The sequence below is a fragment of the Schistocerca gregaria genome, chromosome 2 (genome assembly GCF_023897955.1).
Source record: "Schistocerca gregaria isolate iqSchGreg1 chromosome 2, iqSchGreg1.2, whole genome shotgun sequence".
NCBI classification, from domain to species: Eukaryota; Metazoa; Arthropoda; class Insecta; order Orthoptera; family Acrididae; genus Schistocerca; species Schistocerca gregaria.
In genome coordinates, this window is record NC_064921.1 from 252,033,222 (window position 1) to 252,277,014 (window position 243,793).

Here is a 243,793-nt window from a genome sequence, read left to right on the forward strand (position 1 = left end):
ATGTGACCAGTAATTGAAGAAAAAGCGTCATGGTGATCTCATCAAAGGAAAAAAGTATCGGAATAATCTCCGCCCCCCCTCCCCCCCTATTCGGATCTCCGGGAGGGGACTGCCAAGGGGGAGGTGACAATGAGAAAAAGACTGAATAATCCACGACACGAAAGGATAACGTTCGACGAGTCGGGACGTGGAATGTCAGAAGCTTGAACGTGGTAGGGAAATTACAAAATCTGAAAAGGGAAATGCACAGGCTCAATCTAAATATAGTGGGCGTCAGTGACGTGAGATGGAAAGAAGACGAAGATTTCTGGTCAGATGAGCATAGGGTAGTATCAACAGCAGCAGAAAATGGTATAACGGGAGCAGGATTCGTTAGAAACAGGAAGGTAGGGCAGAGAGTGTGATAGGGTCGTTCTTCTTAGAATCGACAGCAAATCAAAACCGACAACGATGGTCCAGGTATACACGCCGACGACGCAAGCTGAAGAGGAAGAGATAGAGAAAATATGTGAGGATATTGAAAGGATAATACAGTACGTAGAGAGAGATCAAAATCTAATAGTCATGGGGTGCTGGAATGCAGTTGTAGGAGAAGGAGACTATGGGCTTGGGACAAAGAATGAGAGAGGAGAAAGACTAATTGAGTTCTGTAATAAATTTCAGCTAGTAATATCGAATACTGTATTCAAGAATCACAAGAGGAGTAGGTATACTTTGAAGAGGCCCGGTGATACGGGGAAGATTTCAGCTAGATTATATTACGGTCAGACAGAGATTCCGAAATTAGATACTGGATTGCAAGGCGTACCCAGGAGCAGATATAGACTCAGGTCAAAATGTAGTAGTGATGAAGAGTAAATTGAAGTTTAACATATAAGTCAGGAAGACTCAATACGCAAAGAAGTGGGATACGGAAATTCTAAGGAATGACTAGGTACGCTTGAAGTTCTCTAAGGCTATAGATACAGAAATAATGAATAGCTTAGTAGGCAGTGCAGTTGAAGAGTAATGGATATCTCTAAAATGGGTCATCGCAGAATTTGGAAAGAAAAACATATATACGAAGAAGGTAACTGCGAAGAAACAATGGGTAACAGAAGAAATACTTCAGTTGTTCAAAACAACCTCCTGTCATATGTAAAGCAAGGGTGTTAACATTAAGAGTGCAACCGGAATTCCACTGTTAAATGCAGAGAAGAGAGCGGATAGGTGGAAAGAATATATTGAAAGCCTCTATGAGGCGGAAAATTTGTCTGGTATGATAGAAGAAGAAACAGGAGTCGATTTAGAAGAGATGGGGGATCCAGTATTAAATTTAGAATTTAAACCAACTGCGGAGCACTTAAAATCAAATAAGGCAGAAGAGATAGATAACATTCCATCAGAATTTCTAAAATCATTGGAGAAGTGGCACAAAACGATTATTCACGTTGGTGTGTAGACTGTATGAGTCTGACGACGCATCCTTTGACTTTAGGAAAAATATCATCCACACAATTCCGAAGACTGCAAGAGCTGACAAGTGCGAGAGTTATCGCACATTCAGGTTAACAGCTCATGCAGCCAAGTTGCTGACAAGAATAATATACAGAAGAATGGAGAAGAAAATTGAGGGCGTGCTAGATGACGATCACTTTGGCTTTAGAAAAGGTAAACGCACGAGAGAAGCAATTCTGACGTTGAGGCTGATAATGGAAGCAAGACTAAAGAAAAATCATGATACGTTCATGGGATTTTTCGACCTGGATAAAGCGTTCGACAAATTCAAATGGTGCAAGATGTTCCAAATTGTGAGAAAAGTAGGGGAAAGCTATAGGGAGAGACGGGTAACATACAGTATGTACAAGAGCCAAGAGCAAACAATAAGAGTGGACGCCCAAGGACGAAGGGTGTAAGACAGGGATGTAGTCTTTCGCCCCTACTGTTCAATCTGTACATTGGAGAAGCAATGATGGAAGTAAAAGAAAGATTCAGGATTGGAATTTAAATACAAGGTGAAAGGATATCAATGATACGATTTGCTGGTGACTTTTCTATCCTGAGTGAAAGTGAAGAAGAATTACATGATCTGCTGAATCTAATGAGTACAGAATATGGACTGAGAGTAAATCGAAGAAAGACGAAAGTAATGAGAAGCAGCAAAAATGAGAACAGCTAGAAACTTAACATCAGGACTGATGGTCACGAAGTAGAGGAAGTTAAGGAATTCTGCTACCTAAGTAGTAAAATAACCAATGACGGACGGAGCAAGGAGGACATTAAAATCAGCAATGGCAAAAAAGGGTACTAGTATCAAACATAGGCCTTAATTTGATGAAGAAATTTCTAAGAAAGTACATCGGGAGTACAGCATAGTATGGTAGTGAAACACTATGGGAAAACCGGAACAGAAGATAATCGAAGCATTTGAGATGTGGTGCTATAGACGAATGTTGAAAACTGGGTGGTCTGATAAGGTAAGGAATGAGGAGGTTTTGCGTAGAATCGGAGAGGAAAGCTATATGTGCAAAACACTTATAAGGAGAAGGGACAGAATGATATAACACCCGTTAAGACAAGAGGGAATGACTTTCATGGTACTAAAGGGATCTGTAGAGGGTAAAAACTGCAGTGGAAGACAGAGATTGGAATACATCTAGCAAATAACTGAGGACATGGGTTGCAAGTGCTACTCTGACATGAAGAGGTTGGCACATGAGAGGAATTCGTGGCGATCCACAACCAGTCAGAAGACTGTTTTTTTTTTTTTGAAAAAAAAGAAATTACTGCGAGATACTTGAATTCATTAATTTTTTTTGTCAGGAGTGTATGTTTGTTTTAGTTATCCAACAGCCACCTCACATTTTTGTGACGACTGCAAGGAAAAATTGAAGTGGTCGTGAGGCATTGATGGACTAGAGTGTCCACCTGGGGAAGTCCGGCCGCTGAGTTACAAGTGTTTTCAATTGACGTCACGCTAGGAGTCTTGCGTGTCGATGATGATGAGGACAACTCAACACCCAGCCCGCCTGCGGAAAAAATATCTGACCAGGAATCGAACCTGGGTTGACTGCAGTCAGATGTGCTGACCACTTTGTGTTTTTTTTTTTTATGGTTTCATAAGTTAGTGGACTCACATGGCCCTACAATTTGTACATAATAAAATTAAATACAAATGAAACTAGTGGGACAGCGTTGTATATATCAGTAAAGAATATGAAACCGAATACAGCCAAACTGAGTATATATCCTTGGGGTAGTACAATATAAAAGTACTACAATACAACAACAAAGACCACTCTAAAACATGGGAAAATAAACGGTGTCTAATGCCAATTCTCCACAGCGGGAGTCGGTTACGTATTCTCGGAACACAAGTCTTGTTCAGTTGGCCATATCGAGATTCAAATCACTGTACACCAGAATCAACTTCTCTCATCAGTACTACTCAGCTGCGGAGATGGGAGGAGGGGGGGGGGGGGGGAGGAGGGAGATCCTTGAATACACTGTTTAAGTAATTAGCAAAGCTCTGACGATATCTGGATGTGTGCTGTAATTGATCATGTCGCTCATGTAAGAAAGTTTAAAATTCAAGGACGTCTTTGAGACTATTAAAAAAAGGTATCGCACAGTAAGTTCTTTGATCTAGTTAATCGCATGTGTCTGTGATTTGGGAAAATAGGTCTTAACCAGATGAAGGAGCATTCTGGGCTAATTCATGTGGTGCGGCATTCGAAGGCAGAGGGCAATCGTCTTCTGAATGAGAAGCCACATATCTGGGGAAGGTCCAAATTTCAGGCGACGTTCATCCGTGTCAACCGCGCGACACCGAATCCGCACTGGAGGGTCAGCTAGAGCAACGTTGCACAGTCTGCGTCTTGTCGGAAACTTTTCGTTCGCGACGAGGTACCACGTGGGGCAGGTCTCCATCGTAAGATATTTTTGATGAATTGCCCTGCACGCCACATACCACGCCACTCCTGGGTGACGTCTTACGATCACATTCCGAGGGTGATTCTTCATCAGCTAGCTGTACACATCCCGTGCCGTGGATGCTCAGGTACAGGGGAGATTCGCCTGCACATAGCTATACTCGAGGAAGAATGTATTGATGTGGGCGAGTTCGGTAGGGGGCAGGCAGAACAGAGGTCCCAATTTTTCATTGAAGAGACTGGCGAAACTGTGTCGACAATGGGCCCATACCTTGACCATGGTGTTTATATACAGAGCTGCTGCACGCGCTCGAACGATGATCAGTCCGTCTTCCGCTGCGAGGGGGATGGATGGCGGCATTATGTCGTACCTTGAAGAGAAGTCCATTACTAAAGTAGTATCCAAAGGTCCCCTGGATCCGCTGTGCCATCACTGGAGTCATCGGTAGGATCTGCGCCGAATGAGATATCCGGGACGCCATGTACGGGTTAATGAAGGCGACCGTTTGGACCGTATCTGAAGCTCGGAAAGGTGGACTCGGAAGCCCGTGCGGAGAGCTTGTGAAAGGCGTTTATAGTTTAGCGCCGTCGTACGGTGAACATGTTTCGTAAATATGATGCCCAAACACCGAAGTGTAGCCATCGTCAGCAGTGAGATCATACTCCCCTCCCGGAGCCCTCTGTCGATTTCCATGGCACGTGACTTGACCAAGTTGAAGTTGCTGCCTGCCGCATTCTCATACCGATGGATCCATCCTAGGGCTATCCGGATCTCCTCCTCAAAACAGGCCAACAAGACTAGATCAGCCACAAAGCGCAGCGCTGGAAATTGTGTCCTTTCAGTGTGATCCACGAAAAATGTTATTTCAACCCACATACCAGCAGCTCTGTCACTATTGAATAGAGTGTCATTGGGAGAAGACAGCCTGTCGGACAGAATACAAGATGGGGATGCGTTCTTCGACCGTAACATTAATCATCACGCTCGAGGAGGCAGCACGGAGAATTCGCACGATGACGTGGGTAAAGGTGTCTGGGAAGGTCATACGATCTATCAAACGCGCGATCAAAGACCATGGAGACCAGGGCACCGAGAAATCTACAGGCCGATGCAACTGCGACCATATCTCGGTAGTTGCTAAGGGCTGTCTGGATATTACTCACCCCGCCCAAAGGTGTTTGTTCATATGAAATAACTTGGTGCAACTCTCGCTGAGAGTGCATCACCAAGATTCTGGCGAAGATCTTGAAATCACTATTGAGAAAGGTGATCGGGTGGTAATGTTCAGTCGGTATATCTTCAGCACCTGAATAACAAGACCTTCCACGAAATCCGGCGGACTTCCAATCAGCTAAGGAGGCGGACGACTACAAGAAATAAACAAGGAAGTGTTTCACTGTTAGTAAAATATATATTATCCAAAAAACTATGATAAGAACTGTGCTACAGGAACTATTGCAAAATATTTAATGCCAACAATTGAAGTCCTGGCTGATGGGCGTCGTCTATAATGTAACATCATAAGATGCCTTGATTTTCTTTCCTCGCTAGTCAGTTATGTAACAATTACATCTCTGCAACAGTTTAGCTCTTGGTATGAACTGCAAGTTATTTAAAAAATTAATGATTTGAGACACTTTTCACATGGGTTGAGTACTTTATTTTCACGTGTGTGCACTTTGGACTTTCCGATAAGCAGTGTTACGTCCTCTTGTCACAGTTGCGTCTGCTTAATAACCGATTCGTGAGCTGGCCGGGGAAGCGTTGTACAAACCGCTGTTGTAAGCGGTTCTTCGTGCGGAAAAGATGAATAACGTTAACATTTTTTAAAAATAATTGCAGTGCGCCTTGGCAACAACAATTTTGACAGTGTTTTCGGTGTATTCTTCCCGCGTGAAAAATTTTGGGGGAGTATTTCGACATGACGGATTGTGTGCTCATCGGAATAGCGGCAGAATGCAATTGTGTTGGAGCGAACGTTATAAATAATAGGATCCAGAGAGTTCCTAAGCTTAAAACTCTCGTGTCGATACTTCGTCTACAACACATAATCTTCCAAATAATTGTTAATTTACCTGACAAACGATACATGAGAATGATATTTGACTCGTTGCTGACTTTAGCGCTTATCATGGATAATACATCAATTGCAACATTTTCGTATTCGTTCAGAAATTATCAGTTCCTGTTATTAACGTCAATTGTTCTCGTTTGATGCGTTGCTAGCGTTCGTAGTACCTAGTGGCTGAGGTCCAGCTATACACTCTCTGGCGAGCTTTCAGAGTCGCATCGCCGATATACCACAAAGAGCCTCTCTTTCCGTTGTGGTTGGAAACTGGCACTAAAAGGCGAAACAATCAGCAGCGCCAATATACAGAATGCAATGGAAACCACTGCATTACAGACACGTAACATGCATACATAGAACATATAGTCTGTAATTAAAAAAGAGTAACGATGACCTCTCCATTCGCAAAAAGATTCCGTGTTAGACCCTCATTAGGAAGTCTGGGAGAGGACTGCCAAGAGGTAGATAACTATGAGAGAAAGACTGAGAAGTCAAAGAAAGCTTCACCTGTCTGTTCCGTTGGTTGATGGCAGAATTCATTATGAATGAAAAATACACGACACTTGTTTAACACTCAGCAGGATTATAGAATACTAGGTGACAAACCCGGCAATGCCCAGATATTAATTTGCCAGTAATCGTGAAAACACCTAAAACTGTGAAACTGTCGTGCAAATAAATATGTGTAATGTACGAATGTATAAACACAATATCCAGATTAAGAAACAGGATCCCGAACAGTTTCTGTAGTCTGGGCGCAGCTGTTTCGCCTGTCGGTCACGCGACTTTGTAAATATGTCTATGGCAACGCCTCTTCATAGCTCTGCAGGTGACTATCTTTTTCTCCTAAATTATTGGGCTTCTCAGCTTAAAGCTGTCACAGGTATCAAACATTTCCTTAAGCTGAGGCGAATGTAGAAGTGTCTTAGTGGTGAACAATAAATATATTAAAACTTCATTCATGATGCGGCATTTTTACACGTATCGCATTGTTCATGATGTTATATCTCTTGAACAATGTGTCGTACAATGATATATTTATGTAGGTATATTCAGCGTCATATCTGGATACTTCCAACGATAAATGTTGTGAAGAGAGAGAGTTGCAAAGAAGTAATAAATTTAAACATGATGCATGATGTGGCAGCTTTCCCGCATCTCAGTGTTACGACGATATGTACGTTATGTCTCCTGATCTATGTGTCATACAACGATGTAATTTTGTAGCTACATTCGGCAGCATATGTGAATACTGCCTGCGTAGTGTGTTGTGAATAAAGTTAGTAGAAAAGACGTAAGAAATGTAAACGTCATGTACAATGCGGCAGTTTGCCCGGATCTGTGTTCGTGAGGTCATATCTCCTGAACCATGTGTCATACCACGATATACTGTCCTAGTTGCGCATAGCAGCATATTTGGATGCTGCCTGCGCAATAAATTGCGAATACGTTTAGTAGCACAGAGGTAATAAATTTAAACGTCATATATTTTGCGGCATTTTCCATGCATATCGTTGTTAATGCCTTCATATCTCCTGAACTGTGATAAGTATGTCGTTCTTACCCCCAAAGCGGTTGTTGCCTGCCAACAGAAAAGGGTGTACCAAGTTTGGTTGATATCGGTCCTTTGGTTTCGTAGGAGATGTGGAACATACACGTACGTATGCATACATACATACATCCATTTTTGTGGATGTATGAATTACTCGAGCGTCACGAGGTTTTTCACTGATAAAAATAACGAATACCGTTCTGTACGTCAGAGCATGGAATGTTAAAAGTCTGATGGTGGTAGTGAAGCTAGAAAATGTGGAAAGGAAAATACAAAGGCGATGGTGCATGATGTGCAGTGTACCCGGCTTCTAGCGTTGTTGAGAAGTTTTGTGTCAAGTACGTTTACGTTTCATCTTTGTGCGCGTGCCCGCGTTCACGCATGTGTGTGTGTGCGTGTTTGTGTGTGTGTGTATGTGTGTGTGTGTGTGTGTGTGTGTGTGTGTGTGTGTGTGTGTGTGTGTGTGTGTGACAGTCTTGTTCTGACTTCCGTATTGTTGAGTATTCATTCGCTATTAACTCCTCAGGTTTAGTAGCAAACCTGTCTGTCAACTTTCCAAGAAAACATACCTTCCAGTTTGTATTCGAGAAGTCTACACGCCGGCAGCGGTGGCCGAGTGGTTCTAGGCGCTTCAGTCCGGAACCGAGCGACTGCTACGGTAGGAGGTTCGAATCCTGCCTCGGGCATGGATGTGTGTGATGTCCTTAGGTTAGTTAGGTTTAAGTACTAAGTTCTAGGGGAGTATTGACCTCAGATCTTAAGTCCCATTGTGCTCAGTGCCATTTTTGAAGTCTACACGCAGTGTGCAACTTAGTTCACTGGAAGTACACGATTGGACAGTGAATATAGTGGGAACCCTTTGTTACTGGAATGGGTAACGGCAGAACTGTAACCACTGATTCTATTACCAGCGCATATATTGAAACAAAATTGTTAGTGTCTTTAACCTCCTATCTGAAAGCGAAAATTTTTATCACAAAGAAGTGCCAGCCAGATATGGCTAAGTTGAAACCTACTCAGGGGTCGAGTGGAGACACCTCTGCATGAAGTCAGGATAGCAGTGTGGTACCTGTAAAGCCTCTCTTACGCTGGTAAAACATTGTCAAAGTTCAATTATTTATTAGCCATGTTTACAGTCGGCTTGTTCCACGCCAGCCTTGTAGCCGATGCATCATTCAGCTGCGTGTTGGATTTCCGCTGACGGCTCCTCGTCTCCAGGCCCAGTGACCTCTTGCGCTATGCTCCAGCACGAATGGTCTCTCACTGGCTGCTGGAGTGTGCTCGATCCCACTCTGAATTCTTTTTTGACCCCTGATGGCACATCCGCGACGTGGTGTCGTCGAAAGTCATGTGGTCAGTCGATCTCTTTCCTACTGGTCATGTAGTTTTCATCACACGCAGGCGCCTAAGTGTTGAACAGGAACGTGGACGCCACGAGGTTCTGCTGCCAGTTTCAGCGTTGAAGTTCGGTGCTGTCAGCACTCCGTGGTGTGGTGTTGTCTGAATATAGTCAGCTAATCCATTCGGAAATGGTAGGCGACGAACAGTGAACAGTATGAAGCTCATCAGGCGAAGACTGTATCTGATATACATCTTCGGCTGGTTCGTAGATGGTTCTGGAGTATCTAGAACATAGATTCGCTAATCGCAATATTGGAATCGAGTGCTACTACGGTGAACGCCATCGAACCCAATGATTATCTCCTTGAGATTGGAGAGCTCGAGTATTTACAGGGAGAAACCGTGTGCCTATGATTTGTAAAGATTGCATGCGACCTTATTCTGCTATATTCGTTTAACAGCTCACGAGGTGACGAATATGCATGTCACGTTTCCACTAGTTTTCTGTCTCGTGCTTTTTTCCGCTGAGCTCGTTCTCTCTCGGCGCAGTGTTGTAATGTGCCGACGCCTGACCAACTTGGGACGTACCACTTATTTCCTGCTTCTGTCCCTGCCTCTACCGCGAACGCACATTGCTCGTAGCAAGATGAATGAGTTTTAATAAAATTTTCTAATTTTCAACCTCTTGCTACTAAACATTATAAATTAACGCTGGTCCAGTCAACATAGGTTGCAAGTTTTCATTTGTATGCAATCTGTATAAATGCAGATAAAAATCAATATTCCGTTGCAGGACACACAGAGCAGGACAATTTTTTTACGTGCTCTATATTGAATGTAGTCGATCAGCTTCATCAATACTGTCATAAACGATTTTGGTTTTGCAAACTCTCTGCAGCAACGGGAGAAACTGACTGTAGCAGATCTCGTAACCAAAGATGTACCGCCAAATCCATCTGGAATCGAACAAAAATCTGACATGTTACGTATCAAAGATTATTCGTCACTGGCAAGCAAACATGACGTTGAACAATCCATAGCTAAAACAGTTGCTTCAATGACAGCTACTAAGAGATGACGAACGTACGAAGGTTAATGGTTCCGACGACGGCATTACCGAAACGGGAGAGTCCTCTATAAAGAAAACTAAGAACCAGCGCCTGACACGGCAATAGATAATATAGTTGCCGCTTACTCGGTGACACAGAAATTCAGTTACCGGAATGACAACATGGTGACGCAGCCTTGCTTTCCGCTCGTACTTCCCGCAGCCAGTCGCCCCAGCGCATCTAACCAGGCCACGCGAGTAACGAAAACAAACACGTCACAGAATGTACTGACGGTACACAAACATCCTCGCGCCAGCCCACCATCGACAACACTCCGAGGAGGGCAGCCGGTGCACACAAACACGAGGAAAGCGACAGTCATAACGTGAATACTAAGCAGCTGCAAGGAAAACAGCCCGGTTTGCATGCGCGTGAAGTCACACACCTGGGAAAGTAATAGTCCCTCAGTATGGACCTCCCTACCGGGCACCTTCGCCTGCAGAACGAGGTAGCGTCAGTGCATGTAGTCGTACAAAAGTACAAACTAACGTAAACATCAACTAGATGAAAAACTTCAATGATACACCTAAATCTAAGGTTAATGACGGTCGCGATCCGGACACTACGAAGGACACACAAATGGCGTTGTCCGAGGACTTAAAATAATCCGCCTGAACGTAAAACAAAGTAATTCAGTATTGTCGCAGGCATGCTCAGTTCGGTCTAAGGCGCTGCAGTGTTGGACTGTGCGGCTGGTCCCGGCGGAGGTTCGAGTCCTCCCTGTGTGTGTGTGTGTGTGTGTGTGTGTGTGTGTGTGTGTGTGTGTGTGTGTGTGTGTTTGTACTTAGGGATTGATGACCTTAGCAGTTAAGTCCCATAAGATTTCACACACATTTTGAACATGCTCAGTTCTTACCCTGAATGCAGCTCATGGTCGTGCGGTAGCGTTCTCGCTTCTCGCGCCCGGGTTCCCGGGTTCGATTCCCGGCGGGGTCAGGGATTTTGTCTGCCTCGTGATGACTGGGTGTTGTGTGATGTCCTTAGGTTCGATAGGTTTAAGTAGTTCTAAGTTCTAGGGGACTGGTGGCCATAGATGTTAAGTCCCATAGTGCTGAGAACCATTTGAACCATTTACCCTGAACCTCTATAGAATCACGCCTGATTTAAAAATAGCTGCACTGCCGACGTTATCACCTTACAAGAAGTGACACAAATAAACTTAAATGTACATGGCTTTCACATAATAGTGATTCTCACACTCGAAGAATACACAGGCACGGCCACTTCTGCGTGAAGGTATCCCAATTAGGGATATTGAGAAACAAGAATCCGGGAGAGGAATCGCGTGCAAAATTTACAATGTCATCCTTCCAAAAATGCGGAACGAGCTACCTTGTTTACAGCTGAAGTAATTTTTCTTCTCAGACATAAACAACCCGATATAATTATAGGAGGTCACTTGAACCCTAGATAGGTTAGGTTTAAGCAATTCTAAGTACTAGGGGACTGATGACCTCAGCTGTTAAGTCCCAAAGTGCTCAGAGCCATTTGAACCATATAAAACAGAACATTTTGTACTGAATTTCACATTATACATACTAATGGTAATCAGCTAACGCATAGCCCATAAATTATGACTCCTTTTGAATAAAATATGGAGTAGTCAACTTAGCAACAGTTTTGTAACAATGTAACATCATCCCCCTCCGCTCTTTAAGTGTCTCTTTCACCCGAAAGAGCAGCGGACAAATTATAACCACTATAAAGAATTACGCGACCTTGTCAAGAATTTACGGCTCAAGGATGCATAGAAGCCGCGCGGAGTGGCCACGCGGTTAGAGGCGCCATGTCACGTATTGCGCGGCCCCTCCCGCCAGCGGTTCGAGTCCTCCCTGGGGCATGGGTGTGTGTGTTGCTCTTAGCATAAGTTAGTTTAAGCGGTGTGTAAGTCTAGGGACCGATGACCTCAATAGCTTGGTCCCCTAGGAACTCACACACATGTGAACATTTTTTGATGCATGGGAATTAAAATACCCCATATTTGTGAAATATACCGAGCCGTGGCGGCTTTAATTTTGGCGGACGTGGCACTCCGCTGGCGCCACTAGGTACTTGGGCTGGCGATATCGATCCTGATCATATGTCGGGGTCTAGGGTCTTTGATCGAGGGGTGTGGTGTTGGCTTTTGGCGGACCACGGTACTGACACGGTACTTGGAAGGCAGGTGGCTAGCAAATTGTTTGTTTGGGAGACTCCTGCCGTCCAGTAAGGACTTCGAGAAGCTGCGACTGGTTAAACCGGTCGGAGGCAAGCTTTGCCGGCAGGATTAAGGATTGATAGCAGCGGACGTCACCCGCAACCTGGTCAGCAAGTTCCGGGCTAACTCTGCAAGGTTAAATTTTACAGTACCTGGAAGATCACCAGTACGGACTAGAGTCAGTAACATCCCTGCATTGAGTACCGGAAGTCACGGCTCCTTCATACCTGAGTGGATTTAAGTTTTTTTTTTTTTTTTTTTTTTTTTTTTTTGCGTTGCGGGATTAGCCGAGCGGTCTAGGCGCTGCAGTCATGGACTGTGCGGCTGGTCCCGGCGGAGGTTCGAGTCCTCCCTCGGGCATGGGTGGGTGTGTTTGTCCTTAGGATAATTTAGGTTAAGTAGTGTGTAAGCTGAGGGGCTGATGACCTTAGCAGTTAAGTCCCATAAGATTTCATACACATTTGAACATTTTTAGTTGTTTTTTTGCTGGTACTTGTTATCGTGAGGCCACGACTGTGTCAATGTGGAATTAGACCCGTCATATCAACGCGCCTCCGAGTGATTCTGACCAGCATTCTCTGTTGTAAACTGAATTGATGAAACTGAAATTGCAACATTGTCTACGTCAAAGGCAAGACGCCTTTTGTAGACGAAAAGTGCCCTGCTAATTGGATTTTCAAGCGCTCCTATGTCACCATGTTAATTTTCAAGTAATTTTAAGCATTCGGGAGGACGACGGTTCAATCCCGCGTCCGGCCATCCTGATTTAGGTTTGCCGTGATTTCCCTAAATCACTCCAGGCAAATGCCGGGATGGTTCCTCTGGAAGGGCACGGCCGACTTCCTTCCCCATCCTTCCCTAATCCGATGAGACCGATGACGACGCTGTCTGGTCTTCTTCCCCAAACAACCAACCAACCAAGTAATTTTAAGGAGTGCTAAGCTTGCAACTTGTATGTGTAGTAACTGCATCCTATACATTCTCGTTTGTAGCCTTATTTGGGCAGCTTATGTTCCCTTCTGTTTCTTGGGCGTAGAGAAGAGACGTGTTTTCGCTCTGCTTCAGCGACACTTCCGGCGCTTAAAACGTGCTCTACAAGTCCGAAGTTCCTTGTTACTATACTTGTTCTTCAACTACCTGTTTAAACCTTGCACCCTTATTGCTAGTTCTGAAGCATGTTAAGTTCTAAAGCTCTTTACTTATGAGAACAGACTGTTCAGTTTTTCCTTTTGTATCCATAGTCATTAGCTAACTCCATTCATTGTGAAACTTGCTTGCCTGTTGGCTATGATAGCTGTCTGCTGTAATTTGCCACCTTTTTTATATTTTGGGGGACTGCATATTTATTTAAGGGTCATTGATAATGTTTCTGCTAATGTGTAGCAAAATGGTTCAAATGGCTCTGAGCACTATGGGACTAAACTGCTGTGGTCATCAGTCCCCTAGAACTTAGAACTACTTAAACCTAACTAACCTAAGGACATCACACACACCCATTCCCGAGGCAGGATTCGAACCTGCGACCGTAGCAGTCGCGCGCTTCCGGACTGAGCGCCTAGAACCGCGAGACCACCGCGGCCGGCTAATGTGTAGCAGTTGGGAGTCACATTTAAATTGGATGCCTTCCTAGCTTTTCTTGTATTTTGGGGGACTGTGTATTTGTTTAAGTGTCATTGTTAATGTTTCTGCTGATGTGTACCAGCTGGGAATCACGTTTAAATTGTATGCCTTCCCAGGTTTCCTTGTACTTTGGGGAACTGTATATTTTATTGATTAAGGGATTTTGTTAAGCTTTATACACTGAAGAGCCAAAGAAACTAGCACATCTACCTAATATCGTGTAGGGCTCCGGCGAGAAGGCAGAAGTGTCGCAACACGACGTTGCATGGATTCGATTTATGTCTCAAGTTGCGCTGGAGGGTACTGACACCATGAATCCTGCAGGGCTGTCCATAAATTAGTAAGTGTACGAGAGAGTGGAGATCTCTTCTGAACAGCATGTTGCAAGGCATCCCAGATATGCTCAATAATGTTCATTTCTGGGGAGTCAGGTGGCCAGCGGGCGTGATTAAACTCAGATGAGTGTTCCTGGAAGCACTCTGTAGTAATTCGGGACGTGTGGGGTGTCGCATTGTCGTGCTGGAATTGCCCAATTTCGTCGAAATGCACAATGGACACGAATGGATGCAGGTGATCAGACAGGATGCTTACATACATGTCACCTGTCAGAGTCGTATCTAGACGTATCATGGGTCGGATGACTGCTTCTGCACAAACCCAAAACCATTACAGAGCATGAACAGTCTCCTGTGACATTCAGGGTCCATGATTCATGAAATTGTCTCCATATCTGTACACGTTCATCCACTCGATACAATCTGAACTGAGACTCATCCGACCAGGCAACGTGTTTCCAGTCATCAACAGTCCAATGTCGGTGTTGACGGGCCCAGGCGAGGCGTAAAGCTCAGTGTCGTGCAGTCATCCAGGGAGATGAGTGGGCCTTCAGCTCCGAAAGCCCATGTCGATGGTGTTTCGTTGAATGGTTTGCACGCTGACACTTTTTGATGGCCCAGCACTGAAATCTGTAGCAATTTGCGGAAGGGTTGCACTTCTGTCACGTTGAACGATTCTTTTCAGTCATCGATATTGGAGATTTGATGTTTTACCAGATTCCAGATATTCACGGTACACTCGTGAAATGGTCGTGCGGCAAAATCCCCACTTCATCGCTACCTCGGAGATGCTGTGTCCCATCGCTCGTGCGCCGTCCGGCATAAATTGTCAAAGTTTTTTTTATTAATTAAGTGATTCTGTTCAAGTTCTTTGATTTATTGTAAGCATTGTTATTCATTTTTGACAATGTTTTTAATTTGTAATTATAATAATTGTTGTTGAACAAGAAAATGTATTCAGTGAAATGATAAATAACGAAATATGTGGGTCCACCTTCCATGTGTTTTTCCTTAAAATTATCCCAACTCTTTTTGTGAGGTATCAATACTTTCTGCAGTCGACTTCGGCTAGGCGAAGTGATAGAACGCGCACAACCGGGTACATTCCTCAACGAGTGCTCTCTGCGGACGTCACCCGTGCTCTGTTTTCAGATCATTGTGTGTTATTTGTTACGTTAAATATAGACAAACAGCCCCCAAAGTGCCATGGCAGCCATTGAACGTTAATCTTCCCCCTAGATATCAAAGACTTAAGTGACGCTGTCAGAACAACATAGACTAAAACTGCCTAAATTCACTCGACAAGTTCACGTCGAAAGCCGACTGGTAGACTCGAATTCCAAAGGGACGGGAAATCAATGATGTAAAGAAAATAGTGGAATTTTATTTTTCGTCTTTAGAGAACTCTACGAAAAATCCAACCTTAGAAATGAGCACATGCAATGGAGAAGGAGAATTAAAGTGCAGCCCATTACCGTCAAAAAGGAACAGTTAGATACCCAGAAGATCAAATCCAGAGCAAGCTCTATAGCAGAAACCAAAAATAGCGTCCTTGTATCACCGTATCAAACATCACACAAACCGCAGACGAGCTGCAAACAGAGGATGCGAATATCTCACTCACAAAAACGAGATGCTGAATGAAATACAAGGCGTTACCAAAAGCTTTACTCCGTGAGTCACACCGGTGGAGATATGATAGCAGAAGTCACACAACCGATAAACAGAGAAAAACGCAGACGACGACAATAAATAAATAGTGACTGATTGTATCGTGTATGAAGTATTAAAATTCACTGTTATATCACCGGCCCGCAAAGCTCCAAGATCGGACGGAATTCCCAAAGAGTTTTATCATAAATGCTGGAATATTATTGGGACTACTTCTACTGAGGTTTCAATGACAATTAGTTGCAAGGTTGTGCGTAACAAGATAAAAGCCTACAGAATTTTTGTCATACCAAAGATGTGCGGACTGAAAAACTTTGAAAATCTACGGCCTACTGCACTGACGAACTTTGACTACAAAACTGTTGTCGGAGCTATTAACAGCAGGATGACAACGTTGCTTAAAAAAGTAATAAAAAGCATCAGGTTTGCATCCCTGAAAAGAGTAAAATGTCAACTACATCTGATATAAGATACCTTATTTCAATACCCCAAATACGTCTTTTTTCGCAAAGGGTTGAGTTGTTTGGAGAAGGAGACCAGGCAGCGAGGTCATCGGTCTTATCGGATTAGGAAAGGATGGGGAAGGAAGCCGGCCGTTCCCTTTCAGAGGAATCATCCCGGCATTTGCCTGGAGTGATTTAGGGAAATCACGGAAAACCTAAATCAGGATGTCCGGACGCGGGATTGAACCGTCGTCCTCCCGAATTCGAGTCCAGTGTCTAACCACTGCGCCACCTCGCTCAGTTTTCTTTTTCGTAGATTTCCATAAAGCATCGGTTGTTGTCGGCTATCAGTACGTAAGCAAGATAATACAGAAAGCGAGCTTGAAAGAAAATGTAATAGAAGTCATTCGAAGTGTGATCACTGGCATATCTGATAGAGTACAAGTTAATGGACAGCTAACAAAATAATTTAACAACCAACAGTGTGTGCCACAGGGGAGTCCGTTCTCTATGCTTCTTTTCGTGAAGATTTCCAACATGAGAGGTAAAAATCGGAAACTCCCAACGATGTAGAATCCACGCAACCGGTCGCCGACTGGGGAACTGTGTGGGCAAACATAACCCTAAAAAAAAAACATACATCTGACGTTACATCCACATGGCACAGGATTGTTAACAACACGGCTGAAACAAAAGAAGCTCTACAGAACTGGGCTTAGTGGCACGGATAAGTGTCCCTCACATGGCTTAGTTGATACCCTTCTGCACTGACTGACTTGGTGTGACCTGTCAGTGACTGGAGATGGATGAGGAGTAGACTTGCCCTGGTGACGTGGAACGCCGAAACCAGCTACACGACACACGTCCTACTTCGGCTTGCAACCTAATTTTTTCCTAACCCAAAAATAACATTTGATGTGGTTATTGGGATATTATGTCAATCTACGATCACCATCAGAGGGGATGATAGATTTACGAACTTCTTACCTGCATGGAAATGGTCTACTGGGAAACAAAATGAGCGGTAGCCCAAGAAAATTATTTGGCAACATTCTGGAAGTAATATTTGAGAAAACTAGAATAGGGTAATCCAGTGGAGAACTGAAGAAAGACTGGGAAGAGAATAATATACACACTGTACCAGAAGACAGTTACTACTGCTGAAGAATAATTTTTATTGTACTATTTTTCAAAATTAAATATTTTAGGATACGGATTTCATGGTGGTTTATCAAGTATATAATTCTTCTAATTTATTAATACAGTTATCTGTTAAAAAAGCAGGACATGTAGCTTCTAATAGAAAAAAAGTGTCCTCATGATCTCTCCACTGTCAAAATATTTCTGATTAGTCCCCCAATCGGATCTCCTGGAGGGCACTACCAAGGGGGAAGTAACCATGAGAGAAACACTAAATAGCCAAACAGAACATTAATTGACTGTTTCTTTTGTTCATTGTAGAATATTATATTCATTATGAATGCAAAGAAAAACACAAGACACTGGTGTAGTATTTAGCAATATTGTAGAGTGAAACTTCCTGGCAGATTAAAACTGTGTGTCGGACCGAGACTCGAACTCAGGACCTTTGCCTTTCGCGGGCAAGTGCTCTACCATCTTTTTTTTTTTTTTAATTCTTTGTTGATCTCATTTTGTTCGTTGTATATGATCGGGGCGGACGTCTCATGACACCCGTTCTTGTTGTTCGTTGAACAGTTCACTCAGTTTTTTTATTACAGAGGGTAGCTAAACCCTCTGACCGAACACGCTGAGCTACATACCATCTGAGCTACCCAAGCACAGCTCACGCCCCCTCCCCACAGCTTTACTTCTGCCAGTACCTTGTCTCCTACCTTACAAACTCTACAGAAGCTCTCCTGTGTTACACGAGTGTCATGTGTTTTTTGCGTATATAAAGCCAAAAAGTATCACTCTAGGGGTCAAGACCATGGAAAGTGAGAAGTTTGATTGTGGTAGGGAAGCTGGAAAATCTGGAAAGGGAAACACAAAGGCTCGGTCTAGGAATACTCGGTGTAAGTAAAAAATGAAAGTAATATCAACAGCATCAGACAATCGTGCAGTGGTGTGACGGGAGAAGGATTCTTTATGATTTGGAAGGTAAGGCAGAGAGGGAGATACTCTGAACAGCGCAGTGATAGCATAATTGTAATCAGAATCGACAGTAATCCAATACCAACAACAATAGTTCAAGTGTACATGCCGACATCACAAGCAGAAGATGAAGATAAAGAGAAAATGTATAAGGACACTGAACGGGTAATAGGGTATGTAAACGGAGACGAAAATCTAATAATCAATGGAGACTGGAACGCTGTAGTAGGGAAGGGAACAGAAAAAAGAGTTACAGGAGAATATGAAACGGTAGTACTATTGAGAGGGGAAAAAGACTAATAAACTGAGTTGTGCACTAGATTTCAGCTAGTAATAGCAAATTCACATTTCAGAAAACATGATTCCGGAAACAGCAGGGAGATACGAAGCGATCCCTGCTGGATTAAATCATGGTGAGACAGAAATTCGGAAATCCGACATTAGATTGTAAAGCATACGCAGGAGCAGATATAGATTCACATCACAATGAATGAAGAGTAGCTGAGATTCAAGAGAATCATCCGGAAGACACAATGTACAATGAAGTGAAATACTGAACTGAGGAACGATGAAGTCCGTTTGATTGTCTATGGCAGTGGAGACTGGTGTGATAGCTAACACAGCAGGAGTTCAATGGTATAAGAATGGACATGTCTAAAAATGATGATAGAATGATTATTTTCAAGACCGACAAACATTGCTGCTGGTAAACCTTTCGATGTGTAAGGTAGCGGTCCACGAAATTTTTTGTTCCTAACGTTTCGTCCAGAACTGCGCTGGACGTCTGTAGAGGCGTTGCCTCTCCGTTGAGTCTTGCTGGTGTAGTATTCTCAGCGGAGGAGCAATGCCTCTGAAGATGGCCAACGCAGTTCTGGAAGAAGTCAGGAACAGAAGAGTTTCTTGGACTACGGCCTTATGTCCCAAAACATTAATCAGCAGCAACCTCTAAAATGGCAACTATTGATGTTGAAAAAACAAGCTTAGGTACAAAGAAGTTAACTACAAAGAAACCTAGGGTCACAGAAGAGATACTTCAGTTGATCGACGAAAGAAAAAAGTACAAAAATGCTCGGGAAAATTAGTCACTTAGAAATGGCTTAAAAAGTTAGTGCAGAAGCTAAAGCGGAATGGTTGCCGAAAAAATACGATGAAATCGAATAAGGTATGGTCGTCAGAGGGACAGATTCAGTATACAGAAAAGTTGAAGCAGCCTTCGGTGAAACTGAAAGCTAAGGCGTCGACGTAAAGGGTAAAAGTGGAATTCCAGTATTATGTTCAGGAGAGAGTGCAGATTGGTGGAAGCCCTTAAGATTGGAAGGAAATTTGCGATAGAGGAACAAATGGGAGACGATGTGGAAGATGTAAGGATTCAAGTATTAGAGTCAGAGTTTAACAGAGCTTTGGAAGACTTGAGATCAAATTAGATGGAAGACATCACATTCCTTCCTTTAAAATCATTAGGTGCACCGGCAACCAAACGGCTGTTCGGATTAGTTTGTAGAATCTATAAGGCTGCAGAAATACCATCAGACTCTCGGAAAAATGTCATGCACACAGACCAGAAGATAGCAAGGCCAGATAAGTACGAAAACTGTCGTGCAGTCACCTCAACAGCTCATGGATATCGAAGCTGCTGACAAGCAAAATATACAGAAGAATGGAAAAGAAAAATGAAGATCTGTTAGATGATCGTTACTTTGGCTTTAGAGAAGGTAAAGGCACCAGAGAGGCTAGTCGAGACAGGTTCATAGGATTTGTTAACCCAGACAATGTAAAATTGTGTGCAGTGTTCGAAATTCTTAGAAAAAAACAAGTGCAAGCAGTGGGGAAAGAAGGGTAATTCATAATATGTACAAAAACCGAGAAAGAACAAGAAGAAATGCGAATGGAAGATGAGAATAAAATACTGGGATTGAAATGGGTGTGTGAGAGAGTTGCAGCCTTTTGCCCTTACTGTTCAATCTATGTCAAAGGAGCGATGACGGGTAAAAGAAACTTCAGGTTTAAGTATTATCAATGATAAGATTCGCTGACGACATTACTACCCTCACTAAAAGTGAAGAGAAAATGCAGGTATTGTTGAATGGAACAGACAGACTAATAGGTAAATCGAAGATGATGAGAGTAATGAGATGCAGTAGAAATGACATTAGCAATAAACTTAACATCAAGATTGCGGGGCATGAAGTAGACCAAATGCAGGTATCTGCCACCTTGCAGGCAAAATGACATGTGACTGACGAAAAAAAAAAGCAGACTATCACGGGGAAAGAGGGCATTCCTGGCGAAAAGAAGTCTGCTGATATCAAACACAGTCCTTAACTTGAGGAGGAAAAATGAAATGAGCGTATAGCATCGTTGGCCGGGAGGCCCTGTCGTGGGAAGTTCGGCTACCAAGTGCAAGTCTTATATCAGTCGGCGTCACATTGGGCGACTTGTGCGCTATTGATGAGGATAACACAATACCCAGCCCACGAGCGGAGAAAATCTCCAACCCGGCTGGGAATTGAACCCGGGCCCGCTGCACGGGAGGCAAGCACGTTACCATCTAGATAAACAGGCGGACGCTGGAGGGGGAAATTCGTGAAAACGTACATTTGGGGCACGACGTTGTATAATAGTGAATCATGCTTTGTGGGTGCCCGCCCCCGTTTGCTGAGTGGTCAGCGCGGCGTAATCCCGCGCCAAGGGTTCGATTCCCAACTGGGGCAGGAGATTTTCACAGCTTAGGAACTGGGTGTTGTGTTGTCCTCATCATCATTTCATCCCCATCTCCCACGCGCAAGTCGCCCAATGTGGCGTCGAATGCAATAAGTACCTGCACTCGGCGGCCGAACTTCCCCGAATGGGGGACTCCCGGCGAACAATGGCGTACGTTCATTCCCATTTTTTTTTTCACGCTTTGTGGGCGAGGCGGAAAAGAAGAGAACCGAAGCTTTTAAGTTAAGGTGCTATAGAAAGGAGTTGGAAAATATATGAACTGATAAGATAAGGAATTAAAAGGTTCTGTGCAGAATCAGCGAAGAAGGAAACATAAGGAAATCACTAACAAGATTGAAGATAAGTGGTACCAGATTGGCAGGACATGTGTCAGACATCGGGGATAACTTAGATGGTAACAGATGGAGCTGCAGGAAGTGAAAAGTGTAAATGAAGACGGAGAATAGATCCAAGAACGTAAGGTGCAAGTACTGTTCCGGGCCAAAGAGATTGGCACCAGAGAAGAACCCGCATCGGGCTGCGTCAGACCAGATTGAGAATGATGACCCGAACAATTTCGAGGGAGACTGCGACCACTCTGCTTCCTCTGTGCTATGTATCGCGTAGGATACAGGAAAATATGGTAAGTGGAAGTGTTCAGAGGCATATGAACAATATTTTTTTCTCTCTCTCAATACGCGATTGGAATAGGACAGGGAATCGTTAAGATTGGTACGAGGCAGCATTCGCCATGTCCTGTACAGTGGCGTTGGAAGCATATACGTATATACACATCAAACTAAGTTTCTGTACGTCCGTTCTTACGAGACTTTCATACTTATGATGCAGTTTTTTTTTTAAGGAGATCAGAATCGTTCTTCGTTTATGAGTTGTAACTATCTGTGGTTATGGCTATGCGTTTCTGTAATCCCACTCATTATACTTTGCATTGCAGTCGCCGCGTTAAGAGGACAGTAGCACGGAAAAATGGCGAAACGCTTGTTTTGAGGTTGCCGTACCGTGTCTTCCTAAGTTCATAGTTGGTTCATGGCGCATGCTCGACCTATCACGCCTATAGACCAGAAACTGGAGAGAATTTTATTTTTCAAGTTACTAGCTTTCGGAATGTGCCCACACAGTCATCTCAACACTGGAAATGTTATATTACAGTTTGTTGTAACAGTTCAGAGCAGACATCAGTCGGACCCTGGTACAAAGTTACATAGGTTTAACGAAAGGACTGATTCTGACATACAAGAAGTCTTACAGCCACAATGTAATGAAACGAGTAAACAAAACGAAAATGTAACACAGGATACACAGTTTTAGTATGCTGTAAAATCCTACTGGTAACACGACAAGAAATGATAAATTGCTGTCGGTAAACATCTGGCATATTCCCGTTACAATCCGCATTATTGACTGTGTATCTAAATTAACAATAAAAGTCCTTTTGTATGCCACGTAGGAACTGTTTTAAAAGCTGCGGATAGAGACCTGAATATTTGTCCGGGTCTACAAGTACCATCTGGGCAGAACACGAGACCGGGGAGATATTCCCAACTTGGCAGCGCAGTCACGCCAAGTGCGCCACAGTGCGTCACTTTTGCATTATTCAAATCGCGTGCGTACACCTGCCGCCATTATCTGCGCAGACACGCACTCACCCATTGCTATCGCAACAGTCCCTAGTTACGAGTAACAATAGCCAATGACTATCTTGAGCTTATTCGTGAATCAAACATATGTCCTGAAAATATACTTAGCCCACAAAGCGACACTATTCTGCGATGACACTCGATCAGCTTATAAGCCGAACTGCACGCTCTATGTCCTCTACCTGCTTTACTGAAGGCGAAACGTTGCCCACCGCCAAGCAATCAACTCATAAGGTTTCCACTAGCGTATGTGAAGATCACGGTATATAAAGTGGGTAAAGTCATGCGAGAATATTTTTCAGGAGATCGTTTTTAAAGGCAAAAGAAAATGATTCGTACACCAAATGTCTTTCTGAAACCTTCTTTTATGTTTAGTAGTACTTACGTATGTGTGTAATTGTACACCCCTTAAGTTGCTATTAAAATTTTTCATAATCAGAAAAAATACAATGGAAACTAGAGCGACGTGAACTTGCTGGGGCGATATCAAATTATATGTGAAAAAACGCTTTTTGTTGATTCGGAGACTTTAAACATTTACAATAAGATGGAAGCATTTATTTTCTTTCTTACTGTAAACAGCTTAACCTTATTTAATAGAAGCAATAATACAGGGTGTCCAGAAAAGGACTCCCTGATTTCAAAATTAAATATAGCGAAAACAAAGATCGATAGAGGAATGCAGTAAACGGTATCTTTATTGTGAAAGCTGTCGAAGTTTATACAGCAGTTTGAACTAATAGTTACAAAAGCTGCTAACAGATGGCGCTGTAATCGCCATACGTAATGCCTAGTATAAATAGTGATCCGAAGCCTAGAGCGATCAGTTCCACTATTGAAACGTGAAAGGAGGTTAGCGTACCGAAGGAAGAGATTAAAACCATGTACTCTATTGAACAACGCGTTTTTCTGGTGCTAGAGTACCACAGGTTAGAAGAGAGTCCTACGGCAACAAGGCGAAGTTTTCAAGCACGATTTAATGTTCCAAAAGGACCCGATGCGAAAACCATTCGTACGCTCTTCGCAAAATTTCAACGAACAGGCAGCGTAACTGATGATCTAGTGGGGCATGTTGGCCGCAAGAAAACCGCAGTTACGCCTGAAAATATCGCCACACTTTCTGGAGTTATTCAGCGAAATCCAATGTCATCCGTCAGTAGAATTGCATCTGAGAGTGTTTTGAAGCGTTCCAGCACGCAGAAGATACTGAGAAAGAGCCTACACATGTTTCCATTCAAAATTCAAACGCACCAGGCCATACCCGTACGAGCTGTGCCTTTGCTAATCAGATGCTAACAGTTATTGATAGTGAAGGATTTAATGTTGGCTGCATCTGGTTTACAGATGAAGCACACTTCCACCTGAATGGATACGTGAATAAGCAGAACTGGCGATTTTGGGGTTCCGGAAAGCCATATTGGTGTGAAGCGAAACCCCTGTATTCTCCTAAAGTTACTGTGTAGGCTGCAGTACGCAGCAGAGGCATTATTGGCCCTTTTTTCATTCGAGAAACGGTAACTGGTGCACGTTACATTGCAATTTTGGAACAATTTGTCGCCACACAGGAAGCGTTAGAGGATCGACCAGGTACTGAATGGTTTATGCAAGATGGAGCCCTACCACATCGGACCGAACAAGTGTTTCGCTTTCTTGAGGAATACTTCGGGAATCGAGTGATTGCTTTGGAATATCCCAAATTTACTGGTGCAGGCATGGACTGGCCACCATATTCGCCGGATTTGACTCCCTGTGACTTTTTTTTTGTGGGGCACAGTGAAGGACACGGTCTAACCGAAGCATTCCGCCACGCTGGACGTGCTTGAATTGGCGATCTCTGTGGCATGTGAATCCATTTCGGTTGAGACACTACGAAATGTGATGTCGAATTTCATTCTTCGTTTGCGCCACCTCTGTAGTGCCAATGGTGAACATTTTGAAAAAATTGTGATGTGATTGTTTGCAAAGATTCTTTTCATACGATTATTTCACTTATGTATGCTGATATGTGCTGTACAGCGTACAGCGCCATCTGTTAGCACCTTTTGTAACTATTATTTCAAACTGCTGTAGAAACTTCTTACAGCTTTCACAATAAACATACCGTTTACTGCATTCCTCTATCGATCTTTGTTTTCGAGATATTTAATTTTGAAATCAGGGAGCCCTTTTCTGGACGCCCTATATATCACTTGTGTGGTAGTGAAGAGTATTAATCTTGGTCTTCGGGAGAGCTAAATACTATACGGTCCTGTAAGTCTATGGACAAATTTCGAGATATTGTCACAAAATTTGAAAAAAAATGGGACTCGCTTCAAAGTACAATAGGAGGGCAGTTCAAAATGCAATGCCTCCTGTGTCATTAAAAATTTGAGAACGGACACACAAGAGCAAAATCAGTACAGGTCAGAGCCTGAAAGGTCCTCTGCACAACACTATCATTCAACGCAATCATGCAGTTGTATACATTTGCGCCACAGTTGATACCAGGCATTAAAACCAGTTTGGAAAAATTCAGGGTTTTGCTGCTTGTCTAATGACACTAAAACTGTTTTAATCTCATCTGTGAAGGAAGTGTATGGGTGCGCTGTAATGGACTTCAGCAATGTGCTGCGTTGAGTGAAGAAGTTTGGTAACACAGAAACGGACATCGCAGATGAGACAACAGCTTTAACATCGTTCTGATGTAAATGGATCAAGAATTAATGCCGTGAATGTTTCCACACTGGTTCTGATGACTGGGTTCAACTTCGGCGCTAATGCGTACAGAAGTATGGTTATTGTGTTGAATGGCAGTGTCGTCTAGAGGACATTATGTGAACTATTAGGTTAGTGCATAATTTCGTAGCGGTTTTGTTTTGTATATCGGTATTAGGGTTGCTACGGGTTTATTTATTGATTGCTATTTTTTATTTGTAGTTCACTGTTACTATTTGAGTTTAGATATTGTCACTTTGTCGTTTGCAGATAATGAGTGGAGATGTGGACGCTAGAAAATAGAGTGCCAAGTGGAGAAATCTGAACATTTCGGACAAATTATTCTGTTTGAATTCCGTAGAGGGGTGGCATTAGCGGAGGCAGCCAGAAACATTTGCGTCGTGTAAGGGGACAATGCCACTGGACTAAGCACGGCAGGAAAATGATTTTCTTGTTTTAAGGAGGATTGTTGTGATATTAATGACCCACCACGTTCAGGAAGACCTTCGGACTTCGTTCAAGACCGTTTAAACGCATGAATCCACAATGGTACCTCTTCAGTGTAATAGAGAAGTGACAAATGTGATAAACTGTGACCATTCCACCATAGTGCGACATTTGCATGCAATTCGGAAGTTTCAAAAATCAGGTATATGCGTACCACATGCTCCAAGTTAAAACCGTGAAAATCAGATCGTGGCCATATGTGCATATATGCTTGCTCGTCAATTGGGTCGTGAACAACACCGATCATTCCTATCCTGCACCGTTCTTGGTGACGAGAAATGGTTTCTTTACGCTAACAAAAGGAAAACAAAGGAATGGCTAAGCCCAAACAAAACAGCAACTCCCCCTACAAACGCGCATCCACTAAAGATTATGTTATGCATCTGGTGCAACAGTGACGGTATGGTTTACTACGAATTGCATCCCCCAGGTGTAACCATCACTACTGACATTTATAACCAAAAACTGACCAGGGAGACTGCGTAAAGTAATATAACTGCACGACAACCCCTGGCCCACATTCTGCCCTTTTTTTTGATGAGGCCCGCCACGAATTCCTCTCCTGTGCCAACCTCTTCATCTCAGACTAGTACGTCCAACCTATATCTTCAATTATTTCCTGGGTGTATTCTAATCTCTGTCTTCCTCCACAGTCTTTGCCCTCTACAGCTCCCTCTAGTACCATGGAAGTCATTCCCTCATGTCTTAACAGGTGTCCTATCATCCCAATCCTGCCACTTATCACTGTTTTCCAAATATTCCTTTCCTCTCCAATTCTGCGCAGAACCTTATCAGTTCATCTAATTTTCAACATTCTGTAGCACCACATTTCAATTGCTTCGATTCTCTTCTCTTCCGGTTTTCCCCAAAGTCAATGTTTCACTACCACACAATACTATGCTCCAAACGTACATTTTCAGACATTTCCTCCTCAAATTAAGCTTACGTTTGATACTAGTAGTCTCTTCTTGGCCAGAAATGCCCTTTTTGTCAGTGCTAATCTGCTTTTGATCTCCTCCTTCCTCCGTCCGTCATTGGCTGTTTTACTGCCTAAGTAGCACAATTCCCTAACTTCATCCACATCGTGACCGCCAGTCCTACCTCTACATCTACATCCATACTCTACATCCATACGGTGCGTGGCGGAGAGTATCTCGTACCACAACTAGCATCTTCTCTCCCTGTTCCACTCCCAAACAGAACGAGGGAAAAATGACTGCCTATATGCCTCTGTATGAGCACTAATCTCTCTTATCTTATCTTTGTGGTCTTTCCGCTAAATACAAGTTAGCGGCAGTAAAATTGTACTCAGTCAGCCTCAAATGCTGGTTCTATAAATTTCCTCAGTAGCGATTCACGAAAAGAACGCCTCCTTTCCTCTAGAGACTCCCACCCGAGTTCCTGAAGCATTTCCGTAACGCTTGCGTGATGATCAAACCTATCAGTAACAAATCTAGCAGCCCGCCTCTGAATTGCTTCTATGTGCTCCCTCAATCCGACCTGATAGGGATCCCAAACGCTCGAGCAGTACTCAAGAATAGGTCGTATTACTGTTTTATAAGCGGTCTCCTTAACAGATGAACCACATCTTTCCAAAATTCTACCAGCGAACCGAAGACGACTATCCGCCTTCCCCACAACTGCCATTACATGCTTGTCCCACATCATATCGCTCTGCAAGGTTACGCCCAAATATTTAATCGACGTAACTGTGTCAAGCGCTACACTACTAATGGAGTATTCAAACGTTACAGGATTATTTTTCCTACTCATCTGCATTAATTTACATTTATCTATATTTAGAGTTAGCTGCCATTCTTTACACCAATCACAAATCCTGTCCAAGTCATCTTGTATCCTCCTACAGTCACTCAACGACGACACCTTCCCGTACACCACAGCATCATCAGCAAACAGCAGCACATTGCTATCCACCCTATCTAAAAGATCATTTATGTAGATAGAAAACAGCAGGGGACCTACCACACTTCCCTGGGGCACTCCAGTCCTGATGTTAAGTTGCTCGCCGTTCTCATGTCTGATAGTTCTTATTAATTTCGTCTTTCTTCGTCTTACTCTCAAACCATACTGTGTACTCATTAGACTGTTCATTACATTTAGCAGATCATGCAATTCTTCTTCACTTTCATTGAGGATAGGAATGTCATCGGCGAATCGTATCATTGATATCCTTTCAACTTGAATTTTAATTCCAATCCTGAACCTTTCATTTATTTACATCATTGCTTCTTCGATGAAAAGATTGAACAGTAGGGGCGAAAAATTACATCCCTGTTTTACACCTTTTTTAGTCAGAGCACGTCGTTCTTGGTCGTCCATTCTTATTATTCCGTCTTGTCTCTTGTACATGCAGTATATTACCCGTCTCTCCCTAAAGGTTACCAATATTTGTCTCAGGATTTCGAACATCTCACCCTTTTACATTGTCGATCGTTTTTTGCAGGTCGAAAAATCCTATGAACGTGTCTTGATTTTTCTTCAACTTTGCTTCCATTATCAACCGCAATGTCAGAACTGCGTCTCCGGCGTCTTTACTTCTCCTAAAGCCAAACCGATTATCGTCTAACACAGCCTCAATTGTCTTTTCCATTCTTCTGTATATTAAACTTAAAAGCCACATTGATGCATGAGCTGTTAAGCTAATTGTGTGATAAGTCTCGCACTTATCAACTCTTAAAGTCGTCGGAATTGTGTGGATGATGTTTTTCCGAAAGTCAGACCCCCTCCCCCCCCCCCCCCCCCAAAGATTTTAGAAATTCTGATAGAATGTTATCTATCCTTTCTACCATATTCGATGTTAATTCTTCCAAAGTTTTCTTAAATTATGTTTTTTAATACTGGAACCCCTATCTTTTGTAAATCTAGTCTCGTCTCCTCTTCTATCATATCAGGCACATCTTGCCCCTCACAGAGGCTCCAATGTACTCTTTACACCACTCTGCTCTCTCCTCTGCATTTAACACTGGATTTCGTTGCACTCTTAATGTTACTATCCTTGGTTTTAATTTCACCAAGTCTTCTATATACGATGAGTCAGTCCTTCCACAATCACTTCTTTCTAGATTTTATCACATTTTTCATGTAGCCATTTTGTCTAGCTTCCCTGCACTTCTTGTTTTTCATTCGTCAGTGATTTGTATTTCTGTATTCCTTAATTTTCCTCAAAATTTTTATTCTTCCTTCTTTTATTGATCAAATGAAGTATTTCTTCTGTTACTCATGGTTTCTTCGCAGTTACCTTCTTTGTATCTATGTTTTTCTTCCGAACTTCTGTGATTGCCTTTTTGGAGATGTCCATTCCTCCTCAATTTTACTGCCTACTGTGCTATTCTTTATTTCTGTATTTGTAGCCTTAGAAAACTTCAAGCGTATCTCGTCATTCCTTACTACTTCGTGTCCCAGTACTTTGTATCCCACTTCTTTGCGTTTTGTTCCTTACTGACTAATCTCTTAAATTTCAGCCTACTCCTCACCACTACTACATTGTGACCTGAGTCTACATCTGCTGCTGGTTCCACCTTACAATCCAGTATCTGATTTCGGAATCTCTGTCTGACCATGATGTAATCTAACTGAAATATTCCCGTGTCACCCGATCTTTTCCAAATATACCTCCTCCTCTTGTGATTCTTGAACAGAGTAGTGGCTATTACTAGTTGACATTTGTTGCAGTACTCAATTAGTCTTTCTTCTCTCTCCTTCTTAGTACCAAGCCCATATTCTACCGTAATCATTTCTTCTACTCCTTCCCCTACAACCGCATTCCAGTCCCCCCATAACTATTAGATTCTCATCTCCCTTTTCGGCCTGAATTACTCGTTAAATATCCTCATATACTTTCTCTATTTCTTCATCTTCAGCTTGCGACATCGGCATGTACACCTGACCTATCGTTGTCGGTGTTGGTCTTCCATCGATTCTGATGAGCCGAATTCTATAACTGAACTGTTCGCAGTAACACACTCTCTGTCGTGTCTTCCGATTCATATCGAATCCTATTCCCGTTATACTATTTTCTACTGCTGTTGATATTACCCTATACTCATTTGACTAAAAATCCTTTCCTTCTTTCCATTTAACTTCACTGAGGCCCACTATATCTAAATTGCGCCTTTGCATTTCCCTTTTCAAATTTCCTAGCTTCCCTGTCACGTTAAAGCTTCTGACATTACGCACCCCGACTCGTAGAACGTTATCCTTTCGTTGGTTATTCAATCTTTTTCTCATGGTCACCTTCCCCTTGGCGGTTCCCTCCCAGATATCCGAATGGGGGAACTACAGTACTGGCCATTAAAATTGCTACACCACGAAGATGACGTGCTACAGACGCGAAATTTAACCGACAGGAAGACAATGCTGTGATATGCAAATTATTAGCTTTTCAGAGCATTCACACAAGGCTGGCGCCGGAGGCGACACCTACAACGTGCTGACACGAGGAAAGTTTCCAACCGATTTCTCATACACAAACAGCAGTTGACCGGCGTTGCCTGGTGAAACGTTGTTGTGATGCTTCGTGTAAGGAGGAGAAATGAGTACCATCACGTTTTCGACTTCGATAAAGGTCGGATTGTAGCCTATCGCGATTGCGGATTATCGTATCGCGACATTGCTGCTCACGTTGGTCGAGATACAATGACTGTTAGCAGAATATGGAATCGGTGGGTTCAGGAGGGTAATACGGAACGCCGTGCTACATCCCAACGGCCTCGTATCCCTAGCAGTCGAGATGACAGGCATCTTATCCACATGGCTGTAACGGATCGTGCAGCCACGTCTCGATCCCTGAGTCAGCAGATGGGGACGTTTGGAAGACAACAACCATCTTCTCGAACAGTTCGACGACGTTTGCAGCAGCATGGACTATCAGCTCGGAGAGCAAGGCTGCGGATATCCTTGACGGTGCATCACAGACAGGAGCGCCTGCGATGATGTACTCAACGACGAACCTGTGTGCACGAATGCGCTGCGGCGGTGGGATGAGTGGACTGCTGTAGCCTGACCTGGGATTGTGAACCACTGAGGACTACGGCGGGGACGAAGCCTCTCCGTCATTTCTAGGTCCCCAGTTCAATACAATACAATACAATACAAAGTCTCTGTGAGGTGTATCAGTTGTATTTATTAACCTTATGGAAAAACCCTACGAACTTATGCACCAAACCAATGACTTGTGTTCATTATTAACTTTTTATGACACAGAAGGAATTACCTTTTGATTAACTCTCGTAAAAGGACAGCGGCGGCTGTGAAACACTGAAAGTGTACCTTTTGCCGCATATTATTCTTACTTTTGGTATTCCATTTGCGGATGCTGAGACTCAGCAATCATTATGATCAACTTACGATAACCACTTATCGTGTTCATTGTATTACGATCGACGTGAAAGTGTGAACGAGAGGATGTCTGACAAATGACACAAACTCGACTCTAAAACCATTGCAGTCCCCGAGGCAACTATTAGAACCTTACATACGATCGTCAGCGATCGGTTGAGAGTGCGATCTCCACATGTTTCTATGTACCATGATATACGGATATCACTGAATCGTAGTGATTCTATAATTAATAAAGAGACTTTCCCTGTGATATTGATTTCTTTCTGTAAACTACTTCGGTTACAATATAAATTATGAAACATTTATTTTGGCGTCTATAATGACCGCATCGAAACGCTTAGTGTGTGTCTGTTCCAGTGTCTATTCCCACACTGAATTAGCTCTCTATCTACCGCTGTGGACTACGTGACAGACTCTACTGAATACGCTGTACGTCTTGAACCAAAACACTAGGCCGACCCATGGATTTCCCTTTACGTAACGTGTGTCCGGAAACTGCAGTCGCCATTGTCGAAAGATCTGAACTGCAGTCGCAAATAAACTTCATCTGTTGAACCGGAGAACGCAAGACGCCTTCTGTTGCTGTGTTATCGTCACCTCGATTCGATGCCCATTGGCTAATGAACGAGCTAGAGTTATCATGGAGACCTAGCGGTTGCCACGTGAAATGGCACACTACCGCCGACGCCAAGGCAATAATTTACATCGCCGTAAAAAATGATTGTACTGTCTTCTATATGTTTCCATTTCACTGCAGATTTATTGTCGCAACAGTGTTTATGGAGTACATGACATCATTGCATTTACAGATCAATAGCACAAACGATTCTGAGGTGTCAGATATCGACCCACTTTGCAGCGCCTGTGTTATTACGTGATGTGGCCTCCACGGACGGCAGTGCAGGTACTGACTCCGGCATCTAGTCGAAAGTACAATTCGCGAATACTGTCCTCGGATACGTTATGCTACGCCTTGTAAGTAGGCTGTTTAGGTTTTTATATTGGTAACGCCACGTAGCGCTCTGTATGAAAACCATTGACTGTGCTGTGTGCAGTCTGAGGCTGGTCGGCATTGTTGCAATATTCTCCATTGTAGTATTGGGCAGTTGGCTGTTAACAGCGCGTAGCGTTGCGCAGTTGGAGGTGAGCCGCCAGCAGTGGTGGACGTGGGGAAGAGAGATAGCGGGTTTTTTGAGAGCGGATGATCTGGTGGTGTGTCCATCAGAAACAGTACATCTGTAAGAATGGATGTCATGAACTGCTATATATATTATGACTTTTTAACACTATTAAGGTAAATACATTGTTTGTTCTCTATCAAAATCTTTCATTTGCTAACTATGCCTATCAGTAGCTAGTGCCTTCAGTAGTTTGAATCTTTTATTTAGCTGGCAGTAGTGGCACTCGCAGTATTGCAGTAGTTCGAGTAACGAAGATTTTGTGAGGTAAGTGATTTGTGAAAGGATTAGGTTAATGTTAGTCAGGGCCATTCTTTTGTAGGGATTTTTGAGAGTCAGATTGCGTTGCGCTAAAAATATTGTGTGTCAGTTTAGTTTTGATCAGAACAGGTAAAGAGCGAAATGTCTGAGTACATTCAGTTCTGCTCAGCTGTTTGAAAATCAAATAACGTAAGGGATTTACCAGCACAGTAATTACTAACTTTTCTAAGGGGACGCTTCAGCCTGCTCGACCTGTTCGCCCAAATCTATAAGAGTTGTTGGTTGATCAGTCGCCTGAGTCACTTCTCGTCTCATCATATTCCATATGTGCTCGATTGGAGACAAGTCCGAAGATCGTGGTGGCCAGGGAAGTTGCTGCGTCGGCCGGACTGGCCGAGCGGTTCTAGGCGCTACAGTCTGGAAATTCACGACCGCTACGGTCGCAGGTTCGAATCCTGCCTCGGGCAGGATGTCCTTAGGTTAGTTAGGTTTAAGTAGTTCTAAGTTCTAGGAGACTGATGACCTCAGAAGTTAAGTCCCATTAGTGCTCAGAGCCATTTGAACCATTTGAAGTTGCTGCACGTCTTTCAGAGCAAGTTGAGTTTCATGGGTAAGCGTTGTCCTGTAGGTACCACATATCACCTTGCTGTTGAAAGAACGGCAGAAGACCTGGTCTAACAACATTCTCCACGCACCGAGCACTCGCTAGCATCCCCTAAAACACCAAAGATGAAGGAGAGTTGTAGCTTATCACACCCCAGATCATGGTGTGGAAAGTGTGTCTTGGACAAATGCACTCTACGGGACAGCACTCACCAAGTCTACGTGCAGGCAGAGTCTACTTTCATCGCTGAAGACCACGGTGAGCAATTCCAATTAGTCCTCTGGCTGCACCAGTGGAGCCCCGCACATCGATCTGTAGCGTGAGTGGAAGTCGGGCGAGAGGTGTGCGTGCCCCATAGCCCACTGCTAATAACCGGTTCGCTGCAGTTCGTCTTGACACATGTGGGGCCAGAAGCCCTCTTATTTGAGCTGTGGTACCTGCACGATCTGCCACTGCTGCGCTTGCAGTACGACGATCCAAGCGGCCGTCTGTGCTACGTGGGCGTCCAGAACCTCGTCTACGGGTTTGGGAATGTTCAGGTGACCATTGACACCAGCATCATTGTACAACTGACACAGCACGTGCAACTTGTGCGGCAGATTTCAGAAAGGACCATCCTGCCACTCGGAAGGCGACAATTCCGCTCCTTTCAAACTCGCTCGGCTGGCATTAGGAAGCGTGACTGCGTCTCGGTGGCACGGTTGCCTGCTTGCTTCACACGTTTGCGCCACACTGAGCCTTCCTGCCTTAGCATTCCCTATTCTACAGCTACATATATCTACATATACAGGATGTTACAGAAAGGTACGCCCAAACTTTCAGGAAACATTCCTCACACATAAAGAACGAAAATATGTTATGTGGACATCTGTCCTGAAACGCTTACTTTCCATGTTAGAGCTCATTTTATTACTTCTCTTCAAATCACATTACTCATGGAATGGAAAGGCACAGCAACAGAACGTACCAGCGTGACTTCAAACACATTGTTACAGGAAATGTTCAAAATGTCCTCCGTTAGCGAGGATACATGCATCCACTCTCCGTCGCACGGAATCCCTGATGCGCTGATGCAGCCCAGGAGAATGGCGTATTGTATCACAGCCGTCCACAATGCGTGCACGAAGAGTCTCTACATTTGGTACCGGGGTTGCGTAGACAAGAGCTTTCAAATGCCCCCGTAAATGATAGTCAAGAAGGTTGAGGCCAGGAGAGCGTGGAGGCCACGGAATTGGTCCGCCTCTACCAGTCCATCGATCACCGAATCTGTTGTTGAGAAGCATACGAACACTTCGACTGAAATGTGCAGGACCTCCATCGTGCATGAAGCACATATTGTGTCGTACTTGTAAAGGCACATGTTCTAGCAGCACAGGTACAGTATCCTGCATGATATCATGGTAGTGAATCGAGGAAGTACAGTACATACTGACGAAACTAAAATGAGCTCTAACATGGAAATTAAGCGTTTCCGGACACATGTCCACATAACATCTTTTCTTTATTTGTGTGTGAGGAATGTTTCCTGAAAGTTTGGCTGTACCTTTCTGTAACACCCTGTATACTCCGCTAGCCAGCAAACGGTGTGTGGCGGAGGGCACAATTCGCGCCAAAATCATATTTACCCCCCTCTGTTCCACTCGCGGACCGTGCGATTGAAAAACGACTGTCTGAACGCCTCAGTACGAGCTCTTATTTCCCTTATCTTTGAATGATGATCATTACTCGATTTAAAAGTTGATGGTAACAATATATGCCCTACATCCTTGGTGAAGATTGGATTTCGGAATTTAGTGAGCAGCCCCTTCCGTTTAGCTCGTCCTCTGTCTGCAAGGGTGTCCCACTTCAAGCTTTCTCTGAGATTTGTAACGCTCTCGCGATGGCTAAATGTATCAGTCACGAATCTTGCCCCTCTTCTTTGGACCTTCTCTTGAATCAGACCCAACTGGTAAGCGTCCCATACAGACGAACAATACTCTAAGACTGGACGAACTAGCGTATTGTGAGCTATTTCCTTTGTTGAAGGACTGCATCGCTTCTGGATTCTGCCAATAAACCGCAATCTAGAGTTCGCCTTACCTGTTACTTGTGTAATCTGACCATTCCATTCGAGATCATTTCGAATAGTCAGACCCAGATACTTGACTGATGTTACCGCTTCCAAAGATTGACCATTTATTTTGTGCTCATACAATAATGGGGATTTCACCTTGTTATACGCAGTAGTTTATACTTACTAATATTGAGAGATAACTGCCAGTCATTACACCACGCGTTTATTTTTTTGCAAATCCACATTGTTTTCAAATGGTTCCAATGACTCTGAGCACTATGGGACTCAACTGCTGTGGTCATCAGTCCTCTAAAACTTAGAACTACTTAAACCTAACTAACCTAAGGACATCACACACATCAATGCCCGAGGCAGGATTCGAACGTGCGACCGTAGCAGTCCCGCGATTCCGGACTGAAGCGCCTAGAACCGCACGGCCACCGCGGTCGGACCACATTGATTTCTTCACAACTTTATTGTGATACTACTGTCCTGTAGACTACAGCATCATCGGTAAACAGTCTAAGGCTGCTGCCAATACCATCAACCCGATAGTTTATGTAAATCGTAAAAAGCAGAGGACCTACTACGTTGCCCTGGGGCACTCCTGAAGTCACTCTTGTTTCTGTTGAAGTTACCCCGTTCAGGATGACATACTGCTCCCTGTCTGTAAGGGTAGGCACAAATAGCTGCTACGCTCTCTGTTGGCGGACGACGTTGAAACCATTGTCAGTACATGTACTATTCGCCAGGTGGTATTAGCCGTCATGGGATCAAAACCAACGTCGTCCTTCCAGGTGTACGACTTTTTTTCCGGCAGTGTAGTTTAGACGCGTTATGTTAAAATACATGGCTCAAATGGCTCTGAGCACTATGGGACGTAACATCTGAGGTCATCAGTCCTCCAGAACATAGAACTACTTAAACCTAACTAACCTAAGGACATCACATATATCCATGCCCGAGGTAGGATTCGAACCTGCGATCGTAGCAGTCGCGCGGTTCCAGACTGAAGCGCCTAGAGCGCCTCGGCCATCGCGGCCAGCTATAATACGTGTCAAAGACATAGTCTTGTGCGATCGGGTGATTCCTCTTGAGACACCCTTTTTTATTGTTGTTGTTACCCGTGTTTTCTTATAACCGTTTTGTGACCTATACCTATTAGTTCCATGACAATGTGCCGTTGCTTGAGAATGTAAGCAAGAAATTCACCATCTTCCAACACTCCCACAAACCGCCAGTGGTCGCTACGTGTGTTCTACCTTATCGTGTCCAGTCGTTCCCGAGCAAAACAGCGGGTGACTGGCAGATAAGCTGTGCCTTGGTAGCCGGAGCGGCCATCTCCTCCTGCGGTGCGTCACATCTCCGCCGCACAGTCACAGATAATGTCAAGGCCGCCCCCACCTGACACAAACACTGTGGCCAGCCCAGGTAGCGCCGAGTCAGCTCCTCTACGCTCAGACGCTGCTTAATGTGTTCCTGGCAACGACCACCGCCTGGCTGCCGGGATGTAGGTAACAGGTCCACTCGATCCGTTCAAGTCGTGCGATGCGAGCATTCTGCTGGAGCTTTTGAATCTACTTCTGTATCTACGTACTGTATCTCGTACTTACTTCGCAAGCCACCGTATATTCTCTGTAGAAGGGCGCCTTGTACCAATACTGTTCATTTGCTTTCCTATTCCGCTCGCGAAAAGGGCGAGGGAGAGGGACTGTCCTTAAATCTCAGTACCATCCCTATTTTTTCTCATCCTTACACGAAATGTACGTTGGCGGCAGTGAAATCGTTTTGTAATCAACTTAAAATGCCGATTCTCTAAGTTTCCTCCATTTTGTTACGCGAAAAGATGTCGTCTTCCCTCCAGGAACTCCCATTTGAGTTCACGAAGAATCTCAATAATATTCACGTGTCCGTCGAATTTATCTGGTAATAAATCTAGCAGCCTGCCTCTGAATTGTTCAGTCTGGCTTTCATTCAATCGACGGAGATCCCAAATACTGGAACAACACTAGTGCTGTATATGCGGTCTCCTTTTTAGATGGGCTACACTTTCCTAAAATTCTCTCAGCAAACTGAAGAGCACCATTCACCTTCCCGACTACCGCCCTTACGTGCTCGTTCCTTTCATATCGGTCTACACCGTTACGTCTACATATTTCATCGCCGTGACGCACGCTAATAACGCTGTATAAGGACATTACGGGATTTTTGCTCCACTCATCTGCGTTAACTTACATTTCCCTTAATTTAGAATAAGTTGTCATTCATGACACCAACAGAAAATTTTGTCCAAGCCATTTGTATCTATCTACAGTCACTCAACGACGACACCTCCTCGTACATCACAGTGACACCAGCAAATATTGCTGCTCACGCTGTCCGCCAGTTCAGTTGAGTATATAGAGAATAAGAGAGATCTTGTCACACTTTGTAGAGCATTCCTCACGACACCCTTGTCCTTGACGAACACTTGCTGCTGTGGACAATGTACTTGATTCTATTACTTAAGAAGTCTTCAAGCCACTTACTTATCTGAGAATCTATACCCTGTGCTCCTACCTTCGTTAACAATATGCAGTGGAGCATCGTATCAAACGTTCTTAGGAAATCTAGGAATGCGGAATCTGCCTGTTGTCGTCCATCCATGATCCGCAGCGTATCATGCGAGAAAAGACAAGTTGAGTTTCGCACGTGCGATGCCTTCTGAAATAGTGCTGGTTTGTGGATAGAAGCTCTTTCGCCTCGAGGAAATTTTTTGGACAGTAACGATCACGGGCGTCGAAACGCTTCACAAAACCACACATCTCCACACGTAGATCATTCCATAATCTACCGAGATGGAGTACCTCTCTATTGGTTGTATTTTTCTACTGTCAATATACCAAAATTCATCACCCTCTTCAAGTTTAACATTCAGTCAACCAGAATGTCGACGCACACGATCACCTCGGTTTTCTTGTAATGGAAACTTTACTACACGGTATTGTTTCTAGATAAAATGTGTCCAACATAAAGTTCAGTGCGTGCTATAAAATTCATTAGACGCACTGTACACGTAGTGTTAATAAGCAAACATAATAATTTGCAAGGTGACAGGAACACATATTTCATCGTTACAACATGTGAAAGATCCATACTGAGAACCGCTTAATACGAGAACGATTAATATGGAAAATCAGGATACACAAAATTATACCAAGAATGCGGTAAAATTCTATGTCGTTTTAACATTTATTTTTCTTTTAACATGAAACAAAAGCCCTTTAACATGAAAATATTTCGCTTGTCGACGAACAGATGTACCTGTTTCGTGTAATGTTTTTTTTTTTTCCCTTGATCAAACAGAAAGCGGTTGCTACTATTGCTATGTTGCCGCTTGCCTCTGGGTACTGAGACTGACAAGACATTGCACTGAATGATGCGCCGAGGTAGATGAAGTGTGTGTCGAAATCACTGAATTTTATGTCAAAACCGTTTCGTTTCCTTTCACTGCATATATTTATATATTTATTTTTGCGCAATGGCAGAGAAACTGCCGGAATTTCTACAGTGTGAAACTGTACTATAGAATCTGTTGGTGAAATCGTGAAAATCCAAAAACCATTTAAAGAGGTTCGCATCACCAAACTAACAGTTTATAGACCGAAAACCACAGTAGAATACATATGATAATACTGAAAACTGCCGAATAGTCGCACACTATTTCAAAGAAATACACAGCTGCGATGCACCAAAATTAGAATTTAATTTTGATAACATACTCCAAATCAGTTTAATAAGTCACAGCTGCATATTACTAACGCGAATTCTTTACAGACGAATGGAAAAACTGGCAGATGCGGACCTCGGGGAGGATCAGTTTGGATTCCGTAGAAATGTTGGAACACGTGAGGCAATACCGACCTTACGACTTATCTTAGAAAAGAAAGTTTAAGAAAAGGGAAACCTACGTTTCTAGCATTTGTAGACTTGGAGAAAGCTTTTGACAATGTTGACTGGAATACTGTCTTTCAAATTCTGAAGGTGGCAGGGGTAAAGTACAGGGAGCGAAAGGCTGTTTACAATTTGTACAGAAACCAGATGGCAGTCATAAGAGTCGAGGGGCATGAAAGGGAAGCAGTGGTTGGGAAAGGAGTGAGACAGGGTTGTAGCCTCTCCCCGATGTTATTCAATCTGTATATTGAGCAAGCAGTAAAGGAAACAAAAGAAAAATTCGGAGTAGGTATTAAAATTCATAGAGAAAAAGTAAAAACTTTGAGGTTCGCCGATGACATTGTAATTCTGTCAGAGACAGCAAAAGACCTGGAAGACCAGTTGAACGGAATGGACAGTGTCTTGAAAGGAGGATATAAGATGAACATCAACAAAAGCAAAACGAGGATAATGGAATGTCGTCAAATTAAATCGGGTGATGCTGAGGGAATTAGATTAGGAAATGAGACACTTAAAGTAGTAAAGGAGTTTTGCTATTTAGGAAGTAAAATAACAAATGATGGTCGAGGTAGAGAGGACATAAAATATAGACTGGCAATGGCAAAGAAAGCGTTTCTGAAGATGAGAAATTTGTTAACATCGAGTATAGATTTGAGTGTCAGGAAGTCGTTTGTGAAAGTATTTGTGTTGAGTGTAGCCATGTATGGAAGTGAAATAGAAGATAAATAGTTTCGAAAGGAAGAGAATAGAAACTTTCGAAATGTGGTGTTACAGAAGAATGCTGAAGGTAAGGTGGATAGATCACGTAACTAATGAGGAGGTATTGAATAGGATTGGGGAGAAGTTTGTGGCACAACTTGACTAGAAGAAGGGATCGGTTGGTAGGACATGTTTTGAGGCATCAAGGGATCACAAATTTAGCATTGGAGGGCAGCGTGGAGGGTAAAAATCGTAGAGGGAGACCAAGAGATGAATACACTAAGCAGATTCAGAAGGATGTAGGTTGCAGTAGGTACTGGGAGATGAAGAAGCTTGCAAAGGACAGAGTAGCATGGAGAGCTGCATCAAACCAGTCTCAGGACTGAAGACACAACAACAACAACTCCAAATACAACCAGACTCAAATCCATAAACAACAACAAAATTACGTAAATCACGGAAAAAACTAAAAATTACAAAACATCTGGAGAAGATAATATAGTTGCTGAATTATGGAAACATTCTTATGATAGTGTTATTCTATACTTCACAGAAACCATTAATGGAAAATGAAGACGGCTTACCAACAGAATGGAGCTCGGCGTTAATACATCTACTTGACAAAAAGGGGAGGAAACAGACTCTAACAACAATAGAGCAACCTCGTTCTTATCAGTGAGGACATCAGCTGCGACTGAGGAAGGGAAGACCTTGCAAACAACAAATACTACAATTAAAGGACGTAAAAGACATAAAAAAATCAGAAACTTGAAATACATATTTAGTTTTATGGATTTTAAAAAGTACCGATGATTCAGCATACAGAAATGCACTAATCATCATTACACAAGAATTCGGATTCTATAATAGAATAACAGAAATAATTAAAGGGAGAGAAGGTAGAGAGAGAATGGAGGAAATTCATCAACATCAATGGTGTTCGATTCGGATTAAATTCAGATACAATGACCACAACTGCCTAGCTTTTGAAGACTACATGGCTTTGATTACTGACCCATAGCATAGTGCCAAGAACAAATTACAATACTACAGAAACATGCCTCCCAAATAGGACTAAAAATATCATTTGAAGAAACGCAGTTGGTGACGCAACAGTGAAGCCTCCCAAAATATTAAAATTTATAGTAAAACAATATCTAAATTAAAGTATTTTTCATACATAGGAAAATGGGTAAGAAACAATACAAAAGAAGAGATAGCAACAGAATACAGGTTACCAAAAAATGGAAAGGACATTCCTTATCATAAAAAATAAATATTAAAAAAAATCTTTGTCCTGGTGTACAAGACTAAGACCCATTCAAAGGTTGATAAGATCCGTAGCGCTTTATGGTACAGAAACATATAAAGTAACAAGATTTTAGGTCTGTAGAAAACTTGAAAAATTGAAAGAAGAATTCAAAGGAAATTACTGGGACTTAAAAGTTTACAGTAATCCTGAATTAAAATTTAGATCAAACAGAGAGCTCCATTTGCAAACGTATGAGGTAACTGACGATATGAGGGAAACAGACTGCAGTTCTGTGAACACACACAAGAAATCGGTAGTAAAAGACTAAGGAGGGAGATCCTGAGGTTTAAACAGCTACAAATAAAAACCGACATGTTTCACTAAAATCAACAGAAATTTGAAAAAAACTGGAATTACAATGGACATATACGTAACAGATAAGAGAACACTTTCTGGAGAAGCAATATAAAAGACGGGGCTTCAGGAAATAAAGAGGTCAGTAAAACGAACGAAGTGGACACAAGAAGAAAAGGAACTACACTCAAAAACAAAGGAAGTCTGGGAGCAGAGGAAATTAAACGCAAATAAGCAAAAAAAGCTAAACAGACCTTGGAGGCCCAACGGTGCCGATCGGCCGCCGTGTCATCCTCAGTCAATAGGCGTCATTGGATGCGGATATGGAGGGACATGCGGTTAGCACACCGCTCTCCCGACCGTATGTCAGTTTACGCAAAGAAGCGTAGCCAAAGTCAATATACGGTACACTCCAAAAGGGTTATTCGAATAAATATGAAAACGTGGCACATGGACTATCATTTTACAGTATGCACCTACAATAGTAAATTATTGTATTCTAATAAAATTCGACAAGCTAGAAATTACTGTACCATAATATAATTCGACAGGATCGAAAATATAAGTTTTTTATGTGTACCGCTTAACACGAAATTCATTTGAACGGGAAAAAATATTTTGCTCCTCTCATTTTCGTGTTAAACGTGTCTTCCTCCGATTTTGTGTTTCCCGGGTTGCTGCGTTCCTATAGACGTCCTTCTAAGTCTGATTTTGTAGAGTGCCTGAAGACCGCCATAAATTTTCAGGTTGTACACAGTTTCCACGACGATACCAGCGAGGCTGGATTTTCCTGTTTTTCTGTAACTGAAGGTAAAGCAAAGCACTGTCGGACGACGTTTTGGTGATGCGGCAAATTAAGATATGACCATTATCCATCGCATTACAGCCTTTTCTATACCGTGGAATAGCCACAGGTATTGCTTAGTAAAGTAAAAGAATAAAAAAAAATCGCGTTTAGGCCCCAGACAGGCCAGTCGGGCAATACTGAGAGCCGTGTCACGCCCTGCCAAAGGCATCATCGGGTGTGCGAAGTGGGGCATGAGGAGGGGGGGGGGGGAGAGGGGGGGGGGGGAGGACATATGGACAGCACACCTCCTGACTGTTGTTGGGTTTCTTGACCTCGGAATAACTACTGATCGGTCGAGCAGCTCCTCAGTTGACTTCACGAGGCTGAGAGCACCCCGTACCAGTCCTCCCACCAAGTAAAAACCCTTAGCAGTATCGGGAATCGAAACGAATTCCCCATCATAGCAGTCAGCTGCGCTGACCACTCATCTGGGAGAAGGGCTTTATTATGTAGGCCATGTCAAACAGTGTAACAGTGCAGATCTTATCTCTTGCGCATGAGGTACCGTATGTAAACACTGGCTTACATCCCTGAGAACTCCCACCATCTCATCTAGGGTACTGTTATTCCTACTCGTTTAGCACTACCGAGTAAACTGACATACGGCAGGGAGAACGGTGTGCTAACCACATGCCCCGCTGTATGCGCATCCAGTGACGTCTGTGGGCTGAAAATGACACGGTCGGTACCGTTGAGCCTTCATTGTCTGTTCGGGCGGAGTTTACTTTTTTTTATCACTGCCGACGCTGACATGAAGTTGTAAACCAGTTCGAAGACTATATATTAATGAAATGAGAAAACTTATTATAATATTTAACTTCAGACTGAATAGATTCTTTTCTGCGCTCTTTACCTTTCGTTGTCGTATTGAGAATGTATCAGTGTCAAAAGCTAAAAACATTTGTTGACAGATTAAATATGAAGATTATGGAACACCTACTTTTAAGGACTTCAGAATCTAGTATTCTGGAAATCGTTTTATACGCGGGAGTTACGACTCTTTTGGAGACCGAAAATCTCTGTAGAAATCAGATTTTGGAAACAACATTCGTCTGAAACCCTACTCTCTCTTGTTCCCACTGAACCCAAAGGACAGTAGATCCCGCGTTCCGGGGAGTTGGATGTGCCTCAGTGCCACAGTTCGATGTCTCCTCGTAAGAAAATACGAGCAAACGAAATATCAAACGACGTTGCGATTTGTTAGAAGAGTTCTTAGCAAATAGAAAGTAGCAGGTCCTTCATAATGAAGAGAAGCCTTGAGACGACAAAGCAACATAGGCCACACACCAAGGCAACGTTGTGAGATCATTACAATTCACAATACACACTGACGAACCTGTATGTTATGACTACCGCCCGCCAGCGTTATTGAATTCCACGTGGTGACGCTGAGGACACGTGACGAAGTAAAGAAATTATATAAGTATGGAGAGCCATTCTACAACTGATACGGTCTACCGACATAAGCGAATTACCCTGAAGAGACAAAGAAAATGGCACACCTGCCTAATATCGTGTAGGGCCCCCGCGGGCATACTGAAATGCCGAAACACGACATGGCATGGTCTCGACTAACGTCTGAGGTAATTCTGGAGGGAACTGACACCATGAATCCTGCAGGGCTGTCCATAAATCTGTAAGAGTATGAGGGGGTGGAGATCTCTTCTGAACAGTACCTTGCAAAGCATCCCAGATATGCTCAATAATGTTCATGCCTGGGGAGTTTGGTGGCCAGCAGAAGTGTTTAACCTCGGAAGAAGGTTCCTGGAGCCACTCTGTAGCAATTCTGCACATATGGGGTGTCGCATTGTCCTGCTAGAATTGCCGACGTCCGTCGGAATGCACACTGGATATGAATGGATGCTTACGTACGTGTCACTTATCAGAGTCGTATCTAGACGTATCAGGGGTCCCATATCACTCCAACTGTACACGCCCCACGCTATTACAGAGCCTCCACCAGCTTCAATAGTCCCCTGCTGACATGCAGGGTCCATGGATTCATGAGGACGTCTCCACACCCGTACCCGTCCGTCCGTTCGATACAATTTGAAACGAGATTCGTCCGACGAGGCAACAAAAATGGCTCTGAGCGCTATGGAACTGAGTCCCCTAGAACTTAGAACTCCTTAAACATAACGACATCACACACACTCATACCCGAGGCAGGGTTCGAACCTGCGACCGTACCTGTTGCGCCGTTCCAGACTGAAGCGCCTAGAACCGTTCGGCCACACCGGCCGGCACCAAGCAACATTTTTCCAGTCATCAATACTCCAATGTCGGTGTTGGCGGCTCCAGTCGAACCGTAATGATTTGTGTCGTGCGGTCATCAAGGGTACACGAGTGGGCCTTCAGCTCCGAAAGTCCATGTCGATGATATTTCGTTGAATGGTTGGTATTCTGACACTTGTTGATGGTCCGGCATTGAAATCTGCAGTAATTTGCGGAAGGGCTGTACTCGGGTCACAACGAACGATTCTCTTCAGCCGTCGTTGGTCCCGTTCTTGCAGGATCTTTTTCCGATCGCAGCGATGTTAGAGATTTGACGTGTTACCGGATTCCTAATATTCACGGTACACTTGTGAAATGGTTGTATGGGGAAAATCCCCACTTCATCGCTATGCCGGAGATGCTGTGTCCCATCGCTCGTGCGCCGGCTATAGCAGAAAATTCGAATTCAAATCTTGATTACCTGCCACTGTAGCAGTAGTAACCCATCTAACAACTGCACCAGACAGTTGCTATCTTATATAGGCGTTGCCGACCGCAGCGCCGTATTCTGCCTGTTTACATATCTCTCTATTTGAATACGTATGTCTATGCTAGTTTCTTTGGCGCTTCAGTATATACACTCCTGGAAATGGAAAAAAGAACACATTGACACCGGTGTGTCAGACCCACCATACTTACTCCGGACACTGCGAGAGGGCTGTACAAGCAATGATCACACGCACGGCACAGCGGACACACCAGGAACCGCGGTGTTGGCCGTCGAATGGCGCTAGCTGCGCAGCATTTGTGCACCGCCGCCGTCAGTGTCAGCCAGTTTGCCGTGGCATACGGAGCTCCATCGCAGTCTTTAACACTGGTACCATGCAGCGACAGTGTGGACGTGAACCGTATGTGCAGTTGACGGACTTTGAGCGAGGGCGTATAGTGGGCGTGCGGGAGGCCGGGTGGACTTACCGCCGAATTGCTCAAGACGTGGGGCGTGAGGTCTCCACAGTACATCGATGTGGTCGCCAGTGGTCGGCGGAAGGTGCACGTGCCCGTCGACCTGGGACCGGACCGCAGCGACGCACGAATGCACGCCAAGACCGTAGGATCCTACGCAGTGCCGTAGGGGACCGCACCGCCACTTCCCAGCAAATTAGGGACACTGTTGCTCCTGGGGTATCGGCGAGGACCATTCGCAACCGTCTCCATGAAGCTGGGCTACGGTCCCGCACACCGTTAGGCCGTCTTCCGCTCACGCCCCAACATCGTGCAGCCCGCCTCCAGTGGTGTCGCGACAGGCGTGAATGGAGGGACGAATGGAGACGTGTCGTCTTCAGCGATGAGAGTCGCTTCTGCCTTGGTGCCAATGATGGTCGTATGCGTGTTTGGCGCCGTGCAGGTGAGCGCCACAATCAGGACTGCATACGACCGAGGCACACAGGGCCAACACCCGGCATCATGGTGTGGGGAGCGATCTCCTACACTGGCCGTACACCTCTGGTGATCGTCGAGGGTACACTGAATAGTGCACGGTACATCCAAACCGTCATCGAACCCATCGTTCTACCATTCCTAGACCGGCAAGGGAACTTGCTGTTCCAACAGGACAATGCACGTCCGCATGTATCCCGTGCCATCCAACGTGCTATAGAAGGTGTAAGTCAACTATCTTGGCCAGCAAGATCTCCGGATCTGTCCCCCATTGAGCATGTTTGGGACTGGATGAAGCCATGTCTCACGCGGTCTGCACGTCCAGCACGAACGCTGGTCCAACTGAAGCGCCAGGTGGAAATGGCATGGCAAGCCGTTCCACAGGACTACATCCAGCATCTCTACGATCGTCTCCATGGGAGAATAGCAGCCTGCATTGCTGCGAAAGGTGGATATACACTGTACTAGTGCCGACATTGTGCATGCTCTGTTGCCAGGGTCTATTTGCCTGTGGTTCTGTCAGTGTGATCATGTGATGTATCTGATCCCAGGAATGTGTCAATAAAGTTTCCCCTTCCTGGGACAATGAATTCACGGTGTTCTTATTTCAATTTCCAGGAGTGTATAAAAAGCAGATATCTACGGCTCAGCGCCAGGGAACAAAGAACTCGAAAACGGCGAAGTTGATGCGATTTTCGCGTGCTACTGACGCCAGCACCTGTGAAAACTGATTGAAGGACAGTGAAACCACCATCAGGTGACATGGTGGTGGATGACGACACCTCATCGCACAACGTGGGGGTCGGAAGTCTGCCCGCTGTTTAAAGAATGATAGGCAGCGATCTGTGGCAGATCTGACGGTAGAGTACAATATTGGTGCAGGTACGAGTGTTTCAGAACACACCGATCAGCGCATGTTGTTGAACAGGAGTATCGCAATTAATACCGAAAACTGATACTGGTGAAAGTATATGGTAATAGAATCAAAGACGTTTCAGCAAACACGATTCCGCAAATGAGTCGTTTGTGAGATGACTGCAAATGTGTTTCTGTGAGCCGCCAATGATTTTACTTGGCGTGTTAATCAGCACTACAATTTTTTGTGTACGCAGGAACAATTTATTGAACAAACGAACACAGGTTATATGACAGGTCTTGTGTGCACTTTTTCCATCGTTCTGTCAGCTTCCGTATTTGCGTGGCCAGTCGTTCTTTGGAAGTAGGCGTCCCTGGTGGACAGCTGTATGAAGTTCATAATTGGCGGTGATCTTACCCCACATGACCTCTTTAATTGCGTAGAATACGACATAATCGCTAGGAACCAGATCTGGTGAGTAGGAAGACTGTGGTAGCACAGTAAACCCTAATTCACGCACTGTGTCAGTGGTCTGGCGACTGGCGTGTGGCCGTGCGTTGTCGTGTTGGAGCAGAGCGCCACGACCCCATTTTCCGCGGCGGCATTGTTGAACGCGTCACCAGAGTTGGCGCAGTGAGCTGCAGCACCTGTGCGCCGGCCGCTGTGGCCGAGCTGTTCTAGGCGCTTCAGTCCGGAACCGTGCTGCTGCTGCGGTCGCAGTTTCGATTCCTGCCTCAGGCATGGATGCGTGTGATGTCCTTAGGTTAGTTAGGTTTAAGTAGTTCTAGGTCTAGGGGACTGATGACCTCAGATGTTAAGTCCCATAGTGCTCAGAGCCATTTGAACCATTTTGCAGCACCTGTTTCTGCTTGACTAGTCACGGTTTTGACTTCTTGGGACGAGGGCTGTCAGTGTGCTTCCGCTCCAGAGAATGGTATTTCTTTTCTGGAGTGTCGTGGAACGGCGGTGACTCATCGACGGCGACCAGACACTCAAAGAACTCTGGTGGATCTGCACTGTACTGTTGCATCAACTGTTGGCATACTTCGAGAGATTTTTGTTTTTGTGTGGTGGTGAGAGAATGGGGCACTCATTGCACGCACACCTTTTTCATCTTTAAATCATCATCTATGCTGGTGTCGAGGGCTCCCCGTGATAGACATGTTGCCTTCTCTGGTTCTTCAATCGTGTTTCGCCTTTATCCCATTATTAAGTCATTGGCACGCCGGGCACTGTTTAGACATTGTGAAGTTGCTGGACGCCCAGTGCTTTTGCGTTTTCCAGCACAGCCCCTGTCGTCTCTGAACTCTTGTACACAACGAAACACGGATCTGCGACTTGGTGCTGTTTCTCCATCTATGGCTACTAATAACTTGATGCCTGAAGCAGCCACTTCTCCCCACTAGATAAACCACACTGTCCACCGTTGCCGTGCTTGTCTAATGGTTCCATGTAGTCTTATGGATGTCCAGCAGGTATTCGCAAGTCGGAACAAGTGCTGCTGCAATGCGCCCCCTGTGGGAAGCTGCAACCCATCTGGTGGTGGTAGACAGTACTATAGTCTATCTTGAGGCATATGTCGACACACATTTCAAACCTACTTTGGACGAGTTGTAGTGACGGTGCGAATCAGTACTTATTGAACTAAATAGTGAGAAAAGTCCTCGTTAATATAAGGTTTTTTATGCTTGGGGAATGCGCTAGAGGCATTATAAGGCACCGGCATATTTTTCTACGGTGTAAGACAGATCCAACGCATCAATATTGTCCGACACAAATAGGTCGATCAGGTCCCGCACCTTTCCCTCCAAGATTACCTTACCTCACTTCTTTGGACTTCTCTCACTGGTTTCGTCTCAAATGATAAATGCACGACACTACTGCTGATGACGATTGAATAATCGGAGCAGCGAACTGTACAGTCTTGCCAAGATTTACGAAATGATCCACGGGTGTCTGCAAGAATTCGTAATTCGCATACTCATGCGAGAACGATACGTGGTCATTTCCATTAACAAGTACGCGCATACAATAAATTTTGACATGTAATGTGCCGAAGCAATATTGCATTTCTTGTAAAGGGCACGGCTCCAACTGGAGCCCAACTGGATGGCGCTTTAATCGAAAAGTTTACATTTCAAACACACTCTAAGGAAAAAACAAATAAATAAATAAAATAACGGTGGACGCGAAGAAACTACCGAATTGAACGGGAAACGGTAGATGTGCTGTACATGTGCAGAGAAACAGATGATTACAGCTGCAGAAAAAGTGAATTATTTATCCAAGAGAAAGAGCTTCACAAACTGATCAAGTCAATAACGCGTTGGTCCACTTCTGGCCCTTATAAGAACATTTATTCGCCTTGGCATTGATTGATGGAGGTCAACGGCTTTTCCTCAGTGCATTTCCGTGAAGAACAACAAAACGTCGTCGATATACCGTTGTGCTGTAAGGGTGCCGGTTTCCGTCACACCGCCGAAGTTAAGCGCTGACGGCCTGCGCTGGGAGACCACCTGGCCTGCCGAGAGCTATTGGCAAGCGGGGTGCACTCAGCCCTTGTGTGGCAAACTGAGGAGCTAATTAGTTGAGAAGTAGTGGCCCCTCTCTCGTAAACCGACATACGGCCGGGAGAGCGGTGTGGTGATCACATGCCCGTCCATATCCGCATCCAGTGACGCCTGTGGGCTGAAGATGACACGGCGGCCGGTCGGCACTGTTAGGCCTTCATGTGTTGTTCAAGTAGAGTTTAGTTTTTATTGATTCATAGAGTTGTTGCATGTCCTCTTGAGCGATGTCGTGCCAAATTTCGTCAAAATCCCGATGTGGTTTGAGGACCTTCCAATAATATTCCAAACATTCTCAACTGGGGAGAGATTCCACGACCTTGATGGCAATGGTAAAGTTTGGCAAACACAAAGACAAGTAGTAGAAACTCTCGCCTTGTGCGAGTGGGCATTATCTCGCTGAAATGTAAGAGCAGGATGCCTTTCCATGAGCAGCAACAAAATGGCGCGTAGAATGTCGTCGACGTACTGGTATACTGTAAGGCAGGCGGACGACAGCCATAGAGATCCTGCTATGAAAATAAAATGGCATGCCAGTCCATCACTCCTAGTTATCGGGACGTATGGCGGTCGACAGTCAGTTCGGTTCCCACCACCGTCCAGGGCGTTTCCAGACACTTCTTCGCTGATCATCGGGGCTCAGTTAGAGCCGTCACTCATCACTGAAGACAATTATACTCCAGTCAGTGAGAGTCTAGGACGAAGACATGTCTAGAGGCGCCTTGGACAGCGGTGGGGCATCAACATGCTAGAGGCCCCGACAACCGGGAGTTATGGTCTGGGTCTACATTTCATATCACAGTACGACCTCTTTGGTTGTCATCCGCGGCACCCTTACAGCACAGAGTAAGTCGACGATGTTCTACGCCCTGTTTTGTTGCCCCTCGTGGCAAACCGTCTTGGGTTTACATTTCAGGAAGATAATGCCCACCCTCACACGGCGATAGTTTCCACTGCTTGTCATCATGCTTGCCAAACCCTGCCTTTTGGGCAGCAAGGTCGCCGGATCTCTCCTCAATTGAGAATGTTTCCAGCAGTGTAGTCAGGGCCCTCCAATCATTCCGGGATTTTGAAGATGTAACCCGCCAGTTGGACAGAATTTGGCACGATATCCGTCAGGAGGACGTCAAACAGCTCCGTCAGTCGTTGCCAACCCGAATATCTGTTTGCATAAGCGCCAGAGGTAGACAAACGCGTAATTGACACCTGCTCTATTTGTGAGCCCTCTTTCTCATAAATGTATCATCCATGCGATTTCAGTCTTTCTCGGCGTATTCCACTGATGCATTCTTCTCGGGTTATCAGCCGAGTGGCGGTGTCTTCTTGTCGCAAAGAATCAATGAGTTTCGTACCCGTCATCTTCTGGCGAAGATTATGGGTACGAAACTCACTGAAACGTTGCGACAAGAGGACGCCACCACTCGGCTGATAGCCCGAGAAGAATTCATCAATGTATTATCCAGTTCTTCTGAACTTGTAATCATTTGCTTGTCTGTACATGTACATCGCACCTACCAATTTCTGTGCCTTGCAGATAATTCTTCCATGGTGCATTGCTTTTTGTTTTAGAGTGTTATTTTGTTGAAAGTAGGACATTGAACAGGGATGTAGTCAGTGGCGACTCGAAACTACAATCTCGCAATTAGCTCCACTCGTATTTACCTGCATATTTTCGCTTCCATTGTAAACTTACATATGTGTCTTCTGAATTAATTACGACCAATTCGGTATAAACAATCTACATATACATCTACGTGGATACTCTACAAATCACATTTAAGTGCCTGGCAGAGTGTTCATCAGACAACCTTCAAAATTCTCTATCATTCCAATTTCGTATAGTGCGCGGAAAGAATGAACACCTATATCTTTCCGTACGTGCTCTGGTTTCCATCATTTTATCGTGGTGATCGTTCCGCCCTATGTAGGTCGGTGTAAACAAAATATTTTCACATTCGAAGGAGAAAGTTGGTGATTGGAATTTCGTGAGAAGATCCCGTCGCAACGAAAAACGCCTTTCTTTTAATGATTTCCAGCCCAAATCCTGTATCATTTCTGTGACACTGTCTTCCATGTATCGCGATAAAACAAAACGTGCTGCCTTTCTTTGAACTTTTTCGATGTGTTCCGTCAGTCCTACCTGGTAAGGATCCCACACCGCGTAGCAGTATTCTAAAAGAGGACGGACAAGCGTAGTGTAGGCAGTCTCCTTAGTAGGTCTGTTACATTTTCTAAGTGTCCTTCCAATAAAACGCAGTCTTTGGTTAGCCTTCCCCACAACATTTTCTATGTGTTCCTTCCAATTTAGGTTGTTCGTAATTGTAATACCTAGGTATTTAGTTGAATTTACGGCTTTTAGATTTGACTGATTTATCGTGTAACCGAAGTTTAACGAGTTCCTTTTAGCACTCATGTGGATGACCTCACACTTTTCGTTGTTTGGGGCCAACTGCCACTTTTTGCATCATTCAGATATTTTTTCTAAATCGTTTTGCAGTTTGTTTTGATCTTCGGATGACTTTATTAGTCGATAAACGACAGCGTCATCTGCAAACAACCGAAGACAATTGCTCAGTCGTTAATATAAATAAGGACCAGCACAGGGCCTATAACACTACCTTGAGGAACGCCAGAAATCACTTCTGTTTTGCTCGATGACTTTCCGTCAATTTAATTAATTACCGATTTGTTTTCCTTGAGGATAATTCTTTCGTGGTGCTTCGCTTTTTCTTTTTTGTCTTAGAGTGTTCTTTCGTTGAAAGTAGGACATTAAATTGGGCTATAGTCAGTGGCGACTCGAAACCACAATCTCGCTATTAGCTCGTCTCGTGTCTACCAGCATATTTTCGCGCCCGCATCTCGTGGTCGTGCGGTAGCGTTCTCGCTTTCCGCGCTCGAGTTCCTGGGTTCGATTCCCGGTGGGGGTCAGGGATTTTCTCTGCCTCGTGATGGCTGGGTGTTGTGTGTTGTCCTTAGATTAGTTAGGTTTAAGTAGTTCTAAGTTCTAGGGGACTGATGTCCATAGATGTTAAGTCTCATGGTGCTCAGAGCCATTTGAACCATATTTTCGCTTTCATTGTAAACTTACTCACATATGCATCTTCTGAATTAATTTCGACCAATTCGGTATAATGAATAACTTAATAAACCAAAGTCTTCTTACATCTTGTACCGCGTGATCAAAAAGTGGCTCAAATGGCTCTGAGCGCTATGGGACTTAACTCCTGAGGTCATCAGTCCCCTAGAACTTAGAACTACGATTTAGTGAAGCGGAGGGCATTTGCGGTGTGGGCGTTTCAAGAGATGGCGGAAGATGACGATTGGTTGAGTAACGTGTTGTGGACCGACGGAGCTCGTTTCACGCTCCGAGGGTCTGTCAACGCCCACAACTGCAGAATTTGGGCAACCGAAAATCCTAGAACTGTCGTGGAAATTCAGTTGCACGACGAGAAAGTCACGGTATGGGTTGGATTTACCACATCTACTGTTATCGGGCCTTTTTTCTTCGAGGAAATGCGTGATTCTGGTTTTGTAACTGCTACCGTGACGGGTGAGAGGTACTCCGAAATGTTACAGAAGCGCATCATCCCCAGCCTGGGTGATAAACACCTGCTGGAACGTATGATGCTTATTCAGGATGGCTCTCCACCCCATATGGCTAGACGCGTGAAAGATCTCTTGCGTGCGTCGTTTGGTGATGATCGTGTGCTCAGCCGCCACTTTCGCCATGCTTGGCCTCCCAGGTCCCCAGACCTCAGTCCGTGTGATTATTGGCTTTGGGGTTATCTGAAGTCGCAAGTGTATCGTGATCGACAGACATCTCTAGGGATGCTGAAAGACAACATCCTATGCCAATGACTCACCATAACTACGGACATGCTTTACAGAGCTGTTCACAACATTATTTCTCGACTACAGCTATTGTTGAGGAATGATGGTGGACATATTGAGCATTTCCTGTAAAGAACATCATCTTTGCTTTGTCTTAATTTGTTATGGTGATTACTGCTGTTCTGATCAGATGAAGCGGCATCTGACGGACATTCTTTTTACCTTTTGTATTTTTTTTGGTTCTAATAAAACCCCATGTCATTCCAAGCATGTGTGTCAGTTTGAACCTCTAGCTACATTATTGCGTGATTTATTCAGTTTTCAAATTTGTACTGACTTTTTGGTCACCGGGTATTTCTGTCACGGAATTGACGGAAGAGCTTGTCATTGTCAGGGTTCCGCTTTCAGCGCCGCAAGGAAATTCGAAAATTATGATGTTCGCTGTTGCTAGGAGCTACTCCGCGTTGAACGACTGTTGATCGAAACACTGACACGTGCAAGTGGCTCGGGCGAGACCAGCTGGCTAGCTTTTAGCGCAGCACGAGCCGATAGTGAGAGAGGATTGTCGCTGTCGCAGCAGCTGAGCGTGCGCAACGGGATCGCCGCATGTGCTACTGCTGCTGCTGGCTGCCGCTGTTGTAACGTAACGCTGGCGGGACGTAATCCGGCGCCGGCACGCGCCAGGCTCCGTGCTCCCAGTCGCACTGCTGTTGCCTCGCTCCACACCTGACAGGTTAGCGACAGCTGCTGCCTGCGCCTAACGCTTGCGTACCGAGTTCGTAACGCATTTATTTTACTAAGGAACTAAGTTACAGTTTTGTCATGTTCAAATGTGTGTGAAATCTTATGGGACTTAACAGCTGAGGTCGTCAGTCCGTAAGCTTACACACTACTTAACCTAAATTATCCTAAGGACAAATACTCACACCCATGCCCGAGGGAGGACTCGAACCTCCGCCGGGACCAGCCGCACGGTCCATGTTTGCAGCACCTAAGACAGCTCGGCTAATCCCGCGCGGCCTACAATTTTATTGTCAGTCATTACTCTTCTGACTGGTTTGGTTGCTTCAAATGGCTCTGAGCACTATGGGACTTCTGAGGTCATCAGTCCCCTAGAACTTAGAACTACTTAGACCTAACTAACCTAAGGACATCACAAACATCCATGCGCGAGGCAGGATTGGAACCTGCGACCGTAGCGGTCGTGCGGTTCCGGACTGTAGCACCTAGAACCGCTCGGCCACCCTGGCCGGCGACTGGTTTGGTGTGGGCCGCCACAAATTCCTCTCCTCTGCCAACTTCTTCATACCGGAGTAGCACTTTTGCTCTACGACATCAATTATTTCTTGAGAATACTGCAATCTCTGACTTCCCCTGCAGTTTTTGGCCTCTGCAGCTCTCACAGTTACCGCGTTAGTTATTATTTGATGTCTTAACAAATGTCCTATTATACTGTCTCTCGTTTTTGTCAGTGCTTTCGTCACTGATTATGCGGAGAACCTTCTTGTTTCTGTTTCCAACATCCTTTTGTACCATATCTTGGCTTTGTCAGGTACCGTGGAGTTTTACTCCTTAAGATCTTAGCCCATTTCTTATCATCCTGTATTTTCTTGCCAATGTTTTCCATATGTTCCTTTCCTATCGGGTTCTGTGGAGAACCCCTCATTCCTTATCTTATCACTCCACTTACCTCAAATGCTTTGAGTCTCTTCTTCTCCGTTTTCCCCACAGCCTATGATTCACTTCCACACAATGTTGTACTCCAGATGTACAGTCTCAGATGCTTATTCCTCAAATTAAAGGTGATGTTTGATACTACTAGATTTCTTAAGGTTAGGAATGTTCTCTTTGAGCTAGTCTGCTTCTTATGTCCTCCTTACTTCGGCTCTCATATGTTTACTCCAAAAATAGCAGGGCTTCTTCACTTTTCTACACTGTCGTCTCCACTTTTGGTGTTAAGTTTATTGCTAATCTCATTTCTTCTGCTCCTCATTACCTCCTCGTTTACTCTCAAACTATATTTTCCACTCATTAGACTGTTCACTTTAGTCAGCAGATCCTATATTTCTTCTTCTCTTTCACTGAGAATAGCTTTCTTATCAGCAATTCTTTTCATTGATATCCTTTCAACCTCAATTTGAATCCCACTTCTGAAACTTTAAGTCGGCCGTTGTGGCCGAGCGGTTCTATGCGCTTCAGTTCAGAAACGCGTTGCTACTACGGTCGCAGGTTCGAATCCTGCCTCGGGCATGGACATGTGTGATGTCCTTAGGTTAGTTGGGTTTACGTAGTTCTAAGTCTAGGCGACTAATGACCTCAGATGTTAAGTCCTTTGGTCCTTAGAGCCATTTGAACCATTTTGAAACGTTTCTTTTATCTCCATCATTGCTCATCGACGCACCGATTTAACAGCAGCGGTGAGAGACTGCATTCTTGCCTTACACTCTTTTTAATCCTAGCACTTCGTTGTTAGTCTTCTATTCTTATTGTTCCGTCCTGGTTCGTGTACCAGGTGTACCGGTATGAAATGAGCGTTTTGTGTGAAAATGAAACACTAATTTTGAATTGAAAAGTAAAAACATTTTATTCAAAGTACTGACCATTGCTTTCTATACATTTTGACCACCTTTCTGGCAATTTGTAGACACCACGCCAATAGAAATGTTCGTCTTTTGAAGCAAACCAATCAGACACCCAATTTTCGACTTCTTCGTAGGAATCGAAGTGTTCCTCAGTCAATGCGTGTCCCATTGATAAAAACAAATGGTAGTCGGAAGGCGCCAAGTCTGGTGAATACGGCGGGTGGGCTAGCAGCTCCCATCCAAGTGTTCTGATTGTATCATGAACCAGTTTTGCTTTGTGTGCAGGTGCATCGTCGTGTAAAAAAATACTTTACCATGTCTTTTGGCCCATTCTGATCTTTTTAGATCAATGCATGGTTAAAATTAATCATTTGTTGTCTGTAGCGATTAGTATTCACAGTTTCACCGGTTTTTAGAAGCTCATGATACACCACACCTTTTTGATCCCACCAAACACAGAGCATTGTCTTCTTGCCGAATCGATCTGGTTTTGCAGTCGATGTTGATGGTTGTCCCGGATTAACCTATGATTTTTCCCGTTTAGGATTCTTAAAATAAATCCATTTTTCATCGCCAGTAACAATTCGATGCAAAATTGATTTTCTTCATCTCCTTGAAGCAAAATTTGACAAACGGTTTTTCGGTTTTCATCTGTCTTTCATTCAATTCATGTGGCACCCATTTTCCACACTTTTGGATCTTTCCCATAGCTTTCAAACGGTCAGATATTTTTTGTTGTGCAACATTTAGCATTACTACCATTTGCTTCTGACTCAAAGTATGATCTTCATCCAATATAGCTTGCAATTCGTCGTCTTCGAACTTTTTTGGTGGTCTTTCACGTTCTTCATTTCTTACATCAAAATCATTATTTCTGAACCGTTGAAACCATCTTTTGCATGTTACTTCTGATAGAGCATGATCACCATATGCCTCGACAAGCATTCGATGCGACTCTGCAGAACTTTTTTTCAAATGAAAATAAAAAAATTAATGCTTTCCGCAAGTCATCACTTTCTGGTACAAAACTCGACATTGTTAACACGATGAAAACATATGATGTTGTTTTTTCCATGACTTGATGTATACTAAATATCTTTGCCAATGTCATACCAACCAAACAAAAAAAAATTAAGGCTCGTTCACAACAAATGTTCCCTATCGACACATTTGTATCTTAACGCTCATTTCGTACCGGTACACCTGGTGTATATTGTATATTTACCTATCATTCCCTACAGCTTGTGCCCATTTACCGAGAATTTTGAAAATCGTGCGCAGATTAACACTGTCGAATACCTTTTCTATATCAACAAATCCGATGAATGCGTCTTGATATTTCTTAAGTATTGCTTCTATTATCAAGCGCAGCATCACAACTGCCTCTCTGCTTCCCGTTCATTTCCGAAAACAAAACTCATTGTCACCAGAACTTCCTCAGTTTTCATTTCCGTTATTCGTGTTAGTGGGTTGAATGCATTAACTGTTAAGCTGTTTGTGCGATAGTTCTCACACGTAACTGATCTCGCTACACTCTCGGGATTGCGTGGATGATATTTTCGAAAGTCTGACGGTATGTCACCACTCATAGGGCCCCAAACCAATTTCAGTAGTCTTATGGTTGCCAGTCCTCCTCGACAACGGTTTTAGATACTGCGACGGAATGTCAGCTATCCTGTGTGTCGTATTTGATCGCCAAGTGTTCCAGACCTCTCTTACACTCTGCCTGTAATACTGGATCTCTTGTAACTTCCGTAACGACTCCCATTTCTTCTTCCTTCACGTTATTACTCACTTACGCCTCTTTGTAGCAGATCTCAGCGTATTCTTTCTAGGCATCTGCCCTCTCCTCTGGCATTGACAGTGGAATTTATTTTTCTTAATCCTGACACCTCTGCTTTTAACTTTGAATTGTGGCTTTTCTATATGCTGAATCAGTCCTTCCGGCGGTCAATTCTTTTTCGATTTCTTCACATTTTCCTGCTCCAGTTTCGCCTTTACTTCCCTTTATACAGGAGTAAATTTCAGCCGAACTAATTTTAGCGCAACTCCTTTCAAATTTTAGTTATTGTCGGTAACCAAGATGGTGACCGTTAGACAGGCTCCTTCGTTAGAAGGTTGCAGGAGCACAGGGATAGTTTGCGGAAAGGAGCAGCCAGGTAATAGCAAGCTAACTAATCCGGAGAGCTCCCTCAGAGCTCGTGTGTAAGTGGGACAGAGCTTTCAGTATGAACATCTGTTTAGAGTGATAATAAAAAATAATATCTACCATGACAGTCAGCCGTTTTCTTCCTTGGACCAAGTCCTTAAGCGGACTGAAAAAAATTTTCAGTTTTCTAAACAGTGTAACTGCCTACGACCTTGCCGCAGTGGCAACACCGGTTCTCGTCAAATCACCGAAGTTAACCGCTGTCGCACTTGGATGGGTGACCATTCGGTCTGTCCAGCGCTGTTGGCAAGCAGGGTGCACTCAGCTCTTGTGGGGCAAACTGAGGAGCTACTTTACTGAGAAGTAGCGGCTCCGGTCACGAAAACTGACGACGGCCGGGAGAGCGGTGTGCTGACTACATACCCCTCCATATCCGCATCCAGTGATTCCTGTGGGCTGAGGATGACACGGCGGCCGATTGGTACCGTTGGGCTTGCATGGCCTGTTCCGATGGAGTTTAGTTTTAAACAGTGTAACTCAAAAAATAAGGTTTGTAACATAATTTAATGTTTACCATCTTTTAAGACATCTCTTGAGAACATCTTTATGTATGAACCACAACTTGAGCTCTTACACTTTATTTAATTACTTTTTTTGTTGCAAGTGAAATAAACCATGCTAAATATTTATGTACATCATAGGTACACATTATTCAAAATGCAAACAAAGAAGAAGGTTTATTTTTCCTATAAGTTCTTTACACTATTATCTTTAAGGCACACTACTAAATAGATGGTGCTGTCATAAATTGTGGTACAAAAAGGTTTTAAGTCTAATTATCAGAAGTTTTGGGAATGAATTCAGGTTTTTTTCAAAAAAATTTTATTTTCAAAGTCACAAGAGTAGTCTACTTTTTAGTAAATCATGTTTTAAGTCAGTATATAAAATTTCACCTCACAATCTTCTATAGTTTTTAGCCAAAGTGTACCAAAACATGAAGTAATTTAACTTTCGGGAAATTGAAGTTAAAGTTAAAACTTGCTTTTTCTATTAAACTTACGTGGCACTAATGCATCTCCCGTCCATATTCATCTTGTTCCCTGTGTTGATTTTGCTCCCTTCTCTTTTTCATACTTCTTCTTCTCATTCTTGCTTCCAACACCGATTTTCTGCTTCGAGGTGTCTCCTTTGGTCAATGGCTATTAGAGCTCTGTGCATATTTAGTACACCAGGCACTCCCATCAGTTCCAAAACATTAAGCCTTCACACTGCACCGTCACTGAAACATAGAACAGAATCTAGCACACCTAGTTTCAAGTATTTATTCCTACTAGAACAGTTTTTAGTATCCGTTCCCAATGAAATTATTGAACGTTTCGTTTGGATTTTGAGTCCTGCCATGCAAATATTTCTCTAATAATCTTGAGTCACTAATATCCCTATATATAGTTTTTATAACTTTCATTATAGCAAATGGCAAAGAGTGTTAATGGTTGTAGGTCTTACCTTGAGTAACAGCTGTCTCGTAGCCACACCATGAATCACTGCCAGATGGGCAGCATGCATGACATGGGTTGTCGTCATCTGTGAAGGGTTTATGACAGAAGGTAGCCCATACTGCCTTTTCCTTTCCTCCAAGGTCATATTTATTTTGTCCATAATAATACTGCAGCCTGTCTATTTCTTCGTCTATAAGCTGACCACGTCCACTAATGCGATTATCATCAGCTAATTTCTTTCCCTTCAAATTCCTCTTCAAGCTCCTCGATCTTGTACCTAACATTTTCTGGACATCTCCATCACATTCCATTTTTTCAATTTTTGTGCAGCATAAGGTTTGGATTCACAGACTTTTTGGTACCCTTTTGAGTCTCCATCTCTTAGGTAAGATGCATACATCACACCATATTTCTCCACTGACCTTAAAGTTCCATCCCTCCACTACACCCACTAAAATTAATCAAACATTTATGATTTTCAGTTCCATCGGTACAGCCATGACAGTACTTGGTAATACATGTACATTACACGTCAGTGACTTTACGTTTGTCCAAGGAGGTAGCTGTCACTCCACCATTTAGGGAACTATGGTCTCTTCGTTGCCACGATGCATCCAGGGCTGCAGACGTACACTTATTACTGTCATTCATGTCTACACTTTCTGAACAGCATTGTTTGCTACGTCTTCTAACGTCTGTAGAATCATTTTATTGTCTCTGTCTAACTGTGTAGGGGGAGGTAAGTCCATAACAGCACAGCAAAAATGTGCACTTCTGTACCCTTTGGCTGTACACCTCATAGCATGAGCAAGTTTAATATTTGTGTTATACACTCTGTCTTTAATTACGCCACAAGCATAACCACATTCGCTTAAATCGCAAAAATTAAAAACAATTCTTAATTTTGATGCGCAACGTCTTCTAGCACGTATCTCATCAACTACTTTCACACCACTCTTGTCACATTCCTTACGCTGCAAAGCTTTATTTATTAGTTCAGACAGAGCAGAGAGTTCAACAATAACACAACCTGAATCAATAGTTGGCGTCTCATACTACCAGCATTAATACTGTCAAGCCCATTGCCCAAATATTTCAGTTTTTGCTTCGAAGCATTTGGAGTAGTTGAAACTGATTAAGTTTTGTATCACGATGTATTTCAGTATTAGCAGAGTTAATCCGTTTGGTGAACGTATTTCCATAAAATTTCCTTTGTTTAACACCGAACTTATTAGTTCTTCCCGTTGCTTTCAAGTGAAATAAGAAACTCACGTACACAATTATTTCGCTCTAAACAAAATATTCGCGCCGAAACAACAGCAAACAATGACTGAACACTCTGTATAAACAAAGAATAAGCAACTGTAAGGCTTCCGCAGGTTAGGCAACTTAAGGGACTAAAAGTTATAAAAACCAAACAAATGAGAGCAAAACTTTATTTTTAACAGAGCTGACTGTGTGCCGTTGGGACGTCGTGGTGTGTGCAGTCACTTTTAAATTCCTTTAATTTTGGTACTTTCTGTGGTCCATTTTCCTGGAAGTAGACTTTTTCTCGTTCAGGAAACTACGGAGAATTCTTTAAGACAAAAATTAAAAAATCGATTTTTTGACAGTTGTTCGGGTGCAAGTCCCCTTAAATAGTATCCAACAAGGTAACTGAGCGTCACTTTTGTTGCTGTTCTGGAGCAGTCAGCACGTAGCGCCCACGTAGTAGTGTCCACTCACTCACAACCTTGTGCTGGGCGCCATGTTGACGAAAGTCTCGCTCTAAGGCTCACACACTTGTAGGATTATTTAATTTTCATTTCGTTTATACAGGACTGAATGTAAAACCAGTTCGCTGTTAACCTGAAACAGGTCCTATACCGGGTGGTTATAATTATCTAATCATGGAGGTCTAGTGTCAGCTGTAATTATCGTATGGCAGCGAAACTTGGTAGATGTGCTGCTGCTTTAGTGCGGAACTGATTTACTCTGGAAAACAAATTAGTTCCAGCTTTGGCCACCATGTGCAAATGTAACGCCACACACCTTTTTTTTTATGACGGTATGACATCCACGCCGTCATTTGACAAGCCATAACGTGAGTCAACAGAATGGGTTTCTAGAAGAGAGGCCTTGCTCTATTAGTGAAACTGTTTTATATGAACGGCAGCTACTACAGTGCTGAAAGATCATTACATGGTTCAAAGGAGATGATACTGACATTCTAAAAAATGCTGACCTTGCATCACGTGCCCCGGGTATTGTCAGTGCTCACGCAGTGTCACGGGAATTATGCATGCCGTAGTCAACAGTACGGAAAGTTTTGCTGTCTATTTTATACTGGTATCCGTACAAGATCCAGATGGTGCAACAGCTGAAGGGCACGGTGAATATACAGAACTACCGAATTTGGAGCACTGTTAAACCGCGTGTTGTGCACGAAGAGCCACTACAGTCCTCGTATGAGACTGTGTGGTGTGGATTCAAGAGCATCTTTATTCTTGGTCCGTTCTTCATTGAGGAGGATACGGCCTGTTTTAGATTAGATTAGAGTCATATTTCGTTCCGCAGATCCTCAAAAATTACATTATTCTCGTGGTTGTGGAACATGTCAGAAAGTACAATATAAAAAACATAAAACATCTGAATAGAATACTAACTACCTTGGCCATTTGTCAGGAGATAGTCACAATAGCTGAACACATTACAGTAAACTGGAGCTGATAGTATTTACAGAATTAGTACGCTGACAGAATGAAACATCGTTATGAGCCTTTAATAAATTTATCATACACAAAATACCTGGTCTTGACTGTTGTGAACAAGTGCTGTCAAAACTGAAATCTAACAGACATTTTTACTTAAGCTGGTCTAACAGTCCCTGTTAAGATATTCATCCATACAGTAGAAGGAGCTGCCTATCAAAAAGTCTTACAAACTCTGTATAAACCGTGCTTTATCTGAAACCAAGTTATTAAAGTTATTAATGGTTGCTGGAAATTTATTGATAATGTGTGTTCCTGAATATTGGACTCCTTTTTGGACCATGTTAAGTGTTTTACGTCTTGATGTAGATTGTTCTTATTCCTAGTATTGATTCTATGGAATGCGTTATTGGTTGGAAACAAAACAAATTTCATTAAGAAATAAATACACTGTGAAGGAGTGGTTGGAATACAAAGTTCCTTGAACAGGTTTCTACAACATTTTCTTGACTTTAGGAGACGTCTGCACGTTATCGAGCCCCCTTGTAAAACATGTAATTCTTGTTTCAGGAAGACTGCGACAGTGTGGAAACCACTGTTTTCACGAAAAATGGGGCAACACCCCGAGGTCGCTCGCCCAGTAGAAGATGTGCTTAATGCAACCTTCCGCGAACGTATTATCTCCAGAGGTTTTGCAGACGAATGGCCTGCGAGATATCAAATCTGATTCCACGGTATTTTTGGCTCTGGGGATATCTAAAAGAATGCATTTACCAGGGACACGTTTGCTCTCTACATGATCTGCAGGCCTGCATACAGGAACACGTTGCTCAGATCTCACCGGAAGTGCTGCTCACTTGGTTTTACGGAGGCAGCATCTCGTCAACGTCTCGGGTACTAGTATTGAACAAACTGTGTAAGTGATAATTAAATCAAGACCTTAAGCTGTCTACAGGCGATGATAGACATCAACGGGGACTCGAACCCGAGATCTCGTGCCTACATGGCAGACGCTCTATCCATCGGAGCCACTGAGGGCACAGAGGATAGAGCGACTTATCCCTTGCACACTCACCGTGAGACCCACATTCCCAGCTTAATGTCCACACACTACATTCGTACGGCTCCTGCCCATTACACTCATTAATGGCGGCAGACAATCTTACCGACTCCCGTAAGTGTTCGGGTTTGGTAATTGATTGGTAATCAGGGGCTCATATTGTTAGCCAATAAACAGACTGTATTAATACATAGGACGTGTATTTTTTTGGCGCAAACATACACCTTTTCAAATGGTACAATGCCTATTGACATTAACCCACTAATGTCAGTGGTCTTTGTCGCACTATTCTACTGCACGTCGTTTACGAGATATCGTGTTTTGAAAAGTTTCCACACACACACTCGTCTGTGCAATTTAACCTGCGTAGTTACTAGGTTATGCTGTTATGTTTGCTTACAGCGTGGTTGTGTGTTCCTTGAGAACACTCTGACTTCCTCGTCAGTTAGTGTGGACTGTCCAAGCAAGAGGTCGTAGGTGTACGATGAGATTTAGGCAGTGCAGAAAAAGTCGACACCGCGTGGTGCATGGAGAGTGTAAGAAGAATGCAGTTTGTTCGTGTGCGGTGTATACGGCAAGATATTCCAATGTCAAAGATCTCGGCAATAATTTGTCAACCTCCTCAACCAGTTACGTGAAAGTGGTAGTGCAGAACCCAGACAAAGTAACAGAAGATTCTTGCTGCTGTTGCAGTTGATCCGCACAGTAGCTCCTGCCCAATCGCACGAGGAAGTGTCATGAATCATGCAAGTCTTACGCATTCTCCATCGACATAGGTTACATCCCTATTACTTCTCTTTCTCTCTCTCTCTCTGGAAATGGTTATGAGAACCGTGTTAACTTGTGTATGGGGACTTTAAAACAAATACCTCAGATGTATCATATATCTTCTTTAGCGATGAAGGCACATTTACCAATCATAGCTAGGTAAACAGCCAGAATATGCACTATTGGTCTGTTAACAATCACCGTTGGCTTCGTCAGGTCGAACGTTAGTGTCCTTGGAGTTAAAGTGTGATGTGGGGTAGTGAACCAGCGGCTCGTAGGATTAGTTTTCATAGACGAACACTGTATGTGCACAAGTGCAGCAGCCTCCTGACAGACCATCTTCCACGGGTGCTAGAATATGTTCCTCTGCAGACTAGGAGCAACCTGTCGTACCAGCAAGATGGCTGTCCAGCCTCCAGTGCATAAAGTGCTATACAACATGACTTCATGAACTATTTCCAAATCATTTGACTGGACGCAGAGGACCTGCACCTTAGCTGTCTCATTCCCCACATTTGACTCCTGTAGACTTTTTTATGTGGGGAAAGCTGGAAGACGCTGTACAAGGACAGACCAACTACGTCCGATGAAAATATACGACAATGTATTACTGCAGCCTGCTAGGACATCTCCGCTGAAATGCTAGCACGTGTGCAGCAGTCATTTCACACCAGACCGGAAGCGATGGTAATTTTGCTGCCGATGGTAAATTGTCTCGTTACTGGTCAGAATCCACATAACTAGTGTATGCACTTATGTTGTTCTTTAGTGTGTGCGACCATAGGTATGTACAAAAGTCGGTGCGGGACTTCTCAAAATACAATGTCTCGTAAACGACTCGCACTGGAATTCTGCAACAAACATTACTGATATTCCAGTTTACGCTATTTTTAGCTTGTTAATTTCAACAGGCATTGTTCCATTTTCAGTAAGTGTACTTTTACACAAAAACACACTTTCTAAGTGTTATTACAATCTTTTGATTGGCTAACAATAAGAGTCCCTTACTACCTATCCATTCTGTGAAAATCGCACATTAATAGCACTTTCCATTTCCGCAATATTTTCGGTGCAATTTTACGTGATTTAGCCTTTATGTATTTAGGTATATAGTAAGTGCTGGTGATGGCCTGGAAGCGTCCAGTATTTGTACAATTAACTGACACTGGTAGTGACACTATAGGCAGCGTACGCGAGTAACCAGTATCGTAAATTCAATAGTTAACCCTTTGTTTCCTGACATAAGAAAAAATTTACTTTTTAACATTTTCTTTGCAGAATTTATGCTACTGTGGCCTCAAAAGACGGTAGGATTTTTTGTAAAATTTTATTTTATTTTTCACAGCTTTTTTCTCTCCTGGTACTCAGAAGTACCGTCAGACTCCATGGACAGAATCACAATATGCGCAGAAAATGCTCCAATTTTTATAACTTGTACTTTATTCCACATAAATATTAAATATTTTTACATTAGAAAATTAATTAAAAGAAATATGATATTTCAGATTTTTTTTTAAATTTCGCATAAATTTATACTAGAGCAAATTCACAATACATAGTAACTTAGCTATACATTTTTGACAGTATATACATATCACATATTTAGTGATACCTCAGAAAATTGTAGGAAACAGTTATTTTTCTCATTGCAGCACAAATACGCTTTACATGTACTACATTGTTAATATGGTCTCGACTGAATTTTATTTTTCGCACACATTTCGCATCGTCCTCTTTTACAACTGAACACTACAAAATGGTTTCCTCGGTTGCCAAGACGTACATCCTTCGGAACAGAAAAGTTGTCCTTCCTTCTCTTTGGGGAAGTTATTTCATCTTTATCAGAGTTTCTCTTTTTGAGATTTGGCACTTGCTGTTCAATCATTAGCTCTAGTGCCACAGCACTCCTGAATTCCAGCAGTGGCAGTGCTCCATGTAGATCACTGAAAATGACGTAAGCATTGACAAAAGCAATTTCTATTGCTCCCCAGAAGAGACGGTGCCACCATTTCTTTGATCGACTGTCAAGATCATAAGTAGAACGTAATCTGTCTGCATGATCCACACCACCTGTGTTTTCATTGTAATCACATACAATAACTGGACATGGTATTGTTATACTAGTTCCATCTTTCTGTTTTCTTGTCACTACGCTCTGTTCAGTGCCATGGAAGTTTGACGCAAAACACACTACTTTATTTTCCCTCCATTGAAATACTGTTAGGTCTAAAGATGACTCTCTGTGATTTGATTCCCCACGCTTTAGACATTTTTCTTTAGGTAAATTCCCTGGCAAACCTTTCCTGTTTGTTCTAATTGTTCCACAGGCAAATGTATTTACGGATTTCTGTGTGAGAAAAAGTGGACAGAACAACTAGTGAGAGGTAACGCATTGTTGCTACAATAAAGTGTTCGCACAATCTGTCGGTACCAATAAGTCCGCCTTATATTTTCCACTTTATCTCATTCACTTGTAACGTAATGCTTCAAACTATTATTAAAAAAAAAACAAAGAAGGTAAGTACGTACAATAGAAAACCCAACGGAAGTTTCAATGAATTGCACACAAATTTAGGAAACACCATTGAAACAAGCACATACGATCTTCTGTTTTCACAGCAGCGCGAGAAAAAAAAATCAAGCTCTGACCGCCAGAGAGGTGTATGTATTGCACAATAAAATCTATGAAACAGTAGAGCAGAGTTACTGTTACGTAGCGACAGGCTCTCAGAATACGAAACTGCACCACGAGAAAATAATGAGAGTCAAAACTTTCTGGTACTTTTAAGTACCGTCAGGCAACAAAGGGTTAAAATGTAGTAGGCGTATTGATTAATTAATATTACTTCCAATGATAAAACGACCTTCTGACAATAAAACATGAACTGACATGCAAAATTGTGGAATTAAATTCATACTTAAATTCCACATAAAACGTTTAAAGAGTAACAACAGAAAGTGCCTAGCGTCGAAAAGTAAATAGCACATACCTGCGTAAAAACCAGAATAAAACGTTTAACAGTGACATGACATCTGTAGGTAGAAGCATTTCAGCATCAAAAACAATTAAACATAACAGTAAGTATAAGGAAATAAACGAGACAGTGACTATTAATTAAAATCTCGATAGTCGATGCATTTGGTGTGGAATCTCAGTGGCGCCGCTTCATGGCTTCTCTTTAAGACGGTTTTGTTTTCCTGTGGCGGAGACTGTGGAAGAAGGCCTAGACTCCTCGCTGCTGGTGACCGGAGCACACCACCGCACGTCAGGTTGCTGCGGCACTCGACGCTGCTCGAACCAGTAGATCTCTGAGCACATCAGAATAAGCATTCAGCTTAAACTCATTCTGTTCATTCAGCAGTAATCCCGGTTGCCGTTTTCTGTGTACGTAAATTTCTATTTCGCCAGTAGATTCAATAATTCTCCTCTTCATCTACATCTACATGACTACTCTGCAATTCACATTTAAGTGCTTGGCAGATGGTTCATCGAACCACAATCATACTATCTCCCTACCATTTCACTCTCTAACAGCGAGCGGGAAAAACGAACACCTAAACCTTTCTGTTCAAGCTCTGATTTCTCCTATTTTATTCTGATGATCATTCCTACCTATGTAGGTTGGGCTCAACAAAATCTTTTCGCATTCGGAAGAGAAAGTTGGTGACTGAAATTTCGTAAAAAGATCTCGCCGCGACGAAAAACGTCTTTGCTGTAATGACTTCTGTGGTGTCACCGCCAGACACCACACTTGCTAGGTGGTAGCCTTTAAATCGGTCGCGGTCCGGTAGTATACATCGGACCCGCGTGTCGCCACTATCAATGATTGCAGACCGAGCGCCGCCACACGGCAGGTCTAGAGAGACTTCCTAGCACTCGCGCAGTTGTACAGCCGACTATGCTAGCGATGGTTCACTGACTTCTACGCTCTCATTTGCCGAGACGATAGTTAGCATAGCCTTCAGCTATGTTATTTGCTACGACCTAGCAAGGCGCCAGTATCCGTACTATTGATATTGTGAATCATGTACCATAAAGAGCGACGTTCTCCATGAATGGATTAAAGTTAAGTATTCCACCAGCTACGTCCGTTTTTCTCAATTCTAATTCCCTTATCATGTTCCAGACCTCACGCCAGCCTGCGTGAGCTAAAAACGCGTGTATTTCGGCCTCCTTTAGTTATACGGGTTGGCTCTCCTGCCAACCACAACAACTTCCATCCCAATTCGCGTATCATATCTGCCACACTCTCTCCCCTATTACGTGATAATACAAAACGAGCTGCCATTTTTTGCACCCTTTCGATGTCCTCCGTTAATCCCACCTGGTAAGGATCCCACACCACGCAGCAATATTCTAACAGAGGACGAACGAGTGTAGTGTAAGCTGTATCTTTAGTGGACTTATGCATCTTCTAAGTGTCCTGCCAATGAAACGCAACCTTTGGCTCGCCTTCCCCACAATATTATCTATGCGGTCTTTCCAACTGAAGTTGTTCGTAATTTTAACACCCAGGTACTTAGTTGAATTGAGAATTGTACTATTTATCGAGTAATCGAATTCCAACGGATTTCTTTTGGAACTCATGTGGATCACCTCACACTTTTCGTTATTTAGCGTCAACTGCCACCTGCCACACCATACAGCAATCTTTTATAAATTGCTTTGCAACTGATACTGGTCTTCGGATGACCTTAGTAGACGGTAGATTACAGCATCATTTGGGAACAACCTAAGAGAACTGCTCAGATTGTCACCCAGGTCATTTATATAGATCAGGAACAGCAGAGGTTCCCATGACGCTTCCCTGGGGAACACCTGATATCACTTCAGTTTTACGCGATGATTTGCCGTCTATTACTACGAACTGCGACCTTCCCGACAGGAAATCACGCATCCAGTCGCACAGCTGAGACGATACCCCATAGGTCCGCAGCTTGATTAGAAGTCGCTTGTGAGGAACGGTGTCAAAAGCTTTCCGGAAATCTAGAAATACGGAATCAACTTGAGATCACCTGTCGATAGCGGCCATTACTTCATGCGAATAAAGAGCTAGCTGCGTTGCACAAGAGCGATGTTTTCTGAAACCATGCTGATTACGTATCAATAGATCGCTTCCTTCGAGGTGATTCATAATGTTTGAATATAGTATATGCTCCAAAACCCTACTGGAAACCGACGTCAATGATATAGGTCTGTAGTTAGATGGATTACTCCTACTACCCTTCTTAAACACTGGTGCGACCTGCGCAATTTTCCAATCTGTAGGTACAGAGCTATCGGTGAGCGAGCGGTTGTATATGAGTGCTAAGTAGGGAGCTATTGTATTAGCGTAATCTAAAAGGAACCTAATCGGTATCCAATCTAGACCTGAAGACTTGCCTGTATCAAGCGGTTTGAGTTGCTTCGCAACCCCTAAGGTATCTACTTCTAAGAAACTCATCCTAGCAGCTGTTTGTGTTTCAAATTCTGGAATATTCCATTCGTCTTCCTTGGTGAAGGAATTTCGGAAAACTGCGTTCAATAATTCCGCTTTAGCGGCACAGTCGTCGGTAACAGTACCATCGGCACTGCGCAGCGAAGGTATTGACTGCGTCTTGCCGTTGTGTACTTTACATACGACCAGAATTTCTTCGGATTTTATACCAAATTTCGAGACAATGTTTCGTTGTGGAACCTATTAAAGGCATCTCGCATCGAAGTCCGTCCCAAATTACGCGCGTCTGTAAATTTTAGCCAATCTTCGGGATTTCGCGTTCTTCTGAACTTCGCATGCTTTTTCCGTTGCCTCTGCAACAGCGTTCGGACCTGTTTTGTGTACCACGGGGGATCCGTTCCATCTCTTACCAGTTTATGAGGTATGAATCTCTCAATTGCTGTTGCTCTATATCTTTGAATTTGAGCCACATCTCGTCTACATTTGCATAGTCAGTTCGGAAGGAATGGAGATTGTCTCTTAGGAAGTCTTCTAGTGACACTTTATCCGCCTTTTTAAATAAAATTATTTTGCGTTTGTTTCTGGTGGATTTGGAAGAAACGGTATTGAGCATAGCTACAACGACCTTGTGATCACTAATCCCTGTATCAGTCATGATGGTCTCTATCAGCTCTGGATTGTTTGTGGCTAAGAGGTCAAGTATGTTTTCGCAACCATTTACAATTCGCGTGGGTTCGAGGACTAACTGCTCGAAATAATTTTCGGAGAATGCATTTAGGACAATCTCGGAAGACGTTTTCTGCCTACCACCGGTTATGAACAAGTATTTTTGCCAACAAATCGAGGGAAGGTTGAAGTCCCCACCAACTATAACCGTATGAGTGGGGTATTTATTTGTTACGAGACTCAAATTTTCTCTGAACTGTTCCGCAACTATATCATCGGAGTCTCTTGGTGCCTTATGCAAAAGTTTCATATTGCCTCTATATTTCCTGCCACTTTTTTTCTTTATCCAAATACGTACCGAATGCGCTCTTATCTTGGTTATAAATATGCTCGCTATAATGAATTCCCTCTCGTCTGATTGATGTAAAACTTTTTCACAGTCTTTGCAGATGATCTTGTAAGCACCAGATTCTAAGTATTTGTTGCTGTTGCTTGTGCAGTTCTGTCACAAAATGCACCATTGTGCTTCATAGCAACAAACATGTTGTCATCTGGACTTTACTTTGTATAAAGGCTCATTAAATCACGGTCCTTATACACGTTTGCCCTCGCTACTTGTTTAGTGACATTTAATTCTCCCACTTCGTTGTTACGAATTAGTAATTGTTTTAGCTCTGAAGTACGCCCCTTTATGCTTCGTTGGGGGAGGGGACGGGCAGAATTTGGCCTATATATCATCTCGGGTGAACGAACAAGATGAGTTTAACTTGAACGCTTATTTTGAGGCATTCAGAATCCTACTACATTAATGGCCATTAAAATTGCTACACCACGAAGAAATGCAGATGATAAACGGGTATTCATTGGACAAATATATTATACTAGAACTGACGTGATTACATTTTCACCCAATTTGGGTGCATATATCCTCAGAAATCAGTACCCATAAAAACCACCTCTGGCCGTAATAATGGCCTTGATACGCCTGCGCATGGAGTCAAACAGAGCTTTGGTGGCGTGTACAGGTACAGATCCCCATGCAGCTTCAACACGATACCACAGTTCATCAAGAGTAGTGACTGGCGTATTGTGACGAGCCAGTTGCTCAGCCACCATTGACCAGACGTTTTCAATTGGTGAGAGACCTGGAGAATGTGCTGGCCAGGGCAGCAGTCGAATATTTTCTGTATCGAGAAACGCTCGTGCAGGAGCTGCAACATGCGGTCGTGCATTATCCTGCTGAAATGTAGGGTTTCGCAGGGATCGAATGAAGGGTAGGGCCACGGGTCGTAACACATCTGAAATGTAACGGCCACTGTTCAAAGTACTGTCAATGCGGACAAAAGATGACCGAGACGTGTAGCCAATGGCACCCCATACCATCACGCCCGGTGATACGCAAGTATGGCGATGACGAATACATGCTTCCAATGTGTGTTCACCGCGATGTTACCAAACATGGATTCGACCATCATGATGGTGTAACCAGAACCTGGATTCATCCGAAAAAAAGACGTTTGCCATTCGTGCACCCAGGGCCGTCGTTGAGTACACCATCGCAGGCGCCCCTGTCTCTGATGCAGCGTGACGGTCTCCAAGCTGATAGTCCATGCTGCTGCAAACGTCGTCGTCGAACTGTTCGTGCAGATGGTTGCTGTCTTGCAAACGTCCCCATCTGTTGTCTCAGAGGTCGAGACGTGGCTGCACGATCTGCCACAGCCATGTGGACGAGATGCCTGTCATCTCGACTGCTAGTGATACTAGTAACGCGTTCCGTATTAACCTCCTGAAACCACCAATTCCATATTCTGCTGACAGTCATTGGATCTCGACCAACGCGAACAGTTATGTCGCGATACGATAAACCACAATCGCGATAGGCTACAATCCGACCTTTATCAGTGTCGGAAACGTGATGGTACGCATTTCTCCTCCTTAAACGAGGCATCACGACAACGTTTCACCAGGCAACGCCGGTCAACTGCTGTTTGTGTATGAGAAATTGGTTGGAAACTCTCCTCACGTCAGCATGTTGTAGGTGTCACCACCGGTGCCTTGTGTGAATGCTCTGACAAGCTAATCACTTGCATATCACAGCATCTTCTTCCTGTCGGTTAAATTTTGCGTCTGTATCACGTCATCTTCGTGGTGTAGCAATTCTAATGGCCAGTAGTGTAGTTTGAACAGCGTCGCGCGTCGCAGCTGCTTGGCGCTCGCTGGTGTGCACCGGCCAGTAATGGCGAGGAGACTTCTGGCCTTCTTCCACAAGCTCCGCCACAGGAAAACAAAAACTTCTTAGAGAGACGCCACGAGGCAGCGCCACTGAGGTTCAGATCCGAATGTAACATCGACTATCGAGATTTTAATTAATAGGACTATCTTGTTAATCATCTTACACTTGCGGTTAATTTTAATTGTTTTGCCATGCTGAAAGACTTCGATTTATAGATGTAATGTGAGTTTCAAACTTTATATTTTGGTTTTTACACAGCTGTGTGTTATTTGCTTTGCCAGGTTAGGAGCTTTCGGTTATTACTCTTTAAACGTTTATGAGGATTTTAAGTATGGATTTAATTCCACATGTTACATGCCAGTTCATGTTCTACTGTTACAAGCTCATTTTGCTATAAGAAGTAATTTTAATTATTCATTACGCATACTACATTTTAAATATTAATTTTACGGTACTGGTTACACACGTGCCCTGACTATATAGTGCTCTCTACTGGCCTCAGTTGTTTGTGTAAATACTGAACGCATCGTGGCCATTATCAGCACTTACTACGTACCTAGTTATACAGATTCTGATGTTGATACCTACATCAGAATATTATTATGGGATGTATTGCTGATATACATGGCTGTTAATCTCGTTAATATTTTTTTATTTTTCTTACGTTTCACCAGGTCTGTAGATATTGCTTCAGGTAATTGAACATAGTTACACCACTGTTCTATTTGTAACAAATCTGAAGATGACAGTGGACGAAACTTGAATTGTACAATTTATGTGATTAAGAAGGATCTTTACAATTGAAGTACCATAACATGATCGTGTACTCATTTACAGACTATATCTTCAACTGATAAGTGGCTTGCAACAGCATTCGTATTGCCTATTTTTCTGGCTGTTCCTTTTGAAGTGCACTGCGCAACCTCTGTAGAGTCTTCACATATGTAGTGCTGTAATGGTGATCTCTGGTTCCAGCCAATCAACAAGGAGGATTCCGTTCTGATCCAAAAGACTGCGGCCATGTTTTTCTCACACTAAAAGCGCGGCACGGAACTTCTTCGGCGCTGGGGAAGGACGGATGTGGGACAATGGGGAGGGAGCTTATGCCTGTGTGGTTCCATTGCATTGATTGGGTTAGGTCTCTGGGTCATGGTAGTCGAGCAAAGTCTCGTTACCAGTCCCGAGTTTGGACATAAAACTTTCTTGACCCTGGCAGTGACGTCGAAGGAGATCACTGCACACGTACTTCGGCTGTTATGTTTATGCAACGTTCAGCGATTTGGAGAGCCAAATAGCGGGCACCTTTCCAAGATTGTGTTGGCGCACTAGGTGGTGCAGAGTGCTTCTGCCATCCTGTGGCCGCATACAGTTCCGTAAATGTGACGCACCTGTTCTCCCGAATATGCTTTCCCACTCCTGAAATGTCGATTGGTCGTACCACAGTCACTCTTCCAGAGCTGTCTCCTTTCTCCGCTGACGTGCGGCTACTTTACAGTCATCCACCGAGCTGTCCACGACTTTTCGTGATGGTGCGCGCTGTCCAATACGCTGTCACCAATCGCCTTTGAATATCCGCAGTGTACTCATCCTTCTTCCACAGAAACCACGTCGTCCAGTGCTGTCCTTAACGATCGCACATTACGTTGTTCGCTCACGTAATGACAGCCTGGTGATTGTGCTGCCACCTGCGGTTGAACCAGAGCACTACATTCTTACAACTGTAATGATGCGTCAGATGGACCACCATGAATGATGTGACAAAGTAAAGCCTAAATGCATAAGCGCAGCCCCTGGTTTTATGAATTTCTTTATCACGATGGAGTATTTTTGTGATGAGAGAGACATTCCCCGAGTTTTTGGGTTTCTGAATTGTGAGCGTTTTCAAATGTGATGATATTCATGTCGTTAGTTGTTCGGATGGTGAAGCCACTGCATACTTTATGATCTTGCGTCTCCTAGAGTACTTTCCCACGCACTCCATCTATTCCCCAGTTATGACTACGGTCTACCTACACTGGCAGCGGGAGATCATCCTCTGTGAGACTTTTAAACGACACGCTTGCTCGTATTGAAGGCAACTCGATTCAGTGCAATAACTTTTTACATATTTATACGAAAAGAACTTCCAGTTTCTGATGGAAAGGTCACAAGGTCCGTCTTTCACTTTAATCTGCATCTCAGACCTAGATACTATTCAACTGTAAAAATTGCAGCATCATGAAGGAGTTGTGCGACTTAACGAAAGTTGGTAGGCGCGTTTCTGCTACTGGAAGATGATGTCTGTTCAAATTTCGCAACAGTCGCGTAAGAGTGGCCCTCGTAACACCACTGTGAGGATGCAAATCAGATTTGTTTTACCTTTGAGATAGGATGTGGTGACTTGATGTTAGACAAAAATGCCTTTAGGGCGACAAAAACGCCATTATCAACACCTCACTGAGTTTGAACGAGGCCATGTAAAAGGGCTACTAGAAGCTGGATGTTCCTTCTGCGGCAGGAACGTAGCAACTGTTGATGAGTGCTGTGAGCGGTGGTCAGAAGAATGTATGGTCGCAAGAAGACCGGACTCTGTACGGCCACATGGCACTACCGAGAGGGAAGACCATCTCGCTCGGCGTGTGCTCTGGCGCATCGTACTGCATCTGCAGTAGCATTTTGAGTGCTACACCATAGTGACAGAACGAACTGTTACAAATCTGTTACTGCAAGGACAGCTCTGAGCCAGACGCACCATTTACGACTTCAGTCGTATGAAGCGAGAGCTTTCTGGAGGTCTGCTGTGTTTTCTGATGAAAGTTGGTCCTGCCTGAGTGCCAGGCATGGTCATGTGTTGGTTAAGAGGAGACCAGTTGAAGGCCTGCAATCAACTTATCTGCGTACTAGACACACTGCACCTAAACTTGGAGTTATGGTTTGGGGGGCGATTTCGTGTGAGAGTAGCATCACTCTCTTAGTTGTCCCACGCACCCTGACCGCCAATTTGTATTTCAATCAGGTGATTCGATCTTGTTTGAGCTGCCATTCATGAATAGCATTGCAGGAGGACGCGCGCCCACATATCACTGTTGTAACTCAACACGCTCTACAGAGTGTCGACATGTTGCCTCGGCTCCAGTCGAGTTCATATGGGGCATAGTCGAATGACAACTCTAGCGCCGTCCACAAACAGCATTAACCGCCTCTATATTGACCGACCAAGTGCAACAAGCATGGTACTCCATTCCACAAACTGACATACGGCACCTGTACAGCACAAAGCCTGCATGTCTGCATGCTTGCAATCAACATTCTAGCCGTTACACCGCTTATTAATATACCAGCATTTCACATTTGCAATGGCTTATCTCGCTTACATTAGCACTTTCGCTGCGGCATCGGTGCAGGCGCGCAACTCTCCAGTGCGGACCGGTAACACTCTGAAAGGGCAGGTACCGCTCGGAGTCGACGCTCCTAAGACACCTGAGTTGCAGGCCGACGTCAAGACCTTGTAAGATCTGTAGTATCGTGTTTTATACTGACTTAATGATGACGCCTACACTTACAGGTTTCCATTTACAGATCCTAGATCCCTCTTTTGTATTTTCGCTCAGCAATATGTTGACTGTGTTATCGTTCGTTTCGTCACCTACAAGTTGCAACAATTCGTCTGTTACCAACAATCTGAAGAAATCCATAGGAGAATTGCCAGCAGGATGAATTTGCAGAACTTCTTCCTTCGTAAATGGGTGATACTGCACATTATGTGTTTCTTTATGCCAGGACTCACCTGGATTATATCCGTGTGACAGGTCGGGCTCTTTTTCGTCGTCAATTTCCACACAATCGTCGTGATTCGTATCGTCAGATTCGGAACTGTCACGAAACAGATTCGAAAGCTGGTCTTCCACGCTATAATCACTCTGCAATTCTTTTGTAGCCTCTAAATGACAATATCCGTGGCATGCCTCGTCCTCGCTACACAGAAAATCACTGCCGTCTAGTGCACTAAGTAACTGTGCCTCTGTCAATTTGACACTTTTCCTGCTCCTTTTCACATTGGAAGGTCCAGGTGATGCTTCATTAGCCGCCATTACCAACAATATACGTTCGATAACTGACTACAGAGAACAACAGTTTACACGCTTTGATGCTAACTTAGACGCTGCAACTCAACTGAGTAATCCGACAGTGAGCGCGGACGCTTATAAGCTTCAGCGGCGCTGGCTCATGGCTTGTTTTGACGCTTATAAGCGTCAGCCGCAGCGAAAGTGTTAAGCTGTGATATTGCTAACCTAGACAAATGCAGTCTCGACATTTCATTACTCTACATTAATTATTTTTTTGGTGCTGCACCTTTCTTTTCGTCAGTGTATCTCCTGTTGGCGGTCATTGTTGACGAGCACCTTACTGTTTCCCCGCAAGATCCGCATCCAGAATGCATGGTATTCAGTCGAAGCGGTTGTTGGCGAAATGTTGTCGTTTTTTTTGCGCAATGTGGTGGGTGTTCGTAACGAGATAACTTCGAAACCTGGAGAATTCGGTCGTAAAGGTACAGTTCATGAATTGATACAACACAGCACATAATCGTCTTTACAGGTCTATGCATCACCCGAGGCAATGCCTATTCTGCATCAGTGAGACAGTGAGATTGGTTGCTGCTGGGAACCACGATGAAAATGGATAACGATATTAAAACACGACATCAGTCATCGACTCACAAATTTCAAAACGTGAGCTTTGATTTCTTCCGATAAATAAAAACAAAGAGGAAAAAGTGTTCAGTATATTATTTATGAAAAACGAGAAAGAAAGCATCACAGGCAAGGAACAAGAAAAAACACTACTTCTGCTAATAAGTGGTAAAAATAGACAGAAAGAATATCACTCTTTATTATTTTGCACGTACTCTTTATAAGAGAATAGTTACACGATACAAATTTGTAACAGGCACTTTAGACGCATAATGAACGTCTATATTAAGTACAACACAAATCACAAAAAATTAGAAAAATAAGTAAAATTACAAAAGTAAGTCAAAACAGCTATACTTTAGAATAACAAGACAATTAGTAAAATTATCACAGATAACACTGAATAGTGCATATTCTCTTGTTAACAGATTACATTTCATTCAAGCGTAGGGGATTCTTGGTAACTAATGTCTCTTAACTATCGGGAACCAGCTTTTACAGCGTTTTGTAACATTGTATGACAGCTACATGTAGACATTTCCAAGAATAACACAAAAGTGATGAAACGGGAGTAATTTTTGAAGGCACAATACGTGAATAATTAGTAGGAAAATATATAAAAATACATACAGGGAAACATTTTAACAACATCTTTTTATAGACAACAGACATGCACAGAACGCGTAACGTCCCTTACTACAGTGCACACGCGGTATTACGCACAGCTTTCTGATCCACCAAAGGCTGGCAGTCTTTGTGACACACACTATGTGCGGATGTGGTCAGCAGTAGGACACTGAAGAGTCTTACACAATGTGTATTTTCGATTTGGTGCAGTTTTCAAGCGTTGCGTCAAACAAGTGCTAACCTAGTGTGACGATTTAAATTATAATATACTACACACCCACAGCTTAGGATTTTATATTTGTTCCGACTATTCACAGCCGCAGTACACAAAATTTGTGTAAAATTAAAAGTTACATCTCATTTTAACGGTGCAGGTACCACACGAATCGAAAGGAAAAGAAAGGATACATATAAACTCTCATGCGTGCTACGAAACTAAGGGTGACCTAGTTTTTTTATAAAACATGCACTACTGCTGATTTGTTTATTCACTGCATCATCTCTTTACAATCAATAAAAAAATTGTTTTGCTTGGGATAACAGAACAGAGGTGGCCCGATATTCTGCTGATGGAACTAAAAACTGACTGTTTCAGCACTTCTCGGATAACAGCAGTCTCGAAGCGAGAAGTGTACGTGGAAACTACGTTCTTGAGGTTATTGAAAATGCTCTGTCCAATTTTCAGTCTTTCAAGTATAACAAAATGGAGATTATATATAATGATAAGAGTATAAACAGTACTAAAGGTGTTCTGTCAAACGGTAACAGCCAAGGTTCAGTTTAACTGAAATTTAATATAAACGCTGTCGAGTTAAAATAATTTGAAAATTAAGTACAGGTCATTAATTAGAACTGTAGAAGCGTAATTTGTTCGGCTCTATTGGAGCTATGACAACCTCAATGGAATTTGTGCAATAAATTTGGTGGAAATATGTACGAGACAACATAGCGTTTATTAAACGATTGAAGCTAATTAGTCCTAGTAATTCTCCTGAGAGTAAAAAATGTGTATGTATAAGTACTCATCAGTCGTTTATCTGCAAGACTCTCCCAAAATATTTAAGAGGTGGTAGAAAAGATTGTTACATGTAAAGCGCCACACAAAAGCTGCATTTACATGGTGACAGGTAGCGAGCGCTTGATTGGTCGGTGGATAATGACTATCAGCGGAGGGATACGTAGGGCTCTGATGGCAGCTTCGTCGTCATGCACCGTCACGCGGTTACTGTGCTTGCGGACATCCACGTAACGTGTGGGAAAGCAGAGAGAGATGCTTATTAAAACGTTACGTATCTCCATCCCATCCCCTGGCCGTTACGACAACCTGGTCTAGCATGTTAGTGCATCTTCTAGAGGGTATATAATGTGTACTATACCCCTGATTGGCTCTCTTTTCGTGACGAGGCTCACTGCCGAGAATCTGGGAGTGACGGTCAATGTTTGTAAAGAAACTGTAGCTTGTGGCCTCAGATGGTGCTGGCGAAGACTTGTTCGAGCTTTTATTGCAAAATCAGCACGAAATGGAGGGTAGTGACCGTGATTGGCGTCTCCCGTCTCTATGGTAACTGGTGCCAAGGGCAAACTCTCCTCCCCCCCTCTCAATCTCAATCTCTCCCTCTCCCCCTCCCCCTATCCCTACCCCTTCCTTCTTCTTCTTCTTCTTCTTCGTCTTTCAAAGTGACGCATTTGAGTCATTTTTTTTGTATGATACAATTCGAAACACAGAAAAACACAGAACCCAAAACCGATTTGCTTGAAAAAAATAATACGATGTCATTTTCACTGTGGACCGCAGCAAAGTCTTAACAAACAAAACAACGAACGCAAAATTATACTCCTTACACGTTCATTATGTTGCCTCCGTTTGCTTAATAGGTGTGGGTTCACTGAGTACCAAAGAACAAGAAACGAGCGATGCTGTACCGGACATAATCGAATCCGAATCTCCTCAAAATTTCATTTCGTACGTCTCCGATCCCTTTCTGTTTCAGTCCCCTCGAATGTCAAATATTTACTAACTATATTCTAGGGCAGTTCATTGTCTTTATTGGGTGAAACGAATAAGCGTGTTATTGACTAAAGATTAAGCTAATAGCATGCTGATTTGTGATAGTGTTCTGTCGTGGGGCAATCCTCGAAACATGCAGTTGCTAATTCGCGATAGAGTCCTCTTTTAAGGTAGTAGAGCCGAGAAACTGAGCAGAAGAGACATAACGAATTGATTGTACCTTACTGTTGGCTTACTATGAAAAATGGCTGTAATTGTGATCGTGTTGGAGCTGGCCAAGTCCTCAGTTACGAGTTTCGGGGGGCGGTGCGGGGAGCGCGGAAGAGCTAACAGATGCGGTGGGCGCGCTACGTGTTACTAAATTTAGAACTGTAGTACGCTCTGTGTACACCATGAGCTACATGTAAAATAATTCATTGCTAGTCCACTATTCGGGCACAGATCCCATCGACGGCGGCATCCGATAAGAGTGACAAACAAGCAAATGTATATCTACAACATAATGCAAGTAATATATTGTAATTGTAACAGTAGAAACATGATATTTCTTAAATATTACATAAGTCTACAAACACACGCTATATATATATATATATATATATATATATATATATATATATATATATATATATATATATATAGTGTGTGTTTTTCAGATTTCTAGGACTTGTGGACGCGAGTGAGTACAAAATATTTTAAACAGGAACCCATATCCGGAAACGCCATCGAACGACGCTGCAGAGCATCAAAGTTATAGGAGGTGGCACATGAAAGAGTATTTATATGGAGGGTGATTCCGTGATGATGTTAAAAACTTGCAAGGATGATGGAAAAGGATAAATGTATCATTCTGAGGTAAGGTCAGAGTACCAGAAACGAACGAATTGACAGTTATAAACGAAAACCGTTCTGATACCTTGGACAGTGGAATGCGTGTACTGGTACCGTTGTTGATAAGACTGTAGGGTAGGTAATTTTCAGAGGTGGTAGTATGGATCGGAACAAGGAAAAATGTCCAGTAAATATCAGCTTTAAATTACAATTACGAGCAATTGTTCATGAAACACATGTACTCTGCTGAACAACTGCTCATACCTCTTTAGGTATGCCTGTTAGAGCCCACGTTCATATTACATTTTTTCTTGCTGCTGTTCATACTAGCACCTCTGAAAGTTGCCTACCCTACAATATTAACAATAATAGTATGAGCACACGTATTCCACTGTCAGAGGTATCAGAACAGTTTTCACATATAACTTCCAACTCTTTCATTTCCGCTACAATGCCCCCTATCTCAAATCGACACATTTACCATTTTTTATCATTCTGAAAAAGTTTGTAACATTAAGACGGAATCACCCTGTATATAGATACATTTACGGGCGCCAACGACTATAAATTAAACGCTATGTAGTGTCGCTGGATGACTTCTCCAGACATGGGTTCCTATTAAGAATATTGTGCTCTTACTCCCCATACATGTCTTAGATGTTTTTAACGGGAATTTCCGAACACTCTGTACATACTGGTGTATTTCTGCCCTTATATTCTAATTGTCGAATTGCGGTGTTCATAACTTACAGTGAGTGGAGGTCAGAGATGTACCTTGATATTATTAGAGATAATAAGTGATCTGTTTAGCAGTTCTACTCTTTCATTCCCTAGCAGAAGTGACCACTGTGACCAGGACGTGTGGTTGTTGTTTGACCGCTGCAACGAGTACGCCCGATGAACTGTATACTGCACAGACGGGACAGATGCTTCATCTGATCGTGATCACATGGACATGGTTATGATTAGACTTTAAATATCGATAGGGTTCTACGAGTTGTGGATCCACATCAGTTTTGACATTTCACAGATTTTATAATTTCTTCACACGATGTGCTTACTTCATCGATTTCTTAGCCACTGGTGCCCCCAATACTTATCTTCTCACATTAAACACCTATCATTCCACAATCGCAATACCAGATCGGACATGTCTAGCATCTTGGCTGTACCTTTACATAACACAAAATCTTTCTCCGTGTCATTCTCCATCTCAGCCATAGGACTATGGAACGCGCTCCCCTGTGATCTGCGTCTTATCCAGAACTACTCAACATTCAAGAGGGAACTCAAAACTTACATATTAGGGACGGTATAGCCACCATTGTTCTGCCCCTCCCATCTCTTTCTTTCTCCTCTCCATCACAGCTTCGAATTTTACAATTCAATTTCTCTTCCTCTAACGTATCTACCTCTTATATATCTCTTTCACCCCATTCTATTGTCTTATGTCTCTGCTCGATGAGAACAACTCACAAGCTGCAAGAACATAACGAGAAAATTCCCAACTAACAATGGGACTGACATTCACAAAAGAAAAGTATGTTTACTTTCATATACATAGTCATTATTATTATTATTATTATTATTATTATTATTATTGATTGTTATAATTATTTTTTATTGTTATAATTATCATTGTACTACTGTTATAATCTCTATTTTTTCTTTAACATCAATACTGCATAATACGTTATATGTCCTTAATGTTCTGTAGAAACTGTAACTCGTTCAATCTGGGTATGCCTGGTTAGGTGTAAGAGAGGGCCTGAAGGCCCTAATCTTGCCAGGTAAAATAAATGCGTAAATAAATAAATAAATAAAATAAATAATTGACACTGCACGTTACTTGATATGGACATGCATAATATATCAACAACTTTGTTTTTATTGTCATTTGTACCAAATGTTGATATTTGGGAGAGATCGAGATGTGTACGTTTGTTTGTTTGTTTGTTTGTTCTGTCTATCAGATGTCACTAACGATTGGCTCTGTGCACGAATAGCGGGCTCGAAATTATCATATTGAACTCTACAATTCTGTAATAATCATTTATGAACGTTACAACGAACAACGAGACTTCACAGATCCATGCGTTACAACCTTGTCGGATTATAAATTCAGTCCACTGAGAACCGTGTATTTTATACTTGACTATAGACGGCGTTGAAGCCACTAAGAAAAGAAAAATCTGGTACCGCGTTAGGAATCTGGTGTTACTGTAGCAGGCGGAATTGTTGCGTATTGACAGTCCTGATGAAGCTACCAAGGTATTGTTATTCTGATGCAGGGCCTTCCATTTAGAGACTGACTGTGATATAAGTGATACAAGAGGTGGACGGCAAGAGCCGAATCAGCTATTTAAGTGCGCCGCATACCGACGTGACTCCCCTTAGCGTTAGTGAAACTAGATCGCATGCAGGATTTCACCAAAAGCGTACCGCCGGCTCCGAAAGAAGATGTCCGTTTGTTCCTGCACATGACAAAGAACACAGGAATTTACGGCACTGAGCGCTCTTGTAAGACAAGCGCAATCTCCACAGAGTGAGAAGAACAGTACCTCAGCACAAATGCATCTAAGCTACCTACAGAGGAAACCAATTTGAGGGGTGCCGTAAAACTGCTACAGTAACTGGACCATTTACAAGACAATGGGTCATTAATTCGACCCGCGATAAGAGATGAGATGAGTCTCTCTGTAACTGTCTCTCAATCAGAGTTCCGCGAAAGGTCGCTGCAGCTGCATCGTCTGGGCGACGTGAGGAAAGGCCGTTTCGAGGCGTTCTCCAGGTATGTTCGTTCGAGATAATCATTTTCCTGTCAATTTGCAACGCAGCTACGCGCAACGCAAATCCCGCGTATAAGTGCAACGTTGTCTTAGCTTTGTGTCATGGACCGCATCTTTTACGTCGAATAATCGATTACTGTATTCTTTCCCGTTTACATTTCCAGACGGTTCTTGTTCCGAGACTGGATCAAATCCAGTTGCTCGCGTTTCGCAGTACGAACTATTGTAAAACAGAAACCTTTCTGCGTGCACGAAGAAAATGTAGACCTACATGCACGGTGCTTCATTAGATGATGTGTGCGTATCATACAGCCCGGCACGACTATGTATATCTAATATAGATTACAATATTATCAGTAAAATTCCATCTCCCGTGCGTTGCTCGACAGTGGAAAACACTGCGGTATTCGCGTCACGTGTAGTCAAGTCCCACCATACCTATTACGCCGTTAGCAAACACACGTCACAGACGAATTGGCCTTGACACACCATCTGTCGTCATTTACCACTCTGAGCGCACACCATTTCTGAAATCGAAGCCGAAGTGTGTTCTTATTTGAAAACTCTGCATCCTTTAATTACATAAATCTTAACTTTCACATAATGTTCGTATTATCACTGTTTTGCTACAGTCGTAATAGATAGTCTTAGCTTCGGTTACTACTAGTATCATATCACCCGCCATGCTTCATCATCCACATACATCATCAGTCAAAGAAATATTCTTTGACCGACACTGGTAAAACTGACGTTAACTGAAGATGACCATAATTAATGCAAACCAGTGACAGCTACACCTTTCGAGTACTGCATAGTAAAAAACCATTTTTTTCATAAAGACTGAAATTTTGTTGTGGTTTTTGTCACCTATGGCAAATTTAAATAATTTAGATAGCGATTCTTGAGAAAGAATCTGTAGAGCCCGATTGTTGTAAAGTTGGATGGTTCTTTCGAAAATTAAACTTTTATAGACCTAAGCGTAAGTTAAAATTCACCCCAACGTTCTATTTTCATTCACGCCGAAGATATACTACAGAGAAATTACAGGAACCTTTTGAAACACACTGTTCTATGGCAGAAAATGGTTGGTGCAAGACAGCCCTGTGACATAATGTGAAATCTAACGTCACATGCACTGTTTCAGGCTTGCGTACACGGGATGACGGAATCTACAACTCGTGTCACCACAAGTTTCTCTGTGCTACTGGATCCACGACCCTCCAGTTATTACACACGAACGTCATCAAAACCAACATGGTGCGTGTGTTGCAACCCACCAACTCGGGTTATCCCCTCAATTCCAAAGAATAAGAGGCAGTGACCACTAAATCATCCTGTTATTCACCACCTCTATGACAGTTTTGGGTTGCAGATAGCACTGCAGAGATCAATTGTAAGCAATACGCGCGTGACCCCACTAGCTCACATTTTGTTTCTACTGTATTCAATATAGCAAGCAGGTTGGCGAAATAAGACATGGAAGGCGTTTTCACAGGCATGTGAAATTCGTCATGGAAAATGGTCTTCAAACTGATGCAACACGATGAACTTTAAGAATCAACTGCCGCAGATGGGGCTGTTATCGAATATTGGGCCCAAAGATAGCGTGTTGCTATAGTGGTGGACGAAGGAAGTTTCATCATCATAGTTTACTCTGCGCTTTTGGTCTACAGCTGTCTGATCAGCAACACTCTACCGACACCCTGAGTTCCTTTACAAGTCTATCTCTCTGCCGCCTAACGGAGTGAGGACATGTGGCACTTAATGGCAATCTGGCAGCTAGTTGTTGAGCTTAAGCTCGACAAACTTCGTGTTTGCGTTACACAGAATTAGGTTGTGTAGCATTACTGGATTTCACAGAGTCTATTCCTTTCCTCCGACACTCGTGAGTAACACCACAAATAACATTATAGTACACTAGCAGTCAGGGCAGTAATTCACAAATTGCCAGGTCACACAAGAAATCCGACGAAGATGCAAGCATTGACAGACTCATCATTATGTGCGCCCATCTAAAGGTACCGTTCAGAAAAATTGGATATTTCACGCAGCAGATTAACAGGGCTCTGGCAACTTAAAAAAAAATCAGGTAGTGGGCAACATTTCGTTTAAAACAGAAAGAATCCTCTGTAAATTTCAGGTGAAAGCGATTTTTCATCCACTAAGACTGTAGATCTTTTGGGATCGGTAAGGGCCGACTTGTTATTGAGGAAGGCCGGAATTTACAATATACCTTGTCAGTGTGGTATGGCTTGCATAGGAAAGGCTACAAGCACTGTGAAAGAACGCTGCAATAAGCATTAACGTCGCGCTCGCCTTTTGCAACCAAGCAAGTCCGCTATAGCCGAACATCGTATTCCCACTGGACATTCAATGGAGTATGATAGACCTGTGATTCTCACCACAGTTACGTCTTTTTGGGACTCCATTACTAAAAAATCCGTGGAAACACGCCTGGTGGAAAATCTAATGAACTGTGATAGGGCTACCAGTTGGACAGGGCGTGGAACTCCATCATCTACACGGTTTGTTCTAATCGAAGACAACAGAGTGGGCCAACGGCAGCGCAGAGCAGTAACACAGAGGACAGCCGAGTTCCGCAGTCTCACCAGCGAGGGCGCTGCCACCGGAAGTGTGGTGTGTCTGTCAACTTTAATTTTGACACACGCACGGAATACCCGCGGCACGCTATTTGTGACGGAGCGGATCGAGTCTTTGTCAGTCACTGACGGCTCATCTCAAGACGATTGACAGGTGCCCAGTCGAAATATCGTGCGATCAATTAAACGACGACCGGCTACAAACCCAAAGTTCGTTTAAAAGTTCAATTCGACGAGAAAATTTTACATTGACAGAAACAGAGATAAAAGTGCTAGAGCAGAAGAGTTCAGAAATTTGAATACAGATGTGATCCAAAAGAAAATATCTTTAAGGTAAAACTTTGAACATAGTTGCTAAGGTTCAGTGACCGTGTCAGAATTATATTGTAACAAATAAGTCCTCGGTCACAAATATTAAGTCAAAATTGACCTGGTTTCGACGCTACTATGAGCCTCGTCTTCAGAATTAGACTAACTGTACTAAAACATTAGGTATACAGTACATTAATAAAATTAAAGTTTGTACTGACTCGAAAAGATGCAGTACTTACAAGTCACATATTAAAAAGATCACAGCCGGAAAGGCAACGTCATGAACACTTGTGAGATGGCGAGCCGCTAAGGGCTGCTCGTACTGTGGACAAGTGTTGATGACGTCGCCTTTCCGGCTTAGATCTTTTTAATATGTGACTTGTAAGTACTGCATCTTTTCGAGTCAGTACAAACTTTAATAAAATTAATGTACTATATACCTAATGTTTTAGTACAGTTAGTCTAATTCTGAAGACGACGCTCATAGTAGCGTCGAAACCAGGTCAATTTTGACTTAATATTTGTGACAGAGGGCTTATTTTTTACAATATATTATCTTTAAGCTATTTGGTAGACACTGATAAAAAGGCTACCCATGCCCAATTCGTATCAAGCACTGAATTAAAGACCTAACAACTGTTTTCCTGTCAACGGGAATTACTGGGTGTTCACTTATTTAATTCTCTAATAATGTGCAAGCAGTTGCACGCATGGACAGTCATACAAGAAGATACTTTGTGATTGATGCAGAGAGAGCCTTCACTGCACATGCTAGCACCTCTGTAGTGAGAGATCGCACTACAGTTAAATTGTCCGTATCAGCGGTGGATACGTTACACTCGTAGCTCGAAGCTAGCAGTTACGATGTAACTTGGAGGAACTTTCAAGAAACGAAGATAATAAGCAAGGCAGCATGTCGCTAGGAGACGCAGTAGCAGAAGAGCTTGAGGTGGAAGTCGGAGATGCAGGCGCTCTGGTTGCCGTACATGTTGACGCGGCTGACGGCCTCCAGCGTGGCCGCCCCCAGGGCGCTGTCGTCGTCGTCATCGCCGCCGCCGCCGGCGTCGCCGAGCGCGAGCGTCGCCTCGAAGCGCGCGCCGCCCGGCGCCGTCTCCAGGGTGACGGTGACGTCATGCGGGCTGCGCAGCGCGGAGAGCACACGGCGCAGGCGCAGCTGCGCGCACAGCCGCTGTCCCCCGGCGCCGGCCGCCCGCAGCGGCGCGAGGCGCGCGTTCAGCTGGTGCACGAAGCGGTGCGCGGCGGCGCGTGCCAGCCCCGACTGCGGCGCCAGCGGCCGCGTGCCGCGCTTGCACGCGCACCAGTGCACGTGCACGCCCGCCTCGGCGCACGTGCGCGACTCCGGCAGCGCCGCGAACAGGCTGCGGCCGCGGCCCGGCTCTGCCGAACAAAGCGTCATTAGCTGTAATCCGCCGCTGCTACTAACGAACCGTGACCGACAGTGGCGATCAAACTGTCTGCACTAATCATTGAGCCTGCCTGCGCCAGAGCCGATTTCAGATCGCACTGGGCCTGTGGGAGTGATTACACGCCGTGAGTCAAAAAGGGCTTTACTTGAATGATATAGAAATTTATTGAGATAAGTGACATAATCGGTAGATGCGTCATTTTGTAGCAAACAACCTGCAGTTTCGCGTAAAAGTGTCAAGCGTCATTTTGGTTCGATGCGACTATCAGTGGTGACGCGGCAAGCATCCTATCGGTAACCAGTTTCTCCCCCACACTCGTTGCACTAAATCGGCCGTAAATTGTGCAACGGCAGCGTATATTCTATTATGCACCTCGACTAAATTGTTTGGCAGGGGAGGAACATATACACGGTCTTCAATGAAGCCCCAGAGAAAGAAATCCAGTGGTGTCAAGTCCGGAGACAAGGTGGTCATGCGGTTGGCCCTTCACGGTCAATCCACCGTCATGTGAAGCAATTTTCAAGGAAACTTCGAACTTCCGTAAGGAAATGAGGTCGTGCACCTCCTTGTTGGTAATTTTGTTGTACATCTACATCCATACTCCTCAAGCCACCTGACGATGTGTGGCGGAGGGTACCCTGAGTACCTCTATCGGTTCTCCCTTCTATTCCAGTCTCGTATTGTTCGTGGAAAGGATTGTCGGTATGCTTCTGTATGGGCTCTAATCTCTCTGATTTTATCCTCATGGTCTCTTCGCGAGATATACGTAGGAGGGAGCAATATACTGCTTGAGTTGTGGTCTTCAGTCCCAAGACTGGTTTGATGCAGCTCTCCATGCTACTATACCGTGTGTGAGCTTCTTCAAATCCGAGTAACTACTGCAACCTAAACCCCCTTGAATCTGCTTACTGTATTCATCACTTGGTCTCCCTCTACGATTTTTACCCCTCCCCTTTTCTCTCCAGTACTAAATTGGTGATCCCTTGATGCCTCAGAATGTGTTCAAATGGTTCTGAGCACTGTGGGACTTAATTTCTAAGGTCACCAGTCCCCTAGAACTTAGGAATACCTAAACCTAACTAACCTAAGGACATTGCACACATCCACGCCCAAGGCAGGATTCGAACCTGCGACCGTAGCGGTCGCGCGGTTCCAGACTATAGCGCCTAGAACCGCTCGGCCACCCCGGCCGGCTCAGAGTGTGTCCTCCCGATTTCCCCCCCCCCCCCCCCCCAGTTCTATTCAGTATCTCCTCATTAGTTACGTGATCTACCCATCTAATCTTCAGCATTCTTCTGTAGCACCACATTTCAAAAGCTTCTAATTGTCTAAACTAGTTATCGTAGTTATCGTCCATGTTTCACTCCATACAACACTCCATACAGATACTTTCAGAAAAGACTTCCTGACACTTAAATCTATACTCGATGTTAACAAATTTCTCTTCAGAAACACTTTCCTTGCCATCGCCAGTCTACAAAAACTACATCTACTGCTTTCAGTGTCTAATTTCCCAATCTAATTCCCTCATCACTTAATTTAATTCGACTCATTCCATTATCCCGTTTTGCTTTTGTTGATGTTCATCTTATATCCTCCTTTCAAGATACTGTCCATTCCGCTCTTGTAAGTCCTTTGCTGTCTCTGGAAGAATTACAATGTCATCGGCAAACCTGGAAGTATTTATTTCTTCTCCAAAGATTTTAATTCCTACTCCAAATTTTTCTTTTGTTTCCTTTAGTGCTTCTTCAATATACAGATCGAATAACAACGGGGATGGGCTACAACCCTGTCTCACTCCCTTCCCAACCACCGCTTCGCTTTCATACCCCTCGACTCTTATGACTGTCATCTGGTTTCTGTACAAATTTTAAATAGTCTTTCGCTCTCTGTATTTTACCACAACCACCTTTAGAATTTGAAAGACAGAGCTTCAGTCAACATTGTCAAAAGGTTTCTCGAAGTCTACAAATGTTATAAATGTAGGTTTTCCTTTCCTCAACCTAGTATCACTATTTCCTCGCGTGTTCCTACATTTCTCCTGAATCCAAACTATATTCCCTGAGGTCGGCTTCAGGCAGTTTTTCCATCCTTGCTGGTAGTAAACCTTCCCATCTCGGCCATCTTCATCGATCTGCGGAAGTAAAAAGTTTTGAAGCATATCCGTGTACATTGGTGTCCAATATTAAAGCAACAAATCGCTATTTCCCTATCTTGTGTCTAATTCACGATGTAGTCATACGAACTGTCAACACATATCCGTACTGTCGTGTTCTGCACGGAAGATTTCATTTCGGTGACCGTAAAACTACGCCAACGATTACGTCAGGACACCTATCAAATGGAATCGTGTTTGCCGTGTAGTCCACATCTACAATCGCTGTGTACACTGTCACAATCGGTGCAGTGTGGCACGAAGAAGACTCCTGTCAGACTCTCTGCGGTTGAGGGCCACAGGAAGAATGGAAACAGGACAATGGCAAACTCATGTGGCCCGATGGCTAACCGTGAGTCGTTCTGTTGTTTCTTGGATGTGGCGACAGTTTACAGAGACCGAAACTGTATTCCGAAGACCGTGCATGATATCATAAAGAGGAAAGCATTATTTTTTCTGTAAGGCATAGCAACTGGCATCTGACCTCGCAGCATCTACTGAACATGTGGTATCGAGGCAAATGGTGGAGAGAAGGCTTCGACAAAGTGGTCTTTATTGTCGGAGACCTGCTGCGTGTGTGCTCCTCTGACACATCTTCACAGAAGGGAACGTCTAGAGTGGAGTCGTCAGGATGCCATATGGACGGTCGAGCAGTGGCCAATGATCTTTTCACAAAAGAGTCCCGATTTGGTCTGCAGAGCGATTCTCGACGGATCCGCCTTTGAAGGGAATGTGGAACACGATTTCCAATCCTATATCGAGGAAATTCGCTAATGCTGTGGACAGGAGTGGTGTTGACCACTTGGACATCTCTTCACGAAATTGTACGGGTGAACAGAAAAGATTCAACTGCTGTCAGATATCGTGACGAGGTCGTGGGACCTCGTGTACGGTTGTTGTGAGGTGCTGTGCGCCCAGACTTCGTACTGGTAGATGATAATGTTCGACCATATGGAGCACGAGTGGTTGATGTTTTCTGGGAAACGGAAGATACTGCACACATGGCGTGGCTTGCTCGATCTCCCGATTTGAATCCCACAGAGAATGTTTGGCATGCGCCAGGGAGAAGGGTTGCATCACGCCAGCATCCATCAACGACTCTCCAAGACTTGCGAACAGCTCTGCGGGAAGAATGGGCGTCATTGGCTTAACATGACTTTGATGACGTTATTCACAGCATTCTCCGTCGTTGGTGCCAGAGGTGGTCACACCTCACATTGAGCATATGACCAGCTGTCGGCATGTGTGTGCAAATTTGTTAAGTTGGAAAGAAACGAAGAACATTTTTGTCTACTGTTATGCATGTTGCAGTTGTTTGCGTTCTGTGTTCTTTACATTGTTTCTACTTTGCTATCACATCTTTATACTGTTTTGTGACAAAAGAAATGCGGCGTCGCGAAATTTCGGTTTGTTGCTTTAATTTTGGACACCAGTGTAGATACGAAATACCAGTGACAGCTTTCTCCACGGAGAAGAAAGGGCTGTCCACTTTCAGTATGCTAAGAACACAAAATACATTAACTTCGGGGCTGCCACGAACGTGTTCCAGGGTTGCGTCTGGATTTTCGCTGCCCCATATTCTGCAGTTTTTCGTTGGTGTTTACCATGTTACTAGTATGAAATGTTGACTCAATACACAGCGAGCACAGTCCGCACCAGTAAAGAAGCCATTTTAATTGTGGAGTACGCTGGCACTCCTGATGGCGGAATGGAGTGCTGATGCACTGCATGAATCAAACTTGAGGGTGTTTGGTACAAAATGACACATCTACCGATTCTGTAAGTTATCGCCATAAATTTCTATATTATTCCTAAATTGTAAGGGCGTTTTCGACTCAAGCTTTACATCGGGTCTCTCCTAAGAGTCATCAAGTGCATTTTCTTTAGTGTTTCGGGAGATGTTTGGAATGTTTTTGCAATGTGTAGCTGGGGTCAGTACAAACAAATATTGCTCAACACGTCTTTCAAGCTACGCCCCGCGGCGACGGAAAGCGTCGGTTTGTTTCCCATTATGAACGAAATGAGTTTTAAAGGGAGATTTTACGTGCCCATTCGATAGAATGGTCCCAAATAAGTTTGGCGCGATATTCGTTTTATCGATGGTTATTGCCAGGGACAGTGAAACGGAAGAAAAACCATTATTCCAGCAGTAACTGAGCACAGCTGGTGCATGGCATTAGCAGCCAGTGTGGGCTAGGCTGCTAATGGAGTACTCGTTATTCTTCGCATTTTACTGTCTCTGTTAATTCATATCGATAAAGCGAACATCGCGCAAGACTGATATGGGACCGCTGCATCGAAGGGGGCACGTAAGGCCCTGGTTTAAAAATAATTCGTAACGGGAAACAAACCGACACTTTCCGTTGATACTGGGCGTGACTAGCACTGTTTGTTTGAGCTGACTCCTGCTACACGTTGCAAATGCGGAATTACAAATACCTGCCGAAACACCAGAGAAAGAGATCCTGACGTCTCTTAGGAGGATCACCCTGTGTAGCTTAAATAAGACGTTACATTTTCTTTATAAAAATAATATACGCTACAGGAAAAAATAGAACACCCTCAAGTACACGGTAATTTTATTGACAAGTGAGCTGACAGGTACTTCATCATTTTAGGATTATAAGATAACAAATTCAGAGCAAATGAAACACGTACATCACAGTGAAGGTTCTCCGAACAGGCACGTCAGTACACAGTGTGCCCGCCGGGGGTAACGTAGGCTTGTATTCTCACTTGCAAATAATCCTGAAGATTCCGAATGCCACCCTGCGATAATACTGTCCCAAATTATCCTGTACCTTTTGTTTCTGTTCGGCAATGGCGCTTGTGGGCTCATGTCCCATACGTATTCAGTTGGCGAGAGATCTGATGTTCTTGCTGGCCAGGACTGTTGTCTTACATCACGATGAGCAAATTGTGTCACAGAAGCCGTGTGTAGACATGCACTGTGTTTATAGTTGTTCTGAAAAAGCGTATCACCTTCCTGTCGAAGAAATGCCAGTAGCGGGGAGTGACAGCCAGTGCAATGTAGCGGGCATTGTGTACTTTTTCTGCAGAAACACCAAATTTGAAAGCGAGTTGTGGCTGCTGGCCGCCATTACCTTGAAGCATGAGGTGGGACCTGTGTGGTATGGGCGAATGCACTTGAGCATAGGCAATTCACCAGGTGTATGCCATACACGTCCATCACGCACACACAGGCGGAACTTACTATTATAACTGACGACAATGGAGGGCCATTCCATGCCCCAGTTGACTCACAACACTGGAGTAGTCATGTTTGATGGTGGTGTGGGTCAGTGGTAGCCTGGCCAGGGCACACATAATCTTAGTCCTGCTGCAAGCAGACGGCACCAATGCTTCCTGGTGATGCAGAAGATGCAACATGTGACCAGATTTGGTCCCTGGATGATGTTCGGTCGGCCACAGCTGTCTTGAGGTGCACCTGTAGTACATGGACGTCCAGAATCTGGCCTGCAAGTGTGGGGATATTCCACAGACCACTGCTGAAAGCAGCAACATATCCACCAGTCCATCGAAATGTCCACTCAGCTTCCTGCAGGCCCACTATGTGACCCCATTCAAATGGCTGAAGCTGCTCAACAACAATACATACAGTTTGATGAATGTACCCTAGAACAGATGTTGCAAAAATTATGATCTCTAAACTCAGCACAGTTACTGCTCGCAGAGTCTAAACAGAGAGTGCACTGGCGGGTCATTTGATCGCCGATGAACGTGAAAAACAAGCCACTAACAAAAAAAAAAAAAATGGTTCAAATGGCTCTGAGCACTATGGGACTCAACTGCTGTGGTCATTAGTCCCATAGAACTTGGAACTACTTAAACCTAACTAACCTAAGGACATCACACATATCCATGCCCGAGGCAGGATTCGAACCTGCGACCGTAGCAGTCGCACGGTTCCGGACTGCGCGCCTAGAACCGCGAGACCACCGCGGCCGGCAAGCCACTAACACTACAGCCCCACAGTATAGACGTATTATACGGAGGCACCACTGAATTAAGTCTTTGAGGGTGCTGCATTTTTTTCTGACTGTGTTTGTATTTATAAATACACTTAAAAATACAAATATTCCATTATCCCTATGATAATAAGCTATTTGGGTAGTATAAGAATATAATGTAGCTAAAATAAATATCAAAAAATAAAAGTTAAACGATAAACATTAAACTTTGAATCATGTCTTCATTAAGTGTAGATAATCACATAAATAAAAAAACTACACAAACCTTTATCACCTAATAAATCACCTTAACCAAAATCAAAATCCAGTGATGAATAATAACCTACCATTAAAAATAAATATGTCAGAAAGAATCGACACTTCAAATGCATGTAGAATATCGGTCGGCCTGACTGCCTTGATAATTTCAGTGTGGATGCGCAACAGGGGTCCCAGTCTCTTGGGGGAATACACGACTCGTGCGAGAAAGTGGGTAAATGGGCAGTGTACATTACTAGCGTGTCACAAGTTGAGAATTTGGATCGTGCGGGTAGAAGGTCCTGATGGCTGAGGCGGCTAAGGCCGGGTTCTGATATCAGTCCAGCACAAATTTTCAACTTTAACTGTTGAATCATTTCGATGCTCGATCTCGGCTGGCGTCGGTCTTTGCTTCGAAATTTGATACTAACGGCCGCTGTATCAACCGACAGTATTGTCACTGCTCTGTCGGACATTTCAGAATAGACACCACGGGTTGTATATCATTTCCTACGTCACGACGCGGAAGAATGTGTGTGTTGAGCGATCGTGGCAGGTGTTACTCAAGAGGACTGCGACGGAAAGTAAGAGGATGAGAGCTGCAGATGTCGCTGCAGAACTGAATGCGCACTGGCGAATACTGTCAGCACTGTCAGCACCAAAGCAACACGAAGTGGGCCCTGTAAGCAGGGAATTACCAGGCGAGATGGAATTAGAAAACCACTCGTCAGTGATGTAATTGCCCGTAACAGGGAAACGTGGTGCCGAAGCCGTGAAACCTAGGCTATGAATCAATGGAAGAATGTCATTTGGTCGGATGGGTCTTGTTTCACAGTGTTTCTAACTCGTGGCCAGGTTTACACCCCAAGAAATTTTCACACGGAACACATTATTTGCACTGTTTGCTTTCCGTTAAATCGAAACGTAATACAAAGATGTATCGATTCGCAAAAAATTCCCATCCAGTCTAAGATGTTCTATTTTTGTGGCTTACATTTATATTTACATTTCACTTTAGTACTGTTAATGTAACTGACTGTTTAATCTAACTAAAATGTTATCTGCTACAACAGAACACATTAGTCTGTATACCAGGTCTTTGAGAAGCTATACAGACGTAATGTATTGTCTTATGTTAGTATTCAATGTACAGTAAACAGTGTGAATAATCTTTGGGGTGTGCAGATTTCTGCATAAGGATAGGGACGTAATGCCTTCACTTTTTCTGTGTGAGCTTAAGCTTCCACAGCCATCGTCATTTTCTGTAAAACTTTTCTGGGGACATGACTGCGTCGACATGTTGTTTTATACATCTTTTAAGTTATCCAAAATCACTGTGGTTTATTTACTGGTGGGTCAGTACCTTGTTCAGTTCTTACATAGTAATTCTTATTTTAATTCCTACTGGCTGGTATCGGTGAATGAGGGCAATGCAGTACGGTGAAGCAGTATTTTTCTGCTATAGTGCTGAGGGAACACGTTGCGTACTATGTGTCTCCCGGCCACTACATTTAGTGCAGCCCCAGTTGAGGCAGACTAGGATCTCTCTTCTATTGCCGGCAACCGAGGCGACGAGGGCCCACATCCGTCTTAGTACTGGGTTACCCGTCATTCGCCGGTACCAACCAACACCGTTTTTAAAGTTTTTAATTAATCGGTCTTGTGGCTGGTTTGATGAGGCCAGCCACGAATTCCTCTCTTGCGTCAATTTCTTCATATCAGAGTAGCACTTGCACCCAATAGGAATTATTCTTCCTGTAGTGCCTATGCGTTTCGTATGTTGGTGACCAGCATACTTACATTACTTTTGCTCGTTCGTTAAAGTTCCTAGCTCATGTGTGAAGTCCACCTCTTTCAGTTCTCTTTTACCAGGTATCTTTCCTTCAAGAACGTTCTGCAGCAGTTTGTACCTGTTTCAGTTCCACATTAAATTGCTTAGATGTTGCAATTTTCTGCATTTTACTATGTTTGGGACTTCTTTTTTAATTTTGCTGAGAATGTCGTTGTTAGGAGTTTTATCTGTCAATAGCACACTGCACTCCTGTGCAGCCACATCGTAAATGCCTCCAGTTGTTTGTGCTTCCTCTTGGGCACAGTCCATGTCTCAGCTGCACAGAAAAGGATGGCAACGTGTAAATCTTAATTTTGTTTAGATTGAGAGATGATGGCTCTTTAACACATTAGCCATTTTACAAAACGTAGCTCTGGCTTTCTCAGTAAGAACTTTAATTTCTTACGAGCTATTCCGTTGATTTTTAATTACTTTGCAGATATGTACGTTTATTCACTTGTTCAATAAGAGTACCATTATTTTTTTAGACGAGTGTGTGGTATATCTTCCTTGCTCATAAATTTTGTTTTACTTGTGTTGATTTCTAAGCCATAACGCTCGCAAACTCCGTTGATTCAGGATTATAGATGTTGAACACTAAGCGGGCAACAAATATTGCAGTATCATCAGGGTAGCAGATATTGTTCAGCTTGTCTCTATTCAAGACGATGCATTCTCCGGCATTTTCAAGAGCTTCTTTTAAGATATATTCTGAATAAAGATCAGCTATCAGTGATGACAAAAAAGAACCCTGCCTCACTCCTTGGTATATCCTTAATGTGTCAGATTTGTAATTTTCTACTCTCGGAGCAACATATTTATTCCAAAAGTCTTTGTTCACTATCCATTTTTAGCACCTCGGGTATCTTGTTAAGTTTTACCCTGTGAAAAGCCTTTTGATAATCAACTAAACAGGCATAGACATCACAGTTCATCTCTCTACATTTCTGCAATGAGATCTGAATGCGAAATAGAACTTCTCGAGTACTGACAACATTTATGAAGCGAAACTGTGTAGATGCCGTTTCTTCCTGTCAAAGTTGGTAGAGTCTTTTGACAAATATTTTCAGGAGATGGCTCATGAAACTCTCTGTCCTGAAATCACTATTTTTTAAGCTTTTCGCTTTTGTTTGGAAGATTACGAATTCTAATTTTATTCATTTTGAGGTTTGATACTTGAATTATAAACAATTTTGACAACTTTGTCAATCATTCTACTTGTTCATCATCAAAGGACTTCAGAAATTCAGAATGTATCGCACATGGACTTCCTGTTTTCTATCTTTAATTGCCTTTACTGCTGATCTCACTACTTCTGCTACAACATCTGCTCCTTAAATGGATCGTCATGAAAATGTTCTTCCACTTAGGAATTAAAGGGTATTACTCTCTGCCTCGTCACTCCTGCCATGCAGTCAAAATAGAGTTCAATGATTTTCTTGAAAAACTGAATTCAGGAGTAGAATAAAAATCATGTCGTATTAGAAATGAATGTGGCACTGACCCGGTAGTAAATACTGCACTTCAGCCGGAAGAGACCAATATTTGCAACAGTACCCAAAAACAACTTGCCGACGTGATCACATAACTGAAAACATTTTATTGATGATTAACAGTGCTCTCTGTAATGTGACGGCGATACCAGATATTTATGTTCAGTGATGGTGAGGACATTGTCTTACGGAACCTTCCAATAATTTCCAGTCACCAACTACAGACTATTATTACATGTACATAGGGAGATCTGTTCCTGGCGCTGAGTAGAAACTAACGCTGGAGGAAAACGCTCTGATCGCCGCATGTCCTTCGATCCGCTCCTCAAACACTGAACGGTGGGACATAGGCTTTAGGTGAACTGGACGAGTGTCTTACCGAGAAATCAAAGAAAATCGTTGGGCCATTCGGCAATTTAGATCGATGCGAGAATGGCAGCTGCTCACAAACAAAAGCTAAAACATTACACAGTAATGTCTGTGCATGATGCAGACTTTGATCCTGAAATGCTCTTTTCTTCTGATGAAACATGACTATGTTTATTGAGTTATGTTAACTTGCACAAGAAGTTTCCTACCGACGATGAGGTCGAAAGTGCCGAAATTTTGACGAATTTATCAGAGCTCAGTCTTTGGCTCACAAAGTGCATTGAGAACGAAGACAAGTACGTCGAAAAATCGTATTTGATGTAATAATGCGTACTTGGAAATATTTCTTAATATACTGCCTTTTCGATTTTTAAACGACTGAGTACTCTCAATTTCTGATCATGCCTCTTATCTACCTTAGTTATCGTTTGAGAAAAAAAAAACTGGTCCAATAAGTTGCGTTGTAGTTGCATTCTACACTACTGTAATCAAGACATGAAGAGCTTGCTGAAACTGGTGAGGTTTTTCAGGAGTCCAACGACTATCTAGTATGGCAAGTACCCGATAAAAGTAGCCATGTTTCATCACAAAATAAAGAACATTTCAGGATCAATCAACCCGTCATGCAAACAAAGCAATAGTCAGCTGGGGTACTAACATCGAGACATCGAGGAACATTATCTGCAGTGGTGTCAGTGAACTATTTACGTAAAATTTCAGTCTGAGATTGTGCACCACCCTGTGAGGATATGATACTGATCCACACCTGTGTGAATGTCTAAATGGAGCTAAAATATTGTTGGGTTTCTTTCCATGAGAGCTCCCAACTCATCCGTATTTATTTATTTTGTCATCAATCTTTTGACACCTGTGATGCCTCCCTTCACCAGTTCCTCTCCTGCTCCTAACTCTTCATTTCACATTTCAGAGTATCACTTACACCTAATATCCCCAGTTATTTGTTGGATATATTCCAATATTTGTCTTGTCCTGCAGTTTTTATCTTCCACGACTCCCTCTAGTAGCATGGAAGCTCTTCACTGATGTATTAACGCATTTACTATCTTCCTGACACTTCTTTTAGCCAATGTTTCCCATACTTCCTTTACCTCCCCGACTCTGCAGAGAATCCCTTCATTCCTTAACTTGCAAGTGCACCTAATCTCCATCCTCCTTATATGGCGTGAGATTCTTCTGTTCTTCCATGTGCCTGCAGTCTACGATTCACTACCAAACGATAAAACGACCTTCTCGCTAGGCTGTGAAGGCTGAAGGGGTGTCTTCCAACCGCCTTGTCATCCTCTACAATGTGGCGTCATGCGGACGTGGTGCGCAGTGGTCAGCATACTGCTATCCTGTCCGTTTTGGAAATTTTCCAGACCGTGAAGCCGCTACTACTCTGTCAAGTAGCTCCTCAACTGGCATCACGACTCTGAGTGCACATCATACCAGTCCTCCGATCAAGCAAAAATCCTTGGTAGTACCGGGAAACGATCCCGTTTTGTCCGCATGGGCAGACATTCATGCTCACCATTCAGCTACGGGCACTATTGTACAATGCCATTCCTAAGCATACATTCTCAGAATTTTTTTCCTCACAGTAAGACCGATGTTTGATACTAGCAGACTTGTTTTGGCCAGGAATGTCCTCTCTGGCTGTGTTAGTCTGCTTTTTATATCTTCCTTAGTTTGTCCGTCACGTGTTATTTTGCTTCCAAGACAGAATTCCTTCGTCTATTTCATGGTGTCCTATTTTGTCAAGTTTATTGTATATCTCATTGCTACCACGTCTCGTTGCTTTATTCTTTCTCTAGTTTGATCATAGTTCATATTTTGTACTGCTAGACTACTCATTCAATTCAACACGTCCTTTCTCTGTGGACAGCAATGTCATCAGCGAATCATATTATTGATGTCCTTTCATCCTGCATTATAATCCCATTTCGAATCGTTCTTTTTTTCTGCCGCTGTTTCTTCGATTTATAGACGTAACAGCAGGAGAAGAGTACTGCATCTCCATCTTGCATGATTTTTAATCCGAGGACTGCTATGTTGGTCTTCGAACCGAACGACGTGCCGCAGTGATCAGCACATTGGATTTGCATTCAGAGGAAAATGGTTTCAGCCCCGTGTCCCTCCGTATACCGGGTGGTTATAATTAAACTTTTTCTATTTAACAAGTTATAGCACGGAAACTAACTTCCTTACGATTACCAAACTTGGTAGCATTAATCTCAAGGACATAGGGAAGAGAAATAATGCAGAATCAAGTCAATTGAAATACTTTTAATACTGGTACAATTACTGCTACAAAAGCGTCTCAATATGGCGCCCATCAGTGTCCAATAGTGTCTTAGCGCAGAATTGCATTCTGCACAGGAGAACGAAGCATGTCCGTAGGTATGCTGGACACCTCTCTTCATACGCGGTATTTCAGATTAGCACATAAGTGAATGTTCCCCTGGTAAACACTGCCCTTCTGTTTGCCCCACAACCAGAAATGACAGGGAGTGAGATCAGGTGATCGTGCCGACCAAGTATTTGGAAACGATCGGCTGATAATTCGCTCGTTTCCAAGTTTGTTTCGGAGAAGCAGGTGAACTTCACCAGCGATGAAAACTGTGGAGTTCAATGCGTCTCTTCCTTGTAGGGCTGGTATAGCACGCTGGCGAAGAATATCCCTGGACAATCACACTGCACGGCTTTGGTACTTGGGTGCCTTGGTGCCATATTGTTAAAAAAAAAAAAAAGAGCCAATGATGAACGCAGCTTGAAGACATACAATACGGTGACCTGTTCATGACACAAAGGAAGTCCATGCACAGTGACTGGAGGTGAAGACCCGCAGACTTGGCAGTTATGTGTGTTCACCTCACCCGTCATAGAAAAATGAGCTTCGTCTGTCCAGAGGATGGGCTAGAGCCAGGCTTTGTCAACTTCAGTCCTTGCGAGGAAGTGGAGGTCGAAGTCAACACGTCGTTGTGCATCCTGTGGTGTAAGCTGCTGTACGATATGGTCCTTGTACTGATACCATTTGAGAATGGTTCGGAGCACCTTCTGTACAGTGGACCACGGGGTGTTCAACTGTCGTGACGCAGCACGCTCACTGCCTCACGATCGGGAATTGCGCGCGGCGTTGTCTGCCATAGCAACGGCGATTTCGTCAGCCACCTGTGGTGCAACCGGTCGTCGGCCTCTTCCCGAAGCGACGCCCAGTTCCCCATTTGATTCAAACTTCATCAAGCTCCGCACAGCAGGTGGAGAAAGAGGACCTTTCCGTAATCCTTTCAGTCGGCGATGTTCTCGAAGTGCAGCTGCAGCATTACTGTTGTTTTGATAATAGAGCTTCACCAATAACGCCCTTCTCCTGTGGTCCGAGATCATGCTGACAGCTCAGAAAGTGCACTGTGACTGAATCACGATGACTTATCAAGGCACCTGGTGGCCATAGTTGGAACAGGACGGTGGCGCTGTGATGCATTGAAATCATGTACCACATAATCTGGATGATAATAATGATGATGATGTTTGGTTTTTGGGGTGCACAACGGCGCGGTTATCAGTGATCGTACAAAATCCCAACCTTTGCTCAGTTCAAACTCGCCTCTTCCATGAATGATGGTGAAACGATGAGGACAACACAAACACCCAGTCATCTCGAGGACGGTGAAAATCCCTGACCCCGCCTGGAATCGAACCCAGGGCCCCGTGCTGGGGAACCGAGAATGCTACCGCGAGACCACGACCTGCGGACCCATAATCTGGACATTAATGCTACCAAGTTTGGTACTCTTACGGTAATTAGTTTCTGTCTTATAACATGTTACATATGGAAAGATATAATTATAACCACCCGGTAGGTTTAAAAGGGGTAGGATGTCAAACGGGCCGACTTAGAGCAGGAGAGGCACCACAGGACATTTTATTTTCTACTGTCTATACTTTTACAAATAAATTCATAAAACTTTGTCACCATGACCAGGAAGGATTCAAGATTCAGACTCATAGCAGTGGAAGTGCAAAAACATAACAAAATAATTTTTTTTTCATATGAAATTTCATCATTTTTTCACTTACTGTTGGCTGCTTTTGTTGCTATAGGTACATTTTTCTTCACAAGTAGAGATATACTTTGATGAATTTTGCACAGCATACAAACCATACTTACAGGTGTATGAAACTCTAGAATTTTCCAAATCTATTAAAAACTGTGGTAAAAATTGAGATAATTAACTACAAAATTTGATTTGTTTCGAAACATAAAGTTTAAAACGTAACAGCTCATTCATGCTTTCATAAATTAAGTAGATTCTAGAGTTTCAGACACCTGTACGTATGGTTTGTATGCTGTGCAAAAGTTATCGAACAGACAGTCTTACTTATGAAGAAAAGTGTACCTATAGCAATAAATGCAGCCAACAGTAAGTGAAAAAATGATAAAATGTTTTTGAACTTCTTCTGCTACGAGTGTGAATCCTGAATCCTTCCTGGTCATGCTGACTAACTTTTATGAATTTACTTGTGTGATGTCACCGCCAGACACCACACTTGCTAGGTGGTAGCCTTTGAATCGGCCGCGGTCCGTTAGTATACGTCGGACCCGCGTGTCGCCACTATCAGTGATTGCAGACCGAGCGCCGCCACACGGCAGGTCTAGTCTAGAGAGACTACCTAGTACTCGCCCCAGTTGTACAGCCGACTTTGCTAGCGGTGGTTCACTGTCTACATACGCTCTCATTTGCCGAGACGGCAGTTTAGCAAAGCCTTCAGCTACGTCATATGCTACGACCTAGCAAGGCGCCATATTCAGTTACCAACAGATAATATTGTGAATCATGTACCGTCAAGAGCGACGTTCATCATTAATGGATTTAAGTTAAGTATGAAACTAATTACGTCCGCTTTCTGAATTCTCATTCCTTGTCATGTTCCAGACCTCACGTCAGTATAGTTCTTCCCTCCTCACGCCAGCCTGCGTGAGCTGAAACGCGTGCATTTCGGCCTCCTCTAGTAACACGGTGTTGGCTCTTCTGCCAACACAACAACTTGTAAAAGTATAGAGAGTGAAAATTAAAATGTCCTCTGGTGCTTATCCTGCTCAAAGTCAGACCGTTTGACGTCCTACCCCCTTAAGTCTTCTGCAGTTTCCCTAAATCGCTCGGCGCAGATGCTGGGATAGTTCCTTTGGAAAGGGCACGGCCGACTTCCTTCCCTAATCCGACGAGACCGATGACCTCGCTGTCTGGTCTCCTTCCCAAAACAATACAACTCAACTGTTCCACACTGACTTCCCTTTTTCCTTCTCGGTCACTGGAGGGCGGGAGGGGGGGGGGGGGGCTACGAGACGATCGGGGCTTGCCTACTACCCTGTTTCCGCATCACGCCGGACAGAGCACTTGAGCTTCGTACGTGAAACAGCCTGTATTTAAGGGTGCAGCAGCGCAGTGGCGCCGTGTGGCTGGGTACCTCGCAGCAGCTGGTGGTCGAGGAGCGCGCGGTCGGGCCGCACCAGGTCGAGCAGCGTGCGGTGCAGGTCGAACGGCGTGCTGAGGCGGCGCGCGTTGCGGCGCAGGTTGCGCGCGGCGGCGCGGTAGCGCTGGGAGAACCAGGGGGGCAGCGCCACGGCCAGCAGCGGCAGCCGCTCCTCCAGCTGGCCCTGCCGCGTCTGCAACAGCACAGTGGGGCACGGCGGACCCGCACTCACACCAGCCAAGCAACACGGCCTCACTTGTTTCTGAATACACGACTGGCCATTAAAACTGCTACACCACGAAGATGACGCGCTGCAGGCGCGAAATTTAACCGACACGAAGAAGATGCTGTGATACGCAAGTGATTAGCTTGTCAGAGCATTCACACAAGGCACCGGTGGTGACACCTACAACATGCTGACATGAGGAGAGTTTCCAACCGATTTCTCATACACAAACAGCAGTTGACCGGCGTTGCCTGGTGAAACGTTGTCGTGATGCCTCGTTTAAGGAGGAGAAATGCGTACCATCACGTTTCCGACACTGATAAAGGTCGGATTGTAGCCTATCGTGATTGTGGTTTATCGTATCGCGACATTCCTGTTCGCGTTGGTCGAGATCCAATGACTGTCAGCAGAATATGGAATCGGTGGGTTCAGGAGGGTAATGCGGAAGGTCGTGCTGGATCCCAACGGCCTCGTATCACTCATAGCAAAATGAGCGTGTGACAGTAGAACATGAACTGACATGTAACATGTGGAATTAAATCCATACTTAAAATCCACATAAACGTTTAAAGAGTAATAACCGAAAGCTCCTAACCTGGCAAAGTAAATAACACACAACTGTGTAAAAACCAAAATATAAAGTTTGAAACTCACATTACATCTATAAATCGAAGTCTTTCAGCATGGCAAAACAATTAAAATTAACCGCAAGTGTAAGATGATTTACAAGATAGTCCTATTAATTAAAATCTCGATAGTCGATGTTACATTCGGATCTGAACCTCAGTGGCACTGCCTTGTGGCGTCTCTCTAAGAAGTTTTTGTTTTCCTGTTGCGGAGCTTGTGGAAGAAGGCCAGAAGTCTCCTCGCCATTGGTGGCCGGTGCACACCAGCGAGCGCCAAGCAGCTGCGACGCGCGACGCTGTTCAAACTACACTACTGGCCATTAAAATTGCTACAACACGAAGATGACGTGATACAGACGCGAAATTTAACCGACAGGAAGAAGATGCTGTGATATGCAAGTGATTAGCTTTTCACGCCATTCACACAAGGTTGGCGCCGGTGGCGACACCTACAACGTTCTGACATGAGGAAAGTTTCCAACCTATTTCTCATACGCAAACAGCAGTTGACCGGCGTTGCCTGGTGAAACGTTGTTGTGATGCCTCGTGTAAGGAGGAGAAATGCGTACCATCACGTTTCCGACTTTGATAAAGGTCGGATTTTAGCCTATCGCGATTGCGGTTTATCGTACCGCAGACACAGCTGCTCGCGTTGGTCAAGATCCAATGACTGTTAGCAGAATATGGAATCGGTGGGTTCAGGACGGTAATGCGGAAGGTCGTGCTGGATCCCAACGGCCTCGTATTACTAGCAGTCGAGATGACAGCCATCTTATCCACATGGCTGTAACGGACCGTGCAGCCACGTCTCGATCCCTGAGTCGACAGATGGGGACGTTTTCAAGACAACAACCATCTGCACCAACAGTTCGACGACGTTTGCTGCAGCATGGACTATCAGCTCGGAGACCGTGGCTGCGGTTAACCTTGACGCCGCACCACAGACAGGAGGGCCTGCGATGGTGCACTCAGCGACCTGGATGCACGAATGGCAAAAGGTCATTTTTTCGGATGAATCAAGGCTCTGTTTACAGCATCATGACAGTCGCATCCGTGTTCGGCAACATCGCGGTGAACGCACATTGGAAGCGTGTATTCCTCATCGCCATACTGGCGTATCACCCGGCGTGATAGTATGGGGTGCCTCTTCTTCGCATTGACGGCACTTTGAACAGTGGACGTTACATTGCAGATGTGTTACGACCCGTGCCTCGAACAACTACTTTCTCTGCATTCTGTTCTTATTTTCACGTCGCACACTAAACACGGCTACTATCTCTTGTACGTTCATGTCGATACAGAGAGCAGACTGAAGAAACCTTTCTGATCTCTTTGCTGACATATTGTGCCGGCAGAGTTGCCGTGGTATCACAGTATGGTTGGGCCCCTACCTGCACCACAGTGGAACACTGTAAACGTACAGCAACTTATACCCCACACATCTGTGATGGAAGCAACATCTGATGGGGTCCTTAGTAACACTTTCGCATGATCCTGGTAGTTATGAGCATAACTAACTATCTCAGACGTGAAATAAGTATGCCAAAAGAGAAAAATACAATCCATATACGGTTTTTCTCACTTTGCCAGCGTACAACACATAAAAATACCTTAATGCAACATTTAAAATGGAACAACACATGAGGCAGTCAAAGTCTTAGATACATATGCAAGGACGCCATCCGATGTTGCTTCCTTCACACATATGCGTACTTAATAAGATGGTATACGATTACGGCTTTTTACTGTGCTGCGAGTAACAGAGGTAACTTGAAAATGCCGAAGGGGGCCAAATTAGCTGAAGCTTAACCATGAAATAAACTGATAACTTCAAGAATAAAAAAAAGGAGCCTAGGCAGGAACATGACTTCCCTCAAGAAATTCACGGCAGCTGTAGAACAAAAGACTACGGAGGGGGTAGTTACCTTGGTCAAGAACTTTGCAAATAAAACAGTATATTGGATGCAACTGACACACCTGAGGTCTTTTGGGTGATTTAGGATGATTCGTAAATAAGTTTACGACAAGTGCATTTATTATACACTGTTTGTGTTCTGTGGCTGCCAACAGAAATAAGCCACAGGTTTAAATTCGTTCACCATGTCGTTATTGTAGTATTTGGCAAGTCCTGAGCTGTGACATGTTTGTTTTTGTGTGTGCCAAAGGTGATTATGTATTTAAGTTCTTGAAAAGAGCTTCCAGCATGAATGGAAGAGGTTGCAGCATAATTCCAATCGTCAGGTGACTCATCATTCAATATAACATTTCTTCGAAGATGGATCGGCATGAATAGTCACGTTTCCTATTCACCAATGTCCTCGAACATTATGCGCTAAAATATTTGTTATGAGGAGAGAGAAAACGTAAACACAAGACACGCATTAAACGTTCGGATTATGGATAGTGTTGTCCCATACCAAGACCACCTAAGGAGAGTTACTCGTGTTGTCAATAGAATATGAAAGTGCACTGAAGTCTAAGGTGGAATTTAGGAAAATGGGCTTTGAACTTAATCAGTTTCCACTGATGAACATCTTGTGTGAGTATTTGTCTGCGTTACATTGTAAAAGTTGTACCTCTTAAGCAAATAAAAATTGGAGACATGTTATATGGAACGTTTTATTCTATTTTATTCTATTTATTACTATTTTGTACAAACGGCGACTTGTCGCTGTTTCGAAAACTTAGTTTTTTAACAGTCGCTCCCCTTGCAGACAATGTCTGCTCTCGGACTCGTAAATATTTTAGGGTGGGTTAGAATAGACTAATTAGAATAAAACGTTCCATATAACGTATCTCCAATTTTTATTTGTTTACAGGGGTACATCTGTAGGGATGTAACGCAGACAAATACTCACACAAGATGTTAATCAGTGGAAACTGATTAAGTTCAAAGTCCAGTTTCCTAATTTCCACCTTCGACTTCAGTGCACTTTCATATTATATTAACAACACCATGAGTAACTCTACTGAGGTGGTCTTGGTATAGGACAGCACTATCCATAATCCGAACGTTTAATACGCGTCTCGTGTTTACGTTTTCTTTCTCCCCGCAACAAATATTTTAGCGCATATTGTTCGAGGACCTTGGTGGCTAGGAATCATGACTATTCATGCCGATCCATCTTCGCGGAAATGTTGGAGTGAATGATGAGTCACCTGACGACTGGAATTACGCTGCAACCTCTTCCAATAATGCTGGAAGCTCTTTTCACGAAATTCAACACAAAAACACCTTCGGCACCCAAAAACAAACTTGTCACAGCTCAAGACTAGCCAAATACTACAATGACGACATGGTATACTAATTTAAACCTGTGGCTGATTTCGGTGGGCAGTCACAGAACACACACAGAGTAAAATAAAATAAAATAAATGAAAAAGAACTGTGGTGAAACCAGATTGAGTGCTAAACGAAACAATATTTTGTGTTCTTCCAAAAAGGCACACGTATCCTTAATTTATTATTACTTTCTGCAAGCACGGAAACTAAGCTCAAAACTGCAATAAGATATACTCACTGTTTGTAAATACGTGTGGCATGCTTAAACGACACAGAAACGGTACAGCGGAATTGGCGAATACATCACAGTCGCAGTCACAGTTGTAAAATTCAATTATGTCAACACAAGCATGTCTCAGCAACTTGAGCTTGGAAACGAGAATGACAATAGGTAAATAAACCCACAGCAGCTGCAATGCCAACACATGAAACGGAGACTTATCTCTGTAATCACTTGTATCTTTGTAACCAAAAAACAATTACAAGCATGTTACAAGGAATGTTTCATTCTAACTTGTCTAAACCATTACTAAAGAATTTACTATTCCTCCTTTTCCTGTATACAAACCATAAAAAGAATTATAATAATATCTGTAGATGTTGAGCCGAAGTAACAGATAAAAGTCACTTATTACAGCTTCCCATTCAACATGTAATTCATCGTATTATCCGTTTGCTAAAAATGGTTCAAATGGCTCTGAGCACTATGGGACTTAACATCTGTGGTCATCAGTCCCCTAGAACTTGAAACTACGTAAACCTAACTAACCTAAGGACATCACACACCTCCATGCCCGAGGCAGGATTCGAACCTGTGACCGTAGCAGTCACGCGGTTCCGGACTGAAGCGCCTAAAACCGCTCGGCCACAGCGGCCGGCCGTTTGCTCTAATTGTAGGTTCTGTCACAATTAAATTGTTTTTATTTAGGACTAGTAAGGCGAGGAAACCAATTCCAACGGCTAAAACTAAATAAAAAGTATTTAAAATACAGTGATGCTTCTGTTCTATCACCCATCAAAATCATTCGCATACAACCGCTGATTGAAGGTATATACAGTGAGTACAGAAGTAGAAGACGCTTATGTAAGAATACCGTGCAACAGGCAGACTCACAAAAGTCATACATGAACTGTGCTTGGTGATTAAATGGCTCTGAGCACTATGCGACTTAACTTCTGTCGTCATCAGTCGCCTAGAACTTAGAACCAATTAAACTTAACTAACCTAAGGACATCACACACATCCATGCCCGAGGCAGGATGCGAACCTGCGACCGTAGCGGACGCTCGGCTCCAGACTGTAGCGCCTACAACCGCACGGCCACTCCGGCTGGCGCTTTGTGATTACAACAAAGTCACTATGCTTTGGTCGCCATGATAACTGTAATCTATATCCCACGGGAACACTAAGGGATACCGACAGAAAATATGTGCCACAATCCGCATCCATATTACGACGGTGTGTAGGACATGGACACTGAAAGTTGATTGGCTGGAAATCGATGTGAAGTGTGCTACGCGCACCCTGAAGAATATTCTACACACGGACGTGATAGAATTACGTTAGTGACGCGTACGTAGTGCTCTGCACATAGCCCAATCACCTGCCTTCTTACACGCACTCCAGTATATTATAGGCTCTTCAAGTAACTACACCTTCATCTACATGTCTACACTGCAAATCACACTTAAGTGTCTGGCAGGGGGCTCATCGTAGCACCTTCACTCTAATTCTCTATCATTTCACAGTCGAACAGCGCCTGGAAAAAATGAACACCTATATCTTTCCGTACGAGCTGTGATTTCCCATGTCTTATTATGATGATTGTTTCTCTCTATGTATGTCGGCGTCAACAAAATATTTTCTCAGTTGGAGGAGAAAAGTTGGTGATTGAAATGTCGTAATCAGATCCCGCTGCAACGAAAGACGCCTTTTTTTTAGTGATACCCACCTCAAATCCTGTTTCATGCCCTTGACACTCTCTACCCTATTTCTCGATAATGTGAAACGTCCTGCTCTTCTTTGAACTTTCTCGATGTAATACGTTAATCCTATCTGGTAAGGATCCCACACCGCGGAGCAATACTCCAAAAGCGGACAGGCAAGCGTAGTGTAGGCAGTCTCTTCAGTAGATGTGTTGCATCTTCTAAGTGTTCTGCCAGTTCTGCAGTCTTTGGTTTGCCTCCCACACGACATTTGCTATTCATTCTTTCCAATTTCAGTTGTTCGTATTTGTAATTCCTAGGTATTTAGTTGAATTTATGGTCTTTAGATTTGATTGATTTATCGTGTAACCGAGGTTTAACAGATTTCTTTTAGCACTCAATTTAATGACCTCACATTTTTTATTATTTAGGGTCAATTGTCAATTTTCGCACCAAACAGATATCTTATCTACATCGTTTTGCAGTTAGTTTCGATCATCTAATGACTTTACTAGATGATAAACGACAGCATCATCTGCAAACAACGTAAGAAGACTGTCAACATTGTCCCATAAATCTTTTATGTAGATAAGAACAGTAGAGGGTCTATAAGACAACCCGGGGGAACGTCAGAAATCACTTCTGTTTTACTCGATGACTTTCGGTCAGTTATTACGAAATGTATCCCATCCCCTGTGATGGCACTCAGAATTTCGTGTTGACTATGTGTCAACAGATTGTCCTCTTCAAGGTAATTCATAATGTTTAACAATATATACGATCCAAAATCCTGCTGTATATCGAAGTTAATGATATGGGCCAGTAGTTTAGTGGATTACTCCTATAGCCTTTCTTGAATACTGGTGTGACCTGTGCAACTTTCCAGTCTTTGGGTACGGATCTTTCGTCGATCGAGCGGTTGTATATGATTGCTAACTATAGACATCTTGCATTTGCATACTCCGCCAGAAACCTCGTATTCAATCTGGACAGAAGACTTGCTTTTATTGAGCGATTTAAACTGGTTCACTACTGCGAGGATACTTACTTTTAAGTTACTCGTGGTGGCAGCTGTTCTTGATTCGAATTCTGAAATATTTGCTTCGTTTTCTCTGATGAAGGAATTTCGGAAGACTGTGTTTAGTAACTCTGCTTTAGCAGCACTGTCATCGACAGAGTATTCATGCTGTCGCGCCGAGAACATCAGACTGTGTCTTGCCATTTGCATAGTGTACAGACGACTAGAATCTCTTTGGATTTTCTGCCGGTTTTCGAGACAATGTTTCGTTGTGGAAACTATTGTAAGCACCTCGTACTGAAGTCCGTGCTACATTTCTAGCTTCTATAAAAGATCGCCAATGGTGATTTTGCATTCGTTTAAATTTGGCATGGTCTTTTCGTTTTTTCTGCTACAGTGGCCTGACCTGCTTTGTGTACCATGGGAAATCATCTCCATCTTTTGTTAATTTATTTGGTATAAATCTCCCAATTTCTGTCGATACTATTTCTCTAAATTCAAGCCACACCTGTCTATGCTTACTTGTTAATTTGGAAGGAGTGGAGATTGTCTCTTAGGATGGCATCAAATGAACTATTTTTGAATAGATAATTTTTTTAAATTTTTGGTCGATATGGGAATTGCGGTATTCAGTCTCGCTACGACAACCATTGTTTACTAACACTTGTATCATTTGTCGTTATTTGGATTATTAATCCCATTCGAGTCCATCCATTAAGGAAATTTCATTGAAGTTACTATCTACATACAGGCGAAAGCTTATTTATTGACGTAAACGCAGATAAATGCATCAATCGAGGAAACAGACCAGATCGCGCTCACTGTGTCGCCGTCGCACTCCCCCGGGAACAGCGCACATTTCGCACAGAGCACCAGCTGCAGCTTGTGACGTCACGGCCGCCCGCTGCCGCTGCGCACGCCTTTGAGAGCTTCCCCTCTCAGGCGCCTCAACAGGTTTTCCCCCGCGGCGTCGGTTGTTAGCCGCCCCTCTCCGCCGTCCCCCTTCACCGAAAGATTGAAAATTCTGGGGACGGCGGTCTTTCCAGCCGAACTTCTCCCTCTGCAGCCACTGACCCGACTCCACCTAAGCCATTCCTCGGAGCAACGGCCAAACTCCCGAACGCACCTTTTTATCTCATTTTTGCTAGCATGAAGTCACCCACTCCGGACCAAAGTACTGGAACTGATGGGATTTCCGGCAATACTTGGGACTTAAAGATTTTGTCGTACTCCATTTCCTCAAAATGGAAATGAGATATTTTCTCAACAAGTCGGTAATGGTTTCATGTGGCTCACATATGCTTCGAGATACACTCCCAGAAAAAAAGGTACTCCATTTAAAGATTTCCAAATTTCTCAAGATAAATTCTTGCAACAGTGCACATGGTGTACGTGAAATGATTACATTTGCAGCTCAGTAGCACAAGAGGTTCTAAGGTACCAGGTATTGAGCCATACTAGAATATTTACATTAGTCACGTGGCTAGCCTGCACAGGCGGCAATGAAGGTACTGACTCTGACATCAAGTCGATCGTACAGATGGCGAATACTGTCCTGGATTACGTGATGCCACGTCTGCTCGACCTGTCCAGGCAGTTCCGTACGAGCTGTTGATTGACAAGTGGCACGAGTCACGTTTAGGTCCCATCATATCCCATACCTGCTCGATTGGAACCAAGTACGAAGATCGTTCTGACCAGCGAAGTTACTGCACGTCTTGCACAGCATGTCGAGTTTCACAGCCAGTCTGCGGACGAGCATTACCAAAAATTAATATCCACTTAATGGACAGATTCATTATAACAGTTTTTTTTCGCTTCGTAATATAAAGCTCAACAGATTTCTCGAATAGTAAGTTATGCAGTAACGCGTCCTTCACTTTTTTCCCATGAAACAATGTGTTCTAGATATAACTGTGGAAACTGTCACGAGTATCGTCATGTTTGTAAAATCTTGTTAGGCTTCTTATTGTGCCACCTTCAACGTATCATCTCAGTTTTTCCTCGGTCAGACATTTTGAAAATTAAAATGAAATGAAAGTACCCCGAGAAGAACGCTCCTGCAACAGTCCGTGGACTTTGGTAAGAAGAGCTGAAGTGGACATGGTACAATAACCTTAAAAGTTTTAATTCAGGTGATAGACGTGTATCTGGACTCTCTGAGCCAATAAAAAAATGCAGTCTGTTGCTTCTTAGATTGCTATATATATATATATATATATATATATATATATATATATATATATATATATATATATATATATATATATATATATATATATAATAATGAGTTTAGCCACGTCAGCCTTAGAGCATCAGCGAGGACAATCTGAACAATGAAATTTATACAGGCAAACTCACACATTAATTGCATGGCTAAACCCCACACACATAAATAATGATCAATGAGCTAGTTTGCGCCATTAATTATTAAAACTGTAAACATTACTGAGGTAGAAAGGTTGGGATGACTTTTCAAAACATACTATCGGGAGCAACGATAGTTACATGAGGCAGGAGATCTATTACAGAGGTTCTCACTATCGCATACGTGCTCTTAAACGAAATGTTTCTGTTATGCTATCTCAGAAAATGGAAGACTAAGTAGACGATGCGATAATGAGAGAAACTTTTTATGGAATACTGGAAGACTAAGGCCGAATCAGTGCACCTGAAATAGATGCCATTTCATTAAGCTATTAAGGGCCTTGCTAGTGCCAACAATAACTGAACTGTTCCACTAAGCATATACAATATATGAGTAAGGCGAAACATCCTCAGACTTGAAGATGATTGTAAGATTTACAATGTAAAAGAAGAGTGTCTGAAAGTGAGAGCATTACCAAGTTGTCAGTTTAATAAATTATGCTTACAAAACTGTTACACGAATTCTTTATAGAGGAATGGAGTGGCTGGGGCACCCCACTAACAAGGGATCAGGTTGAGTCCCAGAGAACTACAGCGAGACAATACTGCCCATACAACTTATCTTAGAAGACAGAAGGAGTAAAGACAATCCTGCATTTATTGCAGTTATAGATTTAGGGAAAGCGTTTGACAATATGCTTTAAAATTTTGAAGTTATCAATGATGAAATGCAAGGAGTGTAAGTTTTTCTAAAACTTTTACGCGCACCAGACTGCAGTTACAAGATTCAAAAGCTGTAGAAGGAAGGCAGTAATCCAGAAGCGAATGAGACAGCACTATCCATCATCTTATTTCTCTGTGCATAGGCAAGCAGTAAAGGAAATAAAAGGGCAATTTGAAAAAGGAAATAAGATCACTGAGAAGAAAAACAAAACCATTAAGGTCTGTCAATGACTTTAAAGTTTTGTTAGAGATGGGTAAAAGACTTGGTAGCTAAGACGAATGGAATTGACAGTGTCTTGACAACTTGTTATACAATGAAAAACAACATAAGTAAAATAAGGCAATGCAGTTTTTTCGAATTAAATAAGGAGACAGTGAGGTAATTGGATCAGGACATGAGACACTTTAGGTAGCAGAGGAGTTTTGCTATTTTGGCAGCAAAATCATTGGTGATGCCAAAAGTAAAGTTGATATACAAATGCATATTGCAACAGCAAGACAAGCTTTCTTACAAAAAGAAAACAGACATATCACAGAACAAAATAAATTCGAATGGTAGATAGTATTTGTTAGGGGCATAACCTTATTTGGAACTGGAATGTGGGCAAAAAACAATAAGGCCAAGAAGAGAGTAAAACCTTTTTAAATGTGGTGCTACAGAAGAACACACATAAGAAGATAGAGAGAATAATTAATGAAGAGGTACTGAAGCGATGTGGGTGGAGGGAGCTTGACTGAATGAAGGGGTAGGTTCACAGGACTTGTGAATCACTAAGAAATTGTTAAATACATGGAGGAAAAAAGTGGGAGGGGGAATTTTAGAGGGGTAAAAAAGTCAGCAAGCAAGCTGACAGGCTTATTGGAGGAGAAGCTGTGCAGATGTGGAGAGAACACCACAGGTTCAGCACTGGAGGCAGTGTCAACCAAACAATTATTTAAGTTGGTATATATAACCAATGAGACTGGAAACATACCAACTGTTGCACTTCAGCTACATAGTTCATGATTCTAAGTTACTGAGCAGAATATGTCATACAGATAAATGGGAAATAAATATGAGGATCTGTCAGATGACAGATAGTTCAGCTTTCGGGAAGATACAGGCACCAGGGAAGCAGTTCCAACACTGTGACCGGTAAGTGATCCAAAGCTTAAGAAAATTTAAGACACTTAAAGAATTTGTCAGTTTAGAAAAAGCTTTCAACGATTGAAAATAGTACAAAATATTCGAAACTCTCAAAAAAAAAAGTACAAGCTACAGGGAAAGATATAATACGTGGAAGTACCACAAGTCACTATAAGAATGAAAAGCCAAGAATGAATTGCTCAGATTGAAATTGGTGTAAGGCAGGGATGCAATCTTTCTCCCCAACTGTTAAGTCTTTACACCAAAGATGACATGTTTGAAATTAAATAGAATTTTGGGATTGGATTAAAATTCAGGATGAAAGGATGTCAAATACGATTTGCTGATGTCTGTGCTGTCCTCAGTAAAATTTAGGAAGATTTACAGGATCTGTTGAATGGAATAGCAATCCAATGAGCACAAAATTTGGACTGAGAATAACTCAAGGAACAACAAAAGTGATGAACAGTAGTAGAACTGAGATTAGCGAGAAACTTAACATCAGAATATGTGATCACGAAGTAGATTGGATTTAAATCATTTTCCGTGTGGCTAGCAGTGTCGTACCATTGTGGCCAGCATAGGGTTCAAGCGTCGTCCATGACCATGACAGCGCTTTTCCGAGGCTTCATTAGTTCTGTCCTGAACCAACTAATCACACTAAACGGGGGGTTAGCCCTATTAGTGGTTTGTTCTTTTCGTCGCCTTTTACGACTGGCAGAACATACTGGAGGCCTATTCTTTTTCTTCTTCTTCTTCTTCTTCTTCTTCTTATTATTATTATTATACAAGTGTGAGTTAGCAATTTCTAGCCTCACTCTTTTGTGCATTACAATAACGAATTCTTCTATGGAGTAGGAGGATTTTCAAGGGGACACTATTTCAGGTTTTTTTCAAATTTTACATTGGTGCCTTTTATACATTTTATATCATTGGGTAAATTAGCAAACATTTTAATTACAACAGTGTGCACCCCTTTTGCAATAAAAAGAACCTTAATGTGAAGTAATGAACGCCATTTTTCCTTTTGGTACTGTAATTATGTGCCTCTTTGTTCCTTTTGAACTAAACTAGTTTATTTTAAAAAAAAATTCATGAGGGACTAAATATACTGTGCAGCAGAAGTCAGAATGCCCAACTCCTTAAACAGATGTCAAATATGATAATGAGTGAGCATTACAGACTATTTTTACAGCTTGTTTTTGAGCAATAAAGACTTTCTTTCTTAAGAATGAGTTACTCCACAACATTTTTCCATATGACATTACTGTATGAAAATACTCAAAATATGGAAATTTACTGATTTGTCTGTCCCCAAGGTTTGCAATGATTATAACTGCAAATTTGGCTGAACTTAGTTGTTCTAGGGGTTCGAAAATGTGCTTCTTCCAATTTGAATTTTTATCATCATGGACACCTAACAGTTTGAAAGTTTCCAATCTACTTATTATTTCCTTACCATGTATTACATAATTACATAATTGGTGTAGTATCTCTAGATGTGCAGAAATAGATATGTTTTGTCTTTTCACAATATAGAATGAGACCATTCACAGAAGACGAGTCAATGATATTTTTAAGGACTTTGTCTACAATTTCTTCTGTTGCTGTATGTACACTTGGACGGATTACAACACTTGAGTCATCTGAAAAAAGAAGTAATTCTGTTTGTTGTGTGTTAGACTGAAGATGATTAGCATATATGAGGACAATAGTGGGCCAAGGAGTGAGTCCTGGGTAAACCAACACATAAATTCTCCCCAGTCAGACTAATGTCTCCAGCCTACACTTGTCAATTTACTAAATAAACCTTTATATATTGCTTTGGTTAAATATGACATTATCCATTGGTTGACTAGATCAAAAATACCATAAAACATCAGTTTATCTAGGAAAATATTGTGATTTACACAGTCAAATGCCTTAGTTAGGTCACAGAAGATACCAACCGGCACTATTCTGTTATTTTATGCGTGTAAAATTTGGTGAGTGAATATGTTAGTGACAATCTCAGCAGAGCAGAGCAGAGCAGAGCAACTCTTCGGAAATCCAAACTATGGTTTGTTGAGGACATTACTGTTGTTCATGTGAGATACTATTCTAGAATATATCACCTTCTCAAACATGATGTCAGCAGTGAAACAGGTCAGTAGTTATTGCCATCTCTCCTGTCACCCTTCTTAAAGAGGGGTGTAACGACGGCATGTTTCAGTCTCTCTGGAAAAATGTATTGAGATGGTGATACATTACATACTTCAGATAGGACAGGGCTTATTGCATGGGAACAAGTCTTTCAGTACTGTTCTGGGAACAAAATCAAACCCACTGAATATGAAGGAATAATAATATATGAAATTTAAGGGTTCTCCACAGAATGGGTAAGGAAAGAAATATTTAAAAGACAGCAACAGGAAGAAGGTGCAGGATGATAGGACATATTGTAAGACATCTCAGAATATTTGTATTGGTGCTAGAGCGAATTGGCAAAAACTTTAGAGAAGGGCAGTGATAGGAATATGCCAACCGACTAATTAAGGACATTGTTTGCCAGTGCTACTCTCAAATGGAAAGGTTTGTACAGCAGATTTAGAAGTGGCTGGTTCCATCAAACAAGTCAAATGTAAAATGAAGAAATATTCTCTAGAATTAAGACTACAATAAAAACATCACCATGAGCTGACGGCCTCAGTTATTCATTAGTAATGATTATTGAACATTAACAGAATGTACAGTAGGAAATGTATCCGCACAGTCTGTGGTTTCTTGTCAGCACTAGCACAGTGTATCACAGTGCGCCCATATCGCTGCGGCAGCGCAACAGGCTGCTGGACTAGCGATCTGTCAGCTGCGTGCAGTTAGGTGTACGTAGGGGGGGGTTACCTGCCGGAAAGCGCCGGCGCGAATGCCGTGGTCGCTGAGCAGCATGAGCACGGTGGACTGCAGTGCGCCCGTGTCCCTCAGCCAGCGCAGAAAGCTGCTGAGCTCGCTATCCGCCAGCTGCGGACCGTTGAGGCGATCGTGCGTCACGGACGTGCTCCACCCCAGTGCCCAGTAGCGCCAGCCAGCAGAGCCCATCGCTTCCACGAACTTGCGAACGTACGTCAGCAACACCGACACCTGAAGCCGCTCGCCAGCGCACCTGCAACAGGGCCAGGAAGTCTCGTCCACTCAGCCTTTGTACAGATTACATTAAATAAATTATGAATAATCCGCCTCGATTGCGAAAATTCCTGGTGTTTACCCAGGTTTCAACGTGGATAACCACGCCTTCTTCAGAACAAAATAAAAAGCAGCTTGCCTAAATGGGCATAGTCAGTTTCTAAAATAAACACCCACAACGGCAGTGGAGAGCCTGTGACCCATCGCACGTTGGCTGGGGCGAGGCAGCACACAGAGTTAAGTACTGTTATTGACTTGGTACGGATGTACCGTGTAATGTTAATAAATTTTATGGGGACCTGCCGTTGTGGGTGTTCATTTTAGAAATTGACTATGCCCATTTAGGCAAGCTGTTTTTTATTTTGTTCTGAAGAAGGCGTGGTTATCCACGTTGAAACCTGGGTAAACACCGGGAATCTTCGCAATCGAGGCGGATTATTCATAATTTATTTAGATAATTACGATTGCTGACGCGCTGCAATGCTGAAAGTTCTTAGATTAGATTAATACTAGTTCCATGGATCATGAATACGATATTTCGTAATGATGTGGAATGAGTCAAATTTTCCAATACATGACATAATTGAGTTAATTTAACAACATACTTAAGTTAATATAACATCTTTTTTATTTTTGTGTTTTTTATATTTTTTATTTTTTACTTTTTTAATAATTTGTTTTTTTTCTTTTTTTCTTAATTTATATCTAAAATTTCCTCCATGGAGTAGAAGGAGTTGTCATTCAGAAACGCTTTTAATTTCTTCTTAAATACTTGTTGGTTATCTGTCAGACTTTTGATACTATTTGGCAAGTGACCAAAGACTTTAGTGGCAGTATAATTCGCCCCTTTCTGTGCCAAAGTTAGATTTAATCTTGAATAGTGAAGATCATCCTTTCTCCTAGTACTGTAGTTATGCACACTGCTGTTACTTTTGAATTGGGTTTGGTTGTTAATAACAAATTTCATAAGAGAGTGTATATACTGAGAAGCTACTGTGGAAATCCCTAGATCCTTAAATAAATGTCTGCAGGATGATCTTGGGTGGACCCCAGCTATTATTCTGATTACACGCTTTTGTGCAATAAGTACTTTATTCCTTAGTGATGAATTACCCCAAAGTATGATGCCATTTGAAAGCAATGAGTGAAAATAGGCGTAGTAAGCTAATTTACTAAGATGTTTATCAGCAAAATGACCCTTATTGCATAAGTAGCTGAAATCAAACATTTTAGCAGATCATCAATGTGTTTCTTCCAATTTAATCTCTCACCAATGGACACACCTAAAAATTTGGAAAATTCCACCTTAGCTATATGCTTCTGATTAAGGTCTATATTTATTAATGGCTTTCTGTTTAGTCATCTTTGAACACATCTATTTCTTAACGTTGTCTTTCTGTTTAGTCATCTTTGAACACTTCTATTTCTTAACGTTGACCTCTGCTTACCCTCTATTCCACAGTTAATTAGGGGATGCAAAAAGGTTCACCTCAAAAAAGTACTGTCCAGTCACAATGTGATCACCCGTCGAAAAGCTTGAACAACCACCTTTTGCAGTGCTGACCAGTACGAGAGTTGCAGGAAGAGAGTCAGTTAAGTTCTGGAAGGTACCAAAAGAGAAGTGGAGTCATGCCGACTCCATTGTCATGACCAGCTGCCCTAGGCTTCTCGGTTGAGGATCCGTGGCGCGAACAGCCCAGTCGAGATGGTATGAATGACTTTCAATCCGGGGAGTTTGGTTGTCAAGGGAGTGCAGTAAACTCATTGTGGTCATCTTGTAAGCATGCATGTGTACTGTGAGCTGTGTGACATGTTGGATCGTCCTGCTGGTAGACGCCATCGTGCTGAGGAAGAACAGACTGCATGTAGGGGTGGACGTAGCCCTCAAGGATAGGTACACACTTGTGTTGATCAACACTGGCTTCGAGAATTACGAGCTCACCCAGGGAATGGCCTCCAGCTTGGGTTGTTCCAACAATTGTTGCAGGGTGCTTGCTTTCAGACATCTCACGCAGTACAAGTCAGTGGCATCAGTTCGATGGAGCCTAAAACGTGATTCATCTGAATAAGCCAGCTATATCCACACAGCGGAAGTCCGGTTTTGGTGCCGGCGTGCAAACTCTAGCCTTCAAAGTCGATGAACAGCAGTTAGCATGGGTGCATGAACCAGGCACTTAGTGTGGAGACTCATACACAGCAACATTCACTGAACGGTCGTTGAGGGAACACTGTTAGTAGTCCTTTGGTTCACACAGGAGGTCAGTTGCTCAACAGTTGGACGTCTATTCACCCACACACATCTCTGCAGCCGTTGGCCGGCCGCAGTGGTCTCGCGGTTCTAGGCGCGCAGTCCGGAACCGTGCGACTGCTACGGTCGCAGGTTCGAATCCTGCCTCGGGCATGGATGTGTGTGATGTCCTTAAGTTAGTTAGGTTTAAGTAATTCTAAGTTCTAGGGGACTGATGACCACAGCAGTTGAGTACCATAGTGCTCAGAGCCATTTGAACCATTTTTTGCAGCCGTTGTTTACCCCTACCATCTATGGACCGTACTGCACCACAGTTGATTCGGTGCTGGATTTGGATAGCGCCATTTTGCCATGCATGGTATACCTTAACCATGGCGTTACTGGAACAGTTTACAGGCTTAGTCGTTTCGGAAATGCTTCCTCCTTTCTCCGAAACCGTTTTGGACGTCTGATAAATCGCTCTATTTCTGCATTATGACACCAACTGCACAGTTTACCGGGTCCACCGAAAACACTTTATGTACACTCCACTGCTAGTGCTGCTATCTGCCGTCTGTGGTTATTGCGATTATTGCACAGTGACATCGAACACAGGCGATGGTCATATAATGCGCCTGGGCAATGTATATGTTCTGCTTGTTACAAGATATAAGCTTGAGAAAACATTTTAAGTAAACTTGTATATATGTGCCAGTCGTGAGTTTGTAATGGTACTTGAATTACGCAACCATTACGGCTCCTCACCTGAACCTCTCGATACCAGGAATATTCTACTGTGTTTCTGCAAATTAGTTGACATATTTCTGAGACAAATTTCAGATTTGATTTCATTTGTGATACATCGATATCTTTATATTGCAATGATATTATTCTTACGTGTCTTCTTGCATTTGTCACTATGATCTTTGACGTACTTGTAACTCTGATTTTTAGGCGCGTAAGCGATTATTAGTTAGTTAGTTGTTAAGTTGTTAGAGAGTCGGATCTTGAGACGGTCAAGTCTTGGACGTCATGTTGGAAAGATGCATATTGTAGTTGGCTTATAAAATGTGAGGAAGATGTTTTCAAGTATTTTTTGTATTGTGAAGGGATGTTTTGTGTGTTACGTGATATTGCAATAAAAGCAGTTAAAAGAAAGTGTAACTTGAATTCGGAGTGCTGAATTTTTTTTACATCACTATTGTGCTAACTTTGAAAGGTTTAATCTCCAAGAATGGTTTGCGAAACGCATCTACAAAACATTTGAATATAGCTGGATAAAACCTAGGCCTCTTTGCATCCGAGCTTGAAATCATAATCACCTAGATTTTCAACAATTGAGCCATGATAATACGAGACCAGCGTGGGAAACACAAAAAGATGAGTGCCTAGTTTTTTCATTATTACATGAAATGACTATTACCTGTGCTCTAATGACACCTGTCAAATAATATGACTGATGTTACCCGAAAATGCAGTATTTAGTAGCGTGAGCAACATCACAATTGTTATTAAAATTTTGACCTTTGTTGTGGTAGGGTTGTTAGAAGTTGACACTTCATGCTGTCGCTGGTAGGGGTCTCCCTTGTATAATTAGCTTCCTCACCCCTCTTTCATTAACCAATGTATGTCAAGCCCAGTGGAAGAAGGCGTTTTACGTCCTTTATGTCAGCTCCTGATATTCAGTTCCAGCTGTTTGACGTGATTTTCACAGAGAATAAAGCAATGAATGACAGATGAACTTATCTCGCATTACACCATCGATTTCCAGTGAATGTCATCCTGACAGACTCTCAAAACTTGAGACGAATTTGACAGCCCGGATGTTTGTTGTGTGGCCAGTAAAAGGCACATAGAAGATGTGGAACGTAAATGAAAATTTTGACTCTAAAAGTAATAAATGCTATATTATTCTCTGGAGCTTTTAATATTGCAACCATTTGAAAACTGGGTCGATGTCTGTGAGTCAAATATTATACTACAAATTAGTTATTTACATGACTATTTTTAATCAGGTAAACATAAACTTAAAATTTTGCTATTACATCGTTTCGTCTAATGACATTAAAGTAACTTGCTCGAGTAACACTTAAAATCTGGGAAAATTTTCTACAACTATTCGAGACATAAGCAAGCCTGTGAATCTCCTGCATACAACACTAAGAATGTCTGAGCAATAAATATGATAGACCAGTTCCCTTCATGTGGGCAGGCTACTACAACCTCTTTCAAATGAGAGAAGAGTTTTATAAAGAGACACTTCTCCAGATTTATTTTCCACGTCTGTCTTACACAACATACATTCGATCTTTAGCATCATTTCCAGCTTTGGTATTTGCTTTCAGTAGGACTTCCTTTGTGCACAGATCTCGGTTTTGTGCACATTAGCAAGTGATAGGGCTCCGTTTTTCTCCACAGCTACATTCTCTCCTTCACCTAGTCGTTGCCATTGTTGTAAGTTCACATTGTTCCTCATTTTAAGACAGCAGAGAATTACATAAAGAAAGAGACATGTTGTGCTCGGCTAGTAATCTGCCTTTTAATAGCATGACTGATTGATGATCCAGTGCCCTCCATTTCTTCAGCAATTTTGCTTTTTGGTTTTGTTTCAGTGGTGGTGGTGATGGTGTTGTTTCTAAAAATCTGTGGCGTGAATGAAGCGTCAGTCTATGGCAACAGAGGCTACCCAGGATGACACATTCGTTTTATTGTGTCTCCGCGACAACTACCTCCTTTTGTTAGGTGCTGCAATGCCGGCGAGGATGTAGTTGGTGGATTGTCATTGACTTGAGACATCCATTATTTACACTTGCCGTTTGAATGAAGACTACGTGAACATGTTTTTTGTAGGATGAGGCAATCCGTACAGGAACAAAAAACTCAGCTAATGCCTGATGACCACCTCGTGATGGTTCAAAACGAAATGAGTAGGCAAATGAAGAACCAAAGGCACATTGTCTCCATTTTTTTCGCATTACATCCCACCTACAGCTGTCAGTGTTTGTTTTAATTTCTGAACTACGAAACGATTTAGGCCTTGGACTATTTTTACTTAAATTAAAGCAATAATAGGAAAGTTTGCAGGGTTGCGTTTATTTCGCAACAGAACAGCATAAACAGGTGATAGTAAAGTATAAACAGCAACTGAAACATGCGTAATGGTAGACAAAAATGTTATTACTCTTTTTCCAACTTAACAGATTTGCGCACACATTCCCATAATTGACAATGTGCTCACTATCGCATGTGACAACCTATTGCAACATTACATGCCTAACAACGACGGTGAATGCTGTTTATGATGTCATCAATCTCATGTTGAAGCAACAACGCCAATTCTTCTGCAGAGCTGCTCGCAAGTCTGCAGGAGTGGTTGGTGGATGCTGGAGTGATGCAAGCCGTCTCCGTAGTGCACCCCAGACGTGCACTATTGGATTCAAATCGAAAGAGGGACCAGGCCACGCCATGAATGCAGTATTTTCCGTTTGTAAGAAAACGTCAACCGCGCGTGCTCTATGAAGTCGATCATTTTTGTCCATAAATACGAAGCAACTGACCTCCTGTGTGAACCAAAGGACTACCAACAGTGTTTCCTCAACGACCGTTCAGTGAATGTTGCTGTGTATGAGCTCCACAGTAAGCGCCTGGTTCATGCACCCATGCTAACTGATGCTCATCAACTTTGAAGGCTAGAGTTTGCACGCCGGCACCACAACCGGACTTCCGCTGTGTGGATACAGCTGGCTTATTCAGATGAATCACGTTTTAGGCTCCATCGAACTGATGCCACTGAGTTGTACGGCGTGAAATGTCTGAAAGCAAGCACCCTGCAACAATTGTTGGAACAGCCCAAGCTGGAGGCCATTCCCTGGGTGAGCTCATAATTCTCGAAGCCAGTATTGATCAACACAAGTGTGTACCTATCCTTGAGGGCTACGTCCACCCCTACATGCAGTCTGTTCTTCCTCAGCAAGATGGCGTCTACCAGCAGGACGATCCAACACGTCACCCAAGTCACAGTACACATGCATGCTTACAGCACCTCGCAACAACTGCATGTGAGTCCCAAGATCTCGTCAGGGTATCGGACAACAGTTAAAACTTGTCCATTTACCCGTACAATTGCATGAATAGCGGTTCGAATGGTCAACATTATCCCTGCGCACACCACTAGGGACCCTCCTCTATATTGGTCTCTTTCCATAAAATTGGAGTCCCGAAATCGTGTTCCACATTCCCTCTAGATGCGAATCCGTCGAGGCTCATTCGACAGACCAAATCGGCACTCCTTTCTGAAAATAATATTGGCCGACTGTTCGACCGTCCAGGCGGCACGCTGGAAGCTCCACTCCAGACATTCCCTTCTGTGGTGACGCATCAGAGGTACACATACAGCAAGTCTCCGACACTAAACACAGCCTTTGCCACGATACAGTACGTCAAGTGGATGCTGCGAGGTCAGATGCCAGTTGCCGTGCAGTACTTAGGCGGTACCGTTGTGCCCTTACAGCCAATTAACAGTCTTTTCTTTCAGATGTCAGACGTGGTCGGCCCTGCCCTGGTTTTTGGGATACAGTTTCTGTCTGTATAAACTGTCGCCACATCCGAGAAACAACTGAACGATTGACGGTAAGCCATCGGCCACATGAGTTTACGACTGGCCTGCTTCCGTTCTTCCTACGGTCCTCCAGGGCAATGAGTCTCGTAGGCGTCTTGTCTGTGTCATATTGCACCTTCTGTGACTGTACACACGATTGTGGATATGGGACTGCCCTACAAATACTATGTTTGATAAGTGCCCTGACGTCATCGCTGGCGCGGTTGTCTGTTGACCAGAATGCTATCATTCGTGCAGAACACGATCGTACGGACATCTGTTGACATTTGGCGTGCCTGTATGGTGACTTAGACACGGGACGGTTTTTTTCTTTAATTTTGGACACCAGTGTATATTTGTTGAAAGTTTGGTTGCCAACTACTGCGATGAAAAAGTTTTGCCATATTAGCCTCTTAGCTGCACTGCACAGAAAACATATCTACAGCCTTGTGCACATAGGTGTTTCTTACAAATGCACAGCCAGTACATTAATATGGCAGCATATCATATATATTACTAAATCTCGTAATCGCACTCAGTGTACGGGCTGTGACACAGTAATTTCAATTAAAAATGTAAAATATTCGGTCAGGTGCAGAATGCTGTTGACATAAATTACGTACTTGTGTAAGAGGCCAGTATCACAATATTTACCATTCCTGGCCCCCGGAGTAGACAACATTCCATTAGAACTACTGACGGCCTTGGGAGAGCCAGTCCTGACAAAACACTACCATCTGGTGAGCAAGATGTATCAAACAGGCGAAATACCCTCAGACTTCAAGAAGAATATAATAATTCCAATCCCAAGGAAAGCAGGTGTTGACAGATGTGAAAATTACCGAACTATCAGTTTAATAAGTCACAGCTGCAAAATACTAGCGCGAATTCTTTACAGACGATTGGAAAAACTAGTAGAAGCCGACCTCGGGGAAGATCAGTTTGGATTTCGTAGAAATGTTGGAACACGTGAGGCAATACTGATCCTACGACTTATCTTAGAAGCTAGATTAAGAAAAGGTAAACCTACGTTTCTAGCATTTGTAGACTTAGAGAAAGCTTTTGACAATGTTGACTGAAATACTCTCTTTCAAATTTTGAAGGTGGCAGGGATAAAATACAGGGAGCGAAAGGCTATTTACAATTTGTACAGAAACCAGATAGCAGTTATAAGAGTCGACGGGTATGAAAAGGTAGCAGTGGTTGGGAAGGCAGTGAGACAGGGTTGTAGCCTCTCCCAGATGTTATTCAATCTGTATATTGAGCAAGCAGTAAAGGAAACAAAAGAAAAATTCGGAGTAGGTATTAAAATCCACGAAGAAGAAATAAAATCTTTGAGGTTCGCCGATGACATTGCAATTGTGTCAGAGACAACAAAGGACTTGGAAGAGAAGTTGAACGGAAGTGTCTTGAAAGGAGGATATAAGATGAACATGAACAAAAGCAAAAACGAGGATAAGGAGTGTAGTCGAATTAGGTCGGGTGATGCTGAGAGAATTAGATATGGAAATGAGACACTTAAAGTAGTAAAGGAGTTTAGCTATTTGGGGAGCAAAATATCTGATGATGGTCTAAGTAGAGAGGATATAAAATGTAGACTGGCAATGGCAAGGAAGCGTTTCTGAAGAAGAGAAACTTGTTAACATCGAGAATAGATTTAAGTGTCAGGAAGTCATTTTTGAAAGCATATGTAAGGAGTGTAGCCATGTATGGAAGTGAAACATGGACGATAAATAGTTTGGTCAAGAAGAGAATAGAAGCTTTTGAAATGTGGTGCTGCAGAAGAATGCTGAAGATTAGATGGGTAGATCACATAACTAATAAGGAAGTGTTGAAAAGGATTGGGGAGAAGAGAAGTTTTTGGCACAACTTGACTAGAAGAATGGATCGGTTGGTAGGACATGTTCTGAGGCATCAATGGATCACCAATTTAGTATTGGAGGGCAGCGTGGAGGGTAAAAATGGTAGAGGGTGACCAAGAGATGAATACTCTAAGCTGCTTCAGAAGGATGTAGGTTGCGGTAGGTACTGGGACATGAAGAAGCTTGCGCGGGATAGAGTAGCATGGAGAGCTGCATCAAACGAGTCTCAGGACTGAAGACCACAACAACAACAACTGGTCTCCATGTTGATACAGTCATCGAATGTTCTTATGAACAAAACACACACACACACACACACACACACACACACACACACACACACACACACACACACACACAGAGAGAGAGAGAGAGAGAGAGAGAGAGAGAGAGAGAGAGAGAGAGAGAGAGAGAGAGAGAGAGAGAGAGAGGAGGGGGGAGAGGGGGCGGGACAAAATTACAAGTTTATAGCCGTAGAAGACACCAAAGATTTTTAGTTACACAGCCGTGACACATACACACTGGGAGTCCTACTGGGAATGGAAATGGTCCACAGGTAGAGTGTCTGACCTGCTCGTAGTCTCGGTGCCGGCGTGGCCCAATTCCTTGTCGACGGCGCGCATGTAGGGCCGAGGGTAGTAGTCCGTGGGAGGCTCCGAGAAGCCCGGCTTCTCGAAGTGGAACATGCCCAGGTACGGAGTGTCCTCGATGAACATCGTCCGGTGTCCTGCTGCGCTGCACGAAAAAAAGAGACACAGGCATTCATGAACTGGGAACAAAGCATCAAGAGAGTGACATATGGAACACGTGGTACATGGCCTAGCCTATAATTCATCGGTGTTATCCAAATTGCTATTCACTGTACAATTACACCACACAGAACACAATAAAGTAGCTGTAGAACTGAACTTAAGTCCAAGCACAGTCGGTAACGCAAGCGGTGACCGTAACAGTAACAGCAGATAAGGCAGACACCTTTGTAGCTGTGCACGTCAGCTCCAAGTCCGGTTTGAGAGGAGGGGTTTAAGGGGAGGGCTATGTTTAACATGTCACGTCGTCTGCTAGGCAGCGCTGCCAACATTGTCGTCTCTGTCGTTTCAGGACTGCTTTCTATCGATATAGCAGCAACTAGTCTTGAAACCAGCACGGCTTCTACGGTCGCAGGTTCGAATCCTGCCTCGGGCGTGGATGTGTTAGGTTAGTTAGGTTTAAGTAGTTCTAAGTTCTAGGGGACTGATGACCTCAGATGTTAAGTCCCATAGTTCTTAGGGCCATTTGAACCATTTTGAGTCTTGCAACTTATTGGCAGATTAAAACTGTGTGCCAGACTGAGACTCGAACTCGGTACGTTTGCCATTCATGCGCATGTACTCTATCGGCTGAGCTACTTAAGCACGACTTATGACCCGTCCTCGCAGCTTTACTTCCGCCAGTACCTGTCTGCTATCTTCCAAGCTTCACAGAGTGGTTAGCACACTGGACTCGCATTTGGGAGGACGACGGTTCAATCCCCTCTCCGGCCATCCTGATTTAGGTTTTCCGTGATTTCCCTAAATCGCTTCAGGCAAATGCCGGGATGGTTCCTTTGAAAGGGCACGGCCGATTTCCTTCCCCATCCTTCCCTCACCCGAGCTTGCGCTCCGTCTCTAATGACCTCGTTGTCGACGGGACGTTAAACACTAACATCCTCCTCCTTCAAACTTCACAGAAGCTCTCCTGCGAAAGTTGCGGCACTTGCACTTACGCTAGAAAGTTTCATATCAGCATACGCTTCCCAGCAGAGTGAGAATTTCATTCGGGATACATCATTCAGTCTGTGGCTAAGCCATGTCGCCGCAATACTTTCTTCCAGGAGCGCTGCCTAAGCATAGGCACAGTATACCTTGGTTCTTTATCGTAACTTAAATTTACAAAGTCTTGTAACTGAAGTGGAAGCACCATAACTGACCGTACCATATCTCTGTAGCCAAAATATTAAGGCCGGCATCAAATTTCTGGTGTCTTTCCACTTCCCACGAAGCCCTGCTGTGGGCTTAACGCCTGTATAATGATTGTCAACCAGGTGTGCATATATCTCCTTCGTTGCGGGGTCGGTAGTAGTATAGTAGTAACATGGGCGTATCAAATAAGGCCCACTACTCGTAATTCTGAAAGTATGAGGGAGACCTGGAAGGTGTCAGCACTTGGTGAGCACTCGTCAGCTGTAATTCGTTTCGTTCCATTTTGTATTGTTCCTTTTGAGTGCTAAGTTGGACTAGCTTCGGAGTGTGTGGCTTTCTGATACATCTGGAGTAATTTGTAGGCAATCATTATGTATTATATATGCCCTGGAAAGCTCGTTTATTCATCTTTAAAAATGTGTAATTAAACAATTAGTGGTATGAAGGTACTGACAACTGAACGGGGGAAAGTAGGGGGGGTCTGATAAGTCCCGGGCGGGCCTTGTTTAATACATTTCTTGTAAGAAAAGTCATTAGTTTTCTTTACTGTGAATCAGATATTACTGTCCTCTCCGCTAATTAATTGACTCATGTGAGAGTTGGAACCTGTGAACACTTATTTGAGGGGTGGGGGGGGGGGGGGGTATTACGAAAACTAGAGTTGACGATTTTAATTTAAGTTCATAAAAGAGAAAAGAAGCTTTCTCGAAAAGACCATGCTTTAGGTATGCGGTTATGTATAACGTGCAAGAGGATATGTTTTTAAGATGTTGAACAGTTTAACTGGAATTTTCGTATTTCCTTTTTTCATTTTTTTGGTTACATAATTTTTTCTCTCTGTAAATGTCTACTTGTAATTATATTTCTTTGTTACAATAATGTAACAACATTTAATCTGATAGTGTCTTATTTTCTACTTCTATAATAATTTAAGATGGTTTGCTTTGTTATGGGGAAGGAGACCAGACAGCAAGCTCATCGGTCTCATAGGATTAGGGAAGGACGGGGGAGGAAGTCGGCAGTGCCCTTTGAAAGGAACCATCCCAGTATTTGCCTGGAGCGATTTAGGGAAATCACGGAAAACCTAAATCAGGATGGCCGGACGCGGGATTGAACCGTCGTCCTCCCGAATGCGAGTCCAGTGTCTAACCACTGCGCCACCTCGCTCGGTAATTTAACAGCATGGGCCTTGTTAAGAACACACATTCGGCCTTATTTAGGAGACATAGTGTTAACAAAGCCCACTAAGCGACTAACGCTTCATTACTTACATCTAAATTAGTGAAGTTATTAAACTCTCCTTTTTTACCCTAACGGAGGAGTAAATTGAATTTCTAGTTCTGTAGATAGATTTCCCTAAATGTCCAAACCTTAAGTAGCCTTAGTGAACATCTCTCTTATAAAGAAATTACGCAGTCATTGCTTCGTTTTAAAACAACGTAACCAAAATAGCGAGAAAGAAGAAGATAATATGTAAATATTCGTGCATGGAATAGGTGTTACAAAGGGGAAATGATTTTAGGTTAGATTTTAAACTTGCTCTGTTACCTGTCAGACATTTTACCCTCTAGTGTTGTGGTATGGACATTACTATTTTTCTCAAATTGTGATGGATTATTTATGGCGAATTTCATTAGCTTATATACATATTGTAAAGGTGTTGTTAAAATGGCTAACTTCTTCAAGTTGCGCCTCTATGATGATCGGAGGTGAACACCACAAGTAATTTTTATTGTTCGCTTTTGTAAAATTAATACTTTCTTTCTAAAAATTGCGTTACCGCAGTAAATTATGCCCCAAGACATTATAGAGTGGAAATATGCATAACATGTCAGTAGGGTGAGTTATTTGTGCCGGCCGCGGTGGTCTCGCGGTTCTAGGCGCGCAGTCCGGAACCGTGGGACTGCTACGGTCGCAGGTTCGAATCCTGCCTCGGGCATGGATGTGTGTGATGTCCTTAGGTTAGTTAGGTTGAAGTAGTTCTAAGTTCTAGGGGACTAATGACCACAGCAGTTGAGTCCCATAGTGCTCAGAGCCATTTGAACCATTTTGAGTTATTTGTTTCCAAGAGTAACAGTTATTGGAGGAGCAAAAGTAGCTGAAGTTAACAGTTTGAGCAGCTCAGTGCCGGCCGCTGTGACCGAGCAGTTCTACGCGCTACAGTCCGGAACCGCGCTGTTGCCGGGGTCGCAGGTTCGAATCCTGCCTCGTGCATGGATGTGTGTGATGTCCTTAGGTTAGTTAGGTTTAAGTAGTTCTAAGTGTAGGGGACTGATGGCCTCAGATGTTAAGTTCCATAGCGCTGAGAGCCATTTGAACCATTTGAGCAGCTCAGTAACATACTTCTTCCACTTGGAGTTTCTATCAATATTTACAATCAAAAATTTGTAGCATTTTACCCCACTTACTGATTCCTGTTCATGCGCTACAGCAACTGATGGTGTGGCTACCTGATGCGCAGAATTGAATACAGTGTTTCTCAAAATTAATGGAGAATTCGTTTGCAGGGAAACACTTCAAACTTTATTGAAGATCTTCACTAACGGCCTCTTCCATTGCTTTATTTCTAATATGATTTATTACAACAGTAGTATCGTCAGCAGAGTGTACCAGTTGTGCTTGTTGAACGTTCGTTAAGGCGGGACGTTGATGAAAAACACACATTATTTCAAAAATGCACGAAATCCACAGTTTTCGAGATAGGTAATGAAATTTTGTACCGCGCTTTACATGAAAGTAACACATTTACATATAAAATCCTTCGATTATATGTATTCAACTTTTTTAAAAAAGAAATTTGAAGTTTTATTTTCAAAAAATAATGGATGTTCCTTTTTCTCAGAAAGTATTCAAGAGATTTCAACAAAAATTTGTCTGTTACATCTCTTTATATGTTGTAAGTTTCTCTCATGAGGTTTTTGGAATAGGTCTAATAGGAGAATTTTCATAATGTTTTAATTATAATTCCAGAAGTACAATTTTAAATTGAAGCAAAATTCCAAGCTTGCAATCAGAATTTCAAAATTGATCTTGAGACATCGGTTTTTAGGTTTACAGAAATATGTGTACAACATTTCATAATTCTAGCATTCATAGAAACTGAGGAAAAGGTATATAAGCTATTAAAAACAAAGTTTTCAGGAAATGCAATTTAAAGTTCAACCTAACTTTTTTCCTTATGTCACTTTTTCAGAAGGCGTCACATTTGTACTCTGGGTCATCTTTCCCTTCAAGGCTTCTCTTCTGGTTTCTTGTTGTCTGTCTTCTTTGCTTTACCAGGTCTTCAATTGACTTTTCAGCTGCAGAGACGCGCTGTAAATCTATTTTTCTCATGATGTCTTGAGTAAAATTTCCTATCTTGAATCCCGTTCTTTCTAATACTTTCATCCTCCCGACGTTCCCACCATTAAATACAATAACTGCATCAAAAGTTGCAATTCTGACAACTGTAGCAGATGCAAACGTGTTTTTAGGGCATCGTTTCCATATGAGTGAATTTAGAAGGCTCTGAGCTCTATGGGACTTAACATCTGTGGTCATCAGTCGCCTAGAACTTAGAACTACTTAAACCTAACTAACCTAAGGACATCACGCACATCCATGTCCGAGGCAGGATTCGAACCTACGACCGTAGCAGCCACACGCTTCCGGACTGACGAGCCTAGAACGCCTCGGCCACCGCGGCCGGCTGAGTGAATTTAGAGAATCGTTTATAAGATACGGAACTGAGCCAAAGATGATCTATAAAACCAAAAAGTATGTATCACGGCCTTCTAGATGTATCCCGCACACGTTTGGTTGAAAGTAATACACAGAACCGTTGTTCACTGAGCTGGTATTGAAGTGCTGCTTCAAAACGTGGGCGTGGCAGGGAGGCCACGTTACATTTTAAATTAATTTTCATGCACTTAGGATGCGATTTCAACAATGAAACTTTGGGAACTTATTGCCCATGATATGATTGCGTAGGCTTCCGCGGCCAGAGTCAGTCGACATAAAAGTTTTCTAGTTATAGTGCCGCGTCATAATGTAAAAACTACTGCTGCTGCTGCTGGAGAAAAACCAACGTTTCGGCCACGATTGCAGCAGCCTTCTTCTGGGTCTAATGGTGCGTTATAGCCATGCAGTGTCCTTTATATTTTGTTGTTAGTGTTCACTGCACATACCATTACGTCATAACTTTAAAAAGGTTGTTAGTTTCATTGGTGACTTAAGGAAGAAGGAGAGGGAACTTTATTTTAATAGGTTATAGCGGTGGGGGGGAGAACGTGACCCCTGTTGTCTATTGGCTCTTGTGTTATGTACCACGATTGGTCGTCACCGTCGAATGATAAGTTTGCTATTGTTTACCAGCTGCTGGTCGTCTGCCGCGAGGCGGCAGTTACTCGGCGGTGGTGCTCGTGCCTCGTGTTGGCAGTGCGGTGTGTTGGGCTCTGACTGCTGGCAGCCAAGATGGGGCAGGCCTGAGTCCATCCTCCCTGTTCATGTTGTTCGGGTGTTTAAGTATTTCGATGGCCTCTCTGATTTTGCGTTTCGTCACGATTGGCTGCTTGGCCAACCCACAGGCTTCGCTGAATTTTATTTCTTTTCCGCAAGACTGCCAAGACCACCAATCATGGTACATAACACAAGAGCCAATAGACAACAGGGGTCACGTTCTCCCTCCACCGCATTAACCTATTAAAATAAAGTTCCCTCTCCTTCTTCCTTAAGTAACCAATGAAACTAACTACCTTTTTAAAATCATGACGTAATGGCATGCGCAGTGAACACTAACAACAAAAATACAAAGGACACTGCGTAACTATAACGCACCATTAGACCCAGAAGAAGGATGCAGCATTCGTGGCCGAAACGTTTGTTTCTCTCCAGCAGCAGTAGTTTTCACATTATGACGCGGCACTATACCCAGAAAACTTTTATGTTATTGGCCATGAGTTGTACTAACAAATAAAAAAATAAATTGAAAATTGACATTTTTGGTCAATTTCTCCACGTCCGCTACATACCTGTAGTTGTACCAGACCCAGGGGCAGGGGTTGAAGGCCGCCTTGCCGTCCCAACAGGAGTCCCGCAGCTCACGCTCCGTGTGGCCGCTGAGCGCCGCCAGCATGTTGGGGAACGTGTTGTCACCCACCTGCAAGACAGACGACGCGCTCAAACACTACCAGCCACGGGTAGACGGGCCAGGATGACACGCAGCTGATTATCACGAGTCTCAGTTCTCCAGTACGACCACAGTATTTTGAGCAGGGTCTTGGCAGGAACGTAGCCACTGCACATTTTGGCTGGTAGCGGTCTTCATGGGAAGGTACAGTCGCAAGAACACCGGACGGCCATATGGCCGTGCGAGAGGGGACAACGTCGCGTGCGACGTATGGTACTGCCGTATCGTACTGCGTCTGCGGCAGCAGTTGCCACCACAGTAACACAAAGCATGGTTAAAAAGCGGTTGCTTCAAGAACAGCTCCGAGCCAGAAGCCCAGTAGCGTGCATTGCACTGACCCCAAACCGCCACCATTTGCGACTGGAGCGAGAACTCGTTAGACGGCAAAGTACAGGTTTCCTTATCTACATCTACCTGTACATTTATACTCCGCAAGCCACCCAACGGTGTGTGGCGGAGGGCACTTTACGTGCAACTGTCATTACCTCCCTTTCCTGTTCCACTCGTGTATGGTTCGCGGGAAGAACGACTGCCGGAAAGCCTCCGTGCTCGCTCGAATCTCTCTAATTTTACATTTGTGATCTCCCCGGGAGGTATAAGTAGCGGGGAGCAATATATTCGATACCTCATCCAGAAACGCACTCTCTCGAAACCTGGACAGCAAGCTACACCGCGATGCAGAGTCTACCACTTGAGTTTGCGTAACGCTATCACGCTTACCAAATGACCCTGTGACGAAACGCGTCGCTCTTCTTTGGATCTTCTCTATCTCCTCCGTCAACCCGACCTGGTACGGATCCCACACTGATGAGCAATACTCAAGCATAGGTTGAACGAGTGTTTCGTAAGCGACTTCCTTTGTTGATGGACTGCATTTTCTAAGGACTCTCCCAATGAATCTCAGCCTGGTACCCGCCTTTCCAACAATTAATTTTATATCATCATTCCACTTCAAATAGTTCCGCACGCATACTCCCAGATATTTTACAGAAGTAACTGCTACCAGTGTTTGTTCCGCTATGATGTAATCATACAATAAAGGATCGTTCTTTCTATGTATTCGCAATACATTATATTTGTCTATTTTAAGGCTCAGTTGCCACTCCCTGCATCAAGTGCAAACCGCTGCAGATCTTCCTGAATTTCGCTACAATTTTCTAATGCTGCAACTTCTCCGTATACTACAGCATCATCCGCGAAAAGCCGCATGGAACTTCCGACACTATCTACTAGATAATTTGTATATATATTGTGAAAAGCAATGGTCCCATAACACTCCACTGTGGCACGCCAGAGGTTACTTTAACGTCTGTAGACGTCTCTCCATTGTTAACAACATGCTGTGTTCTGTTTGCTAAAAATTTTGCAATCCAGGCACACAGCTAGTCTGATATTCCGTAGGCTGTTACTTTGTTTATCAGGCGACAGTGCGGAACTGTATCGAACGGCTTCCGGAAGTCAAGGAAAATAGCATCTACCTGGGAGCCTGTATCTAATATTTTCTGAGTCTTATGAACGAATAAGGCGAGTTGGGTGTCACACGATCGCTGTTCCCGGAATCCATGTTGATTCCTACAGAGTAGATTCTGGGTTTCCAGAAACGACATGTTACGCGAGCAAAAACCCTGTTCTAAAATTCTACAACAAATCGACATCAGAGATATATGTCTATAGTTTTGCGCATCTGCTCGACGACCCTTCTTGATATCTGGGACTACATGTGCTCTTTTCCAATCATTTGGAACCTTCCGTTCCTCTAGAGACTTGCGGTACACGGCTCTTAGAAGGGAGCCAAGTTCTTTCGCGTACTCTGTGTAGAATCGAATTGGTATCCCGTCAGGTCCAGTGGACTTTCCTCTGTTGAGTGATTCCAGTTGCTTTTCTATTCCTCGGACACTTATTTCAATGTCAGCCAATTTTTCGTTTGTGCGAGGATTTAGAGATGTTTGTTGTGTTACTCTGACGAACGCCGCTTCTATCTCGATACCAGCGATGGCCGTGTGTTGGTTAGGAAACCAGCTGAAGGGCTGCAACCAGCCTGTCTGCGTGCTGGACACACCGGACCTGCACCTGGCCTTACGCCATGGAGCGTAATTTCGTATGACGGTAGGAGGATTTCGGTGGTTATCCCAAGCATCTTGGCTGTAAATCTGTATTTCAATCTGGTGATTCGACCTGTTGTGCTGTTGTTCTTGTGGTCTTCAGTGCAGAGACTGGTTTGATGCAGCTCTCCATGCTACTCTATCCTGTGCAAGCTTCTTCATCTGTGCCTACTGCAACCTACATCCTTCTGAATCAGTGTATTCATCTCTTGGTCTCCCTCTACGATTTTTACCCTCCACGCTGTCCTCAAATACCAAATTGGTGATCCCTTGATGTCTCAGAATATGCCCTACCAACTGATCCTTTCTTCCAGTCAAGTTGTGCCACAAATTTCTCTTCTCTCCAATTCTATTCAATACATCCCCATTAGTTATGTGATCTACCCATCTAATCCTCAGCATTCTTCTGTAGCAACACGTTTCGAAAGCTTCTATTCTCTTCTTATCTAAACTATTTATCGTCCAAGTTTCACTTCCATACATGGCTACACTCCACACAAATACTCAAAGACGACTTCCTGACACTTATACTCGAGCGAGCGCGGTGGCGCAGTGGTTAGCACACTCTACTCGCATTCGGGAAGACGACAGTTCAATCTCGCGTCCGGCCATCCTGATTTAGGCATTCCGTGATTTCCCTAAATCGCTCCAGGCAAATGCCTGGATGGTTCCTTTGAGAGGGCACGGCCGATTTCCTTCCCCGTCCTTCCCTAATCCGATGAGACCGTTGACCTCGCAGTTTGGTCTCTTCCCCGATTCAACCCAACTTATACTCGACGTTAATAAATTTCTCTTCTTCAGAAACGCTTTCCTTGCTATTGCCAGTCTTACATTTTATATCCTCTCTACTTCGACCATCATCAGTTACTTTGCTCCCCAAATAGCAAAACTCATTTACTACTTTAAGTGTCTCATTTCCTAATCTAATTCCCGCATCACCGCCCGATTTAATTCGACTACATTCCATTATCATCTTTTTGCTTTTGTTGATGTTCATCTTACATCCTCCTTTCAACACACTGTCCATACCATTCAGCTGCTCTTCCAGGTCCTTTGCTGTCTCTCACAGAATTACAATGTCATAGGCGAACTTCAAAGTTTTTATTTCTTCCCTGTTGTGCTATCATCATGAATTGCGTTCCAGGGGGTGTTTTCAAACAGTACAATGCTCGCCTACATACCGCTGTTGTAACCCAACAAGCTCTACAGAGCGTCGAAATGTTGCCTTGGCCCACTCGATCACCAAATCCGTCTCAACTCGAGCATTTATGGGATATTTTGGGACGACAACTCCAGCGTCATCCACAAATAGTACCGTCCTTGTATTGACCGATCATGTGCAATAAGCATAGAACTCTATTCCACAAACTGATATACAGCACCTGTACAACACATTGCATTCAACACTCGTGGTTACATCAGCTATTAATGTACTAGTATTTTACATTTGCAATTGCTTTTCTTGTGCTTACATTAACCTGTGATCTTGCACCGTTAATCACTTATATTACGTAGAGAGTTTTATTCCTGAAATTTCACTTTACTTTACATTAATTATTTTTTGGTGCTGGATTTTCTTTTCCATCGGTGTATTTTCTGTTATTGTATAAAACGTTATTCTGCCAAGAAGTTTATCTGAAATGTCTGTTCGGGGTTGGGTGTCACAAAAACTTCGAGAATGGTTGTCACACGTGGCAACCTATCGCGGCACGTTCTTTTAATAGTTTTTTTTGCTTGTTTCAGGTAAAGATGGTGACAAATCATGAAAAAGACAAATCGAGGAGCAGTTTCTTCATGCACCATGCTTGCTGCATTTAGGAAGGTAAAAACCAGTGGTTATCATTCATAAAGTTGCAGTTGATTATCAAATCAGGTATCAAAAAGACATAGTGAGAAAAGTCCCCAAGACTAAACTGACGATGGAAATGTAGTTTAGATTTTCACCACCGTTAGCTATTTTACAAACGAGGAAGCGTCTCTTTTGAAGACGAAAGGGAACTAAAGAAATATCTTCTTCAAGCTGCCGATGTTTAGTGCGGTTTCACACCAAAAGATAGCAACACCTTCTCATATGAACTTTTCCTGGCAAATTCTGTTAACTGCCGTAAGGCCCAGCGAAGTACACAGTTATGATTTTGTGGTAGAACCTTTACCAAAGGTTGGTGATGGGAAAAATACGAACAGAAACAACCACCGAAAAAGAAATACAGCCGTTTTAGCTGATTCATTATTTTTTTTAAAGAATTGATGAACTCGCAGAAAATGTAAGTAAAAATAAATGATTTTCTAATTAAAACGCAACTAAAACCAATAATGGAAAAAGGGGGAGAGAAAGAAAATGAACAGAAGAAAGAACGAAAAATCTCAGTCAGTGAATAAGAGGATGACGACTGCTTGTATTTAGTATCTTTTGAAACATTTTCTAACAGTAAAGCTAAGGAAAAATGGATCCAGTGTGCAGACTGTGGGAAGTCAGCTCATGATTTATGTCCACCTGCGATAAATAACTGTTAAACATGTAAAAATTGTGATAGTGTGCTCGAAAGTGACTAGGGTAATGTAGGACATTTTCTTAAATATTTACTTATATTTGTACTTTTGTGTCTAAATTGGTCTTAAATAGGTATTAGTGCTTTATCACTATCATTGCTTGTTTTTTCTGCTCCTAGGACACGTTTTTTAATAAACAACTTCCTTTCTCCGACAAAAATAACCTGTGACAACAATTCCAGTGTCTGAGACAACCAACATTGTAACCAAACTGGAATCGTGGGAGAACGTCAAAAAAGTTAGTGCGACAGAACCTATTTTTCCTTAAAAACAAAATGCTGCTAAGCCCCCAAATTTATAGGAAAATATAGACAAGGGCACATACAACGAAACACACTAATTACAGAACTATAAGCAATACTTCTCCAAAATCGAAAAAAGTCGTAAATTGTAACAATCGGGCCAGGTCTCCCCTACCAACTCATACGAAAGCACCTGTTTGTGATCAGACAAGAACAAGCACAATAAACCTATGGCTTCATTTCGTTGTATGGCGCAGCACATGCACTGCTTTTACATGGGCCACAGTTCGTGGGAAACAAAAACCGATTTTCAGAAAATGATTTTTATTGCATCTTTTATTTTCGGATTTTTCTAGCGTCAGTGATCTGTCAAGAAGCTGTTCCGATTTCGACATTACGATTAAGTTGGGCTAATAGTAGGTTCATAATATTTTTAGTTATAACAAAGATAAATGCAGTTTTCTCATTACTGTAAGTCTCTTCTTCAAGAGGAAGAGGAGGAGAGTAGTATTCAAGAAAAAGAAGTTTGAAAACATTATCCACACCAATTAATGCGTGCGAAACTGTTTTATTTGACCTGTTCGATCACGAGCGTTAAGGAAAACGTTCGGAGTGGTCACTAGTGGAATATTGTTGCACTCCAAACGTTTGGAGACTTCGAATGACATTAAAATTTGTCAATGAGGAAAATACACATTCCTAGTTCTGTGTACAGAATTAGCGCATGTTTTATCGCTAGCTATTGATTGTGTACGACGGTCTTTCCACTAAAATCGAGAGCGGCTGCAGCAGTTCATAAATGACCAGCTACCCAAGATACAGGGTAATGAGATATGAGATCGACATTTCGTCCGAGAACATTCTTGTGTAAAACATTCTCTATTAACTTGCCGTTCTCACAGAAACGAAAACGCGTAAACATTGAACAATGGAGACCTATAGTATTGCTTCTTTGGGGGTGTTACTTTTACCGACATTGGTAGGGTACTAGGAAGAAGAGGCATACGACTTATTTTTAGACCTCCGAAGATGATGCGATGCTGCGTTCGATTAAGGACGGTCTTGATCTCAGCGTCCATGCAATTTGAGATAAATTGTTTGTAGGGAAACAACTACATTGGTCAGTTTATCCGTAACTTTTATGGGATGCGAAATAGACCATTCACATAAAGTCACTTGTAGGTTCATTGGTGTAGTACCAGGAAAATGCAATCAGTCTACAAAGGAGAGTGCGTACATGACACTCGTGCGACACAACATAGCACATTGCGTAAGGGTGTGGGACCCGTACCAAAGAGGTCTCACAAGCAATACTGAACACATCCCAAGTAGATTAGTAGAAATACACAGGTTTGTCCGAAGCTTGGGAAAATTTTACGGAGATGCTAATGAAGCTAAACTGCAGACGCCTGATGGAGACACAACGTGACCTGAGAAAGCCTGCTTACAAAATTTCATGAACAAGTTTTAAATAACGAATGTAGGTATATAGTAAGAGCTCCTACGTATAGCCCGGTAGGGGTCGCGAGGGCATATTACGTCTGATTACAGCCCTCATACGAGCAGAGGCGTTTCAGTAATCATTCTTCTAGCGCTACACGTTTGAATGGAACGGAAAGACCCCCTTATAACTAGTGCAACGGAAAGCACCCTCCGCCATGCATTTCACAATGGTTTGCAGAGCGTTGTTGTGGATGTAGAAGCAGATATTTCGGCCCTCTCTGTCATCGTCTTAATCGAGGTCATGTGATCGCTGTTAATCCTTCTCGCCCGATGCCCATGTATATATTTCATTCATGTCGGAATCGACATTCGCTCACCTCTTGTTGGCTTCTGCGAGTTGCCTGACTCTGGCAGAGAGAAAGCGAGCCACGCGGCAGTCTTATCGTTTGCCCCGCATGCACGAGGACCAGCAGTTGCAGATACAACACGCCGACGGTGGTGACCTTGGACTTCAGCAGGAGATCCACGAGAGACAAGGAAAAATATATCCGCCTGGCTACAAATTGTGACTGACGATAGTGATGGACTACAGAAACTGCTACAAACATTTTACGTGTCACGTAATAGCCATATTAAATAGCTGCAACGATAGGGTTTTAATTCCAGAAAACTGGGCGTGGAATACTCCATTCGTGGGACATTGCGATCCGAGTGTGCTTGAGTGAGATGTTCTGCTTCTCGTAGAGGTTGCTATGCTGATATGGCAAGTACTGTAGTTCGAACTGCTACAAGCGAATAACAGTAATTTTAAAATAGGGAAATGTGTCCTTTCTATGACCCTTCTAACAACCCTACCACTACAAAGGTCAAAATTTTAATAACGATTGTGGTAATAATTTTATCTTGGAACTCTTCCATTTGGTCCGTGTTTGCATTGAAAAACAACAATATCAGAAGTTGAGTCCGCCTTGATGCAAAAACACCTTGTTACATGTTTAATTTCTTTATTTTCCCCAAACTAGTTTCGGCGACAAATATCACCATCATCAGTGGGCTTTTTTAATCTAGAACATGCAGAGAATAGCATGGTTACACAAACAGAGTGGCACATTATTACATTTTTACTGATCGTTTTTTGAAATATACTTTTTTATACTACCTTATTTATTGCAAGTTACATGATGTTTTTGAGCATTATTTTTGCTGTTTGCATCATATTTACTCCGTGCTTATGTCACCGCTTTTATTCACGATGACATGATGTTCGTGAATAAAAACGGTGACATAAGCAAGGAGTAAATATGTTGCAAACAGCAAAAATAATGCTCAAAAACATCATGTAACTTGCAATAAATAAGGTAGTATAAAAAAGTATATTTCAAAAAACGATCAGTAAAAATGTAATAATGTGCCACTCTGTTTGTGTAACCATGCTATTCTCTGCATGTTCTAGATTAAAAAAGCCCACTGATGATGGTGATATTTGTCGCCGAAACTAGTTTGGGGAAAATAAAGAAATTAAACATATAACAAGGTGTTTTTGCATCAAGGCGGACTCAACTTCTGATAACGATTGTGGTGTTGCTCACGCTGCTACATACTGCATTTTCGGGCAACATCAGTCATATTATGTGCCAGGTGTCATTAGAGCACAGTTAATGAAGTCATTTGATGTAATAATCAAAAAACTAGGCACTAATCTTTTTGTGTTTCCCACGCTGGTCTCGTCGTAAAATCATGGCTCAATCGTTGAAAATCTAGGAGGTTATGATTCCAAGCTCGGATGCAAAAAGGCCTTGGTTTTATTCCGCTATATTCAAAAGTTTTGTCGATGCGCTTCACAAACCATTCTTGGAGATTAAACCTTTCAAAGTTAGCATAATGGTGATGTAAAAAAGTAATCAGCACTCCGAATTTAAGTTACACTTCCTTTTAATTGCTTTTATTGCAATATCACATGACACAAAAAACATCACTTCTCAATACAAAACATACTTGAAAACATCTTCCTCACAGTCACAGTTAAAGTTCACATTTTACAAGCTGACTACGTTATGCGTCTTTCCAACATGACGTCCAACACTTGACCTTTTTTAACGTCCAACTCTCTAATAAGTTAACAACTAACTAACTATCGCTTACGCTCCCAAAAATCAGAGTTACAAGTACGTCAAAGATCATAGTGACAAAAGAAAGAATACACATAAGAATAATAGCATTGCAATATAAACATATCGATGTATCAAAAGTGAAATCAAATCTGAATGTTGTCTCAGAAATATGTTAAGTAGTTAACAAAAATACAGTAGAATATTACTGTTATCGAGAGGTTCAGGTGAGGTGCCGTAATGGTTACGTAATTCATGTACCATTACACCCTTCAAAGACATTTAACTGAAAAACTTTGCATTTTGTGTAATAAACGTTTGAAGGTTAACAAACCTAAAAACTACAGCAGCGCAAGTCTCTAAAGAAATAAAAGTAAAGGAGGACGTATTGTTAAAACGCAGCAGAGTGGAAGAATTGGCACTCCTGGCAAGGTAAACAATTGAACGCTACGTCACTTCCAGTGTATCCGCACTGCATTAGTCAAATACCAAAAGCCACAGTGACGGCAGTACCAAATGATGCAACAGATAAAACAGCTTCATAATCAGATATTTGCCACGCATATATCGACGTGGCTCTTTATGTTAGTAAATACGTAGACTCAGTACACTGAGATGACGAAAATCACGGGATCGCGATATGCGAATATAGAAATAGCAACAGTATCGTATATACGACGTACAAAAGGGCAGAACATCGGCGAAGCTGTCATTTGTACTCAGGTGTCTCATGTGAAAAGGTTTTGCAGCGGACTTGATGAATCCATGCCACGTCGGGTTGTATCACTACGCTGTGCGACACGATATTAGGTGTCCCACGACTTTTGTTTCCTCAGTGTAAGAGTAAACGTCGCGATGGAATATCAGTCACATATCTTGCGTGACCTGCTGTTTGTCAATTTGAAAACGTTCGAAATCAACAATACGTACGGCATTTAAGATGTACGGTATGTAAAGTATTACTATCTAATACTCTGTGTTAGTTCTTCAGCATCTTTTGCTGCTGTAGTCTGCAGATTCCTTGATTTTCAACCATTGGGTGTACAAAAATGAATTTTTTGTAGATAAATGACTTTGATGGGTGACAGTAGAAACATGTCCCCATATTTTAAAATTAGTTTTATTCAGTTTTTGTATTTCGAGCTGGGGTACTTACATTGTGACTGTGAAGTATGAAGCATGAGAATTGGACATATCATATGTGCCTCAGCACTTTGCATTGTTCACACATTAATTGTTTACAGATGTGGTAACGATCAGAGTTACAACATATTGCAATTGGTCACTAGAGCAACGGAACCAAATCCATCAGTCTTCTTGCTAGCTTGATGCGGGCCGCTGTGATTTCGTCTTGATTTCAGAGTAGCATTTTCATCCTATGTCTTCAGTTATTTGCTAGATGTATTCCAATTTGTGTCTTACCCTACCGTTTTTATCCTCTACGGTTCCATATAGTACAATAGAAGTTATTCCCTAATGTCTTAACACGTGTAGTATGCCCTGTCCCTTCTTATCGTCAGTGGTTTCCATAGGCTCTTTTTTACGCCGATTCTGCGGAGAGCCCCCTTGTTCCTTAACCGTCCACCTAATTTTCAACATTGTTCTGTAGCACCCTATCTCAAACGCTTCGGTTCTCTTCTGTTCCAGTTTTCCAGCTGTCGATGAGTCACTGCCATACAATGCTGTTCTCCAAACGTACATTATCAGAAATTTCTTCTTCAAATTGAGATCTATGATTTATAGTAATAGAATTCTCTTGGCCAGGAATGCCCCCTTTACCTGTGCCACTCTGCTTTTTATGTTCTCTTTGGTTTATCCGTCGCTGGTTATTTTGCTTCCAAAGTAGCAAAATTCCTTAACCTCGTCTACTTCGACGCCACAAAGTTTCGTATTAAGTTCCTCACTTTTCGCCTTTCTTCTGTTTCTCATTACTCTCGTCTTTTCCGATTTATTCTCATTCCATATTCTGTACTAATGAGACAGTTCATTTCAGTCAACAGATTCTGTAATTCTTCTTCACTTTCACTAAAGATAGAAATATCATCTGTAAATCTTATCATTAATAACCTTTCACAATGAACTTTAATTCTCCTTTTGAACCTTTCTTCTGTTTCCTTCACTTCTTCTTCGATGTTTACGTTGAACAATGCGGCGAAAGAATGCATCCCTGTCTTATACTTTTTTCATCCGAGCACTTAGTTCTTAGTTTTCCAGTCTTATGGTACTTTCTTGGTTCTTGTACAGATAGTTTATTGCTCGTCTTTCCCTACAGCTTACCCCTATTTTTCTCAGAATCCTATGAACGTGTCTATTTTTCTTCAGTCTTGCTTCTTTTATAAATTTCAGAGTCATAACTGCCTCTCTGGCGCCTGTACCTTCCCTAAAGCCAAACTGATTGTCATGTAACAGATATCCTCAATTTTCTTTCTCATTCTACTGCATATTATTCTTGTCAGCAGCTTGGATGCATGAAATGTTAATCTGATTGCGCGATAGTTTTCTCACATATCTGCCTTTGCCGTCCTCGGAATTGTGTGGATCATATTTTTTCGAAGGTATGGAGGTATGTCGACAGTCGCAGAGTCTACACACCAACTGGATAGTTGTTTCGTTGCCATTTACCCCAATGAGCTCAGAAATTCTGGTGGAATGTTATGCATCTCATCTGCCTTATTAGATCTCATGTCTTCCAGAGCTCTTTTAAATTTTGACTTTAATACTGGATCCCCTCTGTCTTATCTGCTCCACATTCTTTTTTTATCATCACACAAGTTATCCTCCTCATAGACATCTTCAGTGTACTCTTTGCAAGTATCCGCCCTTTCCTCTGCGTTTAACACAGGAATTTCCATTGCACTCTTTATGTTACCATCCTTGCTTCGAATTTCACCGAAGGATGTCTTCACTTTTTATGATGAGCAAGTCCTTCTAAGGATTATTACTTTTTTCTCTTCGTATTTTTTCATGCAGCTATTTCGTCTTGGCTTCCTCTTTCCTTCATTCGTCATTGATTTATATTGCTGTGTGCCTATCTTTTCATGAACATTGTTTTACTTCCCCCTTCGTCGATCAGATCAATTGAAGTGTTTCTTTTGTTACATAAGGTTTCTTCGGCGTCACCTTCGTTCTACCTGTGTCTGACCGTCCAACATCTATGACTATTCTTCTTCATTATCATCATCATCATCATCATTTTTTTTAGATGTATACTCCTGTTCAACTGCCTACTATTATACGAATATTCCGTATCACAGTATCCACATCCTTAGCGAACTTCAAATGGATCTCATCATTCCCCGGTATTTCAGGTTCCCACTTTCTTCCACATTGATTCTTCCGTACGATTCTCTTGAACTGCAGCCTACTCTTCATTACTACCGAATTATGATCCGAGTCTGTATCTGGTCCTGGGTACAGTCGAATATCTGATTTCGGAATCTCTGCCTCACAATACGTAAACCAACTGGAGGCTTTCCGTGCCTTCGAGTCTTTTCGAAGTTTATCTCCCACACTTGCTGGATCTTGCCCACTCGTCGCTAACAGGGTGCCAAACGGATGCTGCGTCCTCGGAATGATATACAACAATTCAATCAAATAACGTTAGTAGTTTTATATCTATAAAGCAGATTAACAACACTTAACTTACATCGGTGTACCAAGTGACATGCAAACAGTAAGATTCTTCGCTATAGTCAAGTCCAAGTAAGCACTTGATACGGATCACTACTAAGCACTACTGTCCACATACTGAGCTGGCAGGAGCGACACTTATATTCATTTCTTGCAGAGGGCGCCCCTGGAGCGGCGCGGTCCATGTCAGCAGGCTATTGGCTGACGTTTACTCACCGCCTTCTCTGGTCTTCCGTTCTTCATCTTGTGGTTACGCCAGAACACTTGTGATCATGAAACAGAGTATTCATTATCACAGTCCGAGATTTACTGCAGACGTCAGTTTGTCGCTTCTCTCATTCCTACTGCCTAGTCCGTATTCTCCAGTATCTGTTTATTCTACTCTTTCCCCTACAACCACATTCCAATCGCCCATAAATATTAGATTTTCATTTCCTCTTACGTACTGAATTACCCCCTTGAGTATCCTGATGTACTTTATGTCTTCATCTACTGTTATGTCTTCATCTACTGCTTGCGACGTCGACATGTATACCTGTGGTCGGTATTGGTCTGCTGTCGATTTTGTTCGCAGTAGCTCACACTGTGCCTACGTCCCTGTTCATAACGGTTCCTACACCCGTTGTGCCATTTTCTGCGGCTGTTGATATTACCCTAAATTCATCTGACCAGAAATCCTTGTTCAAATGGTTCAAATGGCTGTGAGCACTACCAGTCCCCTAGAACTTAGAACTACTTAAACCTAACTAACCTAAGGCCATCACACACATCCATGCCCGAGGCAGGATTAGAACCTGCGACCGTAGCAGTCGCGCGGTTCCGGACTGCGCGCCTAGAACCACTAGAACACCGCGACCGGCAAATCCTTGTCTTCTTTCCATTTCATTTCAGTGGTCCCCACTATATCTAGATCGAGCACCTGCATTTCTCTTTCCCGATTATCTAGTTTTCCTACAATTTTCAACTTCTAACATTCCAAGCTGCGATTTCTAGAATGTTATCCTTTCCGTTGGTTATTCCATTTTTTTCTCATGGTCATCTCCCCCTTGAAAGCTCCCTCTCGGAGATCCGAATGGGTTCGAATTTGGAATCTTTTGCCAACGGAGAGATCATCATGATACTTTTTCAGTTTCAGGCCACATGTGCTCTGGATACACGTTCTGTGCCTTTAGTCCAGTGATTTCAGTTACCTCCGACATCCTCATGTCGTTTATCGTTGCTGTTTTTCTTCCGCCGTTTGGGGAGCAGTTTCCCACCACAAGCGCAAGAGAGAGCCCCGAACATTTGTCCATTGCTCCGCCCTCCTTGACAATGTCGTTCGCAAAAAAGTCCTGTGGAGACGAATTTAAAATAAACCTCACGAACTTTACATTTTATTATTTTATTTTTTGTTAACTGATTCCTCAAGTTGCCTTTTCGTTCGCCGGCCAATGTGGCCGAGCGGTTCTAGGCACTACAGTCTGGAACCGCGTGACCGCTACGGTCGCAGGTTCGAATCCTGCCTCGGGCATGGATATGTGTGATGTCCTTAGGTTAGTTAGGTTTAAGTAGTTCTGCGTTCTAGGGGACTGATGACCTCAGTATTTAAGTCCCATTGTGCTCAGAGCCCTTTTTGAACCTTGTCGTTGGACGTGATGATATAAGTGTCTGATTCTATTCATCTTATGAGACAGATCTCGCTCTTCTTTGAGCGACGTTTTCTCCTCGGCAAAAGGCGCCGGTAATTGCTGTTTTCAAGGAGAGTTCGTCATACAGGTATTCGCAGTTTTAGGACTACATCGCTGGCGTCAGTCTCCTGCAGACTTAAGGAAAGTCTTTTATGCTAATAGCATTCAGATATTCCTTGACTTCCAGGAAACATTGAGCACAGTTCCGCAATGTCGCTTAATGAACTAAATATGAGTTAATAAAATATCAGACCATCTGCGTGAACTGATTCAAGACTTCCTAATAAAATGGCATTCAGTATTTCGTTATTAGTAGAGTAAATATTCGGAGCATCCCGAGAGAGTACTGTAGGTCCGGTTGTGATCAGTATATACGAGATCCGGTGGATAACGTCGGAAGATCAGTGAAGCTGTTCGCGGATGACGCTGATGGTGAATACAGGGAGGATGCAAAGCTGTAGCGAGGAGCAGAATGTCCTGAAGAGGATTAAAGTTTGATGCAGAGACTTGCGGGTGGTGTAAATAAGCGTAACGTTTTGCGCACGAATTGGCGGGCAGATCCACCACTCATTTTACTCTTCGCGTACAAGCGATATCAACGCAGAACAACAGCGCCAGCTTGAACTAACAACTGTAAACGACAGTATTGCTTTAGTGCCGTCAGTTGTGACCAGGCAGCGTCAAGTAGTGGCCGTGCGACAGTATTCTGTCAAAGTTGTTGTCACAAATCGAGATGAAGCACCAAACATCTCTAAATCAAGTGTTTTAAGAGTATCTGCAGAATGTTTTTAAGAAAGGTAAAGCGACGGCAAAGTTTGTCCCGTACACTTTGACTCCCGAACAAAAACTGACGACGCATGGACGTCAACCGCGACTTGATTGAAATAGAAAACGTGGACAATTATTTTGTGGAAGCGACCATCACGGGTGACGAACCTCGGTGCTGAATACGAACATACGACAGAACGACAAACTGCTCAATAGGCCGCTGATGGTTTGCCAAGAGCGAAGGTGTAAATGCGGCGCGCGAGTGTGAACACACGAGAAAAGGACATTTATGGCAGTTTCGCATCGTTGTATCAACGTTCTGTGCGGTGCACTCAAGTGGGTAGGGACTGAAACGTTAATATAAATAATAAAATGCTGTCTTGAACAATCATTTTAAGAACAATGATAAAAATGTGGACAGACAGCACAGTTAAAAATACTTTAGAAAGTCTTGAACACGAAAACAATTGAAAAATCACTGGATAAAACATTGAACACCACAGAAGAGACGTTGAACATTAAAAATGGAGCACCATGCCCTTCCACTATAGCTAGAAAAAGGACCTGCGCTGGGACGGTTGATTGTAGACGAGGAGACGGATGGGTATGGAGGGAGATAAGGCAGTGGTAGTGGTGAGGATGGTGAACTGGCAATATGTGGCGACAAAGACAGGAATGGCTATGGGGGACAAGTAGAGAGGGGCAACTGGTATAAGGTGCCACAGGTTGTAGAGTAAAAGAGGGTAGGAGCGGCGGCGGACAAGGGGAAATGGATGAGGTGTAGGGGAAGAAGAGGAGGAGGAGGAAGAGGTAATTCTGGGGAGGAGGGGAGAGATGGATAGGGGAGGATAGGTTTACAATTGATAGGCCGAATTCATGGTCCGGGAGAGGAAGACAACTGAAATTTCCTTGGAGAGGATATGGAGGGTGTGCAGATGAAGGGTTGGTGTGATGTGTTGGTAGAGGCGTGGCAGCACACTGGGATTGGAAAGGAGAAGAGAGACTACAGGATTTTCGGAGTCGTGTTTGCAGATGGTGTAGGTTATTCGCAGGTGTTCATTTGATTGAGAAGAGGTGAGAATTTGATTTGGTAGTAAAGGATCCTAGTGGGGAAAGGTAAGCGGATGCGGAAAGGTGGCGGGAGAGCATGGCGTCGTGTTCGGAGTAGAATATGCTTACAAGAATGCGACGAAACACAGAGACGCGAGGAGAGTCAAAGCTAGCAGTGTGGTATTTTAGCGCTGCGATATCGCAGTACCGTTGGAAGATCGTGTAGCTAGGGTACAGGGCAGGTCAGTTGGCTCGGCTTACCTTGTTATAGCCCAGCATCTCGACGGCGTCGAGTTCCCGCAGCATGTCGGCAGTCAGAGGCATCTGGCGGTGGAAGTTGAGTCTCGAGACGGCGTCCAGACCCAGCATCAGCACGTTCACAGAGTCGTTCGCCGCCGTTTCCCCGCCGCAGGAGCCTACAGACAGAGCTGGGATAGACACAAGAACGTGCAGCCTCGCAGCGATTCTGTTTCATTGAACGTTGTCTGGGTTGTCACCGCCTGCTCCGCCTGGGGGCCGAGTTGATCATCAGCAGTTTCGGTAGTACTGGAGAAGATCGTAGGCTTTACATTACTTGGAATTCCGAACCAGTTAAGGGGGTCCAGTGGAAATCTGCTGCTGCTTATTGCTACGTATCAACGTCTCGCTGGCGAAAGGATGGCTGCTAATTGTTTGCAGAACTCTTAAAACTACAAACTGCACCTGGATTGTACATGTACGTTGTGCTGTCTTCCATTTCTATTATTAATCCGCTGTTCGCCACTTGAAGATTACATGATTGCATTGAGAAAGAAAGACGTAATTGTCAAAAGAAAAAGAGATGCTATAGCTGAAGCGCTGTGTACAGTGTTTGGTGAACTTTGGGAGACATCTAGCTACCGATGTTGAAAGAAGAAGAAGGAGGCGGCAAAACAAGGACCTTAAGTACTATGTGTCAGATTGCCTTCTGGAATAACTGTTTCACACGGTATCACAGTAGGAGCACGTATGTGACTGTGACATGCGACACTTGAATTTACATCTACATCTACATGACTACTCTGCATATCACATTTAAGTGCTTGGCAGAAGGTTCATCGAACCACAATCATACTATCTCTCTACCATTCCACTCCCTAACAGCGCGCGGGAAAAACGAACACCTAAACCTTTCTGTTCGAGCTCTGATTTCTCGGATTTTATTTTGATGATCATTCCTACCTATGTAGGTTGGGCTCAACGAAATATTTTCGCATTCGGAAGAGAAAGTTGGTGACTGAAATTTCGTAAAAAGTTCTCGCCGTGACGAAAAAAGTCTTTGCTGTAAAGACTTCCATCCCAATTCGCTACCATATCTGCCACACTCTCTCCCCTATAACGTGATAATACAAAACGAGCTGCCCTTTTTTGCACCCTTTCGATGTCCTCCATCAATCCCACCTGGTAAGGATCCCACACCGCGCAGCAATATTCTAACAGAGGACGAACGAGTGTAGTGTAAGCTGTCTCTTTAGTGGACTTGTTGCATCTTCTAAGTGTCCTGCCAATGAAACGCAACCTTTGGCTCGCCTTCCCCACAATATTATCTATGCGGTCTTTCCAACTGAAGTTGTTCGTACTTTTAACACCCAGGTACTTAGTTGAATTGACAGCCTTGAGAATTGTACTATTTATCGAGTAATCGAATTCCAACGGATTTCTTTTGGAACTCATGTGGATCATCTCACACTTTTCGTTATTTAGCGTCAACTGCCACCTGCCACACCATACAGCAATCTTTTACAAATTGCTTTGCAACTGATATTGGTCTTCGGATGACCTTACTAGACGGTAAATTACAGCATCATCTGCGAACAACCTAAGAGAACAGCTCAGATCTTCACCCAGGTCATTTATATAGATCAGGAACAGCAGAAGTCCCAGGACGCTTCTCTGGGGAACACCTGATATCACTTCAGTTTTACTCGACGATTTGTCGTCTATTACTACGAACTGCGACCTTGCTGACAGGAAATCACGAATCCAGTCGCACAACTGAGACGATACCCCACAGGCCCGCAGCTTGATTAGAAGTCGCTTGTGAGGAACGGTGTCAAAAGCTTTCCGGAAATCTAGAAATACGGAAACAACTTGAGATCCCCTGTCGATAGCGGCCATTACTTCATGCGAATAAAGAGCTAGCTGCGTTGCACAAGAGCGATGTTTTCTGAAACCATGCTGATTACGTATCAATAGATCGTTTCCTTCGAGGTGATTCATAATGTTTGAATACAGTATATGCTCCATAACCCTACTGCAAACCGACGTCAATGATATAGGTCTGTAGTTAGATGAATTACTCCTACTACCCTTCTTAAACATTGGTGCGACCTGCTCAATTTTCCAATCTGTAGGTACAGATCTATCGGCGAGCAAGCGGTTGTATATGAGTGCTAAGTAGGGAGCTATTGTATCAGCGTAATCTGAAAGGAACCTAATCGGTATACAATCTGGACCTGAAGACTTGCCCGTATCAAGCGGTTTGAGTTGCTTCGCAACCCCTAAGGTATCGACTTCTAAGAAACTCATGCTAGCAGCTGTTCGTGTTTTAAATTCTGGAATATTCCATTCGTGTTTCTTGGTGAAGGAATTTCGGAAAACTGCGTTCAATAACTCCGCTTTAGCGGCACAGTCGTCGGTAACAGTACCATCGGCACTGCGCAGCGAAGGTATTGACTGCGTCTTGCCGCTTGTGTACTTTACATACGACCAGAATTTCTTCCGATTTTATACCAAATTTCGAGACAATGTTTCGTTGTGGAACATATTAAAGGCATCTCGCATTGAAGTCCGTGCCAAATTTCGCGCGTCTGTAAATTTTAGTCAATCTTTGGGATTTCGCGTTCTTCTGAACTTCGCATGCTTTTTCCGTTGCTTCTGCAACAGCGTTCGGACCTGTTTTGTGTACCACGAGGGATCCGTTCCATCTCTTACCAATTTATGAGGTATGAATCTCTCAATTACTGTTGCTACTATGTCTTTGAATTTGAGCCACATCTCGTCTACATTTGCATAGTCAGTTCGGAAGGAATGGAGATTGTCTCTTAGGAAGGCTTCTAGTGACACTTTATCCGCTTTTTTAAATAAAATTATTTTGCGTTTGTTTCTGGTGGATTTGGAAGAAACGGTATTGAGCCTAGCTACAACGACCTTGTGATCACTAATCCCTGTATCAGTCATGATGCTCTCTATCAGCTCTGGATTGTTTCTGGCTAAGAGGTGAAGTATGTTTTCACAACCATTTACAATTCGCGTGGGTTCGTGGACTAACTGCTTGAAATAATTTTCGGAGAAAGCATTTAGGACAATCTCGGAAGATGTTTTCTGCCTACCACCAGTTATGAACAAGTATTTTTGCCTACATATCGAGGGAAGGTTGAAGTCCCCACCAACTACAACCGTATGAGTGGGGTATTTATTTGCTACGAGACTCAAATTTTCTCTGAACTGTTCCGCAACTATATCATCGGAGTCTGGGGGTCGGTAGAAGAAGCCAAGCTTTTAAGTATATCCTCCACCCATACCAATTGGCACGGAGTATCTACTTCTACTTCACTACAAGATAAACCACTACTGACGGACACAAACACTCCACCACCAGTTCCGCCTAATCTATCTTTCCTTAACACTGTCTGAGACTTCGTAAAAATTTCTGCAGTACTTATTTCAGGCTTTAGCCAGCTTTCTGCACCTATAACGATTTCAGCTTCTGTGCTTCCTCTTAGCGCTTGAAGCTCAGGGACTTTCCCAGCACAACTACAACAATTTACAACTAGAATTCCGACTTCCTTGATCCAAGCACGTCCTGTATTATCCATGCACCCTTTGAGATTGCAGCCCATGCCGTACTTTCCCGAGGCGTTCTAACCTAAAAAACCGCCCAGTCCACGCCACACAGCCTCCGCTACCCGTGTAGCCGCCAGCTGAGTATAGTGAACTCGAAACCCCACCACCCTATGGCGCAAGTCAAGGAATCTGCAGCCAACACGGTCGCAAAACCGTCTGAGCCTCTGATTCAGACCCTCCACCCGGCTCTGCACCAAAGGTCCGCAGTCGGTTCTGTCAACGATGCTGCAGATGGTGAGCTCTGCCTTCATCTCGTAAGCAAGACCGGCAGCCTTCACCAAATCAGATAGCCGCTGGAATCCAGAGAGAATTTCCTCAGATCCAAAGCGACACACATCATTAGTGCCGACATGTGCCACCACCTGCAGCTGGCTGCACCCTGTGCTCTTCATGGCATCCGGAAGGACCCTTTCCACATCAGGAATGACTCCTCCCGGAATGCACACGGAGTGCACACTGGATTTCTTCCCCTCCTTAGCCGCGTAATGATAGAGAGCTTGTCAAGATTTGGAATAATCAATCTGATCCAAGTGCTTTTCTGGAAATATATATCATACACAAAAATACAGGATGATCATTCACGTCCTTACCACTGAGACATATAAGTTCCAAGTCAAAATACTAGTGGGTCAAACACAAGGTTATTTGTAAACACCTCTGGGATTTTATAAGACGACTGCGTGAAGATTAGAAGACATGTAGATAAACATACATGTCCACAGGCCATGTCTCCAAATTTCAGTTCATAATATACCTATACAGCTAGGGGTGGAGGGTACCATGTACCTATACTAATCCTTCCCTTTCCTTTCCCATAAGCAAATGGAGCAAGAGAAAACAATTGTCTGTTCGCCGAAGTATGAACCCTAACGTCTCGTATCTTATCTTCGTGGTCCTTACGTGAAATGTATGTTACGAGAAATGTATGTTGGCGGCAGTAGAATAGTTCTGCACTCAGCTCCAAATACCGGCGCTACAAATTTTCTTTATAGCAGCCCGCCTCTGAGTTGCCACGGATCCCCACTACTGGAGCAATACTCAAGAGCAGCTCGGACTAGCGTCCTGTATGCTTACACCTCTGCAGATGAACCAGACTTTCCCAGAATTCTCCCAATAAACTGAAGTCGACCGTTCACCTTCCTTACCACAACCCTCACATGCTCTTTCCATTTCATATCGCTTTGGAACGTTGCGCCCACATATTTAAATGACGTGATATGTCGAACAGGACACTACTAATGCTGTATCAGAACATTACGGATTTGTTTTTCCTACTGATCCACATTAACATACGTTTTTCTACATTTAGAGCTTGCTGTTATTCATCACAGCAAGCAGAAATAATTTCTAAGTTATCTTGTATCGACCTACAGTCTCTAAACTTCGCCACCTTCCCCCACACCACAGCATCCTCAGCAAACAACGGCAGATTGCTGCCCACCCTATCCGCCGGATAATCTACGTATACAGCGGTTCTATCACGCTTCCCTGGGGCATTCCTGATGACACCTTTGTCTCTGATGAGCAGCCGCCGTCGAGGGCAACGTACTGGGTTATATTACTTAAGAAGTGGCGAGTTATCACTGGGGTGCTGGCGTGTTACAAGATGTACACAAATCATCCGCTCCTTACTCTCGCATCGAATTAGTTCGCGCCTGTAGAGTAGGCAACCCAACGAACTGATTTGCAAAGCAGGCTGCTGTTGCGCCTTCACTGATGTCAATGAGCTGCACACGCGTGTCGATACAGGGCACCTGTAATGACAAATAAAAACTTTGGAGAGGTACTTTATCCACTGATGAGTATCTGTTTTCGGTATATCTTTTAGTTTTTGTGCAGTCGCCCTCCCCCGGAGGTACTGAAGAGTTTTTTCCTATATTCTCACTCGGACTACGGCATTTATTAAAATAAGCATACATCTATTTCTTCCACTGCGAAAAAAAAGAGGTCTGGTAGTGGAAGCTGCAGTGCGGTACTGACCGTCAGCAGCGGAGCAGTTGTAGGCGGGCCTGGTGAGGGGCACGAAGGCGTGCAGGTCGTGCCAGCGCTCGCCAGGGCACGAGACGCGCACGAACTCGGGACCGCCGCCCTCGCTGTCCAACACACGCAGCCCGGGCGCCGGCAGCGGCATGCACCCATTCGTCACCCTGCGGACACACGGCGCAACGTGCGATGGAAGCAGCCAATGTCTGCACCCTGCAGGACTGACATTTTGACAGGAGCATACGAAGAAGCGGAGCAGCCGCTTCATCCCGCACAGAACGCACGCGTAAACTCAAGTATACTCTACACTTGGGCGAACACCAGCAAATAAGAACTCCGTCAGGCGCAAACGGTAGGGGAGCGCGAGCGAACAGCATTCACTTGGAGATCGCTCGTGTTCAGCTCTATGCACACGAGCGAGTAGCAGTCGCACGTGCTCGCTGTGAGGTCGACCCGTCAGAAATCTTTTCAGTGCACACACGGCGACATCGCAGCGATAAAGACGTGGCTGTATTACATTATGGTTCAAATAGCTCTGAGCCCTATGGTCATCAGTCCCCTAGAACTTAGAACTACTTAAACCTAACTAACCTAAGGACACCATCACGAGGCTGTATTACATTATAAGCCAGCCAGTATGAACGTAGGCAGAAGAAATCAGGCAGAGTTTGCTTATTTGCTTTATGAATACATAAAGAAACGCAACGTCAGGTTTTGCACTCAGCCACTGGTTAGTTCACGGATACTGAAAAGAGCATTCGCGTCACTATTTAGAGATTTAAGATATCATGATGAGGTCCCATACTCCGAGGAGCGTAGTGAACGATGCAGGAGACCCGCACCGACGTACTAGGCAAGGTCCTAGCAGAGATGGTTTGCCATTGCCTTACTCCGACCGTAATGGCTATGAATGATGATGATGATGAAGACAACAACCAGTCATCTCAAGGCAAGAAAAATCCCTGACCCCGCCGCGTATCGAACTTTACTGTTAGCGCTGTTAAATGGTGCTGTGTCCTTGACAATTAGTGCCGTTCCAGAGATAGTTTTAAATATGAAGACCCTAATGAGCCGTGCGTTGATCGTGTTCGGGCCATCTCTTATTTAACACCCTGTTATATCCGTACTGCGGCCTCGTTATGTTAATTTTCAGTTACTGGTGTGAGTTGCTGTCTTGCCTGCCCATGAGCGGCAGCAGCAGCGCTTACCGATATAGGCGCTGCCGTATTATCTTTGCTGGACTACTATTACTTCCTGGTCGTCGTGTGTCGTCCAACTAGTTGGAACGCGACAGCAGTGCAGTCAGTACCGGGCAATGAAGTCAGTTGGAACGTGCCAGCTGTGGAGTTCGGACCTGGCAGTCGGGCAGCGGCAGAAGTTCGGTCGGTTTGGAGCGGCAGTGAGGTTCGGATAGCCATGACTCGCCCGACCGTTGCCGGCACACATGGATTGAATGGGGACGGTCTTTGTTGGTTTTCGGTAGGTCCTCTTGCCGGACGATGTGTATGTGCTCACCGATCGCTTATGGGTTTGTGCGGTGTGTGTCTTAACGCGTGGTTCGTCCTTGTGATTGCGCAGTCACTGCTTTTACCACTGGTCACGTTCTTCGTCCAAGTGTTTGTGAAATTGTGTGTAGCCTGTGATGTCGACTGCCCAGTTATTTTAGTGCTGCCTCCGTGCTGATATGTAGCAGTTGGTAGGTTGGCGCAGTCGCGTCGTAGCACCAGTGGGGCATACAGCGCCAGGGAGGCGCGGATAGCCATCACTCGCCGATGATTGCCGATACACATGTTTTGAGTGGAGATGACCTTGTTTGATGGTCGGTCGGTCGTCTTGTCGGACGACGTGTATTTGGCCGGCGATCGCTTATGGCTGTGTGTGTCGACTCGTGATTCGTCCTCGTTATTGCCGTTAGCATCGTCTACTCGCGCAAGTGTTCGTGAAACTGTGTGTAGTTTATGTGATTGTGACTGACAAGCTAATTTAAATGTTGTCGGCGTACTGTCTCTGAATTGGTCGGCTGGCGTGGAGTAGCGAGTGGCAACGACCTTGCTTGGCCGTTTGGTCGGTCGTCTGATTAGACGACGTGTATTTGGGTCGTCCACCGCTTATAGGTTGTCTGTGATACGTTCTTGCTGTTGTTCCACAGTCCCTGCTGTTAGCATCGTTTGAGTTTTTGGGCAAGTGTGGAGCGGAACTGATCTTGATCATTGGTCCGTTGACTGTCTGCCGTTTGGGTTGCCGTCGGATTGAGAATGGTTGGGCACATTGCCTGTCTTAGCTAAGCGAGCGTTAGTTTTTTAATTCCAGGCCGGGCCTCGAACATCTGAGCCCAATTGTGTGTACTTCCCTATTTTTTAAAAATTTGTTCTTGTTGTTTGTACTTGTTTGGCTTCTAGCAGATTTTAAAAAAAATTAGAGTTGTTTGCACTTAAGCCTAGTTTAAAGAATTGTGTCACGTAAGGCGTTGGGTATTTTAAAAATTTTGATGTTGTTGAATTTTAAGTCTTGGGCCTTCAGCCGATTTGAATTTAACTTGCTTACTTCAGTCTAACTAAAGAACTGTTTAAGGTAAGGCTTGCCTTTGAAATTTCTGATTAAGCTTGCGTTTTAAGTTATTGGCCTTTAGCCGTTTTTAAATTGAAGTGCTTTTCAGCCGGTGAATAAGTCCCAAAGATTAAAACTGTGTGTTAAAAAAATAATTGGGGCTCTTGTAATATTTGATCAAATAACAAAGTTGTATGTTCGAGAGTAACTGACAGCCCATTTCCACAATTTATACTATCTGACCTGCCCTCTATATATACAGTACAGTCTCCAACAAACTTTACATATTCACATACTCCTTTACCTTTTACTCAAATGAATACAGACACATATAGAGATAGTTTTCTCCTATTACGAGTATACAAAGACAAAGCAGAAGGCGAAATATAAGCAGATTTTCCAAAGCCTTTATTAGCAAGTTCTGCCATATGATAGGTGCGAAAGGAAATAATGTCTCTGTCAACGAAACTTTCGAGTCCACCAACATTAGGTACTCCTGTGCCTCCACGGACAATGGCCACTGTAAACCATCCGTGACCATGATCAAACGAATCATTAATATCTAAACTAAAATTAAGTCGGCATCCACAGAAAACAGAAGGTCCGTCCAGCAAGGGTTGAGCAGCGACAGACCTGACTGGTATACGATTCTTCTTGTCTCCAGATGTTGTAGCAAACTCAATGTTCTCGATGGTTTTGTAGACTGTCTGTTCAGTACGGCTGTGTGATCTCAGGTTCAAACAGGCTGCCCCCAAGACAGGCAGGCGGCAGCTGTTGGCGGGGATACGAACGCGTGTGCACTGCCCCTTTCACCGACAACGACTGCTGTTCCACGGCGATCTGCGAGACCGCTGCGATGCAGCAGTGGTTGGCGAGCACAGGTCTAGGAAGCGAGTTCGCAACGTCACCGCCGCAATGTGCGCGGCTCCACTGTTCCGCATACACTGCTGAAACGCGCGAGCAACTGAGCTGCTAGCTCTTGATGATAAACTGCTCGTGCCCATCGAGCGTTACGCTGGTTAAGCGTCTTTCAAATGGTTCAAATGGCTATGAGCACTATAGGACTTAACATCTGAGGTCATCAGTCCCGTAGAACGACATCACACACATCCATGCCCGAGGCAGGGTTCGAGCCACCGACCATAGCGGTCGTGTGGTTCCAGACTGAAGCGCCGAGAACGACTCGGTCAGCCCGGCCGGCAAGGGTCTTTCACAGAACCACTGAAGCACATTCGCATCCTCACCACTTCGTCTCTAGCTGCACACATCATTCTTCTTCCGTTTTCAGCACGAACAACTATTGTTGTTGACATCAGATGCATGATCGATAGGGTAGTCTGAAATGAATGTAAAGGTGATGAAATAAATATCATAGATGCTTGTGGTATCCAAGAGATCAGCAGCACAAACGCCGAAGGAAAGAAATCTGACTGGAAAATTGCCAAAGCAGTCAAAGGTCGAATTGTGGACTCGAGAACGATGATGATTTCATTACGTACTTCCATCTTGCGGGGAAAGAGCGTATGAATATAATTCTGCATTTATTTTTATTAAAAAGGAACAGTGTAAATTTCTTCCACACTAAACAATTGTGAATATTTAATTAAGGTAAACGAGCTCCAGTCGCTCTGTAGAACATTATTTACTCCACGAATGGTTGAGGCCTTTTTAATAAGCCGTTTCAAACGTTTGAAACTGGCTTAAAAGAAAGGCTGAAACGGTAGTGGAGTAAATGAAGTTCTACAGAGCGACTGGAGCTTGTTTACACTAATGAAGCAGTTGCGAAGCACAGGGAGATAGTGGCAAGTGTGAATCTGTATCTATTAACCTGATTAAATTTATGAATATACAAATGCTCTGAGCATTGTCGTTGATCACATTTCATAGTAATTGTAATTACATGGCTGATACATCAGTCTTCTTTTAGAGATTTGTGATGTAATAATCGAATAAATGGAAAGCCTTTCTCGGCTATCACGCTATCTCCCATATAATAAGCTAAACACAACATTCTATCAAATAGTCTGTGTGAAAGATTGTATGAATATTTCTCATTTCGTTCATCATATTCTATCAGCATTTTGTTCCATACATGTCACTGCAGCCGTCAGTAACTATTTTAGATGTAGCAGCTACTGTACAGCGAAACAGTTAATTATGTAAATTTCCAAAGTTACTAATAAGCGAAGTGGAAACACTATCCTTTCTTCAAGTTATACGATTCCAATCGGTAATTGTGTTCCGCTTTCAAATTTCCTCCTCAGATGTCACGAGAAGCCAGCGAAAAATATAAGCCAACATATTTTTGCACAACAGAATAGTAATGGAGGAATAAAATTTTGTTGAAACCGACTCGGACGACGCTAAGTGGTGCACACCTGTCGAGTACGCAAAGAGAGCGTAATCAGTGTCAAAATTCGAAAGAACTGAACTGCAAACTGACAGGGAGCTCATTGCTGGCTATGGGACAAAGATAGCCTGGAACCACTGACTCAGCACCTTGACAACAAGGCAGAGCAGACACAGCTTTATTCTGTCAACAGGATCTGCGTGTAGTAACGAAAGCTAGGGACGACGCCTTTCAAGGCGCAAACTTAGCGTAAGAAACGCCCTGAAGCTCTGAAAATAAACGTTAGGCTAGGTAAGAACGTTGGCACGCTCGGAAAATGGCAGCACATTCGGTCACCACAACTGAGGTGCACCACATCATTGATTGCTGTAAAACCATCGCCACCCCTTTACTCACTCTCAGAGTCTGGCCGCTCCATTTGCATCACTGATGTCGATGGAAGGTCAGCTCTATTACTTGCAGGATGCCCAGGGAATACGACTATGTGTTACCGGCCACCGCCTGCTTGGAGTCTACCGCGAACTTCATCTCTGTGATACCCATGACTACCCGAAGATGAGGTAATGACTGGATGTTGTGTGTTGTCCTTAGGTTAGTTAGGTTTAAGTAGTTCCAAGTTCTAGGGGACTGATGACCGCAGATGTTAAGTCCCATAGTGCTCAGGGCCATTTGAACCATTTTGAAGATGAGGGTTAGCCTGATCTTCTGTGAATCAAGAACCCACGTGTCCATCTGCAAGTTATTTAACGTGGGATCAGGGCACCTATGACACCGCTCCTGGACAGTACAAGTCCTGCCTTACAAGCTGTACGCTCGGTCAACTTCCCCGGCTGTCCTCCGTGCCGCTGTTGGATCTCCTGCCTACACGTCATCACGACAACCGGCAACAGGAGCAAGCAGATTTCCGGGGGCGAATCTCAGCGCAGCTACACTTAAGTTGGGTATCAAGGCACCTGGTGGCCATAGTTGGAACAGGACGGTGGCGCTGTTATGCATTGAAATCATGTACCACATAATCTGGATGATGATAATGATGATGATGTTTGGTTTTTGGGGTGCACAACGGCGCGGTTATCAGTGCTCGTACAAATTCCCATCCTTTGCTCAGTTTCTGTCTTATAACATGTTACATATGGAAAGATATAATTATAACCACCCGGTAGGTTTAAAAGGGGTAGGACGTCAAACGGGCCGACTTGGAGCAGGAGAGGCACCACAGGACATTTTAATTTCCACTGTCTATACTTTTACAAGTAAATTCATAAAACTTTGTCAGCATGACCAGGAAGGATTCAGGATTCACACTCGTAGCAGCGGAAGTTCATAAACATAACAAAATTATTTTTTTACGTGTGAAATTCCATCATTTTTCACTTACTATTGGCTACATTTGTTGCTATAGGTACACTTTTCTTCATAAGTAAGAGAGACTGTTCGATGAATTTTGCACAGCACACAAATCATACTTACTGGTGTCTGAAACTCTAGAATCTGTTTAATTTATGAAAAAATGAATGAGCTGTTACGTTTTAAACTTTATGTTTAGAAAAAAAAAAACAAATTTTGTAGTTAATTATCTCAATTTTTACCACAGTTTTTAATATATTTGGAAAATTCTAGAGTTTAATACACCTGTAAGTATGGTTTGTATGCTCTGCAAAATTCATCAAAGAATCTCTCTTACGTGTGAAGAAAAATGTACCTACAGCAACAAATGCAGCCAACAGTAAGTGAAAAAATGATGAAATTTCGTATCTAAAAATAATTTATTTTGTTAGTTTTTTGAACTTCCGCTGCTACGAGTGTGAATCTTGAACCCTTCCTGGTCATGCTGACAAATTTTTGTGAATTTATTTGTAAAAGTGTAGACAGTAGAAAATAAAATGTCCTGTGGTGTCTCTCCTGCTCCAAGTCAGTCCGTTTGACGTCCTACCCCCCTTAACGAGAGCGCCGAGTCTACGACAGATGTCCACAGCTACGATAGGCTGCCAAGACGCGCCGGTCACCGCACCTTCTACGACAGGCCCGAGGCACTGAACGGAGACAACGCCAGCCAGGCCTGTGCCAGCAGATTGCCTGCTGGGCGCTGACAAGCTACACTGTGCACAAGACAGAGTGACCGTAAAACTCGCACCGTTAACTGCATGATGTCTTATTAGCGCCTTGGCGCACTTCAGGGCCACACATCCGCACCCCCACTAGAATATTCTACACCCACGTAGGACGCCTCATCTAGGGACTCCTGAAATATGTACAAAGTTTTGGAGTAACGCTTCAGTTCAGTGTTAAGTTCACTACCTCCACAAGTTTCACTCTCACATACAAACTGAAAGAGCTAAATTCTTCTTTGCCTAAGCGGCGAGGGTTGTCCAGAAAGTAACCACTGGGAAAATCCGGTAAAGCTATACACAGATGTATCGGGTAGTGTCTCTAGCATGCCCGTCGATCGTTTGTCGTCGCTCTTTTCAATTTTGAGGGAAAAGTGAGCATGTAAAGATGCGTACGGACTAGCGCCTATTGCCAAGTATGAGGGCCTGGTTAGAGATTTCGCCTGTGTCATGCACCCCACATAACACAACTGTCGAGCAGTTCCTTCTTCATGCCAATTCTCGGCCGCACACTGCAGGGGCAATGAAGACGCTCCTGCAGCGTTTCCGATGAGAACTGCTTCATCACTCACAATACAGTCCGTAATTGGCTCCCCCTGAGTCTCATCTCTGCTCACAAGGACAGCTGACTATGAAGACAAAATTTTTCCACAGACAACGAACTGCAGACCAGTGCAGATAACTGGCTGAAAGCACAGGCGGATGCTTTCTATGACGAGGATATTGGGAATTTCATACAACACTACGACGAAACTCGAAGTTGGAGCGGCGACTATGTAGAGAAGTAGGTGGAAGGTGTACCTAACAAATAAAACGTTTCTGGTTTTCACTGTGGTTTCCATTTAGCGACCGATCAGAACTTACTTTCTGGTCAGCCCTCGTATTTTGCTTGCTTCGTCAAAACGGCGCGTTTCGCGTGCAAAATAATCCTCTCTGAATACCAAAGTTTTGAATCGGAGCAATATCGCGTGAAACATGTGTGGCGGTTATTAATGCTACAACAGCAAAAGGTAGAAATCCTAAGGTTGGTACACTATTCTCGTTACCTCCTGTTGTGTTCCGTTCAGTGTAAACGCTTGTTCATAGGTACAAGCGAATGGTAGCGAGCACTGGGAAAATATCTTCGTATCCTCGTTCGTTTGTAATCGCTTCCGGTCGCTCTAGTCTATACAGAATTTACATCTCATTGAAGTCACACAAATCGACCAACTACTCCGTGTACAAGAGTCTTTTGAAAGGGGCTCACTACGTTTTCATTTTAGTTTTATATACAGCAACAATTTTTGAGATGATATAGGGCGAGTTTACGAAAAAGCATTTCCTGATAACGTTACCGAATTTTCGACATTCAAGAAATATTATTTGTTTGAAATTTAGGTAAGTAATTATATGAATGTGATCTTAAGAGTACATTATGGTCTTAGCCGCCCAAAACCGAAACTCAGCTGCAAAGCGATTTAGAAAAGATTGCTGTGTCGTGTGTCAGGTGGCAGTTGACGCTAAATAACGAAAAGTGTGAGATGATCCACATGAGTTCCAAAAGAAATCCGTTGGAATTCGATTACTCGATAAATAGTACAATTCTCAAGGCTGTCAATTCAACTAAGTACCTGGGTGTTAAAATTACGAACAACTTCAGTTGGAAGGACCACATAGATAATATTGTCGGGAAGGCGAGCCAAAGGTTGCGTTTCATTGGCAGGACACTTAGAAGATGCAACAAGTCCACTAAAGAGACAGCTTACACTACACTCGTTCGTCCTCTGTTAGAATATTGCTGCGCGGTGTGGGATCCTTACCAGGTGGGATTGACGGAGGACATCGAAAGGGTGCAAAAAAGGGCAGCTCGTTTTGTATTATCGCGTTATAGGGGAGAGAGTGTGGCAGATATGATACACGAGTTGGGATGGAAGTCATTACAGCATAGACGTTTTTCGTCGCGGCGAGACCTTTTTACGAAATTTCAGTCACCAACTTTCTCTTCCGAATGCGAAAATATTTTGTTAAGCCCAACCTACATAGGTAGGAATGATCATCAAAATAAAATAAGAGAAATCAGAGCTCGAACAGAAAGGTTTAGGTGTTCGTTTTTCCCGCTCGCTGTTCGGGAGTGGAATAGTAGAGAGATAGTATGATTGTGGTTCGATGAACCCTCTGCCAAGCACTTAAATGTGAATTGCAGAGTAGTCATGTAGATGTAGATGTAGATTTCTCACAAGGGATAAAGTAAGTGGGAACTATATAGCAAAGTTCGCGTCAGAAGCCAAGCGGTAGCCCGTTTGGTTTCATTAGGAGAAATTAACCGTTAGATTTATAATTATCCGGTTTTTCGTGTTCTGATCACATTTTCTACTTATTTGTAACAAAATAAAAAAAAACTGGTGCGTGTTACTCGAGATAATTCGTCTTATAGGGTTGGAAGAAAAAAAGAATAGCGATACAACAAATACTACCTCGGTAATAAAGAAATTAAATTGCAAACAATGACAGATTTCTTTTGCGTGTTAAAGACCAAAGTTCCTCTATGCGTGTAAAAGACCAAAGTTCTCAGACGAACTTCTTTCGGAATCAGATGCCGTTAACGGCCTTCTTATTAATAGTCGAAACTTTTCTATGCACATACTTGAACAGCATAGTCACTTTTCTGAATCAGCTTGAGCATCTACATTGTGCTGACAATGGGGAAAAAAACCTGAACTGGCATTTCTGTCGTCGCTAACACAGACGTTTGAAGCGGAACTGTTACCGTCTTTGTTGAATGACATGATCAGTTCCTCTGCTAAATAACTGCTAAAAAAGCTGTAAATGACTAATGGCTTTCTTCCAGTTTGCAGAGGTAGTTGTTCTAACAGCTTTACTGGTGAGCAATCCGACTGCTGAGTAATTTTTATTTTATTATTCCTGGCAACTTAACCTTTAATCACGGCTCATATCAACTGCACTGGGTTGAAATGACTGCGATAAAGTGGCAGTCAAATAGGAACTGTGGTTTAGGGAGAAGTTATATGTTTAAGATTAACACTTACGAGATGTATGTGTGTTATTTGTTGCTCCTTCCTAGTTTGCAGAGCTTACTCTTACATATTTACGTGCAGGGTGCTCCGGGGTTACCGAGCCGAGTGGCTCTTGACTTCTGTATAACTCCAGTTCTTTCTTCGGTGGCGCAGTACTTTTTGCAGATAACAAACATGAATTAAGAGTGGATAAGGCAAGAAGTCCGAGTCCACGGCTGCTGTATTTATCACTTCAGCGGCATTTGCTCACAGACTGGAGCACGGCTCAAACTGGACCCTTATAAAATAAGTGTAGTGGATCGAGTGACCGACTGCAGGTAGTGGGCATATGTAGCGTGTAAGCGGTAACTGTCTGCAACGTATCACAGAGGTGTAGAAGAAGTCGACACGAACAATTATATGCAAGACTATCAAGACGGAAAAACAACCTCAACTTGTAATACGAAAGCAGCCTTAGTTACAGCGCATGCGTGCCGCACGAAATATGGGCTAAAAGGGCCCTGAGTATCAAAAACATTTTATTGTTCCACTTACAAAATGTAAAATTGACGTTTGTGTAAATTTTACTCCATAGTTTTGTGAATTTTGAAAGCTTCAGATTAGCAATTAAATCACATTGTTTCGCTGGCCTTGTTGTTACAAGAGTACTGTGCTTGCAAGGGATAAGTTTAGATTGCACTGGTAACGATAATTTGTATTTGCACGGCTTGATGAAAAGTCTTTCAAAGGAAAGGTTAACTTACTGTTGTTAACGAAATGCCATGCCATAAGAGGCCAAGAGGATATTAAAAACCTCACTCGGCGGGCATGCCCTGTAACTTAGGTGGCTTTTGTAGGCCATTATGAGATTGTTTCCCGGCTTGATAGGCCAAAAGTGTTTTACATAAAAGTATTCGTTTCGACTTCCCCTGAACGAATGTCAGTCAGTGGAGCACTGCCCGCGAAAATGCATGGATCCCGAGTGCGGGTATCGGTACGGCACATAGTTTTCATGTGAAAGAAAATTTCACCCTCAATTCAATTCCCCGACTTTTCTCAGCTTCATTGACTAGAGAAAGGGGCTTGACGAAATAAACCGGAATGAACTGTGGGAAATTTTAAGAAACAGAGGGACGGCATCTCGTCTTAAAAGAGCTGTACAGAGTTCATATATTAATAACAAAATACAAATAAAAATAGCGGGCAACAGACATAATACGGGTGACAGAGTCCAAAGAGCTAAACAGGAGAGTCCCCTTCATTCACTCTTTTTAATATGGATATCGACGATGTAACCAAAACTTGGTTCCTGCCAACAGAATGTTTTAAAACTATGTCAATGTTAGCATATAGTTTTTTGTTGATGACCAAGTGGCATTTTTAGAACACCAGCCCACGCGAGTTGATATTGAAATCGACAAGCAGGTCGTAGAGCATGTGAATTTCTTTAGATATTTGAGTTCAAGTGTTAGATGTAGGACAAATAGTGAAATACAAAATAAGTAACCTGTTTCAGTATTTCTGAGGAACTATATGCATAACGTTGATACTCTACTGAAGCTCTATATTGCTATGGCTATACCAGCACTTCTCTGTGGATGCGAAAACTACGCCCTTAAGAAGAGCGATTAAAAGAGAATAGGAGCATAGGGAGTGAACTTCCTTAGATACATGGCTGAATAAACTGAGATAAAAAGAGAAATCGCGAAATTCGAGCAGACCTGAATATGTGAAACCTAACAGAAACAGTTTATTTCTTTTATTTAGCGTATGGCTAATACAGACATATCATAAAATTACACACACATATATATATATATATATATATATATATATATATATATATATATATATATATATATATATATAACAGACACAGTAAAACAACATCAGCTAAGACGGAAAGAACACATGAACCTTACGCCACATGCAAGAATGATTGAAACAACGTAAACCAAGAGACAAAAATATTTTAGGTAGACCAATGAAAAGATAACATTACCGGTTTTGAAGGAGAGGGAATGGATCAAAAGAAAAGGCCCAGTCCCTTATGCAGAATATGTTTTTTTTTATATACATCTACCGATGCCGAGTGAAACAGTTTGTAAGTTGTTGGATTAAAAAGTTCCATTACGATACTAAAAAAGTAACAGAAATTTTATATAGTAGTTCTTTCCATCCAATTCAATATACGCATTTTTACTGATGCTAGAAAAATACGAAGAGACTAGTTCTTTTCTCTTTCACTAAAAACAGTTAAAAGAGCTTAAGAATTATCTGAAATGGTAATGATTTCTTTTATGTTTAGCTGTCGAATATATGAGTCAAGAATTCATTTCTATTACTGAGGAACTTATTTTACTCGTAAAAGAAAAAAAATACATATCACTTCGACGATCACTAGCATAGGATTTTGTTTACAGTACATCCGCAACTTAGCTGCATGCTGAGACTGAAACTATCCGCTTCAGTTGTGATGTTTTATTATAAACACGACCGGCTTCGGGAAAATCATATTTCCATCTTAAGGTGTATACATTTTCTTAAACATGGGACGAAATACAGTGTATGCTTTGAATTGTATAAAAAGTAACTACCGATGGTAGCTAGCTTACGAACATAATCGAGCAAGTGCGGTCGGTTTAGTCAGTATAGAAAAGAGGGAACCAGGAGAGGGAAACGAAACATGTGGGGATATCAAACTACGTGAGTGAAAAACCGAGCAAAAATTGATAGCACTGAAATCGAACAGCAGAAAGAGAAACTCACGTAGTCAGCTGCGAGGTGGCCGCATGCCCTGAACGCCACACTGCACTGTGGAACAGGCGGACGTGACGCAGTGGTGCGAGCGGGAAGCGTGGTGTAAAGCGTGAACTAGCGACCGGTCTGAGTGCCCGGGAAGAAGAGCCGTCATAGTTCCGTGCATACTGCACTTGCACCATATTTCTTCCCTTGTTTCGGTAAGTTCCTACATCTGAAGTGGGAATATAATTTTTCCGAAATCACTAGATTGAAACATTTTTATAGATGTTAGCAAAAATCCAAGGAAAAGAAAGTAATGTCTGAGGTAGTAGGGCAAATGGGGTGAGGGCGCCAAATGAGAAAACTATCTGATCAAATGTATCCGAAGAGACCTAAGTGTTGCACAGCCACTAGGTGTCACGAGAGACGTCGGCGTAAAATGAGTCGGGGTTGGGGGGGCTGGGGAAGGGGAAGGGAGGTGATCGTATTGTCAATAGAGAAGCAGTAACAGCAGAACAGGTAAGACTGGAGAGCTCAGTGACTTCGAACGTGGACTAATCACTGGATATGAAGATGGCATGTCCGAAAGAACAGATGCCGTTTTCATATCGTTAAGGCTAACCGGCTGATGACCTCCTTCAGTGCGGAATTGCCTGAACTCTTACGGGACTAGGTGGATTGTCTGCCGAGAGTTATGGATATAATGGCAGGGACACTACGAATGTAGTGTGTAGACTATAAGTTGAGAATGTGGGTCTCACGGGGAGCGTACAGGCGGCAAGTCCCTGCAATCCCACTATCCTCTGTGCCCTCGGTGGTTCAGATGGATAGAGCGTCTGCCTTGTAAGCAGGAGATCCCGGGTTCGAGTGCCGGTCGGGGCATACATGTTCAACTGTCCCCGTTGATGTATATCAACGCCTGTCAGCAGATAATGGTATTTGTTTGATTGTAATTTTGCTCATTGGATGTCGCCTGAGTAACAAATCCATCAGAGACATTTCAGTCTTTCTGATGCTGGCCGACACCTAGTGAAGTGGAAAGGCGGAGGAAGAACTACAGCTGAACCAAGACCAAGCAGATCAGTACGCCTTGTACAATGACCGTGCATAGGGATTTAAAAAGAATGTGGCATAACGGTGGAGGAGCTGCTTATGAGCAATACATTTCTGTATACAGAGATGAGCGACAATTGAAGAGGTGTGAAGGGCGACGCCATTAAGCAGCGGATGACTGGAAAAGAGTGGTTTGGAGTTATAGGCGCGCTATGGCAATCCGATGGAAGGGTTTTGGATTGGCGTACATCTGGAGAACGCTGCCTCACGTCACGTGTAGTGTTGAGTGAATTACAGAGGAGATGGTGTGTTTCTCATGGTTGGGATGTGGTCCCTTACTTTTAAACAAACTCTAAGTCAGAAGGGTATGGACACATTTTACAGCATTATGGACAATGTACAGTAGAGGAACAGTTCTGAGATGATAATTGCATCAGCATGACAGTGCACTCTATGTGTGAAGCAACGGCTTGTGGACACGACTAATCTTGATATGGGTACACCTGCTTAGAGCCGTGGCATGAACCCAGTTGAACAACTCTGGGATGAGTCAGAACGTCGACTCCGCTCCAGATCTCAGCGTCCAGGGCACAATCTTCGCGGGTTTCGGCTCTTGAGGAGGAATGGCAGACATTTAGACCCCTAACTGTGTCCCCAGCTGAGTCAAGCCGTTGTACAGGCGCACATCGGTCACATCGCCACATTAATGTCCAGTAATCTGTGTCCGGATACTTCTGATCAGATAGCGTATGTCAGTTGTGTGGAAAAATGTTGTCTAAGCAGCCGTCTGAGCACACCAGCGCACGCTGGAGATGTAGGGAGTTGAGGCAGCAGGCAGGCCTGGATCTATGTAGGGGGACCTAGGTATTTGCCCCAGATGGCAATTTCAGGGGCCGCCAAATTCATATTAAGGAAGATAAAGTCATGCTTCACAAAGTGCCTTACCATCCAACGCACATTGGTCTATCGATTACTCATTGATTTTGAAATGCATCCCAGTTGGTTTTGAAACATTTTGAACAGATTCTAAGTTGATTTTTGAAGGAATCATAAGTTGATTTTTGAAGGAATCATAAGTTGATTTTTGAAGGAATCATAAGTTGATTTTTGAAGGAATCATAAGTTGATTTTTGAAGGAATCATAAGTTGATTTTTGAAGGAATCATAAGTTGATTTTTGAAGGAATCATAAGTTGATTTTTGAAGGAATCATAAGTTGATTTTTGAAGGAATCATAAGTTCATTTCTGAAGGAATCATAAGTTGATTTTTGAAGGAATCATAAGTTGATTTTTGAACGAATCATAAGTTGATTTTCGGACGAATCATAAGTTGATTTTCGGACGAATCATAAGTTGATTTTCGGACGAATCATAAGTTGATTTTCGGACGAATCATAAGTTCATTTTCGGACGAATCATAAGTTGATTTTCGGACGAATCATAAGTTCATTTTCGGACGAATCATAAGTTGATTTTCGGACGAATCATAAGTTCATTTTCGGACGAATCATAAGTTGATTTTCGGACGAATCATAAGTTCATTTTCGGACGAATCATAAGTTGATTTTCGGACGAATCATAAGTTGATTTTCGGACGAATCATAAGTTGATTTTCGGACGAATCATAAGTTGATTTTCGGACGAATCATAAGTTGATTTTCGGACGAATCATAAGTTGATTTTCGGACGAATCATAAGTTGATTTTCGGACGAATCATAAGTTGATTTTCGGACGAATCATAAGTTGATTTTCGGACGAATCATAAGTTGATTTTCGAATGCGTGCTTAGTATACATCATGTTTCTGCCAGGGGAGTCCTGGTCGGATCCATAAATAAAAAACTTTCCCGCAGACAAAAGGGGACAGGGCTATAAGAACTGAGCCGAACAAAACCGAACGGGTGAATGCCAGTCGCTGTTTAATGTCGTTGAATGGTACGCAAAGGATCAGCGTTGTTGTAATTCTTAGCGAAATCTACCAGAGTGGAAATAGCAGGTAAGAAAGATTACACGTTATCTTCTTGGTACATTCAAGAAAATGAAATTTTGAAAGAAAATTTTCGCTAGATTGCTACACTGCCACTTGCACACTTCCCAGTTAGCGGCCGTTTTAAGTTCTACTCACGAAATAGCGCGCAAAACGCGTTGTACGAACACGTGATAACGCCTAACCTGAGAATAAATGCGGGGTAACTGAGCCTGTGATTCTCGCAGGGTTAGTCAAGTTAACCGGAGAAGGAGTTTTGATGATGGCAGGAATAGTTACGGAGTTAGTGATGACAGGATGGTTTTTCAGAACGATAAAGGAGAAAAAAAGAGTATGAGGATTCCATATTTATATAAAAATTTTGTACTAATACTTTTCAATCTCATGCTTGAGAAACTGGAGCGTGTGAGTGAAATGTGAAAATGTATCTTAACATAACATTTTTCGCTTGTAGTAGACCTAATACTCATTTGATATCGGTATTTTGAAAATTATGTTCTGTCGTGTTATTTACATAAATGAAGTAGATAAGAATGAGCATTTGTGCCAAAATAGTCTCGCTTATTTAGCGTGTGTTACAATCGCTGCAATATTAGAAATGACTATTTCGTTTTATCTAGCAGACAGTGATAAAGTAGACGTTATCAAATAGAGAAAGCACGCCAGTGTTGGGTACTATTCGCACAAACAGCTTTTTCAGTAATAGACAACAACATTGCGATTTTTCATGTAGCAAAACGTTTGATGAACTTCGACGAAGTAATAACTTCTTTCGCAAAAAAAGGAAAGTACGCCATATGAAGCTGTAGCAAGATTAGGGAGAAAAGAAGTGCTGGGACCTAATGATTGCAGATATGTGTACTCTCTTGCTTGTCTCTTGTCTTAACTGGTTTTGTGTTTCCTGTATCTAATTTTACGCCACTCGAAAGAGAAAATTATTAGGTAATAGGCGGTAAAAAGTGCAGACTTTCTGAAGAGTCCTTATTCTCCCGGTTACAAATGATCCCTCCCAGTATTAATTGTGAGTTTTTCTTTAAGGGGGGCCAAGATGTCAAACGGGCCAAGTGGGAACAGGAGAGGACGACAGGAAATTTTAATTTCCACTGTCCTGAAAATGGGTTTGATGGCTTCCGTTACAAATGTACACGCAGTGACGTGCGACAAAAGAACGCTCTGTGAAGAGGCGTGGCACTACACTTTGGCACTCTTGAGACCGAATAACATGTCTTCCATTTCCTCGAATATGTACGTTTTGTACATCAGACTCTTGAGAAAGATGTTTGCAAAGAAGCGAACATAGGGCAGTGGGCGCCACTATCAATTTTTTGTTCTGGTTCGGAAATATCGAAGATTCGGGGCTGATAGCAGGCAGCGAATGGCGAGCAGAGCAGTAGTATTACAGATTTTGCTATTCACACGCATTTAATCAAATATAGCAGTAATGGTGACAATGCCCGGCAATGGTTGCCTACAAGATAAAGAATGCATTCTACAACACTAGACTGCTTACTCACAGCAGTTCTGCTTTGTCATTTTTGGTACGACTTGGAAAGAGAGAAAAATTAATGTATGATCGCCGGTGCGTCGGTTCTCGATTGTGTTCAGGGGACGTAAGGTTTGATTACGCGAAGGTGGTTTCGTAACTAACCTTTGACCCGGATTGCCTTCACGCAATCAGAATCTTCGATGAAAATACCTAAGGGACCTATTTAAATAATAAAAAATGGAAATGAATGCAAAATAGTGAAATTTTGTTAAAAGCTTTCAGATTGGAAACTGAACACATTAATGTCCTCCCGAATACAATCGAGATACCGCGATGAAGAGCGAAACTGTAACCAAACTTACATACATTGACAAAATCATGGTGAGTTTAAAGAAAAGAATAAAGAGGGATTTTCTGTAAAGTGAAGCATCAATATATTCTGAAAGTACAAAGGCGTTAGACTAATAGGCATTAACAAATATATACAATGCATACAAAACTTACATTTGTATGTTTCTCTCGTACATGGAGCAGTTCAAAAATCGCGGCTTTTGTATGGCCGAGATTCGTTAAAAATTAAATGTTCTGACGTGCGCATAAGTACTTTTTACTGTCGCACGGTTTACCGAAGCACATGATTTCTGACACTCAATAAAATATAACAACGTGTCTTAACAAGTCGGAAACCAAACATAAAAAGGTAATGAAGTCTCTAGAACATTTCTTAACAAATGATGGATTGATTTATCAAATTTTTCGCCGCTTATTGCTATCGAGCGCTGTGGCAATGATTTAAATATGTGCGCCCAGAGGGTCAGTGTTTATTTTAAATATTTTAACGCTGGACGCGCGCGCGCGTCTTGGTGTAGGAGCACATTATACAGTGTTTTGTCTGTTTACACAGGCGCTGTTGATGCTTAATATTTTTACGAACAACAGCCTGATGGCTGTTCCTCTATTTTATGACAAATACACTACTGGCCATTCAAATTCCTACACCACGAAGATAAGGTGCTACAGACACGAAATTTAACCGATAGGAAGAAGATGCTGTGATATGCAACTGATTAGCTTTTCAGAGCATTCACACAAGGTTGGCACCGGTGGCGACACCTACAATGTGCTGACGTGAGGATAATTTCCAACCGATTTCTCATACACAAACAGCAGTTGACCGGCGTTGCCTGGTGAAACGTTGTTGTGATGCCTCGTGTAACGAGGAGAAATGCGTACCATCACGTTTCCGACTTTGATAAAGGTCGGATTATAGCCTATCATGATTGCGGTTTATCTATCTCGACATTGCTGCTCGCGTTGGTCGAGATCCAATGAGTATTAGCAGAATATCGAGGGTAATACGGAACGCCATGCTGGATCCCAACAGCCTCGCATCACTAGCAGTCGAGATGACAGGCATCTTATCAGCATGGCTGTAATGGATCGTGCAGCCACGTCTCGGTCCCTCAGTCAACAGATGGGGACGTTTGCAAGACAACAACCATCTGCACCAACAGTTCGACGACGTTTGCAGCACCATGGACTATCAGCTCGGAGACCATGGCTGCGGTTACCCTTGACCCTGCATCACAGACAGGAACGCCTGCGTTGGTGTACTCAACGACGAACCTGGGTGCACGAATGGCAAAACGTCAGTTTTTCGGATGAATCCAGGTTCTGTTTACAGCATCATGATGGTCGCATCCGTGTTTGGCGACATCGCGGTGAACGCACATTGGAAGCGTGTATTCACCATCGCCATACTGGTGTATCACCCGGCGTGATGGTATGGGTTGCCATTGGTTACACGTCTCGGTGACCACTTGTTCGCACCGACGGCACTTTAAACAGTGGACGTTACATTTGAGATGTGTTACGACCCGTGACCCTACCCTTCATTCGATCGCTGCGAAACCGTACATTTCAGCAGGATAATGCACGACCGCATGTTGCGGGTCCTGTACGGGCCTTTCTGGATACAGAAAATGTTCGACTGCTGCCCTGGCCAGCACAGTCTCCAGATCCCGCAACAATTGAAAACGTCTGGTCAATCGTGGCCGAGCAACTAGCTCGTCACAATACGCCAGTCACTACTCTTGATGACCTGTGGTATCGTGTTGAATCTGCATGGGCAACTGTACCTGTACACGCCATCCAAGCTCTGTTTCAATCAATGCCCAGTCGTATCGATGCCGTTGTTCTGGGTACTGATTTCTCAGGATCTATGCACGCAAACAGCGTGAAAATGTAATCACATGCCAGTTCTAGTACAATATATTTGTCCAATGAATACCCGTTTACCATCCGCATTTCTTCTTGGTGTAACAATTTTAATGGCCAGTAGTGTATCTCATTTGGAAAGTATGTGAAATCCAGTAATGTTACAAGACTCACGAGTAGGCCGAGTCGGAGCGCGGCCGCGGCAGCAGCAGCTGCAGGCAGCAGTCAGGTCGGCGGTCCCGCGTCCAGAGGTGCGTCGCGTTGGACAGCACGGCGGGGTTGGCGCCCAGGCAAGGTGGCGCCGGCTCGCGCTGTAGGTATGGCGCCACCGCGGCGGAGCGCAGCTCCATGGCGGGCAGCTCGCAGCCGGGGGTGGACACCAGCAGGCGGCGCCGCCAGCCGGACTCTGCGGGCAGGCGCCACGGTCAAGGGGTGGTGGGCGAGTGGTGGGCAGTCGAGGAGGACGTCACACATGATATCTTGCGAACCATGGATGAAGGGTCTCAGACAGATGCCATATTCCTTGACTTCCGGAAAGCGTTGGCTCGGTGCCCCACTGCAGACTCCTAACTAATGTACGAGCATAGAGGATTGGGTCCCAAGTATGTGAGTGGCTTAAGTAATAGAACCCAGTGCGTTGTCCCCGATGGTGAGTGTTCATCGGAGGTGAGGGTATCATCTGGAGTGCCCCAGGGAAGTGTGGTAGGTTCGCTGTTGTTTTCTATCTACATAAATGATCTTTTGGATAGGGTAGATAGCAATGTGCGGCTGTTTGCTAATGACGCTTGGGGTACGGCAAGGTGTCGTCGTTAAGTGACTGTAGGAGGATACAAGATGACTTGGACTGGATTTGTGATTGGTGTAAACAATGGCAGCTAATTCTAAATATAGATAAATGTAAATTAATGCAGATGAATAGGAAAAAGAATCCCGTAATGTTTGAATACTCCATTAGTAGCGTAGCGCTTGACACAGTCACGTCGATTAAATATTTGGGCGTAACATTGCAGAGCGGTATGAAGAGGGACAAGCATGTAATGGCAGTTGTGGGGAAGGCGGATAGTCGTCTTCGGTTCATTGGTAGAATTTTGGGAAGATGTGGTTCATCTGTAAAGGAGACCGCTTATAAAACACTAGTACGATCTATTCTTGAGTACTGCTCGAACGTTTGGGATCCCTATCAGGTCATATTGAGGGAGGACATAGAAGCAATTCAGAGGCGGGCTGCTAGATTTGTAACTGGTAGGTTACGGAAATGCTTCAGGAACTCGGGTGGGAGTCTCTAGAGGAAAGGAGGCGTTTTTTTAGTCGATCGCTACTGAGGAAATTTAGAGATCCAGCATTTGAGGCTGACTGCAGTACAATTTTACTGCCGCCAAATTATATTTCGCGGTAAGACCACAAAGACAAGATAAGAGAGAATAGGGCTCGTGCAGAGGCATATAGGCAGTCATTTTTCCCTCGTTCTGTTTGGGAGTTTAACAGGGAGAGAAGATGCTAGTTGCGGTACGAGATACCCTCCGCCACGCACCGTATGGTGCACTGCGGAGAATGTATGTAGATGTAGATGTAGATGAGACGCAGTACGGAAGGCAGGTGGCCGCGACCGTTTCAAAGAAACGATCGCAGCACTCGTCTCAGGTTATTTACGGTGACCGAGCAAAAATATGGAATCACCAAAAACACAGCATCTTGGGCATTCAAAATATCCTCCTCCAAATACATAAATACTGGCCCTGTATCGTTCTCAAGAGAATCTTTTACCAGTCTTCTTGCAAAATATTGTCAGGTTCAGTTAACGACGACGTATGTGCGCATTGATCACGCTCTCTTCTCTCCAAAGACCACAAAGGCTCAACAATACTGAGGTCTTATGACTGTGATGGCCACGGAAGATGCGACACTTCATTCCCGCGCTCACAAACCCGCTTCTCGACAACGCGAGCTGTCTGAACAGGGGCGCAGAGTCACCAATGGGAAACAAGCATTGCATCTTTGGAGGTACCCCATCAGCTAAAATGCTCACATAATCCTTGGCAATAATGAGGCCTTCAAGAGCAACCATGCGGCCCATGAAACATCACGACATAGCCGCCCATAACGCCATCGAACCCCAGTCACATTTCACTCTTAGGTCGTAAAGTCGGCCAGAAAATGGAAACAGTGTTTAATAAGACTCATCTGACCAAACGACCTCCCATTACTCTAGTCCAGGTTTGACAGCTCTGGCAACACTTTTAACTGTTACGGGCATTTGCATCACTGATAACTGGCTTTGAAATTCCAGCTCGCCTTGTATTTACCGACTTCTCGAGTTCACTCCGTGTTGTTTCCATGCAGACATGGTTCGCGAATGCGACATGCAGTTTCGCAGTGACTTTTACAGCTATCGTTCTCCTATTTTTTCGTCAGAATCCTCTTCAATGACCATGCCTCACTATTACTCACCACACAAACATTGGTCCGCATTATAAATCTTCGACATGGTGCTACACGAAACAGAAAACACTTTGGTTCCCTCGGTCAAGGAAGCACTCACCAGGTGAGCACCAACAATCTGCCTTCGCCGGCCGCGGTGGCCGAGCGGTTCTAAGCGCTACAGTCTTGAACCCCGCGACCGCTACCGACGCAGGTTCGAATCCTGCCTCGGGCACGGATGTGTGTGATGTCCTTAGGTTAGTTAGTTTTAAGTAGTTCTAAGTTCTAGGGGGGCTGATGACCTCAGATGTTGAGTCCCACAGTGCTCACAGCCATTTGAACCATCTGCCTACGATTTAATCACTTAGCTCCGACGTAATGTACTCACAACTACACAGCCACTGTTCTGACCACGACTGACACCTGCAGAGAGTAGAGGTCACTGCGCAGCTGCCGTTTGTGGTCAGATACAACGGCTCAGCCTGCAGGCTTGGTAAGCATCTGCATTTATGTTCATGCACGTATTTCTCGCCGCGTACCCATATTTTTGTACCATCCCTAAGGATATGGAACATGGATAAATTGAAGGAACCAGAGTATGCTGAAAGTTTCAGAGGGATCATTAGGCAACGTTGGAAAGGTGGGAAATCAGTACAACATAAAACGAACGAGTAGCTTTGATGGACGAAATAGAAAATAAAGGTCAGTAACGTGTAGATAAAACGACAAGGCCTAGTAGAAATCTTTGGCTAACTAAGAAGATACTGAATTTAACTAAGGAAATGACAAAAATGAAGGAGGCGAAAATGTACCCAGAAGTCTAAAAAATGAGAGTGAAGGAATGTACATAAGTTCTAAGCAGGAACGGCCAGAGGAAAATGCAAGGCTGTAGGTACATTCATAATTGGCGGAATGATAGAGGCTGCCTATAGGAAAATTAGAGAAACCTTCGCGAAAACAGGAGCAACTGTAAGAATATCAAGGATGCTGATGGCAAGGCAGTACTAAGAAAACAAAGGAAAGCTAAGCGTGTGAGGAATTTAGATAGGATACGTATGAGGGGAAAAAGCTTCAGGACAATGTCATAGAAACAAAAGAAGTAGTAGATGAATGGGAGACGACAAATGTGATAGTTCGAGAGGAATTTGACGGAGCATTGAAAGATCTAAATGGGTAGATACCTCTGGAGTAGAAGACATTCCCTACAAATTATTGAGATCCCTAAGAGAGGCCGTCATGACAAAATAACTACCTGATGTGTATGTTATGTGAGACACGCGGTGTATCACTTCAGGAAGAGTGTAATAATCGCAGTTCCAAACAAAGCACGTGCTGACAGGTATGAATACTGCCGAACCATCCGTTTAACAAGCCATGGTTGCAACATACTGACACGAATCATTTACAGAAGACTGAAAAAACTAGTAGAGCCCGATCTAGGGGAACGTCAATTTGGGTTCCGGAGAAATGTTGGAAAACGCGAGGCAAAACTATCCCTGCGACTCATGCTAGAAGATAGATTAAAGAAAGGCAAGCCTACATTTATATGCGCAGGGATCGAAATGTTATTTACAACTTGTACAGAACCAGAATGCGGTTGTAAAAGTCGAAAGGCATGAATCGGAAACCATAGTTGAGATGCGAGTGAGACAGAGTTGAATCTTCGATGTTATTCAGTCTGTATATTGAACAAGCTGTGAATAAAACCATGGATAAATTTGCAAAGAGGATTAAAGATCGGGAAGATGACTTACAACGTCATCGGCAAACTGCAAAGTTTTTATTTCTGTCAGATCGGCAAAGGACTTGAAAGAGCAATTGAATGGAATGGATATTGTTTGAAAAGGGATCATAAAATGAAGATGCACAAACGTAAAAGAAGTGTAAAGGAATGTATTCACATGGAATCAGGTCAGGCAACAAAGTCACTGATAATGGCTAAAATAGGGAAGATATAAAATACAGAATGGCAACAGCAAAAAAAAAAAAAAAGTTTCTGAAAAAGAGGAATTTGTTAATCCATTCATATTACAAAAATGTATGTATGTATGTATGTTCTACATCTCATCCTAAACCACTGAACCGATTTCAATCAAACTTGGTACTATTAAACCATACTGTGAGGCAACAGTCGCTGTGGGGATAAGAACCACCTACATACTACCGTTATGACGATGAAATATGACGTCAGAAACAATTAGATGCTGGAAAAACTGACGCATCATGCACGAAGTTTTAATAAATTAATTCTTTACTGCTAAGACACTCTTACAGTCGAGTTCACTTGAGGAATTCGCTGAAACTTTGCAGCGCTTTTAACAACTTCCAACCGTGAAGCAGAAATGGCTGTATGTGAAAACGATACCCGTCTATAGGACTATGAAGAGGCGTTGACATCACACAATCACATTGTAGACACACAAAGCAGATGCGCTCATCGTACAGGAACTGTCCGGGATAATGTTCCTTAATTAAGATACTGTACTCATATATTTCTATATTATGCATATTTCTTTCTACGAATTTTTCATAATTTGACAGCTGTTTTCACGAACACATGGAAATGACATTTTCTGTTTCCGTTCCTAATAGAAAATTGGCAAAGAGAATTTCTAGGCAATGTCAGACGTGTCAGCTAGTGACTAATATAAATTTGAATGTTATGAAGTATTTTTGAAGATATTTTTCAAGAGTATAGCTTTGTATGTAAGTGAGAGTGAACGACAAGCAATTCAGAAAAGAAAAATATATTTTCAAGTGTAATGATGTGGAACAATGCTGAATGTTATATGAGTAGACGAATAACAAATGAGGTGTTGAATCTAATTGGAGGAAATAAATTTGTGCTCAACCTGACAGACACATTCTAAGGCATCAGAAAGTCAGCTTGAATGTTGTGTGGTGGTAAAAATTGACAGGAAACCAATGCTTGAATGCAATAAGCAGGTTCAAATGGACGTATGGTGCAGTAATTATGCAGAGATGAAGAGGCTTGTACGCGATAAACTAGCATGGAGAACTGTATAAAACCAGTCTTCGGACACAAGGCCACAAGAAACAACATTAAGGGAAACGATGGAATATGTTATTTAGGTTGGCGGAGGAACATTTGAACGGCTATATTCTCGTACGGGAGTCCACTATCTTAAGCACTCCGCCACTTCCTTCGAAGATAGAGAAGACAGTTTATATGGCTAGGCTGGTCGATGCTTGGCGCCATACCTGAAAGAAGTGAGATAACGAACGGTTTTCAGTAGTCCATTTCTTTTACTCTTAAATGGCCTAGCGACATGGGGCAGTGGTAAAAACACATCGGACTCATGTTCAGAAGCACCTGCTTTCAGATCCCCAGCATCCATATTTTGGTTTCCTGTTGTATTCATAAATCGCGAGAGGTAAATCGGGGCATTGTTCACTCGACAAGGGCTCTTTGAATCTACTGATGAACGATGCAGAGACGACATGCCTCCCTCCCCGTTTCCTGGTCCTTGAGTGACTCCAAATTCCAGTTATCTCCGTACCTCGATCTCTTAACGCCACCTGAAAGTGGGTTGCCGCTGCCTCCGGATGCAATAAACTCCCAATTGGTAATTCCTCCGCCACATTTAAGGTTCAGTGGGATATTTGACTGAAAAGAACCGTGTCAAACAACAACCCCGCCTTGCTCTGCTTCTGTTTTTAACATTTATTTACTGAGCGGCAAAACAACAGAAAAATGTGTCACATGTAAAAGAGAAAATGTGTAAGTAATTATTAACAATCATAAAACTGAAGTGTGGGAAAGTACTCAAGATAAAGTATGTGGAAATTAGATTCACAATTTCGTCGTAGCTCTATGCCTAGGTACCATAACCACGCGACACGAATTGCAGAAGCCTATATGAAGTCGTTCCAGTCCCTCTGAAACCTTATTGCGTATTCACGCCAGATTATAATACACAGGGAATGACAGAGGTAAAAGATAGTAAAAAGTACGATAGCCGCCCTTGTCATCGTGATTAAGCTGTTCTCTGAATGCCTGTCGCGATGTGTACATCGTTTGGTCTTTGCTGTGAACTTCGCTCGGACTTCACTTTAGGACTTCAGCTGGCGTCCACGCTGTTGTGCGACACAACTTGGCTTGGAATATGGATTCTTCTTTTTCTGCTACGTGAATGAATTCTTTGGCAACGGCCTTAGTGAGCAGGAATCGTGCAAAGATTGGATGGTCTTCAGTTCGATATCGTTCGCACATTACTAGCAAATGAATGGTCTTACACTTTCGGTAGTTCCGTCATATTGTACTTTTCTTTACAGTAAGGAGATAGTCTGACACATATTTCAAGGACACGGCCTATATCCTTAGTTATTTTTCCGCACTGTCAGCTTGTTCTCCGATCCCCGTGATCTCATTGTCTCTACTTTTACGTCTACACATACACTGAAGCGCCAAAGAAACTAGTATAGGCATTCAAATACAGAGATACAGGGTGTTTCAAAAATGACCAATATTTTTGAAACGGCGATAAAAACTAAACGAGCAGCGATAGAAATACTCCGTTTGTTGCAATATGCTTGGGACAACAGTACTTTTTCAGGCGGACAAACTTTCGAAATTACAGTAGTTACAATTATCAACAACAGATGGCGCTGCAAGCGATGTGAAAGATATAGAAGACAACGCAGTCTGTGGGTGCGCCATTCTGTACGTCGTCTTTCTGCTGTAAGCGTGTGCTGTTCACAACGTGCAAGTGTGCTGTGGACAACATGGTTTATTCCTTAGAACAAAGGATTTTTCTGGTGTTGGAATTCCACCGCCTAGAACACAGTGTTGTTGCAACAAGACGAAGTTTTCAACGGAGGTTTAATGTAACTAAAGGACCGAAAAGCGATACAATAAAGGATCTGTTTGAAAAATTTCAATGGACTGGGAACGTGACGGATGAACGTGCTGGAAAGGTAGGGCGACCGCGTACGGCAACCACAGAGGGCAATGCGCAGCTAGTGCAGCAGGAGATCCAACAGCGGCCTCGGGTTTCCGTTTGCCGTGTTGCAGCTGCGGTCCAAATGACGCCAACGTCCACGTATCGTCTCATGCGCCAGAGTTTTCACCTCTATCCATACAAAATTCAAACGCGGTAACCCCTCAGCGCCGCTACCATTGCTGCACGAGAGACATTCGCTAACGATATAGTGCACAGGATTGATGACGGCGATATGCATGTGGGCAGCATTTGGTTTACTGACGAAGCTTATTTTTACCTGGACGGCTTCGTCAATAACCAGAACTGGCGCATATGGGGAACCGAAAAGCCCCATGTTGCAGTCCCATCATCCCTGCATCCTCAAAAAGTACTGGTCTGGGCCGCCATTTCTTCCAAAGGAATCATTGGCCCATTTTTCAGGTCCGAAACGATTACTGCATCACGCTATCTGGACATTCTTTGTGAATTTGTGGCGGTACAAACTGCCTTAGACGACACTGCGAACACCTCGTGGTTTACGCAAGATGGTGCCCGGCCACATCGCACGCCCGATGTCTTTATTTTCCTGAATGAATATTTCGATGATCGTGTGATTGCTTTGGGCTATCCGAAACATACAGGAGGCGGCGTGGATTGGCCTCCCTATTCGCCAGACATGAACCCCTGTGACTTCTTTCTGTGGGGACACTTGAAAGACCAGGTGTAATGCCAGAATCCAGAAACAATTGAACAGCTGAAGCAGTACATCTCATCTGCATATGAAGCCACTCCGCCAGACACGTTGTCAAAGGTTTCGGGTAATTTCATTCAGAGACTACGCCATATTATTGCTACACATGGTGGATATGTGGAAAATATCGTATTATAGAGTTTCCCAGATCGCAGCGCCATCTGTTGTTGAAAATTGTAACTACTGTAATTTCGAAAGTTTGTCTGCCTGAAAATGTACTGTTTTCCCAAGCATATTGCAACAAACGGTGTATTTCTATCGCTGCTCGTTTAGTTTGTATTGCCGTTTCAAATATACCGGTCATTTTTGAAACACCCTGTATCTACACAGGCAGAATACGGGGCTGGAGTCAACAACGGCTATATAAAACAACAAGTGTGTGTCGCAGTTGTTAGATCGGTTGATGCTGCCACAATGGCACGTTATCAAGATTTGAGTTTGAACGTGGTGTTATAGACGGCGCACGAGCGATGGGACACAGCATCTCCGAGGTACCGATGAACTGGGGATTTTCCCGTACGACCATTTCACAAGTCTACCGTGAACAGCAGGAATCCGGTAAAACATCAAATCTACGAATCGCTGCGCCGGGAAAAAGATCCTGCAAGAACGGGACCAACGACGACTAAGAGAGAATCGTTGAACGCAACAGGAGTCCAGATTTCAATACTGGACCATCAACAAGTGTCAGCGTGTGAACCGTTGAACCAAAAATCATTGATATGGGCTTTCGGAGCCGAAGGCCCACTCTTGTACCCTTAATGACTGCACGATACAGAGCTTTTCGCCTCGCTTGGGCCGATCAACTACAACATTGGAATGTTGATGACTGGAAACATGTTGACTGGTCGGACGAGTCTCGTTTCAAATTGTATAGAGCGGATGGATGTGTACGTTTATGAAGACAACCTCATGAATCCGTGGACTCTGCATGTCAGCAAGGGACTGTTCGAGCTGGTGGAGGCTCTGCAGTGGTAGATAAGACTCTGACAGGTGACACGTATGTACGCATCCTGTCTGATCACCTGCATCCATTATTGTTCATTATACATTCTAACGGACCTGGGCAATTCCAGCAGGACAATGGGACACCCCACACGCCCAGAATTGCTACAGAGTGGCTTCAGGCACATTCTGTTGAGTTTAAACACTTCCGCTGGCCACTAAACTCCCCAGAATTTAACATTATTGAGTATATCTGGGTTGCCTTGCAACGTGGTGTACAGAAGAGATCTCCAACCCCTCGTACTCTTACGGATTTATGGAGACGACTGCAGGATTCATGGTTTCAGTTCCCTCCAGCACTAGTTCAGACACTAGTGGAGTCCATGCCACTTCGTGTTACGGCTCTTCTGCGAGCCTGCGTGGTCCCTACACGATATAGGCAGGTGAAGCAGTTCCTTTAGCTCTTCAGTGTACATTCATACACTGCAAACCACTGCGGACTCATCCCACAATTAAGGTTCTTTTCCGTTCCATTGGGCATGACCGCCGAGGAATGATTACTTAAATAACACTGGCCCCGCTGTGATCGGTGTAATCTTGCCTTAGCGGTCCGTGCAGGAGAGGTGCTTAAGAATCAACAGAGTATTCATAATTTCCTCACTTAATACTGATTCTTGAAACTGAGCAAATATAAACAGTTGGCGTCCGTCTTCGGGCGTCATCCAGTTCAGTTTTCCGGTCTATCAGCGAACCTTTCCAGTGGGTCAGACAAACTGCCCTCCTACCGACCGCCACGGACGCAGGTTCGAATCCTACCTCGGGCATGGATGTGTGTGATGTCCTTAGGTTAGTTAGGTTTAAGTAGTTCTAAGTACTAGGGACTATGACCTCAGTCCCACAGTGCGCAGAGCCATTTGAACCATTTTGAAAATATGGATGAACCAGAAAAATAACACGGTATCATGCCTGATACGGTGTTGGAAAACTTTTGGCGTTGCAAACAGCTTCCAGCCGTATTGAAAGTAACAAATACAGCGCCTGTATGGTTTTCAGTGGAAAGTTATACCATTTTTCCTGCAAAATAGCGGCAAGTACCGGTAATGACGATGGAAGTGGATAACGATCACCCAGCATTCTTTGCAAAGTAGATCATAAAGGCTCAATAATGCTCTGACTTGACGACTGTGGTGCCCAGGGGAAATGCGACAATTCGCCCTCGTGCTCACAAAACCAATATGTGAGCAGGGGTCGTGTCGTCCTGGAACACAGTATCACCACCAGGGAACAACCATTGTGGAATGCAATGGACCTGGTCACCCAAAACAGTCACAGAATCATTGACAGTAATTTGACGTTCCAAGTAACTATGGCGCTCATGGAATACCACAATAACGTTGCGCAAATCACGGAGCCCCCGCCGTACTCTTGAGACGTTAACTTGACCAGAGGTTGGGAACAGCTAGAAACAAAACTCATCCGACCAAATCACGTCCTTTCATTGCTCCACAGTCCTTGTTTTATGGCTTCCGCACCACGTTTTCTTGTTGCGGGCGATTGCATCACTGGTGAGTGGTTTTAGAATTTGAGCTCGCCCTGCAATTGTTTGCTTACGGAGCTCCATTCGTGTTGTTTTTGTGCTGACAGAGTGCGACAATCAGTGGCTTTTGCAGCCTTCGCCCGCTTATTTTTCGTCATAATTCTCTTCTGTGACAGACCGCAGCGATCACTCTACACGCACTTCCGTCCGCATTGTGACTTAACGAATGTTGTTCTTCCACTTCCCCTGTATGCGGTGTAAGTCTTCGATACGATGCCTCTTGAAACACCAAACACTACGGTTACCTACATTTCGGAAGCATCCAACATGCGAGCACCAAGTTTGCTCACATCCGAACGCACTGGTTCAAATGGCTCTGATCACTATAGGACTCAACTGCTGTGGTCATTAGTCCCCTAGAACTTAGAACTACTTAAACCTAACTAACCTAAGGACATCACACACATCCCTGCCCGAGGCAGGATTCGAACCTGCGACCGTAGCAGTCGCACGGTTCCGGACTGCTCGCCTAGAACCGCGAGACCACCGCGGCCGGCCGAACGCACTGGGCTCCAAAATAATGAACTCACAACCACACAGAACATCGTTCTGGCCACGACTTACATTTGCGACATATTAAGGACACTGTACATGTGCCGTTAGTTGTCAACCACCACAGTGCAATGTCAAGGCTTGGGTAGCACCTGTATTTATTTTCAAAGCCTGCATTTCTCGCGGTGTTTCATATTTTTGCTCACTTCCTGTACATTCATTCAACATCCCCTTGTAATACCGTTTGGTATGAGATCCACCCTCTCGAGCCATACTGCAGAGTGGGTTGCACGAGTGTTTTGTAATCAATCTTCTTTGTACACCGATTGCATTTTCTCAGTACCCTACTTAATGAACCGAAACCTGCCGCGGCGTTTACCTACGACCGAGACTTTGTGATCGTCCCATTTCATATCCCTGCAAATTGTTACAGATATCAAACGCAATCGTTTACTCACTGTTAGTTCCGCGGAACTGCGACTTCCCAGCTACACCCTCCAGTCTCTTGCGACCCCAGTGATGGCGCTACCAAACGCAGTTTGACCACTGTCTGTAAAGGAACTGTTGATTGGCGAACTCCGATGAAATATCTACAGAGGAGTATTAATGAAACTGTTTTTCATACGTGTTGCCGACGAGGCAGATGAATCACATCTCTGATGTCTCAACAGCGCCCTGTAGCAATCAGGCTGTACTGTACTCTCAAGAACTGTACGTTCCGGCCACCGCACTACGGTATGTCCCCGTTTAACTGTAAACTGATTCCTTACAAACTTCCTCAGCAATCTTACAAAGAAGAAGTCTTGTTACAAATGCTCAAAAATATAAAGGTCACCAACTCTGATCAAAATCAAACAGTACAGTTTTTACGCAACCATCTCCTCCCATGTTATGCTGACATCTGTTAACGTGGTGATGATTTAAGATCGACAATAGTTCCAATTAATAAAAAACTATTAAACGAGTATGGTACAGCAACTTTTAGTGGTTTAAGGTGACTTTTCTGAATCATTTAAGTGTTGTAAAACACTGCCCTCTAAACGTATTTAGTAAAAATATGATAGCCACAAAAAAAAAAAAAAATTCGCGTTGACATTTTCTTTCACCAAGATGAACATATAATGCTCATTATGCATAGAAAAACTGCAACGTTGAAACGGGGTACAGATTGCTTAGCTTTTATTTTACGGAACCCAGAGGCAAACGGTGCTAAGAAAGCGGCGTACAGTACCGACTACCGTTACAGAAAGTTCATAAATGCGCTGCACGTCTGTGAATAATGTGCACAGAGCTTCGTGAAAGAAGACCCTGTATGAGGCCTCGTGCATTATTCTCCAGAGACGCAGTACAATGGGAGACATTAGCAAATGCGCGACAAAGTGTGGCGTAGATTAAAACACTGTTCTGTCGGGGTTGCAAGTTGTATAAACAGCAAAGAGATGAAGACACGTTCGGCAACAGTCGCGTAACTTAACAGCAAAAACATATCAACTCGCCAGGAACACAAACAAAAATAACTATTTTTCCATCAATAGCTGAACTTCCCGATCGATGACACTGTGGCCTAAAGTGTGTACTCCAAAGACATTCGTCGCTTCGTGTGGCAAAATGAACAAGTTCTTATACAGATCATTACATTTCCCTGTTCGGACAATACCGTCATATTTTCGATGCACAAATCCATACGTACAGGAAGTTAATTCTGCAAGCTGGCTCACGGTGATTTAAAAAGTAATCAACGCCTGCTTCCCCCCCCCCCCCCCTGCCCCCCCAAAAAACACAGTATTTGCTTACTCTTCGATTATAGCCCGATTGAAATTTCTAGGAGAATCACGAGAACGTGTGTGTCGCGTTTGTTTCGCACATTTGAGAAATTCGCGTTCTAAGTTCGTTCATGATGTTTTGCGATGCCGTTTAGGAAATTTTCTTCTATTTCGCAAAAAATACTGACTTATTTTGTACATTCTAACATTGCGAATTAAATTTTGGTTAACATGTATTTTGCTGTGTAATTTCGCAATCCCTCCATATAAACGGGGGATAGTTTACATTTGCATCACAATTTGGTGTACTTTTACGCAGACTTACCAATATTATTCAAGTACTTCATTTTACTATCGCCGATATTTTTGGTCTCTAATGTAATAAAAATTAAACTACTGTAATACTTCTTAAAAAAATCCACTGAATGAAAATGTGACAAAATTAATAAAGTATTTGTTTGTAACAATTAGATCAAATCTGCAGGAATATTTACGGATCAGTTACTTAGGCAGGTCTGCAAGACATACTACGCATATGGTTTTGGTAAAGTTTTTACACTGCTGTTCAGCCCTAAAGGTATTCCACGCAGTATTCGAGCGACGTGGCTGCAAGTAAAAAACCACAATTTTAAGGTGTTGAAAAGTAACTGAAATCTAAGGCATTTCCTATACTCATCGCATAGAGGTTCTGTCTTTCCTTCAAGAGTTTGTTTTCCACCTAAAATTTACAACGAAGGGCGTTCAATAAGTAAGACAACATGTTTATTTCTCGACTAATTCCGGCTGAAAAAAAATGTGGAATTTGTTGTGAGACATCGTGAATTGTATCCCGTTTTAGCCTCTATAGTTTCATGATGTTCCGGCAGATGTCGGCGCTCTACGTAGCCTGGGTAAACAGTAAAAATAGTTATATTCCGGAACCTTTGAAAGCGGTTGTAAAGCAGAAAGGAGGGAAGATTAGTGTTTAACGTCGTGTCGACAACCAGGTCATTAGAGACGCGGAGCAAGCTCAGATTAGGCAAGGATGAGGAAGGAAATCGACCGTGCCCTTTCAAAGAGACTATCTGAGGTACTTAGGAAAAATCACGGAAGTCTGAAATGCTAATGGTTGGACGGGGATTTGAACCGTTGCCGTTCTTAATGCGAGTCCATTGTGGTAATCACTGCACCATCTAGAAGTTACGAGTTCCATTATCATTTCTATTTTCGAGAAAAATTAGGTCGTGACGGAATATTCAGACACTATAGGGTTGAACTCAAATATATTATTTAATAATACATTGTCTTCTATAATGATTATGAAATTATGTGTTACAGTTTATATTTATTAAAAGAAAGCGAAATTAATTTACTGAAAACACATTTAAAATATAGAGGAAAATAAAACACTTTCTACTACGTGTAGTGAAATGACTATTAATGACAGTCACCATAGATGAAGAATTACAGGTCAGTGCTAGTGACCATAGTGAAAGCCACTTATCTTTCCGCTGACTGCCTATTTCCAGGGGCCTCTGTTGGTAGGTTCCTTCATTCTTTACCTTTATCACAAACATAGTCATAACATGCACACGAAGCTTGTTTCGGTATTCACGAAAAAGTACAGTCTTATAACATCGGATGACTGTTTTGAAAATAAAACTTTGTAGCTCTATACCGATATTCAAATTCACCACAAGTTTCTGTCTTTATTTGTCTAGAGAACAGTCTTGCAAAACTGGATGAATCTTTCTGAAACACCACGTATAGATTTTTTTTTTTTAAATTACATGTTGGTCAGTAGGAGCCGTGCAGTTTATCAGCGCCGAGAGGCTTCTTGGGACCTTTGCGCCTATTTACTCGTACATGTTCCTAAAAACACACCTACCGGTGTGGCCGAGCGGTTCTAGGCGCTTCAGTCTGGAACCGCGCGACCGCCACGGTCTTACGTTTGAACTTACGTTTGAATCCTGCCTCCGGCATGGCTATGTGTGATGTTCTTAGGTTACTTAGGTTTAAGTAGTTCTAAGTTCTAGGGGACTGATAGCCTCAGATGTTAAGCCCCATAGTGCACAGAGCCATTTTTTTCCCTAAAAACAGGCAGCGAAGCGGGCGCTAAAGCGAACTTGAGAAGTGGTGCATGGTTACTTCTTAAGCAACAGAACCATTATGTTGTCCTTGACGACGAGTGTTCACAAGAGGCAAGGGTACCATCAGGAGTACCCCAGGGAAGTAGGACAGGACAGTTGTTATTTTGTATACAAGTAAATGATCTCGCGGATGATGCTGTGGAGTACGGAGACGTGTCGTCGTTTTACATCTACATGGATACTCTGCAAACCACATTTAAGTGCCTGGCAGAGGGTTCATCGAACCACCTTCACAATTCTCTATTATTACTCCAATATCGTATAGCGCGCGGAAAGAACGAATAGCCGGACGCGGTGGTCTTGCGGTTCTAGGCGCTGCAGTCCGGAACCGCGGGACTGCTACGGTCGCAGGTTCGAATCCCGCCTCGGGCATGGATGTGTGTGATGTCTTTAGGTTAGTTAGGTTTAAGTAGTTCTAAGTTCTATGGGACTGATGATCTAAGATGTTAAGTCACATAGTGCTCAGAGCCATTTTTGGAAAGAACGAATACCTATATCTTTCCGTACGAGCTCTGATCGTGGTGATCGTTTCTCCCTATGTAGGTCGCTGTCAACAAAATATTTTCGCATTCAGAGGAGAAAGTTGGTGATTGGAATTTAGTGAGAAGATTCCATCGCAACGAGAAACGCCTTTCTTTAATGATGTCCAGCCCAAATCCAGTATAATTTCTGTGACATTCTCTCCCATATTTTACGATAATACAAAAAGTGCAGCCTTTCTTTGAACTTTTTGATGTACTCCGTTAGTCTTATCTGGTAAGGATCCCACGACTCGCAGGAGTATTCTAGAACAGGACAAATAAGCGTATTGTAGGCAGTCTCCTCAGTAGGTCCGTTACATTTCCAAGTGTCCTGCAAATAAAACGCAGTCTTTGTTTAGCCTTCGCCACAACAGTTTCTGTGTGTTCCTTCCAATTTAAGTTATTCGTAATTATACTACCTAGGTATTTAGTTGAATTTACGGCTTTTAGATTAGACTGATTTTACTGAAGTTTAAAGAGTTCCTTTTAGCACTCATGTGAATGACCTCACACTTTTCGTTATTTAGTGTCAGCTGCCACTTTTCGCAACATTCAGTTACTTTTTCTAAATCGTTTTGCAGTTTGTTTTGATCTTCTGATGACTTCATTAGTCGATAAACGACAGCGTCATCGGCAAACAACCGAAGACGGCTCCTCAGGTTGTCTCCCAAATCATTTATATAGATAAGGAACAGCAAAGGGTCTATAACACTACCTTGGCGAACACCAGAAATCACTTCTGTTTTACTCCATGACTTCCCATCATTTACTACGAACTGTGACCTCTCTGACAGGAAATCGCAAATCCGGTCACATAACTGAGACCACGCAATGTCACTACAAGCCGCTTGTGTGGTACACTGTCAAAAGCCTTCCGGAAATCCAGAAATACAGGATCGATCTGAATCCATTGTCAATAGCACTCAATACCTCATGCGAATAAAGAGCTAGTTGTGTTGCACAGGAACGATGTTTTCTAAATCCATGTTGACTGTGTGTCAATAGAGAGTTTTCTTCGAGGTAATTCACAATGTCCGAACACAATATATGTTCTAAAATCCTGCTGCATTTCGACGTTAGCGATATGGGCCTGTAATTTAGTGAATTACTCCTACTACCTTCCTTAAATATTGGTGTGACCTGTGTAACTTTCCAGTCTTTGGCTACGGATCTTTCGCCGGGCGAACGGTTGTATATGATTGTTAAGTATGGAGCTAATGTATCGGCATACTCGGAAGGGAACCTAATTGGTAAACACTCTGGACCAGAAGACTTGTTTTTATGAAGTAATTTAAGTTGCTTCACAACTCATGACTTAGACAAAATTTCTAGTTGGAGTGATGAATGACAGCTAGCTCTAAATGTAGAAAAATGTAAGCTATTGCAGATGAGCAGGAATATAGCATTAGTGGTGTGCTGCTTGATACAATCACGTCGATTAAACATGTAGGCGTAACGCAGCAGTGCAATATGAAGTGGAATGGGCATATAAGGATTGTGTAGTAGGGAAGGCGAATGGTCGATTTCGGTTTGTTGAGAGAATTTTAGGAAAGTGTGGTTCATTTGGAAAGGAGACCGCATATAGGACACTACAGCGACCCACTGTTGACAGAAGAGAGACATCTAAAAATGGTTCAAATGGCTCTGAGCACTATGGAACTTAATATCTTAGGTCATCAGTCCCCTAGAACTTAGAGATTCTTAAACCTAACTAACCTAAGGACATCACACACATCCATGTACGAGGCAGGATTCGAACCTGCGACCGTAGCAGTCACGCGGTTCCGGACTGAAGCGCCTAGAACCGCTCGGCCACCGTGGCCGGCAAAGACATCTAAGCAGTACAGAAGCGGACGGATACATATGTTACCGATAGGTTCGATCAATAGGGAAGTGCTACGGAGATAATTCGGGAACTCAATTGGGAAAGACTGGAGGGAGGCAACGTTCCTTTCAGGAGCAATACTGAGAAAATTTAGAGAACCGGCATTTGAGGCTGACTGCAGAATGATTCCACTTCCACCAATGTACTTTTCGCCTAAGGTCTACGTAGACAAAATCGGAGACAGAGTGATTAGGGCTCGTACTGAGGTATATAGACATTCGCTTTTCCCTCGCTCTGTTTGCAGAGTGGACCAGGAAAGGAAATGACTAATAGTAGCAGAGTACCCTCCGCTACGTACCATACAGCCGCTTGCCCAATATGTATGTAGATGCAGATGTATCTGTAGTTGTAGACCTAGTGCTAAAAGGAAACTATCACGCTGAGAGAGGAGAAACTAACTTCTTTTAGAGGACGAATACTCGTAACTTGTACAACGGAAAATAACGAAGAACAAACTGTGATGGCAAAAGCAATTACTTCTGCGGGAAGTTATCGGGTACTCTAAGATTCCATGCCACTGGCTAATCGAATCTGTCATAAAACTATACTTTGGGTACGTAAATATCCTCAGCTACAGTACCACTTCTTTTTCGAGGACTCGAAGACGTGTCCTCCGCGGCAGTACTCTAAACGGAGGCTTTTAGTTTTTCTCTAGTTCCATCCACTGTCATCCGTGTCCTACACTGTTTCAACGTGATAATGCTATGATATGTTTGTTCCTTTGTGATAATATTTATTTCTGATGTCAAAAAGACGCTACATCATTTCATATTGTCAATTAAAACACTCAAGGCTTCTTTGCAACAAGCTGCAGTATTCTATCTCATGTGCTCTTGAAACCCCTTTACCAGCGTGTCGCGGAAGCCGTGAGGTGTGCAACTGCAGACGTCTTCGCCGCTTGAAGGTTAACGTTCAAGCAAAAGCTTCGGTTTCCAACAGTACCACCATTCGTGTAACATGGTACGCGCTTTAACGCTCAGAAGGAGACCACATGGAAAGAGGATTTTTGTATTTGTTTCATTTTTATGGTATGTGAAGTTCGAATCTCATATCAGCATGTAACTCTCAAAAAGACACTAGAAAATCGCTTTTGAAGATTTCCGAACTTCTTTAATTCGCTAACGCTAGAACATCTTTTTGACTGGCCTTGTGGCTGTTGCAGGATGTTCGCCTGCAATGTGAGCGACCGGGAATCAATTCTTGGCCGATGCAAATTTTTAAACACAGATACGTGTTCTATAAGCATCTATGTGAAGTGTAAAATACGTAAACACGAAAAAAAAACGGGTAGTGCTCGAAACTGGTAATGACTGATTTGAGTCATCTTTTGGTCATTATTTTTTTCTAGTTTTTCGCATTCAGTTCGAAAAGTTAACGTGATTTATATGTAAGGTAAATAACACAAAACACGTAATTGTCATTTTTTTGTGAAAAATGCGCGTCTTAATATCACACAGAACACTCAAATTTTCATTGGAAATATCTATATGTACTTGTAATGTGACAGCCTCCTCTAACATTACTACTTTTCCTCAACAGCATGCGACTGCTACGGTCGCAGGTTCGAATCCTGCCTCGGGCATTGATGTGTGTGATGTCCTTAGGTTAGTTAGGTTTAAGTAGTTCTACGTTCTAGGAGACTGATGACATCAGATGTTAAGTCCCATATTTAAAAAAGAAAAAAAATATGGACAATAGATGGAAGAAGGAAGGAGGGGGGAGATTACATACTTAATTACCGATCATTTATAGGAGATGGTTTAACTTAAAAAATATATAATTTTTTAATGTTATGCTTTTTACGCTTCACGAAAAACGCTCGTGATACATGGATCCTCGTTAAAAATTTGCATCAGAGGGTTATCGAATCCCAGTCACTCATGTGGCAGGTGAGCGGTAAGCATTCTAACGAAGAGAAAAGAGGCCCGTCGAGTATTTTACCTATCTTTGACATGATTAAAGATGTTCGGAAAACCTCGAAGTCAATTTTGTTGGGAATGTTTGAGAGTTGCTCCAACTGCTTCGACTGACAGATATTTGAGTTCAGATTTCTTTTTTCTTTATGTCATTTCATTCCCCTCGCCCCATATGGAAGGAGGGAGAGCTGTCAGCTGATATAAAGTTTAAAACATTTTATAAAATTGGGCATAGCAGTTGACAAAAATGAATGTTTGACATAATAAAAATGCGTAGATTCAGTTCCATAATTTAAAATATAAACGCGTATCATGGGGATGCAGCAGTTGGAGTAGTGCTTAAGGCGATGTCTGTGCGGGCGGATGGATAAAGGAGGAATTCGGGAGAATGAAGAGGGATGCCATTGCGACGAGTTCCGAATTTCACGTACTATAAATATAAAAAAAATTACAAAGACCTATTGCCGTGGGGTCTCATCGTCAGATATAGACTTTGCCTTCAGTTTCGTGCAACATTCAGCAACAGGGTGGCGGTAAGTCACCAATGGGAGGATGGATGTAACCCTTTGAGCAACGGTGGTTTTCCTGGAAACACCATTTTATCAATTTTTTTAAGTACCAGTATGTGTTTCGCCTGAAAATATGGATACTGTTGGAAGACAGAAATATCTAGTGGTAAATCTGAAAAAAAAAGGTTTAAATGGCTCTGAGCACTATGGGACTTAACATCTGAGGTCACCAGTCCCCTACACTTAGAACTTCTTAAACCTAACTAACCTAAGGACATCACACACATCCATGCCCGAGGCAGGATTCGAACCTGCGACCGTAGCAGTCGCGCGGTTCCGGACTGAGCGCCTAGAACCGCGAGACCACCGAGGCCGGCAGGTAAATCTGAATTTGTACTATTGCTTCTATGAGTGGTTTCGAAAGGAAACCACTGCAGCAGTACGTAGTTTTGATATAAATTTATTACATTTAGGCCCATTTTCCTTGTTTTCAGGACCACAATTTGTGTTAGGTAATACAAGTTAATGGAAATTTAGAGATTTGAGTTTGCCTAGGAACTATGCGAAATAGCTTTCAAGTAATCTTATGAAATGTTGGCTGGATGAAAATGGTGTATCCCAGTGGTTCCACAGTGAAGTCACCTCGCTAAGACAATTGACTGTTTATTTTTTGGCAATTTCTTCTTGTATTCGTTGCTTACTATGATTATAAAGGTCAGTTTTGGAAATATTTTAAAATTAAACTTTTTTATGTGAAATATATTCGCAGTTGCGAATGCTAACAACCATTAGCTGTGTAAGGGCATGACGACAATGAAAATGCGTGCCGGACCAGGACTCGAAGCCAAATTTCTCGCTTTACGCTAGCAGTCGCCTTAAGCGAGTATTACACGACGATCCGGTGCGAACGGTACTGGTCTAGCGTGACAGCCATCTAGCGGTAGAACAGGTGAAGCTACGAAAATTAGCAGACACATTATCCGTGCGCCAGAATAGAGCAGTTCTACATTGCCGTCGCCGGCCGCTGTGGCCGAGTGGTTCTAGGCGCTTCAGTCCGGAACCGCGCTGCTGCTACGGTCGCAGGTTCGAATCCTGCCTCGGGCATGGATGTATGTGATGTCCTTAGGTTAGTTAGGTTTAAGTAGTTCTAAGTGTAGGGGACTGGTGACCTCAGATGTTAAGTCCCATAGTGCTCAGAGCCATTTGAACCATTTTGGAACCCCCCATCCTTGAAAAGTGTTTTTTTTTTCCACACTGCCTTCAATCTGAACATGCGCACTAGGCAGCGATAAATCGCGCATGTGAACAAGGGGCCACCGCAGTATTTTCTACTTGTTATTTACTTACTGCTTGGTGGCTAGTAGCTAATTTCAGATTTTCGTGTTGAGGATTTTTCGCGTTTTTTTCAGTAATTAGGTTTCCATAAATGCAGAAAAATCTTTTTTTTAAGTAGACTTTCTTTTATACTAGTTGTTTGTGAAAGCATTTTTTGTATTGATTACTTCGTATTATTGAAATGAAATGGGGCAAAGAGGCTTTAAGCGTCTTAATTCAGGCATACAGCGAGGAAAGGCGTACGTGTGACTCACTATATCATAATACGATACGTCGGCAATCGTTTCTTTCTGAGTAATGTGCATATAACGCCACACAGTGATTTTCTATTTGTTAGTAATGCTTTAGCTTACGAAAGTTCATGTTTCCTTTGGTTGCATCTCTTGTTCGTTTCAGCTTGCCAGAAAAGAGAAACTGGCACTGATAGGCGACAAAGTCCGTGGAGTTTCGCCCAGTGCGATAGAAGAGGACTGAAAAACTGAGTAGCATTTGGAAATATAACAGTAGTACACCTTTAAGCAGTGGTCCTTTCGAGGGCTGCAAGTTGCAGTGCATACATCCACAACAACTTTCGAAATGGTGGGCTGTGCTACTCTGTAGCTAAGACCCAGACTCTTAAAAGATTCCCTATTCGCCAGGAAACGTAATGTTACAACCACCTGCAACATAACAGGGCGTTTACCGGTATTTTATTGGTGGTCTAGGTTGGTATGATCACAAAACGTATAAACATGATTTAATCATTACTTTCGAGGTGAGACCGTCTCCCCCATGACTGCCCCAGTCTTGCTAATTCCATCTTCTATCATAAACAGCAGCTTCTCGAACAGGCCATGTCCAGCCACATGAAGTTTGGAAATTCTTGCGGATCTTCGGGCCTCAGTTCTTTCATAAGCAGTGAATATAATCCCCTCCGTTCGTTCCTTACTTTCAGCCAGGGTCGAACTTAACAACGTCTGACTTTTCGTTTTCGTCGTTGTTGTGCTGTAATCCGAAGATTTAGTGCTACTGCTAGAGAAATAGCTCCAAAACAAGTGGGTCCTCAATGTGCAAACTGCTGTATAATTTTAAATTTATATATACACTGTGCTATCAAAAGTATCCGGACACCCGAAACACATACGTTTTCATGTTAGGTGCATTGTGCTGGCACCAATTGCTAGGTACTCCATACCAGCCGCGTCAGTAGTCATTAGATATCGTGAGAGAGCAGAATGGAGCGCTCCGCGGAACTCACCGTCTTCGAACGTGGTCAGGTGATTGGGTGTCACTTGTGTCATACGTTTCTAAGCGAGGTTTCAACACACCTAAACATCCCTAGGGTACTGTTTCCGATGTGACAATGAAGTGGAACCGTGCAGGGAAACGTACAGCACAAAAGCGTACAGGCCAGTCTCGTCTGTTGACTGACAGAGACCGCCGACAGTTAAAGAGGGTAGTAACGTGTAATAGGTACACATCTATCCAGAGCATTACACAGGAATTCCAAACTGCATCAGGATCCACTGCAAGGACTATGAAAGTTTGGCGGGAGGTAAGAAAACTTGGATTTCATGGTCGAGCGGCTGCTCATAAGCCACACATCACGCCGGTAAATGCCAAACGGCGCATCGCTTGCTGTAAGGAGAGTAAACATTGGACAACTGAACAAGGAAAAAACGTTGTGTGGAGTGACGAATCACGGTACACAATGTGGCGATCCGATGACAGGGTGTGGGTATGGCGAATAGCCGGTGAACGTCATCTGCCAGGATGTGTAGTGCCAACAGTAAAATTCGGAGGCGGTGGTGTTATGTTGTAGCAGTGTTATTCATGGAGGGGACTTGATCATGTTGTTTCACGTGGCACCACCAAAGTACAGGCCTACATTCATGTCTTAAGCACATTCTTGGTTCCCATTGTTGAAGAGCAATTCGGGGATGGCGAGTGCATCTTTCAACACGATCGAGCATCTTTTCATAATGCACGGCGTGTGGTGGAGTGGTTATACGACAATAACATCCCTTTAATAGATTGGCCTGCACAGAGTCCTGACCTGAATCCTATAGCTCACCTTTGGGATGTTTAGGAACGCCGACTTCGTGTCAGGCCTCACCGACCGACATCGATACCTCTCCTCAGTGCAACATTCCGTGAAGAACGGGCTTCCGTTCCCCAAGAAACCTTCCACCACCTGATTGAACGTATGCCTGCGGGAGTGGAAGCTGTCAAGGCTGAAGGTGGGCCAACGCCAAACTGAATTCCAGCATTACCGATGGTGAGCGCCACGATTTTGTAAGTCGTTTTCAGCCAGTTGTCCGGATAGTTTTCAACACATAGTGAACTTATACCTGTGCAACCATGTGTCGTAATATCAAAGTATCTGCCGAGTCTGTAATTCAGAACAGTATTAACCTACGTAAGAGAATAACAATCACTTAATAAATAATGATAAAAACAATTTATTATTAAATAGGAACCTTGAGCTCACATAAATATTTTGAACGAATGTCACACGGCGCCCCCTTGTGTTTCGCGCGGTAGAACGAACGACTTTACAACAGATGAGACAGTTCTATCTGCATCTCGAGTGTTATTATCGTCTACTGCGCAAGTGCGCCAGGTATATCCCACGTGAATGGTGTAATAGGTCTACGTGAACCAGCCTGTAGTTACAGATATGCACGCTTGGGGCGCTGGTGCACAGGTGTACGGTTTAGGCGCATTGTGTACTAGGGACATTAACCGCTTTGGTTTACCGGTTAAGATGAGTGCTCGCGTAAAGCGGGAAGTTCTGGTTCGAGTCCCAGTCCGGCACAGATTTTCATTGTCATCGTTCCCATACATAGCTGATGGTTGTTCGTATTCGCAACTGCAAATACATTTAATGTATTTCGTAACGGCTGTAGTCGCTGCAGTGGCTGTTCCTTCGGACGTGCATGTATGTCCGAAGGTACATCGCAACATTCTTCTTAACACAGGCACAGCAATATCATAATTTTTTAAAATGTTATTGGAACTCATACGGTTAAGTGGGACTGAGTAGATGCGGCTTTACGGAGCGATGCGAGAGGTGGCCTTTACCACGGTCGGGCCGCTGCCAGGCGTCCAGTGTGGCGACGTAGAGCAGTGACATGGCCGCCGCCGCCGCCACGCAGCACAGGAAGATGCAGCGCGAGCGCGCCCTGCGACCCTCCATAGGCCGCCGTTGCCTCTGACGCTGCTGCTACTGCGACCCGCGACCAACACTGCCCACAGCAGGTGCCCAGCTTACGGCCGCGTCCACCTGCGGCGCTGGCGTCGCGGAACACCTGTGGCGCTGGCTGCGTTGGCAGTCGGTGGGAGAGGCGGGGCGTCGATCACTGCCTCACTTGACACCTGCAAAAACAAGCATACAACCACTATTAGGGCAGTGTAGAGACGGGCAAAAACAACTACAACGAATCGAGAACATTCTCCAGTGGGTAGCTAGCCACCGTCCTGCTAAAATGAAGGCTGAAATCCTGCTGGATTGGGAACGAATGTTCTCCGAAAGATTAGTCACAATTTTTTCCTTGTCAACCATCCAGTGCGAGTGCAGTCAGTCTCCGTTGCTTCCGCCTTACTTTGCTAGTAAAAGTTTTGTCAGTACAACGAAAAACCAGCTCGGAGTTGCAAACTTTACTTTTTTTTATTATTATTCACCCGATGATTAGTTTCGGGCCTCGAGACCCACCTTCAAATCATCGTAACATAATCAAAAATGGTATTTCCGAAGATGAGGAAACCGTGTCAAAAATGTGCAACGAACAGTTTTGACTATGTTACGATGATCTGAAAATGGGTCTCAGGCCGAAATTAGTCATCGTGCGAATAAAAAAAGTGAAATTTACAACTTTGCACTCGTTTTGTATTGACTGACAGAAGTTGCTGATCCACAAGCAGTGCAACATGCTGGAAGTTCGTAAAAATACTGTCGCCATTACTTGACACCGTCAATTCGAGAGACAGGCGATCTGTTACGTTAAAAGGTGTGGATAAAGAATCCTATGTCAAGATTGCTAAAACTCCTTCATCGATTACTGGTTTCACCTCACTGACGAGCCACCTTCGTTATCAATAAAAATTAATAATTAATTCAGTGTGTATCAGCCACGAAACATTACACATCGTTGTAATCTGGTTAGCTGAATCGCTCTTCTGACTTCTGAAATTTTCCCAGCGTATTTCTTCTTCCAGTAATGTTCGGGTTTGCAGCCGGTTTCCATCAACGTTCTTCCGCGATATTTCGGCCCCAAGACGTCCGGCTATCCTCAGGTGATTGGACGAAGTACTGAAGAGACCTGCCTTTTTTTCCTTTATTGAATTTCGATTCCCCCCGAAGGGGGACGGCTGGCAGCAGCTTAGTACGCCGCTTTTCAGACTACAGAATTTTTAAAACATAAGAAGATAAGAAACAATAAAAATAGGCGATAAAACAGTGACTTAAATGTATAACGGCGGAAAATTGTGGAAAGTTAAAACATAAAACTAATGGTAGGCGATGATAATAAAATACAGAGGTAGCAGACAGGGAAAAAGTAGACAGACAATTAATAAAACACGGCGACTGTCTGGATTCTGTTTGCAAGAGAGATAAAAAAAATCACACCCTATGACAGCATGATTTCCTTTTGCAGCACTTCAGAAAAGACACACAACCCTTAACAATCACTAGGAACACTGAACTAAAAGGTTGGCACGAAGATGACACTCCACAGGTGAAGGCAGATAGGAGGGGGAAGAAAATGGGGGGGGGAGGAGAGGAAAAAAAGAAAGGCGGGGGGACGACGACGAAGGGAGAGGACTCAGAAAGGGGGAGGAGGGTAGACACGAGAGGGAATGGGGAAAGACAGAGGAAGGAAAAGACGAAAGGACTCAGGGGAGAGAAGGGAGGCAAAGAGTAGGTAGGCGGGTAAAAACAGGGTGGAGGGGTGCAGGGGGGAGGAGAAGAGTGATCCCAGGAAACGGACAGAGGAAAGGAAGGGGGGGGGGTGAAGATCAGAGTTGATAGGAGGGATAAATGGAGGGAGAGAGGGCAGCATCAGGGAGGGGGAGTTGACAGAAGGCACCTCAGGAAAGGAGTTGAAGGGTGTAGAGATGGTGGGTAGGGTTGACATAACAGTGAAGGCGTGGCAGAGGGTGGGGGTTGGAGAGGAGAGGAGCAACCAGGGGATGAGGGGGATCAAGGTGGCGGGAGGAGTAGAGTATGCAGTTATGTTCGAGGAAGAGGAGCAGATGGGGGAAAGGAATCAGGTCGTAGAGGAGAACGGGAGGCTTATATGGAAGGTGAGGTAGAGTGCATGGCGCTCGGGGATCAGGAGGGACTTATAGAATTTAAAAAGGGGGGGGGCGGATATCCAGGCAGGACTGGCATAACAGAGGATGGGACGGATTAACGATTTGTAGGTGTGGAGAATGGTAGAGAGGTGCAATCCCCATGTCCGGCCAGAGAGGAGTTTGAGGAGGGCTGTGGGCTTTGAATTGGATGGAGCGGGGATGAGGAATCCAGGTGAAGAGACGTGTTTTTTTTTCTTTATTGATTTTCAATTCCCCACAAAGGGGGCGGGCTGGCAGCAGCTTAGTACGCTGCTCTATAGCCTACAGACTTTTTTTAAGAAAAGGAGGAAGAAAGAAACAAGGAAAACATAGGCGATAAAATGGCGACTTAAAGTGTAAAATGGCGTAAAAATTCGGAAAGTTAAAACAGAAAGCAAAAGGGGTTGGCAATGTTGATAAAATACACAGTAACATAGTAGACACACAATTGAAAAACATGGCGACAGTCTGGTTTCTGTACGCAAGAGAAAAAAAAAATCACACCCAGCGACAGTAAGATGGCTGTTCGCTACACTTCCCTAAAGACACAACACGGAACACTCACTGAAAAAACACACACTGTAAAACACTGCACGAAAATGGCGGCACAAATATGACACTCCCGAGCCAAAGGCAGATGGGGGGGGGGGGGGGGGAGGACCTGGAGGAGGGGAAAAAACAAGGAGGAAGGAGAGGAAACACAAAAAGGGGGGGACCAAGGAGGGGGAGGACTCATAAAGGGGGGGAGGGGCAGGGCAGACGCGAGAGGGAATGAGAAGAGGAAGAGGAGGGAAATTCAAAAGGACTCGGGGGAGAGAAGGGAGCAGAGAGGGGGGAGGTGAAGAGACCTGATGCAGTCATGGTATTTATGGCAAATTCCGCGCATGCGAGCCGTACTGTCGGTTTACGGTGCATGCGTTAGGAGGTGACTTGCGCGTGGCAGCTTAGCAGGGTGTGCTGCCCTCAGTGGTGAAGTAAGAACAGTCTAATCGCTGAGTATCGACTGAGCATGTCGATTGCGCTGTGACTGCGTAATTTTAATAATTGAATTCCAATTTTTATCCAGCTGAAAGCCGTTATCATGATGCTTTAAATTGTCAGTATGACATATTTCCAAGGATTCTTTAATTACAGAGCCGCAGAAGCTGGAAACTGGTGCTAAGATTTTGGTATTACTGTATTCCATTGAATGTCCCATGGAAATGCAATGTTCTTCTACCGTTGATTTTAAGGGTTGACGCAGACGGGTGTGTCTTTCGTGTTCTACACAACGTTCCTGGAGCGTTCGTGTCGTTTGACCTATACACGGTGGTCCATTGATAGTGACCGGGCCAAATATCTCACGAAATAAGAATCAAACGAAAAAACTACAAAGAACGAAACTCGTCTAGCTTGAAGGGAGAAACCAGATGGCGTTATGGTTGGCCAGCTAGATGGTTCTGCCATAGGTCAAAAGGATATCAACTGTTTTTTTTATATAGGAACCCCCATGTTTATGACTATTACAGCGCCATCTATCACAAAGCGAAAAAAGTGGTCCAACTAAAATATTCAAATTTCTTTGCGGACTATACGAATATGTAATAAAAATGGGTGTCCCTATTTTTAAAAAAAACGCAGTTGATATCCGCTTGACGTATGGCAGCGCTATCTGGCGGGCAACCATAGCGTCATCTGGGTTCCCCCTTCAAGCTAGACAAGTTTCGTTCTTTGTAGTGTTTTCGTTTGATGCTTGTTTCGTGAGATAGTTGGCCCAGTCATGATCAATGGACCACCCTGTATACAGAACAAGGGCCGTTCTGTCATACTTTGCTGGGGCATTCCTGACGAATACTCACGAACGAGGACAACGTACTGTTTTCTATTACTTCAGATGTCTTCGAGCCACTCACATACCTGGTAATCTGTTCAGTACACTTGTACCTCCGTCAACAGTCTGCACTGAGGGAACTTCAGTGGGTAAATACTGTAGGGGAAGACTGGAGTACAGCCAACAACAAGTGCTACACTGAGATCAAAAGGATGGGACAAAGACAAAATCGTTCAAAATGGCTCTGAGCACTGTGGGACTTAACATTTGAGGTCATCAGTGCCCTAGAACGTAGAACTACTGAAACGTAACTAACCGAAGGACATCACACACATCCATGCCCGAGGCAGGATTCGAACCTGCGACCGTAGCGGTCGTGCGGTTCCAGACTGAAGCGCCTAGAACCGCTCGGCCACAGCAGGCCGGTGACCGTCTCGGGCCTCACGAAAGCATTCAGAAGACTAACGAGTCATACAAATAAAAAGAAAAATCTAAACCTTATGATACCACCTGTAAAAACTGCGTAGATGAAGAGAGTTGCGCGGTAGTCATTTGCGCCAGAGTGTTGCGTTTAATACACTCCTGGAAATAGAAAAAAGAACACATTGACACCGGTGTGTCAGACCCACCATACTTGCTCGGGACACTGCGAGAGGGCTGTACAAGCAATGATCACACGCACGGCACAGCGGACACACCAGGAACCGCGGTGTTGGCCGTCGAATGGCGCTAGCTGCGCAGCATTTGTGCACCGCCGCCGTCAGTGTCAGCCAGTTTGCCGTGGCATACGGAGCTCCATCGCAGTCTTTAACACTGGTAGCATGCCGCGACAGCGTGGACGTGAACCGTATGTGCAGTTGACGGACTTTGAGCGAGGGCGTATAGTGAGCATGCGGGAGGCCGGGTGGACGTACAGCCGAATTGCTCAACACGTGGGGCGTGAGGTCTCCACAGTACATTGATGTTGTCGCCAGTGGTCGGCGGAAGGTTCACGTGCCCGTCGACCTGGCACCGGACCGCAGCGACGCACGGATGCACGCCAAGACCGTAGGATCCTACGCAGTGCCGTAGGGGACCGCACCGCCACTTCCCAGCAAATTAGGGACACTGTTGCTCCTGGGGTATCGGCGAGGACCATTCGCAACCGTCTCCATGAAGCTGGGCTACGGTCCCGCACACCGTTAGGCCGTCTTCCGCTCACGCCCCAACATCGTGCAGCCCGCCTCCACTGGTGTTGCGAGAGGCGTGAATGGAGGGACGAATGGAGACGTGTCGTCTTCAGCGATGAGAGTCGCTTCTGCCTTGGTGCCAATGATGGTCGTATGCGTGTTTGGCGCCGTGCAGGTGAGCGCCAGAATCAGGACTGCATACGACCGAGGCACGCAGGGCCAACACCCGGCATCATGGTGTGGGGAGCGACCTCCTACACTGGTCGTACACCTCTGGTGATCGTCGAGGGGACACTGAATAGTGCACGGTACATCCAAACCGTCATCGAACCCATCGTTCTACCATTCCTAGACCGGCAAGGGAACTTGCTGTTCCAACAGGACAATGCACGTCCGCATGTATCCCGTGCCACCCAACGTGCTCTAGAAGGTGTAAGTCAACTACCCTGGCCAGTAAGATCTCCGGATCTGTCCCCCATTGAGCATGTTTGGGACAGGATGAAGCGTCGTCTCACGCGGTCTGCACGTCCGGCACGAACGCTGGTCCAACTGAGGCGCCAGGTGGAAATGGCATGGCAAGCCGTTCCACAGGACTACATCCAGCATCTCTACGATCGTCTCCATGGGAGAATAGCAGCCTGCATTGCTGCGAAAGGTGGATATACACTGTACTAGTGCCGACATTGTGCATGCTCTGTTGCCTGTGTCTATGTGCCTGTGGTTCTGTCAGTGTGATCATGTGTTGTATCTGACCCCAGGAAAGTGTCAATAAAGTTTCCCCTTCCTGGGACAATGAATTCACGGTGTTCTTATTTCAATTTCCAGGAGTGTATATCGGCGAGCGCTCTCTCGCAGCAGAAGCCTCGGAGTCGCTATCCCCGGGCAGCCGACACACGGGGCGCAGCTGCACAGCCAGCTCCGTTCCAAATGAGGGACGTGTGCTCGCATAATGCACGAGCGAGTGCGGCTGACAGCGGCGCGCGGCGGTCCCGCCTCGGGTGACGGGAAGCGGGCCGCGCGCCCCGCACTATTGTCCCTTTTCGAGAGTATCCTCTGCCTCGCGGGTCCCGCTGTTCTCATTGTCGGCGGGTGGCGTCTCCCGCATTGTCTCGCTTACGAACGAAGGCAAGGTAAACCCACCACAGAGGCATTTAGACATTGAGGTACTGGTTGAACGCAAGCTGAGCCGCTGTTAAAGGCTCAGTCACACGAAGCGCCCGCATTCCGACGCGGTCCCGCTGTGCTTTCGCCGGCCGGAGTGGGCGTGCGGTTCTAGGCGCTACAGTCTGGAGCCGAGCGACCGCTACGGTCGCAGGTTCGAATCCTGCCTCGGGCATGGATGTGTGTGATGTCCTTAGGTTAGTTAGGTTTAAGTAGTTCTAAGTTCTAGGCGACTGACGAGAGGTCACAGTTCCTAGTAATTGAATGTGATTGAATGTGATTAAAAAATCTAAAACGTTATAAAAGAAGTAAGAGACACTATGTCATAAAATTGCACTCCCTCCCAATCCCACCCAGGGTCACCTGCACAACGACTAGAAATCTACTCTGTGAGAATCAACATGGGTTTCGAAAAAGACGGTCGTGTGAAACTCAGCTCGCGCTATTCGTCCACGAGACTCAGAGGGCCATAGACACGGGTTCACAGGTAGATGCCGTGTTTCTTGACTTCCGCAAGGCGTTCGATACAGTTCCCCACAGTCGTTTAATGAACAAAGTAAGAGCATACGGACTATCAGATCAATTGTGTGATTGGATTGAGGAGTTCCTAGATAACAGAAGGCAGCATGTCTTTCTCAATGGAGAGAAGTCTTCCGAAGTAAGAGTGATTTCAGGTGTGCCGCAGGGGAGTGTCGTAGGACCGTTGCTATTCACAATATACATAAATGACCTAGTGGATGACATCGGAAATTCGCTGAGGCTTTTTGCGGATGATGCTGTGGTGTATCGAGAGGTTGTAACAATGGAAAATTGTACTGAAATGCAGGAGGATCTGCAGCGAATTGACGCATGGTGCAGGGAATGGCAATTGAATCTCAATGTAGACAAGTGTAATGTGCTACGAATACATAGAAAGATAGATCCCTTATCATTTAGCTACAAAATAGCAGGTCAGCAACTGGAAGCAGTTAATTCCATAAATTATCTGGGAGTACGCATTAGGAGTGATATAAAATGGAATGACCACATAAAGTTGATCGTCGGTAAAGCAGATGCCAGACTGAGATTCATTGGAAGAATCCGAAAACAAAGGAAGTAGGTTACAGTACGCTTGTTCGCCCAGTGATTACTGCTCAGCAGTGTGGTATCCGTACCAGATAGGGTTGATAGAAGAGATAGAGAAGATCCAACGGAGAGAATCGCGCTTCGTTACACGATCATTTAGTAATCGCGAAAACGTTACGGAGGTGATAGATAAACTCCAGTGGTAGACTCTGCAGGAGAGACGCTCAGTAGCTCGGTACGCGCTTTTGTTGAAGTTTCGAGCACATACTTTCACCGAAGAGTCAAGCAGTATATTTCTCCCTCCTACGTATATCTCGCGAAGAGACCATGAGGATAAAATCAGAGAGATTAGAGCCCACACAGAAGCATACCCGCAATCCTTCTTTCCACGAACAATTCGAGACTGGAATAGAAGGTATATCCCATAGAGGTACTCAGGGTACCCTCCGCCACACACCGTCATGTGGCTTGCGGAGTATGGATGTAGATGTAGAACACGCGGAAGAAACGAACACTTATATCTTCCCGTGCGAGCTCTGATTTTCCTTATTTTATCATGGTGATCCTTACTTCCTATGTAGGGTCGGCGTCAACAAAATATTTTCGCATTCAGAAGAGAAAATTTGTAACTGAAATTTCGTGGGAAGATTCTGCCGCATCGAAAAACGCCTTTGTTTGGATGATGTCTTCCCTAAATCCCGTATCATGTCAGTGACTCTCTCTCCCCTATTTCTCGATGATCCAAACGTGCTGCCCTTCTTCAGGCTTTCTCGATGTACGCCGTGAATCCTATCTGGTAAGGGTCCCACACCGCGCAGCAGTATTATAAAAGAGAACGGACAGGCGTAATGTAGGCAGTCTCTTTAGTACATCTGTTACATTTTCTCAGTGTCCTGCCTGTAACACGCAGTCATTGGTTTGCCTTCCACGCAACATTTTCTATGTGGGCCTTCCGATTCAGTTTGTTCGTAATTTTGATTCCTAGATATTTGGTTGAATTTACGGCCTTTAGATTTATCTTATAACCGAAGTTCAACAGATTCCTTTCAGCACTCATGTGATCGACCTCACAGTTTTCGTTGTCAATTTTTGCACTGTACAGCTATCTTTTCTCAATCGGTTTGCAATTTATTTCGTTTTTATGATGACTTTACTATCCGATAAACGACAGCATCGTCTGAAAACCACCTAAGACGGGCTCCTAGATCGTTTATGTGGATAAGAAACAGCAAAGGACTGGAGGAAAGCCAGAAATCACATCTGTTTTACTCGATGACTTTATGTCAATTACTAGGAACTGTGACCTCTCGACAGGAAATTACGAATACAGTTACATAACTGAATGTTTTGAAAATGGCTGTGATCAGCAACCGTACTTAATTACAATGTCACAAATTTCCAGCCACCCGGTTGCAAACAGAATTTAAAATTCTTTAGCTAGTTTTCAACGCCAACTATGGGCGCCTTCTTCAGAAGAAACAGTTACCTTACATGTGGTTAAACGGAAATTTCAGCGACATCACTCTAGTCAAAACATTAAAAGGCCAATTAAAACATTTTCCACCTGAATACGTAACAGGTATGGTCAAAATTTTAAAACAATATATAAATATGGCACTAAGGGCACTACAGTTGTATAGGACACGAATGAGTAACAGCGAATCGCGGTTACTCATGCGCAGCCACAGCAGAAATTACAGATGACCATGATTTACGGAGAGTGTGGGAGAAATGTTGAGGCTGCTGTTGTTCTGCATGCCGAGCGTTTTCCAGAGAAAGATTCCTCTCGTACGTTCTTTCACAAGGTTGCGAACGCCTTTATGTCTGATGTCAGTTTACAAGTCGACAAAAGGAAGCGTAGCAAAAGTGTTGCAGGAGAAACTAATGAAATAGCTATACTAGGGCAGTGCACTATAATCCACGGATAAGCACACGGAATTACACCGCAATTGTGGTATGCCCGCAGGCAGAATTGTCACAATACTGCATCGTCATAGCATCATCCATACCCTGTGTTACAGTATCAAGATGGTACCAGTTTCCATAACCCGGTAGTGTTTTGTGAATGGGCATTTCAACAAATTGAAACGACCCCTATGTTCTTTGCCGAGGTATTATTTTCCGACGAGTCTACGTTCACAAACCTTGGTAGCTTTAAACGGGGTAACACGCATTACTGGAGCGTTGAAAATCCCCACTGGTTACGACAAAGTGACCGTCTACATCCTTAATCGGTTGGCGTATGGTGTGGCTTCATAAGCAACAAACTCACTGGTCCATATTTTATCGACGACACGTTGAAAGGACGCAAAAATGGAACGCTTTTGGAGCAGGAACTACCGGTACTACTGCAGGGTGTCGCCCAGGATGTTCGATAGCTTACGTTGATTCAGCATGACGGTAGCCCAGCACATTACGCAATTGAAGCACGGGAGGTATTAGACCGTGTTTACACTGGTCGGTGGATCGGAAGAGGTGGCCCTATTAATTAGCCCACAAGGTCGCCGGATTTGACGTTGACGGATTTCTTTCTGTGGGGATAATTAAAAGAAAAGGTGTACCAGCAAGTGCCAACAGGCCATGAAGAAATGTTCGACCGCATCAGAAACGCCTGTGTTGACATTCCCGCAAGTACGCTTTTGTCCTGTATACGGTCATTTGAAACGCCGGCCACTAAGTGTATTAAGTTGGCGACACTACGTTTGAACACTTGCTCTAATTGGAAAGCAGAGTAGCATTCGCATCGAGCCACGGCCACAATGGCACGTCGAGTGGTAGTCCCCTGTTCGATATATCGGAGGAATACAACGTTGCAAATGGGTTTCCCAATCAGAAGTTATGAAATACTGGCCTGTCATACCCTGACAGCTTGGAGGTTGGGTCCCACGTGCCATTGAATATTCAAGAGCGTAGGAGTAGCATGTCGTAAATTACGATTGTGTACCCATTTCTATTCCTCCGATGACAGCACCATCTGTTCAAAACGAAGAAAACGCTTTAGACAAAACATAAGTAGAATTTGCTGCAGTATCGTAAACTGCTATAAAAAACGGGAGTTCCCATTGAAGATTGCCCTCTGCACTCCCTCGTACGGGCTGTGGTCGGGGGGGGGGGGGGGGGTGCCATCACTGAATGTCCCGGTCCGCGACAAAGTAATTGGGTAATTGTAACCGGAACTTTGTTCGATTCGATGTGAGGTTTTCGAGATATTTCAGTGGCTTCAGTTAAAAAGAAACACCTTGCATGTGCCACTTGAGAGCTACCACCAGACGGCGATCGAAGTGCCAGCAGAGACTTTTTCAGTGTTCACCACATGCCAGAAAGCAAGACCAACTGTATCCTGGCGCCGAGTGTTGTACTTTAGGACGGTGCACACTCCGTAAGCAGGCAGTTCGATCCAAGTTGCTCCCTGACTCAGCTGCCGGATTTTTATGCATTTCTTCAAGCAGGAACTCACTTTGGAGCCACCGTAACGATGAGAGAAAGCTTCGCGTTAGTGTTTTCGCAAGTAGACTTGTATGAATTCTGGACTTTGTTTTCATCTGCGATACACAGCAATTGGCTGTGTTGTCGTCATACTGGAAGCTTAATATTCGGCTGTGTTTGTGGGACTTAAATTTGAGCTGAAATCTCAACATTTTAGCTTGCAACTGTCCTGTTAGGATTTGAACTTTCTAGCGTAGTGCTTCCTACAGTTACTAGTTAGTAACATTTTTCGACAGGGTTTGCTTAGTTCTAGAGACCTTATGCCTCCAGATCATTTTTATATTAATTCTTTCTTGTCACAAGCTTCACAGAATTTAGTTTTGAACTGAGATGTTGCTAATCCCGTCTGGATTCTAATTCTGGCAGCTTGTGCGAAGACTTCAGCTCTGAAACTATGTTTTATTACTTGAAATATCACTGGACTTCTGCTGCAGTACTTGTATCCTATGTTTTCTCTTAACGGTTTCAAACTGCTGCACATATAAATGTTAAAAAGTCATTCAAACCCTGGTTGTATGGGTCAGGTCTAATAGCAATCAACAAATTTGTTAAAGAAGTTTGTGAAGGCATGCCATTATGTCAGTTCAACTATAGTTTACACAATAGTGTTCTTGTGATAGTATACGTTGTACAATTACGCATTTATTTACCAGCGACCGTAATGGCCACTCGAGTAATCCACAGGTCAGCAGCAGCAACACGACCTGCCCAGCACGGCAACGTCTCATTCACACAATGTCTAACACAATTGTGAAAATATAGACGAATGCCATCTTGTTGAGAGATGAAATCTCTGGTACCTGTGTCAGGTTGTGGCGTGAGCCACAATTGCAGCATACAGAGAGAGGTATTTCTTTGAAAGTTCTCTCAGGGAAGGAAAAGGTCCATAGACGGCACAGAACACGTTAACTTTCTTTAAATCCCGGATATGTTAGACAGTTGCAAAAGCATTATCTGTCCCCCAAGTGCTTGCGTTATGTCGGTTGTCTTTCGCCCAAAGATGAAAAGAGATTAAGTCTTTCAAGACTAAGTTTCTTGGGAGGTCGTCATTTTCAAGACGGTTCTGCATATCACTCCAGATCTACAGATGGTGCAATTTGTCGTCAAGGTTTACGGCATGACGAAGCTGCAGTTCATACGGCTTAATTCTTACCACTTACTCATGCTTTCCACGCCCGGGTTCCCGGGTTAGATTCCCGGCGGGGTCAGGGATTTTCTCTGCCTCGTGATGACTGGGTGTTGTGTGATGTCCTTAGGTTAGATAGGTTTTAGTAGTTCTAAGTTCTAGGGGACTGATGACCACAGATGTTAAGTCCCATTGTGCTCAGAGCCATTCTTACCACTTACGAGCAATTTTCCACACTTTGTTGAGAAATATTCAATTCTGCATTAGCTCGAGAGCGGGATTTCGCAAGATCACCCATTTCAGACTATCCACTGTCTGTTGTGACACGTCCCGTCGGCCGTAGCCGTTTTGCATCGAACCATCCTTCTCGAATTCCTTGTCCCAATTCACGATGCTATTGTAAACTGGTTGTGTCTTGTGAAACTTAGAATGGAAAGCTCTTTGCGCCTTCACTACCGATTCGCAATGTGCAAATTCTAGCACGCAAATTACATCCTCTGCCTAATTCGCCGCCATTTTCAGCAATTACGGTCGGAGGCGCCACTGTCGATGCTTTTCCAAACCAACTTGCCGACAAAATTCTCAAATAATAGTTCGAGAGATTGTCAAAAATGGTTGAAATGGCTCTGAGCACTATGGGACTTAACGTCTGAGCTTATCAGTCCCCTAGAACTTAGAATTACTTAAACCTAACTAACCTAAGGACATCACACACATCCATGCCCGAGGCAGGATTCGAACCTGCGACCGTAGCGGTCGTGCGGTTCCAGACTGTGGCGCCTAGAACCGCTCGGCCACACCGGCGGGCGAGAGCTTGTCTTTCGCTGATTGTGTCATATGTTACATTATGTTTAGCCATTTACCTACACCTGACTCGATGAAGATTTTATCGCTAGTCTACCGTGAGCAAGGCTCTTCGTCTACGCACGATCATTGCAACGTACAGCCAGATGAACCTGGTTAAAGCGTTTGAGCTTTGATCTCCCTCTACAAATTTTAACCCCCCTCCCCTCCCCCACACCTAGGCCCCGGCTACTACCCTAGCACGAGCACACTTCAGTTCTAAAAACAAGTAGCGGCAACAGTCGTGTATTCATGAATTTTCATCTACGAGCCAAACGTGGTTTCTTCACGACAACATAACGCCATCTTTTAGCACATTCAGTACTTCTTCATTAGTCATCCAATGTATCCATCCAATCGTCAGCATTTTTCTGTAGCACCACATATATAAAGCTTCCTCTTCTTGTCTCTATTGTTTACCGTTCACGTTCAGCTTCAGTACGAGGCAACATTCCAGACGAATACTTTTAGAAGAGAGCTCCTAATATTTAAATTTATTTTACATAGCAAAATATTCCTGGTTTTCAGAAAATCTTTTCTTGTTATTGCAAGTCTGTATTTTATATCCTATTACTTCTGTCATCGTCGGTTATTTGGCTTACCAAACTGCGACACTCATCCACCGCTCTCATTTCTTAGTGTACTTCAGTCAGCATCCCCTTAACCTTAATCTCCTTTAGAAATTTAAGGCGCTGTCTTAGCAGCATAAAATTCATCACTAAGTTTCGACAGAGAACTTTGGCAACTCTTTTGAGACACGGGAAATGTTTCTGCCAGGAATTTAGGTTAACTCGTAAAAAAAGTGGCGATTATGTCAACAAAAAAAATACATAGCTGCGTACAAGTCTAAAAGCTTCATCCCCTGTTTTATATCCCTCACTATGACTAAATTTTTGTGCTGTGTTAGGAGCATTTTTCAGACTGGTTCCTGAGTTTTTATGTACCATAACTTTGACACTGGACTGCCGTAGCTTGTAACCGATGTAAATTTTCATTCTACTTTCCAAGTTTCTATGTTCCATAATTTTGACATTAGTGCGCTATAGCTTGGCAAACAATGTAGATTTATGTTGACTCAGGCGACGAATCATCGGATATAGGATTTGTATTGTCTTTCGAACCATGTTTCTTATATCGTGTCAAAGCATAAAGCTTTCTCAAAACAACACGACGACCAGGAACTACATACATTTGTCTGTCGTCTTACAAAATGTGAACCGATTCGTACAAGTTTAAAGTATAGAAGTGGCGCGTTTCAGAAAGCTCCTAGAAGAGCGAGTTTTTTGGGCGTAAAATGCAAACGAAATAAGATATTTTTGAAACGATAAAACTTATCTTAGCTCAAGGGCCGATACGGTGGTGGGCCAAATTTTAAACATCATTCTCGCTCCAGTCCGCAGTTATTTAGAGGTGACTGTTATTACACGTATAATCCGAACGGTGCATATACAAATGAATTTCAGCCCAATTACAATATGTTGCAAAAGTGATTAATAGATTTCCACAATTTGCCTGGGCGCCCGCTCAGATTCGTCATTCGAACCTTGCTTGATATACTCTAACAAAGCTACAGTAAGACAGATGTTCGAATGGCTATACAAATGGCCGCTGGGCTGGGCTACACCAAAAACATTCTACCCCACGTTTCTAGGTCAAATAGGAACGACGCACCAAGGCACCCAATACCACGATTTTACGCTTGGCCTTTTCGTACATACACGACGGAAAAAAATCGCAACACCAAAAAATCATTAATGAAGGTTAATGAAATGTCGAGAATACATTTGTGTAGGCAGCATATATAAGTGATTAACAATTCAAGATCGGAGGGTAATGAGAGCGCATGATAAGCCATTACAAATGTGAAATGTTGGTACATTAATAACCGGTGTAACCTCTAGAATGTTGAATGAAAATACGCAGATGTGGATGCATTGTCTTGTACAGATGCCGGGTGTGAGCTTGTGCAGTGGAGTTCTGTGATTGCTGCACTTGGGCGGTCAATACAGGGACTGTTAATGCTGTTTGTGGATGACGCTAGAGTTGTCGTCCGATGATGTCCCATATGTGATTTAGTCGAGACAGATCTGGTGATCGAACAGGCCGAGGCAACATACTGACACTCAGTGGAGCGTGTCGGGTTACAACAGTGGTATGTGTGCGAGCAGTATCCTGCTGGAAGACACCCCGTGGAATGCTGTTCAAGAATGGCAGCACAACAGGTCGAAACATCAGACTGACGTACAAATTTGCATTCAGGGTGCGTGGGATACCCACGAGAGTGCTCCTGCTATCATACGAAATCACACCCCAGGCTGTAACTCCAGGTATAGGTCTAGTGTGTGTAGCCTGCTGACAGTTTGGGTGCAGGTTCGCCAACTGGCGTCTCCAGTGGCGGACATCACTGGCACCAAGACTGAAGCAGCATTCATCAAAAAACACGACAGGCTTCCATCCTGGCCTCCAGTGAACTGTCGCTTGACACCACTAAAGTCGGAAATGGTGGTGGTTTTGGGTCAGTGGAATGCGCGCTGTAGCGCGTCTGGCTCGGAGCTGGCCTTGAAGAAACCGATTTGCTACAGTTCGTTGTCGCAGTATACTGCCAGTTGCTGCTCAGATTGCTGCGACAGACGCAGTACGATGCGCCAGAGCCATACGCCGAACAAGATCGTCTTTCCTCTCGGCTGTGCGACGTTGCCATCCGGAAACCGATTTTTTGCGACCGTACATTCTCGTCACCACCGCTGCCAGCAGTCACGTACATTGGCTACATTCCTGTCAAATTTTTCCTGCATTATCACAGATGGAACACCCAGATTCTCGTAACTCTATTAAACGATATCGTTGAAATTCAGTGAGGTGTTGATAAAGGAGTCTTTGTCGCCTTAAAGACATTCTTTACTGACACCAACTCACCACATCCAGTCTCAAAGGTAACTAACTCTCACGAGTGTTACAGCGTTATAAATGACCTAGCAGATAGTGCCGGAAGTTCCATGCGGCTTTTCGCGGCTGGTGCCGTAGTATACATAGAAGTTGCAGCGTTAGTAAATTGCAACGAAATGCAGGAAGATCTGCAGCGGATAGGCAGTTGGTGCAGGGAGTGGCAACTGACCCTTAACATAGACAAATGTAACGTATTGCGAATACATAGAAAGAAGGATCCTTTATTGTACTATTATATGATAGCGGAACAAACACTGGTAGCAGTTACTTCTGTAAAATATCTGGGAGTATGCGTACGGAACAATTTGAAGTGCAATGATCATATAAAATTAATTGTTGGTAAGGCGGGTGCCAGTTTGAGATTCATTGGGAGAGTCCTTAACAAATGTAGTCCATCAACAAAGGAGGTGGCTTACAAAACACTAATTCGACCTATATTTGAGTATTGCTCATTAGTGTGGGATCCAAATCAGGTCGGGTTAACAGGGGAGATAGCGAAGATCCAAAGAACAGCGGCGCGTTTCGCGACAGGGTTATTTGGTAAGCTTGATAGCGTTACGGAGATGTTTAGGAAACTCAAGTGGCAGACTCTGCAAGGGAGGCGCTCTGCATCGCGGTGTAGCTTGCTCGCCAGGTTTCGAGAGGGTGCATTTCTGGATGAGGTATCGAATTTATTGCTTCCCGCTACTTATACCGCCTGAGGAGACCACGAATGTAAAATTAGAGAGATTCGAGCGCGCACGGAGGCTTTCCAGCAGTCGTTCTTCCTGCGAACCATACGCTACTGGAACACGAAAGGGAGGTAATGACAGTGGCACGTAAAATGCCCTCCGCGACACACCGTTGGGTGGTTTGCGGAGTATAAATGTAGATAGAATGTAGATGTATTTAAAATAAACCTGATTTGCATTCTCATAATGGGACTATTAGTACCTTTCTAATGCACTGGCGCGAAATTTAAAGAGACGCGCGAAATTTGAAGAGACATCATGTTTGAGATGCAGAAACAAGCCTGCCAACTCTCGTTTGTGTCGCACTACTCCTCCTTGGCGCTGCGATTCTTGTTTTCCGTCGGTCTGTTTGTTACAGAGCTTTCGCGTAAGCAATAAAAGACGCCACTCTGTTATGGGCCTTGATGTACATTTTATGCTGTTCGTGTGTGCAGCTTTTACACGTAAAACCATTTGTGTAGAGAAAAGGTATGTCTACTTGAACCCCGAATCTACCTAGGTGTATGTTAGGAAGCCGATTTTCTTGTTGGACGAGTGTACTTACAGCTTACGAGCAAGTTCACAAAGCACTGAGTAAATGACTTCTTGGCTGTTTGTGTAATGGAGTGCAAGCTATCTACATGTCCTTCTCCTCTTCAAGAGAATTCGTTTTTTAAGGGCTCACTACGTTTGGTGAGGTACAAAGGTATGTGCTGAGTTGTCTCGTCCTTTTGTGGCCATGAGTCATGAGAAAAATCATGAAGATTCTACACGACTCATTCCTTAGATTCCTACACCTTTAATAACAGCTGATCTACACAAGGCTCTTGAAAACTAAAGTCGTATTACTAATGTCTTCTTTCGCATACACTTACCGGGATGGTTCCTTTGAAAGGGCACGGCCGATTTCCTTCCCAATCCTTCCCTAACCCGAGCTTGCGCTCCGTCTCTAATGACCTCGTTGTCGACGGGACGTTAAACACTAACCACCACCACCGCATACACTTAGTCCACGTGCATTTGAATACTTAAAACACCTCCGAAGGTAGTTTGTACACACATAATATTCTCCCATTTCTGGCGTAAGTGGATGCTCTTCCCGAAGCCACAGTCTTCGAGGTAACCTGAGTGAATGTAGTAAGGTGCCCATTTGTTTGTTAACCATTTAAGGTAACAGTTTGTTTATCAGGAAGGCGCCCCTAATTGGCGTTGAAAACTAGTTAAAGAATTTTAATTCTATTTGCAACCGATTGGCTTGAAATTTGTGACATTGCATGTAAACTTTGTTAGGTGTCTTATGGTATTTTAACTGTGTCTGTGTATCGTTTTTCCAAAGGTGGAGATCGAGGACGAGCGCAGTTTTCGCCTAAACGTGTGTGGAAAACCACCTAGGAGCACAGCCACACCGCCCGGTGCACCAGACCAACGGTCGTAAATGCGCTGTACGGATTCCGTCCGGGCCTGGAATACCTCCCTGTCTCGCACGCTAGTGCGCAGCGCTTTACGGCACACGAGCAGGTCAGTCATTACATGATTGTTAATACTCATATATACTGTTAGACCCTGACACCTTCGTAACAGACCGCACACGGTATGTAGTTTTCACTCCAGTGCTTGCGTTTCCTGTACATTATACATACGTTGCATTAATTCTCATCAAATCAATAAAGAAAGCTTATTGTTTTTGTATACCATTCTATCCTTTAGATATCGATACTCTTAATGTTTCTTACGATCCTATGAAATAATCAGGGACAGATAATATATCAACATAAGTATCGATATTTACTCCTATCGGTCCCTGTGCAGAACTCTCAGCTCCTTCGAGGGCTGCAGTTTCCCAAGATATACGGGCCTCGGACTAAATGATCTATACGTCAGAATGAACGGTAAAAAATTTAAATGTCCTGTGACAAGGGCCTCCCGTCGGGTAGACCGGGTGCAAGTCTTTCGATGTGACACCACTTCGGCGTCTTGCGCGTCGACGGGGTAATTGGGACAACACGACACCCAGTCCCTGAACGGAGAAAATCCCAGACCCAACCGGGAATCGAACCCGGGCCCTTAGGATTGACATTCTGACGCGCTCACCACTCAGCTACCGGGGGCGGACAGAGTGAACTGTGACTGAATGGAACAAAGTGCTCATCAGAGGAGAATCCAGCTTAATTTAAGAAAATGATTCTTATCTAGTGGGAAAGTGATGTACAATCAGAGGAATGTTGTGGGAAGACATCAGTTTAGTGGATACGGGACCCATGTAGAAGACACGTTAGGTGGACGTACAAAACTTGGAGTCTTCGTCGGTAATAGGAGGAACAGTATTAACCCATAGACGTAGAAGGAGTTTTTTTTATTGGAACCACATGCGTGATTTTTGAAGGTTCGTCATCTTCACGAGCGAAAATTCTCACCTGCAACACCCACCGTTGTACTGGCCACTAAAGTCCAAGGATCTGAATCCTATGGACAACGTTTTTGATGCGTTGGGGAGACGAAGTGCAGCCGCTGTCAGGATTCTTCAAGGCCTGGGCAGAGATCTTTCCTGAAATGATACTGGTGCCCTTTGAGTATCTCATAGGACCTCTGTTGCTGCTCGGCGTAGACAAATACCTTACTAAATGTTTAGTTGTTGTGGAAGGGATTTTACATAGTTTATACAGTCTTTACCTTGTTTTGTAATTCCTCCAATACCCCGTTCAGCTCATATTATCTTACTCATAGATTATACTTACTGGAGGATTCGAGGAGTTTGACATAGCATCAGTCCTTATAGGGCGATCTGAAGCTTATATTATTCTTGAAGAATCAAGTTTGCCAAGATCTCCAGTAATACTTTTATTACTATTACCGGTTTCGAAAGACCCGATGATGACAGTGTAGATCTATCTAAATCAGTAACTGTAATAAAAAGAATTACTAGCATTCTTGGCAAACTTGATTCTTCATAAACAATGTATTATTTACATGATTGGTCCTTTGAAACTGCGACATAGGAATCGAATGTGTAATTTGACAAATATCGCCCTGAGGAAACTGCTCTACACTGAGGTGACAAAGCCGGCCGCTGTGGCCAAGCGGTTCTAGGCTGTGCTGTTACGGCCGCAGGTTCGAATCCTGCCTCGGGCATGGCTGTGTGTGATGTCCTTAGGTTACTTAGGTTTAAGTAGTTTTAAGTCTAGGGGACTGATGACCTCAGATGTTAAGTCCCATAGTGCTTAGAGCCATTTTATATTGGAGGTGACAAAAGTCATGGGATGCCTCCTAATATCGTGTCGGTCATCCTTTTTCCCGGCGTGGCGCAGCAACTAGTCGAGGCGTGGACTCAACGCGTCGTTGGAAATCCCCTGCAGAAATATTAAGCTATGCTGTCTCAATAGCCGTCCATAACTGCGAAAATTTTGCCGTCGCAGTATTTTATGCACCATCTGACCTCTCGATTATATTCCATAACTGTTCGACGGGTGGTCAAAACATTCGTTCGAATCGTCCAGAATGTTCTTCAAACCAATTGCGAACAATTGTGGCCCGCTGACATAGCGCATTGTGATCCAAAAAACGTCGATTGTTGTTTTAGAACATGAAGTCCATGAATGGCTGCAAATGGTTTGGAAGTAGCCGATCATAACCACTTCCAGTCAATGATCCGCTGTGTTCAACCAGAGGATCCAGTTAATTCGATGTAAACACAGCCCACACCATTATGTAACCACTACCAGCTTGCACAGTGCCATGTTGATAACTTCGGTCCATGTCTTAGAGGGTCTTTGGCACTCTCGAGAACTACCAACAACTGTTACCAACTGATATCGGGACTTATCTGACTAGGCACGGTTTTCCAGTCCTCTAGGGTCCATCCAATATGGTGACGAGCCCAGGAGGGGCGCTGGAGGCGATGTCGTGCTGTAAGCAAAGGCACTCGCGTCGGTCGTCTACTGTCATAGCCCCCTGACGCCAAGTTTCACGCCTCTATCCTAACGGATACGATCGCCGTACGTCCCACATTGATTTCTGTGGTTACTTTACGTAGTGTTGCTTGTCTGTTAGATCTGACAGCTCTATGCAAACGCCGCTGCTCTCGGTCAAGTGAAGACCGTCGGCTGTTACGTTGTCCATGGTGAGAGGTAATGCCTGAGATTTCCTATTTTCAGCACACTGAAACTGGGGATCTCGGAATATTGAATTTCCTAACGATTTACGAAATGGAATGCACGTCTAGTTCCAACTATTATACAGCGTTCAGCGTCTGGTGATTCCTGTCGTAGGGCCGTAATCACATCGGAAACCTATTCAAGTGAATCACCTGTGTACAGATGACAGCTCCGCTAATGCACCGCCCTTTTATACCTTGTGTACGCGATACTACCGCCATCTGTATATGTGCGTATCGCTATCCCATGACTTTTGTCACCTCAAGGCATGAAGAGTAGCCATGTAAAAAGGAAATGGTCAACAATAAACATAGAATGTTTACGGTCACCTGCAGCGCTGCAGCTACTGTACTACCAATAACAATAACAACCTGCGCGCCAGCAACTCTAAAACCACCACACAAATTCGTATGGCAAGTACCACGGTGGGACGATGAATGATAGGCGGTGCTAAGATATTTGGGAAGTAGCTCGCTACTCATCCGCAACCTATAAACACAGCAGAAGCCTGCCGCCGCAGCGAAGCAAATGTAGCAGTTAGCTTGTTCTGGCAGCCAGTGCCAGTCACTGTGACGAACTCTAAACCCGGAAAGCAGCTGCGTCCGGTGGAACTGGCCGTATCATGCTGTGATCTCTGGCACACTCTGACAGAGGGCGTCAGCGAGCGACAACTGGCGCAGAGCTGCGCCGGTTGCAGATACACACACGTGGCGACCACGTGGGGGCGGCCGTCCGATAACCTCCAGTACTCTTAACAACGAGCTGAAGTTGCACGGCATTTTGTGAAGCATCTGCACAGTTAAAAACACAACCATGCACTTTAAAGAAAATGCATGATGTATATTAATTATTTTGCAAAAACAGACAATGTCTGATGGGAAACCGCAATCACTGATTATACAATGTTAATTATAATCCGTCTGTATTGCAAAAACGTTTATTCACATGATCGATTTCTGTCTAGAGGAACCGGTGATGTGAATAAACATTTTTGCAGTCAAGACGGATTATAATTAACATTGTATGTTAATAAGATTTTATATCAGTGTTGTACAACTCAGACTGAGCTTCCAGTTATGGCATATAATCACATTTTGGATCCTGAAGCTGCTCTTCTTTTCCATGTTTGCGTAAAGGGTTGGAGAGAAATTCTACCTTATGCAAGACAGGTTGATTAGTTTTGATTTGCCCAAACACGTCTCAGCACTTTTTGTGCTATTTTCAATATTTTTTCATTTATATATTTTTTCGCATGACGCTGTCAGTTGATACTTCGTATCTGCGTCGCATTAGACAACTTGTTTTGTTTCCTTTCATGCTGTGGGATTGGTTGACAACTTTTCTATAATCGTCTTTGGCTGCTACACAAGCATACATTTTATCAACAGATTTCTGCCGCCATTGCAGATATTACAGCTATAACCGAATAAAGGCAAATGGTTTGCCCGCATCACGTTACCTGTTCTCTAACAAACCATAAAGTAGATTTTTATCAAGTAGCCTATTTGATACTTTGTACGTATATTCACATTTCATCAATATACAGCGTGGTTCATTGATCGTGACCGGACCATATATCTCACGAAATAAGAGTCAAACGAAATAAGAGCCAAACGAAAAAACTGCAAAGAACGAAACTTGTCTAGCTTGAATGGGGAAACCGGATGGCGCTATGTTTGGCCCGCTAGATGGCGCTGCCATAGGTCAAACGGATATCAACTGCGTTTTTTAAAATAGGAACCCCCATTTTTATTACATATTCGTGTAGTACGTAAAGAAATATGAATGTTTTAGTTGGACCACTTATTTCGCTTTGTGATATATGGCGCTGTAATAGTCACAAACATATGGCTCACAATTTTAGACGAACAGTTGGTAACAGGTAGGTTTTTTTTTTAATTTAAAATACAGAACCTAGGTACGTTTGAACATTTTATTTCGGTTGTTCCAATGTGATGCATGTACCTTTGTGAACTTATCATTTCTGAGAACACATGCTGTTACAGCGTGGTTATCTGTAAATACCACATTAATGCAAGAAATGCTCAAAATGATGTCCGTCAACCTCAATGCATTTGGCAATACGTGTAACGACATTCCTCTCAACAACGAGTAGTTCGCCTTCCGTAATGGGTTTGCACATGCATTGACAATGAGCTGACGCATATTGTCAGGCGTTGTCGGTGGATCACGATGGCAAATATCCTTCAACTTCCCTCACAGAAAGAAATCCGGGTATGTCAGATCCGGTGAACGTGCGGGCCATGGTATGCCCGAGACAGGATTCCAACCTGCGACCACAGCAACAGCGCGGTTCCGGACTGAATTGCCTAGAACCGCTCGACCACAGCGGCCGGCCTTGTCGCAATCTCGACCTATGCTTTCTTCCCAGGGCCAAACTTCACAGACGACCTGCGTGTCAGCAGGAAACGGCTTTCCTCCGTGCTGCACCGAGGAAGTAACTCTATCCAAGAAAACACAACTCATTATTCCTCCGCGCTACTGATACGTCACAGCAATTTCTGTTCTCACATACTTCACGTCTGCCTTTACATCTATCTTCATCCCGCAGCACACGTTTTCTACGCCAGGCAACAATCAATAGGCGAATGAAATACCACCGAAGTTAACACACTAAAGCTGTGCCTGAGAAGAGCGGCGTTGACTCGCCCTCTCAACCAATCTGAATTATATTTCACGTCTACACCTGAGCTCCGCAAGTACAGAACACTTCTGGTAGCAGTATCGTTTCCCCCTTCCCCGTTCCATTCGTGAATGGCGCTCGGGAAGAGCGATCGTTGATGAGCCATGGACTCAGCTCGAATCTCTCCAATTTACCTTCATGGCTTTTTCGTGAGATATACGTAGGAGGAAGCAACGTCCATGTTGACTCTCCCACGAACATCAGCTCTCAGAATTTTATCAGTAAACCGCACCTCAATGCACAATGCCTGTCTTGTAGCGTCTGCCAGATCAGCTGGATGAATATTTCCGCTACGCGTTCGCGGTTGCTTAACTTCTAACGTTCTGTTTCTCTTTGTATATTCTCTATTTCCGATATCTTCCTATCTGGGTGAGTGTTTCACACTGATGAACACAAGAGTCAATCGAAAGAGTTTTGAAAGCCATCGCTCTCGTGTGTGGACTTCTCTTACTTAGGTTTCTTAAAATGAATCTCAGTCTGCATCTACCTTATCCGCGATTAATTTAATGTGGTCGAGCCATTTAAAAACCGATCCGCCCACATACTCCCAGATACTTAATTAATGTGACTGCATCTTGTGGTTATTGTGAAATCGTGTGAGAGTACATTAATTTCACTGTGCGCCAAATTCATATTGTTTAAGAAAAAAATCCTAGTTTCACAAAGAACCTAGCATCCAGCAGACGTTGGTCTATCGAATGATCATATGAAACGTTTCCCTGTTGATTTTTGAACGCATTCTAAGTTGATATCTGAACGAATAGTAAGCTGATTTTTGAATGCGTGCACAGTGTACGTGATGTTTCCGCCAGGGGTATCCCCTTCGCATATAGAAATAAAAAACAATCCAGCAAACAAAAGGGGATGAGGCTGTAAGTGCTGAGTCGAATAGACCAGAATGGCCGAATGTCATTTGCTGTTTGTTTATGTGGCTGATTCGGTGTACGAATGATAAGCGTTGTTATAATTATTAGTGAAACCCACAGATTCAGGTTACCAGAGTGGAAATGAACGACAAACAGGAACAACAGGCAAGGTTCAAATGGCTCTGAGCACTACGGGACTTAACTTCTGAGGTCATCAGTTCCCTAGAACTTAGCACTATTTAAACCTAACTAACCTAAGGACATCACACACATCCATGCCCGAGGCAGGATTCGAACCTGCGATCGTAGCGGTGGCGCGGCTCCAGACTGTAGTGCCTAGAACCGCTCGGCCACTCCGGCCGGCAACAGGCAAGGAAGACACATATTTTCTCGGTGTATCCAAGAAAATGACATTTTGACAGAAAATTTTTGCTAGATCGCTACACTACTGAGGACTTGTTGTACAATCCTCGGTTAGCAGCCGCTAACGTTCTGTTCTCGGAATAGCGCAGAAAACGCGTTGTACAAACATTTAATAACGCCTAACAATAGAGTAAACGTGGGATAACTAAACTGGTGGTTCCAGCAGGGCTGGTGAAGTTAATCGGAGAGTAAGTTTTGACAATTGCAGGAATAGCTACAGAATTAGTGATGAAAAGATTGTTTGTTAGAATGAGGAAGCAAGAGAAACGGGGACATCACTTAAACTACGAGGGTTGGCAAAGAAATTAATGCACCGCATTTTTTCCTTCGAAAATTGTTTATTGAAGATCATGAGAATTACACATACGAAAGAATTGTGTTTCACCTACACATCCTACTTTCCTCCACCGAGAAACAGAGGTGTGTATGCCCTGTCGGTACCAATCCTTGTCATGGTGGCGGAGCCAGTGATTCACTGTGTGAATTACCTCCTCATCGTCCTGTCTTCCAGAAATGGCATCCTCTAATGGCCCAAACAAGAGGAAGCTCGCTGTAACACGTCAGGTGTGACAGCCGTAGATGGTCTCCCCGACCGCTGCAAATCGTGGGGCTCCGCCGAACCGCCTTCTGATGACCTCACCCTCCGTGCCCAGCGACTAACTGTACTTCAGTCGACAGTACATGCTCCATAGGCTTTATACAAGCGTTTGTGAATATTCCCCACAGTGTCTTTCTCTGCAGTGAGAAATCGATGGCGGCACGTTGCTTGTAACGCCATTTTGAAATTGTCCTGCAGCTACGATCTCTATTGGAAGTGACGGAAACGTTGCACGCTCACTCAGAAAACTTCAAATAACACATGCGTAACGTTTCGCATTCGTAGAATTGTTTTCTGCGAAGAATAAAAATGCGGTTCAATATGGAAGAATGTGACAATTCCAACTTTATATAAAGTTTCGTACTACTACTACTACTACTGCTGCTGCTACTTTTCGATCTCGTGCTTAAGAAAGTGAAGCATATGACTGAAATGTGAAACTATTGCCTAACATAACGGTTCTTGCTTACAGTACGCCTAATTGGCATTTGATATTTGTGCTTCGTGAATTACCCTTTGTCGTGTTATTTGTATAAATGAAGTAGACACAAATGACCAATTGTGCCAAAACAGCCTTGCTTATTCTGCGCGTGTTACAAATTCTGCAATACTAGAAAGGCCTGTTTCATTTTCATCTTGATAACAGTGACAAAATAGACGTAATCAAATCAAGAACCCACATCACATTTTCAGTATTAGACATCGATATTTTGTTTTTTTCCTTAGCAAAACGTTTCACGAACTATAATGAGGCAATAGATTCTTGTGCAGAAAGGAAAGTGCGCCACATAAAGCTGTAGCAAGATTAAAGGGAAAAAAATTCTGGGACCTAAGGTTTGAAGATATGTGTATTGTCTTGATTGTGTCTCCTCTTTACTGCTTTTATGTTTCCTATATTTAATTGATTGTCGCACAAAAGAGAAACTTATTAGCTAGCAGGCTATAAAGGGTGCAAATTTTCTGAAGAAATCTCATTCTCCCGGTCACAAATAATCCCACCAGTATTAATTGTGAGTTTTTTCCCTTAAGGGAGGTAGGATATCAAACCGGCTAACTGGGAGCAAGAGAGGCACCACTGGGAATTTTAATTCCCACTGTCCTGACAGTAGGTTTGATGGCTTCCATTACAAAATGCACACGTTTGAATCCCGCACAGCGAAATACAGTGACGAATGCTGTGTGAAGAGGCGTGACACTGCACTTGGGCACACTTAAGACCAAATAACGTTTCTTACATTTCCTCGAAATGTACGTTTTATATATAAAACTGTTAAAAGATGTGCACTACAGATTGCTCATAGTTTTGAAGAAAGGATTTTTTACAAATTTTTGACGTCCTATCTCAAACGCTCAAGGGGGAGAGGGGGCACCACAATCAAGTTTTTAATCCGGTTCGGAAATATCGTAGACCCGGGGCTGTGTGTGTGTGTGTGTGTGTTTTGAGGATCTGCCAACCCGTGCCACATGCGCCTATCACCAACATTTCGTTATAATTTTGTTGTAACAGCATCACTTGCTAACAACTTCAGAGAAACTTCCTGCGTTATTCGCTACATCACGTACGTATGTATTTTGTTCATTATGCGACAGTACGCAACACGTCAGAAGCGTGGATCGGGACCAGTGCGTAATTTGTGTGTTAGGCGTGGCAATGTTGTCAGCGCTCGCCCTGCGGTATGAAGTGAAGGGAAGGACGGGAGGGGGGGGGGGGGGGTGTCAGCTGCTGGTTACTCGCAGCATGTCAGAGAGCAACGGGCAGGCGACATTTGCCGTAGCAAGAGAGGAAGGAACACTGTCACGACCAAATTATCACCCTACAACCGTATCTGGACCTCGGGCTGCGCTAAGGATCAGTCTGTCAGCAACATCTCTCTTCATCTTCGAAAGAAACTTTCTTTTTTGGTGCCTTCTGGGTCTCCTGTATGTTTATACGTCGGAAGCCAAGTTAGCGGCCGAGGCAGGGCTTTTCCCCCTTCCTTGGTGCATTCGCAAACGGTGCGTCGGAGCTTTAATTGCCCTGATTTTCGCGTCGTGGTCCTTCTGCCTGGCGTTTGTGGACGACATATTAGAAAATCCTGTGACAAAACATGCTGCTCTTAAAAATACAGGGTGAACATAAAGCCTCTCCGTGATTACAAAAATTTATTTCTAAGGAAATATGCTGGATACAGCTTTGTGGTGTCTTGCAAATGGTAGCTTAACTCATGGTATCTTCGTGGGTTAAGCTAACGTTTGCAACAAACAGCACAGCAGTATCTAGCATAGGTCCTCACTTCTTTATGGCTAATACATCAACTTAGAAGCTTCATCTGTGTTCTACTATGGTGCTTTTAGTGTCTCCGCATACCGCAGCACGCGACATAGCTTTGCAGACGATAAGTACAATCGTTTCAGAGAGAAGGGCGGCCAATGTGACGATCAGGCTTTAAGTCGATTCGATAACAAATGACGAAAACTGACGGATTTCTCAGGTTTTTACTACATATGAACACTTTTCACATTCTCCCGCGCAAAGCGGCTGCTAGTCCTCCTTTCATGCAAAATTTTAAGTTCCTAGCTCATGTCCAAGGCACCAAAGAAGGGTAAAAAGTCAATAATCGATACCTAAAACTTGAATTGTACTACTTCTTACTGGCTATTACATCAACTTAGAAAGTTAATCTGTGTTCTGCTATGGTGCTTTTAGTGTCTCCGCATACCGCAGCACGCGACATAGCTTTGCAGACCATAAGTACAACCGTTTAAGAGAGAAGAGCGGCCAATGTGGCGATCTGGCTTTAAGTCGATTCGATAACAAATGACGAAAACGGACGGATTTCTCTGGTTTTTAATACATATGAACACTTACACATTCTCCCATGCAACTCGGCTGCTAGTCCTCCTTTCATGCAAAATTTTAAGTTCCTAGCTCATGTCCAAGGCACCAAAGAAGGGTAAAAAGTCAATAATCGATACCTAAAACTTGAATTGTACTACTTCTTACTGGCTATTACATCAACTTAGAAAGTTAATCTGTGTTCTGCTATGGTGCTTTTAGTGTCTCCGCATACCGCAGCACGCGACATAGCTTTGCAGACCATAAGTACAACCGTTTAAGAGAGAAGAGCGGCCAATGTGGCGATCTGGCTTTAAGTCGATTCGATAACAAATGACGAAAACGGACGGATTTCTCTGGTTTTTAATACATATGAACACTTACACATTCTCCCATGCAACTCGGCTGCTAGTCCTCCTTTCATGCAAAATCTTAAGTTCCTAGCCTCTCCGTGATTACAAAAATTTATTTCTAAGGAAATATGCTGGATACAGCTTTGTGGTGTCTTGCAAATGGTAGCTTAACTCATGGTATCTTCGTGGGTTAAGCTAACGTTTGCAACAAACAGCACAGCAGTATCTACCATAGGTCCTCAGAAATAAATTTTTATAATCAGGGAAAGACTTTATGCTCACCCTCTATATTATCTATCTTCTCTACAAATCCACTCTGTTAAAAATCCCAGACTGTGAACAACACTCAAGAATCGGTCGAACGAGTGTTTTGTAAGCCACAATTATTGTGCGTTCATTGTACAGAGCGAGGCAGTGCGATCTGACGTTTTCGACTAAGAGTAGAGGGTGAGTCAGCGCCATGGACGGGCGTTCTTGGGCTCACTGTTTTCTCCTACAGCAGTAGTCTTGTTAGAAGAGAGAAGTGGACGATGCAACACCGTGCGCTCGTAGTGAAGACGTTCTTTAAAAATTCAGAGTCTGCGACCGCCACTCACAGGAAGTTCCGTCTCCAGTTCATTGTTCCACATAATGGTGCAGTTCCGACCTGCAATACCATTCTGCTTGGGTTAAGAACTTACGCGAGACAGATTCTGCATAGAAGAAAAAAAGCGGGAGGCATTGTAAAGCTGGTCACATCACCTGAAAACACTGAAGTTGTGCATCACGCATTTCAGCAGAACCCTAACCGATCTGGAAGGCGACACGCGCAGTCTTCTTGGGTTATCGAATTCGTCCGTTCGACGCCATTTCACATTGTCTAAATTTTCACCCCTACAAAACTGCGATTGTTCAGGAATCGAAGCCTCAAGAATTCGTGAGGCGGAGATGTTTTGCTGAAGTAATGAAAGAGATGTTCGAAGAAGAACCTGGAATTGTGATTTTAATTTCAGATCAGACTCATTTTTACCCAAAACAGCACTGTTAAATGCTGGCCGCTGTGGTCGAGCGGTTCCAGGCGCTTCAGTCCGGAGCCGTGCTGCTGCTCGGGTCGCAGGTTCGAATCCTGCCTCGGGCATGGATGTGTGTAATGTCCTTAGGTTAGTTAGGATTAAGTAGTTCTAAGTCTAGGGGACTAATGACCTCAGATGTTAAATCCCATAGTGCTTGGAGCCATTTGGATTTTTGGCAGTGTTAATAAACAAAACTGTTGTTACTGATCTCCAAACAATCCTCAGCAACTCCATCATCACCCACTGCGTTATGACAGGATTGCAGTGTGGGATGGATTATGGGAATTTTGTGTCGTAGGGCGACAATGGGAGAGCCGTTATCGTGAATTCGGAGTTATTTGACCATGTTGCTTGAATTTCTCGTTCCAGAACTTCGTCGATGTGGCGTAAATTGTCGAAATGTTTCGTTTCAGAAAGACGGTGCGGCAGCTCACCCTTCCAACGTGTGTATGGCTGAAGTAAGGGAGTTGCTCTGGGAAAGTGATATCCAACAGAGGATATGTTGACTGGACGCCCCACTCTCCGGGCCTTACTCCATGTGACTTTCTTGTAGGGCTTCATCAAGAACAAAGTGTACATCAGTAAGCCACATACTGTGCTTCAATTAAAGGATACCTTCGAGCTGTATCCCATTACATACAGGGTGTTTCAAAAATGACCGGTATATTTGAAACCGCAATACAAACTAAACAAGCAGCGATAGAAATACACGGTTGTTGCAATACGCTTGGGACAACAGTACATTTCCAGGCAGACAAACTTTCGAAATTACAGTAGTTACAATTGTCAACAACAGATGGCGCTGCAGTCTGGGAAACTATATAGTACGATATTTTCCACATATCCACCATGCGTAGCAATAATATGGCCTAGTCTCTGAATGAAATTACCCGAAACCTTTGACAACGTGTCTGGCGGAATGGCTTCACATGCAGATGAGATGTACTGCTTCAGCTGTTCAATTGTTTCTGGATTCTGGCGGTACACCTGGTCTTTCATGTGTCCCCACAGAAAGAAGTCACAGGGGTTCATGTCTGGCGAATAGCGAGGCCAATCCACGCCGTCTCCTGTATGTTTCGGATAGCCCAAAGCAATCACACGATCATCGAAATGTTCATTCAGGAAATTAAAGACGTCGGCCGTGCGATGTGGCCGGGCATCATCTTACATAAACCACGAGGTGTTCGCAGTGTCGTCTAAGGCAGTTTGTAATGCCACAAATTCACGAAGAATGTCCAGATAGCGTGATGCAGTAATCGTTTCGGATCTGAAAAATGGGCAACCATTCCTTTGGAAGAAATGGCGGCCCAGACCAGTACTTCTTGAGAATGTAGGGACGATGGGACTGCAACATGGGGCTTTTCGGTTCCCCATATGTGACAGTGCTGTTTATTGACGAAGCCGTCCAGGTAAAAATAAGCTTCGTCAGTAAACCAAATGCTGCCCACATGAATATCGCCGTCATCAATCCTGTGCACTATATCGTTAGCGAATGTCTCTCGTGCAGCAATGGTAGCGGCGCTGAGGAGTTGCCGCGTTTGAATTTTGTATGGATAGCGGTGTAAATTCTGGCGCATGAGACGATACGTGGACGTTGGCGTCATTTGGACCGCAGCTGCAACACGGCGAACGGAAACCCGAGGCCGCTGTTGGATCACCTGCTGCACTAGCTGCGCGTTGCCCTCTGTGGTTGCCGTACGCGGTCGCCCTACCTTTCCAGCACGTTCATCCGTCACGTTCCCGGTCCGTTGAAATTTTTCAAACAGATCCTTTATTGCATCGCTTTTCGGTCCTTTGGTTACATTAAACCTCCGTTGAAAACTTTGTCTTGTTGCAACAACACTGTGTTCTAGGCGGTGGAATTCCAACACCAGAAAAATCCTCTGTTCTAAGGAATAAACCATGTTGTCCACAGCACACTTGCACGTTGTGAACAGCACACGCTTACAGCAGAAAGACGACGTACAGAATGGCGCACCCACAGACTGCGTTGTCTTCTATATCTTTCACATCACTTGCAGCGCCATCTGTTGTTGAAAATTGTAACTACTGTAATTTCGAAAGTTTGTCCGCCTGAAAATGTACTGTTGTCCCAAGCATATTGCAGGGAAACGGTGTATTTCTATCGCTGCTCGTTTAGTTTTTATTGCCGTTTCAAATATACCGGTCATATTTGAAACACCCTGTATTAGCGAAAGGGATGGCAAACTTTGCGCAGGGTGTCAACAAGTGTGGCGAAAGAGAGGGCCAGTACTTCAAGACATGTTCCACAAATAATTAATTTCTGTCAAAATTAACGTATAAGATGTCATTCAGTGAGCATCCTTTGAAATAAAACAAGGTGCTTCATCTTAAAATGTCACTGTGTACTATAGATTCAAAAAACCATCAGACAACGCTGGCTCTCCCTGTACTTCTCCAGTGGATCTCAGCATGGCATCTCCTTTTCCTACAACTAGTTTTAGGAGTTCATTACATTTAATGTCGCTCTGGACGCCATTGCTGAGCATTTCTACGGTAGTTACTGATTCCAGAGATTTATCACCAATAGTGTAGTGGATCTCTTTAGCTACTTCAGGCAATTTCTTGCATTTATTTACGTTCAGAGACAACTGAGAGTCCTCAGAATAGTCATCGATCCTTCCCAGGTTTTCCTGCATTTCGCTACAGTCTGCAATGCAACATCCCTATAGACAACAGCAGCATCTGCGAACAGCCGCACAAGGCTGTTGATCATTTATACAAAAAATTCAAATGTGTGTGAAATCTTATCGGGCTTAACTACTAAGGTCATCAGTCCCTAAGCTTACATACTACTTAACCTAAATTATCCTAAGGACAAACACACACACACACACACACACACACACACACACACACACACACACACACACACACACATGCCCGAGGGAGGACTCGAACCTCCGCCGGGATCAGCCGCACAGTCCATGACTGCAGCGCCAACACCGTTCGGCTAATCCCGCCCCGCCAATATCAATCGTCCGAAACCCTGTAATACTACCCATGCTTAGATTAAAATTAGGCGAAATACAGTCGCTGAAGCTACTATCCTCACAGATCCATCAGCTGCAGAGGTCTCACCCATACCCCTGTAAGCCAATGATCCCAACCAACTTACCCATTCATTTTAGGATGGTTCATTTGCCGATGAAGGTTTTGGTTGCAATAACAATAAGCAAGGATCAATGTGAGAGAGAGCAGTAAGATAACAGAGAGGAGGGGGGATGGGAGAGGCGTAAAAGCAGAGTGGGGGGGGGGAGGAAGAGAGAGGAACATATAAGAGGAGAGAGGAGGATATGGACAGACAGAGAGGGAGGGAGGCGCTGTTGCACAGAGAGAGGGAGTGCAGGAAGTGGAGGATATGGACAAAGAGAGTGGGAAGAAGTGTACGATGTACATCATATTCCCATAGATATTTAGCAACTGCGAGGCACTGCCGGGTTCGCTTTCGAATATGACCATCACGACTAGTACATTGTTGATGAAAGTGTACATCGAGTGCAAAGTGCGCTAGTGCAGTCTCATGCTGATATTACATAAGATCAGAATTTACTGTCATTTGCAGTGTTGTACCGATACGAAAGCTATTCGTTTGTTAAGGTCCGATAGGTCGCGAAATTGAGACTACAGGGAAATTAAAAAATGCTTTATTTATAACAGTTCGTTTCGCCTAACAGTTACTTTCCTGCATAAACGCCGCACCGACTTAGTTGTCTGTCGTAGCGTTGTATCATCTTTTCAATACCATTATCATACGAGGGTTGAATGAAAAGTAATGTCTCCAACTTCGTTAACTGGGTTTGGATGGGAAAATATTAATAAATCAAAAGCAGAAATAATCCTTAGAATGTGATCTTTAATTACCAATATTTACTTTTCCACAAAATCACCTGCCAATTGGATACATTTCTGCCTACGATGTACAAGTTTTCTGAAGCCGTCACGGAAGAAGTCGACACTCTGTTTCCGCAACCACAGTCTCACAGTTCTCTCAATGTCTTCATCAGAAGCATAATGATGTCCCCACAGATCGTCTTTTTTGAATGGAGTAATGCGTCACCTTCATCCTCGTAACGCAAGAAGAGTTCCTGGCAAATTTCAAGTCTGTACACTTTCATTTCAGGAGTTATCACCGGTGATACCCATCGTGCAGAGATCTTCGGATAGCCAAGCAGAGCAATGATGTGAGCCACAAGTTCTCGTGAAATTCCGAATGTGCTTGCAAGATCTCTCTGAGTGATACCACAATAGTTCCGAATCAATCTGTCAATATTTTGCTTGTGAAACTCGGTGGTTGCTGTAACAGGATGTCGAACTCTTTGTTTGTCACGCAGGTCAGATGTTCCCGCCTCAACATCTTTAAATACACTCGCCCAACGACGCACAGTACTCAAATCAGCACAATCACCATAAACTGCTTTCATTCTCTGATAAATCTCCTTTGATGTGACACCTGCTGTCAAGAATTGAATGACTGCACGTTGCTTAAATCGCTTTGACCGACCGTCTGCGCAGGGTTCCATACATTACACTGTAACAACACAATCGTTCAATTCCAAGGCTTCCCGACAACTGGAGCTGTAGACAAGAGGCTACGGAACAAGCCAGTATCTGCCCCATACCACTGCTGCCAACTGTTGAAGATGTACGATGGTGGAGGCATTACTTTCCAGTCAACCCTCGTAGAAACACAACCTATACTTTCCACCAATTCTCTGCGCTGGTCTGCAGCTCGTTGTCTGTGTCAAAATATCTTCAAAGCTAATGGTCTATCTGAGTAGAGATGAAACTCAGTAAGGACCAAGTCCGGGCTGTATGGTGGGTGATGATAATCAATGTCGTGTGACTTGGGCCTCCCGTCGGGTAGGCCGTTCGCCGGGTGCAAGTCTTACGATTTGACGCCACTTCGGCGACTTGCGCGTCGATGGAGATAAAATGATGGTGATTAGGACAGCACAACATCCTGTCCCTGAGCGGAGAAAATCTCCGAGCCAGCCGGGTATCGGATCGGGCCCTTTGGATTGACATTCTGTAGCGCTGACCAACCAGCTACCGGGAGTGGACGGTGGGTGATTAAACACTGCCAATCGAAAACGCCCCAGGAGCATCTTCATTGCCCTTGCAGTGTGCGGCCGAGAATTGTCATGAAGAAGGAAAGCTATGACAGCTACGTTATGTGGGCTGCACGAAATCAGGCGAAATCATTCACCATGCTCTTGTGCTCAGCGGGAGACACTATTTTCTAAGCGTCTTTACGTGCTCACTGTGAGCTCAGAACTGAAGGGAGTTACATGATATGAACGCCGGTTATACTAGAGACTTTGCTCCTCACAATTGTACGCTTCATCGGATTTTCACTGGGGACTCCATTTTGCGAGCGATTGGCTCTTAATAAACGAACAGCCCTCGTATTTTCAATCCGGTACAGATACAGAGGTAAATGATGGTAGGATATAAACGAAATGCTATAACCTAAGAGCCACCGGAGACCAAGGGTCCCTAATACCAAAATAATATTAAAATATCCCTGAACAACATCCAAAACTTTGTTAGTTGAGTTCAGTTGAACGCAGTATATACTGTGATCGGTAATAGCCCTGTTCTCTCACGGAGTACTCCCAAAATTACCTGCATACATGTCTGTGTCAGGGTTCAGCGTCTGCAAGGAAATCCTGAATCCGGCCATAAATCGATGCTCAGTAAGCTGTTCAAGAAATGACAGTGCGGAACTGTATCAAATGCCTTCCGAAAGACAAGGAACATGGAGCCAGTCTGGGCGCCGTTCTCTAGAGCGCTCTTATATCTCAGAGTCGAACGGAGCGAGCTGAGGTTCGCAAGATCTCTTTTTTGTAGAATTGTAAAACATGTTTTCCCTTTTTTCACTGCGTAGCGTCTGGTAAAGCCGTGATGACATCATAAACCCGTCGATTTCGTTCCGCCTTGCTGTGTCCTACGAAGCTAACACTCCGTCTCTAATGACTCTGTGTTCATGGAGCATTAGTCACTTCCTTCCGACAAACAAAATTTTCATCACGCACTTTGCTATATTGCGCTTTATTCTCCAAAACAAAATATACTGGTAATAATGTTAATAAACGTCACCACTTGTTAATTCTAAATTAATAAGTCGTATGAGAGAGATAACACTTTACTTGCGTGGCAAAAAACAACCTATACCGGATCAGACGTCGCCCGAGTCAACAAAAATTTCAACCGGTTGCTAAGCTATGGCGAACTAATATCAAAATTACGGCACAGAAACAGTTTGGAACTAGAATGAAACCTACTCCTATCACAGCACAAAAATGGCGAATATGTACTGGGCAGAGTTAGTGATGTAAAAGAAGGGAACTAGGTTTCTGCCAGCTCCAAAGACATTTAAATCAAAACATCTTGACGCATCGCGCTTTTTTACGAGTAACACTACTTCCCTAGCGCAGTGAACGCTCTTAGCTACAAGTTATTGGCACACCTGCAGCATGTAATTTATAGGCTAAAGTCCCTGGTTCTGTGCGCAAAATCCAGAAGATTCGCCACCATAGTAAACAACCACGCAGAAATGCTCCTATCGGAAAACAAAAAAATGTTCCATTTTATTTAGAAGACTGACTTTAAAGTGGGATACCAGCTTCCTCGTTCTATCCTTCCTCAGTACCTTTAAGAGTTTTCCCAAAAATTTTGGCATGCGAACATATTTGCGCTTTTTTTATTCCAACTCCCACAGGCTCCCCTAACTGTAACTCAAAACCACTACTCCCTCGCTCATACCCATCCACTCCCAATTGCGCTTTCTCACTCACTCATTTAGCCCAACTCATTGTCATTATCATTAACTCTTTGGGTGTCTCTCATTGTCTTCTGTTTCATAGCCACAGACTCCTTCATTCTGTCCTACTACTCCATTCTCCTCTCACTGTGTCACTCTTGCTCTCTCATACTACTGCTATCTCATTCCATCCATCCTACTGCTGCTGTTTCTTCTATCACTACCTCTAGCTTCCTCATTGTCACTGTCATATACTCTGTCACTCATTATCACATCCTCTCACTTACTTCAGATTTCTCTCTCTCTTTATTCCTCCCCTCCCTGGCACTGTCTCCTTCATTCTTCTCCAAGCACACTCCTATCACTGTCAACTCTGTTCCACTTCCACTGAGACCCTCTATTTCTCTCACATTACCATTGTATCCTTCGTTATTTTTATAGCAAAACCACTGTCGACTGTCTTAAATATTTATTACTTTTCTGTTTCTTTGTCATGCCCATGTATTCTTCTCTCTGAGCATAAAAAAGTGCGAATATGTTCGCATGCCAACATTTTTGGGAAGAATTTTAAAGGTGCTGTGGAAGATAGGGGGAGGCAGCTGGTATCCAACTTTTCAATCAGTGTCTTTTAAATAAACACCAACATATTCCCATTTTTTTGTGATCCGATTGGAGCATATTTCAGCTGGTTCCCTTCTTAACTCTGCTAAAGCAGTGCATTTGACGCACATGAAAAGAAATGTATTGGTAGCTAGAATTTAGATAGTTTACTTATATAAAATTGAAGTAGTGCATACTAATGTTACATTTCAGACCGGATTTTACGTGCAAAATATTTTTTCAAGTGCTTCAGTACTACAAGATGGGGTTCCCAAATGATAACGAAGTCAACTCATAGCACATTTCTCCGCTCCACGTCACTATAAATTACATTTCCGTCTCACACCGGATTTTACGTGCGTATTTTACGTGTACAAGTGGTGTAACTTTTAATCTCTGTTGGTCGAGAACGGATAAAGATATGAAGAAAATGTTCAAGGTTGCTGGAGATCTAAATTGAGATCTTGGGAATACAACATGATAGGTACGGCTGTTTGCTGTGCATAGCTGTCTCGGAATCCGCGACTGGGTTTTGGTGCCCCAAATTCAAATTTTGGAGGTGTTTCTCGATAACGGATAAAAATTTATTAAAACAGGGAGATGGATCTTTTAGATAAATGCCTAAAGAATATAGGGTTAAGTTTCGAGCAATTTATTGGGGTTATGTTTTTATTTAGATTTCACCTCGTACAGAATTTTAAGTGCAAAAGCAAGTTAATTTTGAACCTCTGTATTTTGTAAACGGATAAAGATAGCAAGGAATTTTGAAGCTTGTTCAAGATTGGAATCTTTTGAATGTATCATACAAATTTCAGCATTTGCTGTGCATAAGCGTCGGATTGGCTGGGTTTTGGTCAACTGATGACGGCGAAAATATGTTTAAAAGAACACTTTTGTACGGTTTTCCAACAAACCGCCAATGAACTAATGGTGCTTCCACAAATCCCATCAAGCCCGCCGTAGACTGCATCAGATTCGAAAAGAATTGACCGATTTGCTCCATTTGTCTAAGCAAGAGGAAGTGTGCAATATTCATACTTCGACCCTGCACTGTAGGATATTGACACTAACACGATCCTTCTGTTGGGTACACAGATGGTCAGTGGGGCCCCAAGGGCTATCCAAAACATTTGGGTTCAAATGGCCCTCAGCACTATGGGACTTAACTTCGAAGGTCATCAGTCCCGTAGAACTTAGATCTACTTAAACCTAACTAACCTATGGCCATCACACACATCCATGCCCAAGGCAGGATTGGAACTTGCGACGGTAGCGGTGGCGCGGTTCCAGACTGTAGCGTCTAGAACCGCTCGTCCACCCCGGCCGGCCCAAGATATTTGATCCTACATTTTTATCAGCCGGAGAACCCGAGGTATGGGCACCGAATTTTTTTTATGCACGGCATTTTGGAACGTATTAGGTCGCATGCATTCCGATATAAAAACCATTCAGTTTAAGAGCATACATGAAATAACTAAAAAGGTTTTGCCGGGGTGATCAAATTTCTTGGGGTGGTTTTTTTTTTGGGGGGGGGGGGCGGCGAGAGGACCATTTCTCACATAAACGCACCCCCTGTAAAATGTATGGTGAGGGCTGTAAAAACAAATTGAGGCAAATTTATGTGCTTCTAGAGAGGGGGAAGCGTCTACAATAGTTTCACAGAGTGTGGATGCAAATATCCTAAACTTTAATAACACATTGTGTCATACTGCGTGACACGACAAATGGCATGTTGGATGAATGTGCCATGTTGTACGACATATCAGTATCACGTTACTTTGGCTGACACGTTGCTTTATATTACAGGACATGAGTACTGCTTGTAACAAGTATAATAACGCGAATATGTCAACGTGTTTTGATTTAACTCTCACTGACGCTTCCAGGCAAGTCCAAAAGTTAGTTCCCTTCTTTTACATACCACACACTGTCTAGAACGTATTGCGCCTCTCATTATGCTATGAAAGTAACATTTTTCATTCTGATATTTCTGGAAACCAATATGAGATATGGGCCACTGAAGATACGCAGTTCACAGCTCGCATTTTATGTACGGATGAGCCAGGATTCACAAGACATGGTAAAGTAAATTACCACAATACTCACGTGCGGGCAGATGGAAATCCTCGAGCAATTATGAAGGTGTTGCATCAAGATCGTTCCATCATCAATGAATCGGCAGGAGACTCATGGGACCATGCACTGTACCGAACAGATTAATTGCTGCTGTGTATCCCCAATTTCTGCATCGTGGATTATCAGCGCTGTAGGAGACCTTTACCCTCGCAGAAAATCTACCGCTGCAGTTTATGCACGACGGTACACTGCCACATTTTCTATGGATCGAGCGACAGTACTTGACCGCAACGTTTCAAGAGCGATTAATTGTTGGAAGAGGTCCGGGGGCATCGGCTCTCCCTTCACCGGACCTCAATCCGTTGCATCTCTGGCGATGTCCCTTGACCCCTTTGACAACTGCAGACGTTACAGGAGCGTATGACGCAAAGGGAATGGCGCCACGTCTACTTTTAATAATTGGTGATTCGCAGCAGAGATATGCTAAGAAAGAGTCAGGATACGTGCTAACCAGATGATGCAGCACCACCTACAGTGTCTACTTTTGTGTAACAGACGGATGTCAACAGGAACTGGTATCCGGACGTACAGGGGGTGTACAGAAATACGGAAAACACATTACCATGTCTCATAAGCTGTTGGAAAACAGCCTACAGTCGTATCGGCAATGATAGATGCAGATCCTGTATGGTTTGCAGGGCAGCACTATTCCTTCAAAATAGTGCCAAGTTCAGGTGACTACCACTTACTATTCTCTTCAAAAGTTAACAACAAAAGTTCAATAATATTGATATCTGGCGCCTGCGGTGATCAGGGGAGGTGAGACAATTCATCCTCGTAGTCACAAAAGCAATCCTGAACGAAGCGAGCTGTCTGAACATGGGTCCTGTCGACTTCGAACGCAGAATCACCACTGGGGCACAAACATTGCACCATGGGATGGAGCTCATTATTCAAAATGGTCACATAATCCTTGCAGCAATGTGACCTCGCGGAATAACCAGTGGGGCCTGTGGAATACAGCATTGGCTTTCCAGATCATCACAGAACCGCCGTTAGGTTTCATTCTTGGGACGTAACATCGGGCAGAAGTTGGAAACAGTGTCGAATAAGACTCATCCGACCAAATGAGTTTTTTCCATTATTACACACTCCATGTTTCATGGCTTCGGCACGTTTCCCTGTTACGTGCATTTGCATCACTGATCAGTGGCTTTCGAATTCCAGCTCACACTGAAATTCCCAGCTCATGGAACTCCATGTTGACAGGGTCCGCGAGTACGACAGTCAGTTCTGCAGTGACTTTTGCAACTGTCATCCTCTTATTTTTTTGCGACAAATCTCTGCAATGAACTCTGTTGGGTCTATTATGGACGTGAGACATCGGCTCGTTAAGTTATTGTCAATGTCAATGAAATTCACCAACAGCTGTTTAAGTTAGGATGTTATTTTATTCTATTTTCAAGGCTACCAGTTTCTGCATTTCACTATCCCATCTTCAGGCCCCATATGCATCTCACCAAATAATCGAAAATGTCATACGAGTATTGCATCATGAATTCCTGGATATCGTGAATACAATCGTTACCGTTGTGCTTCATTCGAAGACTTGATAGCCTTCAAAATAAATAACAAATGGTTGAAATGGCCCTAAGCTCTATGGGACTTAACATCTGAGGTCATCAGTCCCCTAGACGTAGCACTACTTAAATGTAACTAACCTAAGGATATCACACACATCAATGCCCGAGGCAGGATTCGAACCTGCGAGCGTAGCAGCAGCGCGGTACAGGACTGACGCGCCTAGAACCGCTCGGTCACAACGGCCGGCAATAAAACAATATCTTACGTTACAAGGCTGTTGGTGAATTTCGTTGACATTGTCAATTTCTGCAATGAACATCTGTCACGATCATTCAACACGCATTTTCGTCCAAGCTGTCACTTGGCGGGTTATGTTTTTCCGATTTCCCTGTATATGCTATCAATCTTCGACACGGTGCCTCGTGAAGCTGACAACACTCCGACTGACTTGGTTATGAAAACACCCATCATACAGGCATCAACAAATTGCCCACGTTCACTTAGCTACGACGAAATACCTTCACAACTGCAGAGAACACTTGTAACATATTGAGGACATTGCACAGACACCGATCGCGGTCAAATACAACAGCGCAACCTGCAGCTTGGCCACCATCTGCATTTGTGTTCAAGCATGCATTTCTCGCGGTATTTTTGTACTTTTGCCCAACCCCTGTATCATTATAAGGTACTTTTGTCCTAGTTTTGACCAAATCTGTCTCCTATAGGAATATATGTCACTTTGTTGTTAAAAGGCTGCATTTCAATTCTTTTAGTAAAAATAATGGTCCGTCGTAGCCTCGCTATCACCGTTCAGCTGCCAGTCTATATAGTAGACAGCTATCACAACACTCGTAATTTATTCACTGACATGTAAGCGAAAATGAGCACTCTTACAAGCGAGACTCACGAGGAGAGCTCGTCATGTGCCATAACCCTACTTCCTAGAAACTTGGGTTCAGTGGAAGAGGTGTCAAAATAAGCAAACACGTGTCGCGGTTTATCCGTCGATCCTCGACCGCTTCTGAGACGACGTCGGTCAGTGTTTTCACGTAACTGAGATGCCTTTTAGCGATCGATAATGTCAGCCTAATTGATGGAGCAGTGGCAAGCGTCGCGGTCTCTCACTTTTGCGCCCCGTGTTAGAAACGCAATTATTGTTTTCATCTATTTTATTTTATCTTTGATCCACCAATATCCGTAGAAGGCTACTACGCGAGTGTTTCTTACGAAGTTGGGGGATACAAGAGCGTTATGTTAACAGTCCAGTTACGACGTATTTTCAGAACAAGTGTCATAGATTTATTGTATAATTTGTGTGTCTATGTTATTATCAGGGGTTACAATCGTTTTCAATTCACGTATTCTTATATTTCATTCTTACATAAATTTTTAATTCTTACGTTTTACGTTTATTCTTCATGATGATTTGGTGCATTCCCCTGGATGATAGCAGTATCACCTGAAACACAAACTCCGAACAAGACCAGCATCGCTCGTACGCAGGATTGGCACAGAGTCATTCTTCGTATGACTCCCACTAGGAAAGAAACGGCGTTAACATGGCTGAAGATTTCACGCGGTGGCAATAATTTCGCGGCAAACCACGCAAAACGGATCAGTTTTCCGAAAACTGGCAATGGCTTATGAATCAAGATACAATATGGGAATTCCATCGAAAACAAATTCAATCATTTTTGTCATTCGTTTATTGTTTTTCAAATTATTTCACCTGCGACACTATTAGTAGATGAATAAGGATAACGTGATTTCACTATACATAGGAAAATATCTTTGAAGTTACCGTCTACAGTCATGGATATATAAATGAAAACCGAAAATACAAATGACAATCGCATTTTGAACATTCGCTTGGGCTATTTACTTGCCAAAATACACGTTGAGCAACTCAAAAATTTTGACAATCGTTATCTCAGATACGGTCGCGTATCTACGAATGATGAGAGACACTTGTTCGCTTACAATGAGGTGGAGAATGTTCGTGGGATGCCTCCTAATAGAGCATCAGATCTACTTTTGCCCGGCGTAGAGCAGCAACTAGACATGGAATAGATTAAACACGTCGCAGGAACTTCCCTGCAGAAACATTACGCTATGCTGTCTCTACAGTTGTCAGTAATTGCGGAAGTGTTGCCGTTGCACTATTCTGTGCACGAACTGACCTCTCTATTATGTTCCATAAACGTTCAAATGGTTCAAATGGCTGAAATGGCTCTGAGCACTATGGGACTTAACTTCTGTGATCACGGTCCCACAGACTTGGAACTACTTAAACCTAACTAACGTAAGGACATCACACACATCCATGCCCGAGGCAGGATTCTAACCTGCGCCTGCAGCGGTCGCGCGGTTCCAGACTGAAGCGCCTCGAACCGCTCGGCCATTCCGGCCGGCCCATAAACGTTCTATGGGATTCATGTCGGGCGATCTGGATGGCCAAATCAGTCTCTCCAATTGTCTATAATGTTATTCAAATCATGACCAATTGTGGCCCTGTGACATTGCACATTGACATCCAGTAAATTCCATCGTTGTTTGGAAACAAAGTTCATGAATGGTTTGTAAATGGTCTGGAAGTTGCTGAATCTTTTCAGTTAATTATCGGTTCAGGTGGATCAGAATCCATTTCACCCAAACAGTGCCTACACCATTATGGAGCCACCAGCAGAATGCACAGTGCCTCGTTGACAATTTGTGTCCGAGACTTCGTGGCGTCTGCGCCCCAATCGAGGCCTACCATCAACTCTTACCAACTGAGATCTAGAGTCATCTGGCCAGACCACGGTTTTCCAGCCGTCTAGGGTCCCACCGATAAGGTCACGAGCTCAGGAGAGGCGCTGCAGGCAACGTCGTGCTGTTAGTAAAATCACTCGCGTCGGTCGTCTGCTGCCATAGCCCATTAACGCCGAATTTCGCCGGACTCTCGTAAAGGACTTGTTAGTCGTACATCTCAGATTTATTTCTGTTGCTGCTTCACGCTGTGTTCCTTTTCTATTAGCGCCGAGAACTCTATGCAAGAGCCGCTGCTCACGATCGTTAATTGAAGGTAGTCAGCCATTGTTGTCTGTGGTCTGAGATAGTGCCTGAAATTTTGTAGTCTTGGCACACACATGACACTGTGCATCTCGGATGAATTCCCAAACGATTTCCGAAATTGAATGTCTCACGCGTCTAGGTTCAACTGCCATTCCGCGTTCAGATTCTGTCAGTACCCGTCTTGTGGCTATAGTTGCGTCGTGAACCTTTCCACATACCGAGCGAGGTGGCGCAGTGGTTAGACTGGACTCTCATTCGGGAGGAGGACGGTTCAATCCCGCGTCCGGCCGTCCTGATTCAGGTTTTCCGTGATTTCCCTAAATCGCTGCAGGCAGATGCCGGGATGGTTCCTTTGAAAGGGCACGGCCGATTTCCATTCCCGTCCTTTCCTAATCCAATGTGACCGATGACCTCGCTGTCTGGTCTCCTTCCCTAAAACAACCCAACCCTTTTCACATGGATCGCCCGTGTACAAATGACAGCTAAGACAGTGCATTGTCCCTTCATACTTTGTGTACGCGATCATGTCGCCATCTCTGTGTGTTCTGTGTCCTCTTCCACTGAGTGAAGTTTCTGGGAAATCGGTTTGTGGCACTTGCCGTGTTCGCCTCGTCAGTACAGGAATAAAACGCTAGCGCGCTGCAGTAGGCTCACTTGCCACGATTAGAGACAGTTAAGTTACTGGTGTAAAAGAGGCTTAAAGTACTCACCGACGGTCCGGTGTGAAGTAGCGCGTAGAGAGAGAGAGAGAGAGAGAGAGAGAGAGAGAGAGAGAGATTGGTGGTGGCGCTGGGCGGCGCCCTACCTGTTGCCGTGACCAGACGTCGCGCCGGCCAGCAGGGTAGCACTCGTTCCGCGCGCGGCCGAGGGCAGCCAGATACTGCGGGGTCGCGGGGTCTCGCTGATAGCGGCGCTCTCGGCTTCGGCCGCAGCGCCGCGCCACGGCCGGCCTAGCCTCCAGCCCGCAGAGTCCGCGCGCCTCCGCCGCCGCGCACGCACTGACTGCCTGCCCGTCGGCGCCGCCCCCGCCCCCGCCGCCCCCACGCCCTGCCGCCCCCGCAGCTGGGCGTCGCCCCGCGCCGCGTACACCCCGCGCCACCACGACGACATGTGCGCCCGACGCTGCCCGTACGAGCGCAGTCGCGCGTTCGCTCACGTTTCGCCTCGCCGCCCGTGCATTTATGCTCGCATGCAGCACCCGGGATTCTGCCTCGAAATATGATCCCCCGACGCTACTGCGGTGTAGGCTACACGGTACAAGATGAGATTCACGAGTGTACAGCCAAAGTACCATATGGTAAGTACTATATAAACGTTTTGACGCAAATCCGTGTTATCCGGAGAAAGCTAACTAAAGGACTTGCTTGGGTGGCTGCCTATAGTACTAGAACAAAGGATCAGGACCAAGCGGCGTGTGCGCAGTAGCAAACCGCGACGCTGACGTCACTGTCGACCTTGCCACCGCTCAGTGGTCTGCCACTGGAATTACT

General features: G+C 43.6%; 1 protein-coding gene and 1 non-coding gene across 2 annotated transcripts; one reads left to right on the forward strand and one right to left on the reverse strand.

Moving 5' to 3' along the window:
• Positions 1-86,819: 86,819 nt before the first annotated feature.
• LOC126336801 (uncharacterized) lies at positions 86,820-243,252 on the reverse strand. Its single transcript, XM_050000836.1, has 10 exons — positions 243,109-243,252; positions 198,669-198,962; positions 174,576-174,807; positions 154,916-155,082; positions 149,333-149,487; positions 133,354-133,481; positions 126,975-127,139; positions 117,440-117,698; positions 103,259-103,457; positions 86,820-87,686 (listed from the first exon to the last, which is right to left on the reverse strand). The coding sequence occupies exons 2-10, from the start codon at positions 198,781-198,783 to the stop codon at positions 87,208-87,210; spliced, it is 1,899 nt and encodes a 632-aa protein (XP_049856793.1). The 5' UTR covers positions 198,784-198,962; positions 243,109-243,252; the 3' UTR covers positions 86,820-87,207.
• Positions 168,466-168,540, forward strand: Trnat-ugu (transfer RNA threonine (anticodon UGU)). Its single transcript has one exon. It is a non-coding gene; the product is annotated as a tRNA-Thr (tRNA).
• Positions 243,253-243,793: the final 541 nt, after the last annotated feature.

Excerpts from the sequence above, each read along its gene's own strand:
- LOC126336801 (XM_050000836.1), bottom strand. The coding sequence starts at position 198,783 with ATGGAGGGTCGCAGGGCGCGCTCGCGCTGCATCTTCCTGTGCTGCGTG. Across the intron at positions 117,699-126,974 it reads GGCACCGAGACTACGAGCAG|GTGCGCTGGCGAGCGGCTTC; the intron begins GTCAGACACTCT and ends GCCCTGTTGCAG. Across the intron at positions 87,687-103,258 it reads CGACCACCAGCTGCTGCGAG|AGCCGGGCCGCGGCCGCAGC; the intron begins GTACCCAGCCAC and ends TTTGTTCGGCAG.